This window comes from Coregonus clupeaformis, chromosome 15 (genome assembly GCF_020615455.1).
Source record: "Coregonus clupeaformis isolate EN_2021a chromosome 15, ASM2061545v1, whole genome shotgun sequence".
Classification (NCBI taxonomy): domain Eukaryota; kingdom Metazoa; phylum Chordata; class Actinopteri; order Salmoniformes; family Salmonidae; genus Coregonus; species Coregonus clupeaformis.
Window position 1 is genome coordinate 36315175 of NC_059206.1, and position 250247 is coordinate 36565421.

Consider the following 250247-nt stretch of genomic DNA (forward strand, 5'->3'; position numbering starts at 1 on the left):
TCAAAACTGTTCGCTGCTCTGGCACCCCAATGGTGGAACAAGCTCCCTCACGACGCCAGGACAGCGGAGTCACTCACCACCTTCCGGAGACATTTGAAACCCCACCTCTTTAAGGAATACCTGGGATAGGATAAAGTAATCCTTCTACCCCCCCCCCCCAAAAAAAAATAAAAAAATAAAATAACATTGTAAAGTGGTTATCCCACTGGCTATAGGGTGAATGCACCAATTTGTAAGTCGCTCTGGATAAGAGCGTCTGCTAAATGACGTAAATGTAAATGTAAATGTAATAAATATGGGAAACCTTCACCACTAGAGGGCAAAAGGAAGCACAGCAGCTTTTGATTCAAGAGGGATTTTAAACTAGACAGAATTCAATTGTAGATGTATGTTTTTTTCACACAATGAGAGAGAATAATCAATTGGTACATCTTGCATTTTATGAATATTTGCTTGACATTTTATTGTCGTTCCTATGTGATATTCTTATTCATTGTTGTGGAAACAGACGTACACATTGATCAAGGTTGTAAATTGTGAGCCTGAAGCTAAATGTGTGTCGCTTTTGATGAATGAAGACTATTCTGTCCATCTTTCTCTTTTTTTCAGATTATTCCTGCTGATGTGTGTTTTTATTTCTGTCTGGGTGGGTTTGAATGGCTGTAAGCACTGTGGGCTCCTGGCTCCTGTCATCTGAAAGGATTCACTCTAGACTATGACTTATGCAGAGATGACAGGCGAAGATTTAGCAGCGGGAAAAACAGCAGCCAAACACTCTCTTTGTCAGCTCACGGCGAGAAGAGCTCATAAACAAGCCCATTTAGCTATTATTTCCTCTGTCGCAGATAGACATACACAATAAAGTGAATATTTTCTGAGGAAGGGGCTGGGGAAATAAGAGGAGGAGGAGGAGAAAAGGACAGGTGGGGAGTGAGGGCAGGAGAGAGGGATGGAGGGAAGAGGCGGGGGGTGATTGGTGACAGGGAAGGGTCATGCTGTCCCAGAGGAGAGCAAGAAATAGTGGAAAACATCCGTAATTTTCACCACAGGATGCCATGTAATTGAGTCATTTAAAATACAGATACAGAGTTGAATCAAAGCAAAGTGGCTGGGGGTTGGTGGCTGAGGAAGCTGAAAAGAAAAGGGGAAAAACAAGGAGGTAAAAGTGTACGTCTCCTGTTATTGGAGAAAGCCAGTCTGTTTTCTTCTTTTCATCCGTCAATCTGTTTTTGTATTGCAGGATTTGACCTTTCTGGGATTTTTTGTTTTGTATTTTAAGGTACTCCTGAGCCATCATACAGTTTCATTTATTTTCTCAGCACTTTTTACTTACTGAATAGATGCCTTTTCCTCCTGCCTGGTCTCCTTTTAGCTTTCCCATTGTCAGTAGTTTTCTTATAATTACACTGCACTGCTACTGAAAATGATATTTTCCCTTTACTGCCTTTGAAGTTGCATTATATCAAACTTCTTTTTGAGACATTTCCTCTCTCCATAGACAATAATTTGTATTTGAATAAAATCTGAAAGCTGGACAGAGATAGGGATACCTTAGATGTATCTCAATGAAACAATATACCTGTATGTATCCTGCCTTTTAGAATTTCACATCCATGCTGACAGCTACTGCAATTATAAGGCAATTACAGTTTAATACAACTCGTTCTTCTGGGGAAGAGGGGGAGAGGGTGAAATACTCAGTGGCAACTGGGATAAGTGAACCAATGTTTGTGTTGTAACTTTTCTATTCCTAACAATCCCCAGAAAGGTACTGTTTTCATAATCCTGCATTTTCCTAAAATATGTTGTAATTTCAAAATTGCTTTTTATTTACAGCTTCTGCTTCTTTATAGCTTCTAAGATTGAATGGTTCTGGGATCATCTATGATGTAGAACAAACAAAGGATTCATAGTATGTCTGTCATCTAATGAGTGACAGTGTCAATGTTCAAAGTTTTGGCCATCAGTTGTCCTCTGACCATCTGTGCTCAGTTATTCATACTGTATTATAGCTCTTTAAGTGTATCATGTGAGGATGTGTGAAACTCACTCCACAGCCTGAAGTGTCCCCACTTGCGCCACCAAATAGCTAGCTTTTTGTGTGGCGTGACTGGTTGGTCACATGTGCTAGCAAGGCAGAGGTCCTGGGTACGACCCTCTGTGTGAGCCAAATCAGGAGGAAGCGGTACTCGCTAAGCAAGCAGCGGGACATGCGTTATATAAGCAACCAAAATGCTTTATATTGTCTGTTGATAGAACACTTTGAGAAAGGTGCACAATCTCAATCATATCAACAAATAATAATATAATATGCCATTTAGCAGACGCTTTTATCCAAAGCGACTTACAGTCATGCGTGCATACATTTTTTTGTGTATGGGTGGTCCCGGGGATCGAACCCACTACCTTGGCGTTACAAGCGCCGTGCTCTACCAGCTGAGCTACAGAGGACCACCAAATGAATTACAATGGAAAATGAGCTGTCAGATACTTTTTCCACGGCTGTATGAGTAGGCCTAGTGGTACTGTACTTCACTCAAAAACTGTTCAAACACCTGGAAACTGACTATTTCTGGTCAATTCTACTGTATATGTGCATTTACTCCTCCTAACCCATTTATACTGTGGTAGGTCTACATCACAAGCCTGAAGCAAGCGAAACATTCAGAGGAAAGTCCTGTTTTTGTTATTTGGAAGGAATCTCACAGGCTGGTTATTCTTTAGACACTATATACTTTGTTGAACTTGAGCCTGTTGTTGTAAAGCTAAGCTCTTGCCACACACACAGACACACACAGTGATACATTTTGTACAATGATGGAGAGGAGAGGGAGCAACATCACACTTGATCAACCCGTATGCAGTGGTTCCCAACCTTTTCGCTTACTGTCCTACCAACTGAATATTGCTCTGCCCGGAGTACCCGTGAAGTACCCCCCATGTGCATTTTACCGATACAGTGAGGGAAAAAAGTATTTGATCCCCTGCTGATTTTGTACGTTTGCCCACTGACAAAGAAAGGATCAGTCTATAATTTTTAATGGTAGGTTTATTTAAACAGTGAGAGACAGAATAACAACAAAAAAATCCAGAAAAACGCATGTCAAAAACGTTATGAATTGATTCGCATTTTAATGAGGGAAATAAGTATTTGACCCCCTCTCAATCTTTTATACAGGTAACGAGCTGAGATTAGGAGCACACTATTAAAGGGAGTGCTCCTAATCTCAGTTTGTTACCTGTATAAAAGACACCTGTCCACAGAAGCAATCAATCAATCAGATTCCAAACTCTCCACCATGGCCAAGACCAAAGAGATCTCCAAGGATGTCAGGGACAAGATTGTAGACCTACACAAGGCTGGAATGGGCTACAAGACCATCGCCAAGCAGCTTGGTGAGAAGGTGACAACAGTTGGTGCAATTATTCGCAAATGGAAGAAACACAAAATAACTGTCAATCTCCCTCGGCCTGGGGCTCCATACAAGATCTCACCTCGTGGAGTTGCAATGATCATGAGAACGGTGAGGAATCAGCCCAGAACTACATGGGAGGTTCTTGTCAATGATCTCAAGGCAGCTGGGACCATAGTCACCAAGAAAACAATTGGTAACACACTACGCCGTGAAGGACTAAAATCCTGCAGCGCCCGCAAGGTCCCCCTGCTCAAGAAAGCACATATACAGGGCCGTCTGAAGTTTGCCAATGAACATCTGAATGATTCAGAGGAGAACTGGGTGAAAGTGTTGTGGTCAGATGAGACCAAAATCGAGCTCTTTGGCATCAACTCAACTCGCCGTGTTTGGAGGAGGAAGAATGCTGCCTATGACCCCAAGAACACCATCCCCACGGTCAAACATGGAGGTGGAAACATTATGCTTTGGGGGTGTTTTTCTGCCAAGGGGACAGGACAACTTCACTGCATCAAAGGGACGATGGACGGGGCCATGTACCGTCAAATCTTGGGTGAGAACCTCTTTCCCTCAGCCAGGGCATTGAAAATGGGTCGTGGATGGGTATTCCAGCATGACAATGACGCAAAACACACGGCCAAGGCAACAAAGGAGTGGCTCAAGAAGAAGCACATTAAGGTCCTGGAGTGACCTAGCCAGTCTCCAGACCTTAATCCCATAGAAAATCTGTGGAGGGAGCTGAAGGTTCGAGTTGCCAAACGTCAGCCTCGAAACCTTAATGACTTGGAGAAGATTTGCAAAGAGGAGTGGAACAAAATCCCTCCTGAGATGTGTGCAAACCTGGTGGCCAACTACATGAAACGTCTGACCTCTGTGATTGCCAACAAGGGTTTTGCCACCAAGTACTAAATCATGTTTTGCAGAGGGGTCAAATACTTATTTCCCTCATTAAAATGCAAATCAATTTATAACATTTTTGACATGTGTTTTTCTGGATTTTTCTGTTGTTATTCTGTCTCTCACTGTTCAAATAAACCTACCATTAAAATTATAGACTGATCATGTCTTTGTCAGTGGGCAAACATACAAAATCAGCAGGGGATCAAATACTTTTTTCCCCTCACTGTAGGCCTATGGTCTCATGAGTCTTCTTAAGTACCCCCTGTGGATAGTCCTAGTACCCCTGGTTGGGAACCACTGTCGTATGGTAACCACACTCTGCACCGCACCCCCCCTCCCCACCCCCTCCATTCTCATCAAAGTTCCCACTGTTTGACTGGCAGGACTCGAGAGGCCCACCACACCTGCTTTGGCTATCCCTGTTCTCCTGCACCGCTGGGAGAGAGAGAATTTGAATTTTAAATGCAACACCGTGCTCATGTGTACCAGCCTGTAAGAAAAAGAGAGAGAGACAGACACTGGGGGCTGCAGGCGGCTGAATCTTTAATGGTTCTGAATTTTACTTCCCCTCCTACTCATCCCTGAGTCTGAATATATTGCTGCGCACATGTTAGCAATAGCGGCGCGAGATCATACTTCACTTAAATTGGAGATCGTCATTTAGAGGTGTCAGTCTGGCTATGGTAATAGCAACCCCTACATCTTGCCCACTTAATTTATTCTCTTCTTTTTTTAAGGTGATAAAATGCCTGAGGCTGAGCAGGCAGGACAATTGAAATATCCGTAAGAGAGGCAGCAGACCCAGGGAACGTCATTCTCCTTGTCTCACAGGCCAGTCTAAGCAGTCATGTTCAAGCACCCCAATCATTGACATAGGCCTATAGCCCACACATATGGAGTGTTTAACATATGTTTAGAGAACACATTGTTTTAATTTTCAGGGGAAAATGTAAAGCCTGTAAGGTAAGCAATGTACTGCCAGGACAAGGAAAGATACTCAAACAAATGTGCTCTTATTATACATTCAGTTTTGTCTCCAAATTCATTTTGGACCGAGGCCTACTTGTACAGTATCTTGTTCTCGTAGCATAGGGTTTGGTTGCAATTTAAGGAACAGGAACTGTTTTGCATAAACAGTCTAGAAATTTTAGGCAATTTTACTTGCCTCTCCAAAGTGCTGGAATCTGCCAGATGTGCAACAATAGATGTTTCCACATGTGCAATGAGAAAATTAGAAGGAAATTCAATATTCCTCAATTTTCATCTGTCTGTAGGCCTACATGTCAACTGTTTTGAGTCCAACCAGATTGGTTACACGATTCTCTCCACCCCTATTACACAATAAACCACATCTTTATTCATAAGTCATGGGCCTGCATTGCAAAAACAGACACATTTAACCTACAGAGGCAACTGTGACACATGCAACAACAACAAAAATGTTTGCCTTTAAGCCAATTCTCTGAGTAGGCTACATTCGCAGTGTTTAACAAAAGAGTGGACAAGCAAATAGTACCTGAGGAAAATGAACAAAAACTGCAATATTGTTTGTAAATGTGTTGCCAGTGAAAAAATCATGTGACCTAGTCACATTCACAGGCAGACTAACTGTTAGTTCAGTGACAAAGGCGATGTGTGGGAGAGTAAACATTTAGCTAAACATGGTTAAAAGAGCAATTCTGTGCTACTGCATACTATATTATTAAGTGGGCAAGTTTAAAGGCCCAGTGCAGCAGTTTCTTATCAATATCAAATAATTTCTGAAAAACAATTAAGTACCTTACTGTAATAGATATCCATTAAGGCAGGCAATATGCTTGACCTCGTCTTTACTAGAGGCAGTTCACCTACTAATCTCACTGCAACCCCCCTCCAGGTCTCTGATCACTACTTTGTTTTCTTTTCTGTCTCCCTTTCCTACAATCTAGCCACTCAGCCCCTACCCAGATGGTCATGCGCCGTCACAATTGTCGCTCTCTCTCTCCCACTACTCTCTCATCTTCTATCCTATCATCTCTCCCTTCTGCTAAATCCTTCTCCCTCCTGTCTCCTGATTCTGTCTCTTCGACCTTACTCTCCTCCCTTTCAGCATCATATGACTCGCACTGTCCCCTTTACTCTCTCCTGCTCCGTGGCTGAGTGACTCTTTGCAAGCTTACAGACCAGGGATGCGGGCAACTGAGTGAAAACGGAGGAAAACTAAACTTCCGGAGGATCTATCATCCTTTCACTCCCTCCTCTCTACCTTCTCTACCTCTGTATCCGCTGCTAAAGCCACTTTCTATCACTCTAAATTTCAAGCTTCTGCCTCTAACCCTAGGAAATTATTTTCCACCTTCTCCTCCCTCCTTAATCATCCACCACCTCTCCCTCCCTCCTCCCTCTCTGCGGACGACTTTGTCAACCACTTTGAAAAGAAAGTTGATGCCATCCACTGGTCCCACTCACACAGAACTACCCTACGCCTTGACCTCTTTCTCCCCTCTCTCTCCAGATGAAATACTGCGATTAGTGAGGTCTGGCCGCCCGACATCCTGCCCGCTTGACCCCATCCACTCCTCCCTTCTCCAGACCATCTCTGGAGACCTTCTCCCATTCCTCACTTCCCTCATCAACTCATCCCTGACCGCTGGCTGCGTCCCCTCTGACTTCAAAATGGCGCAGAGTCGATCCCCTCCTCAAGAAACCAACACTCGACTCATCTGATGTCAAAAACTATGGACCTGTATCCCTTCTTTCTTTCCAAAACACTTGAGCGTGCTGTCTCTGATCAACTCTCTCGTTATCTCTCTCAGAACGATCTTCTTGACCCTAACCAGTCAGGCTTCAAGACGGGTCACTCAACCGAGACTGCTCGTGTCACTGAGGCTCTCCGCTCTGCCAAAGCTGATTCTCTCTCCTCTGTTTTCATCCTCCTAGATCTATCCACTGCCTTCGACACCGTGAGCCATCAGATCCTCCTCTCCACCCTCTCAGGGTTGGGCGTCTCAGGCTCTGCACACTCTTGGATCGCATCCTACCAGGCAGGCCGCTCCTACCAGGTAACGTGGAGAGGATCTGTGTCTGCACCACGTACTTTCACTACTGGTGTTCCCCAGAGCTTGGTTCTAGGCCCTCTCCTCTTCTTTCTATACACCAAGTCACTCGGCTCCATCATATCTTCACATGGTCTCTCCTATCATTGCTATGCGGATGACACTCAACTACTTTTCTCCTTCCCCCTTCTGACACCCAGGTGGCGACAAACATTTATGCGTGCCTATTAGATATCTCAGCTTGGATGTCGGCCCACCACCTCAAGCTCAACCTCGACAAGACGGAGCTGCCCTTCCTCCCAGGGAAGGCCTGACCGCTCAAAGACCTCACTATCACGGTTGACAACTCCACAGTGTCGCCCTCACAGAGAGCAAAGAACCTTGGCGTGACCCTGGACAACACCCTGTTGTTCTTTGCAAACATCAAAGCAGTGACTCGCTCCTGAAGGTTCATGCTCTACAACATCCATAGAGTACGACCCTACCTCACACAGGAAGCGGTGCAGGTCCTAATCCTGTTACTTGTCATCTCCCGTCTGGACTACTGCAACTCGCTGTTGGCTGGGCTCCCCGCTTGTGCCATCAAACCCCTGCAACTTATCCAGAACACTGCAGCCCACCTGGTTTTCAAACTTCCCAAGTTCTCCCATGTCACCCGCTCCTCCACACACTCCACAGTCAAAGCTTGCATCCACTACAAGACCATGTTGCTTGCCTACGGAGCAGCAAGAGGAACTGGCCCTCCCTACCTTCAGGCTATGTGCAAATCCTATACCCCAACCCGAGCACTCCGTTCTGCCACCTCTTGTCTCTTGGCCCTCCCACCCCTACGGGAGGGCAGCTCCCACTCAGCCCAGTCCATGCTCTTCTCTGTCCTTGCACTCCAATGGTGGAAACATCTTCCCCCTACAGCTAGGACAGCAGAGTCCCTGCCCATCTTCCCGAAAGCACCTGAAACCCTACCTCTTCAAAGAGTATCTTAAATAATCCCCCTCCTCACCTCGACCTCCCCCCCCAAAAAATAAAAACTTTCCTGAATCAACACTTGCACTTGACCCCCCCCAATTTACCATGGTGATGTCACGATGGAAAGCTGAAACTCCCACCCATGCAAACCTGCTAAAGGTCCTGTGTAGATTGTATTTTCAACCAGCAACCACAGGAAATAACACTGATCAAATGTTTTCACACTTTTACAGTGTTAGTTTCATCAGCTGTTGTACAATATGATAAAAAACACAGGATAAAACGAATTTTTACTTCACTGGGTCTTTAAAGACACACATCAACTTGTACTTATTTTACTATTAAAAACATTCCTAAGATTATTCCAAAACATATAAACACATTCACACCTAATTCCTAATGTAATCAAACATTTTCATATTGCTCAACAAGCACTTTAAAAATCACTCAACCACACCAAGGTTTCCACTAGTTAGCACAGCCACAAAGTCGAAATTGTCTATCTCGTAAAAAGTCATAAAAACCTAAATGAGCTGTTTGGTCTTAATTCAAGGTTAGGGTTAGGCATAAGGTTAGCCGTGTGGTTAGGGTTTAAAAAGTAGACATTTTAGAAAAAGGGTACTGACTTTGTGGGTGTGGTAACTAGTGACGACCCCATACCAAAGATATCTTTATACCGTCTGACTTCCAAGCAGTACTTCTTCCGGTTAAAATTGTCACGCTATCTGTCAAGTAACGCGTGATTTCAGAAAATACAGCTCTCCGAAACGAATAGTTCTGAATCTCGCGGTATCGTGTAGAGGGAGGCTTAACTTCCTCTTCCTGAGGTCGGTGCGTGCGCTGCTTGATTTGCTCGCTAGTCCGAAGTTTTTTTTTGGTGTGTTGCTGAGAGCTGCTGTAGGGATGATGATGATGGCGGAGCTGGTACAGGGACAGGCCTCGGTGGCTCAGCCTGGAACGAAAGCAGATGGCTTCGCCGACGCTTTACACCGGGCCCGACAGGTAATTCATTCCGACGAAGAGAAACCGAATGATTTCAGACGAGAAACGAGCAAGGCCATTCGGTGTGGTGGAGGAGTGCACTTTTTTTCTTCTACCAGCAGTGTATAACCCCAGACCCCTCTTTACTCAAAAAAAAACTCCTGTATGTATAGCTAGCTAACTGAAGTTAGCGACACAAGGTCCAAGTGCTAAGAGTTTGCGGGCCAAAAGACGCCCAACAATAAACAGTGAAGTCAAAGAACAAGAAAATTAATTAGGCAAAGTGTGATTGGCGCAACTAAGAAACCCCTTGCATGAAACTGAAGTGAGAGTAACTTTATTAAACAAGGCATAAGCAACAAACTGCAACCTGTTGTAAAGCCACGGAAGTTTAAACTAGTTAGCACCACTAGCTACTTTACCACCACACTACAAGCCGATATCAGCTTTGGTTGTGGCCTAGGTTCGTGGTGAAGCCAGCATATCAGCTGATTTCAGCCACGCGCTGTCAAAAGTTAAGAAAAACGTAAACTATGTGTTAAATTTGCGAGTGTTTACAAGGCAATTTAAAACACAGTTGACGTTTTCCTGTTAGCAAGCTGACTTTTGACAGCGCGTGGCTGAAATCAGCGGATATTCACCACGATAAATTATAAGTTAACTACACCGCTGTATGTTAAACAACTTCAGAATTCAGTAGTTATAGCTAGCTAACGCTGGCTAGCTGCTAAACTATCGAATGATTCAGTCTAGTAGTAATGTTAGCTAACTAGCTTCGATTGTACATGTTAGCTAAGCCTAGCTAGTTACTTAGCGAACATGCGAGGAAAACTAGCTAGCATCGCAACGTCAACAACTAATGTTAGCTAGTTAGCCACCTAGCTTGCTGAAATGTTATCGCTGAACTTTTCTTGTTTGCAACAGGGTGTTAGCCAACTACTGCATTGCCTAATAATATCGTCTCTAGCTAAAATTGTATTGGGACCTTATCACTCAGTAACGACTTGCTGGTTAGCTAATGTTAATACTCCAGTCTTGCGATGGAAACTCATTAGCTAGCAAGCTAACATTATCTAGTTAGCTAGCTAACGAGTTGCAGCCTAAATATTACTTACGCATTGGTTGAACTAGCTACTTCTTGACATCTCAAAGTTAGCGTTAGTTATGTCATTTGGGCCTATGACCAAACGCACTGTATGTAGTTGATCAAATCATTTATTGGTCTGTAAACCCCCACACTGCCATATAATGTGTAGACTACAATATTACAATTGACCAAACCACACCACGACTGTGCAAATTATTCCATTTAAAATGCCAGTAGCATGCAAGCAACATAGTGAACGTTTCCTGAGATTACTATTCCAATCTATCATTTCAGGAAGTAGGCTATTGCACACAGTGAAGGAAAGCTCTGCCACACCGCTCCCCATTCCTTCCTAGTCAGTGTCTGCACTCTGGGCCGAGTTCTTGTGAAGCCTTGACACCCAGGACAAAAACACACCTGTTCTCACCTTATCATATTTCCTGGGCCCTACGAAAGTGTGCTGAACAAACTGCATATTTCAACTTAATATTTCAAAAGGAACTATTGGTCTTCTTTGCTTTAACTGACACAAACACAGATATTCATAACATATTCTCCCTGACAGGCAAAGACACTATCCTGCAAATAAACCCAGATGAGCATGTGGCATAAGCACATGTCTGGGTGCTCTAGTGTCCATTTAATAATGCCTTTGCTTTCTCTCCCCCCACTCTCTCAGCTGTGTGCTTATCCCAGGAGCTACAATCGCATGTGGCTTTGTACTCATGCATCAGGCTTGTGGGTCCAGTGTCAGTTTTCCTCAGATAACCGTGGCATCCAGGTTTCCCTTGCAGCTTCCCTATAGGTCCCAGGTCTGTGCTTCTGGGAATAGGACTGCCGTACCATTTGCCCATTTATCTTTTATGAACTCTGTAGGGGGGAAAATAGAACTGAGCCAGTGGCCAGGACACTGAACCTTTTACTGTCTGTCTGCAAGGAGACCAAAGATATCAAAACACTGTTTCTATGAAGTGCTACCTTCAAGGAGAACTCCACCCCAGAATAGCCCAGCCCTAGAACGTTATATTTTCTACGAACAGCGGATGTGTACAGATAATCTGTAGGCCCTATATATCGGTATCTGGTATTGTGACTGAACAGAGCTGGCATTCAGTGTTGCTGTTGAGTTGCTAATCTCTCTGATAAAGTAAAAACTTCTCGTTGCTCCTTAATTCAAGTACTCCTGAAATTTAAGCTCCATACTTATATTATGATCACATAGTGAGACTAGTCTAGTCACACTTGCCCCTGTCATACCCATGTTTTTGTGTAAATGTTTAGATTATCTTGTCAGTGTTGTTTTTTATATAATCTTGATGTTCAGCTGCATATTAATGTGAATGTTCATGTTGGACAAGTCTGCTGTGATAAAAAAAAAATACAATAGAAGAAAGTTAATTGTTGTCTTTATCACAAAATCAAAATGACTAGGACATCAATGAGCTTCCAATCTCTTTGATACAAATATATGCACTGAAATAACCATAACCCCATAGTGTAGTATGCAGAGATTGGGTGAATTTCCCCCTGGCTCTCCTCCATCATATGGAAGTGTTTGCATGGTAGTTTCAGCGCAAACAGGCCTCTCACCCACCCCGAGGGGATGTTCCCTGAGCGACAGAATATCCTCTGGCATTTCTTTCCTGGTGGACCTTGCCTGCCCCAAACCCCCTTGACAGTCAGCAGCAGTTGTCCTGAGAAGACTCGCCGTGTTTGCCTCGTTCTACACTACTAGGCCCAAGCCTTTCCCCGGGTAGTTGATTTATTGTGTGCAGCTCACATTGCTGACATACCACCCCCAACATTCCCCAGAAAGAAGGTTTGGCTCTAGGCAAGAGGTGGAGCCCTCACTCAGCCCCCTCCGTGGCCCCCTACCCAGTTCAGCTCTGCCTGGGATCAGGATCCATGTTGGAGGGCAGTTATTTTTTTCTTCTCCCATCTCACTTCCACGGCAGGCAGGCAGCTCAGTGTGGCGGCTCTGAAGTTGATAATGACGCCTGAAGGTGTTGCAAGGCTCCAATTGTCAGCCTTTAATTGGAGACATTGTATTTTCATATTGCAGAAATTACATCAATTTTGTGTAATTTTCTGAAACTATATACTTTTTGAATGGAGAGAGGTGGTTGCGGATGAGGGGTTTAGGAGAAACGGGCCTCAATGCTTTTGTGCAGCGTTTAGATTTAAATGTCTATCTCCGAAGAATACATGTAGTTAATTGGCGTTGGCAAGTGGCTAATTTTGGGCGAGGTGATGCAGGCAGTGTTTTGTAATGTGCATGTGTCGCAGCTAGTTTCGGGAGGTAGTTACTGCCTTTCAATTGCATTCAGTTGTAGCTGACTTGGAGAGTAAAAAATGGCATCGTGTTGACAACTGAAATAACTTGATTCGCTATGAAAAGTAGTACTTCATTTTGGGTAATAGTTTGACCTTGTGACTGGAAAATAACGGTCAAATATAACCTTTTTAATGTAACTAGTTTATCTATCTAGAACAGGTTGTGTTGCTATCTGTTTGTTCACTCTAGCCCTCCCCCCTCTTTCCATCACTCTTGTCTCTTCAGATTGCGGCTAAGATTGGAGGTGACCAGATGCCCCACATGAACAACTCCTCTCCAGTCCTAGACCCCTCTCTCTATGGCTACGGAGGCCAGAAGCGCTCAATGGATGATGGAGGTAAGCCAGCGGTGGCAGTGGATCTCAGTGGATGAGCTCAGTAGTGACGGCACTACATAATGATAGATCCTTTGACACTTTTTAATGTATATTCAATGTCATGTAGCCTAGCCTGTTTGTGGAAGTTGTAGCAGCTAGCTGGTATTCATGTTGAGCAATGGGGCCCTGTGGATAGCACGGCTGTTGAGGAATGACATGGCATTGTACTAGCAATGGGCTGGCCACGATCTGGCCTGGGCAAATGGGAGGGGGAATGTGGAGCTGGGAAGAGTAACCACTAGCCTGGAGTTAGGAAGTGCTTCAGACAGTCGGAGCGCTCTCTCCTCCTCGTTCTGTGTTATTTCAGGGCAGGATTACTCTCCACCACCACAAAGTTAATTAACTATTAGGTCAGAAAAGGAGCGGATCCCTAGTTACCCAGAGGCCATTGATGGGATTTCTCATTCCAACCCTCCCTCCTACTGCAGTACAATGCTCTAGCTGCTACAGATATGATTGACACTGGTTGCGTGAGAAATCACGAGCTACAGGTTACATGCCTCCAAAGCTGTCGTGGAGAAAAAAAAGTGCAGCGAGCAGCAGCAAGTAAAACTGGTTTGTAAGTCCACCAAGTAGAGAAAAAGGAACTGTGCTTCTAGAAATGTAGATAATGCTGATTGAGCTTATTTCACTTGTTGCTATTTATAAACCAATTCCTTCATTGGTTATTGAGTGAGCCCAACATTAATGAACTTGCTGCATTGGCTTCACATTCACGCTTCTATTACTATGGCAGTGGTTATAGGAATTGTGATTTCCAAGGTGTTAGTGTTTTTGTCCCATCTTGCTGCAGAATCAGTTCAGCAAATGGGCTGCAGCAGTCCAGCCCCTGAAGGAATTGCAGGGATAAGATGAGACCAGTTCATGGGCGAAAAAAGCCTTGATGTGGAAAATTCCGTTCTTACAGGCCCAGTAAAAGCAGGAGCAACATACGGCAGCTAAACCTTATGTAAGGCTTTACTCATGACTTAACTTCAGCCTCTCCAAGAGGAAGCTGTTCTGTCCAAGCATTTGAAATCGGGATTTTATAGAATAGGAAAGGGCTTGGCCTAATGTAATAAGGGGCTGAGAGAGGTCTTGTCTGATGGTCACGAGTCAGTGTAATCAAGGTTTACTATGCATTTTTGCTTTGAAGCCCTCTGTTCACAATTCAGCTCAATTCTGTTTGGGCTTGCCGTTTCAAACCTGGCAAACTAGAAATGTAACAAATATTTGCATCTGCTTTTTCAGTTAGGCACCTGAAATTATAGTTACCCCGTAAGGGTGGGGCTTTGCAGAATGGTGCAATGATGCGTGTGGCTACCCGTATGCACCCAAAATGCAGATGTGAGCAATTTCATGTCCATGAAGCGGAAACTCCATTCAGTTATTGTCCTCTTATCTTGTCATGGTGTGGTATGATATTTTAGCTCCAAATGCATTGCTGAATAAGTTGTGTGCAATTCTGGTGGAGGTTTGGCTGGCTAACTCACTTGTTTTCAACACTTTGCGCTTTTTTGTTTCTCAAGGTTACACAATTTGAAATGTAATAGTCGGCTGTTACACTGTATAAATATTATATCTGTCATTACCATTAACACCATTTTAGGCTAAGCGCAAGTCCTTTGCAGTGTAATGTCATTGTGTGAATTGACACCACATCATACACTGAATAGTTATAGGCATTCTTAGCCAGCAGATCCGACCCATTTGCTTACAGCTGCACTATTGTCCGACAGCATTCCTGTGTAGATTAAGACACCACAGAGCCGGCGCGAGATATGGCTCAGAAAACTAGCAGTCGTTCAATCTTCTCAGTGTAACAGTTGGGATAATGGGACAATTCGAAGTACAACGCATTTCTTATCCCTGGATTGTGGTACTTTTCCCGAGCCATATCTTGTGCCGGCTCCGCGGTGCTGTCCGACCCTAGTGCAGCTTTAAGCAAGCGGGTCGGACCTGCTGGCTAAGGCATTTCACTTCTTTACCTCATTGCATTTCCATCCACCAAATATGTGCAAACGACGTAAGCTTTAGTGAACGTAGATATGAGTTTATGGTGTTCCGTCAGTAGCTCCATATCCTTTAAGCCCACTGCGTATTGCTACCTGTCAAAATGAAAGTCTGGGCCGATAACCATTGACCCAGGTACTACCTCTCTGAACGACACCCATACACATCTCATTTCCATAGCAGTGCACCCCCTGCTGTGTGTTGACACTGACACACTGGAAATTGCCAGGGACCTCACGATACAATATAATCACCGTACTTGGGTGCAGATACCATATGATTCTATATGCATTGAGATTCGATATTTTAAGATTTGATGTTCCAAACATATTGCTCACTATGTCTGCTGCAGAGCGACAAGAGATCATGAGAACATGAAAATAAAAGTGCTGAAAACATGTTGACTCACTGTTTAAAAAGGTGGAGGACAAGCTATAGGTTGAAAAATACTGGAGTTTTGGTGCAGGTACAGCTGTCTAGCGCTAGCTAACGCTACCAAACAACATGTATTTTTACTAATCAATACTTGGAGTCAAAGTATTGATTTACATTATTGTCCAAAATAATATTGCGATATGTAACTGTATAGATTTTCCCCAATCACTACTGGATTGACAGAACCATCTCCATCTGTTTCCGTCCAATCCACCTTGTCACTCCTCAGTTCTGCAGCAACAATTGTTTTGACCTTGTTTTATTCAGTTTTGCAATGATTGTTGGTGTCATGTAAATTATTTAGTCCAATGTTTAGTTTATTGAAAACATAATTAAATTTGCACAATGAGCACTTGTCAGTTGTTAGCTAGCAAATTTTAGCAATATTAGCATAGACGTGATATCAGTCAAAACGCATCAAAACAAGACATGGTATCAAGAACAAGATCAAACGAGCCACTTACGATTCACCACATGGCAGTTTCTTGTCATTGTTGCTGGATATCCAGAACCAAAGCACATGGCCTTCTGCCCCTTTGAAGCGAGTGAATGGTTTTTGTGATGTCAGCTAACCTGTCTATCGTTTTGCCCTTTTCTCTAACCCTCTCTATTCTTCCTTGTTGTTTCTCAGTAGGTAACCAGCTGGGTGGAATGGTACATCAAAGGTGAGCCTTATCTTCTCAAATGACTATTTGTATTGATGTGAACTTAGATATGGGGGGGGTGTAGATATTGATTAACAGTAGCTCAATCAAGTTGCCACCCTCACTACTGCCCGTGTATCCAGTAACACGTCTCAGATAGGCCAATGTCTTGGCCTATGTGTTCTCCATGCAGCTCTGTGGTTTATCTTGTTACCAGACTTGGCACATAATGACATTCATTTAAGGGGTAGCTCTCCCCATCTAAGGTTTGTCAGAGGTTTTCATGCCTTAAAAGTGATCTCATCTCAGGGCTCCCGAGTGGCGCAGCTGTCGAAGGCACTGCATCTCAGTGCTTGAGGCGTCACTACAGACCCCCTGGTACGATTCCAGGCTGTATCACAACTGGCCGTGATTGGGAGTCCCAAAGGGCAGCGCACAATTGGCCCAGCGTCGTCCGGGTTTGGCCGGTGTAGGCTGTCATTGTAAATAGGAATTTGTTCTTAACTGACTTGCCTAGTTAAATAAAGATTTTTTTAAAAAACATGTCGAGCAGAGTCCATGTTGTGTAGAGATCTGCAGGCTTCAATCCAATTGAATGGGGAATATGGGCGCCATCTAACAAGATGGATATTTGCTTTGGGGGTGAACTATCCCTTCAAGCTTTGAGTATGAGACGACTATCCTATCATTTCTAATTCGGCCATACATCACAGCAGATATTTACCCTTTTGTCATTGATTGTCTTTGTCTCTTGCAGGGCTATTATGACAGAGGACTTCAAAGTGCCTGATAAGATGGTTGGATTCAGTAAGTGAAGCTTTTGGGCAGTTGATAACAAAAGCTATTGGTTTACTCCAACTTATAGTACTCACATTTACTGTTTAGTGTCATTTTAAGCTAACTTGGGCTGGGATATTGACCTTTTGTAATTCCCCTCTCACCCACACTCAGTCATTGGAAGAGGAGGAGAGCAGATCACGAGAATTCAGTTAGAGTCAGGCTGCAAGATCCAGATTGCTGCAGGTAAGTTCTGCCTAAAGAGACACTGTCCCATTATGCTGTAGTCAGTTGTGTCGGTACTTCACGGAGTAGCTAGTTAGGTCTTTCCTCTGATCGGTGATAGCCAGAAGCACACCCGGAGTACGAGGCATGATAATGATATACCCTGCTCAACAGGTTCAGCTGAGAGAAACTGAAGCCTTGTCAAATCCCAAACATACGCCCCCAATGAATTCCTTGATGTGGTATTTTGTAGTGAAATTAGTATGTGACTTAATAAACATTCATAAATAATAAGAAGGTAGCACTTAGGTTGTTAACATGGAGGTTTATGTGCATATGTGGGTCTTTCTATAAACTAGGGTACCAGTGAGGATTTCCTGCAGTGGAAAACCCTTTCTCATGGTTGGTGTCTTGATGGATTTGCCCAAATCGTGTGACAACACCACTTTTCTTATCTTGCGTTTATGGCAGTCTTTGTCGTTTATATATGAATTATTTATCAGTTAAAATACATTGAATTTGATCCTGGTAAGAATCCCGGATTTAGCTTTCGTACAGTCTTTTTGTCTGGCTATCTCTGAAATGCGGTAACTATACTGAGAAAAAATATAAATGCAACATTTTCAAAGATTTTACTGAGTTACAGTTCATATAAGGAAATCAGTAAATTGTAATATTAATTAAACCCTAATCTATGGATTTCACATGACTGGACAGGGGTGGAGCCATGGGTGGGCATGGGAGGCCCACACACTGGGGAGCCAGGCCCAGCCAAACAGAATGAGTTCTTCCCCACAAATGGGCTTTATTACAGACAGAAATACTCAGTTTCGTCAGCTGTCCGGGTGGCTGGTCTCAGACGATCCTGCAGGTGAAGAAGCCTGATATGCAGGTCCTAGGCTTGCATTGTCACATGTTGTCTGTGCTTATGAGGCAGGTTGGACATACTGCCAAATTCTCTAAAAATCATTAAATTCTCTGGCAACAGCTCTGGTGGACATTCCTGCAGTCAGCATGCCAATTGCACGCTCCTTCAACTTGAGAAATATGTGGCGTTGTGACAACCACATTTTAGTGGCCTTTTATTGTCTCCAGCACAAGGTGCACCTGTGTAATGATCATGCTGTTTAATCAGCTTCTTGATATGCTACACCTGTCAGGTGGATGGATTATCTTGGCGAAAGAGAAATGCTCACTAAAAGGGATGTAAAATCCATATGTGTATGGAAAATCTCTGGGATGTTTCACAGTATGAAAAATGTATGCACTCACTAACTGTAAGTCGCTCTGGATAAGAGTGTCTGCTAAATGACTAAAATGTAAAAATGTAATGTTTTATTTCAGCTCATGAAACATGGGACCAACACTTTACATGTTGCGTTCATATTTTTGTTCAGTGTATGTAACATTGAGTGTTTTCTTATGTTTCAGCTTGTAAACTGTTTTCATGGGCACACAAATCTAAAATAATGTATGTGATAGCAAAATCGACAGCTTCTAACCAATACTTAAAACCAAAATCTATACTGTCATTGACGTGGTTCGTCAATAGTTAAGCATAATACTTGAATGCGCATTTGATGTCCAGCAGTTTAGTTACATTGTGATATTTTTACACATCAGTTGATCCAGGGTGACAAACAGCTGTTGTGATACAGCACGCGATGGAACAGCCAAAGTGCAGGAAAAACAGTGTTCGCAAGTAATGTCCAGAATGTTTTGGTGTCTCATTCGTTATGTCGATGAAGACAGTTGTGCCGTGATCCACGATGGGTTGAATATCCCTAGCAAATTGATCATCTGTTGTCTGCTTGATTTACAGCAGTGTCTCGTTAGATTTAACAGAAAGCTTCATGTTTTCGTATGTTTCTCTGCTTCTGATTGGACACGGTCTACTGTGTTCATTTGTGTAGGATAGACTGTTGCGCAACACCTAACGCTATATTCCTTTCCATTATTCTGGATATTAGAATGACGACAAATGACATAGTAGCCTAGTGGGCTTATTCACAATATGATCAGGTTATGAAATGACAAATACATTTTGGTGTCTTACACCTGCTATTTTAAAGGATATTTATAGTCCTAGGCCGATGTTGGGTGGAGTTTTGGGCCAATTTGGTATATATGCACTTGTACACGTGGAACTGCATAAAAATTGAAGTGTTCCATTTATTTTTCAAACCATTTTGAAATGTTGATCCCAATGTCACACATTGGCCCGATTTTTATTTCTAGAAAGACAAATGTATGTGTGGGTGCATGTTTTGTCTGGTTAATGGAGCTGTGTGTTGTATAACAGACAGCGGAGGCATGATGGACAGGCCCTGCACCCTGACTGGAAGCCCAGAGAACATTGAGTAAGTCACACCACATTCCTCTCGGGAAGAATCTCAATTGCATACTCATTGTGTCTTCTCTTCGCCTCCTTCTCAAAACCCATTGGATGAGAACGCCTGAAGTCCCTCCCCTCTGACTTTCTCCTCTAAAGGGTCTTGAGAAGGAGGCAAGGAGAGGACGCAGGGCGTATGCAATTGAGATTCTCCCAGGGACTTGCAACCAAAGTTATGTATGTATGGCGATCAGATAGAAATGTTGCATATAGAGCTAACATGATTACTCTACTTGATGGACAATACATTTCTATCAGCAACGAGGCTGCCCTCAACTCGACCCTAATCACCTTCACCAGATTAATGTTGAGTTACCCCCTCAACAATCACTTCTTGACACTATTCAATATCTTGTTTTTGCAAATGGAGAAACCCACTATGTATAGTTTATGTATGATGTGGCTGACCATGAACATATACATGACGGTGGACTGTGCCCCTCTCCCACCAGGCAGGCCAAGAGGCTGCTGAGCCAGATCGTGGACCGGTGTCGAAACGGCCCAGGCTTCCACAGCGAGATGGACGGCAACAGCGCCATCCAGGAGATCCTAATCCCTGCCAGCAAAGTGGGCCTGGTCATCGGCAAGGGAGGGGACACCATCAAACAACTGCAGGTAGGGGGGCACTAGGTGCTTCGAGTAGATTATGTGGTCTGTGGATGACGCACACATGCACTTAGAACATACACTTTCTTAGTGATTTATTTAGTGGCTTAAAAATAATAATAATAATATGCCATTTAGCAGACGCTTTTATCCAAAGCGACTTACAGTCATGCGTGCATACATTTTTGTGTATGGGTGGTCCCGGGGATCGAACCCACTACCTTGGCGTTACAAGCGCCGTGCTCTACCAGCTGAGCTACAGAGAAAGTGTTCTTATGCAACTGCAGGGCTCAACATTAAGTAAAAAAAAGTTTAACAAATAGTCGGGACAAGAAGAATATAGATTTAAGTTGTCGGAATGGATAGAAAAATAATACATCACAATATCGAGCCAACATTGGAATAATATTCACACACAAAAATAATGTACATAAATAAAAAATCCTACGTGGCTACAGCCTCATGTCCAAACCGATGCGGACATGAGGGAGGCGGCAGAAAATGTAGCCAAACTTTAATGAGACTTTTAATTGAATAAATATAAGCTAAACGCCAGTCATGTTTGACAAATATAATGAAGGACATTAACTTCTAAAGGCTCGATTCTGTCAACATACTCGAGGCACGGTTCGTTCAGGTCGAATAGTCACAAGACCGGCGAGTGAAGGACGGTGCCTGTTGCAGACCGCACATCAACCACTTGGAATCTGAGCGGAGGCGGTCAGCATTTTGAAACTGTTTAACCATAAACTTAATTGTTTAAAACCTGGACGTTTCGTCAATTTGTGAAGCATGTCTTGTTTCAAAGTAGCCTAGCCAAAATATGACCATATAAATGTTGAGGGAGTTACTCTATAAACACTTGATACGCCATTGAAACCAGCATTTTTCTCATGTTGTATTGGTTTTCAAATCATCAAAATGTTATTGTCCAGCAGCCAAAGGCATAAGCCTAGTCATATTAGTAACCCATGCTAGTTGATGCATCTTTAGATCTCCCCTCTTTCTTAATTTCTAATGAATATTTTCATCTATGTCACATGAAACCTCTCGCGCTTTTGAGAATGGTGTTTTCCTGCTAATTGCATTTTGGCACATAATCTACAGCAGGGCTATTCGACTATATTCGAATAAATGTACAAAAAAAAATATATATATATAAAAATGCTAGAAACCATGGTGCTTGTCATTTTGGCAGTGAACGTCAGATTTTCACGTGTTTTTTTTTTTGCACGTCTTTTATTAATGTTCAGAGTTGATCAAAGGGCCAGTATAAATAAAGGGGCTGAATCTGGCACGCGTGCCGCCAGTTGAATTGCCCTGGCCTACAGCCATGTGCGCATTGTTGAGCTTATAATATGAATAAATAAAACTTTATCAACATTTTAAGCTGAACGGTTTTATCTGTTGCATCAGCCTGATTGCGTATTTTTTTTTTGGTGAATATGCAAAGAAGCCAATAGGCAGTGTAGCCTACATTTTTTGTCTCGTTCTCGATGGAAGAAAGTGCTGAGCCATTAAACAACATTTTCAACTAATTGACGACATCGTTCAGTTATTTGAATTCCATTTTGTTCAAGTCAATCAGATCCAGCCTGAACTGTGCGATGCAGTAGGGAGTTGTCGTTTCCAACAGGCCAATATTCTACATAGTTTTGCGTATAAAATGTGGTAATTAAGTATAATTACCATAATCCATTGCGCATCTACTTGTCCAGTCTGTTTCTTTTACGCCTGCTATGGAAGAGAGAAGAGTAGCACAATCGTGAGGTGATAGAGAGCAGCTGTTGCTTCGCGAGGGATCTCTACCTGAAAATACATGATCTAAGTGATTAATAGTTGGCATTTAGCAGTCATTTACTTTTTATAATAATAATAATAATATGCCATTTAGCAGACGCTTTTATCCAAAGCGACTTACAGTCATGCGTGCATACATTTTTGTGTATGGGTGGTCCCGGGGATCGAACCCACTACCTTGGCGTTACAAGCGCCGTGCTCTACCAGCTGAGCTACAGAGGACCACAACTTTTCTAGACAATAGTGATTTTGTCAGACAGCATAGGAAGCAGCTCTATAGAGCTGAGATGACTTGGAATGAAATAGTCATCATATAAAACTAATGTAATAAACTGAAATAATTTAGGAAAGTAATGTGAATAAATGTTGGTTAATAAGTGATAAGCAGTAATGGGCAGTCACTACCATCATGGGACTTATATTAATAGTTTTTTGTTACAGTATTAACCCACATAATGCATAGTAATAATAATAATAATATGCCATTTAGCAGACGCTTTTATCCAAAGCGACTTACAGTCATTCGTGCATACATTTTTGTGTATGGGTGGTCCCGGGGATCGAACCCACTACCTTGGCGTTACAAGCGCCGTGCTCTACCAGCTGAGCTACAGAGGACCACAATAGTGCATTTAATGTTTTAAAAAATGATAAATCGAAAACCGTGATTATTTTTCAATCGAGCCAAAATGTGTGAATTTGTGTTGATCTTGTGTTCCCTGTTTGCGCCCCACAGGAGAGAACAGGCGTGAAAATGATCATGATCCAGGACGGACCTATGCCCACTGGAGCAGACAAACCCCTCAGAATCACTGGGGACCCCTACAAAGTGCAGGTCGGTCAGTCAGTCTCTCAAACCTGGCTACCCTCCTTCATATCCTCGCTCCATGCCTGCTTATAAAAACGCGTCGGAGGAGAAAACATTGTAGGCCAATGTGTTTTAAGGAGGCAAGGGGAGAGGATTCAAGGTATCAATCAACCTTTTTGTATATCACAGTTAGATGTTCTAAGTTAACCCTCTCTGTGCTGGGGGGGGCGTGGGTGTTTTGCAGCAAGCACGAGAGCTGGTGGTAGAGATCATCCGGGACAAGGACCAGGGAGACTTCCGGGCCAACAGGGGAGACTTTGGATCCAGACTGGGGGGAAGCAGCCTGGATGTGGCAGTGCCCAGGTTCGCTGTGGGCATCGTCATTGGCAGGAACGGAGAGATGATCAAGAAGATCCAGAATGACTCTGGGGTCAGGATCCAGTTCAAACCAGGTGAGACCGCCCTCCTCTACTAAAGGCTTTTTCCATTGTGCTAGATGGCTAATACAATTGTCAAGATTAGTGATGGCCTCTATCTTAAATCGATCTCCAATCGGTCTTGTTTGCCGGTCTTGTTCTTCAATTGACTCAGACAAGGTGGTCTTGACGACACATGATGTAATACAATATGTGTGTGATGTCTGTGACATGACTAAACATGTGGTCTTCTAATGTAACAGTTCTGACTAGTGTCCCCCTCTCCTTCAGACGATGGCATCAGCCCCGACCGGATTGCCCAGGTGATGGGCCAGCCTGACCGCTGCCAGCATGCGGTTCACCTCATCAACGAGCTGGTACACACTGCACAGGTACAGCACTGCAGACCACTACACTTAATTATTTTTTAAATGCCCTGAAAGGAACAACAACCCCTTAGGAAATGTATCAGATGATTGGTTCACTCCTGCTGTATTTCTAAAGTAAGCCATGCCCCCTTAAACTCCCTTGTTGCCCATGTAGCAGTCCCCAGCCCAGTCCCTAGCTGGCTGGCTCCCGGACAGGTCCAGCCTGGCCCCCTCTCAGGCCTCCCTGAACCCCTTAGCCCTGTGGCTGGGTAGTGGGGGGGACCTTCTCAGACAGGTGTACAGACAGGTAAAAGGGCAGTGGGTCTCCACCTCATCACTAGTTCCTCTCTGTCACCTGACCTACTGCCCCTGAGCACAGAACGTACACTAGAAGGATGAGCCTAGTCTCTCTGAGGCATGTCTCCAACCCTGGAACATAGTCCATACAGACTCCCACATGGTGGCGCACTTGGTCATATCCCCTGGTTTACTCTTTTTATTGAGCCCAAGGTAAAGTAATGCAAGTCAAATGCATTTGAGGAGATAAGAATGCCTGTCAAAATCGGAACTATTGCATTTTTTTTGTTTGACGTCAGACACGGCTGCACTGGTGATACTTCGGCGGGGGAATGTTATAGGGGAATGGTTGAAGAGTGTAAGATGTGTAATGTCATGTTTGAGGTCTTCAGGAGCCTGTAGTCACAACTTTTTTTTCCTCTCTACAGGATCGGGATGGCTTTGGGGGTCCCGTGGGGCCCAGAGGCCGGGGCAGAGGTCGCGGGGACTGGAACATGGGCGCGCCCGGTGGACTTCAGGAAGTGACATACACGATACCTGCCGACAAGTGTGGCCTGGTGATTGGGAAAGGTGAGAATGCAAACGCCTTGTAAATGATTCAGCGAGTTTTACGTTTGGTGGTGTCAAGATCCATTACCAACAACAATCTTTATCAGTCATCATATGGATGCATTTCAGTCATCCAATAACCAGTTTAAGTATCCTTTTGAATGTATGGACAAATAGGTACTAATGTAGAGATGTGTAAAGGCACGTCCCCCAACTGTGCCTACTCAGGGAAAACCAACCTCTAATGGAGCACTTAATCTTTCAGTTCATTATTTCTTGACCAGTGGTCTTCATCACGCAAAGGTCCAATGCAGCCGGTTTTATCTCAATATCAAAATATTTCTGGGTAACAATTAAGTACCTTACTGTTATTGTTTTAATTAAAATTGTGAAAAATACAGACAAATGCACTACATGGCTAAAAGTATGTGGACAACTGCTTGTCGAACATCTCATTATAAAATCATGGGCATTAATATGGAGTTGGTTCCCCCCTTTGCTGCTATAACATCCTCCACTCTTCTGGGAAGGCTTTCCACTAGATGTTGGAACATTGCGGCAGGGACTTGCTTCCATTCAGCCACGAGCATTCGTGAGGTTGGGCGGTTAGGCCTGGCTCACAGTCGGCGTTCTAATTCATCCCAAAGGTGTTCGATGGGGTTGAGGTCATGGCTCTGTGGAGGCCAGTCAAGTTCTTCAACACCGATTTCGACAAACCATTTCTGTATGGACCTCGCTTTGTGCACCGGGGCATTGTCATGCTGAAACAGGAAAGGGCCTTCCCCAAACTGTTGCTACAAAGTTGGAAGCACAGAATCGTCTTGAATGTCATTGTATGCTGTAGCGTTAAGATTGCCCTTCACTGGAACTAAGGGGCCTAGCCCGAACCATGAAAAACAGCCCCAGAACGTTATTCCTCCTCCACCAAACTCTACAGTTGGCGCTATGCATTCGGGCAGATAGCGTTCTCCTGGCATCCGCCAAACCCAGATTAGTCCGTCGAACTGTCAGATGGTGAAGCGTGATTCATCACTCCTGAGAATAAGTTTCCACTGCTCCAGAGTCCAATGTCGGCGAGCTTTACACCACTCCAGCCGACACTTGGCATTGTGCATGGTGATCCTTAGGCTTGTGTGTGGCTGCTCGGCCATGGAAACTCATTTCATGAAGCTCCCGACTAACGGTTATTGTGCTGACGTTACTTCCAGAGGCAGTTTGGAACTCTGTAGTGAGTGTTGCAACCGAGGACAGACTATTTTTACGCGCTGCGCGCTTCAGCACTCGGGTCTCATTCTGTGAGCTTGTGTGGCTTACTACTTCGCTGCTGAGCTGTTGTTACTCCTAAACGTTTCCACTTCACAATAACTGCACTTACAGTTGACCGGGGCAGCTCTAGCAGGGCAGAAATGTGACAAACTGACTTTTTGGAAAGGTTGCATCCTATGACGGTGCCATGTTGAAAGTCACTGAGCTCTTCAGTACGGGCCATTCTACTGCCAATGTTTGTCTATGGAGATTGCATGGCAGTGTGCTCGATTTTATACACCTGTCAGCAACGGGTGTGGCTGAAATAGCTGATTCCACTAATTTTAAGGGGTGTCCGCATACTTTTGGCCATGTAGTGTAGCTTCTTAGCAAAGCAATTTCTCAAGCAAGAATTTTGCTGGGAGTGGTCTGAGTGGGGAGGGGAAAACTGAAGGTTTGGAACTCTTATTGGACTATTAACTAATTTACCACCTGGTGATGTCACCAGGCAGGCCAAAACTCTGTCCCATCAAACAGTTCTTACACTAAAAGGGCATTATCATTTTCACAGAATTAATCCAACCTCATAGTGTATAAATATACACTGCTCAAAAAAATGAAGGGAACACTAAAATAACACATCCTAGATCTGAATGAATGAAATAATCTTATTAAATACTTTTTTCTTTACATAGTTGAATGTGCTGACAACAAAATCACACAAATGATCAATGGAAATCAAATGTATCAACCCATGGAGGTCTGGATTTGGAGTCACCCTCAAAATTAAAGTGGAAAACCACACTACAGGCTGATCCAACTTTGATGTAATGTCCTTAAAACAAGTCAAAATGAGGCTCAGTAGTGTGTGTGGCCTCCACGTGCCTGTATGACCTCCCTACAATGCCTGGGCATGCTCCTGATGAGGTGGCGGATGGTCTCCTGAGGGATCTCCTCCCAGACCTGGACTAAAGCATCCGCCAACTCCTGGACAGTCTGTGGTGCAACGTGGCGTTGGTGGATGGAGTGAGACATGATGTCCCAGATGTGCTCAATTGGATTCAGGTCTGGGGAACGGGCGGGCCAGACCATAGCATCAATGCCTTCCTCTTGCAGGAACTGCTGACACACTCCAGCCACATGAGGTCTAGCATTGTCTTGCATTAGGAGGAACCCAGGGCCAACCGCACCAGCATATGGTCTCACAAGGGGTCTGAGGATCTCATCTCGGTACCTAATGGCAGTCAGGCTACCTCTGGCGAGCACATGGTGGCCCCCCAAAGAAATGCCACCCCAGACCATGACTGACCCACCGCCAAACCGGTCATGCTGGAGGATGTTGCAGGCAGCAGAACGTTCTCCACGGCGTCTCCAGACTCTGTCACGTCTGTCACATGTGCTCAGTGTGAACCTGCTTTCATCTGTGAAGAGCACAGGGCGCCAGTGGCGAATTTGCCAATCTTGGTGTTCTCTGGCAAATGCCAAACGTCCTGCACGGTGTTGGGCTGTAAGCACAACCCCCACCTGTGGACGTCGGGCCCTCATACCACCCTCATGGAGTCTGTTTCTGACCGTTTGAGCAGACACATGCACATTTGTGGCCTGCTGGAGGTCATTTTGCAGGGCTCTGGCAGTGCTCCTCCTGTTCCTCCTTGCACAAAGGCGGAGGTAGCAGTCCTGCTGCTGGGTTGTTGCCCTCCTACGGCCTCCTCCACGTCTCCTGATGTACTGGCCTGTCTCCTGGTAGCGCCTCCATGCTCTGGACACTACGCTGACACACAGCAAACCTTCTTGCAACAGCTCGCATTGATGTGCCATCCTGGATGAGCTGCACTACCTGAGCCACTTGTGTGGGTTGTAGACTCGTCTCATGCTACCACTAGAGTGAAAGCACCGGCAGCATTCAAAAGTGACAAACATCAGCCAGGAAGCATAGGAACTGAGAAGTGGTCTGTGGTCACCACCTGCAAAATCAGTCCTTTATTGGGGGTGTCTTGCTAATTGCCTATAATTTCCACCTGTTGTCAATTCCATTTGCACAACAGCATGTGAAATGTATTGTCAATCAGTGTTGCTTCCTAAGTGGACAGTTTGATTTCACAGAAGTGTGATTGACTTGGAGTTACATTGTGTTGTTTAAGTGTTCCCTTTATTTTTTTGAGCAGTGTATTATAAAACACAGGAAAATTCTTCAAAAGCCTTGATTATGCCCAAAGTGCATCATTGCCAGTCCATTAGTTTGCTTTTTCTATCGTGGTGAAATGCCATTCAAAATGCCACGCAATGAGACAATATGGTGTGCGTCCAGTTACCCATCCTCCCCTCCAGCCACCCCCTCACCCCCCCTCCCCTGGCTCATGTATACAGCACAAGTGGTATTCTGTCCCTTCCCTTAGGGCTTAATGACAGGGATAATGCATATAATGTGACATTAATTGTTAAAAGTTCATAATAACAGCCCCCACGTGGAAGGTTGCCTGTTATCTAATGAGGCCCTTTCAGCCCAAGAGAGTGGAGTGAGGGAATGAATGAGAGGAATTAGCTTATTGGCTATTCATGCTCACTCCGTTGCCAGCTATTTAAAAGTCATTGACCATTGCGCTTCGGAGGAAACTCTGAGTGTGTCCTATGGATGGATGTGTGCGCCGTGGTGGGCGTGGTTCGAAGGGAGCTTTCTACCTATGATCGAAACAAGGCAATAGAAATGTCAAGTGGCTTTTGTGCGCGGGGCAAATAAACGTGGGCGTTGCCCCCCCCTCATTAGCATATGAACTAGTCCAATATGGCTGTGGGTCTGGGCCCTGTCAGCCTTAAAGACTGAGGTGATTCATATCTTTGCGATGCCTTTATGCAGCTGCTTGACCCACTGATTACACCCTCCCCCCAATTCACACACAGCCTGGTAACTTTGGTCTCCCACCCATACCCCATGCTTTAGCTTCTCAACTTTCAAACTTTTTATAACGGGTTGAACTACAGGCCTACTGGTTTTTTATTTAAATATTCAATGGTATAGTGTCCTGCATTTGGCTTTTACATTTCTTTCAAGACCCATATGTCAATAGTTTTAGATGAGTGGGTAAGCATGGTTTTTAAGTGCCTAAGAACTATTCTTCATGAACTTGTCTGTTAATTAAACCTCCCCCCTTACCCTAAATCCCTCACCAGTTGCACTTTGTATCCCCTCCTTTTGGTCCAGCTCACTAAACCAGTCTCGTTAAGGTCATATGATGTGGCCCCAGCGAGGTCCAGTCCATGAAATGAATAGTGTGGCTCTTCAGTCCCCTTTGCTCTCTGACTGGGGGACCTCATAATGGCTTCATTAAGGCAGAAGTTTCATTTGGTTGACAATGGGTTAATGACCCATGTGTAGTCTATTGGCAACAGGAAGAGGCTACGGGAGGAGGAGAGTTGCTACCAGTGAAAAAATGTGTAATTGATGTTGGGACAGCCCTGGTGTCCCCTTGGGAAGCCCCCTCGCTCCTTTCACTGGGATGGTAGGAGAAGGGGGAAGAGGTTGTATCCCCCCTTCCCTCACCACACATGAGGCCGGGAAAGGAAAGGGCCAAAGGAGACAAACGATATCCAAAAAAGAGGATACGCTTGAATTTGTCTCTTCTCCCCCAGCTATGCTTAATTTCTTCCCGCTGGTTTAATTGCGCTCCTTAAGTCAGGAAGCTTCCGTCTGATTCGTCAGCATGGGGGAGGAAGGGTTGTCGTCCTTTGTCTCTGATTAGCACGGATGTTCAAATAGAATGGGGACGGAGCTGTAGGACATGCCAGGGTCTCTATAGGTATCACTACCAGTCTAACGTCCAGTCGGATGAGTTTAGGTAGGTGTGATGAAGCCTAAAGGATGGAATCAGACAGCAGAGTAAGCACTGTTTAAGCTTTTCACTAACTGATTGGAGGTCAAATTGACACTTGTTGCTGACTTGCCATTAACTCATGTTTTGAATTTCCCCTTTCCTAAAGGTGGAGAAACCATCAAGAACATCAACCAGCAGTCCGGAGCGCACGTGGAGCTGCAGAGAAACCCGCCGCCCAACACCGACCCCAACGTGCGCGTCTTCTCCATCCGCGGCACCCCCCAACAGATGGAGATGGCCCGCCAGCTGATCGATGAGAAGATTGGGGTAGGTGGTCTTATGCCCCCCTCCTCCCCCCCAAATCTATTGTCTGGCCTGATATTCATGAGGGCACATGTCAAAGGGGGGTGCGACTGGTTCTTGTGGCCCTACCATCCACCAGTATGTCACCCGGGGTTAAACGATAGGCCTGAGCTCTGACGCCTGTTCATGATTCTTAGTGACAGAACTCAGGCCGTAGTGATTGATGGGGTTAAATTAGAGTTTCTTGAAGTACATAAAGGTGTTCCGCAGGGGTCGATACTAGGACCTGTTCCTTTCACTATTTATTCAAATGCTATAGGTCAATCTATTCATTGTAAATGTAATCTATATGCGGATGATACTATTATGTATGCAATTGCCTCGACTGTTGACCTGGCTGTGACAAGGCTACTGTCTGATTTTGCAGAAGTGCAGTAAGCCCTTACTGATTTTAAAACCCATACTTAATTTATTGTGTATATGAATGTGTAGGTAATGTGTTTATTGTATTGTGGTGCTATACAGGGATCATCTGGAAAAGAGACCTTGGTCTCAGCATTGACTCCCATGTCAAAAAAAAAAGGTTAAATAAAATAAAAACATGAAGAATCCATCAAATGGAGTGCGTCAGTGGCCAGCGCTGCCCTTTGGCCTTGCCTTTTCACCCCCCAGTTTAACCAAGTATGTTCCACTCTCTCATCTAGGCCTCAGGAATGGGGGGCAACAGCAGTTTTGGTCTGAACCCCTTCGGCCAAGGACCAGCTACCCCTCATCAGAAGTGAGTAGCGTCTTGGTTTCCCCACCTTTTTACCACTGTTACATTTGTCAAACTTGCCTTGAACTACCTTCTTGGATAATACTTACACTGACCAAAGTATGAATTCAATGATGTAAACAATACCCAGGCTACAACAATTGATATAAATATGAAAACTGTCTAACATGCGTCTGTGTTTTGTGGTGGCAGTGGACCCCAGACATTCATGACAGGAGGATGGGGCACAACATATCAGACATGGCAGCCTCAGGGCCAGCAGGACCCCAGTAAGTCTACCTGCTTCTCTCAAACTAATGGCTGGGATGGCCTCATCCCATTGTGGTTAGGGTGGGATACCCATAACACTTGATAGCAATATCAGCCTGCAATTTCACTGCAATGATTCCTTGATACATACGGAGTCTATGCAATCAAAATCATGTGGGGCATAACAGTCCCTCCCCAGTGAAAGGAAAGAGGACAAATAAGTGGAAGGAGGACTAAAATTAGCCATGTTTCATGCTCTCTGCTCTGCTTGCTGAGCGGACTGAAGCAACACAATGTTATTTCTCTAACAAGAACAGCAATTTCTGAGGACACAAGGAATTGGAGATTCAAGACTTGTTTTGGCACTGCTGCAGTGCATTTAAATTCAACTCAAGACAACGGCAAGGTAGTTCTTGCATTCAAAATGTGGCTAACCGTCCAGATACTGGCTGGGGGGGAAAAATGTCCCATTCTGGCAGAGAGTCAAGTGGGGAGGAAACTTTTCAAAGGTAACTTTCACTCCATGGAAGTTCTAGTTAGTGTTTGGGTTAAGTTAGGGTATGGGGTAGAGGCCTAAATCCATAGGACATAGAGGGCCATGTCTGGATGGTAAGCCATAGCCTCAACCTCCACTGAAAGGTCCTCATGCAGTAACTCTGTCCTCCAACAGTGTTATCTGTGTCTGGTTGCAGGTCTCAATGGATCCCAGACCGGCCAGATGGACTATTCCAAAGCATGGGAGCAGTATTATAAAAAGCTAGGCAAGTGCCAGTCTTCTGGGGGAGAACAGAAGGGAGCTCAATACTAACATGGTCTACTAGCCTTTCTCGCTTGTGTAACATTACTAAGTCTTGAGTCACTGGTCCTAGCCTCTCTCTCAGGGCTTGTAGTTGCATAGTAGGTTTTTTGCAAGTGAGTGCTGACTGAGCCTTTCTCTTTGAGACTGGCTTCCTGGTTGGTTTGGGGTGCCTGGGGGCAGTTGGCCCCCACTGGTGACCCACCTGTTAAATACCTGTCTGTGCCCTGTATACACCTCTGAACCAGACCTCAAACCTTCCCTCTGCCCTCGTTTTAAAAAGTTCCATGCCAAGAGTGTCTGAGTAGAAATATCATGTCAACTTATAATTGATACGCAGGAACGGTTTTGTTTGACTGCGACGATTGAAGTCAAAAGTTGACCATTTTGGTTACATGGTTATGTTGCTTCTTGATTTGATCAGCAATGTAAATTGGCTTTTGTTTGATTAACTGAATATATTTGAGTCGAAGAAATTGAATTTATGGAGCCAAACATTAATCAGGGAGGGAGGTATTGGTAGCCTGTTTGGTGTGTATCGTATTGACCCGGGTTTTATCTTGTGCACAGGTCAGCAGAGCCAAGCCCAGAGCAGTGGCCCTGACTACAGCAAAGCATGGGAGGAATACTACAAGAAACAGAGTAAGACTACACCCGTGTGGCCTCCACACTCTTCCAATAGACTGGTCTTTTGAGTGCATATCAGAGGATGTTCTTCTTCCCCTTATTCACCCTCTCCATCTCCCCTCTCCCCAGGCCAGGCAGCAGGCCCCAGCTCCCAGCAGAGCTCCCCTCCAGATTACAGTGCTGCCTGGGTGGAGTATTACAGACAACAGGGGGCCTACTATGGCCAAGGTGCACAGCAGACACAGGCCCCAGGCCTTCAGGTGAGAACCCATCCAAACGCTCAGCACCATCTCCACCCCACAACCCCCTGAGGGCTGTTGGGGCCAACGGAAGTCCTTTAGGAGGAAGGTTGAAAATGTTGAATGGTTTAAAGCAGGGTTCCCCAACTGGCAGCCTGCAGTGGTTTTATTTGTTGCCGTCTCCCCCCCCACCCCCAAGCAAAAAAAATGTATATTTTTTTGTTGTATTTATTTATTGTTGGACATTAAAGACTGTAATAACACCATTAAATCAGCTCCAAGTGATTTTATTTTTGGAAATCTGTTCCCAAGTATTTCCACGCATAATGGAGAGATGGATGTAAGCAAGGTTTGAAATGATTGTTTTAGTCAAATATCTGTTTGGGCTTCTTGTGGTCAATTTGCAGTCTACAAATTATTTGTAATTATGTTTCGTCCCCCGACCATCCGCTCAAGAGAATCTCCCTGCGGCTGAATGTAGTTGATGATCCCTGGTTTAAAGGCAAGGTTTAATTCAAGTATGGAGGTTTGAAAGTACATTTTATGAAATGTCCCATGTAAATCCATTCTGGCATCAATTAGGTTAAGTTGAGTTTAACTATTGTTTCTGTAAGGATATGTACTGTAACTTGCACATGTAAATCTATGTAAAATGTATTACTGTGCTTGGTCACTGACGTGAACCTGTGTTTTGCAGGATCATTAGAGAGGACGCCCTTTAGTTGAAGATGTTTGAATCACTGAGGATGAAAACAAACCTTTTGTAACAGGTTTCTAGATTTGCAACGCCTTGAAGACTTACTTTTTTCTTAGTGAGAAACACTAGCTGTAGACTGACTTATACAATAAAAAATAAAAGAATATTTCTAAATCAGGAACATTTAATTGTTACTAAATACTTGTGTACACCATTATTTTGAATGGACAATTCCCGGGATCCCTTTTGGACTAATGCGAGAGCTGTTTTGTTTTCTATTTTTTCCTTTTTGATTCAAATTACATCGCCAAAACGAACCCCGGAGTTGTAACATTTTAGTAAATGCAATATAATCTATTTTTTCTAGTTCTGTTGCAATAAAATCGTAATTATGGGCTTAGCAGTCTTGAATACATTGTTTTTGTTTTGTCATAAGATGTTTTAAGAATGTGTAAAAATGTTTTATTTTCCTTTTACATAAAGCATTTTAATTCAGTGATGAAACTGTGATGTTTTGTTACAGGAACATATTATTTTGTTACAAAATACAAGGAGTGATGTTGGCAAATGGCAGTCAATTCCTAATTTAATTCCTGTTGTGCTTTATTTTTTTCATTGTCATTTTATTGTACTCTGGTTTAAAAAAGGTGCAATATCTTATTTCATTTTTGAAACAAAGATGGATTCTCTAATACTTTGACAGACATTTAACTTGTAGTTCTTTAGATTTTTTTTTTAAGGCATATGAAAATGTAATTGGTACTTTTTTATTACAATGATCTGATATGGGAAAAGGGGAGTGTTGCATATTGTGAGTTTTTTTGCCTTTGCTATCTTGTAAAACTATGTATGTATTCTCAGATACTTGACTAAATATTTTATTTAAAATATATATATAATTAAATCGAAGACATTTTTTTTTCATGGAGTCATTATCGCAGGAAAACTGTCCCTGTTCTGTTTTCATACTGAAAATGTTCAAAGATCGTGAATGTGTAATTTGAAATTTGATGTTGCATCTTGCTATGGACAAAAATGAGAAATGCTAGGTTTTTATGTATGTTCTGTACCTAAATAATTCAAGACTGCTAAGCCTCTGGATTCTACCTGTGTAATAATTAATTGTAGTTTTTTATATTCTAAGTATTACGATCAAAATTGTCTTATTTGGTACCACCCAGTTTCCCTAACGCCCCATCCAGTACACGCTGGACTTGTGTACAGTCCAATGCTAAACTTTTTAATTATTTTTCTTTCTACTTTGTGTGATCTCATATGTATGATTGATTAGTTAGAATTGAATCTAGTATTAACTTCATTGCTTAATGAAAAGGGATATTATAATTTGAAAATGTTTAATTTTAGTGTTTTTTTCCTTGTGTACAGGTAACTGTGTATTAAAAACGTCAAAAGACTACCTTTATTGTGTTCTGTTAAAATGATTTTATTTTTGTGACGTTTGAAAGCTTTTTGTCACGTTCCATTATGTGTTAACGTTACCATTGGTTTAAACTGTGAAACCCTTCCTCAGCTCTATTGTAAGACTAACGTAGTATCGTCTATCCTCAAGTAAATATAAAGGTAAAACTATTGTTTTATAAACAGATATATATTTTCTATTGAACATTGCTTTGCCAGTTCACAAATTCAAATAAATGTTCCTTCTGCAAGCCTCTCTTGTGGTTGAAGTATAGCATCTTTATTAGTTACTGTATGTCATAATGTTAAACTCAACACATGGTTAAAAAAATGTATCTTACGATCTCTCCATTGTTCTGCTTGGCAACGGGACTCCCTAAAAACACGCCACTTTTGAAACTGCTGCGACTGAAAGTGACTTTTCATAGGTTAAAGCATTTTAACTAACCCTTAATCTTATTCTCCTAACCTTCTGTGTTAGTTTTCCTAACCTGCTAAAAGTTTTCCTAACCTGCTACGGAAAATTCACTTTCTGTCGCAGTGGCTTGTTTTTAGGTAATCTCTTGACAACCATACCTTGAAAGACATGACACAACACGTGCCAAGTTTGTATGTCCAGAAGATGCTTGGTAATATAAAGGCAGTCTATTTACTGACTGTAAGGGAGAAGAGCTTACCCAATTACTGTTACTATATGTGCCATGATTGAATTAAGTCACAAAACATTCCCTGGTGACCGTTCAGAATACCAATAGTGTGTGTCTTAGTTGTCATGTATTGAATACGTTTGAAAAAGGGACTTAAATTGACGTCTTGATTTCATTTATATAAAACCCCTCACTAAATGTAACTACCGTGAGTTCCCATATGTTTTTCCCCAAAGATGTTTGCAGTCAGAATCATATCTGATGACTGAAAAAGGCCGGATGGGATTGCTAAATTGAGTGGATGAATTCTGAAGGCTTTGGGTGTATTGGCATTGAAATATCAATTTGACTCAAGTCCACTGTCCATCACTTCTAATAGGTATTCATTGCTCATAACATTCAAAATCAACAGCAGGCAAGTCATTAACCCACAATGAACTACAAGTTCCTTAAGTGAGAGTGGACAAATTTTTTTATTTTAATAGGTCTGTATCACTGTTTTCCATGGCAAAAATGAAAACACGAAGCAGACAACTCTTTTGTCCTTTAAAAACCTGTATGTAACTAGTGTATGCTATAGCTTGGAAAATAAATAAAAGCAACTTTTGATGACATGTTTGTTTCCAACATTAGGGCTGTTTTCCTAAAGTTAAATCTGCTTCGTGTTTGGTTTCCTTGCCACGATAATGAGTATCGCGATACTGGTATCGTCCCGGCCATAAAATGTAGCACTGTAAGAGGGAGTGTCTTCTAAGTGGATTTTTAAAATACAGATACACTTGTATATTTTAGCCATAAGGGTTCCCATAAACCCAGATAAAAGGTGTATTTTTTCTGAATGATTTTCAAAAACCTATTGGCTATTTAAAGCAATCCCAATATCTGGGAAAGGGGGTTCATTGGTGAGTTCTGCTGTTTAGCCCATTTTAATGCATCATCACTGCAAGGGATCTTGTTCCTTATGTGGACAGATGAGCACATGCTATTTTTTTTCAACCCGAGTGTCTGTTCTTCTATAGGCTCTTGTAGTTTATGAGATGTGATTGGGACAGCGCTTCACCTACCAATGCTTCCAGACCAGGAGAGGCAGAGAAAGGCTGGACAATGTTTTCAGGTATGGTAAAACACTTGAAGTGGAATTTTCCTGCAGTTCTCCCATAGCTCAGTTTGGATATGTTCTATAGCAAAGCTTAAGAATTCCCATTTAATAATGAAACCGGATAATACAAGTCGGAATGTTGTGGTGCACTCAAGTCGTTTTTATGCGTAGGCTGAGCATATTCTTGGATCACCATTTTTTTCTTCATAATCTTCCTTATTCTTTGCTTTAGTCTCCAACTCCTCATATGTTACCTCCCTTTGGGACCTGTCCAAAAGGGTGTCCCCAGCGCACCGTTATTGAGTATCTTTGTCATCCCACCTCTTTGCACTCCGCGGGGGGCCTCTGCCATAGTGGACCCTGCTCTGCCCTGGCCCTGTTCACCCCCCATTGATACTGTGCAGCTGTTTCCAAATCCAGCCCTCGATTTGGATCCTCTTGCTTTTTAATATGACGCCCCTGCGGACAGTCCCTGGCCTGGTGGTCCATTGTGAAGGCGTCAGAATTTAGTATTCCAGATCTCCACCGGATTGGGGTTGAGAGCATGATTATGAATGGGGGGACCATTCATTTTGAATAGGGTCTCTACGCTGCTGTATATAAAACCTAATCCCTAGTATTATCACTAACTGTATATGCTCGGTTTTGGGTGTAGGCTGTGAGGGTCGAATGTCGAATGCGATGTGGACACTACAGTGTCTATGTATTATGGCTCATTCAATGTTCACAGTGTTGGTCCTGAATAGCTGCCCTGTACAGCAATGAATAGTTTATTCAATAGGCTTTATTGATTTGTTTATGCAGGGCTGTCCATAAAAAATTTATTCAATTACATATGGTGTAATCTCTGTTTTCACCGGTCTGAGTAAATCAACAGTGTGAGAAAATGATTTAATGAAATGCAAGCCTTTTATTATGGTTGCTATAATATGTTTGGCCATTTTAACAATAAGTGTGTTAACTATAATAGCAGTATCATCAAGGCTTCTTTGATACTTGATTGGTTATAATTGTTACTGAGGATCTGAGGGAGGGGGGCTCTCTCTCTCACTCAGCACTCTCTCACTCACACACATCTGCATTCCTCCTCTTTGCCCCCCTCTTAAGCTCCAGTTTCGTTAAGCAGGTGTACTGTCCCATTCCAGGGAAACAAACCCCTTAAGGGAGGGACCTCTCTCACCTTTCCTGCAGATAAGCTGTTCTACTGTTTCCACCACGCTTGGATATCTAATAATCTCTTTCCAAGGAGGAGCCCAGTCTGCCAGTACCTCTCAGCTGATGTTATTTTGAGGTTATAGTTTGTAGAAGGAATGATTCAGCGTTGGAACTGATGGCAATTTGTCTTCTGGTTGGGAATGTTTGTGTTGGTTAATGTCTAAAAAGAGCTTAGTGTTTTTAATATGATTTATTCAGCGCACTTTAATGTTGAATGCTCGTAATATAGCATGGATGCATGGGTAACGGTTATTGTATTTTGTAGGACTGTTTTAAGGAGAGGATGTTGTCTGTAAAGAAAAATGATTTTAAAACCGTTAGGAAACGCTGATTTAGAGTTCTTGAGACAATTAGGGCTATTAGGTGCATGGTCTTTTTTCAGGGGTGAAAGCATTGAAGTGACATGAAATATTAAAGTAACATATGTACAATATTTTTCTTTTCAGCTATAGATTGATTATTGAAGTAAAATGAGTCGTTTTAAATGGAATTATAAAAAGGCCTACTCTATGTTTTTAGCCCAACTCATGTCTGCCGTTATGAATCATTATCAATAACCTATACAGTGTGTTTGAATGATATTGCACCCTTTAAAAAAATATATATATATCATAATTTATAGCAATAGCCTATAAGAACCTTTTAGTTGTTGTAGGCCTAGAAGATTAATCTGAAATCCTGAGTTTTATTTCATACAACTACTTTGATATTTCTCCCTTCAAAATGTTGGCTAAATATTGGAAGGAAATGTATAGCCTATTTAAAGGCTATTGTTTAATTCATACACTTTAAATGAACAAATAGTGGCCTAAATTGTTTTTCAATATGATTGAGCAGGGTGATTGGCTGCTCTTGATGTGTCCATAGCTTTACCAGACATAAAAATAAAAGGTTAATGCGTAGATAAGCAAATCAAATCCATGCCTTACCCCATTTCAATTAATGTAATTCCTCTTTAATAAAGAATGGTTCCTACCCCCTGGCCCTGCCATTTAACTCAAACCTGAAGCCTCTTAGTGTAATATGCCGAAATGCATTAAATGTAAATAAATCTGAGAACGAATCCTATTCAGAGAGGGGGGAAATTTCATTTGGGAAAAGAGACAAATGTAGGAGTGGGCCCCTCCTAAAAAGCAGCTGTTTTCACAATCTTTTTTCGTGCCGGGTGACTCACCTTTTCACTATATCTGCGTTCAAAACACCCCGTTCAATTTAGAATCCATATATTTTCCATTTGAGTCCACATTCGTCAGAGCCCAACTTGCCCAGCTTTTCGGACCATCCCGTTGTAGTTGTTGGAAAGAAAGGCGGAGTGCATGGGTGTCAAAATGCCCTCAAAACACCATGAACTATTGATTTGCAGCGCTTTTCAGCCTCCTGACATTACTTGGAGAGAGCCGGGGACGGCATAAAGATGTTCTCTCTGCTGGAAGAGAAGGAAAACTGCTCATTTACCCCCAGTCCATAAAGCCCTAAAAATAGAGGAAAAAACAGACCTGTGGCTATTGAGAAGAAAGGGGCTGTATATACTCATCTAAATGCTGTCACAATATACTGAAGGGCTATGAACATCCATGAATATTAAACCGCTTACTTCAACAAGGGCTAGAGAAGTGAACCACGTCAAAGCAGCTTTGCATTGGGACAATGCGGAAAGCACGTTAAGCTTGTTTCTATTCCATTATTCCCGCACTACAACTCCCTGGAAGAAATTGTTTATTGCCGACCACATGAATACAGAATGCCTGAGAAAGAACGTTTAAGCAACTCCCAGACCCAATGACCTAATTTTGATGACAAACGTTTTAACTAATTGTTGAACCAGTTTAATGTTGACAGCATTTTCATTCTGTTAAATAAACGTGGGACTCAATACCTGAATTATGCTATAGCCCATTTGAATGGAATATAAAAACATGATTCTTGCATTTTTAGTCGTATTTTATAGGAGACATTTGATCTAGGCTATGATATGTTATACATGTTTCAATTGTATTAATAGACCCTAAGTAACATAACAATGTTGATTGTATATGTCGATTTGTATATTCGACTAAATCTAGTGCTAAGCTGTCGACGAGGTTGTTTTTTGGAATAAGTTTTATGGAAGGCAGTGTTGGACATCTCTAATGAAGAAAAATGGTATCTGGTTGGTGTGTGAAGGATGTTGAATAATTGTCAGTGACTGAAACAAAATGTGTGATACTTCCCTAAATGATTTTTCTTCGTTTAGGCCTATTTACCATCAGATGCGCACAAAAATGTGCATGTGTGCAGTAGAGAGATAATCCATTAATATTGCTGAGTAGCCTAGGCTACTTGTCCCTCTCCATTTCACTTACTCACTCTTTCAATTCAATTCTGTCACTCTCACACACACACCCGCCCTCCGTCTCTCGCTCTTTCTCTCTCTCTCTCTCTCTCTCTCTGAAAGGGGAGGACCGCCTAATAGAAGCGGCTTTTCTTTTGCTGGAGATGGTCCATACCAAAAGGGGAGTGTCATTAATAGCTAATTAGAGAGGGGTCAGACCAGCCACGTAGCCTACTGTATAAAGAGGACCCTCACTGCGAGGGGACGGAACATTTTCCACCCATCACGGTTTGCAGTAGTTTGCGAGATGGGCTCGGTATTACCCGCAGAGGCTTTAGCCCTAAATTCTGGATTTAAATGTCAGAGTCGGTCCGTGTCTGATATCATCACCTCCGACATTCTGCACAGTTTCTTGTATGGACGGTGGAGAAATGTGATCGGGGAGCATCTGATGGAGGAGAGGCAGAGTAGCATCAGTCCTAAGACAGCCTTCACCGCTGAGGTCCTCGCGCAGTCCTTTGCCGGAGGTAAGTTGCCCCTTTCGGAATTCTTCCATTAATTTCTGCACGGGCAACCAGCCAAGAGCATAGGCCTGTTACAATGTTTAACATCCTAATATTTGGAAATGCAAATTGTGACTAATAAGAAACTTTGAAATTGTAAGTTTTATTTGGCTATTACATTTACATTTTAGTAATTTAGCAGACGCTCTTATCCAGAGCGACTTACAGTTAGTGCATTCATCATAAGATACAGTAGCTAGGTGTGACAACGACATATCATAGGCATAGTAAATAGGCCTACACTTGTCCTCAATAAAGTAGCCATCAGCAAGGGGGGTGGGGGGGAGTCAAATGCAAATGTTGGTTCAGGAAAGTTTTTATTTTATTTGTATTTATTTGGGGGTTGGAGGGGGATTACTTAAGATACTCTTTGAAGAGGTAGGGTTTCAGTTGATTTCGGAAGATGGGCAGGGACTCTGCTGTCCTAGCTTCATTGGGGTGCCAGGACAGAGAAGAGCTTGGAATGGGCTGAGCGGGAGCTGGGGGTGGGAGGTCCAAGAGACCAGAGTCTTATCTAAAACAAAAATGGCCTGGGTTTTCTTTTTTTATTTCACAATTTCTCTCTGTTATTAGCCTATGGCAAGAAAAGGACCATCTTGACAATTTACTAAAAAGCGTAAAATAGGCCTTTGGTTAGAATGTATTCATCAAAAATAACCTTAGTGAGGTCTCATCATGCATGTCATTGAGAGTGAACCAAAAAAGTGGGAACGTTCACTCCTCTGTTCTAGATTTCTTCCCAAGGACTCTGTGACTTTCTCATTAGGCCTACTGTTCTCCTGTATTTTCCTTCATTGTCCCTTTTATTTCCACCCATTTAACGCATTAACTAATTTAGTGCTTTGAGACCTTGCATTTAGAAGCGTGTTAGGCGTGTAACTGTTGCTGAGAAGGGTATTACATTCATTTGGTTAACTTTGTGCTTGACCTGAGAAAGTTTCCACTTAAACCGAGGGGAGAGAAAGGTTCCCTTTCTTTGATGTCCCGGCATTCATCAATCTCCCGACAGTCTATTTTCCTCCTTTGGCAGCTATGGGGCTCCGATGCTTTTCTCTTTATGTTCCCCAGATAATGCGCCGTGAAGGCTAAATCTATTGCCATTCATACCATGTCAACCATCTAATCGCCTTTCCATTTTTTTGTTTGAGAAATTTCTGGGTCTTTTAAACAAGTCCTCATTTAATTCAGCGCAAATGTATTGCTACAAAGCTCTTAAAATGATAATGAATTTGGAATTAGCCGTTTCTTTCAGTAGGGTATAATGAATATCGCATCTGAAGCATGACCAATTGCTGGACCCTGAGCAATAGAAGACAATTTAACCTCTATTCGGCAGTCTTTTCGCATATTTAAATACATTTTCTTTTATTCTGACATTAAATAATCCCAAGAGTTAAATTGTTTACGTTTTGAATGAGGATAAATGCTTTCCGAGTTTTTTTCTTCTTTTCAACAAACTTTCAATTAATCCATTTAATCAATTAAACGGTGGATTTGATGTTCCTTAATATTTCGTGACCAAAATAAGATGCAATCTATTTGCTGTGTTGGCAATTACCAAATGTTAAACCTAATTCGTGAGGAGTATAAATATAATTTAAGACCACCTATGTTTAAGATTTTCCAATTCATAAAGTTTTATCAAAAGGTTAACAAAGCATCATATTTGGTGAATCTTTTATTCGAAATATGTATATTACATATATCAACCATTTTGCTTTTTGGGCTTTATTTAAAGGACATGTAATAATATTAGCACTAATACACAATGCCTGACTTAAACCACTCCTATCCTCAATGTCTTTTAGGCAAATTGTTTAGCTTGGGTACTATTTCATGCATTTCTCATTCATGCATGGATGGATTGACGAAATTCACAGCTTTTATGAATTGTACACAGCAGTAAAATAACCTATTTTTCCCTTCCCTGCAGAGGTCCAGAAGCTCTCCAGCCTGGTGCTACCCAGTGAGGTGATCATTGCCCAGAGCTCTATCCCTGGCGAGGGCCTGGGCATTTTCTCTAAGACCTGGATCAAGGCGGGCACAGAGATGGGTCCGTTCACTGGCAGGGTAATCTCCCCTGAACACGTAGACCTGCTCAAGAACAACAACCTCATGTGGGAGGTGAGAATCAGCTGGGCAGCTATGTGGACTGCTTTAACAATTAGGCAGGGGAATAATGGAAGCAAGACAGCAATGAATCTCTGTGTATGCCATGTTTTTGTGGAGGAAGCACAGGTTTAAGGGCGGCATAATCTGTCTTGTTCACCAGCTGTATGTATAAGAAGCTATATGTCAACATATACAATAATAATGACTTGCAATGACATTGTACCAGACTCTTAAGATCTTGCTGTTGTTCTTATAGGTGTTCAACGAGGATGGCACGGTGCGCTACTTCATCGATGCCAGCCAGGAGGACCATCGCAGCTGGATGACCTATATCAAGTGTGCCCGCAACGAACAGGAGCAGAACCTGGAGGTGGTGCAGATCGGCAGCAGCATCTTCTACAGAGCTGCAGGGGTGAGAACCAAGCCAGATACTGTCACTCCAAACTGACATGAAGCCTCTGACATGTCAGCGTTTTATTGTGGCTGAAATAATGAGAAGTTCTGCAGTTAAGCCCATTCGTTTGTAGGCCGCTTTTGTTGGTGTCAAATCCATAGACTGACTGTATAAGTCTTGAATTTCCCGTAACCTATATAGAAGTAAGGGCAACCTATTGTCAGCTGCTGAACAGCGCAACCTTCTGGCTGAAAAGAGAACTGTGACTCTTGATGTGTAAAGCAAGGTTGGCGGAGAGCATGATCGGAAACAAATAATCTCCACAAGTATAGTTACCACCTCCTGTTCGTTTTTAACATTTTCCCTCTCCTGCTCTCTACAGACTATCCCTCCAGACCAGGAGCTGCTGGTGTGGTATGGAAACTCCCACAACACCTTCCTTGGTATTCCCGGCGTTCCCGGTACTGAGGAGGAGCATCAGAGAAAGAGCTGGAATGGTGAGACTCTTTTCCCTCAGGCTATAGAGAGAGAGGGAGAGAGCGGGCGGGAGGGAGGGGAGGTGAGGGGAGATGAGGTTCTGATGACTATCAAAATCATCAAACAGAGAAAGACTGTCATTAGGGCAGCCACTCATTACCTCTTTAGTGCTGGTTAATGTGGCTGTGGATATACTGTATGGGCCTATTGAGTATTTAGACAACCAGATAACTATCTGACTCAGGCTCCTTTGTCTGGTTATGGGCTCTGCTGCAGCCAACAGATTTACATCACTCTTATTTATTGCAAAGTACTGAAAATACACCGATTCTATCCCATGTTGAAATCGACAATAGATATGTCAGTCACATTAGTTTGTGAATCAAACAACTCCGTCTCTCTGCTTCTCCTTTCCCCTGACAGAGGACTCTCACTCCTGTGACGGCTCTTCATCTTGCTCCCCCTCATCATCCTCTTCCTCGTCTGCGACCAGCCGCATGCGCTGCGTCATCTGCCACCGAGGCTTCAACTCGCGTAGCAACCTGCGCTCCCACATGCGCATCCACACCCTGGACAAGCCCTTCGTCTGCCGCTTCTGCAACCGCCGCTTCAGCCAGTCGTCCACCCTGCGCAACCACGTGCGACTGCACACTGGAGAGCGCCCCTACAAGTGCCACGTGTGCCAGAGCGCCTACTCCCAACTGGCAGGGCTGCGGGCACACCAGAAGAGTGCCAGGCACAGACCAGGGGCGGCGGGCGCAGACACTGCCTCCCAAGTCTCACCATCTCCCCGACCGATCAGCAGCCTGTCCCAACAGCAGGTCCCCCTGGTTCACCACATCCCCACCATGGTGCTATGATAGTAGAGAGGAGAGAGAGACACTTGCTAATGCAAACTGCACTTTACCCATGCACACCTGGGTCACAGGTTGCGCTCTCTCTCATTCTCAGAGGATGGGCAGCCACTGTTTGCTCGTGTGTCTGGCATTGCTATAACTTTGTGTTGGGCCAGAGAGGATAACTGGGTGTATGTCTGGTGGGTTGAACTGATGGTACAGCCATTCTTAAATACTTTTTACTGGTTGCCTTATTTACAATGTAGTCTGCTTAGATTTACTGGATATTATGTTTGTAATTCTCACAATAAAGGTCTCATGTAGAGGGTCAAACTGTTCTACTAGTGCCTGCACAAAGAACCTGAACAAAGGACTGAATGTTGGTTTCAAGAGTATTTTGAGAGTAACTATCCGTTTCTCTTTGTTTGTATACTATAAACAGTATTGCGAGAACGCAGCAGACCAAAGGAAATAGTTTTCTATTCTAGTAAATAATTACATTGGTCAAGACAAGTACTCTGTATTTCAGATAATTATGTTTTACCATAACGGATTTAGTTTTTGGGTGGTTCCGTCATTAATTAAATTATCCTCACTCTACATCCTGTCATCGTAGCCCTACCAACTCAGGGAGAAGGTTGTTTGAATAGTAAGCCCTGTGTAGCTCAGTTGGTAGAGCATGGCGCTTCCAACGCCAGGGTTGTGGGTTCGATTCCCACGGGGGGCCAGTATGAAAATGTATGCACTCACTAACTGTAAGTCGCTCTGGATAAGAGCATCTGCTAAATGACTAAAATGTGTTTTTTTTAATGTAGTAAAGGAACAAAGGAGAATTCAAATGAAATCTACAGTATGCAGAAATAGGAGAGCAGCAGTTTACATTCATTTCAGCCCTATCAAAATTTGACACTGTGTAATAGACACTTTATTTCTGTATATTAATGTAAAGCATTGTGTAATTCTTAACTGTATGTGAATGTAAATACATATGCGCTTTCCTTATATTCTAAATAAATAATGATATTAACAAGTCTGCGTAGTGGTTTTTACTTTGGACCTTTTGGTAGCCTACTATGAAGCCTCCTAGCATGTTGGGAATGTTTATTAGGTGTGAAGGAAGCAATAAACAAACAATAAAAGCACACGAGCAGATACACTACATGACCAAAAGTATGTGGACACCTGCTCGTCGAACATCTCATTCCAAAATCATGGTCATTAATATGGAGTTGGTCCCCCTTTTGCTGCTATAACAGCCTCCACTCTTCTGGGAAGGCTTTCCACTAGATGTTGGAACATTGCTGCAGGGACTTGCTCCCAGACCATTATTCCTCCTCCACCAAACTATACAGTTGGCACTGTGCATTTGGGCAGGCAGCGTTCTCCTGGCATCCACCAAACCCAGATTTGTCCGTCAAACTGCCAGATGGTAAAGCGTGATTCCTCACTCCAGAGAACGCGTTTCCAATGCTCCAGAGTCCAGTGGCGACGAGCTTTACACCACTCCAGCCGACGCTTGGCATTGCGCATGGTGATCTTAGGCTTGTGAGCGGCTGCTCGGCTATGGAAACCCACTTCATGAAGCTCCTGACGAACAGTTATTGTGCTGACGTTGCTTCCAGAGGCAGTTTTGAACTCGGTAGTTAGAGTGTTGCAACCGAGGACAGATTATTTTTACGCGCTACATGCTTCAGCATTCAGCGGTCCCGTTCTGTGAGCTTGTGTGGCCTACCATTTCGTGGCTGAGCTGTTGTTGCTCCTAAACGTTTCCACTTCACAATAACAGCACTTACAGTTGACCGGGGCAGCTCTATTTGATGAACTAACTTGTTGGAAAGGTGGCATCCTATGACAGTGCCATGTTGAAAGTCACTGAGCTCTTCAGTAAGGCCATTCTACTGCCAATGTTTGTCTATGGAGATTGAATGGCTGTGTGCTCGATTTTATACACCTGTCAGCAACGGGTGTGGCTGAAATAGCCGAATCCACAAATGTAAAGGGGTGTCCACATACTTTTGTATATATAGTGTATAATGGAGCAATAATAATATTTATTTGGGAGGACAGTAGCTCCTCCCTACTCCGTGCGTCTCTTAGCAAGTTGATTTTCATCTTCCTCCCTGGGTATCCTGCGAGAGGCAGGGACTCCCTGTGGACGGGTGTGTGTGTTGACTCCCTGGCAGTGTTGAGTCCCTGGTGAGGGGTGAATAAGATGATCTCATTTTCTACCTGGGCAACGTTAATCGTGATTTCCCTGTTCACATGTTGGAGGAACCTGTAGTGGAGACTGCATGGACTGTGGATGAGGTGCATCTGGAGGGAGGCAATGGTAGGGAGCCACATCCGGCAGTGTTATAATCTACATACATATCAAAATGTGTTTTCTTCCCTGAGTGATTCCATCTGGAGGCACGCTGGAGCCTTAGTCCCTCTTCAATGAGATAAGGCCTGGAGGCCTTGTGGCGTTGGAATATCCTGGAGTGGATGGCACTGGCCTGAACAAGAGCCCTCGACCTGGGCTCAGGGATCGTACCACAAAGCGTCTCAGTGTAGGAGGGCTGACCTCGGATCTGTCCATATAATATTATTCATTATGATTTAAAAGGCTAAACTGTTCCATGATCAGCACTCCTACTCTGAGACGCTTTGTGGATACGGGCCCAGAACTCTCCCTGGGTCTCCTGACTCCAGAGCTCCCAACTGCAGCTGGAGCCAAGCTCCCAGCTGTCAATCAAGAGGAAGAAACTGTTAGACAGTGCAGAGAGAGGCACAATATGATCACGCCTAACAGCAATACTGAATTCCACAAGATAAGTACAAATAAGACAGACAGAATATTCCAACGAAATGACATCAACACAGCAGAAAGACAAGCTTTGTCTGGGGTGTTCCCCATTTTGGAGCCATGCTGAGGCATTGGGTCCAGTGTAGCAGTAACAGAGGGGGCTGGAGACAGTAGCCGCAGGGAGGAGGCGGCTGGGACTGAGGCAGCTGCATTGGCAAAATCTTCTCTCAGCCTCATTGCAAAATGTGTAGAATTGCATGAGATTAGCTATAAAACTGCACACTTTCCCCTGCCCATGGAAAATGTGTAGAATTGCTGGAAATTTGCTTTAAAACAGCAACATTTTCTCTTAGCCTAATAGCAAAATGTGTAGAATAGCATGAGATTAGCTATAAAACAGCAAATTGTTCTCTTTGCCCCAAGGCAAAATGTGTACATTTGCAGGAAGTTGGCTCAAATTTCTGCAGGGCCACCCACCAACGAATTTCTTGCTACACTAGAAACTCCATCAGGACTAGTATGCCAGTTTGGAGATGCTATCTGACCTGGTAATGAATGGCAGAGAAACATGTAATTAACAAACCAAAACACGTTTCACATTTTATATTCATTTTTATTCAAAACCGTCTTATTGATCACTCTGACACTTACTTGTCTCAAACAGACGTTGCCAGCGTGTTTTGAGTTTAAACACCACCGTGGCTTGCAGTTGGCCTTCATACACTCACTCTCTGCCAGAGCTTTTGTTTTGAAGACATTGGAATTCATTTTACACGACTTAAGCCTACTTAGCAAAATTGTGTTATGAATGTAAATGTTTCTGCTGAAAAATAAGCATGTTTGGTTCTGTTTCCCGTGGAATTTTAATTATGATGTAGCTAAAGCCCACTGGGCAAAATCTGGTTGAATCAACGTTGTCCACGTCATAAAAAAATAAATTAATGTGTTGACGTTAAATCAAAGTGGAAAACTGATTGGGATTTGCAAAAGTCATCAACGTAAAGGAATTTCCTATGTTTTCACCCAACTATTAACCTAACCCTGCTGCCGCCTGATGGTGTCGTTTGCCATTGGAGAATAGCGAGAACTAGCGGCTGTCCAGGCTACTTTAAACCTAAATCCAAAGACATGGTGATTTTTCTTGTTTGTTGATTTCACGTTTGTTGACTCAACCAAATGTCAATCAAAACTAGACGTTGAAATGACGTCTGTGCCCAGTGGGAGGCTATTCCACAGAACTAGAATGAGATTCTAGTTTATGGGATAGTCATAAATTACAGTGACTAGGGTTAACATTGGTTTTGAAGAATACATACAAATAATACATTTATTGTTTTTATATCTGATTTTGTGTTTGTTTATTTAGTGCCCTTTTTACACCTAATAGTAATGAAAAATGGTCTAGATGGGTTGAAGTACCGCTTAAAGTTCACCTGATGGCGCGAGACACAAAACATATACTCCAGCATCCTTACGTAAACTATGTTTTTTTGCAAAGCAGTTTGAAATATTGTGAAATAAATTTATCAAATGAATGAATGGCCAGAGACATTATTTCGATTTTTTGGAAATCCGCTTTGGTAAATTCCAATGAGTGGTAAATTCTGTAAGTATCCGATGACGTCAATTACAAGCGCCGTTTGAGTTTACAGAACAGAAGACAGAAAGCATGGCTGCGGACATGAGATTACCAACTATTCGGAAACAAGTATCGTTATCATCCTCTCTGTCTGCTTTGGATGGAAAAGATCTAGTTGTTCCCGGTGATGTGATCACATCAGATACAGGGTTTATGAGGTATGTCTACAAGCTTGTATGAACATCACGATAACAAGTAAACAGTCTGTCGACATGCTGCTCCCATCTAATACAATTTTGAATCTGAGCTTTATCTCGTTACTGTAACGTTAAATCAATATTAATCCACGTCATGTTTATTACCTCTTTGCTTTAGATAGGCAGCTAACTAAACTCAGCAAAAAAAGAAACGTCCTCTCACTCTCAATTGCGTTTATTTGCAGAAAACTTAACGTGTAAATATTTGTATGAACATAACAAGATTCAACAACAGAGACATAAACTGAACAAGTTCCACAGACATGTGACTAACATAACTGGAATAATGTGTCCCTGAACAAAGGGGGGACTGCATTAAGTACTGCAGTGCATCTCCTCCTCATGGACTGCACCAGATTTGCTGTGAGATGTTACCCCACTCTTCCACCAAGGCACCTGCAAGTTCCCTGACATTTCTGGGGGGAATGGCCCTAGCCCTCACCCTCTGATCCAACAGGTCCCAGACGTGCTCAATGGGATTGAGATCCGGGCACTTCGCTGGCCATGGCAGAACACTGACATTCCTGTCTTGCAGGAAATCACCCACAGAATGAGCAGTATGGCTGGTGGCATTGTTATGCTGGAGGGTCATGTCAGGATGAGCCTGCAGGAAGGGTACCACATGAGGGAGGATGATGTCTTCCCTGTAACGCACAGCGTTGAGATTGCCTGCAATGACGACAAGCTCAGTCCGATGATGCTGTGACACACCGCCCCAGACCATGACGGACCCTCCACCTCCAAATCGATCCCGCTCCAGAGTACAGGCCTCCGGTGTAATGCTCATTCCTTCGACGATAAACGCGAATCCGACCATCACCCCTGGGGAGACAAAACCGCGACTTGTCAGTGAAGAGCACTTTTTGCCAGTCCTGTCTGGTCAAGCGACGGTGGGTTTGTGCCCATAGGCGACGTTGTTGCTGGTGATGTCTGGTGAGGTCCTGCCTTACAACAGGCCTACAAGCCCTCAGTCCAGCCTCTCTCAGCCTGTTGCGGACAGTCTGAGCACTGATGGAGGGATTGTGCGTTCCTCGTGTAACTCGGGCAGTTGTTGTTGCCATCCTGTACCTGTCCCGCAGGTGTGATGTTCGGATGTACCGATCCTGTGCAGGTGTTGTTACACGTGGAGGACGATCAGCTGTCTGTCCTGTCTCCCTGTAGCGCTGGGATGTGCCTTAGGCAGCATGCCTAAGGCACATTCACGCAGATGAGTAGAAAGGCCTCTTTAGTGTCCTAAGTTTTCATCACTGTGACCTTAATTGCCTACCGTCTGTAAGCTGTTAGTGTCTTAACGACCGTTCCACAGGTGCATATTCATTAATTGTTTATGGTTCATTGAGCAAGCATGGGAAACAGTGTTTAAACCCTTTACTATTAAGATCTGTGAAGTTATTTGGATTTTTACGAATTATCTTTGAAAGACAGGGTCCTGAAAAAGGGACGTTTCTTTTTTTGCTGAGTTTATATAGCTAGGAAACTATTGATATTGACTAGATATGTCAGGTCTCACTTGTTAGTGCATAAATACACTACACAACCAAAAGTACGTGGACACCTGCTCGTCGAACATCTCATTCCAAAATCATGGAACAGCCCCTGTCAGCAACAGGTGTGGCTGAAATAGCTGAATCTTCTACTTTAAAGGGGTGTCCACATACTTTTATATATATAGTGTAATACTCTTCAAGTGTCACTCGTAGAGTAGCTAAGGTTAGGCTTACCTATTCACTTTATTATTGTTAATATTTGCTGCACAATTTCAAGTTTCTCTTAAATGAATCATAGAACATCTGCCAATTATGTTGACAGGCACTAACTTACGTGCATATAGGACATTGAAAGTGGGTATATAATGAGTTATGACTAGACCAAAGATGCATTTCATTCTAGGGGTCATGGGACTTACATGGATGAAGAAAAACTAACAGCCTCTGTGGCTGGAGAGGTGGAGAGGGTGAACAAGCTCATCTGTGTAAGGCCGCTCAAGACCAGGTAAGTGGACCAGGTGGCACAGTAATGTCTAATCCTAGGCTTAGATTTACCCCAGTGGTTAGCTACTGACTCTGTTTAAGACAACTTTTCCATTGTGCAGCATCTGCTGTTATTGTATCACAGTCTGTTTGTCTAAAAAACCTTAACTTTTAATCACTTTTGCCATCTTTATCTGTTCTGATTCCCAGGTTCAACGGGGAGGTTGGAGATGTGGTGGTTGGGAGGATCACAGAGGTATGTTTCTGTTTGAGGTGGTGACCCAGTCAGTAAAGCTAATAGTGTCCTGGGGTGATCGTGCTTCTCCTGGTTGGAGCTTAGTGTTTGTCTGCCATTTGTAGGTGCAGCAGAAGCGCTGGAAGGTGGAGACCAACTCCAGACTGGACTCTGTGTTGCTGCTGTCCTCTGTCAATCTGCCCGGGGGAGAGCTGGTGAGTGGAATGGACAGCATATATCCGACTCCCGAGTGGTGCAGTGGTCTAAGGCACTGCATCGCAGTGCTAGCTGTGCCACTAGAGATCCTGGTTCGAGTCCAGGCTCTGTCGCAGCCGGCCGCGACCGGGAGACCCATGGGCGGCGCACAATTGGTCCAGTGTCGTCCAAGGTAGGGGAGGGTTTGGCCGGCAGGGATGTGGGTTTGTTTCCCACGTGGGGCCAGAATGAAAAAAATACATGTATGCATTCACTAACTGTAAGTCGCTCTGGATAAGAGCGTCTGCTAAATGACTAAAATGTAAATGAATATCTGGGGGTTGGGTAATGTGTGCTTGTTCCTCTTAGCACCTGGTGCAACCAAGTAGTGCTGACACTGTTGGTGAAATTTCTTTGGATATTTTTTTTACATTCTCTGTCTCGGTCTTACCATCAATCAATCTTTCTGTATCTGTCCTTCTTAGAGGAGACGGTCAGCAGAAGATGAGCTCACCATGAGAGACTACCTTCAGGAGGGGGACCTCATCAGTGTATCCTCTGACCCTTATCACCAACCTGGGCCCTTTTGCCTTTGTAATGTCCATCCTACCTTCCAAACTACTCTACATGGAATCTTTATTATGTTTAGATTCCTTTCTTTGGCGCTACCATCTGCTAGCAGCAAGTGTCATACTATCATTGATCATGCATTCTATTTTGTACATGACTATGGTCAAAATTCTCCTTGACCAAGTCTACTCTCAGGCAGAGGTACAGTCGGTTTTCTCAGATGGAGCGCTCTCTCTTCACACCCGCAGTTTAAAATATGGAAAGGTACGATTATTCTATTTTTTTCTGTGTAAATACCATTTTTTAAGTGATTGAAAATGTAAACCATTTACCTCATATCTTATTCCTTTGCACCTACATCACATCAGCTGGGGCAAGGAGTTCTTGTGCAGCTATCTCCCTCTCTGATCAAGAGACAGAAAACCCACTTCCACAACCTGCCTTGTGGGGCCTCCATCATCCTGGGAAACAACGGCTTTGTGTGGCTGTACCCCACCCCAGGACAGCAGGACGAGGAGGCAGGAGGATACTACACCAGTCTGGAGGTCAGCGCTGCCTGGGGCCACACAGCTGCGAGCGGGAATACAATGAATCCAACCTCTATATAGATACCATGAAGTGCTACTAAAATGTGTGTTTATCTTTCAACAAGACTAATAACGGTTTGACTTTTAATAGATTGTTATGCTCTCCCCAACCCTTCTCTGTTTCCCCTTTTCACCATGCTGTAACCTCTCGCCCTCTCAGCCTGTCTCTCTCTCAGATCGGGAGGTGATCTCGCGGTTGAGGAACTGCTTGCTGGCCTTGGGGGCACATAAGGTGCTTCTGTACGACACCAGTGTGCTCTACTGCTATGAGTCATCACTCCCACACCAGGTAAGTCGCTTTGGATAAAAGCGTCTGCTAAATGGCATATTATTATTATTATTATTATTATTATTATTTAGGTAACAATGTCTATACTGATCTAGGTAATGGAAAAAGGATCTGAGGGAAGCAAACCTTTCCATTAGTTGTGCCTCAATTAGATAATTCTTTTAAAAGGGACTCGACGCAAGCCATTTTGTATGACACATGATCTATAGCCATCCAAGTCCTGATGATGATATTGCATTTTTAGCTCATTTCATCAGACTTCAAAGGATTTACAAAGCATATGGAGTTACCGGTCTCTCTCTCTTTCTAGATCAAGGATATCTTAAAACCAGAGGTGATGGAGGAGATTGTGATGATGACACGTCAGAAACTTGTGGAACAGGAGGGTTAGAGTATCAGATGCAACCTTCCTTATCGCAATGGAAGGTTTGTGTTCCCTGCATTCCAAGTTTAGGCATCAAGGCCTTAACCACATTGGGAACTGAACCTAAGCCCAAGGTCTGAACTCGTCTCTCAACCAGAAGATACCGTGACCTGTATATCCCCTTTTTGATACAATCTTCTGGCTTGACCAGGATAGGTATTTCTCTGCTGTTTAGTTTATTTAACCAAACTACACTGAACAAAAGTATAAACGCAACATGTAAAGTGTTGGTCCCATGTTTCATGAGCTGAAATAAAAAAATTCCCAGAATTTCCATGCGCACAAAAGTCTTATTTCTCTCAAATTTTGTGCACAAATTTGTTTACATCCCTGTATGTGAGCATTTCTCCTTTGCCAAGATAATCCATCCACCTGACAGGTGTGGCATATCAAGAAGCTGATTAAACAGTATGATCATTACACAGGTGCACCTTGTGCTGGGGACAATAAAAGGCCACTTTAAAATGTGCAGTTTTGTCACACAACACAATGCTACAGATGTCTCAGGTTTTGAGGGAGCATGCAATTGGCATGCTAACTGCAGGAATGTCCACCAAAGCTGTTACCAGATAATTGAATGTTAATTTCTCTACCATAAGCTGCCTCCAACGTCGTTTTAGAGAATTTGGCAGTACGTCCAACCGGCCTCACGTGTAACCACGCCAGCCCACGACCTCCACATCCGGCTTCTTCACCTGTGGGATAGTCCGAGCGGGCTTGAAATCCATAGATTAGGGTCTAATGAATTTATTTCAATTGACTTATTTCCTTATATGAACTGTAACTCAGTAAAAACTTTGAAATTCTTACATTTATATTTTTGTTCAGTATATAAACTATAACTATGTTTCTAAACAGAAACCTATACTGGAGAGGGATAGTAATTGATTTACTGTATTAGAACGTTCCTGCATTCTGCAACCAAGGACCCAGCTGTTCCTCATTTCTTTGTGATTGTTTTATAGAGAACTAATAGAGGACTGTTGATAATGTGTCATACTTTTGTATGAATAACTACTCTTGTGAGAAATAAATACTCCAAGCTACTAATGCCTCAAGCTATCAGTGTGTGAAACCTTGCTCTTATAATGCTTGTAAGTAGTGTTTTTATTTAGAGGTTTCCCAATTAGATTATTTTACCTAGAGGGCACATGTTTTGAGGTTATGAGAGATCCTTGTGGAGGAATCTTAGACCGCCTCCCAATGTCCATCCAAAAAAGTGTTAATTATTTTTCTGTTTTGTTTACTCCTATTTTCCAAAGATGAGTTAAAGTCAGTAAATACAAAATAGGGAAGGAAAATGCGTTCCTCCTAACGTTTTGGTTCATGAAAGCAACTTTACTGCCTGCCCTTTACCGTTAGTGAAACTGCTATTGATCAACAGTTGATACTTTGCAATCCTTTTATGTCAGTCTATGATTTTTGCTACATTTACATAGTACATTCAGTATGTCATGTCCCATAACCATCACAGAAGAGATTGTCTGGGCCCCATCTGCTAGTCACGCACGCATGCTCTGACGTAGAACGTATCCTCAACCCCATATTTTTGTAAACCACCTTGCGTACGGAAATATGGCGGCATCAGCGACGACTTTCCGACCGGTGTATATTGTTAATGTTTTATCGAAAGCGTAATGAATAAGTTTAGAAACCAGGGAGATAGCAACGACGAGCTTGTTTGTTGCACATGTTGAGAAGGAGCTGCGAAAACGTCCTGGCAACACACTGGCTGGCTCGAGAAGTTTGGAGGCTGCGCCTTGGTGAAAGTGCCTGGGTCGGGGTGCACGGGAGAGAAACTCCTCAAGACAGAAAGAGTGGACACGAAGTTTGAATAGGAATTGAATACCAATGGTTGGGGGGTGACACTGCACATTGCGCCAAACCTGTATTCATGTTGTCAATATTGACTTAAACGAGACGACAAAAGTACTCAGCCCGAAGTTAGAACTGGTTATTAGCAGGTTGACTGTTCCGATGTGCATTAACAGGGTCTCGCGCTGCATACCACCATCTAGCCAGTAAGGCTAGCTCCATCGTTAGCTGAAGCTAGTTAGCTAGCTAGCATTCCAACAGACAGTGTTGCACTGCCACTCTTGCATCTTCATAGCTACTGAATAACATATTGTTCAGTTGTCAGAAACTTTATTCAAATACAGAGCGTGTTTAAACCATTTAAATTAGCTTTCTGGTAAAGCAAGTAGGCTATCAGTTAGCTAAGTTTCCTATGATTTGTCCTCAAACACATTTTATCCCATGCTAGTGTCTTTTGTCATGCCTAATTGTGGCCTGAAAAAACACTGCGAGATGGTCAGATGACAGCAAAATGTTAGATGAATGTCAAATATACAATCAGGCATGTCAAATCAGTGGATTGCATGGTGCTGAAAATCAATACGTTTGCTAAAGGGCACAATCAGAAGGCATATTAGATGGCATACATGCTGTTGCCTTGAAATTCAATATCCAAATCCAGTTATTGTAGTTGAAGAGGAAGTTACAGGGCCGTGTGCAGTATTGACATGATTACAACAGTGCAGCCAGTATTTGACTAGGCAGGTGTTATCTGACTTGTCTACTGAGCTAGCTACCGAGCCAGGCAGATACAGGCTAACTAAATTAACCATTTGACCAAATATGGAACTGAGGTTTCTCAGCGCAGCTAGTAAATTTAGGAGTTATTGTGCCTTTTCTATAACTCTGTCCAATTCCTCATCTTGATGGAAGTTTTCTCAGCTGTTATACTTCGCCTTACTTTTAAAGCAACCATGTCGTTCTATTTCATGCTGGATGAATGTATGTCATCATAATTAGGCCTTGGCTCATCATGAATGTGTCTTGATTGGGGCTCCTCCAGCATCCTCCTGTGTGACTGCCTTCCTCTGTTAAATAAAACACACAAGTGCCGTTAGAGACCAGATCTCATCTGACAGTAAGACTCTACCAAAGCAGTCAATGCATGATCAAGAGGGTGGAATCAGTGAGAAGGACCTGCCGGCCTATTCGCAATTGCATTGACCTCCATTAAAAACCCCTGGATTGGTGTCAGCGGTGGGATGCAGAAGTGAGCATCTACCGCTTCCTCCACTTTCCAGTCATCAACTGCACCAGGAGAGGCCAAACTGACTGAGGGAAATCACACCACGGAGGGGGTGCCTGCTCTCCATCCCCTGCCCACCAGGTGCCCCACACCCAGGCGGTGAGAGAGGCCAGTTTGGATACCCGGCTGCGGCCTGGCACCCTGCCCTTATGGGGCAGCAGCCGGGGAAGTTTGTTGGGGACCAGAGGAGACCGAGTCTGCCGGCGCTGCACTTCATCAAGGGTGGGAAGAGGGAGTCATCACGACATGGAGCCCATCACTGTAACGTCTTCGCTGTGCACGGTAAGAACACACTGTTTCTGTACAATAACAATATCAGACTGAAGACGGCAAAGCCGTGCGGTTGAGTACGTTTCTGCGGAAACATGACTCTTAACAACGTGATGAGACTTTGTTGCTCCTTGCTAAAACAAGCGAGGTGTTGTAGCAAACCAGCACACACAGAAAGGTGCAGCAGCAGCACACAGAAATAGAAAATCCAGTTATTGTAGTTGAAGAGGAAGTTACTATAGGGCCGTGTGCAGTGTTGACATGATCACAACTGTTTTACAACAGTGTAGCCAGTATTTGACTAGGCAGGTGCTATCTGACTTGTCTACTGAGATACAGGATTGTTGCCTGTCAATTGAAATACATTCATTAGGCCCTAATCTATGGATTTCACATCACTGGGCAGGGGCGCAGCCATGGGTGGGCCTGGGAGGGCATAGGCCCACCCACTGGGGAGCCAGCTTTTCCCCACAAAATGGCTTTATTACAGACAGAAATACTCCTCAGTTTCATCAGCTGTACGGGTGGCTGGTCTCAGATGATCCCGCAGGTGAAGAAGCTGGATGTGGAGGTCATGGGCTGGCTTGGTTACACATGGTCTGCGGTTGTGAGGTTGGTCGGACGTACTGCCAAATTCTGTAAAACTGTGTTGGAGGCGGCTTATGGTAGATAAATTAATATTCAATTCTCTGGCAGCAGCTCTAGTGGACATTCAGCAGTCAGCATGCCTATTGCATGCTCCCTCAACTTGAGACATCTGTGGCATTGTGTTGTATCACAGAACTAGCAGGTAGCTTAGTGGGTAAGAGCGTTGTGCCAGTAACCGAAAGGTCGCTGGTTCTAATCCCCGAGCCGACTAGGTGAAGAATCTGTCTGTGCCCTTAAGCAAGGCACTTAACCCTAATTGCTCCTGTAAGTCGCTCTGGATAAGAGCGTCTGCTAAATGACTAAAATGTAAATGTAAACTACACATTTTAGAGTGCCTTTTATTGTCCCCAGCACAAGGTGCACCTGTTTAATGATCATGCTCTTTAATCAGCTTCTTGATATTCCACACCTGTCAGGTGGATATATTATCTTGGCAAAGGAGAAATTCTCACTAACAGGGATGTAAACAAATTTGTGTACAACATTTTTGAGAAATGTGCATATGGAAAATTTCTAGGATCTTTTATTTCACCTCATGGAACATAGGACCAACACTTTACATGTTGCGTTTATATTTTTGTTCAGTGTATATACAGTGCATTTGGAAAATATTCAGACCCCTTGACATTTTCCACATTTTGTTATGTTACAGCCTTATTCTAAAACAGGGGTGTCAAACATACGGCCCGCGGGCCGGATCAGGCCCGCAAACGGGTTTAATCCGGCCCGCGAGATGATTCGAAAAAAAAAAAAAAAACATTTTTTTTTTTGTGGTAAAGTATAAAAATGTGCTGCAATTTTTCAATAAAATAAACTGCTGTTCCAATTGCGTCCACTGGATGGCGCAATAGCAATTGTGTTAAGCAAGCAAACTGTTTATACCGGGGCAGAGCAAGTAGGTCAAGCACGTGCAGCCAATGAGCTACTTTGTTTTGCCCGCGATATTTATTACGGCTTCTACTTTTAACATTATGTGCTTTGGCACCCTCATTGCCCCAATATGTCTCTGTCAAAAAGAGAAAAGTGGACGCAGAGTGCAGAGTGTTCCAAGAAAAATGGTCATCCTATTTATTCACGGAATTGAATGGGAAAGCTGTATGTTTGGTGTGTTCAGAGCATGTTGCAGTGCTGAAAGAATATAACCTTCGTCGCCACTATGTGAGTCTTCATGCCGACAAATATGACAACTTTCAAGGACAGCGGAGATGAGAGAAGGTGAATGAACTGTTGGCGGGTCTGAAGAAACAGCAGTCTGTGTTTACTCACAGCAGAGACATCAGTGACGCTGCAGTGAAAGCTAGCTACCTCATTGCTAATGAAATCGCAGTGGCTTCAAAACCATTTAGTGAGGGTGAATTTGTAAAAACATGCATGATGAAGGCAGCGGAGATTGTGTGCCCTGACAAGAAACACAGTTGCAGACAGGATTTCCGATCTTTCAGTGGATTTGGACAGCCAGTTGAAGCAAAAAGTAAAGTCATTTATTGCGTTTTCGGTTGTAATTGATGAAAGCACGGACATTACAGATGTTGCACAACTGGCCATTTTCATCCGCGGAGTTGATGACACATTGACCGTCACCGAGGAGTTCGTGGAGTTGGTGCCGATGACAGATACAACGACAGCAGCTGATATTTTTACCGCACTCGTCGGGCGCGCTGGACAGGGTCGGAGTGGACTGGTCCCGCGCTGTCAGCCTGGCTACAGATGGTGCGCCCTCAATGATCGTGAAAAAAGCAGGCGTTGTGACAAAGTTCAGAGAGAAAGTGCAATCTGCAAATGGAGGACGTGATTTTTTGACTTTTCACTGGATTTTGCACCAGGAGGCTTTGTGTTGCAAGTCATTAAAGATGGATAACGTCATGAAGGTGGTCATCCAAACTGTTAATTTCATCCGATCCAGAAGCCTGAATCACCGTCAGTTTGACAGCCTTCTCAGAGAGAAAGACCACATCTATGGCCTGCCATACCACACTGAGGTAAGATGGTTAAGCCGAGGTGCTGTGCTGAGGCGTTTCTTTGATTTACGAGAAGAAATTGAACAGTTCATGGAAGAAAAGGGCAAACCAGTGTTAGAATTTCATTCCGCAGAATGGATGCAGGACCTTGCATTTATGGTGGATGTTACAGAGCACCTGAATAACTTGAACAAACAGCTGCAAGGGCGCAACAAAGTTGTCACGCAGTATTATGACAGCATACGTTCTTTCAAGTTGAAGCTGTCATTGTGGGAGACGCAACTTGCCGGTGGTGATGCAGCTCACTTCCCTGTCTGAAAAATGTGTGCGCGACCCAACATGTGGCAGACATGAAGCGGTTCAAAGATAAAAATAACGGGACTGTTACGGGAGTTTGAGCAACGCTTTCAGATTTATGTTTATATGTTTTTATGTTGATGTGCTATTGTTTTTAATTGATTTTATTTTATTTGTATATTTAACCTATTCTTGACCTTGTGGTTCTTGCACTTGTTTGGGGAACAGGATTTCATTATTTTTATCTACATTTCTGCCTGAGAAATGACACCCTGATATAGTTCTGTGATCTGTGAAACAGTTCTGTTAATCACTGAGGCATTGTGTGTTTGTGTGTTCTTTTTCACATAGGGCGGCAGGTAGCTTAGTGGTTAAGAGCGTTGTGCCAGTAACCGAAAGGTCGCTGGTTCTAATCCCCGAGCCGACTAGGTGAAAAATCTGTCGATGTGCCCTTGAGCAAGGCACTTAACCCTAATTGCTCCTGTAAGTCGCTCTGGATAAGAGCGTCTGCTAAATGACTAATTATAATTAATTATAATTATAATTATAATTTTTCTTTAGAATTTTCAAATAAACTTGACGTGTTTTATGATTAATAGTGATGTTGTGCTTGTACTATTTTGGACACACTGTCCTCAGGCTCCAGCTTTATGTTGTATGTTGATCGTATTAAAACAAAGAAAACAATCTGAAGTTGTTGTTTTTAAGTTATATATACCATGATTTTTCCGGTCCGGCCCACTTGGGAATAGATTTTCCTCCATGTGGCCCCTGAGCTAAAATGAGTTTGACACCCCTGTTCTAAAATGAGTTTAAAAAATAATAATCCTCATCAATCTACACACAATACCACATAATGACAAAGTGAATACAGGTTTTTAGAAATGTTTGCACATTTATTAAAAATAGAAATACCTTATTTACATAAGTCTTCAGACCCTTTGCTATGAGATTCGAAATTGAGCTTAGGTGCATCCTGTTTCCATTGAACATCCTTGAGATGTTTCTACAACTTGATTGGAGTCTACCTGTGGTGAATTCAATTGATTGGACATGATTTGGAAAGGCACACACCTGTCTATATAAGGTCTCACAGTTGACCGTGCATGTCAAAGCAAAAACCAAGCCATGAGGTTGAAGGGCTTGTCCGTAGAGCTCCGAGACAGGATTGTGTCGAGGCACAGATCTGGGGAAAAAATGTATGCAGCATTGAAGGTCCCCAAGAACACAGTGGCCTCCATCATTCTTAAATGGATGAAGTTTGGAACCACCAAGACTCTTCCTAGAGCTGGCCGCTCAGCCAAACTGAGAAATCGGGGGAGAAGGGCCTTGGTCAGGGAGGTGACCAAGAACCCGATGGTCACTCTGACAGAGCTCCAGAGTTCCTCTGTGGAGATGGGAGAACCTTCCAGAAGGACAACCATCTCTGCAGCACTCCACCAATCAGGCCTTTATGGTAGAGTGGCCAGACGGAAGCCGCCACTCAGTAAAAGGCACAGGACAGCCCGCTTGGAGTTTGCCAAAAGGCACTTAAAGGACTCTCAGACCATGAGAAACAAGATTCTCTGGTCTGATTGAACTCTTTGGCCTCAATGCCAAGCGTCACGTCGGGAGGAAACCTGGCACCATCCCTACAGTGAAGCATGGTGGTGACAGCATCATGCTGTGGGGATGTTTTTCAGCGGCAGGGACAGGGAGACTAGTCAGGATCAAGGGAAAGATGAACGGTGCAAAGTACAGAGAGATCCTTGATGAAAACCTGCTACAGAGCGATCAGGACCTGAGACTGGGGCGAAGGTTCACCTTCCAACAGGACAACGGCCCTAAGCACACAGCCAAGACAATGCAGGAGTGGCTTCGGGACAAGTGTCTGAATGTCCTTGAGTGGCCCAGCCAGAGCCCGGACTTGAACCCGATCTAACATCTCTGGAGAGACCTGAAAATAGCTGTGCAGCGACGCTCCCCATCCAACCTGACAGAGCTTGAGAGGATCTGCAGAGAAGAATGGGAGAAACAGGTGTGCCAAGCTTGTAGCGTCATACCAAAGAAGGCTCGAGGCTGTAATCGCTGCCAAAGGTGCTACTCAAAGTACTAAGTAAAGAGTCTGAATACCTGATGTAAATGTGATATTTCAGTTAATTTTTTATACATTTGCAAAAATGTCAGAACTGTGTTTGCTTTGTCATTATGGGGTGTTGTGTTTAGATTGATGAGGGAATTTTTTATTTTTTAAAATTCTATTTTAGAATAAAAGTCAAGGGGTCTGAATACTTTCCGAATGCACTGTATATATACATTCCATGACCGTCACAGCCCTAGTAAGGATGAAGTAGGGGAGCCAGTTCAAACAAAACAAAGTAAAAGGTACTGCCAGTAGATGGAAAGGAGAGCTGGAGTAATCTGGGTCAGTGGCAGGATTTTTTTGTTTTTATTTTCTCCTTCCTGCGATGAGTCGAATAGGTTACGAGGGGATGTGAGTCATGTAGCTAGAGGAAGGCAATGTCAGCACTCAGTCACTTACATACCATGTTGTTCTACCCGGCGCCAGCCAGCGCTAGCTAGTGAGCTGCTAGCCTATGCAAAGCTTCTCACCAGGCAGGTTTAGACTCCCACACGCAGCCATGGAGAGAAGCAGAGAGGGGCAAGCAAAGACCTGTCCCCCCCCTGCATGCGCTCACAAATATCTAAGTTGGGCTTCTAGAGATGGTAATTGTAGGAGGTTAGTCTTTCCTACATGATTTCCTCTAAAATCGCAATTCATATAACAACAAGTGATTTAAAAGCGTGTGTCATTTGAACCCTGGTCATTGCTGTAGTTCCGTATCCGCTCTTGTTTTTCCTTTCGAGGGCGCTTGCACCAGGGCATGACGGCTGCCTGCTGGGATGTTTTTGCGGCGATTCAGGAAATGGATATGCTGTGTAAATGTATCTAAAGGGCAGTTGAGGAGATGCATTGTTTTCTTTCCATTTGTCCCCTCAAAAACAAGCCTAGAACAGGAAGGAGGAAAGCAGTGTGGGTCTAGGATGGAGGTTGTAGGGCTGTGAAAGGAGGAAGGCCATTCCCCCAGGTTCCTGACTTTCCATGCTATTTCCTCCTGATGCTGCTGGCTGCTAGTCTGACATGGTCCTCCTGCATTTATCTTTGCCTCTTCCCGGATTCATGTAGGCTAACACATAGGAAATATACTGCCATGTTATTAGGCCTACATCCTTAGGGAAAATTGAATGAGGCAGCCTGATTTAGGCCTAAGAATGATAAGAGATTAATTTATTTTGTCTGGAAAACATAAGACTGACATCTGCTTGGTCATATTACAATGCTCTATGCTCACTTCGAGGCAAGCAACACTGAACCATGGTTCAGTGTTCCCTGCTTTGTGTTGCTTGCCTCGAAGCGAGCATAGAAGGCATTTAGCTAGTCTGGTATGCTCGCATCACTGGGTAGCTCACGGCTGGGTTTCTCTTTGTAATATGACCAAGCAGATGTCAGTCTTATGTTTTCCAGACAAAATAAATGAATCTCATAATTCTTAGGCCTAAATCAGGTAAGTGGGGCTGCCTCGTTAGATTTTTCCAAGGATGTGGGCCTAATAAAATGGCATGAGAGCACCAGCTGTCCCAGACATCGGTGTGATCTCGCTCTCCGTACAAACACGTACTCGGAGCATGCGCTGATCAGCTGGGGTCGGCAATAGTTTTGGCTTTGGGCCTATTTTTGTTCTCTGCTAATAGTCGGTGGATCCGAACACAATAGCGGCCCAATTCATAGGCAAATTAAACAAATTTTTTAACATCTGGTTAGTAGGCTATATAATCAGTTCAATGTCAATAACATATCCTAATATATTCAATCTGATTACTCTGGTAAAATCATCAATATCTCTATTCAGTTGTTTTTTTATATTTCTTTGTGCGTTGATCGGAGAAAAACAGCTTGCAATCAAGAGAAAATGTCGCTCTGAAAAAGTCTCAAAAGAAAGGTGGATAATGAAAATAGAAGTTTCAGGGAAGGAATGGACAGAGAAATAGGCGTTCTTACCATATTTCACCAATGTCAAGCCAGAGTGTCTTGTTTGGAACGAAAGGGTTGCTGTTTGCAAATTATTAAATATTAGACATCCTTATGAATCTAAGCATGGCACTTTCAAAGGTTACCTTTCCACCCAGACCGAGGCTTGACTGACGCAGAAAAATGTAAGCTTCAACTGCTGGCTACTCGTCCATTGCTTAACCCAACAACAGAAGTGCTTCCCTAAAAATTTTCTATTTTCAGAAAGTGAGAAGCTCAATTAATAGGGACAGAATAGCAAAGTCAATTTTTTGTCTCCTCCAATATTGAAGGCCGCAGCTTAGCTTCAGAATGTCATAGAGACTAATCAATATAGCCCCATATGCATCAGTCACGTCTTTTGTGGCCATTTTAAAGCTTGTTTCTAGCATAAGGCATCACTGAGTTAAGCATTGTTATAGAACGCTTTATATTATCTGGATACTTTTTATTTATGTATTTCATAATATAAAGCTAACAATAGGTATCCTTTTTGCCCTTTTCGTTAACAAAGGGTATGGCATATCCTCACTCAATTTGAGCCATGGTTTTAACTGAACACACCAAGCCCTTCCCAGACACGGAGGTGCTGGATTTAAGGAGTGCATAGTGATAGAATTGGAGGATTTGGCTTTACCGACAAATCTATGGATAGCATAATTGCGTCTGTCAAACATGTAGGCCTACCTCTTATTTTTTTTATAGAAAGAAATAGGCTCCAACAAAGCCCTCTAATTAAAATGAAGACAATTGTTTAAATTAATTACTTTCAGCACCATTTGCTGTCCACCTCTGTTTGATTATGCCACATCCGCTCCAAAGCTGATGTCTAACCGCTTGCCTTTTTAGTTGACTTTCTCCTGCACTCTCTCCTCATTAATAGGTTAATGATTGAAAAAGTGTCTGTCTAGTGACATTGAAATACATTTGGTCTCCAGTCTATGGCCTACATAAAAACCACATAGGCTACTACTCTTTCTACCATAGGCCACATCATTTATGTTAAATGAATTTGGTGGAGCGCCGCAGCGCTGCGTCTCTCCAACAGCACCCTGGAGGGGTGCGCTGGGCATGGACAAGCTAAATATTTTGTGCCCCTACTTTTGACAAAGTGGGCACTGCTTATCATGGGGCGGCTTCAGCGCTCGCATAAATAGCCCTCATGCCACTGGGTAAGAGAAGTTATCATTGTTTTTGGGCAGAATGTGAATTATGTGTTGTTGGAGGTGCGTCTTGGTCAGTTTATCTCGGGAAATGCCGCCCTCGTCAAACTGCCTAATGGGCGGGCCGGCAGTGGCTATCATATAATTATATTTAGAATCCCTATTAATTCAATAGCATCTCTGTGGGCCTATAGTCATAAATATTTGTCATTTAACTTTTTAAATATATTACTTTTTATTGTGGCATTAACACAACCAGTCATGTTTTCATCTGATTGTCAAACGATCACTTCATAGTGCTCCTTTACGTTCATCCACAAGCAACATATTCCCAGCCTCCAAACAGTGATGAATGGAAAGAGACATCCATTACACAAAACACCAAAAAGTGTAATGACATTTGGCAATTGTCATTAGGCTAGAATGAATGCCTCCACTGCTGTCCATGCAAGTCTCTGTGTCGGCCACTCATCTCTGCCTTGGCAAAGTTTCAGTGTTCTCGTCAATCCACATCGCATTTTGGATCATAGGCTATAGGCCTACCAGTGGAGGCTCCTCAGAGGAGGAAGGGGAGGACCATCCTCCTCAGTGAATGTCATAAAAATAAAAATGGTAAAACATTTTTTACAAGTTATCCTTTTTAGATAAAACTATACTAAATATATCTACGTCACCAAATAATGTATTAAAACACACTGTTTTGCAATGAAGGTCTACAGTAGCCTCAACAGCACTCTGTAGGGTAGCACCATGGTGTAGCCGGAGGACAGCTAGCTTCCGTCCTCCTCTGGGTATATTGACTTCAATACATGGTTCTCGCCCCCATCCATAGAGTTACACAGTAATTATGACAACTTCCGGAGGACGTCCTCCAACCTATTAGAGCTCTTGCAGCATGAACTGACATGTTGTCCACCCAATCAAAGGAATAGAGAATGAATCTAGTACTGAAAGCATAAGCTACAGCTAGCTAGCACTGCAGTGTATAACATGTGGTGAGTAGTAAACTTAAAGAGAGAAAGACAATGAACAGTTTTAAACAAATTAATTTCTTCCAAAATGAAGGAGAAGGAAGAGAGCAATAGAGAGCGAGATTTCGTATTTTTTTTCAGTTTCACTTCCTTAGCTAGCAAATGCAGCTAGCTAGTTTAGCCTATTCAAACACCCTGCTCAAACAGAGGGATGCTATGTTAGCTAGCTGGCTATGACTATCCAACACAACACTGGAACTCTTCCAAGTCCAGGTACGTTTTTGGTTTTACTAATTTATTGCCACCGGGGCCCGCCGGTGTAACTGCTAACTGAGTATATACACTAAAGTTACTGCATGATTGTAGTGGATTTACTAACGCGTTACTTGTAGTTCTATTAGCTATGTTGACTATGACGTTACTTGAACTAATATGGTGACAACGATGTAGGCTGTGTGTGGAAAGTTTTTTTTTGCCTAGTCACATACAGCTGATGCGTTGTACATTGAAATCCACAAATTGAGGGTAAAGGTGAGAGGAGGAGAGCGCATAGATGCGAGAAGAAATGCAACGTGCCTGCTATGAATGTGAACTGTGTTTACGCGTGACCAGGGGTGTATTCATTCTGCCAATTCTGTTGAAAAACATTTCTTAAACGGAAGCGAACGAAACAGGGATAAACATATCTGAATTTGTCCAATATAAACTATTTCAAGATGGACAAACTACTATTGCTGCGTTTAAAAAAAAAAAAGGGAGAATGCGAGCACACTTGTTCGGTTGTCGGCTAGGCGCCAGCCGAACCGAAGCATGCGGAAGGCTTTAGTGTAGGCATGTTGTGATATCACCCCCACTTCCTGGTGTCCTATGCCAGGGATCTGGGCTAAAATAGCAGCTGCATTCAGCATGCATGGAGGAGTCAACCCTAGTGTTTTGTCCCCTCTCTCTTGGCTGGAACTCGTCGAATCTGTGCAGTCTAGACATCAAAGCTCCCCAATGATCCCTGTGGGTCCTCCAGACGGGGGGGTATTTTGGACCTGGGGGGCGCTCTAGAGACATACACCACTCTGATGTGTTGTCAGAGGCAATAGGCCTATACAAGGCTGTTTTGGCTGTGTTCACACAGGCAGCCCAATTCTGATCTTTTTTTTCACTAGCCTTTTGACCAATCAGATCAGCTCTGAAAATAATGTTAAAAAGACCAATTTGTGAGGGGAAAAAAGGATCAGAATTGGACTGCCTGTGTAAACGCAGCCTATGACTCTCTCTGTTACTGTTTTACTATCTGACAATGTTTAGATGCATAATAGCCTAGATGGGTCTTTCTATAAGCTAGGGTACCAGTGAGCATTTCTTGTAGTGGACAACTGTTTGGAGCTGTTACAAAGTCATTAATAATAATTAGATTTTTGTTTTATGTGAATACATTAAGATATAATGGGGGAACATGGATACAGGGCTTGACATTAAGATTTTTTGCCACTTTTAGTTGTATGATGCAAGGAACCACTTCACAAAATAAAATTAATTATTATCACTGGTATTGACAATGGAAGGCTGCTGGTCTCTGATCCCATGTATTATACAGTATCTCCTGCCATTGTGACCTTCAGCAAGGCACTTAACCCCAACAAAGTAAAATACTGCACCGATAGGCTACGGTATAAAACACATCTGGAGAGCTACTGTGTGTGCAGGCTTTTGATCCAACCCTGCTCAAACACACCAGTCAGATTATCAAGGTCCTGTTGAGCAGCGGATTTTTTACAATGCGGTGTGTTAAAGCAGGGCTGGAGCAAAATCCTGCATTGTTGGCCACCCTGCAACATTACAATTTCAACCAAATACTTTCTATGTCTTTATAATAATTCCCTCATTCAATGAACCAGGGATCAAATGGCTAAGGTGGGTGAGGTAGCTAAATAAGATGTTTATATATTTGTAAGGTATATATATTTGTATTCAGTGTTCAGGGGAGATCTTGACAGCATAGGAGTTACTTGTCAATTAGGCTATTCTAAGAATATATATATTTTTAACTTTGTCAGAATTACATGGCCAGTATTGAATAGAGGAGAATCTTAGCCAATTTTGAGGACTTGAGAGACGGTTTTACAACTGGAGTATGCAGCAGTGGTTTCATAAACTGCCATTTGCGGTTATACATGAGTGCCGGTGGAAAGTTATTTTAGGACATTGGACATGACAATTACATTAATACATGCTAATAGTTAACTCGCGAGATAACCAGCCAAACTACACAGTGTTTTGAATTGGCTAGTTAGTCTGTCATTATTTTACCTGCTGCGCAAATGTCGCGCTCTCTTTTTCTCCTCTGGCAACGGCCCATTGGCACACGCAGGTGATGCACACACCATGACTTTTCCAGAATTTTCATTGCTGACTAGCAGAGTATGTGAACAGAGTTGAATGATCAGAAATCCCGCTCATGTTGCGCACTGCTCCAGCGCTCCACATCCTTTCCAACCGCTCTGCTAAAAAACAGCCGCTCCAAATTCGCTCCATTCATTAAAATCACAATGTAACCAACACCTATCAATTTTTGTGACTACCAGGACCTACCATTTGGTTTTGAGTTATTGAAACCAAACCATATGATTTGAATGAAAAGTGTAATAAACATGAAAAGGGAATGTAAGAAGCGCTCATCATTTCAAATAGGCTACATGTCATATTAAACAGCATACAGTGGGGGAAAAAAGTATTTAGTCAGCCACCAATTGTGCAAGTTCTCCCACTTAAAAAGATGAGAGGCCTGTAATTTTCATCATAGGTACACGTCAACTATGACAGACAAATTGAGAGAAAAAAAATACAGAAAATCACATTGTAGGATTTTTTATGAATTTATTTGCAAATTATGGTGGAAAATAAGTATTTGGTCACCTACAAACAAGCAAGATTTCTGGCTCTCACAGACCTGTAACTTCTTCTTTAAGAGGCTCCTCTGTCCTCCACTCGTTATTAATGGCACCTGTTTGAACTTGTTATCAGTATAAAAGACACCTGTCCACAACCTCAAACAGTCACACTCCAAACTCCACTATGGCCAAGACCAAAGAGCTGTCAAAGGACACCAGAAACAAAATTGTAGACCTGCAATAGGCTGGGAAGACTGAATCTGCAATAGGTAAGCAGCTTGGTTTGAAGAAATCAACTGTGGGAGCAATTATTAGGAAATGGAAGACATACAAGACCACTGATAATCTCCTTCGATCTGGGGCTCCACGCAAGATCTCACCCCGTGGGGTCAAAATGATCACAAGAACGGTGAGCAAAAATCCCAGAACCACACGGGGGGGACCTAGTGAATGACCTGCAGAGAGCTGGGACCAAAGTAACAAAGCCTACCATCAGTAACACACTACGCCGCCAGGGACTCAAATCCTGCAGTGCCAGACGTGTCCCCCTGCTTAAGCCAGTACATGTCCAGGCCCGTCTGAAGTTTGCTAGAGTGCATTTGGATGATCCAGAAGAGGATTGGGAGAATGTCATATGGTCAGATGAAACCAAAATAGAACTTTTTGGTAAAAACTCAACTCGTCGTGTTTGGAGGACAAAGAATGCTGAGTTGCATCCAAAGAACACCATACCTACTGTGAAGCATGGGGGTGAAAACATCATGCTTCGGGGCTGTTTTTCTGCAAAGGGACCAGGACGACTGATCCGTGTAAAGGAAAGAATGAATGGGGCCATGTATCGTGAGATTTTGAGTGAAAATCTCCTTCCATCAGCAAGGGCATTGAAGATGAAACGTGGCTGGGTCTTTCAGCATAACAATGATCCCAAACACACTGCCCGGGCAACGAAGGAGTGGCTTCGTAAGAAGCATTTCAAGGTCCTGGAGTGGCCTAGCCAGTCTCCAGATCTCAACCCCATAGAAAATCTTTGGAGGGAGTTGAAAGTCCGTGTTGCCCAGCGACAGCCCCAAAACATCACTGCTCTAGAGGAGATCTGCATGGAGGAATGGGCCAAAATACCAGCAACAGTGTGTGAAAACCTTGTGAAGACTTACAGAAAACGTTTGACCTGTGTCATTGCCAACAAAGGGTATATAACAAAGTATTGAGAAACTTTTGTTATTGACCAAATACTTATTTTCCACCATAATTTGCAAATAAATTCATAAAAAATCCTACAATGTGATTTTCTGGATTTTTTCCCTCATTTTGTCTGTCATAGTTGACGTGTACCTATGATGAAAATTACAGGCCTCTCATCTTTTTAAGTGGGAGAACTTGCACAATTGGTGGCTGACTAAATACTTATTTTCCCCACTGTGTGATATATATATATATATATATATATACAATTTATAAAGCCAGGCACATTTAACAGTTAGGCCATTGATTATAGACCTAATTAAGTTGGTTGCCTGTCCTCACTTTTCTTAGACAATTAAGGCAAGGGCTGTTTTCTCCTCTCCTAACTCTGCTGCTGCCTCCGCCGCTTTGTTCTCAACACCAATATGCTGGTTAACTTTGCCATTATGCACATAGCAACATGGTCTAGGTAAAGGCGCCAATTCAACAGTTCACTGATGTGTTTCAAAACCGTGTACAGCGACAACTATCCAATGCAGGAGAAAGCGCATTTGTTATAAAATAATATTTTGTTGTGTTGCACCATTCTTACATAATATAACCATATACAATTTCAGTAGCAAATGTCTTAGACTGATGGACTGTGCCATCCCCATGGCCTCCACAATGGATCATTCCACTAAGACAGCCACGAATCAGACAGGTGTATTGTACACCATGATTTAAAAAATCAACCAAACAATCGACCAGTCAACTAAATGGGGTCAGTCCTACATCCTATGACTGTGCCATGTTGAAAGTCACTTAGCTCTTAAGTATGGGCCATTCTACTGCTAATGTTTGTCTGTGGAGATTGTATGGTGGAGCAGTAGCAAAAAACATATTTTTCTTCATGGTGTAGCCTATAAGACACCAGTCTGATTCGCGCCTGTCTGATTGGACTAATCCATTGTAGAGGCGTGGGGATGGCAACATCCATTGCTCTAAGACATGGGCTACTAAAATTGTACATGGTTATATTACGTCAGAACAATGGTGCAACACTAATAAAAACGATATTATTTTATAACAAATGTGCTTTCTCCCGCGTTGGATAGTGGTCACTGTCCACGGTTCTGAAACACATCAGTGCGGTGTTGAATTGGCACCTTTTCCTAGACCATGTTGCTATGTGCATAATAGCAAAGTTAACCAGCATATTGGTGGTGAGAGCAATGCGGCGGAGGCAGTAGTGGAGTTAGGAGATGAGAAAACAGCCTTTGCCTTTAATTGTCTAAGAAAAGTGAGGAGAGAGGAAACCCCAACTTAATTAGGCCTATACTCAATAGCCTAACTGTTTAATGTGCCTGGCTTTATAAATCATCCATAAAGTGCCTTGCATATGTATTCACCCCCTTTGCTACAAAGCACGTAAATAATATCTGGTGCAACCATTTACCTTCAGAAGTCACATAATTAGTTAAATAAAGTCCACCTGTGTGCAATATAAGTGTCACATGATCTGTCGCATGATCTCAGTATATATATATATATATATAACTGTTCTGAAAGAGCCCGGAGTCTGCTACACCACTAAGCAAGGGGCACCACCAAGCAAGTGGCACCATGAAGACCAAGGAGCTCTCCAAACAGGTCAGGGACAAAGTTGTGGAGTAGTACAGATCAGGGTTGGGTTATAAAAACATATCAGAAACTTTGAACATCCCACGGAGCACCGTTAAATAGTTATGCACGGTCAAGTTTTCTGTTTTTTTGTCTTATTTCTTGTTTGTTTCACTAAAAAAATATAAAAAATCATCTTCAAAGTGGTAGGCATGTTGTGTAAATCAAATGATACAAACCCCCCAAAAAATCTAAATATAAGCTGGTTGAGAGAATGCCAAGTGTGTGCAAAGCTGTCATCAAAGCAAAGGGTGGCTACTTTGAAGAATCTCAAATATAAAATGTATTTCGATTAGTTTAACACTTTTTTTGGTTACTACATGATTCCATATGTGTTATTTCATAGTTTTGGTGTCTTCACTATTATTCTACAATGTAGAAAATAGTAAAAATAAAGAAAAACCCTTGAATAAGTAGGTGTGTCCAAACTTTTGACTGGTACTATATACAGTTGAAGTCGAAAGTTTACATACACCTTAGCCACATACATTTCAACTCAGTTTTTACAATTCCTGACATTTAATCCTAGTAAAAATTCCCTGTCTTAGGTCAGTTAGGATCAGCACTTTATTTTAAGAATGTGAAATGTCAGAATAATAGTAGAGAGAGTGATTTATTATAGCTTTTATTTTTTTCATCACATTCCCAGTGGGTCAGAAGTTTACATACACTCAATTAGTATTTGGTAGCATTGCCTTTAAATTGCTTAACTTGGGTCAAACGTTTCGGGTAGCCTTCCACAAGCTTCCCACAATAAGTTGGGTGAATTTTGTCCCATTCCTCCTGACAGAGCTGGTGTAACTGAGTCAGGTTTGTAGGCCTCCTTGCTCGCACACGCCTTTTCAGTTCTGCCCACAAATGTTCTATAGGATTGAGGTCAGGGCTTTGTGATGGCCACTCCAATACCTTGACTTTGTTGTCCTTAAGCCATTTTGCCACAACTTTGGAAGGATGCTTGGTGTCATTGTCCATTTTTAGGAAGACCCATTTGCGACCAAGCTTTAACTTCCTGACTGATGTCTTGAGATGTTGCTTCAATATATCCACATAATTTTCCTTCCTCATGATGCCATCTATTTTGTGAATGCACCAGTCCCTCCTGCAGCAAAGCACCCCCACAGCCTGATGCTGCCACCCCCGTGCTTCACAGTTGGGATGGTGTTCTTCGGCTTGCAAGCGTTCCCCTTTTTCCTCCAAACATAACAATGGTCATTATGGGCAAACAGTTATATTTTTATTTCATCAAACCAGAGGACAGTTCTCCAAAAAGTACGATATTTGTCCCCATGTGCAGTTGCAAACCGTAGTCTGGCTTTTTTATGGCGGTTTTGGAGCAGTAGCTTCTTCCTTGCTGAGCGGCCTTTCAGGTTATGTCGATATAGGACTCGTTTTACTTTGGATATAGATACTTTTGTACCCGTTTCACAAGGTCCTTTGCTGTTGTTCTAGGATTGATTTGCACTTTCCGCACCAAAGTACGTTCATCTCTAGGAGACAGAATGCGTCTCCTTCCTGAGCAGTATGACGGCTGCGTGGTCCCATGGTGTTTATACTTGCGTACCATTGTTTGTACAGATGAACGTGGTACCTTCAGGCGTTTGGAAATTGCTCCCAAGGATGAAACAGACTTGTGGAGGTCTACAATTTCTTAGGTCTTGGCTGATTTCTTTTGATTTTCCCATGATGTCAAGCAAAGAGGCACTGAGTTTGAAGGTAGGCCTGCTCAGCTGCGTGAACGTGCCTTAGGCATGCTGCAAGGAGGCATGAGGACTGCAGATGAGGCCAGGGCAATAAATTGCAATGTCCGCACTGTGAGACACCTAAGACAGCGCTACAGGGAGACAGGACGGACAGCTGATCGTCCTCGCAGTGGCAGACCATGTGTAAAAACACCTGCACAGGATCGGTACATCCGAACATCACACCTGCGTGACAGGTACAGGATGGCAACAACAACTGCCCAAGTTACGCCAGGAACGCACAATCCCTCCATCAGTGCTCAGACTGTCCGCAATAGGCTGAGAGAGGCTGGACTGAGGGCTTGTAGGCCTGTTGTAAGGCAGGTCCTCACCAGACATCACCGGCAACAACGTCGCCTATGGGCACAAACCCACCGTCGCTGGACCAGACAGGACTGGCAAAAAGTGCTCTTCACTGACGAGTCGCGGTTTTGTCTCACCAGGGGTGATGGTCGGATTCGCGTTTATCGTCGAAGGAATGAGCGTTACACTGAGGCCTGTACTCTGGAGCGGGATCGATTTGGAGGTGGAGGGTCCGTCATGGTCTGGGGCGGTGTGTCACAGCATCATCGGAATGAGCTTGTTGTCATTGCAGGCAATCTCAATGCTGTGCGTACCAGGGAAGACATCCTCCTCCCTCATGTGGTACCCTTTCTGCAGGCTCATCCAGACATGACCCTCCAGCATGACAGTGCCACCAGCCATACTGCTTGTTCTGTGCGTGATTTCCTGCAAGAGAGATATGTCAGTGTTCTGCCATGGCCAGCGAAGTGCCCGGATCTCAATCCCATTGAGCACGTCTGGGACCTGTTGGATCAGAGGGTGAGGGCTAGGGCCATTCCCCCCAGATATGTCCGGGAACTTGCAGGTGCCTTGGTGGAAGAGTGGGGTAACATCTCACAGCAAGAACTGGCAAATCTGGTGCAGTCCATGAGGAGGAGATGCACTGCAGTACTTAATGCAGCTGGTGGCCACACCAAATACTGACTTACTTTTGATTTTGACCCCCCCTTTGTTCAGGGACACATTATTCATTTCTGTTAGTCACATATCTGTGGAACTTGTTCAGTTTATGTCTCAGTTGTTGAATCTTATGTTCATACAAATAAAAGCAGTTGACAGTGAGAGGACGTTTCTTTTTTTGCTGAGTTTATATATACATATATATACACACACTACATGACCAAAAGTATGTGGACCCCTGCTCGTCGAACATCTCATTCCAAAATCATGGGCATTAATATAGAGTTGGTCCCCCCTTTGCTCCTATAACAGCCTCCACTCTTCTGGGAAGGCTTTCCACTAGATGTTGGAAAATTGCTGTGGGGACTTGCTTCTATTCAGCCACAAGTCCATTCGTGAGGTCGGGCGCAGTCAGCGTTCCTATTCATCCCAAAGGTGTTCGATGGGGTTGAGGTCAGGGCTCTGTGCAGGCCAGTCAAGTTCTTGCATATCAATCTCAACAAACTATTTCTGTATGGACCTCGTTTTGTGCACTGTCATGTGCACTGTGCATTGTCCTGCTGAAACAGGAAAGGGTCTTCCCCAAACTGTTGCCACAAAGTTGGAAGCACAGAATCGTCTGGCGTAGCGTTAAGATTTCCCTTCACTGGAACTAAGGGGCCTCGCCCATACCATGAAAAACATCCCCAGACCATTATATAAAGTTGTTGGCACTATGCATTCGGGCAGGTAGCGTTCTCCTGGCATCCACCAAACCGAGATTCGTCCGTTGGACTGCCAGATGGTAAAACGTGATTTAACACTCCAGAGAATGCGTTTCCGCTGCTCCTGAGTCCAATGGTGGCGAGCTTTATACCACTCCAGCCGACGCTTGGCATTGCGCATGGTGATCCTAGGCTTGTGTGCAGCTGCTCGGCCATGGAAACCCATTTCATTAAGCTCCCAACGAACAGTTCTTGTGCTGACGTTGCTTCCAGAGGCAGTTTGTAACTCGGTAGTGAGTGTTGCAACCGAGGACAGACGATTTTTACAGGCTACGCGCTTCAGCACTCTGCGGTCCCATTCTCTGAGCTTGTGTGGCTTACCACTTTGCGGCTGAGCCGTTGTTGCTCCTAAACTGTGAGCTAGTGTGGCCTACCACTTCGCGGCTGAGCTGTTGTTAATCCTAGACGTTTCCACTTCACAATATCAGCACTTACAGTTGACCGGGGCATCTCTAGCAGGACAGATTTTAGACTGACTTTTTGGAAAGGTGTCATCCTATGTCGGTGCAACGTTGTAAGTCACTGAGCTCTTCAGTAAGGGCTTTCTACTGCCAATGTTTGTCTATGGAGATTACTTAGCTGTGTGCTCGATTTTATACACCTGTCAGCAATGGGTGTGGCTGAAATAGCCACATTTTAAGATGTGTCCACATACCTTTTGTGTATGTGTAGTGCATTCGGAAAGCATTCAGAACCCTTGACTTTTACACATTTTGTTACGTTACAGCCTTTTCCTAAAATTGATTAAATATTTTTTTTTTTTACACACAATACCCCATAATGACAAATCAAAAACCGTTTTTATTTTTTTTATTTTAGCATATTTATTAAAAATACAAAACTTAAAAATCACATTTACATAAGTATTCAGACCCTTTACTCAGTACTTTTTTGAAGTACCTTTGGCAGAGATTACAGTCTCGAGTCCTTTTGGGTATGACGCTACAATCTTGGCACACATGTATTTGTGGAGTTTTTCCCATTCTTCTCTGCAGATTCTCTCAAGCTCTGTCAGGTTGGATGGGGTGCGTCGCTGCACAGCTATTTTCAGGTGTCTCCAGAGATGTTAGATCGGGTTCAAGTCCGGGCTTGAGACTTGTCACGAAGCCACTCATGGGTTGTCTTGGCTGTGTGCTTAGGGTCGTTGTCCTGTTGGAAGGTGAACCTTCACCCCAGTCTGAGGTCCTGAGTGCTCTGGAGCAGGTTTTCATCAAGGATCTCTCTGTACTTTGCTCCGTTCATCTTTCCCTCGATCCTGACTATTCTCCCAGTCCCTGCCACTGAAAAACATCCCCAGAGCATAATGTTGCCACCAACATGCTTCACTGTAGGGATGGTGCCAGGTTTCCTCCAAACGTGATGCTTGGCATTCAGGCCAAATAGTTCAATCTTGGTTTCATCAGACCAGAGAATCTTGTTTCTCATGGTCTGAGAGTCCTTTAGGTGCCTTTTGGCAAACTCCAAGTGGGCTGTCGTGTCTTTTACTGAGGAGTGGCTTCCGTCTGGTCACTCTACCATAAAGGCCTGATTGGTGGAGTTCTGCAGAGATGATTGTCCTTTTGGAAGGTTCTCCCATCTCCAAACCTGTTGTCACTTGGTCATTATGGGGTATTGTGTATAGATTGATTGAGGATTTATTTTATTTTTTCCATTTTAGAATAGGGCTGTAATGTAACAAAATGTGCATGAAGTCAAGGGGTCTGAATACTTTCTGAATGCACTGTATAGTGTATATCACAATTCTGTATGTATTCTGATTTGATGTTCCAAACATATTACTCACTATATGTCTGCTGCAGCGGGACAAGAGAGCCATGAGAAAACTGATTTTGATCAGTCGTGGAAATAAGTGCTGAAAACTAGTGCCGGGACGATAACAGTATCGTGATATTTTTTCCATGGCAAAAATGAAAACACGAAGCAGACCAAACTCTTTGGTCCTTTTAAAAACCTACTGTATATATAATATTGTCTGCTATAGCTTGGAGAAAAAAAGATAAAAGAAAATCTGGAATCCAACATTAGAGCTGTTTTCCTATTGAAGTTAATGCCGCTTTGTGTTTTGTTTCTTTGCCACGATACTAACATGTTGGCTCACAATTTAAAAAGGAGGACAAGCTATAGAAAGAGAAATACCTGAGTTTTGGCGAAGGTATAGCCAACTAGTGCTACAGTAGCTAACGTTAAAGAAAAACGTCACTCAAAAACGATATTCAATTCAAATGTTTTATGCCACATACTTCGTAAACAACAGGTGTATACTAACAGTGTATACTTACTTATGGGCCCTTCCCAACAATGCAGAATACAATAAATAGAGTTGACCAGGCTGTTGATTGTGGCCTGTGGAATGTTGTCCCACTCCTCTTCAATGGCTGCGAGAAGTTGCTGGATATTGGCGGGAAGTGGAACACGCTGTCGTACACGTCGATCCAGAGCATCCCAAACGTGCTCAATCAGTGACATGTCTGGTGAGTATGCAGGCCATGGAAGAACTGGGACATTTTCAGCTTCCAGGAATGGTGCACAGATCCTTGCAACATGGGGCCATGCATTATCATGCTGAAACATTAGGTGATGGCGGTGGATGAATGGCACGACAATGGGCCTCAGGATCTTGTCACGGTATCTCTGTGCATTCAAATTGCCATCGATAAAATGCAATTGTGTTCATTGTCCTTAGCTTATGCCTGACAATACCATAACCCCACTGCCACCATGGGGCACAGCCTTGACATCAGCAAACTGCTCGCCCACATGACGCCATACATGCTGTCTGCCATCTGCCCAGTACAGTTGAAACCGGCATTCCTCTGTGAAAAGCACACTTCTCCAGTGTGCCAGTGGCCATCGAAAGTCTGCATTTGCCCACTGAAGTCGGTTAGGACACCGAACTGAAGTCCGGTCAAGACCCTAGTGACAACGACGAGCATGCAGATGAGCTGACAGTTTGTGCAGAAATTCTTCGGTTGTGCAAACCCACAGTTTCATCAGCTGTCCGGGTGGCTGGTCTCAGACGATCCCACAGGTGAAGAAGCCGGATGTGGAGATCCGGGGCTGGTGTGGTTACACGTGGTCTGCGGTTGTGAGGCTGGTTGGACGTACTGCCAAATTCTCAAAAATGACGTTTGAGGCGGCTTATGGTAGAGAAATGAACATTTAATTCTCTGGCAACAGCTCCGGTGGACATTCCTGCAGTCAGCATGTCAATTGCATGCTCCATCAACTTGAGACATCTGTGGCATTGTGTTGTGTGACAAAACTGCACATTTTAGTGGCCTTTTATTGTCCCGAGTACAAGGTGCACCTGTGTAATGATCATGCTGTTTAATCAGCTTCTTGATATGTCACACCTGTAAGGTGGATGGATTATCTTGGCAAAGGAGAAATGCTTACTAACTGAGATGTACACACATTTGTGCACACAATTTGAGAGAAATAAGCTTTTTGTGCGTATGGAACATTTCTGGGATCTTTTATTTCAGCTCATGAAACATGGGACCAACACTTTACATGTTGCATTTATATTTGTCTTCAGTGTACATGGGGTACTAGTACTGAATCTATGTGCAGGGGTACGAGGAAATTGAGGTAGATATGTGCTGGTGCGCAACTTTGGTTTTAGAAGTGGGGGGGACATAACTATTACACATTTTTTTAAATCCAGTCGGATAAACACTCCAAACAGCCTACCCGACCGCTCTGAGGCGTCTGCATGGTCCTAAAGCACACCGTTGCCTCATTTTGTATCACATTTCAATGATAAAATGCAGTTTCAGAATGTCCCCTCCTGAGCTGTAGTCTATGAACAGCATTCTCATATAGGTGTTCCTTTTGTCCAGGTAGTAAACTGCGTTGTGGAGTGCAATGGAGATTTGTGTCATCTGTGGATCTGTTTGGGTGGTATGCGAGTTGGAGTGGGTACAGGTTTTCTTGGATGATGGTGTTGATGTGAGCCATGACCAGCTTTTCAAAGCATTTCATGGCTTCATTTAGACAGATTATCTTGGCACAGGGATTATGGTGGTCTGCTTGAAACATGGAGGTATTACAGACTGGGTCAGGGAGAGGTTGAAAATGTCAGTGAAGACACTTGCCAGCTGGTCAGCGCATGCTCTTGAGTATGCATCCTGGTAATCCGTCTGGCCCTGCGGCCTTGTGAATGTTAACCTTTTTAAAGGTCTTACTCACATCGGCTATGGAGAGTGTGATCACAGTCATCTGGAACAACTGGTGCTCTCATGCATGTTTCAGTGTTGCTTGCCTCAAAGCGTGCACAAAAGGCATTTAGCTCGTCTGGTAGGCTCGCGTCACTGGGCATCTCTCGGCTGGGATTCCCTTTGTAATCCGTGATAGTTTGCAAGCCCTGCCACATCCAACGAGCGTCGGAGCCGGTGTAGTAGGATTCGATCTAAGTCCTGTATTGACGTTTTGTCTGTTTGATGGTTCGTCGGAGGGTGTAGCTGGATTTCTTATAAGCATCCTTATTAGTGTCCAACTCCATGAAAGCGGCAGCTCTAGCCTTTAGCTCAGTGCTGATGTTGCTTGTAATCCATGGCTTCTGGTTGGGATATGTACGTACTGTCACTGTGGGGATGACGTCGTCAAGGCACTTAATTACATTTACATTTAAGTCATTTAGCAGACGCTCTTATCCAGAGCGACTTACAGTTAGTGTTTATTTTTCATACTGGCCCCCCTTGGGAATCGAACCCACAACCCTGGCGTTGCAAACGCCATGCTCTACCAACTGAGCTACATCCCTGCCGCAAATTCCCTTCCCTACCCTGGATGACGCTGGGCCAATTGTGCGCCGAATGAAGCGGTGACTGATGTGGTAAACTCCTCAATGCCATTGGATGAATCCCGGAACATATTCCAGTCTGTGCTAGCGAAACAGTCCTGTAGCTTAGCATCTGCTTCGTTGGATCACTTCCGTATTGAGCGGGCCATTGGTACTTCCTGTTTGAGTTTTTGCTTGTAACAGTAATCAGGAGGATAGAGTTATGTTCAGATTTGCCAAATGGAGAGCGTGGGAGAACCATGTATGCCACTCTGTGTGTGGAGTAAAGGTGATCTACGGTGTATTTCCTTTAGGTGACATGCTGGTAGAAATGAGGTGAAACTGATTTCAGTTTTTCTTGTTTGCTTATGGCCCTATACAGCTCGTTGAGTGCAGTCTTAGTGCCTCAGCATCGGTTTGTGGTGGTAAATATACAGCTACGAAAAATTGAAGAAAACGCTCTTGGTAAGTAGAGATTGATATTTCTCATGTCATCTGTTTGTTTCCATGTTGGAATGTCCCACTGCGGGGGTTGGAGGGCCGTCTTGGGCCCCCTTACATTTGGCACAGTCAAGTCTATGTAACAGCCTTTGTCCCCCTGCTTGGCCAACACCTCGATGAGTCAATGTGTTTTCCCTCTGATCAAGGTTTGACCACCTGGAAAGGAGTTGTCAGCAAAGCCCCTTTAGTACCAGGCCAGCTGATGGCTAGCTAAAGCAGGTGTAGGTGTGTAGCCAGAGGAGGAATTTTCCCTTTAGGTCAGCTTGAGACCTCTAGGAAAGCTGTTCACAGCAGGCTGGGTGTCCCAACACTTATGTACTCCTTTCCTAGTTGTCTTTCCTCCCATAACATTTGAGAATAAATGTTGTACAACAAGATGTTTTGAAGTAATGCAGTCTCTCTCTTCACACTTGCCCAGTCCATATATTAACGCGACATGCAACAATTTCAACGATTTTACAGAGTTACAGTTCATATACAGTACCAGTCAAAAGTTTGGACACACCTATTCATTCAAGGGTTTATATATATTTTTTTTACTATTTTCTACATTGTAGAATGATAGTGAAGACATCAAAACTATGAAATAACACATATGGAATCATGTAGTAACCAACAAAGTGTTAAAGAAATCAAAATATATTTTATATTTGAGATTCTTCAAAGTAGCCACCCTTTGCCTTGATGACAGCTTTGCACACTCTTGGCATTCTCTCAACTAGCAGCTTCACCTGGAATGCTTTTCCAACAGTCTTGAAGAAGTTCCCACATATGCTGAGCGCTTGTTGGCTGCTTTTCCTTCATTTTGAGGTCCAACTCATCCCAAATTATCGCAATTGGTTAGAGGTCGGGTGATTATGGAGGCCAGGTCATCTGATGCAGCACTCCATCACTCTCCTTCTTGGTAAAATAGCCCTTACACAGCCTGGAGCTGTGTTGGGTCATTGTCCTGTTGAAAAACAAATGATAGGCCCACTAAGCCCAAACCAGATGGGATGGCGTATCGCTGCAGAATGCTGTGGTAGCCATGCTGGTTAAGTGTGCCTTGAATTCTAAATAAATCACAGACAGTGTCACCAGCAAAGCACCATCACACCTCCTCCTCCGTGCTTCACGGTGGGAACTAGACATGCGGAGATCATCCGTTCACCTACACTGTGTCTCACAAAGACACGGCGGTTGGAACCAAAAATCTCCAATTTGGACTACAGACCAAAGGACAGATTTCCACCGGTCTAATGTCCATTGCTTGTGTTTCTTGGCCCAAGCAAGTCTCTTCTTATTATTGGTGTCCTTTAGTAGTGGTTTCTTTACAGCAATTCGACCATGAAGGCCTGATTCACGCAGTCTCCTCTGAACAGTAGATGTTGAGACGTGTCTGTTACTTGAACCCTGTGAAGCATTTATTTGCGCTGCAATTTCTGAGGCTGGTAACTCTAATGAACTTATCCTCTGCAGCAGAGGTGACTCTGGGTCTTCCTTTCCTGTGGCGGTCCTCATGAGAGCCAGTTTCATCATAGCGCTTGATGGTTTTTGCGACTGCAATTGAAGAAACATTCAAAGTTCTTGAAATTTCCGAATTGACTGACCTTCATGTCTTAAAGTAATGATGGACTGTCGTTTCTCTTTGCTTATTTGAGCTGTTCTTGCCATAATATGGACTTGGTCTTTTACCAAATAGGGTTATCTTCTGTATACCACCCCTACCTTGTCACAACACAACTGATTGGCTCAAACCCATTAAGAAGGAAATAAATTCCACAAATTAACTTTTAAGAAGGCACACCTGTTAATTGAAATGCATTCCAGGTGACTACCTCATGAAGCTGGTTGAGAGAATGCCAAGTGTGCAAAGCTGTCATCAAGGCAAAGGGTGGCTACTTTGAAGAAACTCAAATATAAAATATATTTTGAATTTTTAACACTTTTTTGGGTACTACATGATTCCATATGTGTTATTTTATAGTTTTGATGTCTTCACTACTATTCTACAATGTAGAAAATAGAAAAAATTAAGAAAAACCCTTCAATGAGTATGTGTGTCCAAACTTTTGACTGGTAGTGTAAGTTAATCAGTCAATTGAAATAAATAAATTAGGCCCTAATCTATGGATTTCACATGACTGGGCAGGGGCGCAGCCATGGGTGGCCTACCCACTTGGGAGTCGGGCCCACCCACTGGGGAGCCAGGCCCAACCAATCAGAATACATTTCCCCCACAAAAATAGCTTTATTATAGACAGAAATACTCCTCAGTTTCATCAGCTGTCCGGGTGGCTGGTCTCAGACGATCCCACAGGTGGAGAATCCGGATCTGGTGGTCCTGGGCTGGCGTGGTTACATATGGTCTGCAGTTGTGAGGTCCTCTGTAGCTCAGCTGGTAGAGCACGGCGCTTGTAACGCCAGGGTAGTGGGTTCGAACCCCGGGACCACCCATACACAAAAATGTATGCACGCATGACTGTAAGTCGCTTTGGATAAAAGCGTCTGCTAAATGGCATATTATTATTATTATTATTATTATTATTCTCTAAAACAATGTTGGTGGCGGCTTATGGTAGAGAAATGAACATTACATTTACTGGCAATAGCTCTGGTGGACATTCCTGCAGTCAGCATGCCAATTGCGGGCTCCATCAAAACTTGAGACATCTGTGGCATTGTGTTGTGTAATGATCATGTTGTTTAATCAGCTTCTTGATATGCCACACCTATCAGGTGGGATGGATTATCTTGGCAAAGGAGAAATGCTCACTAACAGGGGTGTAAACAAATTTGTGCACAACATTTGAGAGAAATAAGCTTTTTGTGCGCGTGGAACATTTTTGGGATCTTTTATTTCAGCTCATCAAACATGGGACAAACTCTTTACATGTTGCGTTTTATATATTTTTTCAGTATAGGTAGAGCTCAACGCCCCACGGCCCCAGGGTTCACACACAGTGTGAAGGATGTTGTGTGTGTGTGTGTGTGTGTGTGTTGCTCCAGAGGCAGCTTGAGTAATATTGCCTATTTTGCAGAGAGAAAGATAGTTGAACATAGGGCAAGCCACAGCAGTGAAGTTAGGAATGTGACCTCTTGTGCATTCCTCTCTCAAATAACTGGTGCAACCCCCCTCCTCTCTCTTTCTCGCTCTCTCGTTTGCTTGCATGCTCTTTTTCTGTCTCTTTCTTTTGCTCAGGCGCCCTTCTCTGTTCCTTGCTCCCTCTCTCCTGCTCTCGTTTCATAGCAATTATAGGCATAGTTTTGTTGCTCAAATACCATCAAGCGTACCATTGGTCCCGGTCGCAGAAGAAGGATTGAAGGATGGGTTCATGACCAATGATGTGATGGCTATGATAGAGGCAACGATTAGGTGTGAATGAGATGACTGAAGGCCATGATAGTGAAATAAGAATTAGAGGAGGAAATGGAAAGAGTTAGAGTTAAAGCAGGTGTGCTAATAGCTAGAGAAATAGCCAACAGTAATAGAGTACATTGTACACACATTCTGCAGTGCATACACATGCTTTGATCATCCTCTGGGGCACTATTGTTACCTAATGCAGGTTGTAGTGCAGATAGGACTTTACCACAGGGGGTTGGTGGCACCTTAATTGGGGAGGACGGGCTCGTGGTAATGGCTGGAGTGGAATTGGTGGAATGGTTTCAAATACATCAAACACATGTTTTCCATGTGTTTGATGCCATTCCATTTGCTCCGTTCCAGATAGGATTATGAGCCGTCCTCCCCTCAGCAGCCTCAGGGCAAGTCTGAATCATCAGTAAACCTTTCATCCTAGGGGCTTGTAGGTATTTGTCATTATTAGAAACACTTGGTTGATGATTGTTCAGATTCCCGCAATTTAGCCCAGGTCAATGGCTTGTACTTAAAGTTTTTATTTCAGGTAGTAGTACTGTTCGCACCTTATTCCAACTCCCGGTAGGCTATAAAACTTCAGGTATGCATGTATGTTGATGTTCCATTATGAACTTCATAATAACTGTGTTAATACGGTCTCATCTCTCCATACTTCATTCATCTTATTTGGCATAATTTTCTTCTTCTGTTCCTCCTCTGTATGTCTGCTATCTGGCGTAGTCGTGCCGGGTGAGCGGGGAGAGCAGGGGGGTGGGCACCTCACCAGCAGCCTGGCTCCGGGGTCGAGGAGTTTGTTTAAGCCTCGAGTGAAATGTGCTCTGAGGAGCGTGTTTCATCATCGCTGTGCTAACCGGCGGGGCAGCAGCGGGCCCTCTGGAGGGCTGTTAAAACAACAACAGAACCCTGACTTTAAAAAAACACTCATCAGCCCATCTGAGTCAGCCTGAGCAGAGGGAGAGGGGATTTAAAGTGACAGGATCCTGCTCCGAATCCCCCTCCCTATACCAGGGTTTCCCAAACTCTGTCCTCTGGAACCAAAAGGGTGCATGTTTTGTTTTTTGCCCTAGCATTACACAGCTGATTAAAATATTCAACTAATCATCAAGCTTTAATAATTTGAATCAGCTGTGTATTGTTAGGGCAAAAAACAACGTGCATCTCTTGGGGAACGCTGCCCTATACTCTCGTCTCCTCCTCACCCCCCATCCCATAGTCCTCTAGGTGCTCCTCCCCCTGGTGCTCCAGATTTTCGGAGCAGACACACGTTCCAAGTCGGGGCAGGAATGCACTCTGGGAGCTCTTTCTCTCCCTGCCACCCTGCCTCCCCTCTGCTCTGACTGGCAAAGCCCGCTCCACCCTGGCCAGCCCAGGCCTAGGCTAGCAGCGCAGCTGTTGTTTCCTCTGTGGACAACCTGTTACCTATGATGCAAATTCCATCTTGCAATAAAAATTCAGTCCAGTCACAGCTTGTTAATTCTAAAGCATCCGTCCCCTAACGGAATGCTGCAGCCGCAAAAGTCCATTATCCGCATGGCTTCCAGAATTCTTACGGTTAAGATAATTTGTGAACTTTTTGAGAATTATGTTTGTAATATAACATTATTTTTAGACCGTAGCTGATTGCTCTTGTTTACCAACTCCGCTCCTCGAGTACCCCCAACAAGCACACCTGATTCAACTTGTTAACTAATCATCAAGCCCTCAGTGAGTTGAATCAGGTATGTTTGTCCGGGGCTACAACAAAAATGTGTACCGTTGTGGGTACTCGAGGATTGGAGTTGGGAAACACCGGTCTAGATGTCCAATGAATTCATTAAATGAGTAGTGTCTAGTAATTCAGCACTGCTCTTTATATTCTATTTTATAGGCAACCTAAGTATATTTGAAAATCATTAGTCTATAATACTGTATTACAGAGCAATAAACATCATACATATGATAATGCATACAATCTCAAAACAAAGGATCCCAGTCCAGACTAGTCTACATGAGCTATCCTGTCCTTTGCATTCAAAGAACCTCCTATATATCCCCACAGCAGCAGCGAGCTATATGAGGGGCCGCTACGCTTGCTGCATCTGGATCAACTTAAACACAAAGAAAACCAACCAGTAACTCCTCGTCTGCAGCCCCCCGGGCAGGCAGGCCCTCTCCCTCCCAGATCTAGAAACATCTGCAGGACGTCTCGTTAAGGTCGATAGTCTGTAAAAAGAGCCGAGGCATTTACTGCATGTTCACTGTTTACTGCGTCTTGGCTAAGTGTATACAAGTGGCCTGGTTTAGACTGAAGTAACTGAGTCTGCCGCCACTACCATGTATTCTCTTATGTAGATAGCCTCATAACCGTTAACAGGGTTTCTATGCTCGCCAATGGGGGATAGACCCAGGTATGGTCAGTTCTGTCACAGAGGGAAAGATTCCACCAGCTACCCCTCTCTCTCTCGCTCTCTCCACCCGCAGTGCACACCCACTCACCTCCTTTCTTCATTAGGCTTTTCTGTTCTGTACCTTCATAATACAATGGAATATCAAATGCTGCTCCATTGCCAGTTGTCTGTGTCAAATTATGAGTTTTGTTAAATTTGGAAAATTACTGATTTCCTTGATGTGCTACGCATAAGCCCACACACACTTTCTCTCTCACTCACACACACACATCTCTCTCCTGCTGCTGTTTTCCGTGGTGGGCCTCATTTGTCCGATAGCCCTCTCTCCTGCTCTGTGTTGTTTTTCACCCTATTTCTTTCTGCTGCAGATGATTCATCGTTCAAAAAAACAAGTGACGCTTTTGGGATCCATAAGACTTGGCCGGGTCACACTAGCCTCCACTCCCTGCAGTGGGAAAGGAACATTATGGACAGAACATTTCAGTTATGGCATTGTTTCTGACTATCAGAGAGGCCTTTTTGGGTGTGTGCATCAGACTTTGAATTTGTACATGGAATGTGTGGTGTGTTTGTGAATATGCCTGTCTGTACGTGTAGCCTAAAGCCTATTCCTGTGTTTGTGTATACACAAGGGTACTGCATCTCCCTCTGCTCTTCCTGCCAGTACTGTGTATTTGTGTGTGTGTGTGTGTGTGGACACATTTCAACTGCATTCCCCGTCTCAGCCTCTAGCATTCCAGCGTGCGATGAGGAGATTAGCACAGGTGCTGCTTCCTCGCCATGGTGCCCCCTGAGCGTTTCCCCGACGACAGAAGAAAAGGGCCATCAGTGCTACACTATATATACAAAAGAATGTGGATACCCCTTCAAATTAGTGGATTCAGCTATTTCAGTCACACCAGTTGCTGACAGGTGTATAAAAACACAAACATTGGCAGTAGAATGGCCTTACTTCAATGTGGCACCATCATAGGATGCCACCATTCCAACAAGTCAGTTCGTCAAATTTCTGCTCTGCTAGAGATCAACTGTAAGTGTTTATATTGTGAAGTGGAAACGTCTAGGAGCAACAACTGCTCAGCCGCGAAGTGGTAGACCACACAAGCACACAGAACAGGACCGCCAAGTGCTTAGCGCGTAACAATCGTCTTTCCTCGGTTGCAACACTCACTACCGAGTTCCAAACTGCCTCTGGAAGCCATGTCAGTACAAGAACTGTTCATCGGGAGCTTCATGAAATGGTTTCCATGGCCGAGCAGCCGCACACAAGCCTAAGATTACCGTGCGCAGTGCCAAGCGTCGGCTGGAGTGGTGTAAGGCTCGCCGCCATTGGACTCTGAAGCAGTGGAAACGCGTTCTCTGGAGTGATGAATCACGCTTCACCACCTGTTAGTCCGGCGGACTAATCTGGGTTTGGTGGATGCCAGGAGAACGCTATCTGCCAGGATGCATAGTGCCAACTGTAAAGTTTGGAGGAGGAATAATGGTATGGCGCTGTTTTTCATGGTTCGGGCTAGGCCCCTTAGTTCCAGTGAAGGGAGATCTTAACACTACAGCATACAATTACATTCTAGACGATTCTGTGCTTCCAACTTTGTGGCACCAGTTTGGGGAAGGCCCTTTCCTGTTTCAGCATGACAATGCCCCCGTGCACAAAGCGAGGAACATGCTAAAATGGTTTGTTGATCGGTGTTGAAGAACTTGACTGGCCTGCACAGAACCCTGAACTCAACCCAATCAAACACCTTTGGGATGAATTGGAACGCCGACTGCGAGCCAGGCCTAATCGCCCAACATCAGTGCCCGACCTCACTAATGCTCTTGTGGCTGAATGGAAGCAATTCTCCGCAGCAATGTTCCAACATCTAGTGGAAAGCCTTCCCAGAAGAGTGGAGGCTGTTCTAGCAGCAAAGGGGGGACTAACTCCATATTAATGCCTCCATATTAAGTGGTACACTGGTACTCTGTATACAGTTGAAGTCGGAAGTTTACATACACTTAGGTTGGAGTCATTAAAACTCGTTTTTCAACCACTCCACAAATTTCTTGTTAACAAGCTATAGTTTTGGCAAGTCGGTTACGACATCTACTTTGTGCATGACACAAGTAATTCTTCCAACAATTGTTTACAGACAGATTATTTCACTTATAATTCACTGTATCACAATTCCAGTGGGTCAGAAGTTTACATACACTAAGTTGACTGTGCCTTTTAAACAGCTTGGAAAATTCCAGAAAATGATGTCATGGCTTTAGAAGCTTCTGATAGGCTAATTGACATCATTTGAGTCAATTGGAGGTGTATCTGTGGATGTATTTCAAGGCCTACCTTCAAACTCAGTGCCTCTTTGCTTGACATCATGGGAAAATCAAAAGAAATTAGCCAAGACCTCAGAAAAAAAGATTGTAGACCTCCACAAGTCTGGTTCATCCTTGGGAGCAATTTCCAAACGCCTGAAGGTACCACGTTCATCTGTACAAACAACATGGGACCACGCAGCCGTTATACCGCTCAGGAAGGAGACGCATTCTGTCTCCTAGAGATGAACGTACTTTGGTGCAAATCAATCCCAGAACAACAGCAAAGGACCTTGTGAAGATGCTGGAGGAAACAGGTACAAAAGTATCTATATCCACAGTAAAACGAGTCCTATATCGACATAACCTGAAAGGCCGCTCAGCAAGGAAGAAGCCACTGCTCAAAAACCGCCATAAAAAAAGCCAGACTACGGTTTGCAACTGCACATGGGGACAAAGATCGTACTTTTTGGAGAAATGTCCTCTGGTCCGATGAAACAAAAATAGAACTGTTTGGCCATAATGACCATCGTTATGTTTGGAGGAAAAAGGGGAACGATTGCAAGCCAAAGAACACCATTCCAAACGTGAAGCACGTGGGTGGCAGCATCATGCTGTGGGGGTGCTTTGCTGCAGGAGGGACTGGTGCACTTCACAAAATAGATGGCATCACGAGGAAGGATAATTATGTGGATATATTGAAACAACATCTCAAGACATCAGTCAGGAAGTTAAAGCTTGGTTGCAAATGGGTCTTCCAAATGGAAAATGACCCCAAGCTAGGAGTGGGCGATATACCGGTTTGATAGTAAAAACCGGTATTGTGCCGCGCCATGATATGGATTTAGCAATATCATGGATACCGCGATTTATTCAGAATTCATAAATTCGAATTTTGCATCAATATTTTTTGTTCCAAATTTCAACTGAGTGATAGTACTAAGTAGCTACATCTTTTTTTTTTTTTTTTATCCAACCTTTCTTGGTTCTTACGAATAAAAAGAATGTATGTTAATATGTTGACCTATTTTTATGAGCGCACGTCGCATGCACTTGTTGCACGCATGTAGTGCTAGCAACAAAAGAAGTGTGCAGGCAGCTGCAGTTAGGAGGCAGGTTAACTATTGGGGGAAAACTTTACAATCCAGGATGAGCGAAAACACAGAAATTGATGTTGCTCAAGAGCAGGAGGATAAATTGGTTAAGAAGAAAGGGGCACCTCTGTTGTTTGGAACTGGTTTGGCTTTAAAATCTCCGACCCCCGACCAAAACACTACCCTATGCAAGTTGTGTGCCGTGTTGTCTTAGCAAAAGGTGGAAACACGACCAACCTGTTCAATCACTTAAAAACATACATGTCCGTGAGTATGAACAATGCACCAGAATGCGTGAGACAGTAAGCCCAGGAGCTCGCCTCGAAGACAAGCCAGACCCCAAGCAACTTCCAAAGTTGTGGCGAAATGGCAAGTAAGGACGAACAAAGTCAAGGTATTGGAGTGGCCATCACAAAGCCCTGACCTCAATCCTATAGAACATTTGTGGGCAGAACTGAAAAAGCGTGTGCGAGCAAGGAGGCCTACAAACCTGACTCAGTTACACCAGCTCTGTCAGGAGGAATGGGCCAAAATTCACCCAACTTATTGTGGGAAGCTTGTGGAAGGCTACCCGAAACGTTTGACCCAAGTTAAGCAATTTAAAGGCAATGCTACCAAATATTAATTGAGTGTATGTAAACTTCTGACATTTCACATTCTTAAAATAACGTGGTGATCCTAACTGACCTAAGAAAGGGAATTTTTACTAGGATTTTACTAGAAAAAGCCATATCTCAGACTGCCCATCTTAATCTTTTCTTTTTATTGGCCAGTCTGAGATATGGCTTTTTCTTTGCAACTCTGCCTAGAAGGTCAGCATCCCGGAGTCGCCGCTTCACTGTTGATGTTGAGACTGGTGTTTTGCGGGTACTATTTAATGAAGCTGCCAGTTGAGGACCTGTGAGGCGCCTGTTTCTCAAACTAGACACTAATGTATTTGTCCTCTTGCTCTGTTGTGCACTGGGGCCTCCCACTCCTCTTTCTATTCTGGTTAGAGCCAATTTGTGCTGTTCTGTGAAGGGAGTAGTACACAGCGTTGTACGAGATCTTCAGTTTCTTGGCAATTTCTCGCATGGAATAGCCTTAATTTCTCAGAACAAGAATAGACTGACAAGTTTCAGAAGAAAGTTATTTGTTTTTACACCATTTTGTGCCTGTAATTGAACCCACAATTGCTGATGCTCCAGAAACTCAACAAGTCTCAAGAAGGCCAGTTTGATTGGTTCTTTAATCAGCACAACAGTTTTCAGCTGTGCTAACATAATTGCAAAAGGGTTTTCTAATGATCAATTAGCCTTTTAAAATGATAAACTTGGATTAGCAAACACAACGTGCTATTGGAACACAGGACTGATGGTTGCTGATAATGGGCCTCTGTACGCCTATGTAGATATTCCATAAAAAATCAGCCGTTTCCAGCTACAATAGCCATTTACAACATTAACAATGTCTACACTGTATTTCTGATCAATTTGATGTTATTTTAATGGACAATAAAATAGCTTTTCTTTCGAAAACAAGGACATTTCTAAGTGACTCCAAACTTTTGAACGATATATATATATATATATATATATATATATATATATATATATATATAGATAGATAGATATATATATTTATATATACAGATATATACATACAGTGCGTTCGGAAAGTATTCAGACCCCTTCACTTTTTCCACATTTTGTTACAGCCTTATTCTAAAATGGATGAAATCGTTTTTTTCCCCCTCATTAGTCTACACACAATACCCCATAATGACAAAGCAAAAACAGTTTTTTTGAAAATGTAGCAAATAAAAAAACTACAAAAAAGACCGGAAATACCTTATTTACCTACGTATTCAGACCATTTGCTATGAGACTAGAAATTGAGCTCAGGTGCATCCTGTTTCCATTGATCATCCTTGATGTTTCTACAACTTGATTGGAGTCCACCTGTGGTAAATTCAATTGATTGGACATGATTTGGAAAGGCCTGTCTATATAAGATCCCACAGTGGACAGTGCATGTCAGAGCAAAAACCAAGCCATGAGGTCGAAGGAATTGTCCATAGAGCTCCGAGACAGGATTGTGTTGAGGCGCAGATCTGGGAAAGGGTACCAAAACATTTCTGCAGCATTGAAGGTCCCCAAGAACACAGTGGCCTCCATCATTCTTAAATGGAAGAAGATTGGAACCACCAAGACTCTTCCTAGAGCTGGCCGTCCTGCCAAACTGAGCAATCGGGGGAGAAGGGCCTTGGTCAGGGAGGTGACCAAGAACCCGATGGTTACTCTGACAGAGCTCCAGAGTTCCTCTGTGGAGATGGGAGAACCTTCCAGAAGGACAATTGTCTCTGCAGCACTCCACCAATCAGGCCTTTATGGTAGAGTGGCTAGACGGAAGCCACTCCTCAGTAAAAGGCACATGACAGCCCACTTGGAGTTTGCCAAAAGGCACCTAAAGACTCTCAGACCATGAGAAACAAGATTCTCTGGTCTGATAAAAACCAAGATTAAACTCTTTGGCCTGAATGCCAAGCATCACGTCTGGAGGAAACCTGGCACCATCCCTACCCTGGCACCATCCCTACGGTGAAGCATGGTGGGGGCAGCTTCATGCTGTGTGGAGGTTTTTCAGCGGCAGGGACTGGGAGACTAGTCAGGATCGAGGGAAAGATGAACCGAGCAAAGTACAGAGAGATCCTTGATGAAAACCTGCTCCAGAGCACTCAGGACCTCTGACTGGGGCGAAGGTTCACCTTCCAACAGGACAATGACCCTAAGCACACAGCCAAGACAACGCATGAGTGGCCAAGCCAGAGCCCGGACTTGAACCCGATCGAACATCTCTGGAGAGACCTGAAAAAAGCTGTGCAGCGACGCTCCCCATCCAAGCTGACAGAGCTTGAGAGAATCTGCAGAGAATAATGTCATTATGGGGTATTGTGTGTAGATTGATGAGGGGAAAAAAACGATTTAATCAATTCTAGAATAAGGCTGCAACGTAACAAAATGTGGAAAAATTAAGGGGCTGAATACTTTCCGAATACTTCTGTACAGACGCAGACACACACACACACAAAACACACACACACACCATTGATTTATCACTACCCTACCCAAAACCTTACCCTCCGGGCCCCACCATGAGTGGCCCATCTCCCACCCCAGCTGTGCCATGCCGATGGGGGATATGTGGAACCCAAAACCCCTCTCCTCATCCCCAGGCCTGCGAGGCCGAGACACCCAGGCTGCATTCTCTAGTGGCCCTGAGTAAACACACACACACCCGCGCACCTGGTTCCTCACGGTCTGTCTGAGCTAGAGGGAGGCTGGGCGTGTAACACTGATGGCGCTAGGCTGGTTAGGCACTGCAATAGAATGAGGAGCCTAGTATGGTGTAGAAAAACTGCTAATGCTGATATTAACTTACAGTAGGGCACCTCTCTCTTTCCATTTCATTAATTAGAATTCTGGGTCCAATACTTCACATTACCTCACGAAGATGGGCAGGACGAGTGCCAAGTTTTGCATGGCTGACATTTCTTATATTGTTATACAGTGTATGTGTTTAATGTTCAGCGTAGGTTACTTACCTTTTGTGTTTGAGAGAGACGCTGAGATGACTTGGTGAGAAAACTGACTGACGTCCTCGCTCTTAACACCATGTCTGGATGTAGGCATTTGGCAGAAAGCAGTAATGAGGATGACAGACCCCTATGGCCATACCAGTGTATATGTTTTATTGGAAGCCTATGGTTACTTCTCTTTAATTCATCCAGTCCAACATGATGAATCCCAGAGCAGTGTACTTCTGGTAATATCTACCTAATACCACTCCTTTTCATGTCCTTTTGAACCGGATATCGTCCATATTAGTCAATGGTCACAGCAGCTATCATTACCAATTTTGCTTCTAATAATCTTCAAATGCATTCCTTTGTGACCTACACTAGAGGGGCATGCATTAAATAAGTACATTTTCAGCATGAATATCCATATTTCTCTTTTAAAATATGGGTTACTACCTGAACATTGTCTGAATATTTTCCTTGTCCCAAGTAATCACAGCTCTATAAGGTTTGCTGTCAACACTAAAATGTTGTCTGAAAGGTGTTTCAGTCACATTGTTGCTTTGTTTAGTTTAGTCCCCAACTCTCCTGTGCTGGAGGGGTTGGAAAAAGGGAACAAAGAACAGGGCAAAATAGGAAAAGGCCCGAAAACCATCCTGTGTACGTCAGCTAACTGTTAACATACTGAGAGAGCCGGATTATATAAAACGCAATGGAGTGATTCTCCTATGAGCTCATCGCCAAACAATGTGCTTCATGTTTCTCCATCTGCAACCTTTTTTTTTTTCCCCCTTGCTTTTTTACAGCCTCTCCTCCATCTCTCCTCTTCCCCTCTCTGCTCAGTGACTTCTGTGATTTAATGGGGTTTTGGGGCGATGGTGGAAGCGGGTGTGTTTCTCTTTGATTATTGTGCAGGCACCGTGTGGGTGAGAGGAACGCACATGTTTGCCATGCCAGGCTGAGATGATGTAGGCCCTGTTGGCATGTGACTGGATGCTCTGGGCACTTAGGTCATCACTTAGTGCAACGCCATGTGTCAGGATGCCCTATAGATGCCTAGATGTCATCCCCCTCCACACCCGACATTAGTCATACAGTTAATATACAGTAACTTGAATGAAAAAGATGCCCAATTCAAACCCATGACGCTTTTGGATCCACAGTCCATTGGGTAGCCTTAATGTCCAAGAGTTTGAAGTATGGATTTCCATCCGACCTGAGGATCTCATAGAATGGGCGGCAGGTAGCTTAGTGGTTAAGAGCGTTGTGCCAGTATCCGAAAGGTCGCTGGTTCTAATCCCCGAGCCGACTAGGTGAAAAATCTGTCTGTGCCCTTGAGCAAGGCACTTAACCCTAATTGCGCATGTAAGTCGCTCTGGATAAGAGTGTCTGCTAAATGACAATTTCTTTTTTTAAATACAACCTTTTTAGACTATTTTGTCAGTAAACAAAAAAGTCCTGAATATTTCTCAATATCTTGATAGGAGAATCCTATTGTCTTCTTGGTGGTATATTACCACCTTCAACACCGCCGCACACACACCTCATAGATGGGCATAACTACAGCAACAGGCTCCTGGCCTTTATTCAGTCCTTTTATCAGCATGCTTCTGGGCTGTGGAGTGACAGATCTAAGGTTCCAGCCAGTCTGGAGTCACCCGCTGAAGTCTGCCTCTCTCTGAACTCTGAAGAGGTAACACACAGACACACACACACACACACAGCATCTGCACAAAGGGAAGTGAATAATTTGCTGTTTTGAGGGATACTGCTCTTGACTGAAGTCACAAGTCTATCCGATGACTATATTGAGCGTTGCCTTCCATCTACAGTGATAACTCTTAATTTGCCCACAATTACCTCTGCACCTTTTATTGTGTCAATGTTCTGGTTTTGGAGCGACTGCATGGTCGTGCCTGTTTATTGCCTATTCATTCAAGTGACTCTTGTTGATAACATTGCCAAGGCATAAGATGCTAAAGTATGACGCAACACATGAGTTCAGTATGGCCACTCTAAAAAGACAGCTGAGGGAAGACAGAGCTAGAGAAAGGCATGTCGCAAGAGTGCCTGACTTCTGCCAAAGATTCTTTGTTCCTCACAGAAACAGCCAAACATTCGCTCCCTAGAAGCACATGGCCCTGCATGTTTCTTTTTAGATTAATGTCTTTATTTTATCAGTTGAGACATATTAGATTTCACAATTATCACAGTTCACCTCCAGTTGACACAGCCCGGGGCAATTTAACCTTATTTGAGTAGTTTAAAAGTTAAGGGAGGGCGCAGGGGGAGAGCTTTTCTCTCTGTTATCTGACTGTGGATTAGCTCTCTACTCAAAGCTCAAACTATTGTGCCTTTAAAAAGCCAGCCATTTTCCAGACCCCATTCTCTAACCTGTAAACATTTTAGATCCGAGCAAAAGAAAGGGGGGGAAAAGAGGAAGAGGGGGAGAAGTGGGGGTGGGGGTTTGAAATCTTGGAGGAGGGGCTTTAGAAAAAGTGTCTTGTGACTCTCAAACAGAAGGACAAAGAGAAACTTTTCAGAATGGACTTTACAGTTTTAACTTCAAGTTTGGTTGTCAACAGAGGTTTCATCTCTCTTTTTGGATGCGTTTTTGGCACACTGGCGTGTTTCTGTTTGTGTTCTTCTTGGTGTGTGTGTGTATAGTGGTTCTCTCCCTCTTTCTTGAGTGTGTGTTGGGGGAGGTGGGAGTGCCCAACCAGCTGATGTCATTCAGTGCAGCAGGCAGATCCTGAAAGAGGCCCTTTGTTGGCAGCCTGTAGCACGAGTGAGTCCCTGTGATTCTCCTGCTAACGGACACACACATACACCCACAGGGGACTGGAGAGGGAATGGCACCATCCGGACTGCCCTACTGCCCACTCAACTGACACATCCGCATGTCCAGCACGCTTTCGGACACCTTTGGGTCGTTTCTGCCTCTTCCGGAGAGGAGCTAACCAAAACCAGAGAGAAAAAAAAGATGGAGCCGCTTGGACTAGAAAGTTTGTAGACTTTGCTGGCAGCACAGAGTTCGCTTTTCTGTTTGGTGGAAGAGAGGAGAGAAAAGGGGGTAACAGCCAAAGATTCTGAGGAGAAAAGTAGAATCCCTTGTTCCTCAAACTTTTTTGTCTTGTTCTTTTTTCATGTTCTTTGTCTTTTCATGACAGACCACGGAAAATTTAAAACATTTTTCTGTTGATCTGCCGTTGAAAGGAAACCGAAGGGACACTGGGCCGACAAACTAACAGGATTTTTCAAGTGGAAGCGAAAGAAAGCAAATGAAAATGTTGGAGATTTGCCTGAAATTGGTGGGGTGTAAATCTAAGAAAGGCCTCTCGTCCTCCTCCAGCTGCTACTTGGAAGGTAAGAATTTGAGATACTGCTGTAGAGGGGTTGGCATGGGGTATTGGGAGTTTTGTTTTGGGATTGATTCTCAGAGAAAGACAAAGATAGTCAGAGAAAGAAAGGAGAGGACAGTGTAGAGGAGTTGGTTGTGCTGGGCAGGGGGCGAGAAGGTCGAGAGAGGGAGAAGATGAGTCTTCTATCGTTCCTGTGCTCTGGAAAGCGGAGGAGGGGGAGAGCAGGGGGGAGGGAGAGGGAAGCTAGACACACTGGCTCGCAGCAGAGGAAAGAAGGGGGAAAAAAGAGAGGGTGGAGAGAATACAAGGAAATCAGATTCCCGGCTGGGCCCGTTTTACTTTTGTTTATGAGGAGAGAGGATATAATCTAAATCTACGCTTTCCTTTTCACTTTTTGCATTTTGCTAAGATTTACATCTTGTTTATTGCTTTTCTACATTATGAAGTGCAAAGAAAAGTTGATCGGAGTTATAGAGTTTTAAGACTACATGCCTTATAAAGTGTGCCATTGTACTTATTTTCCAAGCCTACGCTCTGCCCTACTTGAAACAAAGATGAGCTAAATGGATTAGCCTGAATCAAAGATTAATGAAATTCTGGGAAATCAGGGGTACATTGAGTTTCAACCGTGAAATTGATTTGTAATGGAATACTGTGAAATGGCCCATGTCACATGCTCCCAGGATTGCGTAAAATAGTCCCGGAACACTTTCCAGCAAAGTGAATGTTGATTAATCTTTCAAACACACCCTTTCATATAACGTTACATACACAAAGATAAAATGGATCAAAAAGAATGTCGAAAGAACAGTCTCTGATTTGGAATCCAGTGTTCTGTATATCTCATAAAAAATGAAGCAATTCTCTCTTTGGAAGAATATCCACTGAATTAATTTGCAAGAGGAAAGTTAACCCCCAATTTACCCTTCTTTCAGTTGTCATTACCAATAGCACCAGTATGTGTGGCTAATTTTTCTGCAGTCAATAAAGCCTAGCAATTTACACCTGTCCCTCTCTGTGTGGCATGTTCACTCACCCTCATGTTTAATGCCCCAATGTTTGACCTAACCACAGTAGAGCTGAGGGGAGCAAACTAGTCTACAGTGGCACCAGCCACAGAGCCAGATAGGATCTCCAAACAGTGGTTAGACCTCCAGATCTCAGGCTTGATCACCCGTCACAGTTGTCGACAGCCAGGTGATGCAACAGACTCGCCCAAGCGTGGGTTACTTTCCCTCCTTCCAACTTCGCCTTACGTAGCTTGGCCCTATGTTATAGAACTGAACTGTTTGGATTCTTATGGACCTACGCACTGTGTTTTGATCATTTCTCTCTCTCTGATTATGCTGTCATGCAGTGTATCAGTCTGCTGTCACTCCTCACTAAGAGCAGAGGTATTTGTGGTCAGTAAAATGGACACAGTATCTGTGGGGGGTTGGCTGTTCTAGTGCCCACACACTTATGACCAGTCTATCCCCTCCACCCTCCTCCTCCTCCTCCTCATGTCTTACTCAGTACACTCATTTGTTTATCTACTCTGTTATTTCCTCACTATACAACCTTCGTTTGCCAATGTTTATTCTCCTAAATCAAATAGCTTTTTTTTTCGCGACTTGAATCATATCCTTGGAGTTTAATTGATTTCAGCCGCTCACTTTCAGAAATCAAGCTGTCTTTCCTCATGAGCACCCTTGCACTTGTAGCCTATAGTTAGAAAGATACGGATTCTGAAATGTCATGAATGATTATAGAGTGAGAGACCTTCTTTCTAATCATTGTCTGAATGGTGAAGTTCTTGCTCTGCAATCACACTCCACCGTTAACAGGAGGCCCCTCTACCAGTGTCTCAGTGCTGGGGAGCAGAATGTGTTCAGATACCTCTATGCTCTTATCACAGACTCCTCAGGAATATTCATCATGCACATCCCTAATCTCTGTCCAGGACCAAGTTAGAGCCCCAGCGCATAGCACCCAGCCTGTCAGCTGTGTGTGGTAACCATGGATTTATTCCATCTCTCTCTCTCTCAGTGGCTCTCATCACACTATGTGGCCCCACAGTAGATCACAGAATAGCCTACAGCTCTGCATTTCACCATATTGCTCTGTCAGGGCTGTTGGTTTGACATAAGATACAAATAACGGTCAGAACAATCTCAGTGCTCTGCCAGGGTTCACTATATCACAGCATCCCTGTCTCCTGAATGGAATATTTAGCATAGACTCAGATGGTTAGCCTACTACCAATAGCTCTGTCCTTTCTCTCGGTTATCTCTATGGCCTCAGCAGATGACCAAATGTCTCTCCCTGGCTTTCTCAGGCCTAGTGTCCGAGCTGAGGAGGTGTGTGGTGAGAGGCGCAAGGTGCCGAAACACTTGTGCTGACAGCTGAGCTGGCCACACAATGAAGTCACTGTGTGGGCCGGCTGGGCTGCAGTGTAAATTCCCCATCTATCTCTTCCACTTTCTCTTTCCTTCTCTGTTTCGACCTCTCCTCTGCAACTCACTCTCTCTCTCGCTCCAGTTCTGGTAACATTGATGTATCATCCAGATCAACTCTCTCTCTCTCTCGCTCCAGTTCTGGTAACATTGATGTATCATCCAGATCCCTCTCAGGCTCTCAAACTCCCATTATTTGAGAATAATGAGCATAATCTGTGGTTTTAGTGCCTGTAATCTCTTACGGTGTTATTTCAGCCCTTATTGGAAGCTTAACACAGCTAGAATTTCCCTTCTTACTACAACATTGGAGGCAAAGATGGGTCAACTCTTATTGGAGAGTCTTGTTATTGAAAACAAAGTCTTGAAATTGAAAGCAAAGCCGTGGTACTCCAGGAAATGAAAGGTAGGTAGTGTAGAGATGGACTATGTTATTGGACTGGTCTTTATTAAAGATCTCAGTTCATATTGCTGCCTTTAATACCATAGTCAAATCACAGCTGCTGTGCAGGCCAGGACAATAGTGCAACCATGAAACTTTTTCTGAGAAACGTTCCTTCGATGTGACGTGGGGAGGTTCTCAATTCTCTGAAGTGTTTTTTTTAAAGAACAGGCAACACATACAGGTGTGAATGACTCTAGTGTTTGTAATGTGTTAGTGTCTGTGTGTGTCCATGGAATAGCCTGAAAACTGAAGCAATGATCATGTCTGTTCTGAAATGCCAGCACATTGAGAATTGCTTTCTCTTATGCCTGTTTCTATGACATGTCTATTTGCTTGATTAGTTGTTGGTTTATTTAACACAGATCTGATCGACTCACTCCCGAGTTCCGATCTCGCTCTTTTCCCTAAAGTCCACTTGTTTAATAAATAAAGACATGTTCTAATGTTGGACATGTCTGTTGTATGTTCCAGAAGCTCTCCAGAGACCAGACTTTGAGCCCCAGGGTCTGTCAGAAGCGGCCCGCTGGAACTCCAAAGAGAACCTGTTGGCAGGACCCAGCGAGAATGACCCCAACCTGTTTGTTGCGCTGTACGACTTTGTGGCCAGTGGGGACAACACTCTCAGCATAACTAAAGGTAAGAGAATGTGTGTGGGTGCGTGTGTGTGTGTGTGTGTGTGTGTGACAGAAAGTTGCGATCAAATCCATCTAAATTCCTGTCAATTCAGGAATGGAGTTGTGCTACTGTCACTTCAAATGGAACAGTCCTCAGCTCTGCGCTGTGAGTCCGTCTCTGTGAGGGTACATTAGTTTTCCATCCGGACAGCCGTCAGAGAACCGGCTTTGTGCTCTGAAACGATTAACAGTAAAACCGTCCATCATAGCCCAGAGAGCATCAACAGGCTGTGTGAAAATATTCTCTCTGGGCTTATTGTTGTCAGGGACCTGTCTTGGTCATGGGGTCAATGTGCAATACGGCCCTTATCAGCGGCAGATAAACAGGACAGTGTGTGTGTGTGTGTGTGTGTGTGTGTGTGTGTGTGTGTGTGAACTGCTTGTGTTTTTATCTTCATTTTAAAATTCTGACTGCGCTGAGATGGGTACAGTGTCCTCTCAGGGGGATGGGGAGGGTTTAGACTGACTGGAAATACACATATTTGCGTCCCGTTCCCTATCTCTCCTTGATTGTCTGCTAGGTCGAAAATATACAGGTTATGACAACGTAAAGATTCCATGCGTCAGTGTTAAAAAATAAAACAAATCATTGGACCAGCGCTGTTGCTAACTGCTAGCGCCGTTGCTAACTAGCATAGCTGGTCCCATTGTCGCAAAGAGCTCTTTCCACTGGAGCGGCTGGAACACAATGCAGCAGCAGCTGCAGCAGGCAGGAGAGAGAAAGAGAGAGAGTTCTAGAGGAAGGGATGCAAAAATTCATTTTAAAGACCAGGAAATAAAGAGGCAAAATACGTTATGTAATAAGGCTATCTAAATCATTAGTGTCACTAAGGCTATATAGCGGTAGATTTTATACAGAAGTCTATAAGAACAATTTAATTAGGGCTTAAATTAGGGCTTCTTTCTAAACAGGTTGGGTTGGCTTTATACCTTCGTATCTCCAAATTGAAAAGTTTTCCCATTTATTTAGAAGTACAGTTTTCATGTTAATGTTTAAAAATATGTATATTATTAACTAATACACTTTTGCATTAAACTCTCTTGTGAATTGTAGTTTATGATGAGCCGCTATGCTGAGTCTAAAACCAGGATCAGACAGTGGTGACGTCAACCCTGCTAACCCCATGACCAATGGAAGAAAAAAAAACAGTGTCACAATCTGAGTAAACATTACATTAGATACAGTGGATTAACCACTCTGGCTCAGTCTCAGAATAGTGAGGATGTGGCACTTTCATGTTGGTCTATGATGCAACTGGAAAAAAAAGTTAACACAAGCTCCGCGCAAGTGTAGCCTCAATTGTGTAAAATGTAGAACCTTTAGGATAGTAACTATTCTAGTAATTTAGAGCAACCAACCAACCATTCTATAGCAAGTTTCTTTTACATGTGGCGTTTCTCCTTTAACCAGTAGAAATATACTTGGAGTGGTGTCTATATAAACCGCCTGCCATACTTCTAAAAGGTCTCGCCTGTAGTGTAGATTCCCCCTGTAGTTTCCCTGATTTCACCCTAATGGCATGTCCACCCGTGCTGCAGGAGAGAAGCTGCGAGTCCTGGGTTACAACCATAATGGGGAGTGGTGTGAGGCGCAGACCAACCACGGCCAGGGCTGGGTGCCCAGTAACTACATCACCCCGGTCAACAGCCTAGAGAAGCACAGCTGGTACCATGGGCCTGTGTCGCGCAACGCTGCAGAGTACCTGCTCAGCTCAGGTATCAACGGCAGCTTCCTGGTCAGGGAGAGTGAGAGCAGCCCCGGGCAGAGGTCCATCTCACTTCGCTACGAGGGACGCGTCTACCACTACAGGATCAACACGGCCTCCGACGGGAAGGTGAGGATATACAGTACACACCGATAATATGCGGGCCACACACACACACCTCCTACCTCTACTCTATCGCATCACCACAGCACATCTTCATATGTAAAGGTGCCCAGAGACCAGTGGTGTAAAGTACTTAAGTAAAAACACTTGAAAGTACTACTTTTTTGGGGGTATCTGTACTTTACTTTACTATTTATATTTTTGACTACTTTTGCTTCACTACATTCCTAAAGAAAATTATGTACTTTTTACAGCATACTTTTTCCCTGACTCCCAAAAGTACTCGTTACATTTTGAATGCTTAGCAGGACAGGAAAAGGGTCTAATTCACACACTTATCAAGATAACATCCCTGGTCATCCCTACTGCCTCTGATCTGGCGAACTCACTAAGCACATGCTTAATTTGTAAATTATGTCTGAGTGTTGGAGTGGGCCTCTGACTATCTGTAAATGATGTCTGAGTGTTGGAGTGTGCCTCTGACTATCTATAAATGATGTCTGAGTGTTGGAGTGTGCCTCTGACTATCTGTAAATGATGTCTGAGTGTTGGAGTGTGCCTCTGACTATCTGTAAATGATGTCTGAGTGTTGGAGTGTGCCTCTGACTATCTATAAATGATGTCTGTGTTGGAGTGTGCCTCTGACTATCTATAAATTAAAAAAACAAAGAAAATGGTGCCGTATGGTTTGCTTAATATAAGGAATTTGAAATGATTTATACTTTTGATACTTAAGAATATTTTAGCAATTACATTTACTTTTGATACTTTTACTGAAGTAGGATTGTACTGGGCGACTTTTACTTGAGTCATTTTCTATTAAGGTATCTTTACTTTTACTCAAGTATGACAATTGGATACTTTTTCCACCATTGCCAGAGACCTATGTCCCCAAGTCCTAAACAGCCAGCGGTTTTACCTCTCTCTCTGGTTAAGTGATTATCGTAGGCAGCTGTAAGTGGCCTGACTGTCTCACTGAGCTCCTCTGGTTATACAGCCCATTAAACTGTGGCCAAGGCAGACAGTGGGCTTTAGTGGAGGTCTCCACAGAGCAGCTTATTGTACCCCCTCTGGGAAAGGCTAATTTAGAGAGGACACGGCAGGTCTGGAACTGGTTAAGGTTAGAGGCCTACATTCCAACCCTCTAAAATGGCCTCTCCTCTCCTTCATGACCACTGACCTCAATAGATACCAGAAAGATGCTGGGGACCAAATCCAGGTGAAGATACAGGGAATGGAAAAAATCGGTACCTAATAGTTCATTGTTAACTTAGTATATTTTCAGCTCGACCATCATCATCGTTCATTGCAGAAGCCTGTCCGCTTGAAGGAAAGGAGGCCGTATATGACTATTGGGACACACCCTGCTATTGTGCTACACCAACCGTTATTAGTGGTCAGGAGGAATGGAGACGGAGAAAGAAGTCGTATGAGTATTAGGATAGTCAGTCTGCCAGCTGTCTTCGCCCCTCTCTTGACCCAGCTGTCTGTCGGGCCAGCTGAGGTAAACCACCTCTGCAGGAGAGCTGCCATCCTTTCTATGTCATATGCATCCCAGCATTCCTCACTGCACAGAGGTGAGCGAGTGGAATGGCATGCACGAGAGGAATGCTCCAAACGACCTCTGTTCCCCACTAGACAAAGACAGACCAGCGCACACATACAAACACGCACACGTAGACAAAATGACAGACACACACACAGACCAATCTCCCACCCTTCCTACCCCCTGCAGTTCCTCTATCTCCCACTGTGTTCACATTCAGCCATCTGGAATGCAGACTTTTCCAATATCTGTACCTGTCCTGTCTGTGGAACACTCCTCATATCACCCCCACACAACACAGACTCTGTGATTGACAGTATTCTGATCCGCCCAGATTCTTGTGATAATGAAATCGAGCTCCTGCTGGGATGGTTTTTACTGAGACAGGCCCTGATAAGTGGTCAAGTTGGAGCTTTAAGCTGAATGTGAGGTAGTTGAACAACGGAACAGGCCTCTTTATTGTTCAAGACCTTCAGATGCTGCTCCTTTCAGGTTCTTTCACGACCTACCTACTCAGTCAGTACCTACCTACATTATCTCCATTTACATTCTGTTAAACTCTGAAAGTCCATCCATTTGTGAAGCTAGGAAGAGTACAGAATGTTTCCAGAGTGGAACAGTAGATACAAGCACACTGAACACAGGATCTGGGACTGAGGTCTTATATAAGACATGGACAATGGAAAAGACTGTGTTCAGTCAGCCTTGACCAATATCTCCTGCCAGAGATCATCTGCTGCTGGAAAGTGCTTTTCTTGCTCTCAATGCTTCTTGAGCGTGCTGCTTTTCCACATATTATCATATCCAGCCAGTTCAGTTGGTTCATATTACAGAATATTTGATCTGTCCTCTTTGGTGTTAATTTATTAGACACTTGAATGTAAAGTTACCTATTTAACGTCTGTAACTAGCTGGATTTAAACCCTTAACTCCAGTGTTGCTCCTACCAACCTAACCACTCACTCCCAAGGTCATTGAATCTCCTTCCTGTTATGGGCTTAAGTCATACAATCTAAACTCGAAATGGCCTCTTCCCTCCTCCCTTTCCCCAGCTATACGTGTCGTCTGAGAGTCGATTCAACACCCTGGCAGAGCTGGTTCACCACCACTCTACGGTAGCCGACGGCCTCATCACCACGCTACACTACCCGGCACCCAAACGCAACAAGCCCACCATCTATGGCGTGTCACCCAACTATGACAAGTGGGAGATGGAGCGCACCGACATCACCATGAAGCACAAGCTGGGCGGGGGCCAGTACGGAGAGGTCTATGAGGGGGTCTGGAAGAAGTACAGCCTCACCGTGGCCGTCAAGACCCTCAAGGTACAGTGAGGGGAAAAAAGTATTTGATCCCCTGCTGATTTTGTACGTTTGCCCACTGACAAAGACATGATCGGTCTATAATTTTAATGGTAGGTTTATTTGAACAGTGAGAGACAGAATAACAACAAAAAAATCCAGAAAAACGCATGTCAAAAATTTTATAAATTGATTTGCATTTTAATGAGGGAAATAAGTATTTGACCCCTCTGCAAAACATTACTTAGTACTTGGTGACAAAGCCCTTGTTGGCAATCACAGAGGTCAGACGTTTCTTGTAGTTGGCCACCAGGTTTGCACACATCTCAGGAGGGATTTTATCCCACTCCTCTTTGCAGATCTTCTCCAAGTCATTAAGGTTTCGAGCCTGACGTTTGGCAACTCGAACCTTCAGCTCCCTCCACAAATTTTCTATGGGATTAAGGTCTGGAGACTGGCTAGCCCACTCTAGGACCTTAATGTGCTTCTTCTTGAGCCACTCCTTTGTTGCCTTGGCCGTGTGTTTTGAGTCATTGTCATGCTGGAATACCCATCCACGAGGGAAGGAGGTTCTCACCCAAGATTTGACGGTACATGGCCCCGTCCAAAGGTCCCTTTGATGCGGTGAAGTTAGGGTTAGGGTTAACCCTAACTTCAGACGGGCCTGTATATGTGCTTTCTTGAGCAGGGGGACTTTGCGGGCGCTGTAGGATTTCAGTCCTTCACGGCGTAGTGTGTTACCAATTGTTTTCTTGGTGACTATGGTCCCAGCTGCCTTGAGATCATTGACAAGATCCTCCCGTGTAGTTCTGGGCTGATTCCTCACCGTTCTCATGATCATTGCAACTCTGCGAATAATCGCACCAACTGTTGTCACCTTCTCACCAAGCTGCTTGGCGATGGTCTTGTAGCCCATTCCAGCCTTGTGTAGGTCTACAATCTTGTCCCTGACATCCTTGGAGAGCTCTTTGGTCTTGGCCATGGTGGAGAGTTTGGAATCTGATTGATTGATTGCTTCTGTGGACAGGTGTCTTTTATACAGGTAACAAGCTGAGATTAAGAGCACTCCCTTTAAGAGTGTGCTCCTAATCTCAGCTTGTTACCTGTATAAAAGACACCTGGGAGCCATAAATCTTTCTGATTGAGAGGGGGTCAAATACTTATTTCCCTCATTAAAATGCAAATCAATTTATAACATTTTTGACATGCGTTTTTCTGGATTTTGTTGTTGTTATTCTCTCTCTCACTGTTCAAATAAACCTACCATTAAAATTATAGACTGATCGTTTCTTTGTCAGTGGGCAAACGTACAAAATCAGCAGGGGATCAAATACTTTTTTCCCTCACTGTACACGTTTTAGGGGGTTTGTTGGGAGTCTAGGGAGTGAGATTGAACCATAAGAATGAGTTGATGACAATATTTTTTTCTTGTCACATACCGGATAGGTGGAGTGAAATGTGTTGTTTTACAGGTGCCAATGGAGCAAATTAGCGTTAAGTGCCTTGCTCAAGGGCACATCGGCACCTGCCACCCTAATGTAGTGTAGTAGTCAATATTGTCTTTAGTAGTTAATTTTTTGTGTATTTTTCTATTATATTTTTTGTAGTAGTTAATAGTGCAGTAGTCAATATTGTTTGTTAGCTGCTTGAGGTCTTAGGCAGTTGGAAAATAACAGTGGTGTTTCAGATGGTGTGATGGAAACTGAGTCTGGAAACTGTGCTGAGTATACAACCACCTGGTGGCACATAGGTGTAGAACAGAGGACCCCTGTTTTAGACATCTGCTATGCAAACACACTTATTGTAAAGCTTCTATAGGTATTTCCATGTAGAAACATGTAAAGCTAGCAATGCGTATAGTCTACAGTGCCGTCAGAATAAATATTCAACCCCTTTCTTATGGCAAACCTAAATAAGTTCAGGAGTAAAAATTTGCTGAACAAGTCACATAAGTTGCATTGACTCAATCTGTGTGCAATAATAGTGTTTAACATGATTTGTTTTATGACTACCTCATCTCTGTACCCCACACATTCAATTATCTGTAAGGTCCCTCAGTCGAGCAGTGAATTTCAAACACAGATTCAACAACAAAGACCAGGGAGGTTTTCCAATGCCTCGCAAAGAAGGGCACCTATTGGTAGATGGGTATAAAAAAAAAACCTGACATTGAATATCCCTTTGAGCATGGTGAAATTATTATTTACACTTTGAATGGTGTATCAATACACCCAATCACGACAAAGATACAGGTGTCTTTCCTAACTCAGTTACCAGAGAGGAAGGAAGCTGCTCAGGGCTTTCACCATGAGGCCAATGGTGACTTTAAAACAGTTACAGAATTTAATGGCTGTGATAGGAGAAAACTGAGGATGGATCAACAACATTGTAGTTACTCCACAATACTAACCTAATTGACAGAGTAAAAAGAAGGAAGCCTTTACAGAATACAAATATTCCAAAACATGCATCCTGTTTGCATTAAAGTAATACTGCAAATGTGGCAAAGCAAGTAACTTTTGTCCTGAATATAAAGTGTTATGTTTGGGGCAAATCCAATACAACACAGTACAGAGTACCACTGCATATTTTCAAGCATAGTGGTGGCTGCATCGTGTTATGGGTTTGCTTGTAATCATTAAGGAATGGGGAGTTTTTCAGGCAAAATCCTAGAGGATAACCTGGTTGAGTCTTCTTTCCACCAGACACTGGGAGATTAATTTACCTTTCAGCAGGACAATAACCTAAAAGACAAGACCAAATCTACACTGGAGTTGCAGTGAATGTTCCTGAGTGGTCGAGTTACAGTTTTGACTTTAATCTACTTGAAAATCTATGGCAAGACCTGAAAATGGTTGTCTAGCAATGATCAGCAACCAATTTGACAGCGCTTGAAGAATTGTTTTAAGAATAATGTGCAAATATTTTACAATCCATTTTGAATTCAGGCTGTATCACAACAAAATTTGGAATAAGTCCAGGGGTATGAATACTTTCTGAAGGCACTGTAGATGTAGCTAGCTGTTTTGAATTTATTTTCACCTGGTGTGTGTGGTTGGCCCTCTGGCCCTGTTCTCACCCACTCAGGAGGACACCATGGAGGTGGAGGAGTTCCTAAAGGAGGCTGCTGTCATGAAGGAGATCAAACACCCCAACCTGGTACAGCTACTGGGTGAGTTACTGGATTATGTCTCAGGCTGCGTCTCAAATAGCACCTTATTCCCTTTATATTGCACTATCTTTAACCAGGGTCCATAGGGCTCTGGTCAAAAGTAGTGCACTATATATAGAATAGGGTGCCATTTGGGATGCATCCTCACTCTTAATTGTGTCTCTTCCTGAAATGCCACACTACTGCCATTGTCAGTGCTGTAACTAACTCTGCCTCTCTCTCTCTCTGCCAGGCGTGTGCACGCGAGAGCCCCCATTCTACATCATCACAGAGTTCATGACCCACGGCAACCTGCTGGACTACCTGAGGGAGTGTAACAGGGAGGAGGTGAACGCTGTGGTGCTGCTCCACATGGCCACGCAGATCTCCTCCGCCATGGAGTACCTGGAGAGGAAGAACTTCATCCACAGGTGAGACACGACACTAGCTTAACCTCCTCAGTTTCTCTCTCTCTCTCTTCCCATGTCTTCCCTTTCACTAACCTCTCCTGCCCCTCACTCTTGCCCATCAATTGTCCTCCCCTCCCCCAGACAGAGATATCATATGTGCGCTGTTGCTGTGAGATTGACTTTGCCCCAGCATGTTTTATGATGGCCTAGAAGATATGATTTATGTCCTCTCGTCGATTCCCCAATTTGCTTTAAATTGTCAAGCTTGTTGAGACTCAGCTTCTTGCTCAGGTGCACACGCAACAGCCAACACTTAAAGACATAGATATTAGAAGAGAATTGCCATCCTAAAGAAATACATAGTACTGCCTTTGACACCATGCTCCTCTGTCTTCGCTCTGTGCTCCAGGGACCTGGCAGCCCGTAACTGTCTGGTGGGGGAGAACCACCTGGTGAAGGTGGCAGACTTTGGGCTGAGCAGGCTGATGACGGGGGACACGTACACGGCCCACGCTGGGGCTAAGTTCCCCATCAAGTGGACCGCCCCGGAGAGCCTGGCCTACAACAAGTTCTCCATCAAATCTGACGTCTGGGGTGAGTTTGAAGATGACACAGTAACTCAATGACAAATGTATTTCTGTTATTTAGAATGACTTATATCATTATGATTACAATGAATGTAGTCCTGTTTTGGCATGCAAATAGACTCATCTCTGTACTTTGTTATCCCAAACTCCCAGCGTTCGGAGTGTTGCTGTGGGAGATCGCCACCTATGGGATGTCTCCGTACCCTGGCATAGACCTGTCCCAGGTGTATGAGCTCCTAGAGAAGGACTACCGCATGGACCGGCCGGAGGGCTGCCCAGAGAAGGTCTACCAGCTCATGAGGGCCTGTGAGTACACATACATCTGTCTATGGCTAAATGGCACAGCCTGGCTTTAGCCCGTCATTTCCTAATTATTTTCTGACTACCTTCATCATGTTTTGTTTGTGTAATGTCTACTGGAATGAAGTCATTGAGTGCTCAATGACAAACTATACTGAACAACAATATAAATGCAACATGTAAAGTGTTGGTCCCATGTTTCATGAGCTGAAATAAAAGATCCCAGAGATGTTCCATAAGCACAAAAAGCTTATTTCTCTCAAATTTTGTGAACACATTTGTTGACATCCCTGTTAGTGAGCATGTATCCTTTGCCAATATAATCCATCCACCTGACAGGTGTGGCATATCAAGAAGCTAATTAAACAGCATGATCATTACACAGGTGCCCCTTGTGCTGGGGACAAAAAAGCCACTCTAAAATGTGCAGTTCTGTCACACAACACAATGCCACAGATGTCACAAGTTTTGAGGGGGCATGCAGTTGGCATGCTGACTGCAGAAATGTCCACCAGAGATGTTGCCAGAGCACTGAATGTTAATTTCTCTACCATAAGCCGCCTCCAACGTCATTTTAGAGAATATGGCAGTACATCCAACCGGGCCTCACAACCACAGACTACGTGTATGGCGTCGTGTGGGGGAGCGATTCGCTGATGTCAAAGTTGTGAACAGAGTGCCCCATGGTGGCGGTGGGGTTATGGTATGGGCAGGCATAAGCTACAGACAACGAACACAATTGGATTTTATCGATGGCAATTTGAATGCACAGAGATACCGTGACGAGATCCTGAGGCCCATTGTCATGCCATTCATCCCCTGCCATCACCTCATGTTTCAGCATGATAATGCACGGCCCCATGTCGCAAGGATCTGTACACAATTCCTGGAAGCTGTAAATGTCCCAGTTCTTCCATGGCTTGCATACTCACCAGACATTGTCACCCATTGAGCATGTTTGGGATGCTCTGGATCGACGTGTACGACAGCGTGTTCCACTTCCCGCCAATATCCAGCAACTTCGCGCAGCCATTGAAGAGGAGTGGGACAACATTCCACAGGCCACAATCAACAGCCTGGTCAACTCTATTTATTGTATTCTGCATTGTTGGGAAGGGCCCATAAGTAAGTATACACTGTTAGTATACACCTGTTGTTTACGAAGCATGTGGCATAATAATTTTGATTTGAATATCGTTTTTGAGTGACGTTTTTCTTTAACGTTAGCTACTGTAGCACTAGTTGGCTATACCTTCGCCAAAACTCCAGTTCCTTCCAATATCCAGCAACTTCGCACAGCCATTGAAGAGGAGTGGGGAAACATTCCATAGGCCCAAATTAACAGCCTGATCAACTCTATGTGAAGGAGATGTGTCGCGCTGCATGAGGCAAATGGTGGTCACATCAGATACTGACTGGTTTTCTGATCCACGCCCCTACCTTTTTTTTAAGGTATCTGTGACCAACAGATGCATATCTGTATTCCCAGTCATGTGAAATCCATAGATTAGGGCCTAATTTATTTATTTCAATTGACTGCTTTCCACATTTATATCATGCAGACAGTTTTCTGACTGGTACCAAACCTCATTTCCTGTTCTCTCCCTATCTCCCAGGCTGGAAGTGGAACCCTGCGGAGCGGCCTTCCTTTGCTGAGATCCACCAGGCCTTTGAGACCATGTTTCAGGAGTCCAGCATCTCTGATGGTGAGAACATCCGTATCATGTCACAATTACACACGTTATAGCTGAATTGAAGACAACTATAACTCTTCAATTTGAGGTATTATCTGTAGGTTGTGTGCTAGAGTTGCTAAGACATCCAACCAGATTGAGAGAGAATAGCTTTTAAGCACTTCCAGACAAGATTTGGGTCAGTACTCTTTCAGTTTAGAGGAGTTGATTTTCCATCTGTTTTCCAGGTGCTGTACTCGTGGTTTAGGGGTTATAAGAGTAAGAAGTAGGTTAATACACAGTCTCTGATGCTGTTGTGTGTGTGTGTGTTTGTTTGTCATGTGACAGAGGTGGAGAAGGAGCTGGGAAAGAAAGGGAAGAAGGTGATGCTGGGCCCCATCCAGCAGGCTCCACAGCTGCCCACCAAGACCAGGACCCTCCGTAGGAACGTGGACCGAGATGGAGACAGCCCTGGTGAGACTCACCTAACGTACCCCTCTAATCAAAGCAGTGCACCGTTAAGTGTTTTTAACCCATATTTAACAGATGCCAAAAGAGCTTTGGGACAATTTATTGTTGATTTTTCTACTATATTTTTGATACTAGTGTTTTCTGATGATGTTGCTGTGTTGTGTTTTTCAAACAACTGATGATTTGCATGTCTATGTGTGTTCACCCAGATGCTCTGGAGCCAGAGGTGGCCGTGTCCCCCATGCTCCCCAGGAAAGAGCGTCCATTCCTGGACAGCAACCTGAACGAGGACGACCGCCTCCTGCCCAAAGACAAGGACAAGTCCCGCAACAGCCTCTTCAACCTCATCAAGAAGAAGAAGAAGACGGCGCCCGCCCCGCCCAAACGCAGCAGCTCTTTCAAGGAGATGGACGGACACCCGGAGAGACGGGGGCTGGCGCCCGACCACCGAGACAACGACTTTAACAACGGCTCTTTCAGTGATACACATACCAACGACCCCAACAAGTTTCTGGGTGCGAACAACAACGGGGCAGGGGGTATTACCAACGGGGCGCCCACCTACCCGGGCCCCCTGTTCCCCCCGCATCATGCCAGGAAGAAGTGTACGCCGGTGGTGCCCAGTGTAGGAGGTAAGACTAGCACCACTCCACCCAGCGAGGAGGATATAGTGTCTAACTCTAAACGTTTCCTGCGCTCCTCCTCGGCCTCCAGCATGCCCCCAGGCTCGGATCGCACTGAGTGGAAGTCCGTCACGCTGCCCCGCGACCTGCACAAAGGCCATTTTGACTCGGGCACCTTTGGGGGCAAGCCCGCCCTCCCCCGCAAGAGGGCCAACGAGAAGCCAGAGATCAGCATCCCTCGCATGGGCACCCTCACCCCCCCACCCCGCCTGCCCAAGAAGACAGAGGACCCGTCGGATGAGGTGTTTAAGGACGCTGAGTCCAGCCCCCAGACCCTGACGCCCAAGCTTGGTAGGAGGCTTCCAGGGCAGGGGCTGGACAGCTCCAAGACCAGCGCCCTGCAGGCCGAGCTGCTCAAGCCCAACGTGTTTCCCGCTCTGGGGGCAGCCGGGGATGAGTGCAGGGCCCGCCGCCACAAACACAACCTGGACTCCTCCGGCCCCAGGGAGAAAGGGAAGTTCCAGAAGCCCAAGCCTGCTCCCCCTCCACCCCCGCCCTCTAGCACAAAGTCAGGCAAGATCTCCCGCAGCCCCACTCAGGAGCTCCCCTCCCCCACAGACACCAAAGCCAAGGCTTCAGAGTCCCACCACCCATCCAGCCCCAGTGACCAAGCTCGCGCTCCCCTGGAGGGCCACAAGAAACTCAGCCTCAGCACCTCCTCTAAACCACAGCCGTCAAAGACCTCTTCCTCAGTGTCTGGCTCCACCTCCAGCCCCCTGGGCTTCTCCTCCCTCACCTCCCCAGGAGATCAGACCTCTCCCACAGCCTTCATCCCCCTCATGAACACCCGCCGCTCCCTGAGGAAGACGCGTGCGCCCCCAGAGCGCCAGCCCAACTCGGCCATCACCAGGGAGATGGTCCTGGAGGGCACGGAGCTGCTACGCACCGCCATCGGACGCAACTCTGAGCAGACTGGTAGCCACAGCGCCGTGCTGGAGGCGGGCAAGAACCTGTCCAAGTACTGCGTGAGCTACGTGGAGTCCATCCAGCAGATGAGGAACAAGTTTGCCTTCCGCGAGGCCATCAACAAGCTGGAGAGCAGCCTGCGCGAGCTGCAGATCTGCCCTGCTGCCACCGGGGGAGCCAGCGGAGCACAGCAGGACTTCAGCAAACTGCTCTCGTCTGTCAAAGAGATCAGTGACATCGTTCAGAGGTAGCTGAGAGGAGGCCACACTGACTGAAAAAAAAACCGCTGAACCTAACCTCCCCCTCTCTCTCTTAATGTAATGTTCCACGGTCGTGTCTCCTCGACCGTGGTCATGCTGAACTCACATTGAGGTGGAGGGCAGGGCATGCTACAGTGCCACAGGACAGTTTGAGCATGATGCACACCTTGGAGAAATATACTTTATGCAGCCTTACAGGATGTCGGAGGACACTTCAAACTCTAAAGACTGTGTTTACTATGCTCGATGAGTTTTTCCTCGTGTTTTGTCTGAAAGCCTTAACTACGAATGCAAGTTCAATTTGGCCTTAACCAGAGAGGCCTGGGCCCAATTCTGCATCATGTCACCTTTTCATCAATCATTTTCTATATGATCATGTCTTTTTTTATGACACTATAGACAAAAAGCATATCACATTCTTTCCTTTACTGTCAGTGTTTTACATTTGGCAGAGTTGCCAATGTGCCACAAACTTAAAGCCTCATATGGCTGAGGATGCCTTCCAGCTCTGTGGAGACTGAAACAGCCAAAGCGTGCACACGTCTTGTTTCCATCCAGAAGTAATGGGGAGTGTCTGGAAGTGCACATTGTCTCTCCACCTCATTTTGGTAGTCACCTCATCTACCTTTTTTCCCTCAGCTTGGCAGATCTCTGTGGTGTGATATGAATGGTGAAGATATGACTGTGTCAGTATTGAGTTTGAATGGATGCTAATAGCACTGTGCCAGAGGAAATAAGCAAAGTGGGCAGGAAGACTACCTGGGAACATTTTGCTTCTGTGCACAAGATCTGAATAAAGAGTGCCTTAAAAACACTATCAATGTAATTCCCCAAAGCCAAACTAAAACAGAGCAATATAGCCTTACAAATACTTCCGTGGATGAGGAAAATTGTAATGTCTATTCTTCAGGCACATCAGACTGTCCTATTCCATACTGAACACTACTGGAGAGGGACCAGGGTGCAGGACCAGGAAACTCCAACTTAACTCTGAATGTTGTTTCCATCTTGTCTTCTTGACTGACTGTTTTATTACACTCAACGCACACCACTTACAAACCTCACAAAAGCCTTCTATAGTTGGATGGCCATCAGAGATCCTCTGTTGGCTCAATGGATGGAGGACATCACTTGCTTTGTCTTATGAGAAACTGACCATTGTTGATTATAGGAGTTATTTCTTACCAAACCAATGAAATGCCACTGTGTAGTCAGGGGGGGAATGACTAAGATGTTCCTTTGTGTTTTTTCTACTTCTCTCGTTTTAAATAATGCATTTGTTTTCAGTATTAGTTTGTGCTGTTCCCCACACCCTTGCCCTGTCTGACTGCGATGCCTGAGGATGAAATCAACCACAAGCTGCCTTTACTTCAACATGGTACTGTTCAATGTTGATTCATTGTTCATGTATTTTTTATTCCCCCCCCCCATAAAAATCATGCCACTACTTTGATATTTTTTTTTGTATCCGAGCCGCCTCACCATTTTGTAGACTCATTTTGCTCTCCTTTGTAAATACATTTTCTTTCTTTTTTCGTGTAACCATGGTGCAATTTGTTGCATTAAAATGCAAAGCAATTTTGCTACTTGAAACTCAATTGCCTCTGTTCATACTTCAGTTACATTTTTACATGCACAATATTGATGGAAGTATGTAATTGTCCATGGACAATGTGACAATAATGACACCAGCAGTACAACAGGTTATGTATGATGTATTTTCTGGCTAGAGCATTGTCATTATTAAAATCATATACACACAAGAATGCATTTAAATGTTAGAACAGCGCCTTCAAAATGTATACATATGTACATTTTATAACGCATGTGGACAGAAAAAGTGAACAAGGAGGACCCATCTCTAGACCCTCCCACCCACCAACCAGCCAATTCCCACACCCCAAAATTAAGACAGCAACACGTTACCATTGGTGTATTAAATTGAGTTAGGGTGATGCCACCCTGTCCCCTTAATAATCCCGCCTCCTGAATCCAAGCGTTTGACATGGGGACGGGACCAATAACTTTATCAATGTAGAAGCAACAGTTATTTTCATACTTTGGTCATCATAGTTTTATCCAATTTCATTAAAAACATTACATGGTGCCTAAGAAATACAACATGGAGAGATAAAAACCCAACTCAAAAACAGTGACATTCTCCACTCCACCTCCTACAAACAAGAGTTTAGAGTGGAATCGACAAAGCTTGCAAGACAAAGTACTAGTTTGTACACTTCCCCTCCCCCTCTACCAGAGACTGAGGATAAACAAAACGATGGAACCACCAAGTATCACTAGTGCGTAGAGCGGGAGTCTGCCCATACACATTTATTCATAGAAACTATGGGCTCGATTCAATCAAATCCGCTTCATCCACATAGCGGTTGTTTTGGCGGTATCGGAGGTTTAACTGCGTTAGAGCTGTCAAATCCACAAGCTGCTCCTGGCACTATACCTAAAGCGGCCATTGCCATTGGCTGCACGGAGTTGCATTAAGATAAAGCCGATGCAGCTTGTTTACAAGTTCAAACACTGGAATGTGAGATGTAATCTATACCTTGATTAGGCTGATGGAAATCCTTTCATTTAATGAACTTCAATTTGAGAGTAATTATTTCTTTATAGCCAACACTTTCTTGTTCGGAACTTCTAATGCGAGTGGGATGGGTGTGGCTTCGTGACAATGATCAAGAGCAGCTGCTCACCGATTTGACAGCTCCAAAACATCAGCTATGCATATCAACGGTTAACACTTGGTCTGATGAAATCTAGGCCTATGTTACAGAATTCCCAAGCATGAAATACAAGCTCCCCACAAACAACTCTACAGATATCTACGAAGCCAGCATGTTTATCTTCAATCTCTGGGCTTGCCTATCCTCCAAATAGCATGGTCACCAACAGATATACAAGCAATATATACAGCGAAATTATTCTTATGGTACAGAAATTGAGCTTGAAGAAATTCAAACTTTTCCCATTTGGGGCCGTTTTGGTGGGGCATGTTGCTTGGTTTCGTTACTATACAAGCATATGGGGAGAGTGGGCTGGGGCGAGGGACCACAGGTGTAGGGTTAAGATGCCCCTTAGCGTTGATCTGGGGTCGGTTTGAATTACTCACCTCATAATAGGTAAGGTAAGGACTGGAGTAGGGTAAGCTGATCGAAGCAGATAGTCTAGTCGTTAGAGCTTTGGGCCAGTAACCGAAAGGCTGCTAGTTCAAATCCCTGAGCCGACTAGGTGAAATATCTGTCGATCTGCCCTTGAGCAAGGCACTTAACCCCAATTGCTCCAGCGTCACTGTCAATGGCTGATCCCTGGCCGTGACACCACTCTCCGAGGGTGTCTCTGGGGTAGTGGGATATGCAAAAAAAATACATTTCCATTTCACACCTGTACATGTAACAAGCATTTCGCTACACCCGCAATAACATCTGCTAAACACGTATGTGACCAATAAAATTTGATTTGAAGAAACAGGACAAATATAAAACAGCCCCAATTTGACTTTTAAAAAAAATATCCTAGCTCTGGACTTAGGGGGCATCTTCTACCTCAGTCTTTTCATCAGCACCCACGTGTTACACCAGTTACCATGTTCTCCACAAAAATATCACCATATTGTAAAACAGTTTGTTTGACAGAAGTATGTAGTCCAAAAGCAGTATGTAGTGCAAGCGCAGCAAATAAAATATTAAACAGTAATAATATTAACCATAACAATAAGGCAACAAACGACGACAAAAAAAATGCTGGTAAGGACAGACAGATTCTATTGATATGGGCTGGGGGGGAGAGGAGAGGACGAAGTTGGTGCAATGAAACTGATGATCTGAAGGAATCCTTCCCATAAAGGAAAACGTGTCTTGTTTTCTTAAGTGTCATTAACTTAGTCAAAGAAATCCCTTCCCCATCCCTGCACACACACACTGTACTGGCAGGAAATCACCCAGAGCCTTTCCTGTGACATCATCTAAGGAGAAAGACAAGTAGGTAGAGGCGTTTCTGGGGAATTCCAGCTGTCTTGGGCTTTAAAGTGTCTCTCTACTACACTAGTGTTGCCACTCTGAGGTGTACTATAGGACACCATTAGAGGGATTCCATCTCTGCCTAGTATTAGAGCTTTACCATAAGGACCAGAGGGGAAAGCTTTGGGTAGAGTAGAAACCTGTTCTAGGCCAGGTTCAACAACTAGACCAAATACACACACGTACGCGCGCACCCACACACACACACACCTCGCATAGCACCGCTAATAGTGATCAGTAGCGGATCGCGTCATACATTACATCATTGCTTTCACTAACCATCTCCACCACCGGAAGAGCCCAAGCCATTGAGGGAAAATGTTAAATCATACACATGTAATTTCAGTTCAATTAAAAATAGTCCTAGATCATTAAACCATGCAGTAGTGATGCGGGGTGAGAGATGCGGAGACTGTCTGGATAATTCAACGTCAGTGGAGGTTAGACTATACAGGCTTGGTTGGTTTCGGATGTGGTAGATGAGACTCGATTGATAATATAGTAGAAGCTATAAAAGGAAACGTTAAAAAAAGCTTTTCTTCAGGTTTACCCATCTATGTGTCAGTAACCCATGTCTTTATATATATGTAAATGTGTGTGGATTTGGAATCCCATGGCAGATGAGCTGGACTGAATGGAGCAGAGGAGGAGAGGAAGAGAAGAAACGAGAGAAAGAAGTGAAGACGACGACCAAGTGAAAAGATGGAGGAGGAGGAGGAGGATGCACAGACCGGAAAGGAAGAGGAGAGAGAGATGAATAGAGGGAAGAAGGAGGGAGGCAGTGGGACGTACACTACTACACAACCCAGGCCAGCCAACACATCCCTTGTTCCCTCCCTCCACCCGTGACCCACACTCATGCAGTCCCAGTGGACAATGGAGGGGCAGGGGGTGATGGAGGGAGGATGAGGAAAGAGAGAGAGAGTGGGTGGAGAAGGACAGAGAGAAAGGCGTTGGTCATTAGCAGCCGCAGCCTTCCCTCTGGGGCTGTGGTTCGTTGGATAGCGGGCCTCCCTGGGGGGCGGAGGGCTTGTGTTGGACACCTGACTCTGCAGCGTTCAGGTCCAGACTGCCATCCTGAATGTTCTGGTAGATCTTCTTAGCCGCCTCCAGAAAGGCATCCTCCACGTTCTCACCCCTGGGAAGAGGACAGCCAGTCAGTCAGTCACACGGTTAGGAACTCGTCGGAGCATTTCAGCACATTTCAGACCATTGAAAATGTCTGCGGTGAAAGCAGGCGGAATGTACAGAGGTCAGTTAACTTACGTTTTTGCGCTGGCTTCCAGGAATAAGAGACCTGTAACACAAGGAATGGAGTCAGACTACTGCAGAAGAAAAATACAGTTCCCCAACCACCCTCCTACCTATACTTATCGCTCACTCGCTCTATGAATGTGTCCTCACGTCTTTTGCACTCTGTGCTTGAATGCATGTGCCATTTACTCCTCTTTCTCCCTCTATCAGAGACGAGTTGCTCCTTTTGATCTGTTCTTCCTCACACCCCTCTCTTGCTCTCCTTCCAATCACCAAGGCCAGGATTCTTTCTGATCTGCGGTAGGGCCGCATTACTGCGCAATTGACATTTAAAGGTCATTTCTAATTGAGCGGGCATCTGCAGCGTTGACCTTGAACGCGATCTCAACGAACGCGGTAACTTTGCCTTTAAAAGCTGCGTTGTCTACAATCACAATCGGGTTGAATCCCAGCCCAAGTGAAAGTGTGGGGTTATTATCGCACAGTCAATTCCATTGGGAGGGATAGAGAGAGATTGATGTGAGTTTTACTCCGCTTCCATCTCTCTCAATCCTTCTCGCTCTCATCGAGTGAGGGTATTCCGTCTCACCGTTTTCCTCAGCGAACTGCTTGGCCTCCTCATACGTGACGTCCCTCTGGGCTTCCAGGTCTGCTTTGTTACCTATGAGAATGATCACCTGGGGGAGGACAGACCGAGTCAGTCAGTCTTCCAGATACCAAACACATGAACAGCAGCATCCTCACTCACACCTATTACTCACTCACTTACAGGCAGAAAACGACATATGAGACAGCTCGCTCACTTTACCCAGCGTCTTAGAAAGAGAGCTCTTATAACTTAGCATCGGTGTGAGAAATGGATTCAGCAATACATACTGTATCGGCTACACACCATGAAAGATACAGATATGAATATTCCATTTCCAATGCATCTGAGCACTAGTCATGTATCATTTTCCAACGTGAGACTCTGTTGTCTTTGAGTACAAACTAGCTGACTGTTTGAGTGAGTTTAGGATATTACCTTTGTACAAACAAGTTAAAAGCATATTCTGATCCGTAAATAAAAGCAGTGTGATTTCGCCATAATTTTTGTCCAAATCCAATTTAGAGATGGACGGGGCTCTAGGACATCAAGCAAACACAATGGGTGTGCTGCAGTGGGATAAAGCACAGTGTGTGTGAGAGAGTGAGAGACACAGAGTGAAAGAGAGACAGGATGAGAGAGAGAGCAAGAAAGGGAGGGACAGCGAGAAATGGGACAGGGAGAAAAAGACAAATGAGGAGAGAGAAAGACAGACAGGAACCTTGGCAGTAGAATTAGACATCCAACCAGACACAGTGTGTTAGAGAGTCAGACAGGCAGCCAGAGGAACAGTGCGAAACATAACGTGAAACAATACTTACAGTATTGGGGTTGGTGAGGTTTCTGGCGTCAGTCAGCCAGCTGCTGAGGTGGTTGTATGTGCTTCTCCTGTGGCACACACACACACAGAAGAGGACATTACTTACCATGGCGACATGCTGGGACAAAACAGATTGTGCCACATCCTAAGTGGGATCAAAGGCGCGGTGGTGACACACGGCGACATGTCTGTGGGCCTGTATCTAAAGCCTTTCACTTATAGAAAAGACGTCCTGATATCGCTTACTGACTCTTCTTCAGTTCTGACATTAGTTCTTAGTCTGAGGCACAGGTGTCAACGTGCAGCGCTAAAATTCGTTTTGGAAAGAGGGAGGGCAACAGGATGCAGACACCATGTTTGCTCAGGAAGAGAGGGGGGCGCACTTCATGGTATCTGCCTCTTTTCCTCTCCTACTCACACATAGGCCTACAGACACAGACCAACTGAAGACAGATAATCTGACTAGTCAGGTAATGGGTGGGTTGTGTATTGTTGAACAGGCTGAGGGGGCCAGGAAGAGTAGGATGAAGTTGACCCCTAGATGCTTATCCGAGGTCAGTTGTGTGTTTCTCAACCTAATGGTTTAGGTTAGGATCATCTGACCCTAGATCTGGACCTACAGGCAGCTTCTACATGGAGCTTTAATGTTCGGGCACATCTGTGTGTGTGTGTGTGTGTGTGTGTGTACCTGGTGATGTCGTAGACCATGAGTGCGCCCGCGGCCCCCCTGTAGTAACTACGTGTGACAGCCCTGAAGCGCTCCTGGCCCGCCGTGTCCCAGATCTGCAGCTTGATCTTCTGGCCGCTCACCTCGATTATCCTCGTGCCAAACTCCACGCCGATCGTATGGGGGCAGTCCGCCATGACTGGAGGAGAGAGAGATTGGGAAAAGGCACTGGTCGTTAGGCTAGGCAAAGAGGAATCCAATGAGGTTTCCCTAAAACATCCAGAAATCAATTGAAATCAAACACAGCAGTGGAATTAATTCAATCTCACTTCTTTATCAAGAGTCATGTGGAGACTCAATGGAATGAACTGAACTACATCTCCCATCATGCAAGACTGACTCAGTAGACCTAACACACTTCCTCAGCCTGACTCATCTCGCTTTCTTTCTCTCCCTCCCTGCTCTCTACTCCCCTTATGCCGGGTGTACACTACACGACTTCCAAAATCCTAACATCGTTGAGCCTCTCACATTAAACCACCATCTTTCCTGTAGTTTTTTGTCTTGCCAAACATGTGGAGATTCTTCTCTTGGTCGTGAGGATTCTCCATACCATGCGTTCTCGCCAAAACAATGTGATGTGATTAGACTTAACGTAGCTAGAACGAGCTGTGCTCAAAGCAGCCTCAAACGTTTTTAGTCAGATATTCACGCTTGCCATAGAGAGTTGAAATATTTAGCCAACATTTTGAACTAAATAACATTGCTTGTAAACATCAGAGGTGTAACGATTTGACACTGGCTTTGGTTAAAGGCAAGTACAAATGCATACTAGTAGTACATTCTGGGTGATGTGATACAATGTCTGGCGAACTCTCATTGGCTATTGCTGGTCACCACTCTCAAAAATGTTCATTGCACATCTCGCACTACAAGAAGGTAGGGTGGCAGGTAGCCTAGTGGTAATTGAAAGGTCGCTGGTTCGAATACCCGAGCCGTCAAGGTGAAAAATCTGTTGATGTGGCCTTGAGCAAGGCACTTAAACCTAATTTGCTCCAGGGGTGCCGTACTACTATGGCTGACCCTGTAAAACAACACATTTCACTACACCTATCCGGTGTATTTGACAATAAAACAAATAAAAAAAGAGCATTGCCGATTGTGCTGATAAAATCAAACGTTTGAAAATATTGGCACATCTGGGACTACTCAAATACGGGATCGGTAGCCTCAGATTGTGTCTCTGACCCACTCACATTGAACGAGCGGCAGTGACGGCCGCGTGCCCCGAGTAGGCAACGACATGGGGATTTTGTCTCCGATCTCAGAAACGTGTCTGGGACAGCTTAGTCGGGGAAAAAAACATGTAGTGTACACCCAGCTTTACTGTAACTACACCCCCTCCTACCCCTGCTCAATCTCTCTCTCCTTCTCTCGCTCTGAACTACCATACAGAACAGCCTTCCAGTGACACAGCTAGCACCAACTGAGAGTATTAACAGAACCCATATACATCTTTCTACACATACAGTCTTACACAGGCACATCCAACCACACAGAAAAATCAGGTGCACTCTTAAATCGTATACAGACACTTACCCTCCATTGTGAGGCAACAGAGAGAGCAGGTGGGTCAAGTATCAATTTCAGACTGGCAGAGCAGCCTGCCAGTTGGTTTTTTACCACCTGCGTTTCAATGTTAACCAGCGGCAGAGAGGAAGCATTCAAACCTGACATTCAGCACTCACAAAGTAGCAGCCTGTTCGTTCAGAGCCACGTCTATGGGCCACTTGTGTGACTGAGACTGAGCCGTGCAGGATGTGATGCTAGATAGATGCTAGATAGACCAAATGAGGAGGAGAGCGTCTGCACTTACTGCTGCTAATACTGCCATTAAAACGTATTACAAACTCCTGGGTGTTATAGTGACGTGACTGACATGCTGACCACAATGCTCGTGTTACGTGCACGGGCGTTGCAAAATAAAATGTACACATGCATGTTATTCAATAATTTCATCCAAACTGCTCGCGTGAGTCTGCATAGCCAGGCGCTAAAACAGAACTTGGCTCTATTTTTTTCACTTGACGCGCTGCAAGTCCTGCCTCTCCCATCTCCTCATTGGTTTCAGGAGCATATACCCACGTGGGTGATTGAAAGATGAACTGAGGTCCACACTCCAGTCCAGTTGGTGGTGGTAATGCACTTTAAAGTTGTTTGCCAACCACCATATAAAGTCCACAGAACAAGAAGAAGAATGAAGGAGAGAAGGAGAGATACTAGAAAGTAACTAACTTTCCTCTTTTATCTGTGGATTCATTATCGGGGTAGAGAACACACAATTTGGTGTGACTCAAAATGGGTCAAAATTCTACAAAGATCCAGAAGAAAAAGACCTTGTGCATTCCAATGTTTATATCGCAGGACAAATTAGCTAGCAACAGCAAGCTAGCTAGCTAAATGGCCATGAATGTTTGTGTTTCGACCTGTCCCCAAATTAATATAGTTCTTTCAAAGTTCGCTTTGATATTTCACCCTGCGTGTCCTGATCGCATCTGGTGTGGATGGAAAAAAATCAACATGCACGCGATGGCGCACGTGGACGCCCGGTCGCGCCCGGTCTAGTCAGCATGTGAGGCTGAAGGCATCAGAAGGGATTTAGAGTAGATTGAGAGGGAGGGTTGTGTCTGTCTGGAGTCAGTGGGGAGCCGGGGATGTACTTACATTTCTTCTCTGTGAACTGGTGAAGCAAACACGACTTCCCTACCCCCATGTCCCCTATGGAGAGAGAAGGTGAGAGAGGTGTTTGAACATGGATCCTATCTCAACATAACATACAAGATGGATATATATATTTTTTGCAGACATAACTTATTTCCTATGATGTCATATCTAATTTCTAGGGAGGGAGGAGTTTTCCCTGACCACTTGGTCTGACCAGGAAAGACTGAGTCCTAGTTGTAGCAGAGAAATAGCATTTTTTTGTTCACCTTTATTTAACCAGGTAAGCCAGTTGAGAACAAGTTCTCATTTAAAGCATCTTCCCTCTCCTCCTCAGACATTATTAACAGAATGCTATTTACACATGTGAGACCACTTGAAGAGGCAGCATGAATGGACCTGCAGGGCTTTGACTGAATGGAAGGCTGGTAGTTAGAGTGGGGGAGTGCAGAGCATCTTTTGTTTGTTTAGGCCTATACACTAATGTCTGCTCTAGCTATGGAGCTAAAGTGATGTGTGTAAAGTGTGTGTGTGTGTGTGTGTGTGTGTTGTATGACCACATTGTCGTCTGCGTAACAGACAGCAAACAAGAGGAGAACATGACGGGGGCTTTTGGCTGTTGTCAAACAGGTCCACACTCAGACAAAGAAGGGAAATGTGTTGACATTAAGGTGGGGCTTTTAAGGCCTCGATGCACCACGGTAAACAACCTACAGCTAGCTGGAGAGATGTTGAGATAGTGATTTAACTGCCCAGTTTTAGGGTACCAAACAGGTGGGAAAATACTAATTGGAAAACTGGACCACGTAAGTTGTAAGTTAAACCTTGCCTCCCGAGTGGCGCAGTGGTCTAAGGCTAACTGCTGTGCCACCAGAGATCCTGGTTCAAATCCAGGCTGTCTTAGCCGGCCGCGACCGGGAGACCCATGCAGCGGCGCACAATTGGCCCAGCGTTGTCCATGGTAGGGGAGGGAATGGCCGGCAGGGATGTAGCTCAGTTTGTAGAGCATGGCGTTTGCAACGCCTGGGTTGTGGGTTCGATTCCCACGGGAGGGCAGTATAATTTTTTAAAAATAATGTATACACTCACTAACTGTAAGTCGCTCTGGATAAGAGCGTCTGCTAAATGACAAAACAAATAATAAATTTTTTTTAAAAAGCCACCTCCACAAATGTAGGCTATTCATGCTCATTGCTTTTTTTCTGTTAGTTATTTAGACCAGACAGAAGGAGAGCAATAATTAATGTATTTGTGAATTAATTACCCTGCTACTAGTACACTGTTGGTTCATTATAACACAAACCATTCAGCTTGGCTTAGGCTAGCTTCTTGGGGAAACATTTATTGTGTTTTAAATCACTTAGGTGGTAACCTCATACTGCATCAAAGAAAATCTGCTGTGATCGGGTCATTGGTAGGGCCTGGAGTTTTAGTCTCTAGTCTACTGATAGGAACTCTTCCAGGGCTTGTGTTGGGAGAGCAGCAGTAACATCTCACTGAGTTGTGTACTAACTGCAGCCACTGGGTGACCCACATACAGCACAGTAGTATACAAACACAGGCCTCCACTCCACTCCCTCAGCACGCTCGCTCACGGCTCACTTACCAATGATGATGTATTTGAAAATGTAAGAGTAGTTGTACGGTGCGGTGGCCATCGTGGCTCTGAAAGAGAGAGAGAACACTTAGAGATGAGTCAGAGACAATGTAGCCATTACCGGCCTGCTTTGGTGCTTGTGGGTCTATGAATCAATTCTATTTGGGTATCATGTAGAAACCACACATTATCAATACATTTTGTCGAGATCACTCACAATCCCATTTAAATTGTACAGTGCTTGGGCTTACCATACAATTACAGTGCCTTCAGAAAGTATTCATACCCCTTGACTTAGTTCACATTTTGTGGTGTTACAGCCTGAATTCAAAATGGATTCAATTGATTTCTCACCCATCTACACACAGAAACCACATAATGACAGTGAAAACATGTTTAGAAATGTTTACACATTTATTGAAAATGAAATACAGAAATCTCATTTTACATAAGTATTCACATCCCAGAGTCAATACTTTGTAGAAGCACCTTTAGCAGTGATTACACCTGTGAGTCTTCCTGGGTAAGTCTAAGAGCTTTTCACACCTGGATTGTGCAACATTTGCCCATTATTCTTTTCAAAATACTTCAAGCTCTGTCAAATTGGTTGTTGATGATTGCTAGACAAACATATTCAAGTACATTTAATTCAAAACTATTACTTTAATGCAAACAGGATGCATGTTTTGGAGAGAAAAAAATCTCTTCTGTACAGGCTTCCTTCTTTTCACTTTGTCAATTAGGTTAGTATTGTAGAGCAACTACAATGTTGTTGATCCATCCTCAGTTTTCTCCTATCAAAGCCATTAAAATCTGTTTTAAAGTCACCATTGGCCTCATGGTGAAATCCCTGAACGGTTTGCTTCCTCTCCAGCAACTAAGTTAGGAAGGATGCCTGTATCTTTGTAGTGACAGGGTGTATCGATACACCATCCAAAGTGTAATTAATAACTTCACCATGCTCAAATGGATATTAAATGTCTGTTTAATTTTTTTTACCCATCTACCAATAGGTGCCCTTCTTTGCGAGGCATTGGCAAACCTCCCTGGTCCTTGTGGTTGAATCTGTGTTTGAAATTCACTGCTCGACTGAGGGACCTTACAGATAATTGTATGTGTGGGGTACAGAGATGAGGCAGACTTTCAAAAATCATGTTAAACACTATTATTGCACACAGATTGAGTCCATGCAACTTATGTGACTTGTTCAGCCAATTTTTACTCCTGAACTTATTTAGGTTTGCCATAAGAAAGGGGTTGAATACTTATTGACTTTTTAGATTCAGGATGTAACACAACAAACTGTGGAAAAAGTCAATGGGTGTGAATACTTTCTGAAGGACCTTTTTCAGCTGTAACATTGTGTCTAGCTGCTCACCACTCCATAACACTAAACTGCAACATTGGGCCTATTTATTGATCAATATGGTCTGTAAATTGTTATGTCACCATGTCTCAGACCATACTATACAGACAGAGCAGCTTGCTGTCTGAGAAATAAACAGAAGTCTTGGTAGTATGAAACGTTCCTGATTACTCAAGATTCCTGTCATGTGATTTCTCAGTTAGACAGTAGGCCCAGCAGCACTGATCTCTCAAACATATGGGTAGGATTCAACCTAGTCTCGAAAACCCGACCCTAGGCAACAGTAACTAGGGTCTGGTTTCAATGACAGACTCTATTTGCAACTTCGATAAGAGAATTGTGAAGGTAGTAGTTGACGCAAACTAGCCACTTGCGAAATGCACTCATAAAAAATAACCTCTGATCTCCATCTTGCTAGATTATTATGTATTTTATTGAAGCGGATAAGGTAGTGACATCGGCAGTAATGTAGCTCCTCTATGACAAAAGAGTCCATCATTGAAACCAGACCCTAGTCACTGTTGCGCCTAGGCTCTGGTTTTCGAGACTAGATTCAACACAGCTGGAGCTGAAACCATCAGATAGCGATGTATCAGTCAGTATATTTAACTCCAATATCTATATGAAATTAATCTACATGGCCTAACCGAACCGATGTCTGTCCATCAAATCAGCATGAAGTCGTCAAGCTTCAGACAACTGACACTGGCTATGTCCCAATTAGGCATTCTCTCCTTCCTCCCAAAGTGTGCACTTGTTCACTGCCCTTCATTGATTTGAAAGGAAATGATTGGAATAAAAAATATGTTGGAAACTCCCTCTAGCCCATGCCTCCACTAATCTAATGCTTTTAGATTTGATGGAAGTAGTGAACAAGTGTACACTTCAGGAGAAAGGGAATATTATTTGTAGTTGGGACGCATTCTGTGGACAGGTTGTGTAAAAGGAGTAGACAATGCCCTTAGCCTAGATGAGGAAGGGAGGCCAAACAAGTACCCTTAGGGAGGCTGCAAGGAGAGGGCCTGTCAGGGGAGTTATTCCAAGAAGCCTTAATCCTATTCACAACAGTACTATGAACTGTAACAAGATGAGACACAGCAGAGCCAGACTCCTTGTTATTACCATCCCATGATGAACCTACAATCTGTCATTTTCCATTACAATTAGGGATGTGACAAATTGACAATTTTGCTTAACGTTTAAACCAGGGGTTAAGACTTGTTTCATTCTTAACAGAAACATATTTTTTCGTTCCGTTAAATTTTGCGGGCGGGGAGAGCACGAGAGAGGGTGGAGGAGGCTTTGCTTGAAGTGCTGAGAATCTTGTTAGGACATGCATTATCTGAATTAGAACCACATATTTATACCTACGGAGGAGCGGCTTCTAAGAAGGAACTTTGAATGTCTTTGAACTTCCGACCAGAGCTAGCTAGCTAACAAGCTTGTGTGTGCAGAGCGGAACCAGAATTAAAATAAACACGTCTTAACTTTTTGTAGTTAATAATCCAATTTGAAACGTGATAAACTATAGTATCCTTAATTAGCATTGAAAAAGCCTAAGACCTAATTTCCGAATCACGCTTGTAACAGTAGCCTATGCTTCGGAGGGGGAGGTAGCCTACACATGCAAACACTGGCAAAGATGTTCAGCTTGCAGGCAGACACTGGAATAAGTCTGAGTGACAGAGTGAAGGCTTGGCATAGGCGCTTTGTTCGCGTTTTTTGTGCCCTGGAAAAAAAGGTCCAGAACGTTATTAACCGGTTCCCATGCTTTTCAGTTAAAACAATTCAGAATAATGATCACTTTAAAAAGACGCTAGGGCCGGGCAATGAGGTTATACCTCAGTCATATACCCTTGAAAGCACCTCGGCTACAGCATGTTTTTCTGTAAGGGTACACTACGTTTTTTAAATGCCGACACGAAATCTTCTCTGGAGATAGTTTCGAAGCGCTAGTGAATGGTCATTTGAATTGTCTAAAGGAATGCCGCTTCTGAAACTGGACAAACATCCATCACTAGGCGACCAGAATTGTCAATCAAATAATCTCAAACTACCTGTGCGCAGCCTTCCTGCCTGCACGCAGACAGCGCTCAGCTAAAAAAGTACTTTAAAGTTTGTTAAATACCGTGACTTACCAAGACGTTCAGTAGAAAGAAAAAAATCTTCCACTAGGAATCGACTCCTAAAGATTAAGTATTTTTGGAACACAGGAGACTGATTAGTTGCTGTACTTCTGAGAACAAACACTTTCATAGTGAGCTGGCGAGAGAGCGGGGAGGGGCACAGTATAGGAAGGTCGGCCACCAGGCAAACTGAGTCAGAACCATGCACTAGGCCTATCTATCTATCGGCAATCAAAAGCTGTATCTCGCAATGGAATGATGTATTTTGCAATTTCTTGGCTTGCAATGTCTCGTAAAGCAGGGCCTATCATCAAAGAATAGGTTAATATACTCTACACGCAACAGACCGAAGCCTAAACACGCTAGCAATGAGAGTGCAGGCGAGCAAGCTGCACTGTGATTTTAATTTTGTGGTGGGTGGGGCCAGTTTTTCCATTAGGGTTTTTTCTTAACGTTAAGGATCCCAATTTAATTTAAAAGTTTAAACATTCACACCCCTAATTACAATCTCTAGGTCAGCAGTCAATCATGATTAATAACTAATTACAAAATGAATGTCACATTTGGGAGGTTAATTACTTAATAAATAGCTTACACACTTGTTTTTCATCATGACAAAGATAGAGAACTTCTTTGGAGATGTAGCCTAATCTCACACAATGAAAAGCTCAAACAAAAACTGCATAGCACCAAATGGGTGTTTACGTTAGGGTGGTTCACAACCATTATCATGCACCATGTTCAATGGAGTGTTTCCTAGCCACGGGGGCTCCCTCTCTGCCTCATAAACCTCAAGCAACAAACTGCTCTGAGGATTCTCACAGACTAACAGTCTGAGTAAAAGGGGTGTGACAGTAGTTTACTGAGTAGTCAGTCCACCTCAAAAAGCACAAGAAAGAGACTCACCTTTCCATAGAGGGGTCATAATAGTTACTAAAGCCAAACCGGTCGGGCGCTACAGACATTTGTGAGAAGACCAATTTTCAGGATGTCTCATGGTCTGACAAACACACCGCTCTAGCTCTGCCACTTTTCACCGCAGATGCGGAAGGGCGACGTCGGCGGATTGAGACGCAGCCCATGCAACATTTCATTATATCTCTATCTTAAAACTGACGGATTTTGATGGGGATGTATTTATTTACGCTAATTTATTTTTCGCCGGGGTGCGGACATCGACTCTAGGGGGTTAAATGGATTGCAACTCTCTGAGAGGGCTATCTGTATGGGGGAATTCTCATATGAAGCCTTTTCCTGCAAGCCCAAACTTTGATGGAGAAATGGGCTAGTGACTAAAATGTTTTGACAACCCTAATAAAATACAATTATATATGTAGTGTGATTAGTGACATTTACCTTTACACACAACCCCATTGGAAAACACTATACAATGTGTGTTTGGGATTTTTACCATTGAAGACTATAACATTGAAACCATTAGAACTGCTTTAGCCTAATGTTTTGCTTGTTTGCCAAATCCCCAGGAATGGTATAACTCAGGTGTGCTTGTCCAGGGTTACAATACAAATGTGTACTGTTGGGGGTACTCGAGGACCAGGGTTGGGAAACACTGGAACTAATCCAGACCTTTTTTTTTTAAAGAACTAAACCACACACAGAGGGGCCGTTTCCTGGAGAATTGCTTTCATGGGAGGACTGGCTTGATTTAATTTATTTTCATCATTAGCAAAAGCAATTGGTTTTCCACCCAAAGTTGCAAAGAAAATGTTGTGATGCAATTAATAAAACACAAGAGACCAGCAAAATGGATAAAAGGGTGTGGTGGTAGTAGCAGGAACAGTGGCATCTAGTGGGTAAAACTTGGTATATTTATATTTATATTTATATATATATATATTTTTTTATATTTTAGTCATTTAGCAGACGCTCTTATCCAGAGCGACTTACAGTTAGTGAATTATTATTATTATTTTTTATTTATTTTTTTTTTTATATATTTTTTTTTTTTATACTGGCCCCCCGTGGGAATCGAACCCACAACCCTGGCGTTGCAAACGCCATGCACTATCAACTGAGCTACATCCCTGGTACTTTAACACTAATTTATGGTAAAGAATGTAAGCGACTTCAGTTGCTAATTTCTCTGAAAAAGGGGGAAAAAAACATCACCAGATTCACAGGGAATACATTAAAGGTTGAAGCAATACTCCAAGCAGCAGATCCATACTACTTGTCAGACAGAAAACTGATACTATATACTGGTTGTTGGGGTGGGATTGGCGTGGGGTGTGGGTGGTCTGTGGGTGGCAATTGTTCATTTATTGGATTCCTCATGTCTTACCTCATTGTTAGCAAGAATTATGGTCCAAATCGGATGTTAGGTATTATATTTATTGAAGATTATATGAATCCTATAAATTAAAATGGCCAATTTGGGTGCAATCAATTAACTTAATTTCTCTGAGATCAAATTATATTTCAACAAAATGTTTTAAGAATGTTAATCTACAGAAACGATTTCGGAACAATCTGAGATGGTGGGTGACATGGCTTGCTGAAACGATACGGAATGACCCAGAGGTTTTAATGTAATGCTAAACATTAACCTTGTTCTGTGGTTAGCCAAATGGGAGAGCAAGGCTAGTCTCACCACAGTAACAAAGGCTTAGGTCCATGGCCCCGCGCAGACTGAGGTGTGTGTATGAATATCATTAGAGAATGATACAGACCTGCATGGCAAATAAGTAGCCATTTTCTAAGATACACTTAGATAAATGAGGCTTCTAGACAATTATGTCATCGATACTGCAAGTACTGACAGCCTACATCCCCTGCAGGAACATCACTGTTGTGTCCACTTGAGGCAAGAGATTTCATTACAGACAGACTTCATATTCAGGAAATTACGTCATCCGTGCACAGCTCCAACCTTTTAATGCCTCTTATCAGTCTGGTTAGCTACTGCACAGAAACATATCAAATCAAATTGTATTTGTCACATGCGCCAAATACAACAGGTGTAGACCTTATCGTGAAATGCTTACTTACGAGCCCTTAACCAACAATGCAGTTCAAGAAATAGAGTTAAGAAAATATTTACTAAATAAACTAAAGTTAAAAAAATAAGATTAAAAAAAGCTATAAAATAACAATAATGAGGCTATATACACATATAGGTCTAGGCCCTAAGTAATAACCATGGTATCCCTAGATGCCAGCTACCCACACAACCCATTTGTTGGCTTTATGCCGAAACAACCCTTTTATTTATTGAATTATAACTAACTACACTTACATAAAGACAGATTCAGGTACACACCCACACACCTAGAGCATCACTGTTAGAAGCTGCCTGCTATTTTTAGCACAGACACCTTTCTGAATCATTATCCATTGATGCTTCAATGGAAATATATTCCATAGAGTCTGTGATAATAGGAAATAACCTATCCTTACATGACTGACCCCATTTAGTAGACTGGTCGATTCTTTGGTCGACCAAGATTTTTTTTAGTTGAGCAGTGGCAAATATATACAAACAATTTATGGCACAGGAGACACCTGTCTGATTCACACCCATCTGAATGGACTAATCCATTGCAGAGACCGCAGGGATGGCACACCCAGTAGTACATGTACCGTTAATTACCATACTTTGTCATCTACAATGTTTGTTTGGTTACGGTAATTTCTGTTAATGCATTCAATATATTATTATTACAGTCTTAGCGTTGTCATTGTAGGAGTGGAACCGTTGTTTGCAGAGCGCATAACCTAGGCTACACTTGTAAGAACAGCTCAAATAAGCAAAGAGAAACGACGGTCCATCATTACTTTAAGACATGAAGGTCAGTCAATACGGAACATTTCAAGCATTTTGAAAAAGTTTCTTCAAGTGCAGTCTCAAAAACCATCAAGTGCTATGATGAAACTGGCTCTCATGAGGACCGCCACAGGAATGGAAGACCCAGAGTTACCTCTGCTACAGAGGATAAGTTCATTAGAGTTACCAGCCTCAGAAATTGCAGGCCAAATAAATGCTTCACAGAGTTCAAGTCACAAACACATCTCAACATCAACTGTTCAGAGGAGACTGTGTGAATCAGGCCTTCATGGTCAAATTGCTGCAAAGAAACCACTACTAAAGGACACCAATAAGAAGAAGATACCTGCTTGGGCCAAGAAACACAAGCAATGGACATTAGACCGGTGGAAATTTGTCCTTTGGTCTGGAGTCTTTGTGAGACGCGGTGTGGGTGAACACATGAGTATTTCCCCACCATAAAGCATGGAGGAGGAGGTGTTATGGTGTGGGGGTGCTTTGCTGGTGACACTGTCTGTGATTTATTTAGAATTCAAGGCATACTTAACCAGCATGGCTACCACAGTATTCTGCAGCGATAAGCCATCCCATCTGGTTTGGGCTTAGTGGGACTATCATTTGTTTTTCAACAGGACAATGACCCAACACCTCCAGGCTGTGTAAGGGCTATTTTTCCAAGAAGTAGAGTGATGAGCGCTGCATCAGATGACCTGGCCTCTACAATCCCCTGACCTCAAACCAATTGAGATGGTTTGGGATGAGTCGGACCGCAGAGTGAAGGAAAAGCAGCCAACAAGTGCTCAGCATATGTGGGAACCCCTTCAAGACTGTTGGAAAAGCATTCCAGTTGAAGATGGTTGAGAGAATGCCAAGAGTGTGCAAAGCTGTCATCAAGGCAAAGGGTGGCTATTTGAAGAATCTCAAATATATTTTGATTTGTTTAACACTTTTTTGGTTACCACATGATTCCATGTGTGTTATTTCATAGTTTTGATGTCGTCACTATTATTCTACGATGTAAAAAATAGTAAAAATAAAGAAAAACCCTTGAATGAGTAGGTGTGTCCAAACTTTTGACTGGTACTGTACATACACACACAGTCATGCACATCTGAAGAACATATTCAGAGGGGTTATTGGATCAAATAGATAGGCTAGAGAATATTAAATAACGAAGTTCAAGTTGAAGTCAGTATTATTTATGAATACATGATCAGACTTTAATACATCAGAGCATTAACTATTCAGTGAGAGAGGGCTGCGTTCTGACGATGATCGATCCCATTGCAAAATTCACTTGTAAGTAATGCAGTCTAACATTGTGGGGTTTGAGAGCTGACATCTGTATTGCAAGTACAATTAAAATTCAATCACCCTGAATAATAGCCTATAAAGTACAACCTGTGAATAATAGTGACTAAGTAATCTATTATCATGGTAATCACAGTGTCTGATTTTGTTTCCCTCTATCCGGGAAGTTTCTCTTTAGTCTGTGGTTCAGTACACAGTAGTTTTAACAGCATTGCAGTTAAAGCAGGTTCGGAGATTCAAATCGCTATGCAACAGAGCCTGGTGCCAACCAGAAATAGACCTGTGCTGTGGCCTGCTGTTCAACTACCAAGTTTTCCTGCTAAACAATTTAGCACTATGACAAATGCTTCCGTTTAGAGCTAGGGTGGGTTGAGAGAAGATGGGAGACGGTGAAAGACAGAAGTAGAAAGTGAAAAGGAGACAGGGGAGCAGGATGCTCTCATTGTGATGTGTAAACCAGACAGGGAAGAGAGAGCAGCATCGTCCAGAACAGAACTGAGTGGATGCGTGCTAATCAGCTGAGTGGGGTAATTCCAGGTCAAGGAGTCATCTAAGCCTTTTCCCCTCTGTACGTGGTTGGTCAGAGACCCTTGGGTGGCACACACCCCTGCTAAGACCCTGCAGCAAACTACTCCCTATTGCAGCTCTATCTGCTTGAAAAACAATAGTGCAGAGAGTTCAGAAGAGAAGTTGTGGGGTAAACAAGGAGAAAGGCAGTTGAGGAGGTAGGGGAAATCATGTGCTTAGGGTGTGGGATAAGCTCCGGTGAGGGATTTGATAAACTGACCGTGACGTGGCCTACCACACCAGACTGCTTTTCTAAGGAACCTATTTAAACTGGTGGTAAAGCCCTATTCCCCTGCTGTTAACCACCACCACCACCACTGTGTCCATGGTGTGGGAGGTCCTGACTGCCTTGTTGCTAGCACGCATATTGTGGGCACTAACGCTAGGCCTACTCCTTCTTTGGGTAAATTATGGGAAAAACTCCCCTTTTCCTGAGTGAGGCCCAGGTGGAGTATCCATCCAAGGAGAGGGCAATTGAGAGCAGCATGTGACCAAACTGCAGCCTCAATACTTATCCATCTGCTCGCACCGATTCATAACAGAGAGCTGTCACCTCTTTTTTATCACATCCATTTCCTGTTGTTGAACAAATAATCAGTGTCACACACATATGGGCTGTTTGATCTCTTCTCTGACTCATTGCCATATTGTTATGCTGTCATACAACATCCAAATCCTGTGGTAAATTGCACGTGCCTTTGGGTTGTGATCACAACTACCAAAGGCAGAGATGGAATGGTAAAATTCAAGGCCAAGAAAACACCAAATGCCTCTGCTCTTGTCACAGAGATATTATATGTCGGAATATAATTTTTTACGATATATCATATTGTTTTGACAATATCATGTTTGTGTTAGTTGGCTATACCTGCACCAAAACTCCAGTATTTTTCCTTCATAGCTTCTTCTCCATCTTTTTAAATAGGAAGCCAATTTGTTTTTCTCATGGCTCTCCCTTGTCCCTCTGCAGAAGACTTATGGTGAGCAATATATTTGGAACATCAATTCGCAATAAAATCACAATATAGAATAGTAATACATATAATATCGGCACCTAAGTATCATGACAATATCGTATCATGAGGTCCCTGGCAATTCCCAGCTCTAGTTATCTGTGATTACTGGATAGCTGGCTAAGCTACTGAACAAAAATATAAATGCAACATGTAAAGTGTTGGTCCCATTTTTCATGAGTTGAAATAAAAGATCCCAGGAATGTTCCATACACACATTATTGTGCACCAATTACTTTACATCCCTGTTAGTGAGCATTTCTCATTTGCCAAGATAATCCATCCATTTGACTGGTGTGGTATATCAAGTAGCTGATTAAACAGCATGATCATTGCACATTGTGCTGGGGACAATAAAAGGCCACTCTAAAATGTGCAGTTGTGTCACAACACAATACCAAAAATGTTTCAAGTTTTGAGGGAGCATGCAATTGGCATGCTGACTTCAGGAATGTCCAATATAGCTTTTGTCAGAGAATTTAATGTTAATTTCTCTACCATGAGCCGCCTCCAACATCTTTTTAGAGAATTTGGCAGTACATCCAACCGGCATCACAACCGCAGACCACATGTAACCACGCCAGCCCAGCAGGGTGCTGAGGAGTATTTCTGTCTGTAATAATGCCATTTTTTGGGGGAAAAAATATTATTCTGAATGGTTGGCCCTGCTCCCCAGTGGGTGGACCTTCCTGCCCAGTCATGTGAAATCCATAGATTAAGGCCTACTGAATTTATTTCCTTCTATGAACTGTAACTCAGTAAAATCTTTGAAATTGTTGCCTTCATATTTTTGTTCAGTAATATATGATGTACTATGATGAATGCCACATAATTTTGCAGAACAATAAAGTTGGCTTGTGACTGATTTTTGACAATTCAAGTAGCTACACATCGGATTATAGCTAGCTACATGAGATGAAAAGGTTGACAAACTAATTTGGCTAAGGATCCAGCACCACAAAGCATCCATCAGCTGGCCATGGTTGGCTAGCTAGCTGTCTGGCTAACTGATGATGTTGTCAACACAAACCGTGGCATCATCAGTTGGTGTCTGTTTAGATAGCTGGCTAGCTAAGGTTCGCTAGCTAGCATCTTGGTTTATTGTAGATGATGGGACGCTACGAGAATTGCATTGTGAAATACATATCTAGTTAATTCAGGCAACTGAGTTGGGAGAGGGGTGGGTAGCTAACTGGAGTAGCTACGACCATAACATCGGGCCTAGTCTCGTACGTTAGCTATATCGTCACTGACCTGCTAGCTAGCAAGCTAACTAACTAGCCAGCTAGAAACAGGCTAATCTGGCTAACTACACCATACACTAGCTAGCTAATCATAATGCGTGTCATCATTTATTGTCTCTACAAATAGGTAGCTATATCGGTCAAAAGGGCAGAGTAACGCGTTACCATGATGAGCCGTGATAACTTGCTAACATAAACTAGCTAGCTACCTTTTGTGAAATGTTGTGCCAACAAATTTGATAGGTACTTAACATTAGCCAACGTACTCTTCCGGTCAGCTAGCTAGCTACTGATACTAGCTAGCTAGTTCCCAAAATACAGATACCCCGAAAACCACAATGGCTAGCCAAAACCACGGGTACTGAAGCATGGCAAAAACAAATATATACAACGCAAAATACATCTCCTTAGATAGCTAACTTAGTACTCACCCTCTGGTAAACGTTGCCAATTTATGAAACTGACAGCTAGCTGCTATGTTAGCAGATTATGTTAGCTAGTTGTTAGTTTACTATGCAAGACTAAATGTTTACAGTTTTATAAATGTGTTATATGTGGATACGAGCACGTCTATATTATGTTTTTGTACTCACCGGGAATTGTCGGTTTAATGTTGTGTGTCTTGAGCTCTTCAGAAGGGATCTGTAGGTTATCCTGGCTGAAGTATCTGCCTTGGCTGTCTATCCAAGATGGCTGCTTGCACCGCACCGGGTTTCCTCTGTTGTATATGGGCTTCTGGGACAAAGGCACTGCGGTATAATAAGAACTGGATACTGCGTCCAAGATGTCCGCCCGTTGTTTTCAAGGTAATCTACTCACGTTCGCATACGCCAATTCATGGACCGACTATATCCGGGTTGCATCCGGTTTATACTTATTAAGCAATAACGCCTCGATCACACCAACAGTGTCATTGCATCTTCTGGATATGTCTGCAACAAAAGTTCAACATTCACCTTCTGCTACCATTTCTGTCAAGCCGTCTACATGTACAGTTTGACACATATGTTCGATAAATCTAACATATGCACCACACAGAACGTCTGCAACCAATGCTGCAAGGCAAACGCAGCGTTCCATTGGAAATTAATGTACTTCTTCTGGTGTACCAAAATGCAAAACACTGTCGGTGTGATCGAGGCGTAAGGCCAGAGGGGGTGTGGTATATGGCCAATGTACCATGGCTAAGGGCTGTTCTTATGCATGACACAACGCAGAATGCCTCGATACAGCCCAATGGTGGTATATTGGCCATATCAAATCAAATGTATTTATAAAGCCCTTTTTACATCAGCAGAAGTCACAAAGTGCTTATACAGAAACCCAGCCTAAAGCCCCAAACAGCAAGCAATGCAGATGTACAAGCACGGTGGCTAGGAAAAACTCCCTAGAAAGGCAGGAACCTAGGAAGAAACCTAGAGAGGAACCAGGCTCTGAGGGGTGGCCAGTCCTCTTCTGGCTGTGCCGGGTGGAGATTATTAGAGTACATGGCCATTAAGGCCAGATTGTTCTTGAAGATGTTCAAATGTTCATAGATGACCAGCAGGGTCAAATAATAATCACAGTGGTTGTAGAGGGTGCAACAGTTCAGTACCTCAGGAGTAAATGTCAGTTGGCTTGTCATAGCCGAGCATTCAGAGAGAGAGAGAGAGAGAGAGAGAGAGAGAGAGAGAGAGAGAGAGAGAGAGAGAGAGAGAGAGAGAGAGAGAGAGAGAGAGAGAGAGAGAGAGAGTTCAAAACAGCTGAAAACAGCAGGTCCGGGACAAGGCAGCTTGTCCGGCACGACCAGGTGGACTGGGGACAGCCAGGAGTCATCAGGCCAGGTAGTCCTGAGGCATGGTCCTAGGGCTCAGGTCCTCCGGGAGGGGAGGGAGAGAGAGAGGATTAGAGTGAGCATACTTAAATTCACACAGGACACCAGATAAGACAGGACAATTACACCAGATATAACAGACTGACCCTAGCCCCCCACATCCCCACCCCCCATTTACCACAAACCCCCGAGGTGCTGTCATACACATGGTATACAGTCTGATATGCCACGGCTGTCAGCCAATCAGTATTCAGGGCTTAAACCATCCAGTTTATAAAGACCAACATCACATGCGCACTAGCACTCATGCCGCGTTCATATGCTAGTCGGAACTAGGAAACTCAGAATTGTTCGACTTGCTGATTCGTTGAACGCAGCACGTGTATTACTACAACCAGTTAGCAAGTCGGAAATGTCAGAGTTTCTTACTTGCACATGAACGTGGCATCAGTGCGTACAGGGAGCAGCGTGAGCAGCAACCAAGTCATCATGTCATCAAAAAACATAGCAGACTAATGCCACGTTCACGTGCTAGTCAGAACTCGAAAATGTCAGACTTGCTAACTGGTTGTAGTTATACACGTGCAGCGTTCAACGAATCAGCAAGTCGGACATTTCTGAGTTTCCTATTTCCGACTAGCATGTGAACACGGCAATAGATGCGGTAAAGGAGTCAATGGAATGCAGACGTTCCATTGACCTGATTGGCGCACATTCAATTAATTTGATCTAACAAAGTGGATATTCGCCAAATCCGTCATCATTTATGTATTGTAACAGGTCCACAATGTGGTTACTTAAGTCTGGCTGTGAGTGATGGAAAAAAAAAATTGGCCTCAGCAACAATTATTTGAATCATTCAATGGATGTTATGTGCACAAAGGTGATGACTAAAGTGTCTTAGGAATGTTCAAATCTGACTTCTCTATGTGGCCGGGTACGGAAATTGTCTTTCTGGGCCGGACGTTAGTTAAACTGCAGTACCAAAGCAAAACTGTAGGAGCAGTCGAAACTGTGCTTCTAGACCGGAACCCTGGCCCCTTGGACAAAGAGCAATGAGGCAATTTTCATTGTTTGCACTAATAAAAAATGTGCAATGAAGTATGCAAAGTGAAAAAAATACTTATCAATGAATTAAACGGGATAGGTAATGTTGCCAATGAAATCAGAATCAATTGGTGCAGTCCGATATGGGAACAATGCAAATAGTCCGGGTAGCCATTTGATTAGCTGTTCAGGAGTCTTATGGCTTGGGGTAGAAGCTGTTAAGAAGCCTTTTGGACCTAGACTTGGCGCTCCGGTACCGCTTGCCGTGCGGTAGCAGAGAGAACAGTCTATGACTAGGGTGGCTGGAGTCTTTTACCATTTTTAGGGCCTTCCTCTGACACCACCTTGTATAGAGGTCCTGGATGGCATGAAACTTGGCCCCAGTGATGTACCAGTCAGGATGCTCTCGATGGTGCAGCTGTAGAACTTCTTGAGGATCTGAGGACCCATGCCAAATCTTTTCAGTCTCCTGAGGGGGAATTTTTTATTTTTTTTATTTCACCTTTATTTAACCAGGTAAGCCAGTTGAGAACAAGTTCTCATTTACAACTGCGACCTGGCCAAGATAAAGCAAAGCAGTGCGATTAAAAACAACAACAACACAGGGTTACATATGGAATAAACAAAAACGTACTGTCAATAACACAATAGAAAATAGAAAATCTATATACAGTGTGTGCAAATGTAGTAAGTTATGGAGGTAAGGCAATAAATAGGCCATAGTGCAAAATAATTACAATTTAGTATTAACACTGGAGTAATAGATGTGCAGAAGATGATGTGCAAATAGAGATACTGGGGTGCAAATGAGCAAAATAAATAACAATGTAAATAACAATATGGGGATGAGGTAGTTGGGTGGGCTAATTACAGATGGGATGTGTACAGGTACAGGCTTTATCGTGCTCTCTTCATGACTATCTTGGTGTGTTTGGACTATGATAGGTTGTTGGTGATGTGGACACCAAGGAACTTGAAGCTCTCAACCTGTTCCACTACAGCCCCGTCGATGGGAATGGGGGCGTGCTCGGTCCTCTTTTTCCTGTTGTCCACAATCATCTCCATTGTCTCGATCACGTTGAGGGAGAGGTTGTTGCCCTGGCACCACACGGCCAGGTCTCTGACCTCCTCCCTATAGGCTGTCTCATCGTTGTCGGTGATCAGGCCTATGAGAGAGAGAGATAGAGAGAGAGAGAGTGTTTGTGGTGATATTGTTCCATAATAATGGATTGAAGAGTTTTTTATGTGAGTTGATGCCTATTTGATGGCATCTGGTTGACATCAGATTTCTTTAATTAATTAATTTAATTAAATCCTTTATTAAAGGGGCAATCTTGGATTGGTACATATATTTTTGGACCTTAAAATTATTAATATATAGCCACTGATTCTTGAAGAATATAACTTTTAGAAATGCCATCAGAACTCAAAATGTATGCTTGTTTTACTCGAAATTGAGCTCAGGTGCATCCTGTTTCCATTGATCATCCTTGAGATTTTTCTACAACTTGATTGGAGTCCACCTGTGGTAAATTCAATTGATAGGAAATGATTTGGAAAGGCACACATTTGTCTATACAAGGTCCCACAGTTGACAGTGCATGTCAGACCAAAAACCAAGACATGAGGTCGAAGGAATTGTCCGTAGAGCTCCGACACAGGATTGTGTCGAGGCACAGATCTGGGGAAGGGTAGCAAAAAATGTCTGCACCATTGAAGGTCCCCAAGAACACAGTGGCCTCCATCATTCTTAAATGGAGGAAGTTTGGAACCACCAAGACTCTTCCTAGAGCTGGCCGCCCGGCCAAACTGAGCAATCGGGGGAGAAAGGCCTTGGTCAGGGAGGTGACCAAGAACCCGATGGTCACTCTGACAGAGCTCCAGAGTTCCTCTGTGGAGATGGGAGAACCTTCCAGAAGGACAACCATCTCTGCAGCACTCCACCAATCAGGCCTTTTATGATAAGGTTGTAATCGCTGCCAAACGTGCTTCAACAAAGTACTGAGTAAAGGGTCTGAATACTTATTTATTTTTAATACATTTGCTACAATTTCTAAAAACCTGTTTTTGCGTTGTCATTATGGGGTATTGTGTGTAGATTGATGAGGGGTAAAAAATATTTCATACATTTTAGAATAAGGCTGTAACGTAACAAAATGTGTAAAAAGTCAAGGGGTCTGAATACTTTCCGAAGGCACTGTACATATATTGGGATGAGATCTCGGCCCACTGCAACTCACTCCATAGGATAACTAGGTTTATATTTTGTAGGCCCCCTAGATCAAAGTTCTTTGCTGATTCACATCCAGACATATAAACAATAAGATGATATAGCTTGTGAACTTCAGAGGCGATCAGACCCATTGTCATTTTTGTTGATATGGAATATGTAGAAGGAAGCATCTAACTCACAGCAAGCTGATCAGAGGTTCTCTTTATTCATTTTTATTTTTTGAGGGGATAGATCAGCTTTAATATTCCAGACAGATTGTGGCTTCCATCAATGTAATTGAGCTCCTGAGTGGCGCAGTGGTCTAAGGCACTGCATCGCAGTGCTAACTGTGCCACTAGAGATCCTGGTTCGAATCCAGGCTCTGTCGCAGCCGGCCGCGACCGGGAGACTCATGGGCGGCGCACAATTGGCCCAGCGTCGTCCAGGGTAGGGGAGGGAATGGCCGGCAGGGATGTAGCTCAGTTGATAGAGCATGGCGTTTGCAACGCCAGGGTTGTGGGTTCGATTCCCACGGGGGGCCAGTATAAAAAAAAAAAGATATGTATTCACTAACTGTAAGTCGCTCTGGATAAGAGCGTCTGCTAAATGACTAAAATGTAAATGTAATTGTCTGCATCATTTCCAATCTCCCATATATAAACTCAGCAAAATAGGAAACATCCTCTCACTGTCAACTGCGTTTATTTTCAGCAAACTTAACATGTGTAAATATTTGTATGAACATAACAAGATTCAACAACTGAGACATAAACTGAACAAGTTCCACAGACATGTGACTAACAGAAATTGAATAATGTGTCCCTGAACAAAGAGGGGGTCAAAATCAAAAGGAACAGTCAGTATCTGGTGTGGCCACCAGCTGCATTAAGTACTGCAGTGCATCTCCTCCTCATGGACTGCACCAGATTTGCCAGTACCGGTACAGAGTCAATGTGCGGGGGCATAGGTTAGTCGAGGTAATTGAGGTAGTATGTAAAGTACCAGTCAAAAGTTTTAGAACACCTACTCATTCAAGGGTTTTTCTTAATTTTTACTATTTTCTACATTGTAGAATAACAGTGAAGACATCAAAACTATGAAATAACACAAATGGAATCATATAGTAACCAAAAAAGTGTTAAAAAATCAAAATATATTTTATATTTGAGATTCTTCAAATAGCCACCCTTTGCCTTTATGACAGCTTTGAACACTCTTGGCATTCTCTCAACCAGCTTCATGAATAGTAGTCACCTGGAATGCATTTCAATTAACAGGTGTGCCTTCTTAAAAGTTAATTTGTGGAATGTATTTCCTTCTTAATGCATTTAAGCCAATCAGTTGTGTTGTGACAAGGTGGGGGGGGGGGTATACAAAAGATAGTCCTATTTGGTAATAGACCAAGTCCATATTATGGCAAGAACAGCTCAAATAAGCAAATAGAAACGACAGTCCATCATTACTTTAAGACATGAAGGTCAGTCAATACGGAACATTTCAAGAACTTTGAATGTTTCTTCAAGTGCAGTCGCAAAAACCATCAAGCGCTATGATAAAACTGGCTCTCATGAGGACTGCCACAGGAATGGAAGACCCAGAGTTACCTCTGCTGCAGAGGATAAGTTCATTAGAGTTACCAGCCTCAGAAATTGCAGCCCATATAAATGCTTCACAGAGTTCAAGTAACAGACACATCTCAACATCAAATGTTCAGAGGAGACTGTGTGAATCAGTCCTTCATGGTCGAATTGCTGCAAAGAAACAACTACTAAAGGAAACCAATAAGAATAAGAGACTTGCTTGGGCCAAGAAACACGAGCAATGGACATTAGACCGGTGGCAATTTGTCCTTTTTTCTGGAGTCCAAATTGGAGATTTTTGGTTCCAACCGCCGTGTCTTTGTGAGACGCAGTGTGGGTGAACGGATGATCTCCGCATGTGTATTTCCCACCGTTGTAGTGGGCGATGAGGACGGAGTCAGGCGCAAGAGGTGTGAATCACACATGCAGAGAATAAGGTTTATTCGTCCAATACAGCAGTTCGCAGCAATGCGAAAACCAAATACAATGCGACTTCAATGCGCACTGAGCAAACAAAGCACAAGGGTGAATATCCCGGCGACAAAAGTAACATGAATGCTCAACCGAGCTAGCGACACCTCCACATGGAAACAATCACACACAAAGACATGGGGGGCAGAGGGAATACTTATACAGGGACTGATGAGGGGATATGAACCAGGTGTGTGTAACAAGACAAAACAAATGGAATGATGAGATGAGATGAGGAGAGGCAGTGGCTAGAAGGCCGGTGACGATGAACTCCGAAGCCTAACCGAACAAGGAGAGGAGGCAGCTTCGGAGGAAGTCATGACAGTACCCCCCCCCCCCCTTGACGCGCAGCTCCAGCAGCGCGCCGACACCGGCCTCGTTGACGGCCAGGAGGACGCGAAGCTGGGCGAGCCGGATGGTGACGGTGGAAATCCCGCAACAGGGAGGGATCGAGAACATCCTTCACCGGAACCCAGCACCGCTCCTCCGGGCCGTACCCCTCCCACTCCACGAGGTACTGAAGGCCCTCTACCCGACACCTCGAATCCAGGATGGAACGGACGGAGTACGCCGGGGCCCCCTCACCTCAGACTCCTGGAGTGGACCAGTCACCACCGGCCTGAGGAGAGATACGTGAAACGAGGGGTTAATACGGTAATCAGGACTTTGAACGGCCCCACAAACCGCGGGCTCAGCTTCCGGTAGGGCAGGCGGAGCGGCAGGTTCCGGGTCGAGAGCCAGACCCGATCACCCGGTACAAAGACCGGGACTGTGGCGGTCAGCGTTGGCTTTCTGGCAACGCACGGCGTGCTGCAGGTGAACGTGGGCGGCGTTCCACGTCTCCTCTGCGCGCTGAAACCAGTTGTCCACCGCAGGAACTTCGGTCTGGCTCTGATGCCACGGAGCCAGGACCGGCTGATACCCTAAAACACATTGGAAGGGTGATAGGTTAGTGGAGGTATGGCGGAGAGAGTTCTGGGTATATTCGGCCCATGGCAAGAACACCGACCACTCCCCCGGCCGGTCCTGGCAGTAGGACCGCAGGAACCTACCCACATCCTGATTCACCCGTTCCACCTGCCCATTAGATTCGGGGTGAAACCCAGAGGTCAGACTGACCGAGACCACCAGACGTTCCATGAACGCCTTCCAGACCCTAGACATAAACTGGGGACCCCGGTCAGACACGATGTCCTCTGGCACCCCGTAGTGCCGGAAGACGTGAGTAAACAGGGCTTCCGCAGTTTGCAGGGTCGTGGGGAGACCGGGCAGAGGAAGGAGGCGGCAGGCTTTAGAGAAACGGTCCACAATGACCAGGATGGTGGTGTTACCCTGAGAGAGGGGAAGATCTGTTAGGAAGTCAATCGATAAGTGGGACCATGGCTGTTGTGGAACTGGTAAGGGATGTAACTTACCCGCTGGAAGGTGCCTAGGTGCCTTACTCTGGGTTCACACCGAGCAGGAGGTGACATACACCCTCACGTCCTTAGCCAAGGTAGGCCACCAGTACTTCCTGGTCAGGCAGCGCACTGTACGGCCGATGCCTGGGTGACCAGAGGAGGGGGACGTGTGTGCCCAATAGATCAGACGATCACGGACACTAGACAGCACGTACCGCAGCCCAGCTGGGCACTGAGCTGGAGATGGCTCTGTGCGTAACGCCCGCTCTATGACCCAGTCCACCGCCCACACCACCGGCGCCCCAATGCAGGAGGCCGGGAGTATGGGGGTGTTGTCTATGGGCCTCCCCTCTGTGTTATACAGCCGTGACAGTGCGTCTGCCTTCACGTTCTTTGTGCCTGGTATATAGGACAACGTGAAATAAAACCGGGTAAAGAACAAGGCCCACCTGGCCTGGCGAGGGTTCAGCCTCCTCGCTGCCCGGATGTACTCCAGGTTACGGTGGTCAGTCCAGATGAGGAAAGGGTGTTTCGCCCCCTCGAGCCAGTACCTCCACGCGGTCAGGGCTCTGACAACAGCCAACCGCTCCCGATCACCAACGTCAAAGTTCTGCTCTGCCGGGCTGAGCTTCTTAGAGAAGAAGACACAGGGGCGGAGCTTGGGTTGCGTGCCCGAGCATTGGGATAGGACAGCGCCTACCCCTACCTCGGACGCATCCACCTCCACTACGAACGGCAATGATGGATCGGGATGGGCCAGTACCGGGGCTCAGTTGAAGAGAGCCCTCAGGTTACTGAAAGCCCGGTCAGCCTCAGCAGACCAGCGGAGCCTGGACTGCCCATCCTTCAACAGAGAGGTGATGGGAGCTGCGACCTTGCCAAAGCCCCGGATAAACCTCTGAAAGTAATTGGCAAAGCCAATGAAGCGCTGCACCTCCTTTACCGTAGTTGGAGTCGGCCAATTACGCACAGCGGAAATGCAGTCTCCCTCCATCTCCACACCTGAGGTGACGATGTGGTATCCGAGGAAGGAGACGGATTGTCGGAAGAACATACACTTTTCTGCCTTGGCATACAGGTCATGCTCCAACAGTCGGCCCAGCACTCTTTGAACCAGGGACACATGCTCGGCGCGCGTAGCGGAATACATCAGGATGTCATCGATGTAGACCACCACACCGCGACCAAGCATGTCTTCAAACACCTCGTTCACAAAGGACTGGAAGACTGATGGAGCATTCATCAACCTGTACGGCATCACCACATATTCATAATGCCCTGTGGTTGTGCTAAATGCTGTCTTCCACTCTTCCCCTTCCCGGACACGCACCAGGTTGTACGTGTAGCGTGGTTCGTTCTGCGTTGTGTACTTTTAATTAGGACGCTGCCACAACTGGAGGTCTGCTGGTTGGATTATTTTTATTTGCCCTGCACACGAAGAGACAACACACAATATGTTAGCCCTTGGTGCAGTCACGGCTCTCGGGCACCTTGCTAGTTGAAGGTCAGGCAAAGAGAACCCAGGTGCTGCGTGCACACATTCAGTGCCCAACAGCACACTATACAATACAAGTAAAATGATATAAAACATAATTCGGACAAAATAAAAGACATACCTGCACACGAAGAGACAACACAATATGTTAGCCCTTGGTGCAGTCATGGCTCTCGGGCACCTGCGTGAGCACATGGAAACTCACTCAAACACTGTCCCAAGTACTCACAAGTTACAATAGGTACCCTAATTAGCGAGCTCGGTGAAACGTGTTAACATAAATCTTTATATTGTCCACATTGTAACAAAACCTATAGTTGCGTAACGGCACTTTGTGTAACATTACCACAGTTTTATATTGACAAATTATGGAGCCAAGGATAACACACCTTTCTAGTTGATGGTCAGGCAAAAGAGAACAATAAGAGGGTACGCCCGAGTGGCGCAGTGGTCTAAGGCACTGCATCGCAGTGCTAGCTGTGCCACTAGAGATCCTGGTTTGAGTCCAGGCTCTGTTGCCAGCCGCGACCGGGAGACCCATGGGCGGCGCACAATTGGTCCAGCGTCGTCCAAGGTAGGGGAGGGTTTGGCCGGCAGGGATGTGGGTTCGTTTCCCACGGGGGGCCAGTATGAAAAAACAAACAAAAAACTAAACAAACAAAAAAACATGTATGCATTCACTAACTGTAAGTCGCTCTGGATAAGAGCGTCTGCTAAATGACTAAAATGTAAATGTAATGTAATGTAAGTACAGATAACCCGCGATGGACCAAATCAAAATATACAAAACCTTTACAATCAGGTGTATTTACAAAATGGATATAAAAAAATGTTTGTACACCAAAAAATAACATTAGCTATGCAGCTGTAATTAAAGAAAGAGAACACATTTTATTATTATTATTATTATTAAATTATTAACATCCCCTCTTGACCTGGCCTACTTGAACTGGTCCTTATGTGCAACTTGGTGCATAATCTAGGGGAACAACATCACACTACTAAATTCACCCCCACTGTTTTACACTAGATTATAAACACAAAACAAAACACATTACCTCGAAGGTAACAAAGCAAAGAAAGAAAAAAAACATTTCACACCCACATGGCGGCAGAGTAACCCAGTGTAGTCCCTTCATTCTAGACCCACAAATTGTCGATCAGCTGGAAAGCTATCCCGTGAAGGATTAGAAAAAATAAGAGGTAGCTAAGTCGCTTTGGATAAAAGCGTCTGATAAATGGCTTAATATTATTATTATTATTATTATAATCCCTTATTCAACCGTATACAAAAAATGCCAAATACATTTTAGGCTGATGAACTACACACAAAGTTACATGAATTGTCAAAAATATTAGACAAACCCACAAATCACTCTAAGACCCACTTAGATTACCACATAAACAAAGAAAGGAAAAGGTAGGCAATATCCTACCGTCACTGAGAAACCAAGAACTGTTTCATTTCCTGTGTAGACATAGTTTGGATTAGCCTATTCACTGGCTTAATAAGTCTACCTAGTCTAGTCCGAACACCCTCACCCAAAAACCTAGCAGGAATGTCACGGACAGCACTAACCGTGCTCAGAGGTCTAACCTCAGGTTGGGGAGTACTACAGATCGGCATATCCTGAGCCAGCACACTTTCAATTACAGACTAGTAGTGTCAGACGACTGATCAGAATCCTGGTAGATTGTCACAGACCACACTGACGAAGCATCTTCAACCAAGTTAACAACATCTGTCACAGCACCATTCCCACTGAATGAAGTTTCACTATCAGAACTCTTGTAGGCTTTGGGAATTTCTCTCTGGTGCACTTCTGCTGAGCACACCTCACTCAAGGGGACTTCATACGGTTGTTCCACTTCACTTCCATCAGCTAGGACTTCACCATCCTCTTGGAGTATCCTCCCAGAAGACTCAGGAAGGCTTGCTACCCATTGCGTCACTCCCATCCATTTTGCTGGATGCTACAGACATCTCAGAGATCACGTCACCACTCGATAGAGATCCGTGACCCTCAGGTTCCTCCCAAGAAGGCAAAGGCAGAAAGTTGACTGGCATAATCAGGTTCCTATGCACAGTTTTTATGCGTCCAGTGGTAGGGTGTTGTATACGATATGTGTTCAGTGAGCTGTTCTTCGCAACAACTATGTACACCGCACTGTCCCAGCGATCAGCCAGTTTCTTCTTGCCCCTTTCTCCCTTGTTAGCAAGTAGAACTCTGTCTCCCTTCTCTACCGAATGACCCTTCGACCGTCTATTGTAGACCTCGGCTTTTCCCTTTGTTGCTTACTGGCATGCTGTTGGGCCAATGTCATGGCCTCTCTCAGATCCTCACCCAGAGACTGGATATACTTATCCACATCTACCGTGTCCCCATCCAACAGCACATCTACCGGCAAACTAGGGGTGCGTCCAAACATCAAGAAGAAGGGCGGAAACCCAGTAGTCTTGTGAACAGTGCAGTTATAGGAGAATGTCAATGTGTTCAACATCTGAGGCCATTTAGCCTTGGACCTAGCTGGCAGAGCTCTAATCATCCCACCCAGTGTGCGATTCAGACGTTCTGCTTTGCCGTTACCCATGGGATGATGAGGTGTGGTGTGGGACTTTCCAACACCAGATAACTGAAGTAATTCTGCAATAAGTAAACTCTCAAAGTTAGCACCCCTGTCAGAATGGATACAATCAGCGAACCCATAAATGCAGAATAAATTATTCTAGAGAACACGAGCAACAGTCTTAACAGACTGGTTTGAACATGGATACGCACAGGCCAGCTTAGTAAAGTGATCAGTCACTACGAACACATCAATAGACTTGTTGTTTGAATCTTCTGCAGTCCAGAAATCAATACACACGAGTTCCAAAGGTGCCGTTGTCACAATGGAGACAAGTGGAGCTCTTGCTTCAGGCTCAGGTGCTTTACTCAACACGCATCTCTTACAGTGGGCCACGTATTCCTTGACATCCTTTTCCATAGAGTCCCAGTAAAACCGCTGTCTTGTAAGCCACAATGTGCGCTTCTGACCCTGATGATCATCATGAACTCCCTTCAACACATGGCCTCTCAAAGACACAGGTACGACATACTGGAATATTTTCTTCTTACTCACTGGGTGTTTTTTGACACGATACAGAATCCCTAACTGCGTGGTGAGTTTTCCCCACTGTCTTAGAGTATAAACTGTTTCATTAGCTTCAAGGACTCGCTCTCTCCTAGATGGACGCCTGCCTCTATCTACAAAGAACATGACTCTGCTGATGACAGGATCCAGTGACTGGTTATCATACAGCTCCTTGTGTGCATAGACAGGTAAAGGGCTCTGACCCATGGACATCAACTTCTCAAGGTGCTGCACATGTGAAACGGCCCTCACTGTGGCACCATCATCCCATCGGCGGTGAGCATGGAGGACAGCAGACACCTCTTCACAGGAAACCAACCCACTGACATCGTCTCCAGCTCTACTCAACTCACTCCCAGGAGCCAGAGACGTTCCACAGCCAGCCTCGAGCTGTTCACAGGAGAGGCGGAACATGTCTTGAACATCATCCAGTCGAAGACCTCTGGCTTCCTCCAGCAGGACATCATATGGAATTCTTGTCATTCGGTGCAGAACTGTGGAGCGGACAAATGGCTCTCTGCTCAAAGCATCAGCAACGACATTCTTGGGACCTGGTATGTACTGGATATCAAAATCAAAAGGTGCCAGCTTTGCAACCCATCTCTGCTCGCATGCATCAAGTCTCGGTTTTGTAAGAATATATTTGAGTGGATTGTTGTCGGTCCACACAGTAAACTTATGCCCTCGCAGCCAATGGCTGAATTTATCATGAATGGCCCATTTCATGGCTAGAAATTCCAGCCGGTGAGCAGGATACTTGGATTGTGCATGATTAAGAGATTTACTAGCAAAAGCTATTGGCCTGGCTATGGCCGTCCCATCTTGCACTTGGGATAGTACAGCTCCCAAACCACTAGTAGATGCATCCACAGAAAGTAAAAATGGCTGAGAAAAATCTGGGTGAGCCAGCAGTGCCTGGTCAACTAGTGCTGATTTCAAAGCTTCAAAAGCGAGTTAACATTCAGCAGTCAGTCTGCAGCAGTGAGCCTGCGAGAGGGACCAGGCCTCCTCCTACCCTTGCCTCTCCTAGGCTTCTTCTGACCTGTAGTTAGCTGAAACAATGGCCTAGCAACCATGGAACCATTTTCAATGTAGTGCTGATAGTATTATACCATACCAAGGAAATAACAGATTTTGCTAGGAGACGGAGTGACACCATCAGCTTCCATCATCTCACTCTCAGTCACATTCAAAATAGTTTGAACTTTATCAGGGTCAGTGGCTATACCCTTCTGAGAAATGATGTGGCCCAAAAACTTAACAGACCTCCTCAAAAATGTGCACTTAGACGGAGACAGTTTAAGATTGTGCTCCTGCAACCGCTGAAAAACCATCTCAAGTCTCTGCAGACTCTCTTCCTCCATCTTAGCAAAAACCATCAGATCATCCAAATAACAAAGGAGACATAGAAAGTTTTGGTCACCAAAGATGGTCAGCATCATTCTCATAAAAGTATCCGGGCTGTTGCAGAGGCCCTGAGGTAACCGATTGTACTCGTGCAGACCTAATGGAGAGGAACATGCAGTGTATTTCTTATCCTCTTCATGCAGTGGCACGTTATAATACCCTGACGTCAAGTCCATTGTGCTGAAGAAGGCATTACCTCCCAGCGCGGCCAGTACATCAGCCTGATGAGGCAGGGGATGAGCATCCTTTACTGTGCGGGCATTTAACCACCTAAAGTCAGGACACAGGCGCAAGTCCCCATTCTTTTTCCATACCAGCACCAATGGTGAGGCATACTCGCTGCTGGATTGTCTGACGATTTCCTTTTCCTTCATACCATCCTGTGTTTCCCTGAGTTTTTGGGGATGAGCTGGAGAAAGCCTACGATAAGGTAATCGAAATGGGTGGTCATCAGTCAGCCGTATGTTATGGCAGAACTCCTTTGCCTCACCACAATCTAGGCTATGTCTAGAGAACACTGTGTCATACTTCCCAATTAAATTGACAAGTTTATCTTTCCAGAACTGTGAAACTGGACACTCCTCAACAGACAGGCCTTGAAGTCCAAGATTGCTCAGTGTACTGTTGCCATTAACTACACTGCCACCAACTGAACTCTTAGCTGTCAGACTGCCATGTGAGCTGTCACATTGAACTTTTGCCACGTTCTGGTAAGCTGCTTGCTGCTTGACATCATCAAAATCCTCCAATGCAATGCAAGGGTACACATCCGCCACTTTAGCATTTCGTCTCAGGGTAACTGGCGATGTTGTTGGATTCACAATCTTCACAGGGAGCCATCCATCCCCCCACAGAGGCGTAACTACTCTCCCCACTAATATGTGTCGATTCACACAACGAGGTGTGCTGGGCTCGACAACAACAGTACTGCCCACAGAGAGTTTTGTCTTTGGGGATAGGCGGCCCCACACCAGATGCTTACTCATGGGTTTGAGCGTTACTGCTCTCTTCAACTTAATGGTGCCCACTTTATCTGGGATGGAGTCTCCTCTCCATCTCTCCAGATTTGACAGGAGACGCAGGAAGTGGCTGTCATCACACTGGCTAGAGGAACCTGGTGTACCCACCACCCACCAGTAGCTGTCATTTGATTTGAACTGTCTAATCAGAGATTTCAACACATTAGTGCCCACAATGAGTTCATCAACCTGCCCATCTACAATAAGCACTGGGACTACATAGCTGTAATTTTTCACACAAAGTCACACATGCCCACTGGGTTAGTTTGCGTCCCACCACAACCCACCAGGATGATGTCTGAAGGAGCTAGAAAGTACCACTCCTGCCTCCCTCAAACGAGGTACAATATCTGCGCGCAGAGTAGTAGCCATGGACCCACTATCTAACATCCCCTTCAGCTCAACTTTATCCTGTACTAGCACAGTGGTGTAAAACAAACTGTCATTCTGAGTAATTCTCATTGTGTTCTGAAAAATGACTGTGTTGTACTTGGGTACTGACTCACAAAAGTAAGAATAAACAGATTGGATATCATCATCAGTGGAGGAAAAATAAGACTGCCCCACATTGCCCTCCTCAGAACGGAGGCTTTCTAGTTTTCCTGAGACCTGCCAGTCTGTCCACATCCAGGGCTCTGTCGCTGCCCAGTCTCACTACAGTCAAAGCTCATGTGGCCCGGAGAGAAGCACTTGAAGCACAGCTGGTGCATCTGACAGTGAGCCTTGGTCCAGTGATTAGTGCTTCCACAGACAGCGCACTCACGCTGACGTTTGTGGAACTGTTTACGGGGCCCTCTGTTCACAGACTGAGTATTGCTGACAAGAGCCTTCTCTAACAAAGTCAAAACTTTCTCAAATGTCCCACCCTCAGATACAGATGGTGCCTGGTCTGGTTCACGGCCACATTGAGAAAAAGATGACACATTAGGTCTGTTCACAGGACCCACTCCCTCCTGGGGGGAGTCAAAGACGGCAGCCACCTGCTGTGAAAGTTGTGTTCTACATGCTTTACGTTCCCTTAACAGTTCATCCAACCGATCCTGTACTTCACTGGCTGTCCAGTCATGAAGGGGTTTGCTCTTGAACACTTGGGCCAACTTTATCAGGACAGTTGCGTACAAACATGACTGTCAACTCTGAGCACTGATTGGGTAAGGTCCTGCCCTCACTTACAAGGTACTGTTAAGCTGCCTCTGCAGCTTTGTTAAGCCTAATCCAGAAATCTAGTGGACCCTCATTAGCATATGGTTTGATTGAATAGAAATCAGCTAATGGCATACCTGAGCAGACAGTATCCCCAAAGTGTTGCTTGAGAACACTGAACACCGCCTTAACATCTGTGACAACAGGGTTGTTACGCATCCAGACTTTGGTCACATCCCGTGCCCTTCCCATGAGCCTAGACATCCCCTCCCCAACATTCTCAGACCCAGTGTAACCCCTCTTCTCTAGGTAGACTCCCATTAGCTCCTCCCACTCCAGGACAGAGTACTTATCTGAGCCATCACCCCTAAAGAAAGGTGGAGCACTAACATCTGACTTCACAACCAGATTCAGCTTGGACGCATCAATAAAGGTTGACCCACACTGCTCAGGCAGGGGAAACTGCTGGGGTTGGTGAGGGGGACGGGCAGGAGAAAGACTTGAAACCCCAGGCTGCAGTAAACTCGCTCTGATAGATTCTCCTATCTCTGAACCAATCTGCTTAATAAGGTCACTAAGCTGACTCGGAGGCGTCCCATTATTAATGAGGACTGTGGATGATGGTACATCAAAAGACACAGTTGGGATACCCTGGTCAGGTGGAATAAACAGCCTACCCCTCCCAGTGCTTGCAAACTCAGGACTAGCAAACGCTCTACTCCCAGGAGCTGACTGTACAATTGGTGTAAATGGAAGGACACCCCTCCCTCTACCCACACTAAAATCCCCAGCATAACTCATCTTATGGACTTGAGAGTCTTCCATGGCTCAACAGAGCACTAAAATACAATGTCATTTACTGCAGTCAAATACATTTCTTTTTTGCAATAAACAAATTCATCCAAAACATCCAAATAAACACAAATACCTGTATCTAATGAATATGCTACATTCACCTTCACTGTTTACAGTATATATTTGCTTACAGCAAACCATCAACAAATGCACATGCGCAGATCGCGCACCTCATCCACATGCACAGCTCCGGCGGTCGGCTTGAGCTGACCAGTCGGCAGGTCACGGCACCAGTTTGTAGCGTGGTTCGTTCTGCATTGTGTACTTTTAATTAGGACGCTGCCACAACTGGAGGTCTGCTGGTTGGATTATTTTTATTTGCCCTGCACACGAAGAGACAACACACAATAATTAATAACTAATTAGCGAGCTCGGTGAAACTTGTTAACATAAATCTTTATATTGTCCACATTGTAACAAAACCTATAGTTGCGTAACAGCACTTTGTGTAACATTACCACAGTTTTATATTGACAAATTATGGAGCCAAGGACAACATACCTTGCTAGTTGATGGTCAGGCAAAAGAGAACAATAAGAGGGTACGTAAGTACAGATAACCCGCGATGGACCAAACCAAAATATACACAACTTTTGCAATCAGGTGTATTTACAATATAGATATTTAAAAAAAATTGTACACCAAAAAATAACATTGGCTATGCAGCTGTAATTAAATAAAGAAAACACATTTAATTATTATTATTATTATTAAATTATTAACATCCCCTCTTGACCTGGCCTACTTGAACTGGTCCTAGTGTGGAACTTGGTGCATAATCTAGAGGAACAACATCACATTACTACATACGCACTCCTGAGATCTAATTTTGTGAAGAAGCGCGCCCCATGCATTGATTCGATAGAGGAGATGAGGGGTAGAGGGTAACTATAGCGAATGGTAGTTTGATTAAGTGCACGGTAATCAATGCAAGGGCGCAGACCCCCCGTCTTTCTTCTTCACGAAAAAGGAACTTGAGGAGGCGGGTGAAGTGGAGGGACGTATGAGCTCCTGATGCAGGGACTCGGAGACGTATGTCTCCATAGCCTCCGTTTCAGCCTACGACAGGGGATATACATGACTCCTGGGAGGCACAGCGTCTAACCGGAGGTTTATCGCGCAATCCCCCGCCCGATGGGGTGGAAATTTGGTTGCCTGCGTTTTGGAAAACGTGTGCGCCAAGTCGAGGTATTCGGGGGGAATGCGCACGGTGGAGGTAGTGTCTGGACCTTCCGCCATGGTCGCACCAACGGAAACAGCTAGACACCTAACCTGACACTCTCGCGACCACCCCGTGAGAACCCTCTGCGGCCATGAAAAGTTGGGGTCATGTAGTGCTAGCCAGGGAAGGCCCAACACAACAGGGAAATCGGGTGACTCAATAATATGAAAGGTGATTTGCTCCCTATGGGTCTCCTGCGTAATCATCGTGACTGGTGCTGTAACCTCCCTAACAAAACCTGACCCTAATGGTCGACTGTCAAGTGCTTTGATGGGCAATGGAATGGACAGGGGAACCAATGTAATATGTAAACTAAGAGCTAAAGACCTGTCCATAAAGTTCCCAGCTGCGCCTGAATCTACCAGCGCCTTACACTGGGGAACTACCGTGGGAAGTTGACGTGGATGGTGCAGTGCGCAGCAGAGGGCTCTGAACGAGTGTGGGTTACCGCTACCTGGTGTGACGCGAGTGGCTAGAAGGCCGGTGACGACGAATGCCCAAGCCTGCCCGAACAAGGAAAGTAGGCACCTTCGGAGGAAGTCGTGACAACCTTAAAGCATGGAGGAGGAGGTGTTATGGTGTGAGGGTGCTTTGCTGGTGACACTGTCTGTTATTTATTAAGAATTCAAGGTACACTTAACCAGCATGGCATCCACAGCATTCTGCAGTGATACGCCATCCCATCTGGTTTTGGCTTAGTGGGACTATCATTTGTTTTTCAACAGGACAATGACCCAACACACCTCCAGGCTGTGTAAGGGCTATTTGACCAAGAAGGAGAGTGATGGAGTGCTGCATCAGATGACCTGGCCTCCACAATCCCCCGATCTCAACCAAATTGAGATGGTTTGGGATGAGTCGGACTGCAGAGTGAAGGAAAAGCAGCCAACAAGTGCTCAGCATATGTGGGAACTCCTTCAAGACTGTTGGAAAAGCATTCCAGGTGAAGCTGGTTGAGAGAATGCCAAGAGTGTGCAAAGCTGTATTTGGAGAATCTCAAATATAAAATATATTTTGATTTGTTTAACACTTTTTTGCTTACTTCATGATTCCACTACATGAACTACATAGTTTTGATGTCTTCACTATTATCCTACAATGTAGAAGATGGTAAAAATAAAGAAAAACACTTGAATGAGTAGGTGTTCTAAAACTTTTGACCGGTAGTGTATATATATATATATATATATATATATATATATATATATATATATATCTTCCTTTATTATTTAACCCTAACCCTACCACACCTACCCTAATTGGAGTAAACTAATAGACAGCAACACTTAGGCTTCTACTTCCATCTTATACATACTATATACATTTTACGGACACAGTATATTTTACAATAGTTATCCTTTGTTTTTAGTCCCATCCTTCAGCTACCCTCAACCCCTCCCATCTATCTCTGAAGTCCATCCAGTTTTGATTTCTATTTGCCATATATTATCCAACTTTGCTGTTTCACAAAAGTTCTGAACCTATATACATTTTACAGACACAGTATTTTACATGAGTTATCTTGTTATTTTTAGTCCCACCCTTCAGCTCCACTCAACCTCTCCCATCTGTCTCTGAACACCATCCATATATTTGCCATATATTTTTCAACTGCTGTGATGTTTCACAAAAGTTCTGAATCTTTCTATTCTCATAGTTTCTAAAGATTGTAAATTAAAGATAAACATTTTTCCTAAGAGTATTATTATATTATTGATAGATTGACTATGACTTTTCAAATCACGCAGCAGTGCTATTTGCAGAGTTAGGTCCAGGTAAATGTTGCAGTTCTTCAGCCATTCCTGTTGTCTTTATTCTTACCAGAAATGCATCAGCTGTCATAAAATCAACACAATACATTTTATTAATTTTCTTGCACAGAGAACAGATGTTTTGAATGTGCCCTCTGTGCCTTTTCCCACTTGATATGTGTTTCTCATTACATTATTTGAAAGCCAAGTTAACAAACAGATCACCGACCATTTCGAATACCACCGTACCTTCTCCGCTATGCAATCCGGTTTCCGAGCTGGTCATGGGTGCACTTCAGCCACGCTCAAGGTCCTAAACGATATTATAACCGCGATTGATAATAGACAGTACTGTGCAGCCGTCTTCATCGACCTGGCCAAGGCTTTCGACTCTGTCAACCACCGCATTCTTATTGGCAGACTAAATAGCCTTGGTTTCTCAAATGACTGCCTCGCCTGGTTCACCAACTACTTCTCAGATAGAGTTCAGTGTGTCAAATCGGAGGGCCTGTTGTCTGGACCTATGGCAGTCTCTATGGGGGTGCCACAGGGTTCAATTCTTGGGCCGACACTTTTCTCCGTGTATATCAATGATGTCGCTCTTGCTGCTGGTGACTCTCAGATCCACCTCTACGCAGACGACACCATTTTGTATACATCTGGCCCTTCATTGGACACTGTGTTAACAAACCTCCAAACGAGCTTCAATGCCATACAACACTCCTTCAGTAGCCTCCAACTGCTCTTAAACACTAGTAAAACTAAATGCATGATTTTCAATCGAACGCTGCTGGCACCCGCCCACCCGACTAGAATCACCACTCTCGACGGGTCTGACCTAGAGTATGTGGACAACTACAAATACCTAGGTGTCTGGTTAGACTGTAAACTCTTCTTCCAGACTCACATAAAGAATCTCCAATCCAAAGTTAAATCTAGAATCAGCTTCCTATTTCGCAACAAAGCCTCCTTCACCAAAACATGTCCTCGTAAAACTGACTATCCTACCGATCCTTGACTTCGGCGATGTCATTTACAAAATAGCCTCCAACACTCTACTCAGCAAATTGGATGTAGTCTATCACAGTGCCATCCGTTTTGTCTCCAAAGCCCCATACACTACCCACCACTGTGACCTGTACGCTCTTGTTGGCTGGTCCTCACTACATGTTCGTCGTCAAACCCACTGGCTCCAGGCCATCTATAAATCACTGCTAGGCAAATCCCCGCCTTATCTTAGCTCATTGGTCACCATAGCAGCACCCACCCGTAGTCTGCGCTCCAGCAGGTATATCTCACTGGTCATTCCCAAAGCCAACACCTCCTTTGGCCGCCATTCCTTCCAGTTCTCTGCTGCCAATGACTGGAACGAATTGCAAAAATCTCTGAAGCTGGAGACTCTTATCTCCCTCACTAACTTTAAGCATCAGTTGTCAGAGCACCTTACCGATCACTGCACCTGTACACAGCCCATCTGAAATTAACCCACCCAACTACCTCATCCCTATATTGTTATTTATTTTGCTCTTTTGCACCCCAGTATCTCTATTTGCACATAATCTCTTGCACATCTAGCATTCCAGTGTTAATACTATTGTAATTATTTTGCACTATAGCCTATTTATTGCCTTACCTCCATAACTTGCTACATTTGCACACACTGTATATATATTTTCTGTTGTATTTTTGACTTTATGTTTTTTTACCCCATATGTAACTCTGTGTTGTTTTTATCGCACTGCTTGCTTTATCTTGGCCAGGTCGCAGTTGTAAATGAGAACTTGTTCTCAACTGGCTTACCTGGTTAAATAAAGGTGAAATTAAAAAAATTCAAAAATTAAACTGTAAGTGTCTGAACTTCCCAACTCCCTCACAGAAGACATCTAGTGCTCAGAGGATGTAAAGACATCCGAACTGGGTCACTCACATTCACGGCATTGATTGAGTTACACTGAATGTACAAAACATCATTTCATGACATAGACTGACCAGGTGAATCCAGGTGAAAGCTATAATCCCTTATTGATGTCACTTGTTAAATTTACTTCAATCAGTGTAGATGAAGGGGAGGAGAAAGGTTAAAGAAGGATTTTTAAGCCTTGAGACAATTGAGACATGGATTGTGTATGAGTGCCATTCAGAGGGTGAATGGGCAAGACAAAATATTTAAGTGCTTTTGAACGAGGTATGGTAGTAGGCGCCAGGCGCACCGGTTTGAGTGTGTCAAGAACTGCAACGCTGCTGGATTTTTCACGATCAACAATTTCCTGTGTGTATCAAGAATGGTACACCACCCAACGGACATCCAGCCAACTTGACAGAACTGTGGGAAGCATTGGCGTCAACATGGGCCAGCATCCCTGTGGAACGCTTTCGACACCTTGTAGAGTCCATGCCCCGACGAATTGAGGCTGTTCTGAGGGCAAAAGGGGGTGCAACTCGATATTAGGAAGGTGCTGTGAGCTGGAAGCATAGAACACAAGTCCCACAAAAAAGGTTATGTTTTTCTGGGATTAATTGTTGACTACTGACCTTGCAATGGAAAGTGAAACCTTTCCATCTTGTTTTTAGTCTCTGTGGGCAACTTCAACTCAGTATTGTTTTGTTGTTGAGACCAATGTTTTAGATTGCATTTATACCAAGGTTACTAATGAACAATATATACAAGTGTATGTTATAGGATAGAGAACATGGTCTTATTACTTTAATTACTTTAATACAGTATTTCACAACATTACACTTTCACTGTACATTATTTCTTACCATCTTACAATCTGAAATAAAAGCCACATGCAGCGTGCATCTTAGCTTGAATCAAAGAAAACAGAATAAAAAAGCAAAAAAGCTTTTCCTTTTCTTTGATAGCCACACTGATTGATGGTTTTAAATGAACATTACTCTCTGGGACACTTCCTGAACTGATTAATAACTGTATAAAATCATCATTATAATGAATTAGGAGAGCCTTGGCTTAATTATTTGCTTTTGTTTCTGACATTGGGATAAGGAGCCCAGCAAAAATTCATCATCACAAAAGCTGCTATTGCACATTGCTCTGACATACAGTATTGTACAACCCTCCTCTCAGTCTCAGTCCCTTAACACGTGGAGCTGAGAGGAGGCACTGAGAACTAGCCATGTAAAGTGTCATTCATAGATGTTTTATCCAGAGTTCCATCTGTACAAGTACAAGTTGTGTGACCTCATATCACAACCACAACCTCAGCAGCAGCATGCTTGCCAGTGCGTAGATGTAATACAATGTGCTTGCTCGACAGCAGGGGGTGCTGTTACACAGGTCTGAGGTGCAGCAGTGGATGCGCACTCCAGGCAGCTCTTGTTGCTGGCAGTGTCTTGATGTGGCACATCCACTGGTCAGGACAATTCCCAGGGCTGCTGAAATGACAGTAAGACAGAGAGAAGTCAGGGTCAGAGAAGAGTGACAAGTAGATGGTGAGATCAACAGGAAAGACATAGAAAACGCAAAGAATGGCAGGTTGTATTCATGTGTGTTTTAAAGTCCCTGAGAGCCAAAGGAGTGCAGAGAGGGATGCTGTCATAGAATTACATCATCAGATCTCTCCCTTTTCCTTGTGATAAACTGTTGAATGTAATGGTAGCTTAGGACACATCATATGTGTACAATAGATTGAAAAATCTGCATGTCTGTAAGTCAGAGCAAAAAAAGTTAAAACCTGACCCTTGACGGAAAGTTGTTGCTGTACAACTACTAAGGGCATCCAGCCAAGCCATCAAACACTCCATAACACTTGGTACGTAGACAACCCTTGAGAAAAAACTTCATCCTCAATGCTCTCTAAGTCCAAGCAGACCACTTTTATGTCTATCATGAGCTATAAATCCCCCACTAGTCATAAGAAAGGGACAGCTGGATGGTGGATACAGTCCAGGTGGGGAACAGCCGTGTCAGCCAGATCTCCCTAGCTGGGGACAAAGCGAGGGGAGTGGGACGCTAAGCCAGTTCTGAAACAGCAGCCGCCTCTCCGGCCAGCCGGCCCGGACGGAGCTGTACCCATGGGATTAATGTGAAGAACAGGTCTAGACTATCCCCAAGACGCTATTTAAAGGGATCCTGCATCCCGTCTCAGCACAGTCCTGTCATTCTTGTGTGTGTGACAGGTTGTCGTCAGTCTTCTCTGACCCCATTATTTCCCTGAGCCAATGGAAAACAGTGCCACATCAGCCCTTTACATGAGTGGCTCCTTCAGCTGTCAACAGTAGAACAGCTGGATCTTACATCCATGGATGTCAGCAGAACTCCTTAAGTGGTAATCATCAAGTCTTTAATATTACGTATGGCAGTCCGTCTTCTCTATTTGGATTTTACGTAGGCTACAGGAATGACTGATGTTATTTACAAAGTTGGTGGAATAAAGCCCTTGTTGTAGTTATGTAGTAAGATGCCATGGAATTTTCACATCAAGATAAGATATTGCCATTTTGACATACAATTGTATGACTAAAGAGTGCAGAGGAGAGGTTAGGGGATTTCCTCCTGTTTATTCTCTATAGACTGGACAATGTGGGTCAATAGACACTCTTATATCGACATTAGGAGGTTCTTTCACACTGACACATTCATTAACAGACAAGGAAGTGAATGAGAAAATCTATAGAAGGGAGGGTCTGGAGATGAAGACAGGCATTGATTGAGACAGTCATCAGTTCAGGAACATTAGAAACAGACTCACTGCTTTCTGTCTTGATGCAGAAGCGGTGTTTGAAGCCCTTGTGTGAGTGGGTGCAGGTGATGACCTCTGGATTGGAGCATCCAATGTCCATGTACCTCTGGCCCTGGATGATGTTACAGCCATAGCACTGCAGTCCATGGACTAAGGAAGAGAGAGGAGACATATCACCTTTTTAGTGAGCACCCTACGATGTTACAGCCATAGCACTGCAGCCCATTGACTAGGGAGGAGAGAGGGGAGATATATCACCTTGTTAGTGTGCACCGGTAGACATGCCAAATTGTTAATGTGCACCCTAGAGTATAATAATAATATGCCATTTAGCAGACACTTTTATCCAAAGCGACTTACAGTCATGGGCGCATACATTTTTACGTATGGGTGGTAGCGCCATGCTCTACCAATTGAGCTACAGAGGATGTTACCATAACCAGTATGTGATGTTACCATAGCACTGCAGTCCATGGACTAGAGAGGAGGGAGGGGACATGTCATCTTATTAGTGTGCACCACTAGATATGTCAACTTATTAGTGTGCACCCTATGGGGTGTTGCAGCCATAGCACTGCAGCAACATGGACTACAGGGTAGCTAGGAGATGTCAAGTTGCTTTCAAGCAACAGGACTGACATCTAAAAAAAAGCTATTATGTATGATTTTATGCATAAAGTTTTCTTAAGTTTGCCAATATTCCCTACTTACAAAAAAATCTGGAATAAAGCTACATATAATTAATTTGCTTTGACTATAAAATCATCTACATCTAGCGTTTGACTTTCTCTGAAGCCATAGCTTACTGCTGGGGCAAATGAGGCCATGGAGAGCCACCATGGCGTGCCACCCACTCTGTCTTGTGGTAACTTGGATTTAGTATATATTTAGACCTTTGCCCTGTAGAATAACCTCATGCTTTGTCATGTGATCAGTTCTGAAGGAAGAAAGAGCTCCTCAAAAGTAAATGTCTAAATTGCTCTGATCTCTTGCTGGGATGGTCTTGTCTGTCAGCCATAGTGGAGTCTGTCTCTTTCTCATGTTGACAGTGACACATCACAGGCTTGTACAACCGTGACTCACTCTTACCGTCGTTGTCTGATGAAAACCTAGCAAATACATTTTTGCCCATTTTCATATAATATTACATCTATTGAAAGCAGTAACTCCCCTCAATGTACTCTGAACAATTCATGACTCTAGGTAATTCACTTTCCTGATAAGTTTCTGTTTTGGAGACGCAACGCTATATGCTGTATCTCGAGCCGTCTGTCTGTTCTGTAAGGTTGGGATCTCATGGTAAAGCCCTGTCTCCATCTTGTCCCAGAGTAGTAAAATCAGACACCTATGACCATAAAATTACATATAATCTCTATGCTCATGACCATCAGAAACTACACCCAGTTCACATCTGAACTGGTGTTTCTGATTATGCAACTTGGTCTCAGAGCATTTTGTAGTATTCTGTACGTAAATCTGTGACACTCCATTTAGTATGATATCTTACGTTTCGTATGGTATGTATTAGTTTGTGGATGTCCAACACCCATTTCATATGATATGTTACGAATTACAATTCGTGTTATATTGTTACCAATTTGCAAACATACAATATGTTATGAATTTGCTAATAGTATGATATGTTATGAATTCTAGCGAGTTGGCTAGGTGGCTAATGTTAGCTAGGCTAATGGTTAGGGTTAAGGGTTAAAGTTACGGTTAAGGGAAGGGTTAGCTGAAAAGGTTAGGGTTAGGGTTAAGGGAAGGGTTAGCTAACATGCTAAGTAGTTGCAAAGTAGCTAAAAAGTGGTAAGTAGTTGAAAAGTTGCTAAAATGCTAAAGTTGTACGTGATGAGATTCAAACCCACAAACTTTGGTTGCTAGACATTCGCGTTATACGACCACCCATCCACCCGACCAACCACCCTACTTTTGTTTTTGCCTTAAGTTATCATCTGTCTTATGTAACCATACCAAACGTAACATATCATTCTAATTTCAGTAGCCGGGAATTACATTTACTATGTTATGTCTAGTCTATGAGACCAGGCTGGATTATGTGAGTCAGCTATGAAAGTAAGCAAAACTACAGTAATGATTATCAGGTTATGTAATTCAGGTCCATGATAGAAACAGGTCCATTAAACAGAGAATCACAAACAGATTACAAACTGTCACGATCGTCATAAACAGTGGACCAAGGCGCAGCGTGATAGGCGTACATCTTTTAATTGAGTACTTTATACACTACAACAAAATGATACGTGAAGTCTAAGGTTCACCAACACAAACCTACACAGAACAAGATCCCACAAATAGCTATGCCAAACAGGCTGCCTAAGTATGGTTCCCAATCAGAGACAACGAGAATCAGCTGCCTCTGATTGGGAACCACCCTGGCCAACATAGATCTACATGATCTAGAACATAACATAGAAAATACAACATAGATAATCCACACCCTGGCTCAACATATAAGAGTCCCCAGAGCCAGGGCGTGACACAAACTTACGAAAGACCCATCCATGGATCATGTCTACCAATCATTATAGCCTATTGAGTTCATGAATTCATGAGTTCATCACCCAGTCTCAACTCTTAAATGGCCTGACTTACTTTCAAGTGAGTATCGTGCAGCTTAGTAGTATATATCCATTAGGCTTAAGGGGATTGTCAATGAGACTGGACTGGACCCTCTTACACCTGTAGCTGACCTACAAAATCTTGTGTACATGTTGGGAGATCAGCTTTGCCTGACAGCAATTCCCTCTCTTTATCACCATCCCCTCGTCTAGTGCTGCTCAGAGCTGGGCCAGTAAGGTAATGCTGACCTGCCTCTCTGTTAAATAGCCAACCAAAAGCTCTCATGCAGCTTTCAGAGGCACACTAATCCCAGTCAAATGCTCTTACAAAAATCACTTTAGAAATCTGCTGAAATCAATGTAAAGCCTCGGAGGGAAAGAAAACACATGCCAGCCTTCAGGGAACATGTAATATTACACTACTGCAGAGAAATAATTCTTTTAAATGTCTCAGCACAGTCTATCCACAGGGTATATGTGATGGGGATAAGAATGAATAGCAGTAGAATATTCAATGGCTGTTGGCTGCCAATTTGATTTTTTTTATTGTACTCATTAAACATTGAAAAAGCTCCCCTCTGTGGTCATCACATTAATTAAGGAATTAGGCAAAATATACAACACCAGTGTTAACTCCAGATTCATTGCTATGAATGGAATTTCCATTGGTTAAAAAAACAATTTTGTTTACAGATTATGTTTGATTTTGATCATATAGGATCCAGATCCAGTTCAAAAGGCTGATGGAATAAGAACACTTCTATCATACTTGATGGTACATCACTAATGCACACAAATACATTTTTACTGTCAAATGTGTACAGTATATCGTTTTATCTACACAGTATACCAAACCATGTCAATTGACTAGAAATCATCACATCAAATGAGCTTTCTTTGCATCTTTTAGTACTATTATACCCTTATACTCTTTCTATTCAGATCCATTCTCTTTGTGTGTAAACACCCCACTTAATATGTATTGTTAAAACAATTACTGCAGGGGTATCAGATATGGCATGTCCATAATATATGCTGATGTGAAAAAACGTGAATATGATAGATTAGTTGATGTATGTCACAATGTTCCTGAAATGCTGCAGATTGCGTGTGAATGTACAAAAATCAGCCTTAATAATCTTAGCATGTTGACCACATCATCAAGCTGATTGGGCAGTGTATCTATTGATATCAATACTAAACCTGTAATCTGACCAAGAGCTTACTGGACCCTCAGTTTCATCCATAAACGGATCAAATGTGCTTTGATACATAAGTCATTATGACAGTGAGAGGAATACGAAAATAAAAACATCAATGGCTGAACATCAGGGAACCTATTCTCTATTTTTTCGCCGCTAGCAAGAAAAAGACATTCAGCAGGTTAAAGTCAAAACAAGTCAAGTCAATCCTTATTATCTCCCTAAGGAAATGTAGTTTGACACCTTTTGTTATAGTCCCATTGGAAGGTTTATGGATATTCCCTCTCATGGCAATTGTTTGTAACATAAAAAGGCAATATTATTGCACACCATGTCCATTCATTATTTTACACATACACATACACACGCAGGCGCGTGCGCGCGCACACACACACACGCACACACACACACACACACACACACACACACACACACACACACACACACACACACACACACACACCCACACACACACACCCACACCCACACCCACAAACACACACACACACACACACCCACACACACAAACACACACACACACACACCCACACCCACACACACGCACAAACACCTGAACTCAGTATGCCCATACTCACCCTGTGTGATGAAAAAATAAGATATCATAGTAAATCCAAGCCCATACACCAGCCAAGTATGTAAAGTCATGGATGCAGCACAGGTGACAGTCTATAGTCAGAAGTAGGAGAAAGAAAGAGAAACTTCCACTGTTCTCATCCAATAAAGGAAGAGTAGAGATCCACTCCACAGCCTGCACAGCGTACACTCCACCTCAGCCTGAGACAAACACACTCTCACACATACACCCTCACTCACTGAGAGAGAGGAGCCAGCGTGAGCCCAGTCAGTCAGCCAGGCAGGCAGAGGGGGGAGGAAAAGTGATGAGTGAAGGAACTAAATAAATTAGTCTCCTTCAGCGGTCTGTGCACGTCTAGGGCACAAGAAGCAACAGCCAGATGCTTGTTGTTGTTGTAGGTAGTGTGGCTCAGTGGGGGGGACACTGTATCTACACCTCTAATTCCTCTCCTGGCTCACCTCCTCTTGTGAAGAGGGTGAGGGGGTGAAAAACAGTAGCTGTGGCCGTTCAGTTGGAGCATGATTAATTCCAAATTGATAATCCATGACTTCTAATATGAAGATATCACATTGTGTTAGTGCCGGCCTGCTAGGGTCAGACTAATGGTTTGACTATTTATAAACATACTCCTCTCTGGTCAGGTTATCTCTCCTCTGTGTATCACTCTGAGTTTGCTCTGTGGAGAAATTATATCTAATCAAGAATTAAAGAGTAAATCCTTTCTTAGAGACCGTAATGCTGGGGATAAGGAAGGCTTTGCAGTAAGCCTCCGTTCCCTCCCTACTCAAAGCTACATATGGTCAGTCTTGATAGATGACTGCCAGCAATGCTGTCACTCATATTGAGACGTACACTAAGACGTAGATTTTCACATCCACAGGTAATTTACAAAAACATAGCCTATTTGGAGAAAACCCTTCCTCTCTCCTGTGTAGTAGAATCTTGGTGTGTGTGCTCCCTTTGTGTGTCCATTTGTGTCTGTGTGCATCTGGGTTGATCTGTAGTGTTTTAAGTGCCTATATGTGTGTCAGTGTGCAAGTATGTTGCTGTGGGTGTGTCAATGTGGGTGTCTCTGAATATATCTTCTCTGTTCGGCTTATGGCAGAATCATGTGGAGATCTCAGGGTAGAGGCAGAGTTTGGAAGGAATCAGGCTACCTGTGAACCTCCATCATCAATATTCCCCTCAGTTGTGTGCTGTGTGAAGTCAGGAGACACTTCCCAGCTGAGAGCCATTTCTCTGTCAGTAGATTAAGCCCCCATGTTGACCTCTGCTAGTTATTTACAGAGCTGAGATGGAAGGCTATAGTGTGTTTACCAAAACAATTGAGTCTTTTTCAGATACAGTGCATTCGGAAAGTATTCAGACCCCTTGACTTTTTCCACATTTTGTTATGTTACAGCCTTATTCTAAAATGGATTAAATGGTTTAGTTTTTCATCATCAATATACACACAATACCCCATAATGACAAAGCAAAAACAGGTTTTAAGAAATCTTTAAAAAATAAATTAAATAAAAACACCGGAAATATCACATTTGCATAAGTATTCAGACCCTTTACTCAGTACTTTGTTGAAGCACGTTTAGCAGTGATTACAGCCTTGAGTCTTCTTGGGTATGACGCTACAAGCTTGGCACACCTGTATTTGGGGAGTTTCTCCCATTCTTGTCTGCAGATCCTCTAAGCTCTGTCAGGTTGGATGGGGAGTGTCGCTGCACAGCTACTTTCAGGTCTCTCCAGAGATGTTCGAGCAGGTTTAAGTCCAGGCTCTGGCTGGGCAACTCAAGTACATTCAGAGACTTGTCCCGAAGCCACTCCTGCATTGTCTTGGCTGTGTGCTTAAGGTCGTTGTCCTGTTGGAAGGTGAACCTTTGCCCCAGTCTGAGGTCCTGAGCGCTCTGGAGCAGGTTTTCATCAAGGATCTCTCTGTACTTTGCGCCATTCATCTTTCCCTTGATCCTGACTAGTCTCCCAGTCCCTGCCGCTGAAAAACATCCCCACAGCATTATGCTGCCACCACCATGCTTCACCGTAGGGATGGTGCAAGGTTTCCTCCAGACGTGACGCTTGGCATTCAGGCCAAAGTGTTCAATCTATAGGTGCCTTTTGGCAAACTCCAAGCGGGCTGTCATGTTCCTTTTACTGAGGAGTGGCTGCCGTCTGGCCACTCTACCATAAAGGCCTGATTGGTGGAGTGCTGTAGAGATGGTTGTCCTTCTGGAAGGTTCTCCCATCTTCACAGAGGAACTCTAGAGCTCTGTCAGAGTGACCATCGGGTTCTTGGTCACCTCCCTGACCAAGGCCCTACTCCCCCGATTGCTCAGTTTGGCCAGGTGGCCAGCTCTAGGAAGAGTCTTGGTGGTTTCAAACTTCTTCCATTTAAGAATGATGGAGGCCACTGTGTTCTTGGGGACCTTCAATGATGCAGTGTCACGGTTTCGGCCGAGACTGCTCCTCCTCCTGGTTCGGGCAGGCAAAGGCGTTCGTCGTCCCCGGAGTACTAGCTGCCATCGTTGGATGATTCCATGTGTGATTGCTTTTGTCTGTCCTTAGCACCTGTGTCTGATTTGTGATGATTACGTGTCCTATTAGTTCCCTGTGTTTGTATGGATTAGTTGTGTGTTGTTATTTCGCCTGTCATGTGTGTTTTCGTGTAGGGTTTTGTGTTCTGTGTATTTTACGCATGTTTTGCGTAATTGGGCATTATTCCGCCTCCTTTGTTTTAGAGGCCGTGCCTTGTTTTTGGGATCTGTCTTTATTAAACTTTTGGACTTAGCTTCGGTGTCCTGCGCCTGACTTCACCCCACATCCACCTCACAAGATGACAGAACAACACACCATTCTGGAGTCAGCAGGAGCAGTGGCGACATCCAGGTTGCTGGATGAACGGATACGCTTTCACGACATCTTGTTCCAGCAACTTGAGACCGCCATAGACGAAGTGTCCAGCAAGCTGAGTCGTTTGGTGACTAGGGAGGTGCCCACGCCATCACCCACTATCCCATCACCAACGGCCAGTCCTCCTCTCTCAGCACCGGAACCCAGTGGTATTCGGCTCTCGCTCCCGGGGGCATATGACGGTTCTGCAGCCGGGTGTCAGGGATTTCTGCTACAGGTGGAACTGTACCTGGCTACTGTACGCCCGGCGCCCTCGGGATACGAGCGTCTCCGCCCTCATCTCCTGTCTATCCGGCAAGGCGTTGGAATGGGCCAACGCCGAATGGAGGGGAATAGACGCCGCAACCATCACCTACGCGGAGTTTTCCCGCCGCTTCAGGACTGTCTTCGATCATCCACCGGAAGGTAAAGCGGCGGGAGAGCGTCTGTTCCACCTCCGACAGGAGAAGAGGAGCGCCCAGGAGTTCGCACTGGAGTTCCGGACACTAGCAGCGGATGCGGGGTGGAATGAGAGGGCCCTCATCGACCACTACAGGTGTAGCCTACGAGAGGACGTTCGTCGTGAGCTGGCCTGCAGGGACACCAACTTGTCATTCGACCAGTTGGTGGACATTTCCATCCGTCTAGACACCCTGCTGGCCACCCGCGGACGTCCCGAGTGGGGGTCGTCCATTTCGCCCTCCAGCACCTCCGAGCCTATTCCTATGGAGATCGGGGGTGCTGGCGCTAGAGAGAGGAGGAGAGGGAACCCGAGGGGAGCCATCCCCTGCACCACCTGCGGTCGTGGAGGGCACACCGCGGCCAGGTGCTGGGGAGGGTCTCTTGGGAGAGGTGACGACAGGCCGCGCACTGGGGAGTCATTTCAGGTAAGCAGGCGCCCCACTTACCCAGAGCTCTCTGTTGGTCACATGAATATTCCTGTGAGATTTCCACAGGTGGCACCTCATTCCCAGCATAAGGCGCTAGTAGATTCAGGCGCTGCTGGGAACTTTATTGATCGGGCATTTTGTGGTAGGTTAGGGATTCCCCTTCGGCCGGTAGAAACTCCGTTTCCTGTCCACACCTTAGACAGCCGGCCGTTGGGGTCGGGTCTGATCAGGGAGGTCACAGCACCACTGACGATGACAACACAGGGAGGTCACGAGGAGATCATTCAGTTTTATCTGATTGATTCTCCTGCGTACCCCGTGGTGTTGGGACTTCCCTGGTTAAGCACCCATGATCCTACCATAGCGTGGCAACAGAGGGCTCTTATGGAGTGGTCTGCCCAGTGTGTAGGGAGATGTCTAGGTGTTTCCTTAGGGGCGACCTCGGTAGAGAGTCCGAACCAAGTGCCCGCACTGCGCATTCCCCCTGAGTATGAGGATTTAGCACTTGCGTTCAGTAAATCTAGGGCAGCACGGCTACCTCCTCATAGACAGGGGGACTGTGCGATAAATCTCCAAACAGGAGCGGCTCTTCCACGGAGTCGTGTGTATCCCCTGTCTCAAGAGGAGACCGCGGCTATGGAGACGTACATAGCCGAGTCCTTGGCACAGGGATACATACGGCCTTCTACTTCCCCGGTTTCCTCACGTTTCTTCTTTGTGAAGAAGAAGGATGGGGATTGCGTCCGTGTATTGACTACCGTAGTCTCAATCAGATTACAGTTAAATACAGCTACCCACTGCCACTGATTGCGACGATGACGGAGTCATTACGTGGCGCGCGCTTCTTCACAAAGTTAGATCTCAGGAGCGCGTATAATCTGGTGCGCATTAGGGGGGATGAATGGAAGACAGCATTTAGCACAACCTCGGGTCATTACGAGTATCTCGTCATGCCATACGGGTTAATGAATGCTCCTTCAGTCTTCCAATCCTTTGTTGACGAGATTTTCCGGGACATGCATAGGCAGGGTGTAGTAGTTTACATTGACGACATCCTAGTGTACTCTGCTACACGAGCCGAGCATGTAGCCCAGGTGCGCCGAGTGTTGAGAAGACTGTTGGAGCATGACTTGTATGTCAAGGCAGAGAAATGCCTGTTCTTCCAGGAGTCCGTCTCCTTTTTGGGTTATCGGTTGTCCGCGTCTGGGGTGGAGATAGAGGTAGACCGGGTATCGGCCGTGCGTAATTGGCAAACTCCAACTACTGTAAAAGAGGTGCAGCGGTTCTTGGGTTTTGCTAATTACTACCGGAGGTTTATTCGGGGGTTTTGGACAGGTTGCAGCTCCCATTACATCTCTACTAAAGGGGGTCCGGTTCGTTTGCAGTGGTCGGCTGAGGCGAACAGGGCATTTGTTAAACTTAAGAACCTGTTCGTCTCGGCTCCCGTGCTGGCGCACCCGGATCCCTCTTTACCCTTCCAAGTAGAGGTGGACGCGTCTGAGACCGGTATTGGGGCAGTCCTGTCACAACGATCCGGCGCGCCACCTAAACTCCGCCCCTGTGCCTTCTACTCTAAGAAGCTCAGCTCGGCGGAGCGCAACTATGACGTTGGGGACAGGGAGCTGTTAGCCGTAGTTCAGGCTCTAAAGGTGTGGAGGCATTGGCTTGAGGGGGCTCAACACCCTTTCCTCATTCTGACAGATCACCGTAACCTGGAGTACATCCGGGCAGCTAGGAGATTGAACCCTCGTCAGGCTAGGTGGAACATGTTCCTAACCCGATTTGTTTTCAAGATCACCTACATCCCGGGGTCCCAGAATGCTAAGGCAGACGCCCTGTCCCGGCGGTATGACACAGAGGAGAGGTCTAACGAGCCTACTTCCATATTGCCGGAGTCTTGTTTGGTGGCTCCGGTGGTGTGGGAGGTCGATACGGAAATCGAGCGGGCACAGCGTACCGACCCTACTCCCCCCAAGTGTCCTGTGGGGCGGACGTACGTTCCGCTCGAGGTTCGTGATCGACTTATTTATTGGGCTCATACATCACCCTCCTCTGGACATCCAGGTATTGGCCGGACCGTGCACTGTCTTAGCATGAAATACTGGTGGCCAACGTTAGCTAAGGATGTGAGGGTTTATGTCTCCTCCTGCTCGGTGTGTGCCCAGTGTAAGGCACCTAGACATTTGCCCAGGGGGAAGCTACATCCCCTGCCCGTTCCACAACGACCATGGTCCCACCTCTCGGTAGATTTCGTTACCGATCTACCCCCCTCCCAGGGGAATACCACCATTTTGGTCGTTGTGGATCGGTTTTCTAAGGCCTGTCGTCTCCTTCCTATGCCGGGTCTCCCTTCTGCCCTACAAACCGCTGAGGCCCTGTTCACCCATGTGTTCCGGCACTATGGGGTCCCCGAGGATATAGTGTCTGACCCGGGGTCCCCAGTTCACCTCCAGAGTTTGGAGGGCGTTTATGGAACGGTTGGGGGTCTCGGTGAGCCTTACCTCGGGGTACCACCCAGAGAGTAATGGGCAGGTGGAACGTGTAAACCAGGATGTGGGTAGGTTTTTGAGGTCCCATTGCCGGGACCGGCCGGAGGAGTGGTCGAGGTTCCTCCCCTGGGCAGAGATAGCCCAGAACTCTCTCCGCCACTCCTCCACCAATTTAACACCTTTCCAGTGTGTCTTAGGTTATCAGCCGGTCCTGGCGCCATGGCACGAGAGCCAGATCGAGGCTCCTGCGGTGGACGAGTGGATTCGGCGCTCGGAGGAGACGTGGGACGCTGCCCATGTCCATCTGCAGCGTGCCATCCGTCAACAGAAGGCGAGCGCCGATCGCCACCGCAGTGAGGGCCCGGTGTACGCACCGGGAGATCGAGTCTGGCTCTCGACTCGAAACCTGCCCCTCCGCCTGCCCTGCCGGAAGCTGGGTCGGCGGTTTGTGGGGCCCTTCAAAGTCCTGAGAAGATTGAACGAGGTGTGTTACAGGTTACAACTACCTATAGAGTATAAAAATATTAACCCCTCGTTCCATGTGTCTCTTCTCAGGCCGGTGGTAGCTGGCCCACTCCAAGAGGAAGAGATAGGAGAGACCCCTCCGCCCCCTTTGGACATCGAGGGGGTCCCGGCGTACAGGGTCCGGACCATCTTGGACTCCAGGCGCCGGAGGAGTGGTCTCCAATATCTCGTGGAGTGGGAGGGGTACGGTCCCGGAGGAACGGTGCTGGGTGCCCAGGAGGGACATCCTCGATCCATCCCTCCTGACAGAATTCCACCATGGGCATCCCACGCGCCCGGGTCCGCGTCCTCCTGGCCGTCCCCGAGGCCGGGGGTCGGCGCACGGCTGGAGCCGCGCGTCAAGGGGGGGTACTGTCACGGTTTCGGCCGAGACTGCTCCTCCTCCTGGTTCGGGCAGGCAAAGGCGTTCGTCGTCCCCGGAGTACTAGCTGCCATCGTTGGATGATTCCATGTGTGATTGCTTTTGTCTGTCCTTAGCACCTGTGTCTGATTTGTGATGATTACGTGTCCTATTAGTTCCCTGTGTTTGTATGGATTAGTTGTGTGTTGTTATTTCGCCTGTCATGTGTGTTTTCGTGTAGGGTTTTGTGTTCTGTGTATTTTACGCATGTTTTGCGTAATTGGGCATTATTCCGCCTCCTTTGTTTTAGAGGCCGTGCCTTGTTTTTGGGATCTGTCTTTATTAAACTTTTGGACTTAGCTTCGGTGTCCTGCGCCTGACTTCACCCCACATCCACCTCACAAGATGACATGCAGAAATGTTTTGGTACCCTTCCCCAGATCTGTGCCTCGACAAAATCCTGTCTCGGAGCTCTACGGATGATAGAAGAATTTGGTAATGACTAATTATTACACTCCACTTTATGAAATGTGTTAGAATCCTGTGACTATAATCTAATAATGTGTGTGTGTATGTGTGTTACTATTTAGCAATGTGAGTAGGAGTTAGGCCAGACAACAATGGACAAGGAGAACTGTCTACAGACAACTGAGAAACTAAGATAAAGAAATAGGCCTCCCAATTTAGGGAGGAGAGAAACCGTTAGACTTGGAAGAGAGTATGAAACGTGTTGCAGGATATTGTGAGGACGGCGATAACTGAAGAATGCAGCCTGCCCGAGCAAAGAGTAGACTATGATAAGAACGTGTGTGTGTGTATGTGTGCGTGTGTGTGTGTGTGTGTGTGTGTGTGTGTGTGTGTGTGTGTGTGTGTGTGTGTGTGACCTGATGGTCAGGAGAGCAGAGGAAAATCACATGAGCTAAACCCAGGTGTGAGCTTACAATATGTGTATAGTGGAAAAATACAGCCCGCCTAAATCGGGGTGGGATTTTTGTATGACGTGTGTGTATAAAAGGATTGTACGACCATTTTGTTGCAGAGCGCTCTCAATGAACAAAGGCTGACCATTGCAGGATTGGGTCTTTGTTTAATTTATTCAAAATAAGAGATTTACAACCTTTTGGGATTTATTCAAAGATTTAAGAAGTAGTTGACTTCAACCATTGAGATAACATAATTCTTGTGACAACGGACAATTCCTTCGACCTCATGGCTTGGTTTTTGCTCTGACATGCACTGTCAACTGTGGGACCTTACATAGACAGGTGTGTGCCTTTCTAAATCATGTCCAATCAATTGAATTTACCACAGGTGGACTCCAATGAAGTTGTAGAGACATCTCAAGGATGATCAATGGAAACAAGATGCACCTGAGCTCAATTTCGAGTCTCATAGCAAAGGGTCTCAATACTTATGCAAATAAGGGATTTCAGTTTTTTATTTTATTTTTAATACATTTGCTACAATTTCAAACAACCTGTTTTTGCTATGTCATTATGGGGTATTGTGTGTAGATTGATGAGGAAGAAAAACAATGTAATCAATTTTAGAATACGGCTGTAACGTAACAAAATGTGGAAAAAGTCAAGGGGTCTGAATACTTTCCAAATGCACTGTATAAATGAAGTGGTGATGAATACACAATACGTATAAAAATTGTTACATTTTCACAAATAATACTGTAATAAACCCCAATAAAAATCATAATATGGGTTCAGATTTGCCCATCTAATTACTAGTTTCCACCCTGTCTCTTTTCTCCCTGTCAGTCAGTCCCTGTGAATTTGTATTCTGGTGAGCTGCTTGAAGGGAAAAGGGTCCAGTAGTCCCATGGTGCACGTCTCCCGAGCAGCTCCGGACTTATCTTATGGCACACAATGGCCCCTTTAAATTCCCTGAGGGAAGCCAAGCGGGAATGACAGGAATAGAGAACGCTGCAATTAAAAAAGGCACGAGAGAGAGAGAGAGAGAGAGAGAGAGAGAGAGAGAGAGAGAGAGAGAGAGAGAGAGAGAGCAAGGAGCAAGGAGCAAGGAGCAAGGGCCAGGCAGCCAAAAAAACACCAGGAGTGGGAAGATGGACATAATGCATAAAAAGTTAATTCTGCTCCCAGGCTTTAATTCTGGGCATCTATCGTCTTACATATCCCAGAGAAAGGGAGAAAGGATGGGACAGAAAATGGCCATGAAGTCTCATGTATTAAAAGTGCAATGCTAATCAGCAGTACTCCAACAGTGTTTGACCACATACAATGGGACTAACACATCTGAATCAAAACAGAGAGTATTAATTGCATGTAGGCTACAGTGGAAGGTATTGAGGGTGGTATTAAGTTTGGGTGACAGTGAATCCCCAGCTGGTTTTGCTGATGTGAGAAATCCTCTCTGGTCTGTCTCTAATAATGTCCTTTAGGGACAGTTTTTGAGCTTTTGTCACATGTGCCATGATGATCGCCTTAATGCTGGCACTAGCTGTGACATTAACAGCTGGTGGCTTGAAGGGAAACTGCCTTTTAATGCTGGAATATCAAGTAATTGAACGTTTTGACCGGTCCTCAAATCCGGATTCTCCTTATACAGCAAAGGGGACATTTCAGCAAAGGGCTTAGCTTCCTTCAGATGTGGAAATGCAAGCAGTTCTGAATTTTGCTTTATTGCACATTAAATGATTCAGTGCATGGAAAATATGAATGGACCAGACTTTGGCCAATGAAACATGCATAGCATACAGATCAAATGTATTTCTTTTTGGCTCCATCAGACACAGTTGAGACATGTTGCAGATGGAAGAATTTTAGATGTACCGTGAAGGTTATAATGTAGTCAATGCTATGCTACACTAGCATACTATAGCCCTACACCATGGTAAGCCATAATATCCACAATCTGGGGGGGGGGGATGGGAAGCCCAGGGAAACCCCAGGGTCAACATAATGACATATGTTCACAAGCATATCTTCACTTCCTCACAGCATCTTATTGTCCCATGGGAGGCTGAGAGGCATAGCCCAATCACAGCCCAGATATCTTTCGCCCAGGAGCCTGGGGGTGAAGCCTGGGGACCTTTCACCATCTGTCTTCACTTGGGGTGGCACTGTCACGTTCACAGTACCGTGCCAGACCAAAGGGCTGGGGACAAAACCATCCTGTCCGTGAGCCACCCTCTTCATCACCCACTACTGCATGATGCTCATTGGTGTAGTAGTGTTTGTGATAGTAAGCGGATGTCATGGTTCAATGCATGGGGCTGGTACCAAGGGACCATAGAGAGAGCTTATCTTGTGGTGCATAATATACTGTAGTTGGGGGAGGGACATTCACAGAAGATGTCCCTTCCTAGTCTTTCAAGATTTGTAGCTGCAATGGAATTTTAATGTAACCTGTTGGCTACATGAAAAGTGTGTGATGTGCCAGAAACATGGATTCACATGGGTCTTCATATTTACTGGGATGCAAAATCAACAGAGAGCATTCTTTGTCATTACGCTCATAGACTTGATTTTCTCTGAAAGAACTGGAGTGAGATTTTGAGACGAATCGTCCCTTTGGTGCATGGCTCCTGGCATGAAACTTATAACAGTGTCTGATGCCTTGCCAGTAAACACACTCGTCTGATTTGCCAACAAGCTTGGCTCTTGATGCTAATTGGATGGTCTGTCTATTTTTAAAAAGGTTAGCTGAGCGCAAGGCCTTTAAATAATTACATTTGACACAGATATGGCCGAAGTCTGTTGAACTGGTACTCCCATTTACAGGCTTAGCATTAGCCTTAGTTAAATCATAAATGTAACGTTCCTCTACTCTCGAAATCTTACTGTACAGTCAACATCTGCACCACACACTGTCTGGGTACATATTCATTAAAGAAATACAACCAGAGACATCTGTCTTCCTAATGACTTTAATTGAATGCAAATTCACTGACTGACTGCTTAGTGAACCACAAGCCATATCTCTGCCATACTAATGCTGCAATCAATCTCCAGCATCAGTCAGCACCATATGTATGTCGTTTCCTAATGTACACTAATGCATATTTTAATGTAAATGCTTTAGTGACTGACTGACTGATAAGGAAACCTAATTGTAAATATGTATTATCAAACAGAGGTGAAGCTTTACCCAACAGTGTCAATGAGATGCTATGGCAACGAGACCATGCTGCATCCTCACAGACATAGCCTACATGACACACAGGAGCATGAAAACTTTAGCTGCCTCATGAATAATGAATGCACATCATAATACAAATATAAGAACAACACTGTGGGGAACGCAGGCAGGAATTGAGTGACATGTTTTTGATACAGGGCTGGACTGACGGACAGTGAATGGAGACTGTGAGGTAAGGAGGTTGGAGCCAATACATAGACATGCTGTGGGTGTCAGTCTGCCAAAAGCCCTCGGGCAAACCCAGAAATGTTGCTCCCCCTGACAGTTACACATGCTAACCCCCCGGGCTTTATATTCTAAACCACCAGTAGGAACAAAGGCTGATCCTATAGAGGTGGGGAAAATAGCTCCACCTTAGCGTGTGAGTAAGCTAGCCCTCGACACCCCCTGTGTCTCCATCAGGGCAGGTACTGTACCTGGCAACTTCTAATCGCCAGACAACCCTCTGTGATGGAATATGAATGGGATCAGGGCCTAGCTGATGCCATGGTGTTAACTTATTTACTACACCGGCTTCAAATAAACCAGCTTTCCCCTTTGCATTTGATATCCCACCTTATTTATATCATTACTGTATGTATAATCTCTCGTGGACAGACTACGTAAACATATCGAGCATCTGACCCTATTACGCAAAATTGTAGTTCTGGGTTAACCAAGATTACTGTATCTACTGTAACATTTTTTGAGCCGTTGTGTTCCAGTCGCTCAAGTGAAGACAAACAAAACATGTTCACCGGATGGAGAACAGGCAGAAGACCTGGTGGTTGCAAGTTGCAACATCTTCCTGTGCTGGCCATAATGAGCAAAGACCCATTGGGCTTCAATGGGCCTTTTGATGTCTGCCACAGCTGTTTGTGAGCAGCAGCTGGTCCGGTGTAGGGTGAATTAAACCGTAAATGCTGATCTTGGGCCAGTTTTGCATTTTCCCCACTAATGGTTAAGGTTAGGATTGGGGGAGGGGATGCTGATCCTAGATCTGCAACTAGGGGAAACTTCACCCAGGAGCCAGTTGGTCCCCTAGCTAGAGCATGTAGAATACCTCGATGAAATCAAACGAAACAAAGCCAAAGGCTAGACTCAAGCAGGTTGGAGAGATCCCTAGGCTGTGCTACACTGACCTCTAGCTTCAGTTAACCATTATAGGAATAAGAAAGGTCTACAACTGCAGCTTAGCAAAGGTACCACTCAAAGACATTACCTTTATTGTCATGAATCTTGCCCTGAAGGCAGAACTGAGCGATTTCCGCTAGATGGGAAGAGACAAACTCAAAATAGGCTATATTATAAAAAAATTGCTTTTTGGTCTTAATTTAAGGTTAGAGATAGCAGTGTGGTTAAGGTTAGGGTTCAAATCAGATTTTATGACGTTGTGGTTGTGCCAGCTAGTGACCACACTGCAGAGCTGCCTCCAGGGCAAGATTAATTACAATAAATGCCTACCTGCTGCTCAGAGGCTGTCATTGCAGCAAGAAATGCACCACAGGGCAACCCTTGAGCAATTTTAGTTTTTACCTATTCTCATGTGGGTATGAAAAAGTAATTGCATTTTGTATCTAATCTTGTACCTTGGAGAAAAAGCTGGATTTATAAGAAATAAGCTTGGACATATCCTAGGTCAAAGAGCAGCCCTGGAAATACAGTTGTTGGTTATGTTCATCTTGATCATATTTACAGACTGTCACGCCCTGGCCGTGAGAGGCCTGTTGTCTTTAGTTGGTTTGGTCAGGGCGTGAGTTTCTATGTTATATATTCTATGTTTACGTTGTAGTTAGTCTATTTCTATGTTTCACATACAGTGGGGAAAAAAAGTATTTAGTCAGCCACCAATTGTGCAAGTTCTCCCACTTAAAAAGATGAGAGAGGCCTGTAATTTTCATCATAGGTACACGTCAACTATGACAGACAAATTGAGAAAAAAAAATCCAGAAAATCACATTGTAGGATTTTTAATGAATTTATTTGCAAATTATGGTGGAAAATAAGTATTTGGTCACCTACAAACAAGCAAGATTTCTGGCTCTCACAGACCTGTAACTTCTTCTTTAAGAGGCTCCTCTGTCTCCTCCACCCGTTACCTGTATTAATGGCACCTGTTTGAACTTGTTATCAGTATAAAAGACACCTGTCCACAACCTCAAACAGTCACAATCCAAACTCCACTATGGCCAAGACCAAAGAGCTGTCAAAGGACACCAGAAACAAAATTGTAGACCTGCACCAGGCTGGGAAGACTGAATATGCAATAGGTAAGCAGCTTGGTTTGAATAAATCAACTGTGGGAGCAATTATTAGGAAATGGAAGACATACAAGACCACTGATAATCTCCCTCGATCTGGGGCTCCATGCAAGATCTCACCCTGTGGGGTCAAAATGATCACAAGAACGGTGAGCAAAAATCCCAGAACCACACGGGGGGACCTAGTGAATGACCTGCAGAGAGCTGGGACCAAAGTAACAAAGCCTACCATCAGTAACACACTACGCCGCCAGGGACTCAAATCCTGCAGTGCTTGACGTGTCCCCCTGCTTAAGCCAGTACATGTCCAGGCCCGTCTGAAGTTTGCTAGAGTGCATTTGGATGATCCAGAAGAGGATTGGGAGAATGTCATATGGTCAGATGAAACCAAAATAGAACTTTTTGGTAAAAACTCAACTCGTCGTGTTTGGAGGACAAAGAATGCTGAGTTGCATCCAAAGAACACCATACCTACTGTGAAGCATGGGGGGTGGAAACATCATGCTTTGGGGCTGTTTTTCTGCAAAGGGACCAGGACGACTGATCCGTGTAAAGGAAAGAATGAATGGGGCCATGTATCGTGAGATTTTGAGTGAAAACCTCCTTCCATCAGCAAGGGCATTGAAGATGAAATGTGGCTGGGTCTTTCAGCATGACAATGATCCCAAACACACCGCCCGGGCAACGAAGGAGTGGCTTCGTAAGAAGCATTTCAAGGTCCTGGAGTGGCCTAGCCAGTCTCCAGATCTCAACCCCATATAAAATCTTTGGAGGGAGTTGAAAGTCTGTGTTGCCCAGCGACAGCCCCAAAACATCACTGCTCTAGAGGAGATCTGCATGGAGGAATGGGCCAAAATACCAGCAACAGTGTGTGAAAACCTTGTGAAGACTTACAGAAAACGTTTGACCTGTGTCATTGCCAACAAAGGGTATATAACAAAGTATTGAGAAACGCAATGCCCTCGTTTGGGTGTAGGGACTGATCAGAGCCCGAAGGTACAGAGGTGCCGTTCCCCTCACTGCTCCATAGGCAAGCACCATGGTCTTGTAACGGATGCGAGCTTCAACTGGAAGCCAGTGGAGTGTGCGGAGGAGGGGGGTGACGTGAGAGAACTTGGGAAGGTTGAACACCAGACGGGCTGCGGCATTCTGGATGAGTTGTAGGGGTTTAATGGCACAGGCAGGGAGGCCAGCCAACAGCGAGTTGCAGTAGTCCAGACGGGAGATGACAAGTGCCTGGATTAGGACCTGTGCCGCTTCCTGTGTAAGGCAGGGTCGTACTCTCCGAATGTTGTAGAGCATGAACCTGCAGGAGCGGGTCACCGCCTTGATGTTAGCGGAGAACGACAGGGTGTTGTCCAGGGTCACGCCAAGGCTCTTCGCACTCTGGGAGGAGGGCACAATGGAGTTGTCAACCGTGATGGCGAGATCATGGAACGGGCAGTCCTTCCCCGGGAGGAAGAGCAGCTCCGTCTTGCCAGGAGTTCAGCTTGAGGTGGTGATCCGTCATCCATACTGATATGTCTGCCAGACATGCAGAGATGCGATTCGCCACCTGGTTATCAGAAGGGGGAAAGGAGAAGATTAGTTGTGTATCGTCAGCGTAGCAATGATAGGAGAGGCCATGTGAGGATATGACAGAGCCAAGTGACTTGGTGTATAGGGGAGAAAAGGAGAGGGCCTAGAACTGAGCCCTGGGGGACACCAGTGGTGAGAGCACGTGGTGCGGAGACAGCTTCTCGCCACGCCACTTGGTAGGAGCGACCGGTCAGGTAGGACGCCATTCAGGGAGTGAGCCGCGCCGGAGATGCCCAGCTCGGAGAGGGTGGAGAGGAGGATCTGATGGTTCACAGTATCAAAGGCAGCAGACAGGTCTAGAAGGACAAGAGCAGAGGAGAGAGAGTTAGCTTTAGCAGTGCGGAGAGCCTCCGTGACACAGAGAAGAGCAGTCTCAGTTGAATGACCAGTCCTGAAACCTGACTGGTTTGGATCAAGAAGGTCATTCTGAGAGAGATAGCAAGAGAGTTGGCTAAAGACGGCACGCTCAATAGTTTTGGAAAGAAAAGAAAGAAGGGATACTGGTCTGTAGTTGTTGACATCAGTGGGATCGAGTGTTGGTTTTTTGAGAAGGGGAGCGACTCTCGCTCTCTTGAAGACGGAAGGGACATGGCCAGCGGTCAAGGATGAGTTGATCAGCGAGGTGAGGTAGGGGAGAAGGTCACCGGAGATGGTCTGGAGAAGAGAGGAGGGGATGGGGTCAAGCGGGCAGGTTGTTGGGCGGCCTGCAGTCACAAGTCGCAGGATTTTATCTGGAGAGAGAGGGGAGAAAGAAGTCAAAGCATAGGGTAGGGCAGTGTGAGTAGGACCAGCAGTGTCATTAGACTTAACAAACGAGGATCGGATGTCGTCAACCTTCTTTTCAAAGTGGTTGACGAAGTCATCCACAGAGAGAGAGGAGGGGGGGGGGAGGGGGGGGATTCAGCAGGGAGAAAAAAGTGGCAAAGAGCTTCCTAGGGTTAGAGGCAGATGCTTGGAATTTAGAGTGGTAGAAAGTGGCCTTAGCAGCAGAAACAGATGAAGAAAATGTAGAGGAGGGAGTGAAAAGATGCCAGGTCGGCAGGGAATTTAGTTTTCTTCCATTTCCGCTCAGCTGCCCGGAGCTCTGTTCTGTGAGCTCGCAATGAGTCATCAAGCCACGGAGCTGGAGGGGAGGACCGAGCCGGCCGGGAGGATAGGGGACACAGAGAGTCAAAGGATGCAGAAAGGGAGGAGAGGAGGGTTGAGGAGGCAGAATCAGGAGATTGGAGGGAGAAGGATTGAGCAGAGGGAAGAGATGATAGGATGGAAGAGGAGAGAGTAGTGGGAGAGAGAGAGCGAAGGTTGCGGCGGCGCATTACCATCTGTGTAGGGGCAGAGTGAGTAGTGTGGGAGGAGAGCGAGAGAGAAAAGGAAACAAAGTAGTGGTCGGAGACATGGAGGGGAGTTGCAGTGAGATTAGTAGAAGAGCAGCATCTAGTAAAGATGAGGTCAAGCGTATGAGTAGGGGGGGACGGTGAGAGGGTGAGGTCAAAAGAGGAGAGGAGTGGAAAGAAGGAGGCAGAGAGAAATGAGTCAAATGTAGACATAGGGAGGTTGAAATCCCCCAAAACTGTGAGGGGTGAGCCATCCTCAGGAAAGGAACTTATCAAGGCGTCAAGCTCATTGATGAACTCTCCAAGGGAACCTGGAGGGCGATAGATGACAAGGATATTAAGCTTAAATGGGCTAGTGACTGTGACAGCATGGAATTCAAATGAGGAGATAGACAGATGGGTTAGGGGAAAAATTGAGAATGTCCACTTGGGAGAGATGAGGATTCCTGTGCCACCACCCCTCTGACCAGATGCTCTCGGGGTATGCGAGAACACATGGTCAGACGAGGAGAGAGCAGTAGGAGTAGCAGTGTTTTCAGTGGTAATCCATGTTTCCGTCAGCGCCAGGAAGTCGAGGGACTGGAGGTTAGCATAGGCTGGGATGAAGTCAGCTTTGTTGGCAGCAGAACGGCAGTTCCAGAGGCTGCCTGAGACCTGGAACTCCAGGTGTGGGGTGCGTGCAGGGACCACCAGGTTAGAGAGGCAGCAGCCACGCGGTGTGGGGGCGTTTGTGTAGCCTGTGCAGAGAGGAGAGAACAGGGATAGGCAGAGGCATAGTTGACAGGCTGTAGCAAATGGCTACAATAATGCAGAGGAGATCGGAATGAAATGAGCTAAACATCAGGGAGAGGAGAGAGCAGGGCCCTCTCACCAAAAACTTCTACCTCAGAAACTATAATTGTTTCACTGAACCACCCGAACAAAAACTCTACCAACTTCCACCTTTAGAAATTAGAATTGTTGTGAACCACAGCGGTTCAATGTTTAAAGGAATAGACTCAACCCACTTTATTCAGCTAGCTAGCTATGACACCATAGCTAACTAGCATGCTAGCATCCAATAACACACCGTTTAGCACCAACACTTGGTCACAACAAACCACCAATAGTGTGTTAACACACTAAGCAGATAGTTCGTGTCCGTGTCTAGTTCCTATCATAACGCAGCAATGATTAAACGTTGGCTAGCTAGCACAAATATATTGTATTTTAGCTACTACAGTACAGTTAGCTGGTCGTGTTGGCTAGCTAGCAATGGCCACTGTGTTGACTTTGTTTGAAGAACGGCTAGCTTCGTGCTACCCCCGGCACCGCCGAAAAACAATGCCAACCTACAGTAGCTACCCACAACAGCCCACGATGCCTAGCTATGACGCCATGGCTAACTAGCATGCTAGCATCCAATAACACACAGTTTAGCACCAATACTTGGTTACAACAAACTACCAAGAGTGTGTTAACACACTAAACAGATAATTAATGTCCGTGTCTAGTTCCTATCATAACGCAGCAAAAATTAAACGTTGGCTAGCTAGCACATTAACATTGGAAACAACTCTCCACCGTTGCACTAAACAGATAATTACCAATAAACGTTACCAGTAGCTACCCGCTAGCTAGCTAGCCTCGTGCTTCGCCGTGCTCAGCCGTAAACAATACTTACCTACAATAATTACCTACGGAAACCTACAATAACTACCTAAATAACTACCTAAATAAACTACCTACAACTACCTACCTACGATCTAAATACATGGTTTAAGCTTTACTCAACACCATATGAGAAGCCAAGCTTACCTCCTGCTAGAGAAAACACAACCTCTCCCAACGAAGCTCAACAAAACACCTGGGAGCCAGAAATCTTTCTGATTGAGAGGGGGTCAAATACTTATTTCCCTCATTAAAATGCAAATCAATTTATAACATTTTTGACATGCGTTTTTCTGGATTTTTTTGTTGTTATTCTGTCTCTCACTGTTCAAATAAACCTACCATTAAAATTATAAACTGATCATTTCTTTGTCAGTGGGCAAACTTACAAAATCAGCAGGGGATCAAATACTTTTTTCCCTCACTGTACGCTTTTCACGCTGCACCTTGGTCTGACCCGTCTCTCAACGATCGTGATAGAAGATCCCACCACAAAAGGATCAAGCAGCGTGCCCAGAAGGAGCAAACGCCTGGTACTCAACGGGAGGGTACGTTGGTAGATGCACTCCTCGGTTGGAGGAGAGTCACCGAGGAGGAGGCCGTCCGTTACGGTAAGGCAATGAAGGAGGAAGCCCAGGTAGGAGAGGATCAACGGCGACATCAACGATGCCGGCCGAAGAGGAAGCCCAAGAAGCAGCCCCAGGAAAACTTTGAGGGGGGGTTCACAGGGTGGACGACGAGGCAGCAGGAGGCTGGGAAAGGGCTGACTAGAGAGGAGGAGGACGCTATTTTAGAGGTCCTCCAAGGCTGGGGACATGCACCACTGGTCTGGTGCGAGGAGCAGGAACGGGCCGGGCCGGACTGGAGACACGCACCTGGTCTGACCCGTCTTTCAACGATCGTGACACAGACTGAAAGGCAATAGTGGATTTCAATCTGTGTATTATATTGAAAGACCTAAATGTGCCTTTGCTTATTGTTCATTTGAGTTGGTATAAAGATGATCCATGTGGTAACGCACCATGTTGATCACTGTTGGATAATATTTGTAGGCCTACTGGGAATACATTATAATCCACAGATGGCCCCCCAAAATTATAATCAACTACAGTAGGCTGTCTGAGATGGTTTTTGGAAGGACCATTAAAGAAACATATTGGCTCTCCAGATGATATAGGAGAGAGTGCAGGGTTTAGTAAATAACTCTGTTGGCACCTCCCATGTTTTCCAGAGAGACACTCTCCAGTCTATTCATCTCATCTCTTCTCTTTTTTGCTGGTTCTTCTCTGATTTCATAAACTGTGCCAATGACCAACACAACACATGTCAGATGTTAGGCCTAGATCTATTAAGGTCAATTTGCTGTACAGTCGTGGTCAAAAGTTTTGAGAATGACACAAGTATTGGTCTTCACAAAGTTCGCTGCTTCAGTGTTATGAGATATTTTTGTCAGATGTTACTATGGTATACTGAAGTATAATTACAAGCATTCCATAAGTGTCAAAGGCTTTTATTGACAATTACATTAAGTTTATGCAAAGAGTCAATATTTGCAGTGTTGACCCTTTTTTTTCAAGACCTCTGCAATCCGCCCTGGCATGCTGTCAATTAACTTCTGGGCCACATCCTGACTGATGGCAGCCCATTCTTCCATAATCAATGCTTGGAGTTTGTCAGAATTTGTGGGGTTTTGTTTGTCCACCCGCCTCTTGAGGATCGACCACAAGTTCTCAATGGGATTAAGTTCTGGGGAGTTTCCTGGCCATGGACCCAAAATGTCGATGTTTTGTTCCCCAAGCCACTTAGTTATCACTTTTGCCTTATGGCAAGGTGCTCCATCATGCTGGAAAAGGCATTGGTCGTCACCAAACTGTTCTTGGATGGTTGGGAGAAGTTGCTCTCTGAGGATGTGTTGGTACCATTCTTTATTCATAGCTGTGTTCTTAGGCAAAATTGTGGGTGAGCCCACTCCCATGGCTGAGAAGCAACCCCACACATGAATGGTCTCAGGATGCTTTACTGTTGGCATGACACAGGACTGATGGTAGCGCTCACCTTGTCTTCTCCGGACAAGCTTTTTTCCGGATGCCCCAATCAATCGAAAAGGGGATTCATCAGAGAAAATGACTTTACCCCAGTCCTCAGCAGTCCAATCCCTGTACCTTTTGCAGAATATCAGTCTGTCCCTGATGTTTTTTCTGGAGAGAATGGCTTCTTTGCTGCCCTTCTTGACACCAGGCCATCCTCCAAAAGTCTTTGCCTCACTGTGCGTGCAGATGCACTCACACCTGCCTGCTGCCATTCCTGAGAAAGCTCTGCACTGGTGGTGCCCCGATCCCGCAGCTGAATCAACTTTAGGAGACAGTCCTGGCGCTTGCTGGACTTTCTTGGGCGCCCTGATGCCGCCTTCACAACAATTGAACCTCTCTCCTTGAAGTACTTGATGATCCGATAAATGGTTGATTTAGGTGCAATCTTACTAGAAGTAATATCCTTGCCTGTGAAGCCCTTTTTGTGCAAAGCAATGATGACGGCACGTGTTTCCTTGCAGGTAACCATGGTTAACAGAGGAAGAACAATGATGAGAAACAAGATGGTGCCGGAGAAGATGGCTGCTGATTTACAGCCCTCTAACCAATTGTACTATTATGTGTGTTTTTTTCGCGTTATTTGTAATTTATTCTGTACATAATGTTTCTGCCATCGTCTCTTATAACCAAAAAGAGCTTCTGGATATCAGGACAGCGATTACTCACCTTGTATTGGATGAAGATTCTTTATTCAACGAGTCTGACGCAAAGGATATCCTACAGACACCCAACAAGGCCCAAATTCCCGTCATTCGCAGGAGAAAGAGACAGAGATATCGTGGACGTAGGTCGGGGTGCCTTGTAAGGATCCGACGGCGAGCGAGTAAACTGCCTCTTCCATCAATCCTATTAGCCAATCTTCAATCATTTGAAAATAAATTGGATGACCTAAGATTACGGTTATCCTACCAACGGGACATTAAAAACTGTAATATCTTATGTTTCACCGAGTTATGGCTGAACGACGACATGAACAACATACAGATAGCGGGCTATACGCTACATCGGCAGGATAGAACGGCTGACTACGGTAAGACAAGGGGTGGCAGTCTGTGTATATTTGTAAACAACAGCTGGTGCACAAAAGGTCTGCCATGAGAGGTGACTGTGTAGTTCCCCTAAGGAAAAGCACCTTTAGTAAATCCGCTTTTTCTGTGAGAGCTTCCCATGTCTGGAATACACTGCCATCAGACACACATAACTGCACCACATATCACACTTTCACAAAATGCTTGAAGACATGGCTAAAGGTCAATCAGATTTGTGAACATGGTCCCTAGCTGTGTGTTGCCGCTTTCCATGTCTGTTGTCTGTAACTTGTGAGGTGTGGAAACACTTTGTTGCTTTTATGAATTTTGTCTTGCTGCTTTTTGTTCTATGTTGCTCGGTCTGTATGCTACGTCTTGTTTGTCCTATGTTGCTATGTCTGTATGCTATGTCTTGTTCTATGTTGTTATTGTCTATATTGTAATTGTTTTTAATAACCTGCCCAGGGACTGCGGTTGAAAATTAGCCGGCTGGCTAAAACCGGCACTTTTACTGAAACGTTGATTAATGTGCACTGTACCTGTAAAAATAAACTCAAACTCAAACTCAAACTCAACTCAAAATCAAATACTAAGGAAGTCTCTAGGTTTTGTTCGCCTGAGGTAGAGTATCTTATGATAAGTTGTAGACCACACTATTTACCTAAATAGTTTTCATCTATATTTTTCATAGCTGTCTATTTACCACCACAAACCAATGCTGGCATTAAGATTGCACTCAATGAGCTGTATAAGGCCATAACTAAACAGGAAAACGCTCATCCAGAGTCCTAGTGGCCGGGAACTTTAATGCAGGGAAACTTTAATCTGTTCTACCTAATTCCTACCAGCATGTTAAATGTGCAACCAGAGGGGAAAAAACTCTAGACCACCTTTACTCCACACACAGAGACGCATACAAAGCTCTCCCTCGCCCTCCATTTGGCAAATCTGACCATAACTCTATCCTCCTGATTCCTGCTTATAAGCAAAAACTAAAGCAGGAAGCACCAGTGACTCGGTTAATAAAAAAGTGGTCAGATGACGCAGATGCTAAGCTACAGGACTGTTTTGCTAGCACAGACTGGAACATGTTCTGAGATTCTTCAGATAGCATTGAGGAGTACACCACATCAGTCACTGGCTTCATCAATAAGTGCATCGATGACGTCGTCCCCACAGTGACTGTATGTACATACCCCAACCAGAAGCCATGGATTACAGGCAACATCCGCACTGAGCTAAAGGGTAGAGCTGACGCTTTCAAGGAGCGGGACTCTAACCCGGACGCTTATAAGAAATCCCGCTATGCCCTCCGACGAACCATCAAACAGGCAAATAGTCAATACAGGACTAAGATTGAATCGTACTACACCAGCTCTGACACTCGTCGGATGTGGCAGGGCTTGAAAACTATTACAGACTACAAAGGGAAGCACAGCCGCGAGCTGCCCAGTGACACAAGCCTACCAGACGAGCTAAACCCCTTCTATGCTCGCTTCGAGGCAAGCAACACTGAAGCATGCATGAGAGCACCAGCTGTTCCGGATGACTATGTGATCACGCTCTCCGTAGCCGATGTGAGTAAGACTTTTAAGCAGGTCAACATTCACAAGGCTGCAGGGCCAGATGGATTACCAGGACGTGTACTCCGAGCATGTGCTGACCAACTGGCAAGTGTCTTCACCAACATTTTCAACATGTCCCTGACTGAGTCTGTAATACCAACATGTTTCAAGCAGACCACCATAGTCCCCGTGCCCAAGGACACTTAGATAACCTCCCTAAATGACTACCGACGTCTGTAGCCATGAAGAGCTTTGAAAGGCTTGTCATGGCTCACATCAACACCATTATCCCAGAAACCCTAGACCCACTCCAATTTGCATACCGCCCAAACAGATCCACAGATGATGCAATCTCTATTGCACTCCACACTGCCCTTTCCCACCTGGACAAGGGAACACCTACGTGAGAATGCTATTCATTGACTACAGCTCAGCGTTCAACACTATAGTGCCCTCAAAGCTCATCACTAAGCTAAGGATTCTGGGACTAAACACCTCCCTCTGCAACTGGATCCTGGACTTCCTGATGGGCTGCCCCCAGGTGGTAAGGGTAGGTAACAACAAATCTGCCACGCTGATCCTCAACACAGGGGCCCCTCAGGGGTGCGTGCTCTGTCCCCTCCTGTACTCCCTGTTCACCCATTACTGCATGGCCAGGCACGACTCCAACACCATCATTAAGTTTGCCGACGACACAACAGTGGTAGGCCTGTTCACCGACAACGATGAGACAGCCTATAGGGAGGAGGTCAGAGACCTGGCCATGTGGTGCCAGGATAACAACCTCTCCCTCAACGTGACCAAGACAAAGGAGATGATTGTGGACTACAGGAAAAAAAAAAGGACTGACACACCCCCATTCTCATCGACAGGGCTGTAGTTGAACAGGTTGAGAGCTTCAAGTTCCTTGGTGTCCACATCACCAACGAACTATCATGGTCCAAACACACCAAGACAGTCGTGAAGAGGGCACGACAAAACCTATTCCCACTCAGGTGACTGAAAAGATTTGGCATGGGTCCTCAGATCCTCAAAAAGTTATACAGCTGCACCATCGAGAGTATTCTGACCTGATTGCATCACCACCTGGTATGGCAACTGCTCGCCCTCTGACCGCATGGCACTAAAGAGGGTAGTGCGTATGGCCCAGTACATCACTGGGGCCAAGCTTCCTGCCATCCAGGACCTCTATACCAGGCGGTGTCAGAGGAAGGCCCTCAAAATTGTCAAAGACTCCAGCCACCCTAGTCATAGACTGTTCTCTCTGCTACCGCATGGCAAGCGGTACCGGAGCGCCAAGTCTAGGTCCAAAAGGCTTCTCAACAGCTTCTACCCCCAAGCCATAAAATTCCTGAACAGCTAGTCATGGCTACCCGGAAGCTTGGCCCCCTTTAAAGCTTCCAGTCTGTTATTCTAACTCAATCAGCATGACAGAGTGATCTCCAGCCTTGTCCTCGTCAACACTCTCACCTGTGTTAACGAGAGAATCACTGACATGATGGCAGCTGGTGCTTTTGTGGCAGGTCTGAAATGCCGTGGAAATGTTTTTTGGGGATTAAGTTCATTTTCATGGCAAAGAGGGATTTTGCAATTAATTGCAATTCATCTGATCACTCTTCATGACATTCTGGAGTATATGCAAATTGCCATAATCAAAGCTGAGGCAGCAGACTTTGTGAAAATTAGTATTTGTGTCATTCTCAAAACTTTTGACCACGACAGTACATACATAATATACAGTATTTGTGTAATCTAAGGACTATGTCTTTTTAATTCACTGTATATCAGCAAAGTAACTGATGGGATGGCACATTATTTTAAATGGGTTTAATGATAAATGTACAGTATCTTTCTTTTTTTCTCCACAAAAAAATACTACCTTTATAAACAGGGTTATACACATTTAAACAAAAATATACAAGGCTTCACAGGCATTTAGGGTTTGCTTTGATTTAACTTTTCTTTTATGCAGCATTTAAAAATAAAGTTCAATTTTAAAAAGTAAGAATATTGGCTTTTCTTTAGCCCACTTGCATTTATGTATAACATATTTACTATACATAATAAAGAGATTCATTATGTATACTTTGTTCTGATAAAAACCCTGATTATTAAATAAAAGTAAAATATTGCTACATTTATCTAGGATACCAGACTACTCACAAGAAAGGGACACACTCTTTTCACGCCATTTTGTCCGGTGGGCGGTGCTATACGACTATACGTCAAGGTGGGCGTGAGTGCAAGGAATGTCCGATGCGCGTCCACATTCAACCAAGAACCCTCCGCCTGAGACCTCATTCATGAATTCAACTAGGGTTTATACTTTATAGTTTAAATCAAACCAAATCACATTTGATTTGTCACATGTGCCGAATACAACAGGTGTAGACCTTACAGTGAAATGCTTACTTACAAGTCCTTAATCAACAATGCAGTTTTAAGAAAGAATACCAAAAAACAAAACAAAAAGTTACAAATAATTAAAGAGCAGCAGTAAAATAACAATAGCAGTTGCAATTGCACTTTCATATTAGTACATCATTTTGCTTTATTTGAACTAACAATAGCTAGCTACCAAGTGGCTGGACCAGTTTTCCCAAAAGTGAATGATGTGTAACGTGAAGTTTTGCTTGCTATCAATGCCGCTATCAAGTCAATCTACTAAATAAAATATATGAAACTGATCATGACTAGATTTAATCTAATTTCGCTCTGATTGGTTAGTCAACATTTAATAATACCTGTATACTGTCAATCACTGAGATGAATTATTTGCGTTGCTGGCTTTATTAAAAACTGTTAATCTGATGGATTTTTGATGTCCTTGGTCTTATTTATTTGTTAAAGGGCCTATACATGAGGTTAACTTTACCATATTATCCCGGCGGCATACTTACCAGCCTAGTCTCATAGACTAGATGTAACATAGTAAATGTAAATCCGGGACCCTCAACTTAGTATGATATGTTATGCTTGGTATGGTTACATAAAACAGAAGGTTAATTAAGGCAAAAACAAAAGTAGGGTGTTTGGTCAGGTTGGATGGGTGGGCGTATAACGCGAACATCTAGCAACCCAAAGGTTGTGTTCGAATCTCATCACGGACAACTTTAGCTAATTAGCAACTTTTCCACTACTTTTTAGCTACTTTGCAACTACATAGCATGTTAGCTAACCCTCCCCCTAACCCTAACCCTTTAACCTAACTCCTATCCTTAACCCTAACCTTAACCCCTAGCCTAGCTAAAGCTAGCAACCTAGCTAACGTTAGCGTTAGCCACGTAACTAACCTTAGCCACAAAAATTGGATTCGTAACATATCATAAGTTTAGCAAATTCGTAACATATTGTACAAATTGCAATTCGAAACATATTGTACGAATTACAATTGGTAACATATACAAATTGTATATGGAATCTTTTTTAATCTTCAACATAGGAATGTTACCCATGATTCATCAAATGATATTTTGAAGGAGGAAGCAAAGTACTTTAAGCATATACAGTGGGGGAAAAAAGTATTTAGTCAGCCACCAATTGTGCAAGTTCTCCCACTTAAAAAGATGAGAGAGGCCTGTAATTTTCATCATAGGTACACGTCAACTATGACAGACAAATTGAGAATTCTTTTTCCAGAAAATCACATTGTAGGATTTTTAATGAATTTATTTGCAAATTATGGTGGAAAATAAGTATTTGGTCACCTACAAACAAGCAAGATTTCTGGATCTCACAGACCTGTAACTTCTTCTTTAAGAGGCTCCTCTGTCCTCCACTCGTTACCTGTATTAATGGCACCTGTTTGAACTTGTTATCAGTATAAAAGACACCTGTCCACAACCTCAAACAGTCACACTCCAAACTCCACTATGGCCAAGACCAAAGAGGTGTCAAAGGACACCAGAAACAAAATTGTAGACCTGCACCAGGCTGGGAAGACTGAATCTGCAATAGGTAAGAAGCTTGGTTTGAAGAAATCAACTGTGGGAGCAATTATTAGGAAATGGAAGACATACAAGACCACTGATAATCTCCCTCGATCTGGGGCTCCACGCAAGATCTCACCCCGTGGGTTCAAAATGATCACAAGAACGGTGAGCAAAAATCCCAGAACCACACGGGGGGACCTAGTGAATGACCTGCAGAGAGCTGGGACCAAAGTAACAACGCCTACCATCAGTAACACACTACGCCGCCAGGGACTCAAATCCTGCAGTGCCAGACGTGTCCCCCTGCTTAAGCCAGTACATGTCCAGGCCCGTCTGAAGTTTGCTAGAGTGCATTTGGATGATCCAGAAGAGGATTGGGAGAATGGTCAGATGAAACCAAAATATAACTTTTGTTTGGAGGACAAAGAATGCTGAGTTGCATCCTAAGAACACCATACCTACTGTGAAGCATGGGGGTGGAAACATCATGCTTTGGGGCTGTTTTTCTGCAAAGGGACCAGGACGACTGATCCGTGTAAAGGAAAGAATGAATGGGGCCATGTATCGTGAGATTTTGAGTGAAAACCTCCTTCCATCAGCAAGGGCATTGAAGATGAAACCTGGCTGGGTCTTTCAGCATGACAATGATCCCAAACACATCGCCCGGGCAATGAAGGAGTGGCTTCATAAGAAGCATTTCAAGGTCCTGGAGTGGCCTAGCCAGTCTCCAGATCTCAACCCCATAGAAAATCTTTGGAGGGAGTTGAAAGTCCGTGTTGCCCAGCGACAGCCCCAAAACATCACTGCTCTAGAGGAGATCTGCATGGAGGAATGGGCAAAAATACCAGCAACAGTGTATGAAAACCTTGTGAAGACTTACAGAAAACGTTTGACCTGTGTCATTGCCAACAAAGGGTATACAGTATAACAAAGTATTGAGAAACTTTTGTTATTGACCAAATACTTATTTTCCACCATAATTTGCAAATAAATTCATTAAAAATCCTACAATGTGATTTTCTGGATTTTTTTCTCTCATTTTTCTGTCATAGTTGATGTGTACCTATGATGAAAATTACAGGCCTCTCTCATCTTTTTAAGTGGGAGAACTTGCACAATTGGTGGCTGACTAAATACTTTTTTTCCCCACTGTATTTTCGTTTCAGTCGCCTCCATCTCCGCTAACTGAAGCTAATTGTATGGATTTTTTTCTATTGATAATGTAAAATTAACAGCCATACAGACAGACTCATGTGAAGGTGAAATTACAGAGGAGGAACTACTGGATGCAATTAAAGACTTTAAGTCCGGGCAACTCCAGGGTTGGATGGCATACCAGTTGAGGTATAACAAACCTTTTTTGCCAGAGGACCGTGATTAGCATGTTTTAACCACTCCTATGTAAATGGTAGATTATCAGACACTCAAGAAGAAGGTCTGATTTCATTATTACTGAAACCAGATACAAGTGGGAAATATAAAGATCCAGTCCATTTCAAAAATTGGAGGCCCCTTACACTTCAGTGTTGTGATGCAAAAATTCTAGCAAAATGTATAGCGCATAGAATTAAAAAGGTATTGTCGGACATTATTAATTCTAATCAGACAGGTTTTTCCACATGGACGATACATTGGAGATAATATAAGGCAAGTACTGGAAACAATAGAACACTATGAAAAATCTGGGAAACCAGGCCTGGTATTCATAGCTGACTTTGAAAAGGATTTTGATAAAGTACGACTGGAGTTTACAGTGGGGAAAAAAAGTATTTAGTCAGCCACCAATTGTGCAAGTTCTCCCACTTAAAAAGATGAGAGAGGCCTGTAATTTTCATCATATGTGCACGTCAACTATGACAGACAAAATGAGGAAAAAAACTCCAGAAAATCACAATGTAGGATTTTTAATGAATTTATTTGCAAATTATGGTGGAAAATAAGTATTTGGTCAATAACAAAAGTTTCTCAATACTTTGTTATATACCCTTTGTTGGCAATGACACAGGTCAAACGTTTTCTGTAAGTCTTTACAAGGTTTTCACACACTGTTGCTGGCATTTTTGCCCATTCCTCCATGCAGATCTCCTCTAGAGCAGTGATGTTTTGGGGCTGTCGCTGGGCAACACTGACTTTCACGACTCCAACACCATCATTAAGTTTGCCGACGACACAACAGTGGTAGGCCTGATCACCGACAACGATGAGACAGCCTATAGGGAGGAGGTCAGAGATCTGGCCGTGTGGTGCCAGGACAACAACCTCTCCCTCAACGTGACCAAGACAAAGGAGATGATTGTGGACTACAGGAAAAAAAAGAGGACTGAGCACGCCCCCATTCTCATCGACGGGGCTGTAGTGGAACAGGTTGAGAGCTTCAAGTTCCTTGGTGTCCACATCACCAACGAACTATCATGGTCCAAACACACCAAGACAGTCGTGAAGAGGGCACGACAAAGCCTATTCCCCCTCAGGAGACTAAAAAGATTTGGCATGGGTCCTCAGATCCTCAAAAATTCTACAGCTGCACCATCGAGAGCATCCTGACTGGTTGCATCACCGCCTGGTATGGCAACTGCTTGGCCTCTGACCGCAAGGCACTACAGAGGGTAGTGCGTACGGCCCAGTACATCACTGGGGCAAAGCTCCCTGCCATCCAGGACCTCTATACCAGGCGGTGTCAGAGGAAGGCCCTCAAAATTGTCAAAGACTCCAGCCACCCTAGTCATAGACTGTTCTCTCTGCTACCGCACGGCAAGCGGTACCGGAGTGCCAAGTCTAGGTCCAAAAGACTTCTCAACAGCTTCTACCCCCAAGCCATAAGACTCCTGAACAGCTAATCATGGCTACCCGGAATATTTGCACTGCCCCCCCACCCCATCCTTTTTACGCTGCTGCTACTCTGTTAAGTATTTATGCATAGTCACTTTAACTCTACCCACATGTACATATTACCTCAACTACCTCAACTAGCCGGTGCCCCCGCACATTGACTCTGCACCGTTACCCCCCTGTATATATAGCCTCCCTACTGTCACTTTATTTTACTGTATATATAGCCTCCCTACTGTCACTTTATTTTACTTCTGCTCTTTTTTTTCTCAACACTTTTTTGTTGTTGTTTTATTCTTACTTTTTTTGTTTAAAATAAATGCACTGTTGGTTAAGGGCTGTAAGTAAGCATTTCACTGTAATGTCTCCACCTGTTGTATTCGGCGCATGTGACCAATAAAATTTGATTTGATTTGATTTGATTTGATTTGACTTTCAACTCCCTCCAAAGATTTTCTATGGGGTTGAGATCTGGAGACTGGCTAGGCCACTCCAGGACCTTGAAATGCTTCTTACGAAGCCACTCCTTCGTTGCCCGGGCGGTGTGTTTGGGATCATTGTCATGCTGAAAGACCCAGCCTCGTTTCATCTTCAATGCCCTTGCTGATGGAAGGAGGTTTTCACTCAAAATCTCACGATACATGGCCCCATTCATTCTTTCCTTTACACGGATCAGTCGTCCTGGTCCCTTTGCAGAAAAACAGAACCAAAGCATGATGTTTCCACCCCCATGCTTCACAGTAGGTATGGTGTTCTTTGGATGCAACTCAGTATTCTTTGTCCTCCAAACACGACGAGTTGAGTTTTTACCAAAAAGTTATATTTTGGTTTCATCTGACCATATGACATTCTCCCAATCCTCTTCTGGATTATCCAAATGCACTCTAGCAAACTTCAGATGGGCCTGGACATGTACTGACTTAAGCAGGGGGACACATCTGGCACTGCAGGATTTGAGTCCCTGGCGGCGTAGTGTGTTACTGATGGTAGGCTTTGTTACTTTGGTCCCAGCTCTCTGCAGGTCATTCACTAGGTCCCCCCGTGTGGTTCTGGGATTTTTGCTCACCGTTCTTGTGATCATTTTGACCCCACGGGGTGAGATCTTGCGTGGAGCCCCAGATCGAGGGAGATTATCAGTGGTCTTGTATGTCTTCCATTTCCTAATAATTGCTCCCACAGTTGATTTCTTCAAACCAAGCTGCTTACCTATTGCAGATTCAGTCTTCCCAGCCTGGTGCAGGTCTACAATTTTGTTTCTGGTGTCCTTTAACAGCTCTTTGGTCTTGGCCATAGTGGAGTTTGGAGTGTGACTGTTTGAGGTTGTGGACAGGTGTCTTTTATACTGATAACATGTTCAAACAGGTGTCATTAATACAGGTAACGAGTGGAGGACAGAGGAGCCTCTTAAAGAAGAAGTTACAGGTCTGTGAGAGCCAGAAATCTTGCTTGTTTGTAGGTGACCAAATACTTATTTTCCACCATAATTTGCAAATAAATTCATTAAAAATCCTACAATGTGATTTTCTGGATTTTGTTTTCTCAATTTGTCTGTCATAGTTGACGTGTACCTATGATGAAAATTACACGCCTCTTTCATCTTTTTAAGTGGGAGAACTTGCACAATTGGTGGCTGACTAAATACTTTTTTTCCCCACTGTATATATACAGTTGAAGATGGAAGTTTACATACACTTAGGTTGGAGTCATTAAAACTTGTTTTTCAACCACTCCACAAATTTCTTGTTAACAAACTATAGTTTTGGCAAGTCGGTTAGGACATCTACTTTGTGCATGACACAAGTAATTTTTCCAACAATTGTTTACAGACAGATTATTTCACTTATAATTCACTGTATCACAATTCCAGTGGGTCAGAAGATTACATACACTAAGTTGACTGTGCCTTTAAACAGCTTGGAAAATTCCAGAAAATGATGGTATGGCTTTAGAAGCTTCTGATAGGCTAATTGTCATCATTTGAGTCAATTGGAGGTGTACCTGTGGATGTATTTCAAGGCCTACCTTCAAACTCAGTGCCTCTTTGCTTGACATCATGGGAAAATCAAAAGAAATCAGCCAAGACCTCAGAAAAAAAATGTAGACCTCCACAAGTCTGGTTCATCCTTGGGAGCAATTTCCAAATGCCTGAAGGTACCACGTTCATCTGTACAAACAATAGTATGCAAGTATAAACACCATGGGACCATGCAGCCGTCATACTGCTCAGGAAGGAGACGCCTTCTGTCTCCTAGAGATAAACGTACTTTGGTGTGAAAAGTGCAAATCAATCCCAGAACAACAGCAAAGGACATTGTGAAGATGCTGGAGGAAACAGGTACAAAAGTATCTATATCCACAGTAAAACGAGTATTATATCAACATAACCTGAAAGGCCGCTAAGCAAGGAAGAAGCCACTGCTCAAAAACCGCAATTAAAAAGCCAGACTACGGTTTGCAACTGTACATGGGGACAAAGATTGTACTTTTTGGAGAAATGTCCTCTGGTCTGATGAAACAAAAACAGAACTGTTTGGCCATAATGACCATTGTTGTGTTTGGAGGAAAAAGGGGTGGTTTGCAAGCCGACGAACACCATCCCAACCGTGAAGCACGGGGGTGGCAGCATCATGCTGTGGGGGTGCTTTGCTGCAGGAGGTATCGCGAGATCTTGGCCAACAACCTCCTTCCCTCAGTAAGAGCATTGAAGATGGGTCGTGGCTGGGTCTTCCAGCATGACAACGACCTGAAACACACAGCCAGGGCAACTAAGGAGTGGCTCCGTAAGAAGCATCTCAAGGTCCTGGAGTGGCCTAGCCAGTCTCCAGACCTGAACCCAATAGAAAATCTTTGGAGGGAGCTGAAAGTCCGTATTGCCCAGCGACAGCCCTGAAACCTGAAGGATCTGGAGAAGGTCTTTATGGAGGAGTGGGCCAAAATCCCTGCTGCAGTGTGTGCAAACCTGGTCAAGACCTACAGGAAACTTACGATCTCTGTAATTGCAAACAAAGGTTTATGTACCAAATATTAAGTTCTGCTTTTCTGATGTATCAAATACTTATGTCATGCAATAAAATGCAAATTAATTACTTAGAAATCATACAATGTGATTTTTGTTTTAGATTCAGTCTCTCACAGTTGAAGTGTACCTATGATAAAAATGACAGACATCTACATGCATTGTAAGTAGGAAAACCTGCAAAATCGGCAAGTGTATCAAATACTTGTTCTCCCCACTGTATGTATGTATGTATGTATGTATGTATATATATATATATATATATATATATATATATATATATGCAAGAAAAAAACATGGGGGATTGGAAGTGATGCAGACAATTACATTGATGGAAGTTACAATCTATCTGCAATATTAAAGCTGATCTAACCCCCCCCCCCCCAACAAAAAAAACAAACAGGTGTGCCTTGTTAAAAGTTAATTTGTGGAATTTCTTTCCTTCTTAATGCGTTTGAGCCAGTCAGTTGTGTTGTGACAAGGTAGGGGTGGTATACAGAAGATAGTCTTATTTGGTTAAAGACCAAGTCCATATTATGGCAAGAACAGCTCAAATAAGCAAAGAGAAACAACAGTCCATCATTACTTGAAGACATGAAGGTCAGTCAATACGGAACATTTCAAGAACTTTGAACGTTTCTTCAAGCGCAGTCACAAAAAACATCAAGCGCTATGATGAAACTGGCTCTCATGAGGACCGCCACAGGAATGGAAGACCCAGAGTTACCTCTGCTGCAGAGGATAAGTTCATTAGAGTTACCAGCCTCAGAAATTGCAGCCCAAATAAATGCTTCACAGAGTTCAAGTAACAGACACATCTCAACATCAACTGTTCAGAGGAGACTGTGTGAATCAGGCCTTCGTGGTCGAATTGCTGCAAGAAACCACTACTAAAGGACACCAATAAGAAGAAGAGACTTGCTTGGGCCAAGAAACATGAGCAATGGACATTAGACCAGTGGAAATGTGTCCTTTGGTCTTGAGTCCAAATTTGAGATTTTTTGGTTCCAACCACCAGGTCTTTGTGAGATGCGGGGTGGGTGAACGGATGATCTCTGCATGTGTATTTCCCACCGGAAAGCATGGACGCGGAGGTGTTACGGGGTGCTTTGCAGGTGACACTGTCTGTGATTTATTTAGAATGCAAGGCACACGCCATTCCATCTGGTTTGGGCTTAATGGGACTATCATTTGTTTTTCAACAGTACAATGACCCAACACACCTCCAGGCTGTGTAAGGGCTAATTTACCAAGAAGGAGAGTGGTGGAGTGCTGCATCAGATGACCTGGCCTCCACAATCTCCCGACCTCAACCAAATTGAGATGGTTTGGGATGAGTCGGACCGCAGAGTGAAGGAAAATCAGCCAACAAGTGCTCAGCATATGTGGGAACTCCTTCAAGACTGTTGGAAAAGCATTCCAGGTGAAGCTGGTTGAGAGAATGCCAAGAGTGTGCAAAGCTGTCATCAAGGCAAAGGGTGGCTACTTTGAAGAATCTCAAATATAAAATATATTTAGATTTTTTAACACTGTTTTGGTTACTATATGATTCCATGTGTGTTATTTCATAGTTTTGATGTCTTCACTATTATTCTACAATGAAGAAAATGGTAAAAAAAAAAAAAACTTGAATGAGTAGGTGTTCTAAAACTTTTGACCGGTAGTGTATGTGTGTATATTGTACAATCTATCCTCCTGAGTGGCGCAGTGGTCTAAGGCTATCTATTGTAGAATAACTGTGCCACTAGAGATCCTGGTTCGAATCCAGGCTCTGTCGCAGCCGGCCACGACCGGGAGACTCATGGGCGGCGCACAATTGGCCCAGGGTAGGGGAGGGAATGGCCGGCAGGGATGTAGCTCAGTTGATAGAGCATGGCGTTTGCAACGCCAGGGTTGTGGGTTTGATTCCCACGGGGGGCCAGTATAAAAAAATATATATGTATTCACTAACTGTAAGTCGCTCTGGACAAGAGGAACACCTACGTGAGAATGCTATTCATTGACTACAGCTCAGCATTCAACACCATAGTGCCCTCTAAGCTCATCACTAAGCTAAGGATCCTGGGACTAAACACCTCCCTCTGCAACTGGATCCTGGACTTCCTGACGGGCCGCCCCCAGGTGGTAAGGGTAGGTAACAACACATCTGCCACACTGATCCTCAACACGGGGGCCCCTCAGGGGTGCGTGCTCAGTCCCCTCCTGTACTCTCTGTTCACCCATGACTGCATGGCCAGGCACGACTCCAACACCATCATTAAGTTTGCCGACGACACAACAGTGGTAGGCCTGATCACCGACAACGATGAGACAGCCTATAGGGAGGAGGTCAGAGATCTGGCCGTGTGGTGCCAGGACAACAACCTCTCCCTCAACGTGACCAAGACAAAGGAGATGATTGTGGACTACAGGAAAAAAAAGAGGACTGAGCACGCCCCCATTCTCATCGACGGGGCTGTAGTGGAACAGGTTGAGAGCTTCAAGTTCCTTGGTGTCCACATCACCAACGAACTATCATGGTCCAAGCACACCAAGACAGTCGTGAAGAGGGCACGACAAAGCCTATTCCCCCTCAGGAGACTAAAAGATTTGGCATGGGTCCTCAGATCCTCAAAAAATTCTACAGCTGCACCATCGAGAGCATCCTGACTGGTTGCATCACCGCCTGGTATGGCAACTGCTTGGCCTCTGACCGCAAGGCACTACAGAGGGTAGTGCGTACGGCCCAGTACATCACTGGGGCAAAGCTCCCTGCCATCCAAGACCTCTATACCAGGCGGTGTCAGAGGAAGGCCCTCAAAATTGTCAAAGACTCCAGCCACCCTAGTCATAGACTGTTCTCTCTGCTACCGCACGACAAGCGGTACCGGAGTGCCAAGTCTAGGTCCAAAAGACTTCTCAACAGCTTCTACCCACAAGCCATAAGACTCCTGAACAGCTAATCATGGCTACCCGGACTATTTGCACTGCCCCCCCACCCCATCCTTTTTACGCTGCTGCTACTCTGTTAAGTATTTATGCATAGTCACTTTAACTCTACCCACATGTACATATTACCTCAACTACCTCAACTAGCCGGTGCCCCCCGCACATTGACTCTGCACCGTTACCCCCCTGTATATATAGCCTCCCTACTGTCACTTTATTTTACTTCTGCTCTTTGTTTTTCTCAACACTTTTTTTTTTGTTGTTGTTTTATTCTTACTTTTTTGTTTAAAATAAACGCACTGTTGGTTAAGGGCTGTAAGTAAGCATTTCACTGTAATGTCTGCACTTGTTGTATTCGGCGCATGTGACCAATAAAATTTGATTTGATTTGATTTGATTTGATTTGATAAGAGCGTCTGCTAAATGACTAAAATGTAAAATGTAATGTAAAATGTGAGAGACAGAGACTCAAATATCACACTCATTTGTACATATCCACTTTATACATAAACTGAGGCAAAGTTGGTTCCTGTTTCAGTCATGTCTTTGGTCACGTTCGCGTGGGTAAAACAAAAACACCCTAATGATTTGTTGACAATAGGGCCTCCCACAATGCAGGTGATGGCTGCAGGATGAAGTTGGTGAAGAGCAACTGTAGAAACTTGCTGTCGAATGATTTCAAAACTTCATGACCTTTGATCACATGATTTTTGTAACGTTCATGAAGTCGACATGTAGGTGCAAGTTGGACTAGTTTAACCCCATAATGCAACACACTTTGAAAGGCAGTGACCAACGATGGTCATCGACTTCAACAAGTGTTACGCTCGACGCGCCCACTCTCCCCACTCAAGAAAGATACGTCAAGAGAAAAACGCAATGACATCATATCATGCGCCAACGCACGATTCTTAGGTGCAGAATCTCACGTGTTTCAAAATGTCTGCCTTCTGTGTTGTTGTCATGTGCTGAGTTGCTGATTTATTTTCGAGCACCAGTCGTTTTTTATATATTCTAACCACTTCAAAGCGTTGAACAAATTATAAAAAGTAAACGGTGCAGTTACTTATCGCAATGGCTCAAAGAAAGAAGAAACTGACGAAGAAAAAGAGACACATTGGCCACCGGGTGCCTGACGAATCGGATGGTGGAGACTTCGAAGTTGCTGCTAAAATTATGGACGATGATTCTGTAAGAACCATTTAATGTTTATGTTATTGTAGCTAGGTAAACAATTTGCTCTAGTCATTTGAGCAAACTTATGTACATCTACCAGCTATGAATTTACTTAGCCAGTTGTAAACCCTTAGCTAGCTAACATGCTAAATAGGCAGCTAGCATTGGATGTCAACTTGTCTCGAGGACTTGGCTGGTGGTGTAAACGTTCCGATTTGCAACTAAAACGAGAGTTTCTATTGGACAAATTCAGGTAGGTCCCCCCCCCGTTTCGATCAGTTTGCTTCCGTTTAAAAAACGTTTTGCAACAGAGACCATCGGGGTTGTTACTAGTTACCACAGCCACAAAGTCAAAATAGGCTCTTTTAAATTCATGAAAACAACTCATATTCTTTGGTCATAATTTCAGTTTAGGCATAAGGTTAGCCGTGTGGTTTGGGTTAATGCTAGGGTTAGGTTTAAAATCAGATTTTATGAAGAGAAATTGTAGAAATAGGTGGGGCTTAGCCATTTGTGGCTGTGGTAACTAGTGACGACCCATAATCAAAGTAATGAATACGCCCCAGTTGTGGGGCTCTGAAATGTTAGGCCTAGAGTTGATTTATTGCCATTTACATTAGAAAATATTAAAGTTGTGCTAGATTTGGTTTTGAGTGGGATATGATTACGAGCTTATCAATCTCCATAATGACAATGTCATGTTATTTAATGTAATTAATTCAATGTGTTTTTCAGCCTGGCGGAAAGTTACCTCGGTTCCCTGGAGCTTCGTCAGAGTGCCTGTCTGATGTGGAACCTGACACCAGGGAGCTGGTCAGAGCTCAGAACAAGAAGAAAAAGAAGTCTGGGGGCTTCCAGTCCATGGGTAAGAAATTGTGGTAGGCTTACCAGTAGGCCATGTTATACAGCAATATGTCCTGCGTATGTCCTAACTGCCATATTTTGGTAATTGCAGGTCTCAGTTACCCAGTTTTTAAAGGGGTCATGAAGAAGGGCTACAAAGTCCCTACTCCAATCCAGAGAAAGGTATGCCAATGCCCTTGGATCTTTACATTTCACTGATATATCAGGTAGATTATTTACGAGACCTCTCTCTCCCCATTTCAGACTATCCCAGTGATTCTAGATGGCAAGGACATGGTTGCCATGGCAAGGACAGGCAGCGGGAAGACAGCTGCGTTCTTGGTGCCCATGTTTGAGAAGCTGAAGGCCCCCCAGGCCCAGACAGGGGCCAGGGCTCTCATTCTGACCCCCACCAGAGAGTTGGCGCTGCAAACCATGAAGTTCACCAAAGAGGTAATTATTTTTATAGTCAATTTGTCATCCATCACTTTACAATATAATATACATATTTGTACGTAAACTAGGGTTGTCTGCTTCATGTTTTCATTTTTGCCTTGGAAAAAATATTGCCATACTGGTAACGTCACAGCCCTAACGTAAATGGGGTAATCTTTGTAATTTTTTAGGGATAGTATGTTGTTTTGTTCATTGGCCAGTACAGAAAATAGTAACTATATTCCTTTTATTGTGTTTCAGTTGGGGAAATTCACCGGCCTTAAGACTGCTTTGATCCTTGGTGGAGACCGGTATAATTAATTAAATCTTCAGTCTTGTTGTGTTAAATTGTTATTGTGTTTACAAGCATCAACTGAAACCTCTTGTTTATTTTCAGAATGGATGATCAGTTTGCTGCACTTCATGAGAACCCGGACATGTATGTACACAATGGTCTTCACAACTGCTGTATTTTGCTATAATGCAATTTTAAAATTTAATGAGGTTATAGGTTTTGTTCTGTGCTGTTGATTTTAGTTAAGTCTTCTGCCTACAGAATTATCGGTACCCCAGGTCGTCTGATGCATGTTGTCATGGAGATGAACCTGAAGCTACAGAGTGTGGAGTATGTTGTGTTTGATGAGGCTGACAGGCTGTTTGAGATGGGCTTTGCTGACCAGCTCCAGGAGATCATCCGGAGGCTTCCAGACAACAGACAGACACTGCTGTTCTCCGCCACCCTGCCCAAACTACTGGTGGAGTTTGCTAGAGCTGGTAAGCCCAGCCACAACATCCCTTCAATGGCATTATGAAGCCCACCCACAACCTATGCCTTCTTGTGCAGCCTTTTGATATTGAGTTGTGTACAAGGCAGGATGTGTAGTGCTCTGACAGTATTGTGTTTTGTGCAGGTTTGACGGAGCCAGTGCTGATTCGTCTGGACGTGGACAGCAAGCTGAGTGAGCTGCTGAAGGTTAAGCTAAAAGACTTGCTAAAACCCACATTCACACAATTTGAAGTTTGGTTACACTCAGTTGGAATCCCTTAGTGTTGAAATATGAAACCTGTGCTTGATTCAATGATGTAATAGAAAAGTTGTAGCAAAACATTGCATTTTCTCCTCTCCCAGCTGTCGTTCTTCCACCTGAGGATGGATGATAAGCCGGCTCTGCTTCTCCACCTGCTGAGGAACGTGGCGAAGCCCCAGGAGCAGACAGTGGTCTTTGTTGCCACCAAACACCATGTGGAGTACCTCAAAGAGGTGAGACCCCCGTGAATAGAAGGAGAAACTAGTCATGGAATATGTTTTGGTTGTCCTCAGCCTTGTACCTTTTTAAACAAGTTTTGAATGTAACTCTCTGTCACCCTATGTTTAGCTGCTGTCCTCTGAGGGCGTGGAGTGTGCCTACATCTACAGTGCCCTGGATCAGACGGCCAGGAAGATCAACATTGGTAAATTTGTCCACCGCAAGGCCATGGTGCTGATTGTGACAGACGTGGCTGCTCGCGGTATAGACATCCCCCTGCTGGACAACGTCATCAACTACAACTTCCCCTCCAAAGCCAAGCTCTTCCTGCACAGAGTCGGTGGGTAACACAAACAACAGGGGGAACATTATAACTAAATTATGCCCAACATACTGTTTTAGGTTATCTTGAATTGTCACTTATGTACGTGGGGCAGAAAGGCCAATGACAACCATCTGAATCAATGAAATATAGGGTCTTCCTCACCATTGACTGTTGGCTCATCTCTGGTTTTTCAACCCCAGGTCGAGTGGCACGTGCCGGCCGCGGTGGCGCTGCCTACAGCCTGGTGTGTACAGATGAGATACCTTTTGTCTATGACCTCCATCTCTTCCTGGGGAGACCCCTTCAGCTGGCTACGCCTGACCACCGACAAGGTACCAGCACTGGACATAAACATGTCATACACAGTTTGAGGGAATGGAGCCATTGCTCACCGCTGCAGTTGTCTTGTCACACTTGTTTTCTGTCATGGATACTCAATTCTCTTGCTCACTCTCATATATATTTCTGTCTCTGTCCGTTCCTCGTGCCTCTCACTCACTCTATCACTCTCTCTTTCTCCATCTCCTCTTAATTTCTATATTTTTCTCTCCTTCCCTCCAGAGTCGGACGGTGTGTTTGGTCGTGTACCCCAGAGCATCCTGGATGATGAGGAGTCCCAGCTGATTACGGCCCATGAGAACTCTCATGACCTGCAGAACCTGCGCCGCATAGCGGACAATGCCTACAAGCAGTACATCAAGTCCCGGCCCATGCCCTCGCCAGAGTCCTTTAAACGGGTCAAGAACACAGAGCTCCCCAGCCTGGCTGTCCACCCACTGTTAGGTCAGTAAAGGTGTCCACATGCTTCCCATCAGAAACCGTTCGGAACAGTTTGTGCGTATATTATGACAACATTTTGTGACGTTTTGGTTGTCGGCAAGGGTTTCTTCGGCTGTTCGTGTACACAAAAACATTTCTTAGGCAAGCCGAATTTCGGTACCCAAGTCTACGCCCCTTAGTCAGTCATTGGTCAACAGTAGGGATTCCTCAATTATGTATTTGTTGTCATTCAATGATAGATGACTCGTTTTCGTGCAAAGTTTTTCACTTGAGAAATACTGCACCAAACATCTTAGTTAGATGTAAAATTCCGTGACTAAGATCTCGTCAAAAATGTCAGAATGAATAAACGTCAGAATTAATGACAGATTCTTGAGTTATCTTCGATTAATTCTGACTATTTTGAGGAAGTCTATACTGGTTACGGCATCTGAAGATTGACAAAGAGTACTGCTGCTGCTTTTTCTCGTTTTTCAAGCGGTCTTTTAAGGGAGTATTCGTGCACACTCGTTCTGCTAGGCGCCAGCCGAATCGAAGCATGCGGAAGCCTTTAGATCACTGACCTAATAACAGTACTTTTCCAGTGCACTTAAATTTGTGATATTAAATCAATGAAGTTTCTGTCTCAATGGATCCTCGTCAGATCTAGGGTTCTCTCATGAAAATCCCACGTAGATACTCCCTTACTCTTGCTATGATATTAACCCACATTGCTTTTGTCTATTTTCAGGGTCAGGCTTGGAGAAAATGGAACTGGAGCGCCTTCAAATGGTGGACTGCATTAAGGGCTACAAGGCTAGAGCTGTGAGTTTGGATTGGAAATGTATATGGGAAGCTATTCTCTATGAATAAATTACTAACCTGTATTAATGCTGTTTAAACCACCATGGCACTTTTTCTCCAGACAATCTTTGAGATCAACTCTAGCAGCAAGACCAACGCCAGCGTGGTGATGCGAGCCAAGCGTTCTAGGGACACACGGCTGGTGGATAATTTCACCCAGAAGAGGGTGGTTCTGGCTGCAGAGGGCAGGTATCACGTTCCTGTCACTGCTCTGCCCTCCACACACCACACGGCAGACCAGGAGGACAGTGAAGAGGAGGACCTTCAGGTTAGCACTTATACACTACTGAGTATCCATCTACATTATATAAAACCTAGCATGTATGTGTTCCATTTGCTAGTCAACAATGGTGTATAGCACCACCACAGACAAAGTAGTATCATATGACCAATTATGCTGTACTTCTGTCATTTCTCCACCAGGGTGTGTTCTCTGAGGTAGTGGGGGGGAAGAGGAGGAAGCCACAGGACGACGGCGAGGCGGAGAGGCCAGACAGTAAGAAGACCAAACAGACTGGCCGTGATGAGGAGAACTACATCCCCTACAGACCGAAGGACTTCAACTCTGAGAGAGGGTATGAGAAAGGCTGACTACACAGTCCACTCCGCTTTACACAAGACCAAAATAGTCATTCTGTGAGTGTGAATGTGGGATAAGGGTGATATAACTCAGTGTTTGTTTGCAGACTGAGCCTGGGAGCAGAAGGCACAACGTTTGAGCAGCAGGCTTCTACTGCTGTACTGGACCTGATGGGAGACGAAGGAGACAGACTCAACCAGCACAAACACATGATGAAGTGGTAAGAGAACACCATGACACACACACACACACACACACCATGCGACCTCACTTGACATATCCATCATCTCTCTGCAGGGATCGCAAGAGAAAGCGCTTCGTCAAAGAAACAGGAAAGGAGGCAGACCAGAAGAAGAAGAAGAGAACAGAGAGCGGACAGATGATCAACAACAAGAACAAGAAGAACTTGTATCCTTTTTGTCATCTCAAACTGATCTTTAAGTCCTCACTTTTAATTGTACCACTGCAGTGTTTTTAGGATGTTTTATCTCCTTGACCCCGTTTCTCAGCTATGAAGAGTGGAAGAAGAAGTACAAGGTGGATGACGGAGGGGGTGGAGATTCAGATGGAGAGACCGGAGGTGGAGGCAGAGGAAGGAGGGGTGGAGGTAGGAGTGCACTTCATCAGAGGGCTCTAGCTAGAGTTTGGATCGGTTGTTTGTGATGGTCTGATGTGGGGTCTGTAAGTAAAGCAGACATTGACACATCCCTTTGGGACATTCTCCAAGCTCCAGTCTTTGGGCTCTACTACTACCTAAGATCTATTCCAAAACACTTAGTAAAAACGAGCATCAAGAGGTTTGATGTACTTTCAAAATGTCAATGTTTCTTGCAAAACAGCATGATAAAATAATGCTGAACAATTGAAATGCTGCCCTTCACTTCTCTAACCCTGTCTCCCTCCCCCTCTCTTCCAGGCAGAGGCAGGCCTGGCCGGGGCCGAGGTGGCCCATCCCGGGGCCCCAACTCCCAGCCCCTGGGTCCCCCAGGCCAGCAGAGGGGTGGTAGCGGTGGCTCTCGGGGCCCGCGCTCAGAGCTGAAGAGCCGTGACCAGATCCTAAAGCAGCGCAAGAAGACAGAGAAACAGAGGTTCCTGCAGAGTGGAGGCTTGAAGAAGCTCCGGGGCAAGGGCAAGCAGCGCCTCAACGACCAGAAGAAGTCTGGCTTTGGCCGTGGTGTACACAAGAAGGGCAAGATGAAGAAGAGACTGTGAGGGAGGGGGGTGATGAATAGATGAGGTCTGTGGAAAAAGAGCTAGTGAGAGATGGAAGAATCGGCGAAGAGATGAGGCAATGGATGGAGAGGCTTTTTTTCATCCCAAGTTGGGGGTTACGGAGGGTAAGATCCGTGTCCACATATTTTATGTGCCCCTAGCCTTGATGCGGCTGTGCATGACAGGGCTAGACCAATTGAAACCTGTATTTTACAGATCTGTTTGCATCATAACCTATCCAGATGGATCGCTATCTCAATATAATATTTGTTTATGTATGTGATTTGTGTTATTATCTGTGACTGTGTTATTCTTTATTATAAAGTCCTAGGAGGAACAGAAAAACCCATTACAGTAGGTCATACAAAGCTGCCCATTGAGCAGTGTGAAATTCATTCCTGTTTTTTCTGGGCAGTCGGAACAGATCGATGAGGTCAACCACATTGTACAAAGAATAACCTGCCAGTCTACCAGAAGGTGGCAGTAAAGCCTAGAGAGAGGTCTGCCAGAGGATCTCGGGTCACTACCAACATGTTTTCATTTCAGAGATCTGTATTCATTTGACCAAGCTGACAGCGGAGTAACCAGAGGGTGTTGAGAGATTTACTCCGGGCCAAGAGTGTGGTGGAGATGGAGGTTCACTAGAATAAGGAGAATTGGGGAACGTTTCTGTCAGCAAAGAGCCACAAAGCCAACCTCCCTACATTGCCTCCAGTCGCTAAAAGAAAGCTGTGTTCTATACACTTAACAAGACATGTTTGGGAAAGGGCTTTGTAGTAGGTTTTTCTCCTTTTTATGCAATTTTAATATACAACAAAAGTATTCATTTGGTAAATTAATACACTAAAACCTACATTAGATAAATACAATCAGTATGTTTTTTTGCAGATTTGTTTTTCTTCCCTATCCAATTGTTTTTGTTAACTGTAGCCAACACTGAACTTTGCATTCAGCATAATTTCTGTACCATATTTTCAGGAAAAATATATATGTAGGCACGCCATAAGCCTAAAAACACAGGGTCAAAGACGGAGTGTGTTTTGAAGTCCTGCCGTTGTACAACAGATGAGCTGACGTGACTGGAGAGACACACTCCGTCTGAATGTGGTTAGATGCAAGTTGTTTGATGATATGTGTACATGCTATATCACAAGTTATCTATGGTCAAAGTTATCTTTAGGCCTGCTCTACTAGAATGAAGATTTGTGGCTTCCGTTTCTGTCTATGAATTTACTCAAGTTAAGTGAAGACTGCTGCTAGTTACAGTGCCTTCAGTAACTATTCACACCCCTTGACTTTTTCCGCATTTTGTGTTACAGCCTGAATTTAAATTTGATTAAATAGAGATTTTTATGTCACTGGCCTACACACAATACCCCATAATGTCAAAGTGGAATTATGTTTGTAAGGAAACTGCTCAGGGATTTCACCATGAGGCCAATGAGACACTTGAAAACAGTTACTGAGTTTAATGGCTGTGATAGGAGAAAACAGGCTGGATCAACAACATTATAGTTACTCCACAATGCTAACCAAATTGACAAGAGGGAAAAGAAGGAAGCCTGTACAGAATACAAATATTCCCAAAACATGCATCCTGTTTGCAAAAAGACCCTAATACTAATATGTTCAAGCATAGTGGTGGCTGCCTCATGTTATGGGTATGTTTGTAATCCTTAAGGACTGGGGAGTTTTTCAGGATAAAAAAGAAACGTAATGGAGCTAAGCACAGGCAAAATCCTAGAGGAAAACCTGATTGAGTCTGCTTTCCACCAGACACTGGGAGATGAATTCACTTTTCAGCAGGTCAATAGCCTAAAACACAAGGCCAAATCTACACTGGAGTTGCTTACCAAGAAGACAATGAATGTCCCTGAGTGGCCGATTTACATTTACGTCATTTAGCAGACGCTCTTATCCAGAGCAACTTACAAGAGCAATTAGGGTTAAGTGCCTTGCTTAAGGGCACATCGACAGATTTTTCACCTAGTCAGCTCGGGGATTAGAACCAGCGACCTTTCGGTTACTGGCACAACGCTCTTACCCACTAAACTACCTGCCGCCCCGAGTTACAGTTTTGACTTAAATCTGCTTGAAAATCTATGACAATACCTGAAAATGGTTGTCTAGCAATAATAAATAATTAACAACCAATTTGACAGAAAATAATAATATGCAAATATTGCACAATCCAGGTGTGGAAATCTCTTAGAGACTTACCCAGAAAGACTCACAGCTGTAATCACTGCTAAAGGTGCTTCTACAAAGGATTGACTCAAGGGTGTGAACACTTATGTAAATGAGATACCTGTATTTCATTTTCAATAAATTTGCAAACATTTCTAAAAACATGTTTTCACTTTGTCATTATGGGGTTTCTGTGTGAATGAGTGAGAAATGTTTTATATTTAATCGATTTTGAATTCAGGCTTTAACACAATTTGGAATAAGTCTAGGGGTATGAATACTTTCTGAAGGCACTGTATTTAGAGGCAACATCATTTATCATCGCTGAGACATATGATGTGGGTACCTCTCAAAAACAAACACAGGCAGTTTGAGTAATATATAGTCATTTATAAACTGAGTGGTTCGAGCCCTGAATACTGATTGGCTGAAAGCCAAGGTATATCAGACCGTATACCACAGGTATGACAAAACATTTATTTGTACTGCTCTAATTAAGTTGGCAACCAATTTATAATAGCAATAAGGCACCTCGGGGGTTTGTGGTATATTGCCAATATACTACGGCTAAGGGCTGTGTCCAGGAACTCTGCGTTGCGTTGTGCGTAAGAACAGCCCTTAGCCATGGTATATTGGCCATATACCACACCCCCTCTGGGTTTATTGCTTAAATATAGCTTCAAATAAAGAGATGCTCTGCTTTTTTGACACCACACTCCACAAAGCAAGTCCTGCAGGCTCTAGTTTGATCTTATCTTGATTATTGTCCAGCCATATGGTCAAGTGCTGCATAGAAAGTCCTAGTTAAGCTGCAGCTGGCCCAGAATAGAGCGGCACGTCTTGCTCTTCATTGTAATCAGAGGGCTAATATTAATACTATGCATGCCAGTTTCTCTTGGCTGAGAGTTGAGGGAAGACTGACTGTGTCACTTCTTGTTTTTCTAAGAAACATGTTGGAAATTCCAAATGGTTTGCATAGTCAACTTACACACAGCACTGACACACACACTTACCCCACCAGACATGCCACCAGGGGTCTTTTCACAGTCTCCAAGTCCAGAATAAATTCAAGGAAACATACAGTATTATATAGAGCCACGAGTGCATGGAACTCCCTTCCATCTCATATAGCGCAAGTGAACAGCAAATCTGGTTTCAAAAAACAAATCAAGCAACACCTCACGGCACAACGCCTCTCCCCCATGTGACCTACTTGTTGTGTGTATGTACTGACATGTATGTGTAACTGATAGATGCACACACATGACATGTTCATGTTTTTAAATGTATGTAAATTGTAACGTTTATTTTTGGTCTGTAATGTATTTTTCGTTATGTGTCGGACCCCAGTAAGACTAGCTGTCACCATTGGCATCGGCTAATGTGGATACTAATTAATAAAATATAAATAATTACAAATATCTATATATAGCTTCCAATTTTGGCCCCAAATGCTTTGTCATTTTTCCTTTTGTTGAGTAGGCTACACAACTCCAGACATTGCCTACGTGTACTGTAAGTGCATTCTTGCAGGGCCAAAACTATCCCAGAGACCCAGTATCCTCCCTTTTTGATTGAATAGCACCCATAGTGTAGATATGATATAGCACTGTACTGGCTGCTCCAGAACTGGATGGGAACAGCAGGGAGAGAACAGTGTCTGTGATAGGAGTTAATCCCGTGGAGATACAGGCCAGCCTGGCTTCTCCTCAGCCTACCCGCTATCAGATGGCCCCTCCGTCCCCTCTCTAGGCCAGTCCATTGCAGCGCAGCAGCGGTTCTAGAGATGACTAAGAACGGCAGGCTTATCTGTGTTCCCGGCCATGACACAGCATCCACTTGAGATAGGCCAGAGACAGTGAAGCCTCAAGGCCCAGCAGGCTCATGTAACACCACAGGACCAAGGTACTATGGGCTGTGTACGTATGGAGATGATTGTAGTGGAGAATAACTGACCATACCACTCCCCACTAAACAGTTGGCGACTGTTACTGAGGAGGAGGTTTTGGTGGTTGTCTTGGCCAGGCCTGGCTTTGTTTACAAGGCTTTTTTAATTCTCTATAAGTCTGGTCAGAGAAGGAAAATATATTAGTCGGCAACACACAGCTCTCTGTCTTTCTCATCAACACCATACAAATACTATATGTATATCATGTGGAACCTTTTTTTACATTCTCTGCCATTTTCAATTGACATAACAGCTGTTTATGTGTGTGTAAATATGCATACTTTTGAATGTATACTATTTTAGCCAGCCAAATGTCCTATAGCTCCATAGTCTGCAGACTGTCCTATGGGGGCTCCGAACATTGATAAGATGGCTGCTCTTTCTCAGGCAATCACTCACAAGGCAAAGGGCACTCCTGGAATGACAGGACAGACATGACTGACATTAGCACAGCAGTTGCCTCAGCAGTTTCAGTCTCCAACTTATGAAACTGCTGACAGCAACACATTACCCGTGGGTATTATCAGTGGACATTCCTATATATGTTTGCATATGGTTATATAGTATTCACTTGAGGGAGGATTTTGTGGAGTGAAACGTTTCAGTGTTTTCTTGGGTTGCTGTGGGGTTAGTTTGGTTGAACTTTGTGTTGTAATTAGGGTGGCTGTGTGTTAGAAATAGGAGTGTAGGAACACAGTTAGGCACAACCTTCTTCACAGGCCTTTAAAATTGTCTCCTAACCACAAGATACAACTCCATCCACTGTAGGACACTTTTAATGTATCCAGGAATGCACAAAGAGAAGTCCTTGGTTCTGCCACAGAGAAGAGCAAATGTATTCATACAAAGTTGATTTTAGTCAATGATTATGTTGAACTCAAAATGATTGTTGGGCAAATTACATTATTACTATGTTATTATTATTTTATCCCAACATTCACCGTTGATTATCATATTTATTGGTACGAAGGCTATTGCTCTTTCTTTAGTGTCCACGGTCATACATTAAAACATGTCTGGAGTTACCAAGGGGTGGCATTGATGGGTAGTGGGAAACAAAAGCATCTTCCAAGAATTCCTCACTAATCCAGAAACTGTGGCTATTTTTCCCACCTCACCTCCCATAGATAATCTGTTATTTCTCCCTGAAGTCCCTAGTTCGCTGCCACCCCTGGTGTGCCTTACCAGGCTCTACTAATTAGGACCTCAGGACCCCCCTGTTTTTTTCAGATGTGGTAGACTGGTAAAGTACTGTCTGTACACCTAAACACACCCAGTCCCACCCACTACACAGGAACGCCACACGCTACCGCAAAGCTGATTGGCTACTGTTGGAGCCAATGAGGTCCTAACTTCCAGACACTGACCGTGGTTTGGGAGGCTCTGTGAAGGGGTGGAGTGCATGCGCTGCAATGAGAGGAGCATTTACTTTTCATCTGATGGCTTTGCCAAGATTATCATTCTAACATGTCAACAACTACAGACCAAAAGGGTTGGTAACATCGCTACTTAACATGCTGATTACATTACAATATGAATATTCTGCTGTCTCATCTCCCCACGCCACTCCCTTTCCTTTGATGACAGACTGTATAATGTTTCCCATCCATCCTAATAAAGCAGAATGGAATAAAACCCTTTGTCCAGGCACCACCATAACCACCTGTCAGTGACGTATGAGCAGTGGGCCGAGGCCATACTGTAGAAACGACTGCTTTATGATCTGCCTGAGTCTCTTTCCCCATGTAGTAAATCTCGATGCACTCTCTTATAGACAGGAAAAAGTATTTTCAGCAGAGCCGATTAGTTACACCATACTGCAGGAGAATGTGCTGCTGCCTCCTCTGGGCTCCCAAGTGGCGCAGTGGTTTAAGGCACTGCATCTCAGTGCTTGAGGCGTCACTACAGACCCCCTGGTTCGATTCCAGGCTGTATCACAACCGGCTGTGATTGGGAGTCCCATAGGGCGGTGCACAATTGGCCCAGCGTCGTCCGGGTTTGGCTGGTGTAGGCCGTCATTGTAAATAAGATTTTGTTCTTAACTGACTTGCCTAGTTAAATAAAGGTAACAAAAAAACAAAAAAATAGGGCCTGTGGTGGCTGGGCTGGAAGAAGGGAAGGCATGCTGGCAGGGAGCCATGCAGCATGGAGGTTATTTTGGGGGAGGCTCTGGGGCCCGATGAGAAAGCCCTTATAAAGACGTCCCTCTCAATGGGTGGAAAGTGGGTTATCATCCCACTGTCGCTCTTCACAAGGCCATCTCGTTTGCATCTAGTCAACACCTTCCTCCCCTCTCCGGCAGAGCCGACCGTGGCTTCCTAAAACGACCATTTGACTTCCCAAGCACTCCTAACACATCGGATTCTACTCAAGTGCTTTGGGGAACAAACAAGGTTCCCCTTCCTCCCTCGCTCCCTCCACCTTCTTCCTCACGTGTTTTGATTTATTTATGAGAAATAAAGGGCCAAGTGTGTTTTGGCTTGGCCATATCATGGAGCAGCCAATAGGTTAATAATGGGATTCCAGTCTTTGGGGAGTCTTAATCAATGTTACAACTGAGATGTGCAAACCTATCTCCTGGTCGGACACATTCTGTGTGAGTTTGATTAGTTAGAATGTCAGCTCTCTGTTCTTTTGATTATGTGGCATGGAAGATGTAGTTATTTCTGTCATTACTTCAGGAAACTGTCACAGGGATAAAAGTGACTTCCTCCTCTTATTCATTTTCTATTATAGTGTATTTAATATCCTATGAAAAACAAAGGCCGTCAAACGTGTATGAATATTTACAGTTGATGTCAGGCAGCTCACTGCAGTTTTGCTCCCCTCCACCTTTGCAGCACAAATCATTTTTCAAAAAATATTCATTCAAGAAAAGTACACACACTGTAGGTACAAATATATGTTATCTATTTATATATACAATATAAATAATCTCAGTTTGATGTTACTTGAATCTGCAACATATACAAATATATATATTGTTACTATTTATTTATTTATTTATTTTCCTTCCCCTTTCTTTCCTCCTTTCTCCTCTGAGGAATGTTTTCCCAGACTCTCTTTTTACCCTCTCTGAGCGTTCTGCCTCTCCGTGGTTAGGCACTTCATTTGTCTTCCCCAGGATCAGAGAGGCACTGGAAATCAAAATGATCACTGACTTCAGGTAGAAGTAGTGCAACAAAGACAGCAAGCCAAGATAACAAGGCATCCTGACTCACTGCAATAGAGCCCACTAGAAAAATCAAAGTCAAGACTTTAAAGATTTAGAGTAATTTATCAACTTTACTCTTTGTGGACAGCAAGTTTATATATATATTGTATCTTGTGGTTGCTAGAAATCAGTGTTGTTGAGGATGATTCTATAATGTGAACACTAAAAGAGTATGGTGGGATATATTTTTCAACTGGTTTTATCTTGCAAGATATTTCTCATCATTAAACATTGACAATTAAAGTCAGACAAATCAAACAGAAACATTACTTAATATACCTTGATAAAAACATGTTCAAACATGTGTACCCACATCTCACACCTAGTCCTAACCCTAATGCTGTTAATAACTCATAATTAATTACAGTTATACAGTCATTATTAAACATTGGGATGTCCAGGGAACTCTGTGGTCTTGTGGGGTGCATGAATGTACGCTTCTCTTCCTGTTGCAAAGTGATTTGCTGCCTTTTAAGCTTACCATATGTTTCCCTGTCGAAACAGTTTGTGCATATATTATGATGCAATTTTGGCATTATGATGCAGTTTTGGTGTTCAGCAGCATTTCGGCTGTTCGAGCACACACTTCGTCGGTGATTAGTCAACAGTAGGGATTCTTCAATGAGCGTCATTCAACGAGAGACGATTAGTTTTCATGCAAATGTTTTCACTTATACTGCACCAAACATCTTAGTTAGATGTCAAATTGCGCGACTAAGTTTCCTCTGCAAAACGTCAAAATTGATTACAGATTTCTTGATTTATCTCAGATTAATTCACACTATTTTGGGGAAGTGTATATTGGCTTTTTTCAAACATTTCAACCAAAGGTATTTTAAGGTAGTATACGAGGCACAGACATTCGCTTCGCCTAGCCGAGTTCTGCTAGGAGCAAACCGAACCTAGCATGCAGACGCCTTTACATCTGGCCATGCTTTCACTGCAGCTTTGGACGGGTGGTGAACTGCAGTGTTCTTTGTCTCCATGGGGTGGCATTACAGTCATTGCCTCAGCTCCGCTTTCTCAAAGAAAGTTGAGTGCTGGTGACCTTTTTTCCTCGTGTCCTCGTTTTCAGATTCCGGATGTTTGTTAATGTGATGTCAGAGTGACAAGCTTTAGTGGAAAAGGTTTTTGAAATGTGCTATTCATCAGGGATTGGACCATGTCAACAACGTCTTTAACAATTGTGCACTGTGCTGCATTTCCAATAATCTTGTAGCAGGCCTGAATGGGTAGCAACCTGAGTGGGTAGCAACTGGCATGGGAAGAAAAATACCTTTTGTGTGAAGGAGGGGTATATCACCAGCAACACGTTGTAGCAGTTGAAGGAATAAAGCTTAGTTCCTGCAAGTGCCCTGACCCCATTCCCCATCTCCCTCTTGTCCCCTCTCCCACTCCTTCTCTCCCCTTCTCCCTAGACCCGAGTGGTACGCAGGCCCTGACCTGCTGCGTGGTGCCGAGGGGGCAAGGAGGGGGGATGGAAGGAGGGGTGAGGGGGCCGAGACCGCATGGGTGAGGGCAGAGACCCAGGACATGTTCTGGAAGTGTGTAGTGGACAGGGGCCAGACAGGACGTGACCCACCGGAGGAAGCCCACTGCCCTATAGGAGGAGGAGCCATCAATCAACACCCCTGGCCCCGCCCATGGCCCACCACTTCAAACACACAGAGGATTAGATCCAGGGAGAGCCTCAGCCAGGCAGAGATGTTACGCAGTGTGACTTGGTAACATTAATTTCCTATTTGGTCTTTATTTCATGAGGCAACTCCTGGTGATCTTGTTAATTATTATCTTTCTATGGTGACCTATGGGTCCAGCAATACAAGCATTCCAAGCATCCATTTATAGACGGTAAAGTCGAAAGCTACAAAAGACAGACATCCCCTTTAGCCTCCATTCATTTTATCCAGACAATAGTAAGGAGAGCATCTCACACCACATGTCATTTTTCTAGTTTGGATATCATAGAATGCTGAAGATGCTATTTCCATAGTTGCTTGAATGGTATATACATTTCTTGCTACTTTGAATCTGTTGTAATTCATCCATTAGTTTTTTGTCCTCATGCTTAATTGGAGAATGTGACCTATGCAGGGCAGCCACCTGTAATTGGCAGACATCTTGCTTATTTATTTCTCTTTTGAAGCCCATTGTAATTTAGCAGGGTGACTTCATGACTCCCACTTACTACATGGCCAGAGAAGATCAAAGGGGCAGACTAATTTCTCTTGGCTGTAGGGGTTCAGGGAGAGGAGGCAGGGCCCTGGACAAATGACCACAAGGTCAGGAGCTCAATTCCGGTGAGGGCAGAAGGTCTGGACTGGCCAGAGTCACCACTGTAGGGCTATCATGCAGCTGTGAGGGAATTTTGTTGTTATTGTATGATGATGATGATGATGATGATGATGATGATGATGATGATGGTGGTGATGATGAGGAATGATATGAGAACTGAGAAGGAGAGGAATTTATTGTCAAGAAATTGATATTTCACTATTGGATATTTTGACAGACGGACAGACGAATAGACAGAGTTTGTGGATATTTGGTTGGGTCGCTCTAGGTTTCTCAGCCCTTCATGGGAAAAAGGCTCAAGGTGCTAATTAACAGGGATGTCAGTGGTCCCTTGAAGTGAAGTGAGGCTGGAGATAAGCGGGCCGGTGGAAGAGGGAGACTGTCGGACTAAGAGGCCATCTGGACCTTGTTCTCCTTGAGTGGTGCTGGGGTTACGAATAGGGCTGGCTGGGATATGAATAGGGCTGGGGTACGAATAGGGCTGGGGTATGAATAGGGCTGGCTGGTGTATGAATAGGGTTGGCTTAGGTATGAATAGGGCTTGAGTACAAAGAGAACTGGGGTACAGTACGAATGGGGCTGGGGTACGAATAGGGTTAGGGTACAAATATGGCTGGGGTACAATGTGGGGTGTGGTACAGATGGGGTACGAATGGGATTGGATATATTGGTTAGTGTTCCTAGCATGAAATCCTACAATGCCAGTTTAGATTTAAAATCCCATTAAGATAAAACCCTGACTGTAATTTCAGATTGAAGTCTACATAATTGCATGATGCACAAATCAGGTCAGATATTCACAGCAGGTGTCCGCATAGCAAATAGAAGTCTGGTGAGATCTGCTCTCTGTTCAAACAGCTTGAAAAAATGTCCAGCCGAAACAACAAGAGACAAAGAGAGGAAGAGAGAGGGATTTTCTCTTTCCCTCCGTCTCTGTCACCTTGGCTACTGTCACTTAGGGGAGCCCAGTCTTTAGTGGCGTTGTTAAAGTGTCATCCTGTGACTCGGGAGGGCCCGCCTCGTCTCCTACAGGTAATCCTACATCATTCATTCATGAGGCAATGAGTGTGCAGTAAAGAGTCACTATCTCCCCTGCATGGCTCTGCCGACTGCCGGCAATACATTTTGCTACACGTTAGGAAACATGACAACCGCACTACCACTGAGCTCTCTCTGAGCTCTCTGCTCTCCGACCCAGCCTTGCCTCTTGACATAATAGGCCAAGGCCAATCTCTTGCAGGGATGGTGTTTGAACCTATATTTCCATAAGAACATGCACTAATATATCCATCCAAAGGCTGCAATGCAGAGCACTGTCACGAAAGACATTGAAGCTCAATGTGGGTTGTATTCAGTACATTTATGCATTTATCACCATTCCAGCTATAGATTGATCAGCAGTAGTATATTTCTACTGTGAGTGAGTGAGTGAGTGAGTGAGTGTGTGTGTGTGTGTGTGGGGGGGGGGGGGGTTGTATGAGGCAGCAGGTATAGTCAGTGTTGTAATATCAGGATGGAATGATATCCAGAGCAGAGACATCAAACACCAGGAGCCAGTTGAGTTATGGACCATCGACCGCATGCAGCAAGAACAAAGAGAGCGATGGAGATGGAATTGGTGGAAGAAAGAAAGAGATAAACATTGAAACTGAAAACAAGGTTTGGGGTCTGCTGTGAGTTACCTACAGTACAGGCTCTGCGACTTATGGCAGGGAGGGCCCAGGGAAAAGCTGCTCCCTTGAGGAGAGCAGTGGAGAGGAGAGAGGGATGGAGGGATGTGTGGGGTACTGTGGGTCTGGATGATAGGAGACATTGACCAGGCTTCCCTAGCCGAGCTGCCAATCCATCCCCTCCTCCTCTCCGCTCCTCCCCTCCTACCTCTCTCCCCTCTTCCCCCTCTCCTGACAGGACCCAAACTCAGTGCTGGCCACATCAAAGACACAAATGCATCACAGATAACAATACTATTCATTTATCTATCTCTGAAGGGGAGGGGGATCAGCTCCATTTATTGCAATGACCCCAAAGTGCCAAACAAACACTACAGAGATACACACACATACACAGAAACAGACAGGCAGACAGATAGACAGTTACACAAACACACTCATATGCACACACACACACAAACACACACACACACACACGCTTACCCAAGTTGTCGTCTGTGTCCTGTTCATGGTAAGCAGGTGCTATGTGCTGCTAGTTAGTTGCCCTACTCCCTCTCTGTTTCTGGTGCATGACAGCTCTGTATGGACAGTCTGTCTAGCGACTGATGAATAACGGGGCCTTCTCTGGTTATCTTCCCTTTGAGTTTCGCTGAGACACAGATGCATCTATCCATCTTCATCTGTCCTCTCTTTGAGTTTAGATTCAGTTGGACGCCAGATCATTTTTCAACACAGATGAAACATTTGAAAGGTACTTTTACTTTCAGGGAATTCACTGAAATAACTTTTTTTATTTTATTGTTGAATAGGCTAGGTATGCTCAACAACAGAGATTGTATAACCACATCCCCCTCATTGTATACACAAATAAAACACAGTACAGTATCACTGCATTGAAAAAGCAACCAAAATATCCCTTGAGATGTGCCAGGTTGCTTTCTCAATGCGAGGATAAGGAGTTAATGTACATGATCCGTATTAATGCTAATGCACATGAGCTGTAGGCTACTTGAATATGTACTTGAATAAAAAGCTTTTGACTGGAGGAGGGTCTGAGTGTGAACTCAGTGGATATGGGAGTCCTTTCACCACTCTAAGTGTCAAACAGGCCCTTTAAAACGGCTACACAGTGGCTAATTAATTTTTAAAAGCATTCAGATTTTATCCATCTGCTTGGATGGGTTCCTAGGTTTTAAGGCTTTTTTCTTGCTTTTGGGGTATTATATATATGTTTTTTCAACGGCATTTTGCTTACTGGGTACTTTCTTAACAAAAACGAAGGAATTCATAACAGACTTCTTCTTGCACAATGAATACAGGTTCACCGGACCCACTTATTGTATGGGATTCTTTTAAATGTGCCTTTCGAGGCCATTCAATTCAATTTTCATCCCAAAAACGGTATCGGTCAACGGAGAAAAGACTTACAACAGAAATAGAAAATCTAACATTTCACATCAATGGTGTTGACAAATGTATTACAGAAGCACTGAATAATCTAGATACAAAACAAAAGAGTTTGAGGAATTTATTCAGGAAAAATCGGGTTTCATTTATCTAAAAAACATAGCAAATTGGATGGACAATGGCGAAAAATGCATCAAGTTTTTCCTAAACCTTCAATATAGAAACGCGACCAAAAATAACTTACAGAAAGTTACATAAGATGGAGAAATCTGTATCTCACCAAAGGAGATTCTGAATGAGAAGTAAAATGTTTTAAGCAAATGTTATCTTGTCAAGTTGTCAAGTTCCTCCAACCTCACTTGAGGTCCTCTATAGCTCAACTGGTAGAGCACGGCGCTTGTAACGCCAAAGTAGTGGGTTCGATCCCCGGGACCACCCATACACAAACATTTATGCACGCATGACCGTAAGTCACTTTGGATAAAAGCGTCTGCTAAATGGCTTATTATTGATGATGAGTTTTGTGATATCCTTCTCCCCAAAAAATCATGTTAAACTATCTGTGACACAAAACAAGATCTTGTGAAGGCCTAATTGCACAGGACAAACTATGGTTGGCAATTGATTCCTTTCAGACAATCAACACCCCTGGCTTCGATGGCATTCCAAAAGAGATATATCAAACTTTTTATGAACTACTGAAATAGCCATTACTAACATGTTTTAATTACTTGTACAGTGAGGGATAAAAGTATTTGATCCCCTGCTGATTTTGTACGTTTGCCCACTGACAAAGAAATGATCAGTCTATAATTTTAATGGTAGGTTTATTTGAACAGTGAGAGACAGAATAACAACAAAGAAATCCAGAAAAACACATGTCAAAAATGTTATAAATTGATTTGCATTTTTATGAGGGAAATAAGTATTTGACCCCCTCTCAATCAGAAAGATTTCTGGCTCCCAGGTGTCTTTTATACAGGTAACGAGCTGAGATTAGGAGCACACTCTTAAAGGGAGTGCTCCTAATCTCAGTTTGTTACCTGTATAAAAGTCACCTGTCCACAGAAGCAATCAATCAATCATATTCCAAACTCTCCACCATGGCCAAGACCAAAGAGCTCTCCAAGGATGTCAGGGACAAGATTGTAGACCTACACAAGGCTGGAATGGGCTACAAGACCATCGCCAAGCAGCTTGGTGAGAAGGTGACAACAGTTGGTGCGATTATTCGCAAATGGAAGAAACACAAAATAACTGTCAATCTCCCTCGGCCTGGGGCTCCATGCAAGATCTCACCTCGTGGAGTTGAAATGATCATGAGAACGGTGAGGAATCAGCCCAGACCTACACGGGAGGATCTTGTCAATGATCTCAAGGCAGCTGGGACCATAGTCACCAAGAAAACAATTGGTAACACACTACGCCGTGAAGGACTGAAATCCTGCAGCACCCGCAAGGGCCCCCTGCTCAAGAAAGCACATATACAGGGCTGTATGAAGTTTGCCAATGAACATCTGAATGATTCAGAGGAGAACTGGGTGAAAGTGTTGTGGTCAGATGAGAACAAAATCGAGCTCTTTGGCATCAACTCAACTCGCCGTGTTTGGAGGAGGAGAAATGCTGCCTATGACCCCAAGAACACCATCCCCACCGTCAAACATGGAGGTGGAAACATTATGCTTTGGGGGTGTTTTTCTGCTAAGGGGACAGGACAACTTCACCGCATCAAAGGGACGATGGACAGGGCCATGTACCGTCAAATCTTGGGTGAGAACCTCCTTCCCTCAGCCAGGGCATTGAAAATGGGTCGTTTTTGACATGCGTTTTTCTGGATTTTTTGTTGTTATTCTGTCTCTCACTGTTCAAATAAACCTACCATTAAAATTATAGACGGATCATGTCTTTGTCAGTGGGCAAACGTACAAAATCAGCAGGGGATCAAATACTTTTTTCCCTCACTGTATATAAATGGTAAATTGTCAGACACACAAAAAGAGGGACTGATCTCTCTCCTACTGAAGCAGGAGGCAGGGGGGCAGTACAAAGACCCTATCGCTTAAATTGTTTTGAGGCCCCTCACCCTTCAATGTTGCAATGCAAAAATATAGGCAAAATGTATTGCTCATAGATTTAAAAAGGTCCTACCAGACATTATTCATCATGATCAGATAGGATTCTTAAAAGGAAGATACAGTGGGGAGAACAAGTATTTGATACACTGCCGATTTTGCAGGTTTTCCTACTTACAAAGCATGTAGAGGTCTGTAATTTTTATCATAGGTACACTTCAACTGTGAGAGACGGAATCTAAAACAAAAATCCAGAAAATCACATTGTATGATTTTTAAGTAATTAATTTGCATTTTATTGCATGACATAAGTATTTGATACATCAGAAAAGCAGAACTTAATATTTGGTACAGAAACCTTTGTTTGCAATTACAGAGATCATATGTTTCCTGTAGATCTTGACCAGGTTTGCACACACTGCAGCAGGGATTTTGGCCCACTCCACCATACAGACCTTCTCCAGATCCTTCAGGTTTCGGGGCTGTCGCTGGGCAATACGGACTTTCAGCTCCCTCCAAAGATTTTCTATTGGGTTCAGGTCTGGAGACTGGCTAGGCCACTCCAGGACGTTGAGATGCTTCTTACGGAGCCACTCCTTAGTTGCCCTGGCTGTGTGTTTCGGGTCGTTGTCATGCTGGAAGACCCAGCCACGACCCATCTTCAATGCTCTTACTGAGGGAAGGAGGTTGTTGGCCAAGATCTCACGATACATGGCCCCATCCATCCTCCCCTCAATACGGTGCAGTCGTCCTGTCCCCTTTGCAGAAAAGCATCCCCAAAGAATGATGTTTCCACCTCCATGCTTCACGGTTGGGATGGTGTTCTTGGGGTTGTACTCATCCTTCTTCTTCCTCCAAACACGGCGAGTGGAGTTTAGACCAAAAAGCTCTATTTTTGTCTCATCAGACCACATGACCTTTTCCCATTCCTCCATCATCCAGATGGTCATTGGCAAACTACAGATGGGCCTGGACATGCGCTGGCTTGAGCAGGGGGACCTTGCGTGCGCTGCAGGATTTTAATCCATGACGGCGTAGTGTGTTACTAATGGTTTTCTTTGAGACTGTGGTCCCAGCTCTCTTCAGGTCATTGACCAGGTCCTGCTGTGTAGTTCTGGGCTGATCCCTCACCTTCCTCATGATCATTGATGCCCCACGAGGTGAGATCTTGCATGGAGCCCCAGAACGAGGGTGATTGACCGTCATCTTGAACTTCTTCCATTTTCTAATAATTGCGCCAACAGTTGTTGCCGTCTCACCAAGCTGCTTGCCTATTGTCCTGTAGCCCATCCCAGCCTTGTGCAGGTCTACAATTTTATCCCTGATGTCCTTACACAGCTCTCTGGTCTTGGCCATTGTGGAGAGGTTGGAGTCTGTTTGATTGAGTGTGTGGACAGGTGTCTTTTATACAGGTAACGAGTTCAAACAGGTGCAGTTAATACAGGTAATGAGTGGAGAACAGGAGGGCTTCTTAAAGAAAAACTAACAGGTCTGTGAGAGCTGGAATTCTTAATGGTTGGTAGGTGATCAAATACTTATGTCATGCAATAAAATGCAAATTAATTACTTAAAAATCATACAATGTGATTTTCTGGATTTTTGTTTTAGATTCCGTCTCTCACAGTTGAAGTCTACCTATGATAAAAATTACAGACCTCTACATGCTTTGTAAGTAGGAAAACCTGCAAAATCGGCAGTGTATCAAATACTTGTTCTCCCCACTGTATATTAGAGACAACATTAGACAACTACTATAAATAATTGAAAACTACGAGAATGTAGGGAAACTAGGTATTATCTTTATAGCATATTTGAGAAAGCCTTTGATACAGAATGTCTAGAATCTGTTTATAAGTGGCTGGATTTTTTTCCAATTTGGAGAATCTCTCATAAAATGGGTAAAAGTAATGTACAACAATCCTTTGTGTCAAATTATAAATAACGGTTACTTCTCTGAGAACTTTGAATTGTCAAGAGGATTACAACAAGGTTGCCCTCTGTAACCATACTTATTTATTATGGCCATTGAACTGTTGTCTATAAAAATCAGATCTAATGATAACATTAAGGGGCAAAACATTTATGACTTAGAGACAAAAGTAACCTATCAATGTACACCAATGATTCAAGTCCTCAATCTTCAACCTTGAAGGGCCTTATTGTGGACCTGCATAATTCCTCCAGTTTCTCTGGACTAAAACCCAACTATTATAAGTGTACTATATTACGGATTGGGTCTCTAAAAGACACAAACTTTAAATTGCCATGTGGTCTCCCGAGTAAACGGGTGGGTGGTGAAGTTGATGTGCTTAGACATATCCCGGAAAAGTTTAGCGATCTTGCAACTATTAACTTTGATAGAAAACTTAGCAAAATAGAAAGGATCTTGAAACCGTGGAGAGGGAAACACCTGTCCATCTACTGGAAAATGACCCTGATAAATGTTCTAGTGATATTGCAGTTTACATATTTATTCATGGCTCTACCGACTCCAGGAGAATCGTTTTTTTCAAATAATGCAAGAAAAATATATTTTATTTTATTTGGAATAGCAAACCAGACAAAGTTAAATGGGCATATTTATATAATCAACATGAGTTTGGAGGGTTACAACTATGACATACAGTGGGGAAAAAAAGTATTTAGTCAGCCACCAATTGTGCAAGTTCTCCCACTTAAAAAGATGAGAGAGGCCTGTAATTTTCATCATAGGTACACGTCAACTATGACAGACAAAATGAGAAAAAAAATCCAGAAAATCACATTGTAGGATTTTTAATGAATTTATTTGCAAATTATGGTGGAAAATAAGTATTTGGTCACCTACAAACAAGTAAGATTTCTGGCTCTCACAGACCTGTAACTTCTTCTTTAAGAGGCTCCTCTGTCCTCCACGCGTTACCTGTATTAATGGCACCTGTTTGAACTTGTTATCAGTATAAAAGACACCTGTCCACAACCTCAAACAGTCACACTCCAAACTCCACTATGGCCAAGACCAAAGAGCTGTCAAAGGACACCAGAAACAAAATTGTAGACCTGCACCAGGCTGGGAAGACTGCATCTGCAATAGGTAAGCAGCTTGGTTTGAAGAGCAATTATTAGGAAATGGAAGACATACAAGACCACTGATAATCTCCCTCGATCTGGGGCTCCACGCAAGATCTCACCCCGTGGGGTCAAAATGATCACAAGAATGGTGAGCAAAAATCCCAGAACCACACGGGGGTCCTAGTAAATGACCTGCAGAGAGCTGGGACCAAAGTAACAAAGCCTACCATCAGTAACACACTACGCCGCCAGGGACTCAAATCCTGCAGTGCCAGACGTGTCCCCCTGCTTAAGCCAGTACATGTCCAGGCCCGTCTGAAGTTTGCTAGAGTGCATTTGGATGATCCAGAAGAGGATTGGGAGAATGTCATATGGTCAGATGAAACCAAAATAGAACTTTTTGGTAAAAACTCAACTCGTCGTGTTTGGAGGACAAAGAATGCTGAGTTGCATCCAAAGAACACCATACCTACTGTGAAGCATGGGGGTGGAAACATCATGCTTTGGGGCTGTTTTTCTGCAAAGGGACCAGGACGACTGATCCGTGTAAAGGAAAGAATGAATGGGGCCATGTATCGTGAGATTTTGAGTGAAAACCTCCTTCCATCAGCAAGGGCATTGAAGATTAAACGTGGCTGGGTCTTTCAGCATGACAATGATCCCAAACACACTTCGTAAGAAGCATTTCAAGGTCCTGGAGTGGCCTAGCCAGTCTCCAGATCTCAACCCCATAGAACATCTTTGAAAGGAGTTGAAAGTCCATGTTGCCCAGCGACAGCCCCAAAACATCACTGTCTAGAGGAGATCTGCATGGAGGAATGGGCCAAAATACCAGCAACAGTGTGTGAAAACCTTGTGAAGACTTACAGAAAACGTTTGACCTGTGTCATTGCCAACAAAGGGTATATAACAAAGTATTGGGAAACTTTTGTTATTGACCAAATACTTATTTTCCACCATAATTTGCAAATAAATTCATAAAAAATCCTACAATGTGATTTCCTGGATAAAAAAAAAAAAAAATCTCATTTTATCTGTCATAGTTGACGTGTACCTATGATGAAAATTACAGGCCTCTCTCATCTTTTTAAGTGGGAGAACTTGCACAATTGGTGGCTGACTAAATACTTTTCCCCCCACTGTATTAAGGCATTAAACCTCTCTCTTAAAGCATCCATAATACTGAAATTATATTTTAATCCAAACTGGTTTTCCAGCAGGCTACTAAGAGAGGCACATCCAATATTCAAAAGGTTTAAGTCATTATACAGATTAAAACCAACCATTTCGGTTGGATTGACAATGGATCCCTGTTTAAAGTAGCCTATCCTCCTTTTTAAATGAAGCCATACAGAGTTGATTACAATTTCAATTTCATCCTACAGAAGAGGCAGAACAAATATTACAGCAAATAATATGGCTAAACTCCAATGTACTGATAGAGGAAAGACCAATTATCATGTATCATATTTATGAATGACATTGTACATAAGGATGGCAAAATGTGTCCACCAAGTCCTCCAACCAGGGGAGAGGGGGTTAGGGGCATAAAATAATAATAATTTAGATATAAAAAGGGGATTACAAATTATGCATGTAATGTTATTTGATAGACTTAAATTATATCTGCTAATTTCATAGATGATCTAGTTATCACCTATAAAAAAAAAGGGCCTTCAATAATTTAGCCTATTTTGTTTTTCATATGTTGAAAGGTCTCTAAAATACATGTTTTTTTTTTCATGAACAACAAATGTGATACACAAAAACCAGGGGCACAACTTTGGTTTTATTTTTTATCCAGTCAGATAAACACTCCAAACAGATAAACACGCCAAACAGTCTACCCGACCGCTCGAAGGCATCCGCATGGTCCTAAAGCACAACTTTCCCTAGTTTTGTATCACATTCCAATGATAAAACTAGGGGGGACAAAAATGCAATTTCAGAATGTGGGGGGGACATGTCCCCCCGTCCCCAGTGAATGTTGTGCCCCTGACAAAAACCAAGTCCCAGAGGAAGAGAAGAATTAGGGATGGAATTGTTACACATGATTAATTGCCGGAAATATCCAATATTTCTTCTTGGTCTCAAGGATATGAGAGTTTCATACCTTAGGTTTGCTAGACATTCACGTTATACGCCCATCCCATCCACGTTATACGCCCATCCATCCACCCCGACCAACCACCCTACTTTCGTTTATGCCTACTTTCGTTTATGTCTTATGTGACAATAGCAAACATATATCATACTCATTTGAATGTCCCGGATATAGGGTTACTATGTTACATCTAATCTATGAGACCAGGCTGGGCCTACAAGCGTATTATCATGTGACACAATAAGCCTACAGTTCTTGAATGGCGACAGAGAAAGGGCATGTGAGGTTTGTTTGTTTACAATTAGCACGGTTTTAGCGGTATCGTCCTTCGCCGATTACAAGCCACAGGCCAGAAATCTCCGTAGAAGTGTGGCTAGCAAATGTCTCCCGGTTGGGTAAGCAAACAATGTCTGCCAACCGTCTCAGTGTGAGAAGACGGACAGGGTGCAGACATTTAATTCGAGACAGCGCGAGGAGCGCCCAACCCGCTAGCTGGGTTGTGTCATAAGCGTTTGCCTCCATCCTTAATGACTTAATGATGTTGTTTGTTTTGAGAAATAACATACCACAGAATCCTGTAGCTGGCTGCAGAAGTGTTGAAAACTGACTGGGGAATTTATTCTAAAATCATATTATTTTTCAATCATTAAATAGGCCTATACTTTTTCATAGCCCTCTCTCTCCCTCATTTGCATGCGCTTCTCTTTCTTACACACACACACACACACTTTGCCCCTTCGTTGGTTTTGATTGTATTTTTCTAGATTTCAATTGAAACCTTTGTAGTGTCTGGCATAACTAAATATATTATTAATAATTATGCAAAAAATATCCCTCCATGGTGATGCTAACGTAGATAATATAATTCATGTAATAATCATTTTCTTATTGGTTATAGCTGACATTAAAACCTTTCAACAGCACATTACATACTGGACCAACAATTGACAGATTTGTATAATCCAGAAGGAGCCATGTTCTGGGCAGCAGTGAAACAGCAAGTGTTGCAGTTAGCTAGGGGCCCAGTCAGTGTGTTCATGGCATGTGATCCCTAAAGGAGTTGCACGTGGCTGCAGCATATGTATGTTCACAGTGTGACTGCATTGTGCACCTGTAATTGATAGTAAACAGGTCTCATGGCCTTCTTTATAGCTTTTTCCAGTCTTGTTAATTCGGACACCGAAACTCATAGTCTCTTTCCTCCATTATCTAATTTTAGGGCTCGCTGACTGCTCCATGAACATGCTTTTGTTATGGGCACTGTTGGTTGGGCTCCCTCATGGCTGTGTCAATACCAGAGACTGAAATCACATTTCTGCCATGCTTGGCCTAACACTGGACAGTTTGTCTGATTGGGGATGGCTGGGGATGGATAGTTTGCTCAGGACCAAAACTATGTATTTTAATTTCCCATCAGCCACTTGGTGATAGGGCTATATATTTTAAAGAGGTTGTACGAAAGTTCCTTACCATTATGTAGCTGTGATGTTTGTAGAGTAGCTAGCTAATAGTTATGTAAGAGATGTAAGTTAAAAGTCAATCTTTGGTCTGAGTGGTGTAGCAGGTTAACTATTTGAAGCCCAAGTATGGCCATGTCCTATTCCAAAGGAGAAAACAATCATGGTATGGAATCTGATATAATTGAATTGAGTCAGGTAAAGTGTTGGAGCAGGACTGTAAGAGACTTTCCGGTAGCTTCTTGTTGTATAAATTATGGTCAATAATAATCTGCAAATGTGTCAGAGTAGGATGAGAGGGGAGTTGGAAGAGGGGGGGTGAGGAGGAGGAAGAGGGTGGAAGCGAATTCTTGTCCAAACATTCTGCATTTAGATTTGTATTTATAGCACCCCTGCTGCTATTGATATCATTACGCGGGGCGCTCATGCTGAGAGGGGGGGCCGGGCGGGCGATGGGGAGGTCACGGAGCCCAGGGCCCTAACGAGAAGTGACATTGGCTCCAGGTCGGCCAAGCATCCATCGGATTTCAATGGGAGCCGCACTTTCCCAGTCAGCGCATTAGATCAAAGATCATTACCTGCTACTCACAACACATGAGCTCGAGGGCTTCCCTTCCCTTCCCTTGGCTTCGCTACACTTCGCTGGGCTTAGTCCGGCTTTACAGGAGGCGGCGGCTACCGGATTGGGCCGCCAGACCACTGCCCCCCTGAGAACTGGAGGAGGCCCCCCCACTCACCCACCCCATCCGCCCGGTCTCCCTCCTAGTGTTGGTCGGATTGGGAGACTACTGCTAGCTTGATGAGAGACTACTGCTAGGTTGATGGGAGACTGCTGCTAGCTTGATGAGAGACTACTGCTAGGTTGATGAGAGACTACTGCTAGGTTGATGAGAGACTACTGCTAGGTTGATGAGAGACTACTGCTAGGTTGATGAGAGACTACTGCTAGCTTGATGAGAGACTACTGCTAGGTTGATGGGAGACTACTGCTAGGTTGATGGGAGACTGCTGCTAGCTTGATGAGAGACTACTGCTAGGTTGATGGGAGACTACTGCTAGCTTGATGAGAGACTACTGCTAGGTTGATGGGAGACTACTGCTAGGTTGATGGGAGACTGCTGCTAGCTTGATGAGAGACTACTGCTAGGTTGATGGGAGACTGCTGCTAGCTTGATGAGAGACTACTGCTAGGTTGATGAGAGACTACTGCTAGGTTGATGGGAGACTGCTGCTAGCTTGAGAATCTGACTCTCCAATAGTATTTGAGCTGTTTTTGCATTAGCTGGTCTGGGATGAATCTACAGTTATATGTCTGATCAGTCAAATACTAATAACCTTTATTCTCTTTATTTTTTTAAACAAGTTTACCCAGTGTTCTATGTGACCCACTATGTTTAATACTGCTACAGTGTGTCTATGTAATTGACATGGGAACAGCCTTGGAGGAAGTGCTGTGTCTTTAGTGTGTTGTTGTGCAGTGTCTCTCCCCAGAGCACAGCGCCAAGGGGCCAGGCCAGCTAGGCCCAGCAGAGCCGTGGTCTAATAAACCCTCTCTAATCCCATTTGGGCCTGCACCACTGGTGCCTCGTTAGGTCACATCCTCCACCCGAGCGTGGTCAAACAAGGTTGAGCTCCACGAGGGATCGAGACAATGCTCTTCAGGCTGGATGGAGACTGGCTGGATGAGGGGAGACCTTTTGCCTCCTCTGTCCGACCGATAATACCAGGATGACTGTACAGTGTCACACACACACACATCCATGTACAGTCATGTACACTCATATATACAGTACCGGTCAAAAGTTTGGACACACCTACTCATTCAAGGGTTTTTCTTTTTTTTAAACTATTTTCTTCATTGTAGAATAATAATGAAGACATACAAACTATGAAATAACACATATGGAATCATGTAGTAACCCAAAAAGTATTAAACAAATCCAAACATATTTTATATTTGAGATTCTTCAAATAGCCACCCTTTGCCTTGATGACAGCTTTGCACACTCTTGGCATTCTCTCAACCAGCTTCGCCTGGAATGCTTTTCCAACAGTCTTGAAGGAGTTCCCACATATGCTGAGCACTTGTTGGCTGCTTTTCCTTCACTCTGCGGTCCAACTCATCTCAAACCATCTCAATTGGATTGAGGTTGGGTGATTGTGGAGGCCAGGTCATCTGATGCAGCACTCCATCACTCTCCTTCTTGGTCAAATAGCCCTTACACAGCCTGGAGGTGTGTTGGGTCATTGTCCTGTTGAAAAACAAATGATAGTCCCACTCAAATTTGGACTCATCAGACCAAAGGACAGATTTCCACCGGTCGAATGTCCATTGTTCATGTTTCTTGGCCCAAGCAGGTCTCTTCTTCTTATTTGTGTCCTTTAGTAGTGGTTTCTTTGCAGCAATTCAACCATGAAGGCCTGATTCACGCAGTCTCCTCTGAACAGTTGATGTTGAGATGTGTCTGTTACTTGAACTCTGTGAAGCATTTATTTGGGCTGCAATTTCTGAGGGTGGTGACTCTAATGAACTTGTCCTAACTCTGGGTCTTCCTTTCCTGTGGCGGTCCTCATGAGAGCCAGTTTCATCATAACGCTTGATGGTTTTTGCGACTGCACTTGAAGGAACTTTCAAAGTTCTTGTAATGTTCCAGATTGACTGACCTTCATGTCTTAAAGTAATGATGGACTGTCGTTTCTCTTTGCTTACAGTGGGGGAAAAAGTATTGTCAGCCACCAATTGTGCAAGTTCTCCCACTTAAAAAGATGAGAGAGGCCTGTAATTTTCATCATAGGTACACGTCAACTATGACAGACAAAATTAGGAAAAAAAATCCAGAAAATCACATTGTAGGATTTTTATGAATTTATTTGCAAATTATGGTGGAAAATAAGTATTTGGTCAATAAACAAAAGTTTCTCAATACTTTGTTATATACCCTTTGTTGGCAATGACACAGGTCAAACGTTTTCTTTAAGTCTTCACAAGGTTTTCACACACTGTTGCTGGTATTTTGGCCCATTCCTCCATGCAGATCTCCTCTAGACAGTGATGTTTTGGGGCTGTCGCTGGGCAACATGGACTTTCAACTCCCTCCAAAGATTTTCTATGGGGTTGAGATCTGGAGACTGGCTAGGCCACTCCAGGACCTTGAAATGCTTCTTACGAAGCCCCTCCTTCGTTGCCCGGGTGGTGTGTTTGGGATCATTGTCATGCTGAAAGACCCAGCCACGTTTCATCTTCAATGCCCTTGCTGATGGAAGGAGGTTTTCACTCAAAATCCCACGATACATGGCCTCATTCATTCTTTCCTTTACACGGATCAGTCGTCCTGGTCCCTTTGCAGAAAAACAGCCCCAAAGCATGATGTTTCCACCCCCATGCTTCACAGTAGGTATGGTGTTCTTTGGATGCAACTCAGCATTCTTTGTCCTCCAAACACGACGAGTTGAGTTTTTACCAAAAAGTTATATTTTGGTTTCATCTGACCATATGACATTCTCCCAATCCTCTTCTGGATCATCCAAATGCACTCTAGCAAACTTCAGACGGGCCTGGACATGTACTGGCTTAAGCAGGGGGACACTTCTGGCACTGCAGGATTTGAGTCCCTGGCGGCGTAGTGTGTTACTGATGGTAGGCTTTGTTACTTTGGTCCCAGCTCTCTGCAGGTCATTCACTAGGTCCCCCCGTGTGGTTCTGGGATTTTTGCTCACCGTTCTTGTGATCATTTTGACCCCACGGGGTGAGATCTTGCGTGGAGCCCCAGATCGAGGGAGATTATCAGTGGTCTTGTATGTCTTCCATTTCCTAATAATTGCTCCCACAGTTGATTTCTTCAAACCAAGCTGCTCACCTTTTGCAGATTCAGTCTTCCCAGCCTGGTGCAGGTCTACAATTTTGTTTCTGGTGTCCTTTGACAGCTCTTTGGTCTTGGCCATAGTGGAGTTTGGAGTGTGACTGTTTGAGGTTGTGGACAGGTGTCTTTTATACTGATAACAAGTTCAAACAGGTGCCATTAATACAGGTAACGAGTGGAGGACAGAGGAGCCTCTTAAAGAAGAAGTTACAGGTCTGTGAGAGCCAGAAATCTTGCTTGTTTGTAGGTGACCAAATACTTATTTTCCACCATAATTTGCAAATAAATTCATTAAAAATCCTACAATGTGATTTTTCAATTTGTCTGTCATAGTTGACATGCACCTATGATGAAAATTACAGGCCTCTCTCATCTTTTTAAGTGGGAGAACTTGCACAATTGGTGGCTGACTAAATACTTTTTTTCCCCACTGTATTTGATCTGTTCATGCCATAATATGGACTTAGTCTTTTACAAAATAGGACTATCTTCTGTATACCACCCCTACCTTGTCACAACACAACTGATTGGCTCAAACGCATTAAGAAGGAAAGAAATTCCACAAATTAACTTATAAGAAGGCACACCTGTTAATTGAAATGCATTCCAGGTGACTACCTCATGAAGCTGGTTGAGATAATGCCAAGAGTGTGCAAAGCTGTCATCAAGGCAAAGGGTGGCTACTTTGAAGAATCTCAAATTAATTTTGATTTGTTTAACACTTTGTTGGTTCCATATGTGTTATTTCATAGTTTTGATGTCTTCACTATTATTCTACAATGTAGAAAATAGTAAAAAATATAGGAAAAACCCTGGAATGAGCAGGTGTGTCCAAACTTTTGACTGGTACTGTATATAAATGATATACACCCACACACACACATATATTCAATCTGGTCCTTTGATAGGTCCACATTGAGTGGCCATGACCACGCCTTTGATTGACATGGGGCTACAGCAGCAATAGAAGACCCAAAGGCTGTAGCGCAATACAAATGGCTTTCATTATGTTCATGCTATGTCTTTGTATGGAACCATCTTTGTCTGGTTTGACACCTGTGTAGTACATAGTACATAATGTCCTTGGGAAATGGCTGCTGTGGCATGGTAGCGTCGCCCACTCCTCCTCTGTCCTTACCCTGCTGGTTCAGGAGGCTCCACAGAACACAAAGCGGAGGGGGAAGGGTTGGCAGAAATATGTAGTCTCTGTGCAGTAGCCTGGGTCTTGAAATGCTAGCCTCTGAGCCCCGACCTACATGGGTGTATGTGGACAGGAGGGATTGAGGGGCGGAGAGAGAGGGGAGTGGAGAAGGGGGGAGGTGTACTGAAGGGTCCATGAGCCATTAATCGTTTGTTTGAGTTTCTGCCCTGGCGAGCATGTCATGTCTCCATTTGAAAGGGTTTGTTTCTTCTTCCTGTCCGCCTCTTGGCAGCAGGGGGCTCTCACACATCTCACTTGGCTGTGTGCTGTTGTCTGGTGCCAGGCAGACTGTCCTCTCTGTCTGTGTGTGTGTGTATGTGTGTGTGTGTTTGCGTGTAGAGGAGTGGGAATCGGGCAGGGATTAATTGCATTGACTAAGGACTGGGAAGATGGGACGAAGGCTAGAGCTGCTCGCTAATTCATTAATCCCAGGTTTTGTATTTGGGCAGCCATTGTCTCATGCATTCATTTCATGTACTGTATCTGTTGTTGATTCGAATTGAATACAGACAGTCAATAGCATTATTGAATTAGCAAACTGCTAATCCTCACATGAACACAAAATAGCAGTATGAACAAAATGGATAAGACTTCAATAGTATAGTTTAAATCCCTTGACTCTTCTAAAAAGTAAAGGCTTGCTTGTTAACTTACTACCTGCTAATGCTAAAACCACTATAATATACCTACAATTGCTGTATTACACAATACATTATTATATACCGTAATATAATATAATGATGTGTTAACATCATAACAGCCAGTCTGTGTGTCTAGCCAGTCACCCTGCTGGTCCGGCGAGGCTGACCCGCGCTGCCATATCTTGATGTTAGTTTGACCTTTGACCCTGTTATTTGCTATAGACAGCGGCCTGCTGACCTGTCCAATGGGCCCTTTTATTCCGCTGACTTGTTGAGCCTTTCTCTTTAACTTGAAATATGGCCGCCGATCCTGCAGAAGCCAGCCAATTAGGGCCCAGACGGAGATCAGAGTGGCACAATGAGCTGAGACTAATGAAGAGTCCTCTTTATCTACCTGCTGCCTGTCTGCCCTAACCTAGCCTACAGGGCCGGCCCCAGGCATAAGCGACATAGGGGTCGCCTAGGGCCTCCGGCCGCTAGGGGCCCCCTGACCCAGGAACTCAGTCGGGGTCTCAACTTACTGTTGAGTTATAATAGTAGAATACACAAGTTGCAATTTCAAAATTTGGTTGTGCATAGGGCTGTGGCGGTCATGAAATTTTGTCATGCAAATCTCATGGTAATTTACCAGTAATTAACATAAACACGTTTAGCATCTCCGGCCTTCCACACATACAGTGGGGAAAAAATGTATTTAGTCAGCCACCAATTGTGCAAGTTCTCCCACTTAAAAAGATGAGAGAGGCCTGTAATTTTCATCATAGGTACACGTCAACTATGACAGACAAAATGAGAAAAATAAATCCTGAAAATCACATTGTAGGATTTGTTATGAATTTATTTGCAAATTATGGTGGAAAATAAGTATTTGGTCACCTACAAACAAGCAAGATTTCTGGCTCTCACAGACCTGTAACTTCTTCTTTAAGAGGCTCCTCTGTCCTCCACTCGTTACCTGTATTAATGGCACCTGTTTGAACTTGTTATCAGTATAAAAGACACCTGTCCACAACCTCAAACAGTCACACTCCAAACTCCACTATGGCCAAGACCAAAGAGCTGTCAAAGGACACCAGAAACAAAATTGTAGACCTGCACCAGGCTGGGAAGACTGAATATGCAATAGGTAAGCAGCTTGGTTTGAAGAAATCAACTGTGGGAGCAATTATTAGGAAATGGAAGACATACAAGACCACTGATAATCTCCCTCGATCTGGGGCTCCACGCAAGATCTCACCCCGTGGGGTCAAAATGATCACAAGAACGGTGAGCAAAAATCCCAGAACCACACGGGGGGACCTAGTGAATGACCTGCAGAGAGCTGGGACCAAAGTAACAAAGCCTACCATCAGTAACACACTACGCCGCCAGGGACTCAAATCCTGCAGTGCCAGACGTGTCCCCCTGCTTAAGCCAGTACATGTCCAGGCCCGTCTGAAGTTTGCTAGAGTGCATTTGGATGATCCAGAAGAGGATTGGGAGAATGTCATATGGTCAGATGAAACCAAAATATAACTTTTTGGTAAAAACTCTACTCATCGTGTTTGGAGGACAAAGAATGCTGAGTTCCATCCAAAGAACACCATACCTACTGTGAAGCATGGGGGTGGAAACATCATGCTTTGGGGCTGTTTTTCAGCAAAGGGACCAGGAAGACTGATCCGTGTAAAGGAAAGAATGAAAGGGGCCATGTATCGTGAGATTTGGAGTGAAAACCTCCTTCCATCAGCAAGGGCATTGAAGATGAAACGTGGCTGGGTCTTTCAGCATGACAATGATCCCAAACACACCACCCGGGCAACGAAGGAGGGGCTTCGTAAGAAGCATTTCAAGGTCCTGGAGTGGCCTAGCCAGTCTCCAGATCTCAACCCCATAGAAAATCTTTGGAGGGAGTTGAAAGTCCATGTTGCCCAGCGACAGCCCCAAAACATCACTGTCTAGAGGAGATCTGCATGGAGGAATGGGCCAAAATACCAGCAACAGTGTGTGAAAACCTTGTGAAGACTTACAGAAAACGTTTGACCTGTGTCATTGCCAACAAAGGGTATATAACAAAGTATTGAGAAACTTTTGTTATTGACCAAATACTTATTTTCCACCATAATTTGCAAATAAATTCATTAAAAATCCTACAATGTGATTTTCTGGATTTTTTTTCCTCATTTTGTCTGTCATAGTTGACGTGTACCTATGATGAAAATTACAGGCCTCTCTCATCTTTTTAAGTTGGAGAACTTGCACAATTGGTGGCTGACTAAATAATTTTTTCCCCCACTGTAGCTTACAAGCCACTGATGCTGACCGTTGGAACATCTACATAAAAAAAAGTATAATGAATTCATTTAATATAGCCTGCCTTACACCATGACAATAAATCCATTATTTATTTTAGGCAGTTCTAAAGAAACATGATATGAAGAAAATGAAGCCTATTTCAGAAGAACAGAATAGCAAGTTCTGAGTCGTTATTGGGCCCTGATCTGGCTATGCCCGATACCTGTGGGCTACACTAGTTTATTGAGCAGACAAAATATGCTTGTAATTCCTGTGGCATTATTTTAGAGTAAGAAGAATACAATTGAACATAGCTGAATAATAGAGAAAGGATATTTTTCCCAAACAATTTCCGAGGGAGTGCGTGCATGTGGCTACTCTGTGTTGTGCAATTAACAAAGGGATCATTTGAAACAGGTGCCCCAATATGCTTCATTTAGATGTATTTATGCAACTTTAGTTGTGATACAAACCTTAGGCTATACAGTGCCTTCGGAAAGTATTCAGACCCCTTGACTTTTTCCACATTTTGTTAAGTTACAGCCTTATTCTAAAATTGATTAATTAAAAAACAATTCCTCAGCAATCTACACACAATACCCCATAATAACAATGTGAAAACAGGTTTTTATAAATGTTTGCACATTTATTAAAAATAAAAAACAGATATACCTTATTTACATAAGTACTCAGACCCTTTGCTATGATACTCGAAATTGAGCTCAGGTGCATCCTGTTTCCATTGATCATCCTTGAGATGTTTCTACAACTTGATTGGAGTCCACCTGTGGTAAATTCAATTGATTGGACATTATTTGGAAAGGCACACAGTTGTCTATATAAGGTCCCACAGTTGACAGTGCATGTCAGAGCAAAAACCAAGCCATGAGGTTGAAGGTGCAGCTGTATAACTTTTTGAGGATCTGGGGACCCATGCCAAATCTTTTCAGTCTCCTGATGGGGAAAAGGTGTTGTCGTGCCCTCTTCACGACTGTCTTGGTGTGTTTGGACCATCATAGTTTGTTGGTGATGTGGACACCAAGGAACTTGAAACCTTTGACACGCTCCACTACAGCCCCGTTGATGTTAATGGGGGCCTGTTCGGCCCTCCTTTTCCTGTAGTCCACAATCATCACCTTTGTCTTGCTCACATTGAGGGAGAGGTTGTTGTCCTGGCACCACACTGCCAGGTATCTGACCTCCTCCCTATAGGCTGTCTCATTGTTGTCGGTGATCAGGCCTACCACTATTGTGTCGTCAGCAAATTTAATGATGGTGTTGGAGTCGTGGATGAACATGGAGTACAGGCGGGGACTAAGCACGCACCCCTGAGGGGCCCTGGTGTTGAGGATCAGCGTGTTTAGTCCCAGGGTCCTTAGCTTAGTGATGAGGTTTGTGGGCACTATGGGGTTGAACGCTGAGCTGTAGTCAATGAAAAGCATTCTCACATAGGTGTTCCTTTTGTCCAGGTGGGAATGGGAAGTGTGGAGTGCGATTGAGATTGCGTCATCAGTGGATTTGTTGGGGCAGTATGTGAATTGGAGTGGTTCTAGGGTTTCCGGGATGATGGTGTTGATGTGAGCCATGTCCAGCCTTTCAAAGCACTTCATGGCTACTGACGTGAGTGCTACGGGGCGGTAGTCATTTAGGCAGGTTACCTTCGCGTTCTTGGGCACAGGGACTATGGTGGTCTGCTTGAAACGTGGGTATTACAGACTTGGTTAGGGAGAGCTTGAAAATGTCAGTGAAGACACTTGCCAGTTGGTCCGCACATGCTCTGAGTACACGCCCTGGTAATCTGTCTGGCCCCACGGCCTTGTGAATGTTGACCTGTTTAAAGGTCTTGCTCACATCTGCTACGGAGAGTGTGATCACATAGTCGTCTGGAACAGCTGGTGCTCTCATGCATGCTTCAGTGTTGCTTGCCTCGAAGCGAACATAAAAGGCATTTAGCTCGTCTGGTAGGCTCGCGTCACTGGGCAGCTCGCGGCTTTGTGAATATGTTTTATTGTCAGATACACCGGATAGTTGCAGTGAAATGTGTTGTTTTAAAGGGTCAGCCCTAGTAGTACGGTGCCTCTGGAGCATTACTACTGCCACAGTCACAGCCACGCTGCAGATGGCCTGGTCGTATGAACACACACACACACACACACACACACACACACACAAACAGGACGGTCAGGACTCAGGACTGATCATTATTATTGGCATACTCATTTAATTTATCTCTGTAATCTATGAGAGGATTGTGATTGTATCAGGTCATTAAACAGATGCTTTATAAGCGACTTAAAGTAGGGTATCCCCCCACTCTGCCCACACTGATGATGAAATGTCACTTCCTTATGTTATAAAATACATTTTACCAAGACAAATATGATTGTTCATGTTCTGAATCATTCAATGGGGTCTTTCTCTTACGTATCATTAACAATATATCCAATCGTTGGATTTCGTAACCTAATACATCCGATAATAAGCACCGAGCTCTGACATAGCGGTGAAGGTTTCTCGTAACAACTTTTGAGGATTGTAGATTTTGTGGTCGTCTTCTTCAAAGTTGTTTCCGCGGGTCGCAAAATTAGCATAACACGAGCTGAATTAAATGTAAAATGCTTTGAAAATAAAAAACTTGGTATACGCACAGTGCTCCGTTGACATTTCACAGAGATATGCTTGTTTTTGTGAGAAATCTTCTAAAAATAACATGAATTTCAAATTTATATGAAAAGCGTATACTAAAATATGAAAATACTACATGTCATGTCTCAAAATCGATATCCATCTTACCTCTATATTGTTTTATGTCCTGCTGATTGGAGAAAAAATATGTTGAGTTCAATGGGAAAGTGAGCCAGTGAGCCTGTCAGTTAGCCAGTAGCTTTATTCTTGCACAGAATCCAGCCTAGCTGACGCAATATTCCTGATTGTTGACCCCTTTTTTTCTCCGGCCTCCATTGATTTAGTCACCCTAATTCTGGCCATCCTACAAGATAAAAACTCCTTTAACTTTTGAACAGATTATGATAGAAACATGAGGTTGGGACCATTGGTTTTCATAGAGGAGTATCTACAAAATTAACATTATATTACCCATTGGTCAAAAGATGCATTTTTGATTGGAAACGTGAATACATAAATTCTCCTAACCTGCCGCCAAAATTCGTCAACGAAATCAAGATTACTTTCTTGGTCTTATAGCGATATCGCTGAGTATTTTGTATTTCAGCAGGTCAACAAAAACAGACAACATGAGGATAACACGTCAGCCTATGGTTCAGTTGGCTGGTGATGGGTAGAGAATCGCACCCTGCATTGTTAAGCAAAGCTGTCTGGCTATTGATTTGTGATATGTTGGTGGCTGCTGTGGTCTTACTGCTTGAGTGCCACGTTCCCCTTCCACCTCTCATTGATTGTCGCTAACTCAGCCTGGCCTAGTGTGTGTATGTACGTGTATGAAGGACTACCATGTATCTCCTTTCTCCTTTCTCCGCTCATACTCTTAATCCCTCTTTCTCTCTTTTTTTCTTTGCACCCCTGACTGACTCTCAGTAGCGTTGGTCGTCCAGGGACATGGCCACAGCCGGACTAAACAGACTCAGTTTAATAACAGCGACAGCATCTCCAGAGGTGTTCTTTGACTGGCCCGCCACACATTTTAGGTCCTTGTCAAAAGACAACATCCTTTTTCTCTGCCTCCCGGAGGAGTCCAGAGAGTGCCACCAAGGCCGTAGAGTGTCCTGTGCCTTCCAGAAGCCGGGGACACAATCAATAGCTTACTAGAGTGGAACCATAGTGGGCTGGGCTGTGAGCTTCCATTTGTCACCTTGTCACGGTGAAACCCAGCTAATGTTCCCCCATGTCTTTGTGTGCTGGATTGATATCTGTTGCGCTTCAAGGCTCAAGGCTGTTGTCATAGTTAACCCACTAGGTTTGTCGATAGAGAATATACCGGCAGCCCAGTTGGCTGTACCAGACCAGCTTGTAGCTATTGTATAGAGATCAACTTGTAGCTATTGTATAAAGCTTCTAGTTGCCTGAACAACAATTTTTCAAAAAATATAATGTTTGGAAATTCTTATTACGTCACCCATTGAATATCGTTTTGGTGCAGAGATCTTAGATTTAAATGAATAGAATATACAGTGAAATAGAAATTATGTACTGTAACTTTCTATCTCTTCTCGAAATGTACAGAAAACATTTATTTCACAATACTAATCATTAACACACTATCAAACAGAGAGATGCTGAAACACAATGGCAGCATGGGAGTCATCCATTATTGTCTCACTCTCCAACTGTATTTCAAATGCTGGGATAAGAGATAAGCCCTTCACAGAGATGAGAAGCAGGCCTGGGTATTTTTACCCAAGGATCCACTTCTGTCCACAGGCTCAGATAATAAAGATGGCCCCGGAGCAAAGATTACCACCGATCCATTCCAGCCCCCCTCATCTTTCACAGCACTTTCTCTGGGCAGAAGCTACTTTGTTAAGTAGTTGTTAAGTGTGTTATTCTTTGTACACACAAACATTGCCCTGGTGATGGTCCATTCTGAGCGTGCCTGTCGTGTCCTGTGGAGGAAGACTGAAGGAGACGGTGTGGGAGGAGACCAGACCAGACCAGACAACAGGGAACATTAACCTTCCCTCAAGAGGCCTTATGTATATTACAACGAGAGCCAGTGTTCTCATTATGAACATATCTCTATGACTATGACTAATTTAACCCTTGACATGCCAACACACTTCAAGTAGGACAAGTGTGAACAGCTAGAGACACTTCTGTGTGAAGTTAAGATGACAGGCTCAGTTCAGTCGTGCTGTAGCTGGAACGGATGTGTACATATGCATTCATGATGAAGGAAGCAAGTTCCCTTGTCTTGGCATATGACAATAAACCCATTTGAACATTTCTACTGCAATGTTTTAATTCAGGATTCATCTTTTGTAATGACTCCACACAACTGGATGGGAACTCTTTCGGTTTAATAACAATATTTAGCTTGTTTACTTCTGTCATTCTAAACATGTCATGGAAGTCAGTCTTCAAAGGCTACTTGAACCAAAGTGATGGTGGAATATCTTTGTACAAGCCATGCTGGGAACCGTCTTCTGTACTCAAGAACTGGGTCAGAGGGGAATGTATCTCCTCAGATATCTATCTACCTGTCCAGAAGACATCAAACATTTGCCACCAAAGATGATGATGTAGAGACAGTAATGTTGATCTTCTCCGGCATTTTGAATGGCGCCGGAGAAGATGGCTGCCGTTTTACAGCCCTCTAACCAATTGTACTATTATGTGTGTTTTTTCACGTTATTTGTATTTTATTCTGTACATAATGTTTCTGCCACCGTCTCTTATGACCAAAAAGAGCTTCTGGATATCTGGACAGCGATTACTCAACTCGTATTGGACAAAGATTTTTTCTTCAACGAGTCGGACGCAAAGGATATTCTACAGACACCCGACAAGGCCCAAATCCCCGTCATTCGCAAAGAGACAGAGATCTCGTGGACGTAGGTTGGGGTTCCTTGTAAGGATCCGACGGCGAGCGAGTAAACTGCCTCTTCCATCAATCCTATTAGCCAATGTTCAATCATTTGAAAACAAATTGGATGACCTAAGACTAAGGTTATCCTACAAACGGGACATAAAAAACTGTAATATCTTATGTTTCACCGAGTCGTGGCTGAACGACGACATGGATAACATACAGCAAGCAGGCTATACGCTACATCGGCAGGATAGAACGGCTGACTCCGGTAAGACAAGGGGTGGCGGTCTGTGTATATTTGTAAACAACAGCTGGTGCATAAAATCTAATACTAAGGAAGTCTCGAGGTTTTGCTCGCCTGAGGTAGAGTATCTCATGATAAGCTGTAGACCACACTATTTACCAAGAGAGTTTTCATCTATACTTTTTGTAGCTGTGTATCTACCACCACAAACCAATGCTGGTACTAAGACCGCACTCAATGAGCTGTATTCGGCCATAAGCAAACAGGAAAACACTCATCCAGAGGCAGCGCTCCTAGTGGCCGGGGACTTTAATGCAGGGAAACTTAAATCCGTTCTACCTCATTTCTATCAGCATGTTAAATGTGCAACCGGAGGAAAAAAAACTAGAGACCACCTTTACTCCACACACAGAGACGCATACAAAGTTCTCCCTCGCCCTCCATTTGGCAAATCTGACCATAACTCTATCCTCCTGATTCCTGTTTATAAGCAAAAACTAAAGCAGGAAGCACCAGTGACTCGGTTAATAAGAAAGTGTTCAGATGACGCAGATGCTAAGCTACAGGACTGTTTTGCTAGCACAGACTGGAATATTTTACGGGATTCTTCCGATAGCATTGAGGATTACACCACATCAGTCACTGGCTTCAACAATAAGTGCATCGATGACGTCGTCCCCACAGTGACCGTACGTACATACCCCAACCAGAAGCCATGGATTACAGGCAACATCCGCACTGAGCTAAAGGGTAGAGCTGACGCTTTCAAGGAGCGGGACTCTAACCCGGAAGTTTATAAGAAATCCCGCTATGCCCTCTGACGAACCATCAAACGGGCAAAGAGTCAATACTGGACTTAAATTTAATTGTACTACACCGGCTCTGACGCTCGTCGGATGTGGCAGGGCTTGAAAACTATTACAGACTACAAAGGGAAGCACAGCCGCGAACTGCCCAGTGACACAAGCCCACCAGATGAGCTAAATCACTTCTGTGCTCGCTTCGAGGCAAGCAACACTGAAGCATGCATGAGAGCATCAGCTGTTCCGGATGACTATGTGATCGCGCTCTCCGTAGCCGATGTGAGGAAGACTTTTAAGCAGGTCAACATTCACAAGGCCGCAGGGCCAGACGTATTACCAGGACGTGTACTCCGAGCATGTGCTGACCAACTGGCAAGTATCTTCACTGACATTTTCAACATGTCCCTGACTGAGTCTGTAATACCAACATGTTTCAAGCAGACCACCATAGTCCCTGTGCCCAAGGACACTAAGATAACCTGCCTAAATGACTACCGACCCGTAGCACTCACGTCTGTAGCAATGAAGTGCTTTGAAAGGCTGGTCATGGCTCACATCAACACCATTATCCCAGAAACCCTAGACCCACTCCAATTTGCATACCGCCCCAACAGATCCACAGATAATTCAATCTCTATTGCACTCCACACTGCCCTTTGCCCGCCTGGACAAGAGGAACACCTACGTGAGAATGCTATTCATTGACTACAGCTCAGCATTCAACACCATAGTGCCCTCAAAGCTCATCACTAAGCTAAGGATTCTGGGACTAAACACCTCCCTCTGCAACTGGATCCTGAACTTCCTGACGGGCCGCCCCCAGGTGGTAAGGGTAGGTAACAACACGTCTGCCACGCTGATCCTCAACACGGGGGCCCCTCAGGAGTGCGTGCTCAGAACCCTCCTGTACTCCCTGTTCACCCATGACAGCATGGCCAGGCACGATTCCAACACCATCATTAACTTTGCCGACGACACAACAGCGGTAGGCCTGATCACCGACAACGATGAGACAGCCTATAGGGAGGAGGTCAGAGACCTGGCCGTGTGGTGCCAGGATAACAACCTCTCCCTCAACGTGATCAAGGCAAAGGAGATGAAAAATGTATGCACTCACTAACTGTAAGTCCCTCTGGATAAGAGCGTTTGCTAAATGACTAAAATGTAAAATGTAAATGTAAATGAATGTGGACTACAGGAAAAAAAAGAGGACTGAGCACGCCACCATTCTCATCGACGGGCTGTAGTGGAACAGGTTGAGAGCTTCAAGTTCCTTGGTGTCCACATCACCAACGAACTATCATGGTCCAAACACACCAAGACAGTTGTGAAGAGGGCACGACAAAACCTATTCCCCCTCGGGAGACTGAAAAGATTTGGCATGGGTCCTCAAATCCTCAAAAAGTTCTACAGCTGCACCATCGAGAGCATCCTGACTGGTTGCATCACCGCCTAGTATGGCAACTTTTCAGCCTCCGACCGCAAGGCACTACAGAGGGTAGTGCGTACGGCCCAGTACATCACTGGGGTCAAGCTTCCTGCCATCCAGGATCTCTATACCAGGCGGTGTCAGAGGAAGGCCCAAAAAATTGTCAAAGAGTCAAGCCACCCTAGTCATAGACTGTTCTCTCTGCTACCGCACGGCAAGCGGTACCGGAGCGCCAAGTCTAGGTCCAAAAGGCTTCTCAACAGCGTCTACCCCCAAGCCATAAGACTCCTGAACAGCTAATCATGGCTACCCAGACTATTTGCACTACCTCCCCCACCCCATCCCCCTCTTTTACGCTGCTGTTACTCTGTTGACTATTTATGCATAGTCACTTTAACTCTACCCACATGTACATATGACCTCAATTACCTCAACTAGCCGGTGCCCCCGCAAATTGACTCTGTACCGGTACCCCCCTGTATATAGCCTCCCTACTGCTATTTTATTTTACTGCTGCTCTTTAACTATTTGCTTTTATTTTTTATTTTTCTTAATTAACACTTTTTTCTTTTACATTTTTTCTTTAAAAAAATGCATTGTTGGTTAAGGGCTTTTAAGTAAGCATTTTACTGTAATGTTTACACCTGTTGTATTCGGCGCATGTGGCAAATAAAATTTGATTTGATTTGATTCCTATGACAAAGATCATCGCCCCCCCCACTATTACCCAATAACAAGTTTCTTAAGAAGTCTCCCTCCCATCGCCGCTCTTCTATAGACATAAAAGGCAAACCATACTTGAACATTCCACTTTTCTTTCCATGATCTCGGCACCCCTCACGTCATCACAATAACTCCCCACAGATGCATACACCGCGGAGAGAAGGGTTAAGAGGGAAAGCGGGCCCTGAAACAGAGTGCTGCTTAACCTTGACCCGGCTGGGAGTCTTTTCTCCAACGTGTCTGTGTGTGACTACAGCTGCCCCCTTGCCACTTCACACATTGTTTACATTCTGGGAGAAGTCTTTATCTCCCCTGGGCCTGGGGTCCCTCTGGGTGAGTTTACACAGTGAACACACACACACTGCCGGCCAGGCCCAGCCGCAGACGGAGCCTCCCTGGGAGAGCGAGAGGAGTGCGCTGTCACACACTCATCCATCTCCACTGCTTTCTGGGCCTTCTCCCAGACCCAAACACTGCAGAAGTAGGTTACCTGGAGTCTATGGGCTGGAATAACTGGGAGCCAAGCTAGAAAGCCTGTATAAACTCCAGCAAGTGGATGTGTTGTCTACCTGTAAGTGGAAATGTTTGAACAGACACCCTTTTCTTTGGGATCACATAGTTTACATTTTGTTACAATATAACTTTAACAGCTTTATTTAAAATAAATTAAATGATAAGGTGTAGGAAGTTTCTCTTTTGACCCTTCAATGATAGTGAGATTTGAAGGGAAGAAGGTGAACCTACTGTTTCCCCTAAAAGGCCCCTTTGTCATATTGAGGAACAGAACCTACTCTTGGTATGACGTTGAAGATGTACACATCAAGACAATATGATTGGCATAACAGTGCTGTGTGTCTGGGTGGCATCCAGAGTCCTGCCTGTCATTGCTGTTGTCTGTATGTCTGTTTGTTTTCCTATCAATAACTGTCTAACCATCCACTGTCCAGCCAAGCCAATCTATCTTGATAGGGCTCTCAGTTAAGCTATGGGGCTGTGGGCTCTCTTCCACATTGTTATTGTCACCTGTCAAGTGTTAGTTTAACAATTCAAACTATCAATCAATGCTGCTAACTAATGGGATTATAGAAGTACGATCGATCTAGACATACTACAGTAAAGTGAGAGAACAAGACGTGAGTTAACTGTCAGTGAGACAAATGGGGACTCTTAAACCACTCTCTTTTATTAGAAACACAAATAGAAAACAAAAAACAGTCAAAGTAATGAATAGGTTAGAAAAGCTATCGTTAAAATGATGATCTTTTGATAGCCTTTGAAAAAAATGTTTTACACAGACCAATCATTTATATTGACTCAGGGCGTTTTTGAAGTGCGTGGGAGAATCAGACCACCAACAAGATAAAATGGACCCTTCAACCCCTCTCCAGAGAATGTTATACACACACGCACGTCCAAACGTGGACGTAGCCTATACACATTGAGGCTGAGAAGAAGAATGGGACTATTCTGTTCGGGCGATAGCTAAACTGCTAGAAAAGCCAAACAACCTGTCATGGATAAGATAAAAGGAGCAGCTGATTCACTGCCCTGCCTTGGAGAATCCCACTAATGATCTCTGTGATACTATAAAGCACACCTTAGCAATAACCTTCATCTTTGGATTTAGAGCTATGTTGGTACCTTTCTTCAGACCTTATTTCTGGCTATTTCTCTCCATCCCTTACCTCTTTTGCCCTGTCACTCCTACCTCCCAGGGTTTAATTTGGGCCGGGGCCGATACCCGGCACCTATGATCTAAATGCCTTTTATGCTCGCTTAGATGCAAGCAACAATAAAAGCATGCATGAGAGCACCAGCTGTTCTGGACGACTGTGTGATTACGCTCGCCGTAGCTGATGTGAGCAAGACCTTTAAACAGGTCAACATTCACAAGGCCGTGGGGCCAGATGCTTTACCAGGACGTGTACTCAGAGCATGCACGGACCAACTGGCAAGTGTCTTCACTGACATTTTCAACCTCTCCCTGACCGAGTCTGTAATACCTACATGTTTCAAGCAGACCACAATAGTCCCTGTGCCCAAGAAAGCAAAGGTAACCTGCCTAAATGACTACCACCCTGAAGCACTCACGTCGGTAGCCATGAAGTGCTTTGAAAGGCTGGTCATGGCTCACATCAACACCATCATCCCGGAAACCCTAGACCCACTCCAATTCGAATACCACCCCAACAGATCCACAGATGACGCAATCTCAATCGCACTCCACACTGCCCTTTCCCATCTGGACAAAAGGAACACCTATGTGAGAATGCTGTTCATTGACTACAGCTCAGCGTTCAACCCCATAGTGCCCACAAACCTCATCACTAAGCTAAGGACCCTGGGACTAAACACCTCCATCTGCAACTGGATCCTGGACTTCTTGACGGGCCACCCCCAGGTAAGGGTAGGCAGCAACACATCTGCCATGCTGATCCTCAACACGGGTGCCCGTCAGGGGTGCATGCTTAGTCCCTTCCTGTACTCCCTGTTCACCCACGACTGCGTGGCCAAGCATGACTCCAAAAGGAGGGCCGAACATGCCCCCATTCACATTGACGGGGCTGTAGTGGAGAGGGTCGAGAGTTTCAAGTTCCTTGGTGTCCACATCACCAACAAACCATCATGGTCCAAACACACCAAGAAATTCATGAAGAGGGCACGACAACGCCTTTTCCCCCTCAGGAGACTGAAAAGATTTGGCATGGGTTCCCAGTTCCTCAAAAAGTTCTACAGCTGCACCATCGAGAGCATCCTGACCGGTTGCATCACCGCCTGGTATGGCAATTGCTTGGCATCCGACCGTAAGGCACTACAGAGGGTAGTGCGTATGGCCCAATACATCAATGGGGCCAAGCTTCCTGCCATCCAGGACCTATATACTAGGTGGTGTCAGAGGAAGCCCACAAAAATTGTCAAGGACTGCTGCTACTCGCTGTTTATTATCTATGCATAGTCACTTTACCCCTACCTACATGTACAAATTACCTCGACTAACCTGTACCCCTGCACATTGACTCTGTACCGGTACCCCCTGTATATAGCCTCATTATAGTTTTTTTATTGTTACTTTTCTTTTTATTGTTTTTTTATTTAGTCAATATTTTTAAAGTATATTTTCTTAAAACTGCGTTGTTGGTTAAGGGCTTGTAAGTAAGCATTTCACGGTAAGGTCTACACCTGTTGTATTCAGTGCATGTGACAAATCAAATATGATTTGATTTTAAATTAGAGCCAGGCGGGGCTGAGCCCCAGTACCGGCCGTGATTGGGAGTCGCATAGGGAGGCGCACAATTGGCCCAGCGTCGTCCGGGCTTGGCTGGTGTAGGCCGTCATTGTAAATAATAATTTGTTCTTAACTGACTTGCCTAGTTAAATAAAGGTTAAATAAAAATAAAAATAAACCTTAGGTTGTGTGAATTTTGCCTACAACAATGTCTAATGAAATCGAATCAGAATATTGGTATTGTACACCGTGTCGCCTGCCCGTGTCGTGTAAGCATAAGAGACTGACTGCTCACACAGGCTGTGCGTGCCACTGCTACAGTATTTTATACACTGCCGATTTTGCAGGTTTTCCTACTTACAAAGCATGTAGAGGTCTGTAATTTTCATCATAGGTACACTTCAACTGTGAGAGACGGAATCTAAAACAAAAATCCAGAAAATCACATTGTATGATTTTTAAGTAATTAATTTGCATTTTATTGCATGACATAAGTATTTGATACATCAGAAAAGCAGAACT

General features: G+C 44.1%; 6 protein-coding genes and 1 non-coding gene across 14 annotated transcripts; 6 read left to right on the forward strand and 1 right to left on the reverse strand.

Annotated features, from left to right (window-relative positions):
- Positions 1-9133: 9133 nt before the first annotated feature.
- LOC121582507 (far upstream element-binding protein 3) lies at positions 9134-34559 on the forward strand. Of its 6 annotated transcripts, none has more exons than XM_041898357.2 (18): positions 9134-9316; positions 12943-13054; positions 16152-16185; positions 16922-16971; positions 17116-17187; positions 19469-19526; positions 20011-20173; positions 22701-22799; positions 23017-23224; positions 23462-23580; positions 24282-24423; positions 29623-29783; positions 30464-30537; positions 30727-30803; positions 31476-31544; positions 32150-32221; positions 32336-32466; positions 33143-34559. In XM_041898357.2, exons 1-18 carry the CDS (start codon positions 9218-9220, stop codon positions 33149-33151), a joined length of 1749 nt encoding a protein of 582 aa, XP_041754291.1. In that variant the 5' UTR covers positions 9134-9217; the 3' UTR covers positions 33152-34559. The 6 variants fall into 6 exon arrangements, with proteins under 6 accessions (XP_041754291.1, XP_041754290.1, XP_041754288.1 ...); XM_041898356.2 differs by having other exon boundaries at positions 33152-34559; XM_041898354.2 differs by lacking the exon at positions 33143-34559 and having other exon boundaries at positions 32336-32786.
- Positions 34560-36224: 1665 nt separating this feature from the next.
- On the forward strand, positions 36225-44942 carry LOC121583323 (PR domain zinc finger protein 12-like). 2 transcript variants are annotated; one of them, XM_041899503.1, is made up of 6 exons: positions 36225-36322; positions 40242-40360; positions 42330-42520; positions 42765-42920; positions 43285-43399; positions 43803-44942. In XM_041899503.1, the coding sequence occupies exons 2-6, from the start codon at positions 40285-40287 to the stop codon at positions 44237-44239; spliced, it is 975 nt and encodes a 324-aa protein (XP_041755437.1). In that variant the 5' UTR covers positions 36225-36322; positions 40242-40284; the 3' UTR covers positions 44240-44942. The 2 variants fall into 2 exon arrangements, with proteins under 2 accessions (XP_041755437.1, XP_041755436.1); XM_041899502.1 differs by lacking the exon at positions 36225-36322 and having other exon boundaries at positions 39978-40360.
- trnag-ucc lies at positions 44869-44942 on the forward strand. Its single transcript has one exon. It is a non-coding gene; the product is annotated as a tRNA-Gly (tRNA).
- Positions 44943-48622: 3680 nt separating this feature from the next.
- On the forward strand, positions 48623-53430 carry LOC121583325 (exosome complex component RRP4). The gene is made up of 9 exons (XM_041899504.2): positions 48623-48797; positions 50727-50828; positions 51017-51062; positions 51167-51256; positions 51722-51787; positions 52002-52070; positions 52175-52351; positions 52554-52682; positions 52993-53430. Exons 1-9 carry the CDS (start codon positions 48670-48672, stop codon positions 53071-53073), a joined length of 888 nt encoding a protein of 295 aa, XP_041755438.1. The 5' UTR covers positions 48623-48669; the 3' UTR covers positions 53074-53430.
- Positions 53431-54680: 1250 nt separating this feature from the next.
- Positions 54681-114367, forward strand: LOC121582511 (tyrosine-protein kinase ABL1-like). Of its 2 annotated transcripts, none has more exons than XM_041898360.2 (11): positions 54681-56488; positions 99450-99614; positions 101192-101487; positions 104080-104352; positions 107416-107500; positions 107733-107910; positions 108299-108483; positions 108630-108782; positions 110393-110482; positions 110798-110923; positions 111130-114367. In XM_041898360.2, exons 1-11 carry the CDS (start codon positions 56356-56358, stop codon positions 112758-112760), a joined length of 3315 nt encoding a protein of 1104 aa, XP_041754294.2. In that variant the 5' UTR covers positions 54681-56355; the 3' UTR covers positions 112761-114367. The 2 variants fall into 2 exon arrangements, with proteins under 2 accessions (XP_041754294.2, XP_045081053.1); XM_045225118.1 differs by lacking the exon at positions 54681-56488 and adding an exon at positions 95254-96102.
- A 1819-nt stretch (positions 114368-116186) lies between these two features.
- LOC121582512 (ras-related protein Rab-14-like) lies at positions 116187-136709 on the reverse strand. Its single transcript, XM_041898362.2, has 8 exons — positions 136450-136709; positions 124455-124513; positions 122852-122905; positions 120149-120326; positions 119462-119528; positions 118644-118731; positions 118067-118097; positions 116187-117938 (listed from the first exon to the last, which is right to left on the reverse strand). The coding sequence occupies exons 2-8, from the start codon at positions 124504-124506 to the stop codon at positions 117761-117763; spliced, it is 648 nt and encodes a 215-aa protein (XP_041754296.1). The 5' UTR covers positions 124507-124513; positions 136450-136709; the 3' UTR covers positions 116187-117760.
- Positions 136710-201888: 65179 nt separating this feature from the next.
- On the forward strand, positions 201889-209626 carry LOC121582513 (ATP-dependent RNA helicase DDX54). Its single transcript, XM_041898363.2, has 19 exons — positions 201889-202163; positions 202884-203013; positions 203104-203174; positions 203256-203444; positions 203688-203737; positions 203824-203865; positions 203983-204200; positions 204338-204399; positions 204556-204687; positions 204803-205013; positions 205199-205330; positions 205560-205781; positions 206509-206582; positions 206683-206889; positions 207045-207196; positions 207308-207421; positions 207499-207609; positions 207711-207808; positions 208118-209626. Exons 1-19 carry the CDS (start codon positions 202047-202049, stop codon positions 208411-208413), a joined length of 2628 nt encoding a protein of 875 aa, XP_041754297.2. The 5' UTR covers positions 201889-202046; the 3' UTR covers positions 208414-209626.
- Positions 209627-250247: the final 40621 nt, after the last annotated feature.

Bases quoted from the DNA above. Each gene is read 5' to 3' on its own strand.
- LOC121582507 (XM_041898354.2), top strand. From the start codon at position 9,218: ATGATGATGATGGCGGAGCTGGTACAGGGACAGGCCTCGGTGGCTCAG. The intron at 24,424-29,622 runs GTGAGAATGCAA...CCTTTCCTAAAG, and splicing joins TGGCCTGGTGATTGGGAAAG to GTGGAGAAACCATCAAGAAC. The intron at 32,222-32,335 runs GTAAGACTACAC...CCCTCTCCCCAG, and splicing joins GGAATACTACAAGAAACAGA to GCCAGGCAGCAGGCCCCAGC.
- LOC121583323 (XM_041899502.1), top strand. From the start codon at position 40,141: ATGGGCTCGGTATTACCCGCAGAGGCTTTAGCCCTAAATTCTGGATTT. The intron at 40,361-42,329 runs GTAAGTTGCCCC...CCTTCCCTGCAG, and splicing joins CGCGCAGTCCTTTGCCGGAG to AGGTCCAGAAGCTCTCCAGC. The intron at 42,521-42,764 runs GTGAGAATCAGC...TTGTTCTTATAG, and splicing joins ACAACAACCTCATGTGGGAG to GTGTTCAACGAGGATGGCAC.
- LOC121583325 (XM_041899504.2), top strand. From the start codon at position 48,670: ATGGCTGCGGACATGAGATTACCAACTATTCGGAAACAAGTATCGTTA. The intron at 52,071-52,174 runs GTACGATTATTC...ACATCACATCAG, and splicing joins GCAGTTTAAAATATGGAAAG to CTGGGGCAAGGAGTTCTTGT. The intron at 52,683-52,992 runs GTAAGTCGCTTT...CTCTCTTTCTAG, and splicing joins AGTCATCACTCCCACACCAG to ATCAAGGATATCTTAAAACC.
- LOC121582511 (XM_041898360.2), top strand. From the start codon at position 56,356: ATGGGGCAGCAGCCGGGGAAGTTTGTTGGGGACCAGAGGAGACCGAGT. The intron at 107,911-108,298 runs GTGAGACACGAC...TCTGTGCTCCAG, and splicing joins AGGAAGAACTTCATCCACAG to GGACCTGGCAGCCCGTAACT. The intron at 108,783-110,392 runs GTGAGTACACAT...CCTATCTCCCAG, and splicing joins CTACCAGCTCATGAGGGCCT to GCTGGAAGTGGAACCCTGCG.
- LOC121582512 (XM_041898362.2), bottom strand. From the start codon at position 124,506: ATGGCCACCGCACCGTACAACTACTCTTACATTTTCAAATACATCATC. The intron at 120,327-122,851 runs GTAAGTACATCC...TCTCTCCTCCAG, and splicing joins CCAGTTCACAGAGAAGAAAT to TCATGGCGGACTGCCCCCAT. The intron at 118,098-118,643 runs GTGAGACGGAAT...CTTGTGTTACAG, and splicing joins GCAGTTCGCTGAGGAAAACG to GTCTCTTATTCCTGGAAGCC.
- LOC121582513 (XM_041898363.2), top strand. From the start codon at position 202,047: ATGGCTCAAAGAAAGAAGAAACTGACGAAGAAAAAGAGACACATTGGC. The intron at 206,890-207,044 runs GTTAGCACTTAT...TTTCTCCACCAG, and splicing joins GTGAAGAGGAGGACCTTCAG to GGTGTGTTCTCTGAGGTAGT. The intron at 207,197-207,307 runs GTATGAGAAAGG...GTTTGTTTGCAG, and splicing joins GACTTCAACTCTGAGAGAGG to ACTGAGCCTGGGAGCAGAAG.